Source organism: Ranitomeya variabilis, chromosome 4 (genome assembly GCF_051348905.1).
Source record: "Ranitomeya variabilis isolate aRanVar5 chromosome 4, aRanVar5.hap1, whole genome shotgun sequence".
Lineage (NCBI taxonomy): Eukaryota > Metazoa > Chordata > Amphibia > Anura > Dendrobatidae > Ranitomeya > Ranitomeya variabilis.
Genome location: NC_135235.1, coordinates 759,158,656 through 759,447,013, shown reverse-complemented (window position 1 = coordinate 759,447,013; position 288,358 = coordinate 759,158,656). Strand labels below are relative to the sequence as shown.

Here is a 288,358-nt window from a genome sequence, read left to right as displayed (position 1 = left end):
AGCTAAGTCGGACTTTTGTCCTTGTTTGTTTTTTGCATTTTGTTCCAGTTCACAGCTGCAGTTTCGTTTCTGTGTCTGGAAAGCTCTTGTGATCTGAAATTGCCACTCTGATGTTATGAGTTAATACTAGAGTCTTAAAGTAATTTCAGGATGGTGTATTGATAGGGTTTTCAGCTGACCATGAAAGTACCCTTTCTGTCTTCCTGCTATCTAGTAAGCGGACCTCGATTTTGCTAAACCTATTTTCATACTACGTTTGTCATTTTTCATCTTAAATCACCGCCAATATATGTGGGGGCCTCTGTCTGCCTTTCGGGGAAATTTCTCTAGAGGTGAGCCAGGACTATATTTTCCTCTGCCAGGATTAGTTAGTCCTCCGGCCGGCGCTGGGCGTCTAGGGATAAAACGCAGGTTACGCTACCCGGCTACTGTTAGTTGTGCGGCAGGTTTAGTTCATGGTCAGTTTAAGTTTCCATCCTTCCAAGAGCTAGTTCCTATGTATGCTGGGCTATGTTCTCTTGCCATTGAGAACCATAACAGACGTCATCGTAAGAAGATGGGAGGCCCGGGATCGGACCACGACACCCATCGGACCGGACCGCGCACCCATCGGACTGGACCGCCCCCCAGGTGAGCATAATCTAACCTCTTTTTCTTATCTTTCAGGATACATCGTAGGCTTATCTACAGCATTACAGAATGCTGTAGATAAGCCCCTGATGTCGGTGGGCTTAGCTCATCTTCCATTTTGGGGGTGACAGGTTCCCTTTAATCCTGGGTTAAAGATTCCAATTAGTAACAAACCCTTTTCCTTTTTCCCTATTAATATTTAGGTGTATGCATCAATATAATCACATACCGATAGGCACTTGAATTATTTTAGCACCTAGCACTTTACTGCACTCATAGCACTTTTTCTTACATTTAGAGCCATTAGGGAAATCCCTTCTTGATATCCCCCCTCATTTCAATATAGTGTTATGGTCCCAATGGCAGGGGACCTCAGAGATTACCGCAAAGTCTGCAAAACATAAATACTCGCTCATAGGGAAGTGGTAACTAGGCTGACCATATACCTGATCCTAGCGCAAACACTAACAGCAGCCGGGGAACGTGCCTACGTTGATCCTAGACGACTCGCGCCAGCCGGAGAACTAACTAACCCTATCAGGGAAAATAAGACCTCTCTTGCCTCCAGAGAAAAGACCCCAAAGTAATACAAGCCCCCAACAAATAATAACGGTGAGGTAAGAAGAAGAGACAAACGTAAGAATGAACTAGATTTAGCAAAGAGAGGCCCACTGACTAATAGCAGAATATAGTAAGAAGACTTATATGGTCAGCAAAAAACCCTGCAAAATATCCACGCTGAATATCCAAGAACCCCCAAACCGACTGACGGTGTGGGGGGAGAATATCAGCCCCCTAGAGCTTCCAGCGATATCAGGAATCACATTTTGTACAAGCTGGACAAAAAATAAGAACAATGCAAATGATCAAAAGTACGAAAGCAGGACTTAGCTTATCTTGCAAAGAACCAGGACCTGAAGACAGGAGCAAACAGAAGTGAACTGATTACAACGATGCCAGGCACTGGACTGAGAATCCAGGAAGTTTAAATAGCAACACCCATGGTATAACGAAGCAGGTGAGTACCAACCTGGTAAAAGACAATCCAAGTGCCAAATCACTAGTGACCACAAGAGGGAGCCAAAAGGTATAGTTCACAACAGTAACCCCCCTTTAAGGAGGGGTCACCGAACCCTCACCAAGACCACCAGGGCGACCAGGATGAGCAGCGTGGAAGGCACGAACCAAATCGGCCGCATGAACATCAGAGGCGGCCACCCAGGAATTATCCTCCTGACCATAGCCCTTCCATTTGACCAAATACTGAAGCCTCCGTCTAGAGAGACGAGAATCCAAGATCTTCTCCACCACATACTCCAACTCGCCCTCAACCAACACCGGAGCAGGAGGCTCAACAGCAGGAACCACAGGCACAACGTACCGCCGCAACAAAGACCTATGGAACACGTTGTGAATGGCAAATGACACGGGAAGATCCAAACGAAAAGAAACCGGGTTAAGAACTTCCAAAATTTTATAAGGACCAATAAAGCGAGGCTTAAACTTAGGAGAGGAAACCTTCAGAGGGACATACCAAGAAGACAACCAAACCAAATCCCCAACACGAAGTCGGGGCCCCACACCGCGGCGGCGGTTGGCAAAACGCTGAGCCTTCTCCTGTGACAACTTCAAGTTGTCCACCACATGATTCCAAATCCGCTGCAACCTATCCACCACGGAATCCACCCCAGGACAGTCAGAAGACTCAACATGACCCGAGGAGAAACGAGGATGAAAACCAGAGTTGCAGAAGAATGGCGAAACCAAAGTAGCGGAACTAGCCCGATTATTAAGGGCAAACTCCGCCAATGGCAAGAAGGTCACCCAATCATCCTGGTCCGCAGAAACAAAACATCTCAAATAAGCCTCCAGTGTCTGATTAGTTCGCTCCATTTGACCATTAGTCTGAGGATGGAAGGCAGATGAAAACGACAAATCAATGCCCATTTTAGCACAAAAAGATCGCCAGAATCTGGACACAAACTGGGATCCTCTGTCGGACACGATATTCTCCGGAATGCCGTGTAACCGAACCACATTCTGAAAAAACAAAGGAACCAGATCGGAAGAGGAAGGCAACTTAGGCAAGGGTACTAAATGTATCTATCTGCGCTGTAGATCACAAGGTAAAATAATTGATAAAATTATCTGCATGCGTTGTCCACCATAAAGTATATCCACAACTGCCTAGTCCAAAATAAATGAATTAATACGTTTTCGATACTTAATATATAATATATGAAAGATTTTACTATTTACCGGATGTTTCACGCTGAAGTTCTCCTGGATCTACCCCCAGCTTTCGGGTGTATTGCCGTAGGAGTCTTCTGGATGAGTGCAGGCGATGATATAAAAACTGATTCCTTTTCAAAATGTATATGAGAAAAAGGTGGAGAACTGTCCCGGCCGGTGACAGTCCCCCCTTAACTCACCGATAATGTTGCTAGGTTTACAGCGTGAGCCTGTGCTTCCACACGCTAGTTGCCGACGAGGTGCAGCAGAGCCGCTGCTGCTATCTATGGATAGATTCGTTTAGGTACTGAGTGCAATTCGTTGGCCGTTCACGTGTCACATCACGTGTAAGTGACGTCACACGAGGTCCTGCGGCTCTGCTGCACCTCGTCGGCAACTAGCGTGTGGAAGCACAGGCTCACGCTGTAAACCTAGCAACATTATCGGTGAGTTAAGGGGGGACTGTCACCGGCCGGGACAGTTCTCCACCTTTTTCTCATATACATTTTGAAAAGGAATCAGTTTTTATATCATCGCCTGCACTCATCCAGAAGACTCCTACGGCAATACACCCGAAAGCTGGGGGTAGATCCAGGAGAACTTCAGCGTGAAACATCCGGTAAATAGTAAAATCTTTCATATATTATATATTAAGTATCGAAAACGTATTAATTCATTTATTTTGGACTAGGCAGTTGTGGATATACTTTATGGTGGACAACGCATGCAGATAATTTTATCAATTATTTTACCTTGTGATCTACAGCGCAGATAGATATATTTATATACTTTACGGCTGGAATCTTCCATCCTATATCGGGCATTTTTGGTAGTTAGGTCCGTTTATCTGCAGCAGTAGAACCACTAATGCAAACATATTGTGTGCAGCGCCTATAGTTGTTTTTAGATTAAGGGTACTAAATGGACCATCTTGGAAAAACGATCACACACCACCCAAATGACAGACATTCCTTGAGACACCGGAAGATCAGAAATGAAATCCATGGAAATGTGTGTCCAAGGCCTCTTCGGGACGGGCAAGGGCAGAAGCAACCCGCTAGCACGAGAACAACAAGGCTTAGCCCGAGCACAAGTCCCACAGGACTGCACAAATGACCGCACATCCCGTGACAAGGAAGGCCACCAAAAGGACCTAGCCACCAAATCTCGGGTACCAAAAATTCCCGGATGCCCTGCCAACACCGAGGAATGAACCTCGGAAATGACTTTGCTGGTCCATTTATCAGGAACAAACAGTCTGTCGGGTGGACAAGAGTCAGGTCTACCAGCCTGAAATCTCTGCAACACACTTCGCAAATCAGGAGATATGGCCGACACGATTACTCCCTCTTTAAGAATACCAGCCGGCTCCGAGACTCCAGGAGAGTCAGGCACAAAGCTCCTAGAAAGAGCATTAGCCTTAACATTCTTCGAACCAGGCAGGTACGAGACCACAAAGTCAAAACGAGAGAAAAACAATGACCAACGAGCCTGTCTAGGATTCAGGCGCTTAGCAGACTCGAGATACATCAGATTTTTGTGATCAGTCAAGACCACCACACGATGCTTAGCACCCTCGAGCCAATGACGCCACTCCTCAAATGCCCACTTCATGGCCAACAACTCCCGATTACCAACATCATAGTTCCGCTCAGGGCCGGACTGGCCATAGGGCACTTCTGGCAAATGCCAGAAGGGCCGGTGCCAGTGGTGGGCCGCTCAATCCGCCGCCCCCGCCGTCGCATTCAACTATACCGGCGTATAGACGCCGGTACAGTTGAATGCAATGATGGAGGAGAGAGCGTCTACAGACGCTCCTCTCCCATCATTCCCCGCTCTGCCTCTGACACTGCCGGTGCGCGATGATGTCATATCATCGCGCACCTGCTGTGTCCCGGGCAGACTGCAGCTGCTGAGACAGGAGCAGGAACCAGGAAGCAACGCTGGGCACGAGGAGAGGTGAGGAGAGTTTTTTTTTTTTCTGGACTGTGGGGCCATTCTCGGAGGAGGTGAGGGGAGGAAGAGAAGAGATGTGGGCTGTATATAGTCCTCTGTGGGCTGTGCTCTGTGCTGTATACTGCTGTGGGCTGTATATAGTTCTCTGTGGGCTGTGCTCTGTGCTGTATACTGCTGTGGGCTGTATATAGTTCTCTGTGGGCTGTGCTCTGTGCTGTATACTGCTGTGGGCTGTATATAGTTCTCTGTGGGCTGTGCTCTGTGCTGTATACTGCTGTGGGCTGTATATAGTTCTCTGTGGGCTGTGCTCTGTGCTGTATACTACTGTGGGCTGTATATAGTTCTCTGTGGGCTGTGCTCTGTGCTGTATACTACTGTGGGCTGTATATAGTTCTCTGTGGGCTGTGCTCTGTGCTGTATACTGCTGTGGGCTGTATATAGTTCTCTGTGGGCTGTGCTCTGTGCTGTATACTGCTGTGGGCTGTATATAGTTCTCTGTGGGCTGTGCTCTGTGCTGTATACTGCTGTGGGCTGTATATAGCTCTCTGTGGGCTGTGCTCTGTGCTGTATACTACTGTGTGCTCTGTGCTATATATAGTTCTCTGTGGGCTGTGCTCTGTGCTGTATACTGCTGTGGGCTGTATATAGTTCTCTGTGGGCTGTGCTCTGTGCTGTATACTGCTGTGGGCTGTATATAGTTCTCTGTGGGCTGTGCTCTGTGCTGTATACTACTGTGGGCTGTATATAGCTCTCTGTGGGCTGTGCTCTGTGCTGTATACTACTGTGGGCTGTATATAGTTCTCTGTGGGCTGTGCTCTGTGCTGTATACTGCTGTGGGCTGTATATAGCTCTCTGTGGGCTGTGCTCTGTGCTGTATACTACTGTGTGCTCTGTGCTATATATAGTTCTCTGTGGGCTGTGCTCTGTGCTGTATACTGCTGTGGGCTGTATATAGTTCTCTGTGGGCTGTGCTCTGTGCTGTATACTGCTGTGGGCTGTATATAGCTCTCTGTGGGCTGTGCTCTGTGCTGTATACTACTGTGTGCTCTGTGCTATATATAGTTCTCTGTGGGCTGTGCTCTGTGCTGTATACTGCTGTGGGCTGTATATAGTTCTCTGTGGGCTGTGCTCTGTGCTGTATACTGCTGTGGGCTGTATATAGTTCTCTGTGGGCTGTGCTCTGTGCTGTATACTGCTGTGGGCTGTATATAGTTCTCTGTGGGCTGTGCTCTGTGCTGTATACTGCTGTGGGCTGTATATAGTTCTCTGTGGGCTGTGCTCTGTGCTGTATACTACTGTGGGCTGTATATAGCTCTCTGTGGGCTGTGCTCTGTGCTGTATACTACTGTGGGCTGTATATAGTTCTCTGTGGGCTGTGCTCTGTGCTGTATACTGCTGTGGGCTGTATATAGCTCTCTGTGGGCTGTGCTCTGTGCTGTATACTACTGTGTGCTCTGTGCTATATATAGTTCTCTGTGGGCTGTGCTCTGTGCTGTATACTGCTGTGGGCTGTATATAGTTCTCTGTGGGCTGTGCTCTGTGCTGTATACTGCTGTGGGCTGTATATAGCTCTCTGTGGGCTGTGCTCTGTGCTGTATACTACTGTGTGCTCTGTGCTATATATAGTTCTCTGTGGGCTGTGCTCTGTGCTGTATACTGCTGTGGGCTGTATATAGTTCTCTGTGGGCTGTGCTCTGTGCTGTATACTGCTGTGGGCTGTATATAGTTCTCTGTGGGCTGTGCTCTGTGCTGTATACTACTGTGGGCTGTATATAGCTCTCTGTGGGCTGTGCTCTGTGCTGTATACTACTGTGGGCTGTATATAGTTATCTGTGGGCTGTGCTCTGCTGTATGCTACTGTGGGCTGTATATAGTTCTCTGGGCTGTGCTCTGTGCTGTATATAGTTCTCTGTGGGCTGTGCTCTGTGCTGTATACTACTGTGGGCTGTATATAGTTATCTGTGGGCTGTGCTCTGTGCTGTATGCTACTGTGGGCTGTATATAGTTCTCTGTGGGCTGTGCTCTGTGCTGTATATAGTTCTCAGTGGGCTGTGCTCTGTGCTGTATACTACTGTGGGCTGTATATAGTTATCTGTGGGCTGTGCTCTGTGCTGTATGCTACTGTGGGCTGTATATAGTTCTCTGTGGGCTGTGCTCTGTGCTGTATATAGTTCTCTGTGGGCTGTGCTCTGTGCTGTATACTACTGTGGGCTGTATATAGTTCTCTGTGGGCTGTGCTCTGTGCTGTATACTACTGTGTGCTGTATATAGTTCTCTGGGCTGTGCTGTATATAGTACTCTGTGGGCTGTGCTCTGTGCTGTATACTACTGTGTGCTGTATATAGTTCTCTGTGGGCTGTGCTCTGTGCTGTATACTACTGTGTGCTGTATATAGTTCTCTGTGGGCTGTGCTGTATATAGTACTCTGTGGGCTGTGCTGTATATAGTACTCTGTGGGCTGTGCTGTATATAGTACTCTGTGGGCTGTGCTGTATATAGTACTCTGTGGGCTGTGCTGTATATAGTACTCTGTGGGCTGTGCTGTATATAGTACTCTGTGGGCTGTGCTGTATATAGTACTCTCTGTGCTGTGCTTTATATAGTACTCTGGGCTGTGCTGTATATAGTACTCTGGGCTGTGCTTTATATAGTTCTCTGTGGGCTGTGCTTTATATAGTTCTCTGTGGGCTGTGCTGTATATAGTTCTCTGTGGGCTGTGCTGTATATAGTTCTCTGTGGGCTGTGCTGTATATAGTACTCTGTGGGCTGTGCTGTATATAGTACTCTCTGGGCTGTGCTGTATATAGTACTCTCTGGGCTGTGCTGTGTATAGTACTCTGTGGGCTGTGCTGTATATAGTACTCTGTGGGCTGTGCTGTATATAGTACTCTCTGGGCTGTGCTGTATATAGTACTCTCTGGGCTGTGCTTTATATAGTACTCTGGGCTGTGCTGTATATAGTACTCTGGGCTGTGCTTTATATAGTTCTCTGTGGGCTGTGCTGTATATAGTTCTCTGTGGGCTGTGCTGTATATAGTTCTCTGTGGGCTGTGCTGTATATATTACTTTGTGGGCTGTGCTGTATATATTACTTTGTGGGCTGTGCTGTATATATTACTCTGTGGGCTGTGCTGTATACTACTGTGTGGACTGTGCTGTATACTTCTACGTGGGCTGTGCTGTATACTACTGTGTGGTCTGTGCTGTATACTACTGTGTGGTCTGTGCTGAATACTGCTGTGTGGGCTGTGTTATCTACTACGCGAGCTGTGCTATAGTATGCAGGCTGTGCTGTATACTATGCGGTTTGTGCTATATAATATGCGGGCTTTGCTATATACTATGGGGAGTATATTATATTCTATGGGGGAGGCCATGTTATGTACTATGTGGCTGTGTTATATACTATTGTGGGGGTATATTATATTCTATGGGGGAGGCTGCGTTATATACTATGGGGGGCTGCATTATATTCTATGGGGGGCTACATTATATATTATGGGGAGGTGGGCTGTATTATATTCTATGGGGGTTACATACTCTGGGGTGGCTGCATTATACTCTGGGGTGGCTGCATTATACTCTGGGGTGGCTGCATTATACTCTGGGGTGGCTGCATTATACTATATGTGGGCTGCATTATACTGTATCGAGGACTATGGGGAATACGTTATACTATATGAAGAACTATGGGGTGCATTATACTATGGGAAGTGAATTGTACTACATGGATGACTGTGGCGGTGCATTATACTATATGGAGCACTATGAGGATTGTATTATGCTATATGGAGGACTATGAGGAGTGTATTATACTATGTGGAGGACTGAGCAGTGTATTTTAATATATGGAGGACTATAGGGAGTGTATTATACTATATGGAGGACTATGGAGCACATTATAATATATGGAGGACTATGGGGTGTATTTTACTAAACAAGTAAAATGCTGCATATTCGGATTGTTTTTGCTGGAACAAAAAGCCTTGTTGTCAGCAGCACATTGCCAGTGTAAACTGTAGATGTGCTGCTGAAAACATGATACTGTATGGTGATCTATTAGTGATTGTTCTGTCTCATCATTATTCCTCAGCTGGTGGAAAGAGGCCGGGAAACAAGCGTTGAACAACTTCAGTATTGTCGATCAAACTCGTTTAGCGGCCTGAACTCAGCGCACGTAAATACAACAGAAAGGCTTCTGTGTGATGTGCAATATGTTAGCATTTGGGGACCCATTTTAAACTTTACCTAGGGCCCCACTTTGCCTAAAACCGGCCCTGCCTACAAGTGTACAAAGATATTATACAGTCACCATGTGACAAGTGGGCCTGTGTAACTTCAAATGCCAGGGCTGAATTTTAGTCCCAGTCCGGCCCTGGTTCCGCTCAGCAGGCGAAAACTTCCTAGAGAAAAAAGCACATGGTCTCATCACAGAGCAACCAGAGCCTCTCTGCGACAAAACAGCCCCAGCACCAATCTCAGAAGCATCCACTTCAACCTGAAAGGGAAGTGAGACATCAGGCTGGCACAAAACAGGTGCCGAAGTAAACCGGCGCTTCAGCTCCTGGAAGGCCTCCGCGGCTGCAGGAGCCCAATTAGCCACATCAGAACCTTTCTTGGTCATATCCGTCAAAGGTTTAACAACGCTAGAAAAATTAGCCATAAAGCGACGGTAGAAATTAGCAAACCCCAAGAACTTCTGAAGACTCTTAACAGAAGTGGGCTGAGTCCAATCATGAATAGCTCGGACCTTGACTGGGTCCACCTCCACAGCAGAAGGGGAGAAAATAAAACCCAAAAAGGAAACCTTCTGCACTCCAAAGAGACACTTTGAGCCCTTCACAAACAAAGCATTATCTTATCACGCAAAACCTGAAACACCATCCTGACCTGCTTTACATGAGAATCCCAATCATCCGAGAAAACTAGAATATCATCCAGATACACAATCAAAAATTTATCCAGATACTTCCAGAAGATATCATGCATAAAGGACTGAAACACTGAAGGGGCATTAGAGAGCCCAAAGGGCATCACCAAGTATTCAAAATGACCTTCGGGCGTATTGAATGCAGTTTTCCATTCATCTCCCTGCCTAATGCGCACAAGGTTGTATGCCCCACGAAGATCTATCTTGGTGAACCACTTGGCACCCTTAATCCGAGCAAACAAGTCTGACAATAGTGGCAAAGGATACTGAAACTTAACAGTGATTTTATTCAGAAGCCGATAGTCTATACAAGGTCTCAAAGACCCGTCTTTCTTGGCCACAAAAAAGAATCCCGCACCGAGAGGGGAAGAGGATGGACGAATATGCCCCTTCTCCAAAGATTCCTTGACATAAGAACGCATCGCGGCATGCTCGGGTACAGACAAATTAAATAATTATCCCTTAGGAAATTTACTGCCAGGAATCAAATCTATAGCGCAGTCACAGTCCCTATGAGGAGGAAGAGCACTGGACCTGGACTCACTGAATACATCCTGATAGTCACACAAATACTCAGGAACTTCTGAAGGAATAGAAGTAGCAATAGACACCGGCGGAGAATCGCAATGAATTCCCTGACAACCCCAACTTGACACAGACATAGCCTTCCAATCCAAAACAGGATTATGGGTCTGTAACCATGGCAGACCTAAAACGACCAAATCATTCATTTTATGCAGAACAAGAAAACGAATCACCTCCCGATGTTCAGGAGTCATGCACATGGTCACTTGTGTCCAATACTGCGGTTTATTTTCCGCCAGTGGCGTAGCATCAATTCCTCTGAGAGGAATCGGAACTTTTAAAGGCTCCAGGACAAAACCGCAGCGTTTGGCAAACGACAAGTCCATAAGACTCAGGGCAGCACCTGAATCCACAAATGCCATAACAGGGTAGGAAGACAATGAACAAATTAAAGTCACAGACAAAATAAATTTAGGCTGCAAATTACCAATGGTGACAGGACTGACAACCTTGGTTAGGCGTTTAGAGCATGCTGATATAACATGTGTAGAATCACCACAGTAAAAACACAGCCCATTCTGACGTCTGTGATTTTGTCGTTCGGTTCTAGTCAGGATTCTATCACATTGCATTGAGACAGGTGTCTGTTCAGACAACCCCGCCAGAGGTTTAGCGGATTTACGCTCCCGCAAACGCCGATCAATCTGAATAGCCAGCGCCATAGAATCATTCAGACTTGTAGGAATTGTAAAACCCACCATCACATTCTTAATGGCTTCAGAAAGGCCATTTCTGAAATTTGCGGCCAGAGCACATTCATTCCATCGAGTAAGCACGGACCACTTCCGAAATTTTTGGCAGTACACCTCAGCTTCATCCTGGCCCTGAGAGATGGCCAGTAGAGCTTTTTCTGCCTGAATTTCAAGATTAGGCTCCTCATAAAGCAATCCGAGCGCCAGAAAAAATGCATCAACATCCGCCAATGCCGGATCTCCTGGCGCTAACGAGAAAGCCCAATCCTGAGGGTCGCCACGCAAGAAGGAGATAACAATTTTTACTTGCTGAGCTGAATCTCCAGACGAACGAGGTTTCAAAGATAGAAACAATTTACAATTATTCCTAAAATTCCTAAATTTAAATCGATCTCCAGAGAACAGCTCAGGAATAGGTATCTTAGGCTCTGACATAGGACTGCTAACAACAAAATCCTGAATGCCCTGCACACGTGCAGCAAGCTGATCCACACTAGTAATCAAGGTCTGAACATTCATGTCTGCAGCAAAGTTTCAAGCCACTCAGAGATAAAGGGGAGGAAGAAAAAAAAAAAAAAAAAAAAAAAACCTCAGAACTTCTATTCTTTTAATCCCACTTCAGCAATGCATTAACTATTTATAGGCCTGGCATACTGTTATGGTCCCAATGGCAGGGGACCTCAGAGATTACCGCAAAGTCTGCAAAACATAAATACTCGCTCATAGGGAAGTGGTAACTAGGCTGACCATATACCTGATCCTAGCGCAAACACTATCAGCAGCCGGGGAACGTGCCTACGTTGATCCTAGACGTCTCGCGCCAGCCAGAGAACTAACTAACCCTATCAGGGAAAATAAGACCTCTCTTGCCTCCAGAGAAAAGACCCCAAAGTAATACAAGCCCCCAACAAATAATAACGGTGAGGTAAGAAGAAGAGACAAACGTAAGAATGAACTAGATTTAGCAAAGAGAGGCCCACTGACTAATAGCAGAATATAGTAAGAAGACTTATATGGTCAGCAAAAAACCCTGCAAAATATCCACGCTAAATATCCAAGAACCCCCAAACCGACTGACGGTGTGGGGGGAGAATATCAGCCCCCTAGATCTTCCAGCGATATCAGGAATCACATTTTGTACAAGCTGGACAAAAAATAAGAACAATGCAAATGATCAAAAGTACGAAAGCAGGACTTAGCTTATCTTGCAAAGAACCAGGACCTGAAGACAGGAGCAAACAGAAGTGAACTGATTACAACGATGCCAGGCACTGGACTGAGAATCCAGGAAGTTTAAATAGCAACACCCATGGTCTAACGAAGCAGGTGAGTACCAACCTGGTAAAAGACAATCCAAGTGCCAAATCACTAGTGACCACAAGAGGGAGCCAAAAGGTATAGTTCACAACATATAGAGAGTTATGCGCATGCGCGGGTCACGGACTCAAGGGGTTGACAGCTAGTGCTTTTAACGTGATACGGGGTGTTCACTGTTGTGAATTCTGCTCTTGGGCTCCCTCCGGTGGTTATAAGTGGTAGCGCTGCTGTCTTTGGATCATCAGGTGTGTCCACTTATTGCAATCCTGACTGGGCTTTTTAGTCTTGCTGGACCCTTTAGTCAGTGCCAGTTGTCCATTGTTCCTGGAGGATTCACATCCCTGCTTTGTCTCTCCTGCTTTGCTGTTCATTTCAACAAAGATAAGTTCTGGCTTTGTTTTTTGCAGTCCACATGCTGTGGGCCTATAGTTCAGTACATTTCCATGTTTTGTCTTGTCCAGCTTGGTCTGTATAAGGATTTGTTCAGCCAAGCTGGTATCTCTGGAGATGCAGATATACCCTCCATATCTTTAGTTAGATGTGGAGATTATGTATTTTCTGTGGTGGATATTTTCTAGTGTTTTAATACTGACCGCATAGTACTCTGTCCTATACTTTCTATTTAGCTAGACCGGCCTCCTTTGCTAAATCCTGATTTCAGTCTGCGTATGTTATTTCCCTCTCCTCTCACAGTCAATATTTGTGGGGGGCTGTCTATCCTTTGGGGATTTTCTCTGAGGCAAGAGTTTTCCGTTTCTATCTCTAGGGGTATTTAGTCCTCCGGCTGTGATGAGGTGTCTAGGGAGTGTCAGGAACATCCCATGGTTACTTCTAGTTGCGGTGTTAAGTTCAGGGTCTGTGGTCAGTACAGGTACCACCTTCTCCAGAGTACATCTCATGCTGCTCCTAGGCCACCAGATCATAACAGTTCACGTCATCTCATTGATGACCTGACATGCCCGCCACATGACCGCAAAGTGCCCAGTCCCCGTATATTGAGCCCGTAGTATCTGCGCATGTGCTAATATACTACGGATTTTAAATATACCTTGCTACATAAAGCATCTAAAAATATAAAGTGAGCGCCTCTAATCAGTTCACCTCTACTCATAAGACGGGCCATGCAAATATACACAAATGCGAAGTCCTCGTAGCGGCACCGTGAATTTATATTCACGTGACATTGGCACGGGTTGCGGGCTTTTTCTATTGGCCACAATACCCGTGGTCTAATCACTACGTCATGGGGTTCCCATAACAACATAGTTTACAATAGAACAGCGCAAGCGCGGGTCCAAGTTTTATATTGGTCACTCTATTTACTTACAGTCCAATCATCAAGCTAGGTTCTGCTATTTAAACCAACATAACCCCTGTCCTGACGCCTCCTGAAGAAGCACAGGGAAGCACAGGGAAACGTGCGTCGGGGCGAGGGATGCCAGGAGATCAACACGCTGCCATATAGGTAATATTCCTTATTGCGCTATTTAAGTGATATTTAGTCATAGGTATGGATAGCATTTACTAGCATAGGCAGGCAATCGTTCATTTAGTATTGTGCACATTATTATTCCAGGACAAATATCTTACTCTTATCATATACGTGACTATACAATATTTTTTTGTGAAATGGTCATTCTCATTATGGGCAGACATTTTTGTGAAGCCTTCATATAGATTGAATTTCATTAATTTATATATAATGCATCACCTTATATTTTAAAATTACTCATGAAACGTTTTGGCCGCTGTTTAGTGTTCATTCCATGGCAAAAAGGTCCCTATTATTGAACTCAGCACCTTTTCTATTATTTTTCATTGTAATGTTTTAAATAGTTTTTTAAATTACTATATTATTAAAATTATCTATTTTAGTACCAAAGAATGTTTGGGATCATTACTGAATTATGGCTGCAGTGACTTATTGTTTATCCACTGGCACACGCATCCCATAACACTCATGGGTTCAGTATATAGGGCACTCCTATTGTTACTAACAACCAAATACCTCATGTTCCTGACACCTGGTTACTGGTATAGTCCTCCGAGTCTCTTGAAAACTTCTTCTTTTTGATGTCCATAATATTTTTCTCCAGCTTGACAAGATTATTCATTAGTCCTTCTTTCAGACATTTGAATTCCTTCACATGTGCATATGATTCCAACGATTTCTGAAGATCTACAATTTCATCCTTTATTCGGCTCCATTTTTTCATGTTTTACAATGAACCGTATCAACTTGAGAGAACATTGGCTCAATATAGGATTCCATTCAATGTGAAATTCATCATTATAAATTGTCGTGGCAATCTTTATAATACGCAATCCTCTAAGTATCATCTCCTTTTCCAGGTAAGTTTTCAGCGTTTTATGATCCCACCAGATATTTACCGTATATACTCGAGTATAAGCCGAGATTTTCAGCCCACTTTTTGGGGCTGAAATTGCCCCTCGGCTTATACTCGAGTCATACCCGGGGGTCGGCAGGGGAGGGGGAGCGGGGGCTGTCTAATTATACTCACCTAGTCCAGGCGCGGTCCCTGCACGTCCCTGGCTTCCCCGGCGCCAGCAGCAGCAGCTTCAGCTTCTTCCTGTACTGAGCGGTCACATGGTCCCGCTCATTACAGTAAATGAATATTCGGCTCCACCTCCCATAGGGGTGGAGCCGCATATTCATTACTGTAATCAGCGGTACCATGTGACCACTGAGTACAGGATGAAGCGCTGCTGCTCTCAGGGAAGCAGGGACTACACAGCGCCAGGACCAGGTGAGTATACGGGGAGGGGAGCGCAGCGTTGCGTGATAGTCACCTGCTCCTCGTTCCGGGCGCCGATCTGTCTCCAGCACTGATGCTGAGGTCAGAGGGCGCGGTGACGTGGTCAGTGCGCGCCCTCTGCTGAACGTCAGTGCTGGAGACAGATCGGCGCCCGGAATGAGGAGCAGGTGTCAGGTGACTATTGAAAGTGCCGAGGACCTGAGCGACGGAGAGGTGAGTATGTGATTTATTTATTTTTTATTTATCGCAGCAAATGGGGCAAGTGTCTGTATGGAGCATCTATGGGGCCATAACGTTTCTGCAGCACTATATGGGGCCATAACATTTGTGCAGCACTATATGGGGGCCATAACATTTGTGCAGCACTATATGGGGGCCTTAATGTTTCTGCAGCACTATATGGGGGCCATAACATTTGTGCAGCATTATATGGGGCCATAATGTTTCTGCAGCACTATATGGGGCCATGACGTTTGTGCAGAACTATATGGGGCCATAACCTTTGTGCAGCACTATATGGCGGCCATAATGTTTCTGCAGCACTATATGGGGCCATAACCTTTGTGCAGCACTATATGGGGCCATAATGTTTCTGCAGCACTATATGGGGGCCATAATGTTTCTGCAGCACTATATGGGGCCATAACCTTTGTGCAGCACTATATGGGGGCCATAATGTTTCTGCAGCACTATATGGGGCCATAACATTTGTGCAGCACTATATGGGGCCATAATGTTTCTGCAGCACTATATGGGGCCATAACCTTTGTGCAGCACTATATAGGGCCATAATGTTTGTGCAGCACTATAAGGGGCCATAATGTTTCTGCAGCATTATATGGGGCCATAACTCTTGTGCAGCACTATATGGGGCCATAATGTTTCTGCAGCACTATATGGGGCCATAATATTTGTGCAGCACTATATGGGGTCATGTTTCTGCAGCACTATATGGGGGCCATAATGTTTGTGCAGCACTATATGGGGCCATAACGTTTCTGCAGCACTATATGGGCCAAGTGTCTGTATGGGGCCATAATTAACATTTGTAGGGCACTACGGTATATGGGGCAAGTGTGTGTATGGAGCATCTATGGGGCCATAACGTTTCTGCAGCACTATATGGGGCCATAACATTTGTGCAGCACTATATGGGGGCCATAACATTTGTGCAGCACTATATGGGGCCATAACATTCCTGCGGCACTATATGGGGCCATAAAATTTGTGCAGCACTATATGGGGGCCATAATGTTTCTGCAGCACTATATGGGGGCCATAACATTTGTGCAGCATTATATGGGGCCATAATGTTTCTGCAGCACTATATGGGGCCATGACGTTTGTGCAGAACTATATGGGGCCATAACCTTTGTGCAGCACTATATGGGGGCCATAATGTTTCTGCAGCACTATATGGGGGCCATAACATTTGTGCAGCATTATATGGGGCCATAATGTTTCTGCAGCACTATATGGGGCCATAATGTTTCTGCAGCACTATATGGGGCCATAACATTTGTGCAGCACTATATGGGGGCCATAATGTTTCTGCAGCACTATATGGGGCCATAACATTTGTGCAGCACTATATGGGGCCATGTTTCTGCAGCACTATATGGGGGCCATAATGTTTGTGCAGCACTATATGGGGCCATAACATTTCTGCAGCACTATATGGGGCAAGTGTCTGTATGGGGCCATAATTAACGTTTGTAGGGCACTACGGTATATGGGGCAAGTGTGTGTATGGAGCATCTTATAGGGCCATAACTTTTGTGCAGCACTATATGGGGCAAATATCTTTATAGAGCATCTTATAGGGCCATAATCAGCATTTGTGCAGCATTATATTGGTCAAGTGTGTCTATGGAACATCTTATGGGGCCCTTATTAACCTTTATGCAGGATTATATGGGGCATATTTTAATATGGAGCATCTTATGGGGCCATCATAAACTGCATGGAGCATTATATGGGGCTCCAAATTCAATATGGATATTCAAAAACATTTAACCTACTGATGTCTCAATTAATTTTACTTTTATTGGTATCTATTTTTACTTTTGACATTTACCAGTAGCTGCTGCATTTTCCACCCTAGGCTTATACTCGAGTCAATAAGTTTTCCCAGTTTTTTGTGGCAAAATTAGGGGGGTCGGCTTATACTCGGGTCGGCTTATACTCGAGTATATACGGTATTTCTTTAAACATTTTCTTTTCCAGTGCTAGCATAACTTTCCAATTCATCAGATTTATTCATATCTGGATGTGGATGATGGCCAAATACTGCCGCCAATTTGTTCAATCTATCAGTACAGTCAATAATATCATAAAAATTGGTACATGAAGGATTCAATGTTTATTGTATATTTATTACAAGCTGTGTGCTATTGTAATAGTAACCAATCCAATAGAGATGGGCTAAACGCTATTCTAGGTGCATGATGCTGGAAAGTGCTGTAATGGTTTACATTATCCTTCTTTTATATTTTTGGATAAACATGTGAAACTTTATTGAAGATAATAATTTCCCGCTGGATCACTCGCTTTTTTCTTCTTGAACTGGTTGCTCTGCCCTTTCCTTGCGGGACTAGATGTGGAGGAGTCTAGATGCAGGTGAGCGGACTTTTCTATTTGCTTTAAATCCAGTATCACCACATCCAGGTTGTATAGATGGAGGCTAAATGAATCCTTACTGACAGATCCAATTGTTAATACCCTAATTATAGAGGATATGAGTAGATTTTTTGAGGACAATACTACGGGAGAATCCTCCCCAGGAACAGTTTGGCTAGCACACAAGAAATATATGACTGGTTCCCTAATCAAGCTAGCGGCTAACAAGAAAAGGAAGAGAACAGACTTGAAAACAAATTTGGAAAACAAATTTCTAAAACTCAAACTAGCCAACCAACTTTCCACATCTTTGTACCTAACTAAACAAATACAGGACACTAAGCTACAATTAGAAGCCACTCTCACCACTAGGCCAGAGAGAGCCCTGACTTGGACCAAAGCTACATTTTATAGACAGGCCAACAAATCCAATAGAATATTAGCACGTAAACGTAGAATGAGAGAATCGCTTAACACCATAACCTCCGTAAAAGACACTACAGGACAGATATCAGCACACCCGGATACTATCTACAACACAATTCATGCCTATTATCGGAAACTATACTCCACTCCGCAGCCACCCCCACCACAACTCCTACAATCCTTACAAGACATGCATCGCCCCAAAATTACAGAACCCACAGTCCAACAACTTCATCTTGATATCTCTGAAGAAATAATCTCAGCAATTAAAAACATAAAAAAAGGAAAGGAACCTGGACCCGATGGCCTTACGGCAATCTACTATAAAAAAAATTCAAGGAGTCACTTACGCCCTACATTAAGTGTTTTTGTAACTCACTCTTAAATGGATCCCACATGCCCCCTGAAACCTAAAAGAGACCATCTACTAACAAAAAATTACAGACGTATTTCACTATTAAACATAGACCTAAAAATGTTCACATCAATCATTACTGATAGTCTTAATAAATTACTACCCTCTCTAATCCACCATGATCAGGTTGGTGTCATACCCTTGAGATAAGTGCCAGATAATATCATACCTCTTTATGGTCCTGTCTAAATTCGGCATCTCTCCCAAACTCATCTCTTGTCTTCAGCTATTATATGACAGTCCTGCATCTTATCTAAAGCTTCTGTCGACACATCTCCAATCCCCATAAATATACGAGGCACTAGACAAGGATGTCCTTTATCACCAGCCCTTTTTGCCCTAGCCATAGAACCCCTGGCTGAGGCCATAAGGAGAAATCCCAACATAACAAGCCCTGACAACTTAGGAGATCATTACAAAGTCTGGGGGTCTAAGGGGTGTCGTTTCTCCTTATGGAGAGTGAAATACCATCTCTGGCTTGTCAAGGTAAGGAGGCTTATTTGCCGTACAATGCTCCTCTGGGAATTTAAATATGCAAATTGCCTCTTCTGAGAAAAAGAGGACTTAGAGTTAAGTCCTCTTTTTCTCAGAAGAGGCAATTTGCATATTACAAAGTCTGTCTCTTTGCGGATGACCTCCTCTTGACCTTAACTAATCCTCATACCACCCTTCCCAATCTGTTCTCCCTCCTTCATGATTTTGATTTGATCTCGGGCCTTAAGATAAATATAGAAAAATCTGAAGCATTATTCGAAAACACTCCAAAAGATGTGCAAACCAATACAATCTCCCAATTGCTTTTTTTTGGAAGTGCATCTGAACAGCAAGGTGGATTGCTGTTGAGGGGAGATAGAGAGAAAAAAAAAATCCTATAAATCTTCAGCACAGCGTGAACGAGCTGAGTGTGACCTGAGCGTAAGTGCGAACGGCGGTAAGTGTGTGACTTGTGATTCAGTGACTTTGGAATCAGGGAGTTTCCAAGGGAGGACTTGCTTCTGTTTTTTTTTTAATTAATACTTTGTATTTATTTTTAATTAACGTTTCTGTGTGCTGCAATCCCCATTAGGAAATGTGCTCCACAATTGTTAATGCCATCCAGTGCACATCTTGCCACATGTATGCAGTCCTTGATCAGCCGGTCGAGGGTGCATACTGCTGTGCGAGATGTGAGCACATTGTGCATTTGGAAACCCAGATACTGGATCTAAATGTGCAGCTGGCAACACTGAGATCCATAGACAATATGGAGAGGAGTCTTCTGCTCACAGAGCAGACGCTCAATGGGATAGATGAGGAGGGGGATGGCAGGATGGAGCTGCAGGACAGTGTGGCAGTTAGCTGGGTGACAGATAGAAGGCGGGGTAGAGGGAAGAGTGCCAGTGAGGCTAGTCCTGATCTGGCACACCCCAATAAGTTAGCTAAGTTGGCAGATGAGGGGGTGCCAGTACTGGGGTAGCACTGCTGCAGCCAGTCATGTCTTCTGAAAGCCGGAGGAGTGACTGCTACAGTAAGGAGGGAAATAGGAGATCAAGGCAGGCCAGACAGGTGCTGGTAGTGGGGGACTCAATTATTAGGGGAACAGATAGGGCAATCTGTCCCAAAGACTGATCGTCGAACGGTGTGCTGCCTACCTGGCGCTTGAGTCCGACACATCGCTGATCGGGTGGACAGATTACTGGGAGGGGCTGGTGAGGACCCAGCGGTCATGGTGCACATTGGCACAAATGACAAAGTTAGAGGTAGGTGGAAGGTCCTTAAAGATGATTTCAGGGAATTAGGCTGCAAGCTGAAAGCAAGGACCTCCAACGTGGTATTTTCCGAAATACTGCCTGTACCACGTGCCACGCCAGAGAGGCAACGCGAGATTAGGGAGGTTAATAAGTGGCTCAAGAATTGGTGTAGGAAGGAGGGGTTTGGGTTCCTGCAGAACTGGGCCGACTTCTCAGTTGGCTACAGGCTCTACGCTAGGGACGGGCTGTACCTCAATGGGGAAGGTGCAGCTGTGCTGGGGGAGAAAATGGTTAGAAGGTTGGAGGAGTGTTTAAACTAGGGATTGGGGGGGAGGGTATTCATTTTATAGGAGGGGAAGATAGTGCAGATAGAGACCTGGGCACAAATAAGGAAGTTGGGGGTGGCGGTGGCATGGGGGGTGGGGTTAGAACAGTTAGTAATTTAAGAAAGAAGAGAGGTACAGAGATGAACATAAAGTGCATGTATACTAATGCCAGAAGCCTCGCCAACAAAATGGACGAATTAGAACTAATATTGTTGGAGCATAATTATGACATGGTGGGGATATCTGAGACGTGGCTGGATGAGAGCCATGACTGGGCTGTTAACTTGCAGGGCTATAGCCTGTTCAGAAATGACCGTACAGATAAGCGAGGGGGAGGGGTGTGTCTATATGTAAAATCTTCCTTAAAACCCATCCTGCGTGATAATATAGGTGAATTTAATGAAAATGTAGAGTCCCTGTGGGTGGAGATAAGGGGAGGGGGAAAAAATAATAAATTACTGATAGGGGTTTGTTATAAATCTCCAAAACTAATGGAAGCAATGGAGAATATCCTCGTAAAGCAAATAGATGAAGCTGCGACTGAAGGAGAAGTCATTATTATGGGGGACTTCATCTACCCTGAAATAGATTGGGGAACAGAAACCTGCAGTTCCAGTAAAGGTAATCGGTTTTTGACAACTATGAGAGACAATTACCTTTCACAACTGGTTCAGGACCCAACAAGGAGGGGGGCACTGCTAGACCTAATATTAACCAACAGGCCAGACCGCATATCAAATATAAGGGTTGGGGGTCACTTGGGGAATAGTGATCACAAAATAATAAGTTTTCATGTAACCTTTAATAAGACGTGTAGTAGGGGGGTGACAAGGACACTAAGCTTCAGGAGGGCAAATTTCCAACGGATGAGAGGATCTTGGTGCAATTAACTGGGACGATATCCTGAGACACAAAAATACACAAAGAAAATGGGAGACGTTTATTAGCATCCTGGATAGGACCTGTGCACAGTATATACCGTGTGGGAATAAACATACTAGAAATAGGAGGAAACCAATATGGCTAAATAGAGCTGTAAGGGGCGCAATAAGGGACAAAAAGAAAGCATTTAGAGAATTAAAGGAAGTAGGTAGTGAGGAGGCATTAAATAAATACAGAAAATTAAATAAATTCTGTAAAAAGCAAATCAAGGCAGCAAAGATTGAGACAGAGAGACTCATTGCCAGAGAGAGTAAAAATAATCCCAAAATATTCTTTAACTATATAAATAGTAAGAAACTAAAAAATGACAGTGTTGGCCCCCTTAAAAATAGTCTGGGTGAAATGGTGGATGAGGATGGGGAAAAAGCCAATCTGCTAAATGACTTTTTTTCATCAGTATTTACAAAAGAAAATCCCATGGCAGCCAATATGACTAGTGATAAAAATTCCCCATTAAATGTCACCTGCTTAACCCAGCAGGAAGTACAGCGGCGTCTAAAAATAACTAAAATTGACAAATCTCCGGGCCCGGATGGGATACACCCCCGAGTACTGCAGGAACTAAGTACAGTCATTGATAGACCATTATTTTTAATCTTTAAAGACTCCATAATAACAGGATCTGTACCACAGGACTGGCGTATAGCAAATGTGGTGCCAATATTCAAAAAAGGGGCAAAAACTGAACTCGGTAATTATAGGCCAGTAAGCTTAACCTCTACTGTGGGTAAAATCCCGGAGGGCATTCTAAGGGATGCTATGCTGGAGTATCTGAAGAGGAATAACCTCATGACCCAGTATCAGCACGGGTTTACTAGGGACCGTTCATGTCAGACTAATTTGATCAGCTTCTATGAAGAGGTAAGTTCCGGACTGGACCAAGGGAACCCAGTGGACGTAGTGTATATGGACTTTTCCAAAGCTTTTGATACGGTGCCACACAAAAGGTTGTTACATAAAATGAGAGTAATGGGGATAGGGGAAAATATGTGTAAGTGGGTTGAGAGCTGGCTCAGGGATAGGAAACAAAGGGTGGTTATTAATGGAGCACACTCGGACTGGGTCGCGGTTAGCAGTGGGGTACCACAGGGGTCAGTATTGGGCCCTCTTCTTTTTAACATATTTATTAATGACCTTGTAGGGGGCATTCAGAGTAGAATTTCAATATTTGCAGATGACACTAAACTCTGCAGGGTAATCAATACAGGGGAGGACAATTTTATATTACAGGATGATTTATGTAAACTAGAAGCTTGGGCTGATAAATGGCAAATGAGCTTTAATGGGGATAAATGTAAGGTCATGCACTTGGGTAGAAGTAATAAGATGTATAACTATGTGCTTAATTCTAAAACACTGGGCAAAACCGTCAATGAAAAAGACCTGGGTGTATGGGTGGATGACAAACTTATATTCAGTGGCCAGTGTCAGGCAGCTGCTACAAAGGCAAATAAAATAATGGGATGTATTAAAAGAGGCATAGATGCTCATGAGGAGAACATAATTTTACCTCTATACAAGTCACTAGTTCGACCACACTTAGAATACTGTGCACAGTTCTGGTCTCCGGTGTATAAGAAAGACATAGCTGAACTGGAGCGGGTGCAGAGAAGAGCGACCAAGGTTATTAGGACTGGGGGGTCTGCAATACCAAGATAGGTTATTACACTTGGGGCTATTTACTTTGGAAAAACGAAGGCTGAGGGGTGATCTTATGTTAATGTATAAATATATGAGGGGACAGTACAAAGACCTTTCTGATGATCTTTTTAATCATAGACCTGAGACAGGGACAAGGGGGCATCCTCTACGTCTGGAGGAAAGAAGGTTTAAGCATAATAACAGACGTGGATTCTTTACTGTAAGAGCAGTGAGACTATGGAACTCTCTGCTGTATGATGTTGTAATGAGTGATTCATTAATTAAATTTAAGAGGGGACTGGATACCTTTCTGGAAAAGTATAATGTTACAGGGTATATATACTAGATTCCTTGATAGTGCGTTGATCCAGGGAACTAGTCTGATTGCCGTATGTGGAGTCAGGAAGGAATTTTTTTTCCCCATGGTGGAGTTACTCTTTGCCACATGGGTTTTTTTTGCCTTCCTCTGGATCAACATGTTAGGGCATGTTAGGTTAGGCTATGGGTTGAACTAGATGGACTTACAGTCTTCCTTCAACCTTAATAACTATGTAACTATGTAATTTAAGTTCACAAGAAAGGAGCATTACCTGACCTACCTTGGAATTAACCTTACAATCAATAAGTCGACACTGTTCACATGAAACTACACCCCACTAAAGGTACCGTCACATTAAGCGACGCTGCAGCGATAGCGACAACGATGTCGATCGCTGCAGCGTCGCTGTTTGATCGCTGGAGAGCTGTCACACAGACCGCTCTCCAGCGACCAACGATGCCGAGGTCCCGGGTAACCAGGGTAAACATCGGGTTGCTAAGCGCAGGGCCGCGCTTAGTAACCCGATGTTTACCCTGGTTACCAGCTTAAAAGTAAAAAAAACAAACAGTACATGCTCACCTGCGCGTCTCCCAGCGTCTGCTTCCTGACACTGACTGAGCTCCGGCCCTAACAGCACAGCGGTGACGTCACCGCTGTGCTTTCACTTTCTCTTTAGGGCCGGATCTCAGTCAGAGCAGGAAGCAGACGCTGGGAGACGCGCAGGTGAGCATGTACTGTTTGTTTTTTTTACTTTTACGCTGGTAACCAGGGTAAACATCGGGTTACTAAGCGCGGCCCTGCGCTTAGTAACCCGATGTTTACCCTGGTTACCAGTGTAAAACATCGCTGGTATCGTTGCTTTTGGTGTCAAACACAACGATACACGGCGATCGGACGACCAAATAAAGTTCTGGACTTTATTCAGCGACCAGCGACATCACAGCAGGATCCTGATCGCTGCTGCGTGTCAAACTAAACGATATCGCTAGCGAGGACGCTGCAACGTCACGGATCGCTAGCGATATCGTTTAGTGTGAAGGTACCTTTAGGCTAGTTTCACATTTGCGTTAGAATCCGCAGCGTTTAAATTGCATCCGCAAGTGCAGGAAAAAATGCATATAAACACGGCGTTTTTTAGATGCATGCGGGAACGCATGCAGTTAAAAAAAAATGCCGCGTTTGCACGCTTTTCCATGCGTTTTTTCCTGCGTTTGCGTTTTTGGTGCACATGGTGACAAGTTTTACAGGAGAAAAGTCTAGATAACCAGACACCGCCAATGTGACTACAGAGGGCGTGTATTATGGGATCTCTATATATAGACCATAGGACTGCTGAAATCTTAACAGTGTGCTACTGTATCCTGTGTCATGATGGATCTTCGCATGGAGAGCTTTTATTTCAACCTGGATTTAGGCATCAAGCTGTTTCTTGCCTGTGCGTTTGCTTGGGAGCAAGACAGAAATCGCGAAAGATGGGAGGAGACGGCATAGGCGTTTTTGGAGACACCCCATTATTGAACTACGTGAGAGTCATGGAGCCTATGACACGCTGTATGGTGAGCTTAATGCCAACCTGGACAAATTCCCAGAATATACAAGGATGTCGCAAGACTCGCTCCGGGATTTGCTTGCTCGTGTCCAAGGAGCCATACGGAGACAGGACACCCAGCTCCACCAGGGATTCCACCAGAGGAACATATGCTGGTTACATTAAGGTAAGTAACAAATCTAAACAAATGCCAGTGCTAATTTTGGGTGTTCTGACATGTATTTTTTTGGTATTTTCCTATATGTCTTTAGCATAACAACAACATAAATAGAATTGATTGTGATTTTTTTTTTTCTTTCAGATTTCTGGCAACCGGAGAGAGTTTATCAATTATCATCCCTCCACTTCCAATACCGGCTTGAAATTTCCACCCTGTCTGGAATAGTTGCGGACACCTGCCGGGCTTTGTGGAATGTTCTCCAGGATGAGTTTATACCCCTACCCACCGCGGACATGTGGATTGAAATTGCGGAAAAATTCTGGAGTGTGTGTGATTTCCCCAACTGTTTGGGAACGGTGGATGGAAAGCACATCCGCATTATCAAACCAGCCAGAACAGGATCAGAGTACTTCAATTATAAAAAATATTTTTGTGTTGTGCTCATGGCAATAGCCGATGCGGACTGTCGCTTCATCGCCGTGAACATTGGAGGTTTTGGCTGTGGCAACAATTCCCGGACTTTTAAGAACTCGGATATGGGCCTCTGTGTGTATGGCAAAATTTTAATTTTCCACGGCCACGACCTCTCCCCAACACTCAAGGGTCCACCAATGCCATTTGTTATGGTTGGGGATGAGGCCTTCAGATGTGTGAAAACCTACTGAAGCCATATTCCAGTCGGGACTTGAACCACACTAAAAGGATCTTTAACTACAGACTGACCAGGGCCCGAAGAACAGTAGAGTGTACCTTTGTCATTCTAGTCTCAAAATGGCGCATTCTTGCAACAGCCATTAATCTAAAACTGGAGACAGTCGACAAGGTGGTCAAAGCCTGTGTGGTTTTCCACAATTACATAATGGCTAAGGAGCGACCCAACATTGAACTGGATGAACCAGTTGGAAACCCATTGCCAGATTACCAGCATCACCCGCTGCAGTCAACTGCTGAAGTTGGCCACATGCGGGACCAATTTGCTGCCTTTTTTGAATCAGATATTGGACGTGTGTCATGGCAGGACAATGTTGTGTAAATGTCCTGTTGGCATTGGGTCTGTACGTTATTTTCTTAAATGTTACTAATATTTGTTGTTAATAAACTTTATTTTTTGGTATGTTGACCGTGTCTCCTATGTATTTCCTCTACAAACCAAGGCTGCCATCACACTACCACTATTTGGTCAGTATTTTACATCAGTATTTGTGCTATGATGTGGCCAAAAAATAAAGTGTGCGGCGCACGATGTGTGTTGCCAGCGGCAAAGTACACAATGAAACCACACATAATTGGGGGCAAAAAACAATATTATTTATTTTCTTATAAACCAAATTTTTATTTAACTGCGCCTGCTTGGGGTAGAGTGATGGAAATGGGAGGGGGGGGTGAAGCTGTGAGGCCTGGCTAAGTGTGGACAACGCAGGGGTGGCAGGAGAAGGGGTGTGATGGGGTGTGCGACAGAGCAAGCAGGGACAGCAGACCGATGAATAATCCAAGAAACCTTTATTGCAACTGAGAGAATATTTCAGCAAACAGTGGCCGCAACAAAATAACAAATCCAGGGCAACACCCGATAATCCGACTCCAGGGAAAACAAAACACTAGTTCATAGACAGGCACCAGGATCTGGCCGCAGCAGCAGATCCTAGCTCCTCACACCACACAGGTCCCAGAAGAATGATAGTATATCCATGGGCTTATTGTTCCACCCTCTAGGGATCAGCCCCTTGGGAGGGGCTCACACCCACCCTCAAACATTTGTTACCTGGAGCTGAAAGTACAAAAGAGGCTCCAGATGTCCAGTCCCACTGTCCCAGCCAGTCTGAGAAGCCCCCTGCAGAGAGCAACAAATGAACACAATGCCCCCCACCAGAATCAGGGTACGAAATGTTACTGAAGTATGGTCTATGAAATCAGGGCGGGGGTGGTACTTCGTTACAACCCCTTCCCCTCTCATATTGTGTACAGACTAGTGACCTCAACAGGTCACTTGTCAAGTACACTTAGACATGGCCAACATGACTTATGACTCCTCCTGCCTGGACAATCCATCAGCACTTGTGTCGACTGCCTCATCTTTATTTTATGGTGCAGCTGTTGTTGTGAACTATACCTTTTGGCTCCCTCTTGTGGTCACTAGTGATTTGGCACTTGGATTGTCTTTTACCAGGTTGGTACTCACCTGCTTCGTTAGACCATGGGTGTTGCTATTTAAACTTCCTGGATTCTCAGTCCAGTGCCTGGCATCGTTGTAATCAGTTCACTTCTGTTTGCTCCTGTCTTCAGGTCCTGGTTCTTTGCAAGATAAGCTAAGTCCTGCTTTCGTACTTTTTGATCATTTGCATTGTTCTTATTTTTTGTCCAGCTTGTACAAAATGTGATTCCTGATATCGCTGGAAGCTCTAGGGGGCTGATATTCTCCCCCCACACCGTCAGTCGGTTTGGGGGTTCTTGGATATTCAGCGTGGATATTTTGCAGGGTTTTTTGCTGACCATATAAGTCATCTTACTATTTTCTGCTATTAGTCAGTGGGCCTCTCTTTGCTAAAATCTAGTTCATTCTTACGTTTGTCTTTTCTTCTTACCTCACCGTTATTATTTGTTGGGGGCTTGTATTACTTTGGGGTCTTTTCTCTGGAGGCAAGAGAGGTCTTATTTTTCCTGATAGGGTTAGTTAGTTCTCCGGCTGGCGCGAGACATCTAGGATCAACGTAGGCACGTTCCCCGGCTACTGTTAGTGTTTGTGCTAGGATCAGGTATATGGTCAGCCTAGTTACCACGTCCCTATGAGCTGGTATTTATGTTTGCAGACTTTGCTGTAATCTGTTGAGATCCTTGCCATTGGGATCATAACAGTATGCCAGGCCAATGAATAGTTAATGCATTGCAGAAGTGGGATTAAAAGAAAAGGAGTTCTGAGGTTTTTTTTTTTTTTTTTCTCCTCTTTCTTCCTTCCCCTTTTTCTCAGAGTGGCTGTAAGCTTTGCTGCAGACATGAATGTTCAGACCTTGATTACTAGTGTGGATCAGCTTGCTGCACGAGTGCAGAGCATTCAGGATTTTGTTGTTAGCAGTCCTATGTCTGAGCCTAAGATACCTATTCCTGAGCTGTTCTCTGGAGATCGATTTAAATTTAGGAATTTTAGGAATAATTGTAAATTGTTTCTATCTTTGAAACCTCGTTCGTCTGGAGATTCAGCTCAGCAAGTTAAAATTGTTATCTCCTTTTTGCGTGGCGACCCTCAGGATTGGGCTTTCTCGTTAGCGCCAGGAGATCCGGCATTGGCGGATGTTGATGCGTTTTTTCTGGCGCTCGGATTGCTTTATGAGGAGCCTAATCTTGAAATTCAGGCAGAAAAAGCTCTACTGGCTATCTCTCAGGGCCAGGATGAAGCCGAAGTGTATTACCAAAAATTTCGGAAATGGTCTGTGCTTACTCAATGGAATGAATGTGCTCTGGCCGCAAATTTCAGAAATGGCCTTTCTGAAGCCATTAACCCCTTCCCGACATGTGACGGTATAGTACGTCACATGTCGGGACCCCCGCTTTGATGTGCGCTCCGGCGGTGAGCGCACATCAAAGCCGGGACATGTCAGCTGTTTTGAACAGCTGACATGTGCCCGCAATAGGCGCGAGCAGAATCGCGATCTGCGTGCGCCTATTAACTAGTTAAATGCCGCTGTCAAACGCAGACAGCGGCATTTAACTACCGCATCCGGCCGTGCGGCCGGATATGAGCGCATCGCCGACCTCCGTCACATGATGGGGGGTCGGCGATGCTCCTCCTTTGTAACCATAGAGGTCCTTGAGACCTCTATGGTTACTGATTGCCGGTGGCTGTGAGCGCCCCCCTGTGGTCGGCGCTCACAGCACACCTGCAAATCTGCTGTGTAGCAGCGATCTTATGATCACTGCTGCATAGCAGAGCCGATCGGGCTGTGCCTGCTTCTAGACTCCCATGGAGGCTATAGAAGCATGGCAAAAGTAAAAAAAAAAAGTTTTTAAAAATGTGAAAAAAATAAAAAAAATATAAAAGTTTAAATCACCCCCCTTTCGCCCCAATCAAAATAAATCAATAAAAAAAAAACCCAACCTACACATATTTGGTATCGCCGCGTTCAGAATCGCCCGATCTATCAAAAAAAAAAAGCATTAACCTGATCGCTAAATGGCGTAATGAGAAAAAAATTTGAAACGCCAGATTTACGTTTTTTTGGTCGCCACGACATTGCATTAAAATGCAATAACGGGCGATCAAAAGAATGTATCTGCACCAAAATGCTATCATTAAAAACGCCAGCTCGGCACGCAAAAAATAAGCCCTCACCTGACCCCAGATCACGAAAAATGGAGACGCTACGAGTATCGGAAAATGGCACAATTTTGTTTTGTTTTGTTTTTTGCAAAGTTTGGAATTTTTTTTCACCACTTAGGTGAAAAATAACCTAGTCATGTTAGGTGTCTATGAACTCGTAGTGACCTGGAGAATCATAATGGCAGGTCAGTTTTAGCATTTAGTGAACCTAGCAAAATAGGCAAGCAAAAAACAAGTGTGGGATTGCACTTTTTTTGCAATTTCACTGCACTTGGAATTTTTTCCCCGTTTTCTAGTACACGACATGCTAAAACCAATGATGTCGTTCAAAAATACAACTGGTCCCGCAAAAAATAAGCCCTCACATGGCCAAATTGACGGAAAAATAAAAAAGTTATGGCTCTGGGAAGGAGGGGAGCGAAAAACGAAAACGGAAAAACGGAAAAAGCTCCGGGGGTGAAGGGGTTAAGAATGTGATGGTGGGTTTCACAATTCCTACAAGTCTGAATGATTCTATGGCGCTGGCTATTCAGATTGATCGGCGTTTGCGGGAGCGCAAATCCGCTAATCCTCTGGCGGTGTTGTCTGAACAGACACCTGTTTCAATGCAATGTGATAGAAACCCTGATCCAGCAATGCAATGTGATAGAATCCTGACTAGAACCGAACGACAAAATCATAGACGACAGAATGGGCTGTGTTTTTACTGTGGTGATTCTACACATGTTATATCAGCATGCTCTTAACGCCTAACCAAGGTTGTCAGTCCTGTCTCCATTGGTAATTTGCAGCCTAAATTTATTTTGTCTGTGACTTTAATTTGTTCATTGTCTTCCTACCCTGTTATGGCGTTTGTTGATTCAGGTGCTGCCCTGAGTCTTATGGACTTGTCGTTTGCCAAGCGCTGCGGTTTTGTCCTGGAGCCTTTCAAAATTCCTATTCCTCTCAGAGGAATTGATGCTACGCCACTGGCGGAAAATAAACCGCAGTTTTGGACACAAGTGACCATGTGCATGACTCCTGAACATCGGGAGGTGATTCGTTTTCTTGTTCTGCATAAAATGAATGATTTGGTCATGTTAGGTCTGCCATGGTTATAGACCCATAATCCTGTTTTGGATTGGAAGGCTATGTCTGTGTCGAGTTGGGGTTGTCAGGGAATTCATTGCGATTCTCCGCCGGTGTCTATTGCTACTTCTACTCCTTCAGAGGTTCCTGAGTATTTGTGTGACTATCAGGATGTATTCAGTGAGTCCAGGTCCAGTGATCTTCCTCCTCATAGGGACTGTGACTGCGCTATAGATTTGATTCCTGGCAGTAAAGTTCCTAAGGGACGATTATTTAATTTGTCTGTACCCGAGCATGCCGCAATGCGTTCTTATGTCAAGGAGTCTTTGGAGAAGGGGCATATTCGTCCATCCTCTTCCCCTCTTGGTGCGGGATTCTTTTTTGTGGCCAAGAAGGACGGGTCTTTGAGACCTTGTATAGACTATCGGCTTCTGAATAAAATCACTGTTAAGTTTCAGTATCCTTTGCCACTATTGTCAGACTTGTTTGCTCGGATTAAGGGTGCCAAGTGGTTCACCAAGATAGATCTTCGTGGTGCGTACAACCTTGTGCGTATTAGGCAGGGAGATGAATGGAAAACTGCATTCAATACGCCCGAAGGTCATTTTGAATACTTGGTGATGCCCTTTGGGCTCTCTAATGCTCCTTCAGTGTTTCAGTCCTTTATGCATGATATCTTCCGGAAGTATCTGGATAAATTTATGATTGTTTATCTGGATGATATTCTGGTTTTCTCGGATGATTGGGATTCTCATGTAGAGCAGGTCAGGATGGTGTTTCAGGTTTTGCGTGATAATGCTTTGTTTGTGAAGGGCTCAAAGTGTCTCTTTGGAGTGCAGAAGGTTTCCTTTTTGGGTTTTATTTTCTCCCCTTCTGCTGTGGAGATGGACCCAGTCAAGGTCCGAGCTATTCATGATTGGACTCAGCCCACGTCTGTTAAGAGTCTTCAGAAGTTCTTGGGGTTTGCTAATTTCTACCGTCGCTTTATCGCTAATTTTTCTAGCGTTGTTAAACCTTTGATGGATATGACCAAGAAAGGTTCTGATGTGGCTAATTGGGCCCCTGCAGCCATGGAGGCCTTCCAGGAGCTGAAGCGCCGATTTACTTCGGCGCCTGTTTTGTGCCAGCCTGATGTCTCACTTCCCTTTCAGGTTGAAGTGGATGCTTCTGAGATCGGTGCTGGGGCTGTTTTGTCGCAGAGAGGCTCTGGTTGCTCTGTGATGAGACCATGTGCTTTTTTCTCTAGGAAGTTTTCGCCTGCTGAGCGGAACTATGATGTTGGTAATCGGGAGTTGTTGGCCATGAAGTGGGCATTTGAGGAGTGGCGTCATTGGCTCGAGGGTGCTAAGCATCGTGTGGTGGTCTTGACTGATCACAAAAATCTGATGTATCTCGAGTCTGCTAAGCGCCTGAATCCTAGACAGGCTCGTTGGTCATTGTTTTTCTCTCGTTTTGACTTTGTGGTCTCGTACCTGCCTGGTTCGAAGAATGTTAAGGCTGATGCTCTTTCTAGGAGCTTTGTACCTGACTCTCCTGGAGTCTCGGAGCCAGCTGGTATTCTTAAAGAGGGAGTAATCGTGTCGGCCATATCTCCTGATTTGCGACGTGTGTTGCAGAGATTTCAGGCTGGTAGACCTGACTCTTGTCCACCCGACAGACTGTTTGTTCCTGATAAATGGACCAGCAAAGTCATTTCTGAGGTTCATTCCTCGGTGTTGGCAGGGCTTCCGGGAATTTTTGGTACCCGAGATTTGGTGGCTAGGTCCTTTTGGTGGCCTTCCTTGTCACGGGATGTGCGGTCATTTGTGCAGTCCTGTGGGACTTGTGCTCGGGCTAAGCCTTGTTGTTCTCGTGCTAGCGGGTTGCTTTTGCCCTTGCCCGTCCCGAAGAGGCCTTGGACACACATTTCCATGGATTTCATTTCTGATCTTCCGGTGTCTCAAGGAATGTCTGTCATCTGGGTGGTGTGTGATCGTTTTTCCAAGATGGTCCATTTGGTACCCTTGCCTAAGTTGCCTTCCTCTTCCGATCTGGTTCCTTTGTTTTTTCAGAATGTGGTTCGTTTACACGGCATTCCGGAGAATATCGTGTCCGACAGAGGATCCCAGTTTGTGTCCAGATTCTGGCGATCTTTTTGTGCTAAAATGGGCATTGATTTGTCGTTTTCATCTGCCTTCCATCCTCAGACTAATGGTCAAACGGAGCGAACTAATCAGACACTGGAGGCTTATTTGAGATGGTATGTTTCTGCGGACCAGGATGATTGGGTGACCTTCTTGCCATTGGTGGAGTTTGCCCTTAATAATCGGGCTAGTTCCGCTACTTTGGTTTCGCCATTCTTCTGCAACTCTGGTTTTCATCCTCGTTTCTCCTCGGGTCATGTTGAGTCTTCTGACTCTCCTGGGGTGGATTCCGTGGTGGATAGGTTGCAGCGGATTTGGAATCATGTGGTGGACAACTTGAAGTTGTCACAGGAGAAGGCTCAGCGTTTTGCCAACCGCCGCCGCGGTGTGGGCCCCCGACTTCGTGTTGGAGATTTGGTTTGGTTGTCTTCTCGGTATGTCCCTCTGAAGGTTTCCTCTCCTAAGTTTAAGCCTCACTTTATTGGTCCTTATAAAATTTTGGAAGTTCTTAACCCGGTTTCTTTTCGTTTGGATCTTCCGGTGTCGTTTGCCATTCACAACGTGTTCCATGGGTCTTTGTTACGGCGGTACGTTGTGCCTGTGGTTCCTGCTGTTGAGCCTCCTGCTCCGGTGTTGGTTGAGGGCGAGTTGGAGTACGTGGTAGAGAAGATCTTGGATTCTCGTCTCTCTAGACGGAGGCTTCAGTATTTGGTCAAATGGAAGGGCTATGGTCAGGAGGATAATTCCTGGGTGGCCGCCTCTGATGTTCATGCGGCCGATTTGGTTCGTGCCTTCCACGCTGCTCATCATGGTCACCCTGGTGGTCTTGGTGAGGGTTTGGTGACCCCTCCTTAAAGGGGGGGTACTGTTGTGAACTATACTTTTTGGCTCCCTCTTGTGGTCACTAGTGATTTGGCACTTGGATTGTCTTTTACCAGGTTGGTACTCACCTGCTTCGTTAGACCTGGGGTGTTGCTATTTAAACTTCCTGGATTCTCAGTCCAGTGCCTGGCATCGTTGTAATCAGTTCATTTCTGTTTGCTCCTGTCTTCAGGTCCTGGTTCTTTGCAAGATAAGCTAAGTCCTGCTTTCTTATTTTTTGTTATTTTGCTTTGTTCATATTTTTGTCCAGCTTGTACAAAATGTGATTCCTGATATTGCTGGAAGCTCTAGGGGGCTGATGTTCTCCCCCCTCACCGTTAGTCGGTTTGGGGGTTCTTGGATATTCAGCGTGGATATTTTGCAGGGTTTTTTGCTGACCATATAAGTCATCTTACTATTTTCTGCTATTAGTCAGTGGGCCTCTCTTTGCTAAAATCTAGTTCATTCTTACGTTTGTCTTTTCTTCTTACCTCACCGTTATTATTTGTTGGGGGCTTGTATTACTTTGGGGTCTTTTCTCTGGAGGCAAGAGAGGTCTTATTTTCCCTGATAGGGTTAGTTAGTTCTCCGGCTGGCGCGAGACGTCTAGGATCAACGTAGGCACGTTCCCCGGCTACTGTTAGTGTTTGTGCTAGGATCAGGTATATGGTCAGCCTAGTTACCACGTCCCTATGAGCTGGTATTTATGTTTGCAGACTTTGCTGTAGTCTCTTGAGATCCTTGCCATTGGGATCATAACAGGGACGTTTGGTAGTTAGTCCAGGCTTGCAAATGCATGGTAGTTAAATGTCTATGCATGCAACTTTTATTTAGACTTTTAAGATTCTGACCTCTGCTTAAGGTAGTTGAACATTTTTGACAGGTGACTTTGCGCTGATCATTTGGATGTTGTTTAAAAAAATGCCAGACTGCACTCTTTCTACTATCGGATACCTTTTCAGGCATTGCAGACTGAGCTTCTGTAACCGGATGGCCACGCTGTCCTCCAACTGGTTTTGGTTTTGCCACGCGCTTTTGGCCAGATACGGGCACGGCATATGGAACCTGTTGCGATGTTGATGCCTGCTGCGGCTCCTCCTCCTCCGCTTCAGAACTACTGCCGCCTGCACCCTGTTCCCCCAGTGGCTGCCAATCGGGGTCAACAACTGGGTCATCTATGACCTCCTCTTCTATCTCATGTGCAACTTCGTCTGTGTCACCGTGTAAGCCGGTGGTATAGCGTTCGTGACGGGGCACCATAGTCTCAGCTGGGTTTAATTCTGGCTCAGTACACTGCGAGGGCAATGTTCTGGTCTGAGTCAAAGGAACAGCATAGTAATCTGGCTGTGGCTGTGCATCTGTGCACTCCATGTCCGATTCAACTTCTAATGGGCATGGCCTGTTAACTGTTTCACTTTCTAACCCAGGAACGGTATGTGTAAAGAGCTCCATGGAGTAACCCGTTGTGTCGCCTGACGCATCCTTCTCTCTTGTTCTGGTTGAAGAAGACAAGGAAGTGACTTGGCCCTGACCGTGAACATCCAGTAACGACGCGCTGCTTTTACATTTAGCAGTTTCAGAAGAGGAGGCAAAAGAGCTAGAGGCTGAGTCAGCAAGGAAAGCCAAAACTTGTTCTTGCTGCTCCGGCTTTAAAAGCGGTTTTCCTAATCCCAGAAAAGGAAGCGTTCGAGGCCTTGTGTAGCCAGACAACGAGCCTGGCTCAACAACTCAAGACTTAGGTGCTATATTGCTTTTCCCACGACCAACTGATGCTGCTCACCACTACCATCATTACCAGCTGACAATGACCGCCCACGGCCACGACCTCTTCCACCAGACTTCGTCATTGTTTGCAAAACGTAACCAAAGTAACGGTATTTGTTACTGTAGAACCAGTTACAAGGTGAACTCAAACTTATGTAGGATTTATATATCCCTTTGTAGGTGGGTGAGACTGCAGGGAAAATCAGGCCCAATGTATAACAGTGCACAGCTTATGTGGCAGACAGATATGCCACTAACAGGACTGACGCTGATGCAGACACTACCAATAAAAATCTCACCCTTTTTAGTTTTTCTGGGAGAATATTTAAGAAATGTGGGCCACTCTTATACAGTATACGTTCTGTGGCATAAAATGAAAGACAGATGCCACACACACGACTTGCACTGAGGCAGAATTGCCAATCTTAATCTTCCCCTTTTTTTTTACTTTATTGTGGGAGAATTGTCAAGAAATCAGGCCCAGTATTACACACTAGGTTTTCTGTGGCACTAAATGAGAGACAGATGCCAAACACAGCACTGGCACAGAGGCAGACTTGCCAATCTTTATCTCCCACTATTTTTTTTTTTCAGGGAGAATGAAAAAAAAAAAAATGACCCAGTATTACACACTAGGTTTTCTGTGGCACACAATGAGAGACAGATGACACACAGCACTGGCACAGAGGCAGAATTGCCAATCTTTATCTCCCACAATTTTTTTTTTTCAGGGAGAATTAAAAAAAAATAAAAATGGCCCAGTATTACACACTAGGTTTTCTGTGGCACACAATGAGAGACAGATGCCACACACAGCAATGGCACAGAGGCAGACTTGCCAATTTTAATCTGCACCCTTTTTTTTTTTTTTCTTCAGGGAGACTAGTGAATAAATCTGGGCCACTGTATTAGAGTATATTTTATGTGGCAGAAAGTGGCTTGAAGAGCTATAATGAGAAAAAAAAACAAGGGACTTTTCTACAATTACTATCTCCCGGCAGTAATCTCAGAAAAGTCCTGCAGTAATCTCAGAAAAGTATGGCAGGCAGCTATAAAAAGGACTGCTGAACACTAAACAAGATAGCTGTGCAGAAAGGAAGGAGCAACAGGATTTGTGCTTTGAAAAAAGCAGTTGGTTTGCACAGCGGTGTACAAAGAGCAATGCAGCTATCAGGGAGCTTTCTAGGGCAGCCCAATGAGCTACAGCGCTGAGGAAAAAAAAAAGTAGCCTCCACTGTCCCTGCAAACAAAAGGTGGTGATGGACAGTGGAAATCACTACAGCACAAGCGGTTTGGGGGTTAAATGTACCCTGCCTAACGCTATCCCTGCTTCTGAAGAAGCGGCAGCAACCTCTCCCTATGCTCAGATCAGCAGCAGTAAGATGGCGGTTGGCGGGAACGCCCCTTTATAGCCCCTGTGACGCCGCAGAAAGCAAGCCAATCACTGCCATGCCCTTCTCTAAGATGGTGGGGACCAGGACCTATGTCATCACGCTGCCCACACTCTGCGTCCACCTTCATTGGCTGAGAAATGGCAGTTTTCGCATCATTGAAACGCGACTTTGGCGCGAAAGTCGCGTACCGCGTGGCCGACCCCACACAGGGATCGGATCGGGTTTCATGAAACCCGACTGTGCCAAAAGTCGGCGACTTATAAAAATGACTGATCCGTTTCGCTCAACCCTATTTCTGACTGATAGCTTGCTAGAGCAGGGGTGTCAAACTGCATTCCTCGAGGGCCTCAAACCATGCGTGTTTTCAAGATTTCCTTCTCATTGCACAAGGTGCTGGAATCATTCTGTGCAGGTGATTAAATGATCACCTGTGCAATACAAGGAAATCCTGAAAACATGACCTGTTTGCAGCCCTTGAGGAATGCAGTTTGACACCCTTGTGCTAGAGCATATTGTCCTACAAACAAATTCATATATAGTTACATAGTTACATAGTTACATAGTTATTAAGGTTGAAGGAAGACTTTAAGTCCATCGAGTTCAACCCATAGCCTAACCTAACATGCCCTAACATGTTGATCCAGAGGAAGGCAAAAAACCCCATGTGGCAAAGAGTAAGCTCCACATTGGGGAAAAAAATTCCTTCCCGACTCCACATACGGCAATCAGACTAGTTCCCTGGATCAACGCCCTATCAAGGAATCTACTGTATATACCCTGTAACATTATACTTTTCAAGAAAGGCATCCAGTCCTCTCTTAAATTTAAGTAATGAATCACTCATTACAACATCATACAGCAGAGTTCCATAGTCTCACTGCTCTTACAGTAAAGAATCCGCGTCTGTTATTATGCTTAAACCTTCTTTCCTCCAGACGTAGAGGATGCCCCCTTGTCCCTGTCTCAGGTCTATGATTAATAAGATCATCAGAAAGGTCTTTGTACTGTCCCCTCATGTATTTATACATTGAAATAAGATCACCCCTTAGTCTTCGTTTTTCCAAACTAAACAGCCCCAAGTGTAATAACCTATCTTGGTATTGCAGACCTCCCAGTCCTCTAATAACCTTGGTCGCTCTTCTCTGCACCCGCTCCAGTTCAGCTATGTCTTTCTTATACACCGGAGACCAGAACTGTGCACAGTATTCTAAGTGTGGTCAAACTAGTGACTTGTATAGAGGTAAAATTATGTTCTCCTCATGAGCATCTATGCCTCTTTTAATGCATCCCATTATTTTATTTGCCTTTGTAGCAGCTGCCTGACACTGGCCACTGAATATGAGTTTGTCATCCACCCATACACCCAGGTCTTTTTCATTGACTGTTTTGCCCAGAGTTTTAGAATTAAGCACATAGTTATACATCTTATTACTTCTACCCATGACCTTACATTTATCCCCATTAAAGCTCATTTGCCATTTATCAGCCCAAGCTTCTAGTTTACATAAATCATCCTGTAATATAAAATTGTCCTCCCCTGTATTGATTACCCTGCAGAGTTTAGTGTCATCTGTGTTGTGAACTCTGTTTTTGGACTCCCTCCTGTGGTCGTGAGTGGTACTGTGTGAGTTCTATCTTTGGGCTCCCTCTGGTGACTCTTTTGTTATTCTGCAGGTCTGTGGCTGGGACCACCTGTCTCGTTACCTGCTATTCAGGTTTCCTATTTATTTCACCTGGACCTTCACTTTTTGCCTGCTGTCGTTGTATTCAGTACTGGTTTGGATTTCTCCTGACTTCATTCGTTACCTGTCTCTTCTGAGAAGCTAAGTTTTGCTAGTTCATTTTTGCTCATCTTGTATAATATGTTTTTCAGTATATGATGAGTTCAGTCCAGCTTGCTAATATGTGATATTCTCGCTTGCTGATAGCTCTGGGGTGCAGAGTTTCTCCCCTCACATCGTTAGTTGGTGTGGGGGTTCTTGCATTCTCTGCGTGGATATTTTTGATAGGGTTATTTACTGACCGCACAGATTCTTTGCTATCCTCTTTCTATTTAGCGATTAGCGGGCCTCATTTGCTGAACCTGTTTTCATTTCTATGTTTGTGCTTTCTCCTTAACTCACCGTTATTATTTGTGGGGGGCTGTTCTAAACTTTGGGGTTATTTCTCTGAGGCAAGTAGGCTTTTATTTCTCTCTAGGGGTAGCCAGTTTCTCAGGCTGTGAAGAGACGTCTAGGAATTTTAGGTACGTTCCACGGCTGCCTATAGTGTGTGCGGTTAGGATCAGGTTTGCGGTCAGTCCAGTTCCCACATCCCCAGAGCTCGTCCTATGTTCTCCTACTTAGCTGGTCAGATTTGTGATCCTAAGCCACTAAGGATCATAACAGTACAGCAGGCCTTAAAGTGTTAATGCATCGCAGAAGCGGGATAAGAGAAGTCCTGAGTGCATTTTTTTTTCTTTGCTGCAGTTTCTCTAGCTTCTCTCCTCCCCTTAGTCTCTGGGTGGCTCTGAGTTCAGCTGCAGACATGGATATTCAGAGTTTGACTTCTAGTATGGATCATCTTACTACAAGGGTACAAAGCATTCAGGATTATGTCATTCACAGTCCTATGTCAGAGCCTAAAATACCTATTCCTGAGTTGTTTTCTGGAGATAGATCAAGGTTTTTGAATTTTAAGAATAATTGCATGTTATTTCTTTCTTTGAGACCTCGTTCCTCTGGTAACTCTGCTCAGCAAGTTAAAATTATTATTTCCTTGTTACGTGGTGACCCTCAAGATTGGGCATTCTCCCTGGCGCCAGGATCTCCTGCATTGCTTAATGTGGGTGCGTTTTTCTGGCGCTTGGATTGCTGTATGAGGAACCTAATCTTGTTGACCAGGCAGAAAAAGCTTTGCTGGCCCTCTCTCAGGGTCAGGATGAAGCAGAGGTTTATTGTCAGAAATTTAGAAAGTGGTCGGTGCTTACTCAATGGAATGAGTGTGCCCTGGCAGCAATTTTTAGAAAAGGTCTTTCTGAAGCCCTTAAGAATGTTATGGTGGGGTTCCCCACGCCTGCGAGTCTGAATGAGTCAATGGCTTTGGCCATTCAGATTGATCGGCGTTTGCGGGAGCGCAAACCTGTGCACGATCTGGCGGTGTTTTCTGAACAGAAACCTGAGTCTATGCAATGTGACAGGATTCTGACCAGAATTGAACGGCAAAATCATAGACGTCGGAATGGGTTGTGCTTCTACTGTGGTGATTCTGCTCATGTCATCTCAGATTGTTCTAAGCGTACAAAAAAGTTCGCTAAATCTGTCACCATTGATACTGTACAGCCTAAATTCATTTTGTCTGTTACGTTGATTTGCTCTCTGTCTTCCTACTCGGTTATGGCTTTTGTAGATTCAGGTGCTGCCCTGAATCTTATGGATTTGTCATTCGCCAAGCGCTGTGGTTTTGTCTTGGAGCCTTTGCAGTTCCCTATTCCATTGAAGGGAATTGATGCTACACCATTGGCCAAGAATAAACCTCAGTACTGGACTCAAGTGACCATGTGTATGACTCCTGCACATCAAGAGTTGATTCGCTTCCTTGTGCTATATAATCTGCATGACGTTGTCGTGTTGGGTCTGCCATGGCTGCAGGCTCATAATCCAGTCTTGGATTGGAAAGCAATGTCTTTGTTAAGTTGGGGTTGCCAGGGAATTCATGGCGATGCTCCTTTGGTATCAATTGCTTCCTCTACTCCTTCTGAAGTCCCAGAATTTTTGTCAGACTACCAGGATGTATTTGATGAGCCCAAATCCAGTGCCCTACCTCCTCATAGGGATTGTGATTGTGCTATAAATTTGATTCCTGGTAGTAAGTTCCCTAAGGGATGACTGTTTAATTTGTCTGTACCAGAACATGCCGCTATGCGAAGTTATATAAAGGAGTCTTTGGAGAAGGGACATATTCGCCATCCTCGTCCACTCTTGGTGCAGGATTCTTTTTTGTGGCCAAGAAGGATGGTTCTCTGAGACCCTGTATAGATTATCGCCTTCTAAATAAAATCACGGTCAAATTTCAGTATCCTTTGCCATTGTTGTCTGATCTGTTTGCTCGGATTAGGGGGTCTAGTTGGTTCACCAAGATAGATCTTCGTGGTGCGTATAATCTGGTGTGTATAAAGCAGGGTGACGAATGGAAAACAGCATTTAATACGCCCAAAGGCCATTTTGAATACTTGGTGATGCCTTTTGGACTTTCTAATGCCCCTTCTGTGTTTCAGTCCTTCATACACGACATTTTCCGAGAATATCTGGATAAATTTATGATTGTGTATTTAGATGATATTTTGGTCTTTTCTGATGATTGGGAGTCCCATGTGAAGCAGGTCAGGATGGTATTTCAGGTCCTGCGTGCCAATGCCTTATTTGTGAAGGGCTCAAAATGTCTCTTTGGAGTCCAGAAGGTTTCCTTTTTGGGCTTTATTTTTTCTCCTTCTACTATTGAGATGGACCCAGTCAAGGTCCAGGCTATTCATGACTGGACTCAACCTACATCGGTTAAGAGTATTCAGAAGTTCTTGGGTTTTGCTAATTTTTACCGTCGCTTCATCGCTAATTTTTCTGGTGTGGTTAAGCCTTTGACGGATTTGACCAAGAAGGGTTCTGATGTAACTAATTGGTCTCCGGCGGCCGTGGAGGCCTTTCGGGAGCTGAAGCGCCGGTTTTCTTCAGCTCCGGTCTTATGTCAACCAGATGTCTCTCTTCCCTTCCAGGTCGAAGTTGATGCTTCTGAGATTGGAGCAGGGGCTGTTTTGTCGCAGAGAAGCTCTGATGGCTCTGTGATGAAGCCATGTGCTTTATTTTCAAGAAAATTTTCGCCTGCCGAGCGGAATTATGATGTTGGTAATCGAGAGTTGTTGGCAATGAAGTGGGCATTTGAGGAGTGGTGACATTGGCTTGAGGGAGCTAAACATCGTGTGGTGGTCTTGACTGATCACAAAAATTTGATTTATCTCGAGTCTGCCAAGCGGTTGAATCCTAGACAGGCTCGCTGGTCGTTGTTTTTCTCCCGTTTCGATTTCGTGGTCTCGTACCTTCCTGGTTCAAAGAACGTGAAGGCTGATGCTCTTTCTAGGAGTTTTGTGCCTGATTCTCCTGAAGTTTCAGAGCCGGCTGGTGACCTCAGAGAGGGGGTGATTTTGTCTGCCATTTCCCCAGATTTGCGACGGGTGTTACAGGAATTTCAAGCGAATAGACCTGACCGTTGTCCACCTGAGAGACTGTTTGTCCCAGATAGATGGACCAGCAGAGTTATTTCCGAGGTTCATTCTTCGGTGTTGGCAGGTCATCCTGGGATTTTTGGTACCAGAGATTTGGTGACTAGGTCCTTCTGGTGGCCTTCCTTGTCGCGGGATGTGCGTTCCTTTGTGCAGTCCTGTGGGATTTGTGCTCGGGCTAAGCCTTGCTGTTCTCGTACCAGTGGATTGCTTTTGCCTTTGCCTGTTCCTAAGAGGCCTTGGACGCATATTTCCATGGATTTCATTTCGGATCTTCCAGTCTCTCAGAGAATGTCTGTCATCTGGGTGGTTTGTGATCGTTTTTCTAAAATGGTCCATTTGGTGCCCTTGCCTAACTTGCCTTCCTCCTCCGATTTGGTTCCGCTGTTTTTTCAGAATGTGGTTCGTTTGCATGGCATCCCTGAAAACATTGTGTCTGACAGAGGATCCCAGTTTGTGTCCAGATTTTGGCGGTCCTTTTGTGCTAAGATGGGCATTGATTTGTCTTTTTCGTCGGCCTTCCATCCTCAGACGAATGGCCAAACCGAGCGAACTAATCAGACCTTGGAAACTTATTTAAGATGTTTTGTTTCTGCTGACCAGGATGATTGGGTGACTTTTTTGCCATTGGCCGAGTTTGCCCTTAATAATCGGGCTAGTTCTGCTACTTTGGTTTCGCCTTTTTTTTGTAATTCTGGTTTTCATCCTCATTTTTCCTCGGGTCAGGTTGAGCCTTCTGACTGTCCTGGGGTGGATTCTGTGGTGGATAGGTTGCAGCAGATTTGGAACCATGTAGTGGACAATTTGACGTTGTCACAAGAGAAGGCTCAGCGCTTTGCTAACCGCCGTCGCTGTGTGGGTCCCCGACTTCGCGTGGGGGATTTGGTGTGGTTGTCTTCTCGTTATGTGCCTATGAAGGTTTCTTCTCCCAAGTTTAAACCTCGTTTCATTGGTCCTTATAAAATTTTGGAAATCCTCAACCCTGTGTCATTTCGTTTGGACCTCCCAGCATCGTTTTCCATTCATAATGTGTTCCATAGGTCTTTGTTGTGGAGGTATGTGGTGCCTGTGGTTCCTTCTGTTGAGCCTCCTGCTCCGGTGCTAGTTGAGGGAGAATTGGAATATGTGGTGGAGAAGATCTTGGATTCTTGTATTTCAAGACGGAGGCTTCAGTATTTGGTTAAGTGGAAGGGCTATGGTCAGGAGGATAATTCCTGTCGCCTCTGATGTTCATGCGGCCGATTTGGTTCGTGCCTTCCATGTGGCTCATCCTGATCGCCCTGGGGGTTCTGATGAGGGTTCGGTGACCCCTCCTCAAGGGGGGGTACTGTTGTGAACTCTGTTTTTGGACTCCCTCCTGTGGTCGTGAGTGGTACTGTGTGAGTTCTATCTTTGGGCTCCCTCTGGTGACTCTTTTGTTATTCTGCAGGTCTGTGGCTGGGACCACCTGTCTCGTTACCTGCTATTCAGGTTTCCTATTTAACTCACCTGGACCTTCACTTTTTGCCTGCTGTCGTTGTATTCAGTACTGGTTTGGATTTCTCCTGACTTCATTCGTTACCTGTCTCTTCTGAGAAGCTAAGTTTTGCTAGTTCATTTTTGCTCATCTTGTATAATATGTTTTTCAGTATATGATGAGTTCAGTCCAGCTTGCTAATATGTGATATTCTCGCTTGCTGGTAGCTCTGGGGTGCAGAGTTTCTCCCCTCACATCGTTAGTTGGTGTGGGGGTTCTTGCATTCTCTGCGTGGATATTTTTGATAGGGTTTTTTACTGACCGCACAGATTCTTTGCTATCCTCTTTCTATTTAGCGATTAGCGGGCCTCATTTGCTGAACCTGTTTTCATTTCTATGTTTGTGCTTTCTCCTTAACTCACCGTTATTATTTGTGGGGGGCTGTTCTAAACTTTGGGGTTATTTCTCTGAGGCAAGTGAGGCTTTTATTTCTCTCTAGGGGTAGCCAGTTTCTCAGGCTGTGAAGAGACGTCTAGGAATTTTAGGTACGTTCCCCGGCTGCCTATAGTGTGAGCGGTTAGGATCAGGTTTGCGGTCAGTCCAGTTCCCACATCCCCAGAGCTCGTCCTATGTTCTCCTACTTAGCTGGTCAGATTTGTGATCCTAAGCCACTAAGGATCATAACACATCTGCAAATATTGAAATTCTACTCTGAATGCCCCCTACAAGGTCATTAATAAATATGTTAAAAAGAAGAGGGCCCAATACTGACCCCTGTGGTACCCCACTGCTAACCGCGACCCAGTCCGAGTGTGCTCCATTAACCCCTTCATGACCCAGCCTATTTTGGCCTTAATGAACTTGCCGTTTTTTGCAATTCTGACCAGTGTCCCTTTATGAGGTAATAACTCAGGAACGCTTCAACGGATCCTAGCGATTCTGAGACTGTTTTTTTGTGACATATTGGGCTTCATGTTAGTGGTAAATTTAGGTCAATAATTTCTGAGTTTATTTGTGAAAAAAATGGAAATTTGGCAAAAATTTTGAAAATTTTGCAATTTTCACATTTTGAATTTTTATTCTGTAAAACCAGAGAGTTGTGACACAAAATAGTTAATAAATAACATTTCCCTCATGTCTACTTTACATCAGCACAATTTTGGAAACAATTTTTTTTTTTGCTAGGAAGTTATAAGGGTTAAAATTTGACCAGTGATTTCTCATTTTTACAACAAAATGTACAAAACCATTTTTTTCAGGGACCACCTCACATTTGAAGTCAGTTTGAGGGTTCTATATGGCTGAAAATACCCAAAAGTGACACCATTCTAAAAACTGCACCCCTCAAGGTGCTCAAAACCACGTTCAAGAAGTTTATTAACCCTTCAGGTGTTTCACAGCAGCAGAAGCAACATGGAAGGAAAAAATTACCATTTAACTTTTTAGTCACAAAAATGATCTTTTCGCAACAATTTTTTTATTTTCATAAGGGTAAAAGGAGAAACTGGACCACGAACCTTGTTGTCCAATTTGTCCTGAGTACTCTGATACCTCATATGTGGGGGTAAACCACTGTTTGGGCGCACGGCAGGGCTCGGAAGGGAAGGAGCGCCATTTGACTTTTTGAATGAAAAATTGGCTCCAATCTTTAGCGGACACCATGTCGCGTTTGGAGAGCCCCCGTGTGCCTAAAAATTTGGAGCTCCCCCACAAGTGACCCCATTTTGGAAACTAGACCCCCCAAGGAGCTTATCTAGATGCATAGTGAGCACTTAAAACCCCCAGGTGCTTCACAGAAGTTTATAACGCAGAGCCATGAAAATAAAAAATAATTTTTCTTTTCTCAAAAATGATTTTTTAGCCCACAATTTTTTATTTTCCCAAGGGTAACAGGAGAAATTGGACCCCAAAAGTTGTTGTCCAGTTTCTCCTGAGTACGCTGATATCCCATATGTGGGGGTAAACCACTGTTTGGGCGCACGTTGGGGCTTGGAAGGGAGGGAGCACCATTTGACTTTTTGAAAGCAAGATTGGCTGGAATCAATGGTGGTGCCATGTTGCGTTTGGAGACCCCTGATGTGCCCAAACAGTGGAAACCCCTCAATTCTAACTTCAACACTAACCCCATCACACCCCTAACCCTAATCCCAACTGTAGCCCTAACCCTAATCACAACCCTATCCCCAACACACCCGTAACCCTAATCCCAACCCTAACCCTAATCCCAACCCTAACCCTAATCCCAACCCTAACCGTAATCCCAACCCTAACCACAACTGTAACCCCAACACACTCCTAACCCTATCCGTAACCCTAACCACAAGCCTAATCTTAACCCTATTTCCAACCCTAGCCCTAATTCCAACCCTAACTCTAATTCCAACCCTAACCCTAAGGCTATGTGCCCACGTTGCGGATTCGTGTGAGATTTTTCCGCACGATTTTTGAAAAATCTGCAGGTAAAAGGCACTGCATTTTACCTGCAGATTTACAGCAGATTTCCAGTGTTTTTTTCTGCGAATTTCACCTGCAGATTCCTATTGAGGAACCGGTGTAAAACGCTGCGGAAACCGCACAAAGAATTGACATGCTGCGGAAAATACAATGCAGCGTTTCCTCACGGAATTTTCCGCACCATGGGCACAGAGGATTTGGTTTTCCATAGGTGTACATGGTACTGTAAACCTGATGGAAAACTGCTACAAATCCGCACTGTGTGCACATGCCCTAACCCTACCCCTAACCCTACCCCTACCTCTAACCCTAACCCTAGTTCTAACCCTAGTTCTAACCCTAACCCTAGTGGAAAAAGAAAAAAAAAATATTTTATTTTTTTATTATTGTCTCTACTTATGGGGGTGATAAAGGGGGGGGGGTCATTTACTATTTTTTTTATTTTGATCACTGTGAGGTTTTATCACAGTGATCAAAATGTACATGGAACGAATCTGCCGGCTGGCAGATTCGGCGGGTGCACTGGGCATGCGCCCGCCATTTTGGAAGATGGCGGCGCCCAGCGAGGAGACGTACGGACACCGGGAGGATTGGTAAGTATGAAGGGGTGGTGGGGGGGTGGATCGGAGCACAGGGGGGGTGATCGGAGCACAGGGGGGGTGGATCCGAGCAAGGAGAGAGCGGACAGGAGGACGGGGGAGCGGGCAGGCGGACGGAGGGGACCGGACCACATAACGGAGGACAGGGGAGGAGATCGGTGGGTGTGGGTGTGGGGGCAGATCAGGTTTTCCAGCCATGGCTGATGATATTGCAGCATCGGCCATGGCTGGATTGTAATATTTCACCACTTTTCATAGTGAAATATTACAAATCGCTCTGATTGGCTGTTGCACTTTCAACAGCCAATCAGAGTGATCGTAGCCACGGAGGGGGTTAAGCCACCCCCCCTGGGCTAAAGTACCACTCCCCCTGTCCCTGCAGATCGGGTGAAATGGGAGTTAACCCTTTCACCCGATCTGCAGGAACGCGATCATTCTGTGACACAGCATATGCGTCACAGGTCAGATTGGCACCGACTTTCATGACGCATACGCTGTGTCACAGGTCGGGAAGGGGTTAATAACCACCCTTTGTTTCCTATCCCTGAGCCAGCTCTCAACCCACTTACACATATTTTCCCCTATCCCCATTATTCTCATTTTATGTAACAACCTTTTGTGTGGCACCTTATCAAAACCTTTTGAAAAGTCCATATCCACTACGTCCACTGGGTTCCCTTGGTCCAGTCCGGAACTTACCTCTTCATAGAAGCTGATCAGATTAGTCTGACATGAACAGTCCCTAGTAAACCCGTGCTGATACTGGGTCATGAGGTTATTCCTCTTCAGATACCCCAGTATAGCATCCCTTAGAATGCCCTCCAGGATTTTACCCACAGTAGAGGTTAAACTTACTGGCCTATAATTACCGAGTTCAGTTTTTGACCCCTTTTTGAATATTGGCACCACATTTGCTACACGCCAGTCCTGTGGTACAGACCCTGTTGTAATGGACTCTTTAAAGATTAAAAATAATGGTCTATCAATGACTGTACTTAATTCCTGCAGTACTCGGGGGTGGATCCCATCCGGGCCCGGAGATTTGTCAATTTTAGTGATTTTTAGATGCCGCCGTACTTCCTGCTGGGTTAAGCAGGTGACACTTAATGGGGAATTTTTTTTATCACTGATCATATTGTCGGTCATGGGATTTTCTTGTGTAAATAATGATGAAAAAAAGTAATTTAGCATATTGGCTTTTTCCTCATCCTCATCCACCATTTCACCCAGACTATTTTTAAGGGGGCCAACACTTTCATTTTTTAGTTTCTTACTATTTATGTAGTTAAAGAATATTTTGGGATTATTTTTACTCTCTCTGGCAATGAGTCTCTCTGTCTCAATCATTGCTGCCTTGATTTGCATTTTACAGAATTTATGTAATTTTTTGTATTTATGTAATGCCTCATCACTACCTACTTCCTTTAATTCTCTAAATGCTTTCTTTTTGTCCCTTATTGCGCCCCTTACAGCTCTATTTAGCCATATTGGTTTCCTCCTATTTCTAGTATGTTTATTCCCATACGGTATATACTGTGCACAGGTCCTATCCAGGATGCTAATAAACGTCTCCCATTTTCCTTGTGTATTTTTGTGTCTCAGGATATCGTCCCAGTTAATTGCACCAAGATCCTCTCTCATCCATTGGAAATTTGCCCTCCTGAAGTTTAGTGTCCTTGTCACCCCTCTACTACACATCTTATTAAAGGATACATGAAAACTTATTATTTTGTGATCACTATTCCCCCAGTGACCCCCAACCCTTATATTTGCTATGCGGTCTGGCCTGTTGGTTAATATTAGGTCTAGCAGTGCCCCCCTTCTTGTTGGGTCCTGAACCAGTTGTGAAAGGTAATTGTCTCTCATAGTTGTCAAAAACCGATTACCTTTGCTGGAACTGCAGGTTTCTGTTCCCCAATCTATTTCAGGGTAGTTGAAGTCCCCCATAATAATGACTTCTCTTTGAGCCGCAGCTTCATCTATTTTCTTTACGAGGATATTCTCCATTGCTTCCATTATTTTTGGAGATTTATAACAAACCCCTATCAGGAGAACTCAGCTAGTCAGATGCATGGTATAGTAAAACAAAAGAAAAAGAGGCTAAGCCTCTGCCTGCTCACCGATACCACAGGTGCGCGGAACTCATCCTGACCCGACGTGCGGTGGATACAATATATGGAATGAAGTGGTAGTTCCAGCTCCTTAAAATTCAAAGTCTTTATTTTCCAAGTTAAAACTTCATAGTCATCAAAGAATCCTTGTACATCATGGATGCATAGGCAGCGAAAAAGAAAGGTATAAGCAACGCGTTTCGATCAACTAAGATCTTTATCACAGCTTAATCCTACATCTACCTTCTAGTTCTTATAAGGTGTGCCATATACTCTTACACAGCTGATTTGATCACCTGGTATTAACTGCAGAGTCTGCACCTATCAATCTAGAAACAAGATGTCCAAATGGCCTGAATAGGAGAAATGAATTAATGTACCATTATTTGTAAATAGTTGTTGTATTATGTCATTTGTATGTATTATGACGTTTTAAAGATTTGTAATTTTTCTGTGACATTTTGATAGGCGCAGACTCTGCAGTTAATACCAGGTGATCAAATCAGCTGTGTAAGAGTATATGGCACACCTTATAAGAACTAGAAGGTAGATGTAGGATTAAGCTGTGATAAAGATCTTAGTTGATCGAAACGCTTGGCTTATACCTTTCTTTTTCGCTGCCTATGCATCCATGATGTACAAGGATTCTTTGATGACTATGATGTTTTAACTTGGAAAATAAAGACTTTTTTAAGGAGCTGGAACTACCACTTCATTCCATATATTGTATCCACCGCACATCGGGTCAGGACGAGTTCCGCGCACCTGTGGTATCGGTGAGCAGGCAGAGGCTTAGCCTCTTTTTCTTTTGTTTTACTATACCATGCATCTGACTAGCCGAGTTCTTCCGATTATTATCCTGTCTATAATAGAGATGTGGATGTAAGCAGCGAATTTTGTCCTTTTTTTTTTTTTTCTATGATGGCCACTATGTTCACCAAAAACAGATCAGAAAAGGTCGCACATGTGTTTGGAGGTATCCCAGGGAATATAACTGACCCCATAGAGTTTACTAATAACATGATGGAGCTGGAAAAACTCTCTAAACAAGAAACCAGAATTTGGTGGAATTATACCACATTAAAAAACTATGTAGCGAAGGGCATGATACCAAGGCGCTTGAGGATAAAAAAGTACCGACAATCGTATATACAGGAGAGTTTATAAAAGAGTGGAACCAAATACTGACAAACTGCTCTACAAATTTAATGCAACTCTTAATAAAACATGATGAAGCAAAACTTTCAGAAATTCAAAAAAGTATTGAAGAAACTAACGGTTTGATAAATGAAGATAAGAGTTTGCCACAATTTGAATCCTCTCTTTCCAAAAGGAAAGAGAATGTAACTACATTAGAGGAGGATATAATGAGCAGGAAAAAACGCAAGTTTGGAAGAGACTTAAAGGATTACTCCACAAATAAAGTCTATGATTGGGGTCAGTGGGAAAATATATACAAAACCCCTAGATCTATGCTAAACACAGCCAGTCTCACAAAAAAATCTACTCAAAGACCACAGGTGGGGTTCACATTGTCTGACCCTGACTCTTCAGACGCAAACTTCAGTGCATCAGATTTATCCCTGAACAACACAACAATGGATAATAAAAAGAAAAGCCATAAGCGGTCAAAAAACGCCAAAGGCGAGGAGGGAGGAAACATAAGAAATCCATCGGGAGTAACAACCCACTACAAAAAGAAACTGAAGTATTGAATCAGACTAGTTCCCTGGATCAACGCCCTATCAAGGAATCTAGTGTATATACCCTGTAACATTATACTTTTCCAGAAAGGCATCCAGTCCCCTCTTAAATTTAATTAATGAATCACTCATTACAACATCATACGGCAGAGAGTTTCATAGTCTCACTGCTCTTACAGTAAAGAATCCGCGTCTGTTATTATGCTTAAACCTTTTTTCCTCCAGACGTAGAGGATGCCCCCTTGTCCCTGTCTCAGGTCTATGATTAAAAAGATCATCAGAAAGGTCTTTGTACTGTCCCCTCATATATTTATACATTAACATAAGATCACCCCTTAGCCTCCGTTTTTCCAAACTAAATAGCCCCAAGTGTAATAACCTATCTTGGTATTGCAGACCCCCCAGTCCTCTAATAACCTTGGTCGCTCTTCTCTGCACCCGCTCTAGTTCAGCTATGTCTTTCTTATACACCGGAGACCAGAACTGTGCACAGTATTCTAAGTGTGGTCGAACTAGTGACTTGTATAGAGGTAAAATTATGTTCTCCTCATGAGCATCTAAGCCTCTTTTAATGCATCCCATAATTTTATTTGCCTTTGTAGCAGCTGCCTGACACTGGCCACTGAATATGAGTTTGTCATCCACCCATACACCCAGGTCTTTTTCATTGACGGTTTTGCCCAGAGTTTTAGAATTAAGCACATAGTTATACATCTTATTACTTCTACCCAAGTGCATGACCTTACATTTATCCCCATTAAAGCTCATTTGCCATTTATCAGCCCAAGCTTCTAGTTTACATAAATTAAATCATCCTGTAATATAAAACAAATAGAACAAATAAAAAAATCACCGCGCGGTGGAGATATAAAAAGACGCCTCTTAACCAGAGAGGCATTTTGAATTTATAATCTAGAAACAAGATGTCCAAATGGCCTGAATAGGAGAAATGAACTAATGTACCATTATTTGTAAATAGTTGTTGTATGTATTATGTCATTTGTATGTATTATGACGTTTTAAAGATTTGTAATTTTTCTGTGACATTTTGATAGGCGCAGACTCTGCAATTAATACAAGGTGATCAAATCAGCTGTGTAAGAGTATATGGCACACCTTATAAGAACTAGAAGGTAGATGTAGGATTAAGCTGTGATAATGATCTTAGTTGATCGAAACGCGTTGCTTATACCTTTCTTTTTCGCTGCCTATGCATCCATGATGTACAAGGATTATTTCATGACTATGAAGTTTTAACTTGGAAAATAAAGACTTTGAATTTTAAGGAGCTGGAACTACCACTTCATTCCATATAATGAAGATACAAGGTTAGTGAAATAGGTCTGTTTAGCAGAGGTGAGGGCTGATTTGAAGGCAAGTGTAGCTTGTTTGAAAGCAGTGAAGTCGTCTGGCAGACATATTTTCTTCCAACGCCGCTCCGCAACCCTGGATGCTTGTCAAAGGTTTTTGGTTAGATTGTTATGCCAGGGTTGCCTATCGATTTGTCGCACTTTGCCATGCATGAGAGGGGCGACTGAGTCTATGGCTGATGTGAGGGTTGAGTTATAGAAAACGTTGGGGCTGTCTGTGTCATGGAGTGAAGATATGGAGGACAGGGGTAGAAGAGAGTCTGAATGTCTAGGTGTGCAAGGTTTCTGTGAGGATGTGGTAGTGGCTGGACATAGAGGGTGGGTGAGGTGGACAAGGATGAGAAGGTGAGTAGATGGTGGTCAGATAGGGGGGAGGGAGAGGTTGTGGGATTAGATAATGAACAGAGGCGGGTTTAGATGAGGTCTACTGTATGTTCGTCTGTGTGGGTGGCTGTGGAGGACAACTGAGTAAGTCCAAAGGATGAATTAAGGGCCATGAGCGTGGAGACTGCTGGCTGGTGGGTGTCAGTAGGGATATTAAAGTCACTCATTATGATGGTGGGGATGTCAGTAGAGTGAAAGTGAAGAAGCCAGGTGGAGAATTGGTCAATGAAGGCAGTGGCTGAGCCCTGTGGTCGGTATATGACAGCTATTTGGAGAGTAGATACGGACAGAATGAACCTCGAAAGAAGGGAGGATAAGGGAGGGTGGGGGTTAGATAGGGGTGAAAAAGCAGTTTTTAGAAAGAAGGAAACCCACTCCTCCACCATGTTTGTTGCCAGAGCGAGGAGTGTGGGTAAACTGGAGGCCACCATAACTCAGTGCAGCAGGGGAAGCCGTGTCATCAGGCATCAGCCAGGTCTCAGTGAGGGCCTGGAAGGAGAGGTTGCGGGAAGTAAAGAGATCATGGATCATGTGGAGCTTGCTGCAGATGGAGTGGGTGTAAGAATGTCCTTACTGAGAGCTGGAAGAGCCGGGAAAAATATGTAGACAATCCTCTTTTCAAGCAGAGACTGTGGTTTATTCAGAGATTCGCAGCAGAACAGTTCATAGAAGTTAGAAAGATGAAGCATGCAGGCACGAACAGAAGTCTAGACAGACAAAGTAACGCTGGGATGTCTGGCGATGGTCTGGCCCTAGCCTAGCCAGGGTGTGGCACAGCGGCAGAATGGCGATGGAATGGCCATGTTGTGGCACGGCAGCAGGTTGGCGATGTAATGGCCCCGACCAACAGTAACAAGGGCTTTTTATACATTGTTGAGACAAAGCTGCACCTTGCAGCAAAGGGCGTATACATGATAACCTCATATTGCAGAGAGAAACATGTGTTTTAGAACAAAGAATACAATGACACAATATGACAACATTAATTAACGCTTCCCCAAACAACATTACAAAATCATAAATCTCCATGTCCCTCTTAGCTAACCTTATTATTCCCATCATGCTTTTAGCATGCTGCTATAGCTCTTCATACACTGACAGCTCTTGATTCTGGTTTCTATCTGAACTCAATATATATACTATTCACTACCATATAATATCACTTACAGTGGGGCAAAAAAGTATTTAGTCAGTCAGCAATAGTGCAAGTTCCACCACTTAAAAAGATGAGAGGCGTCTGTAATTTACATCATAGGTAGACCTCAACTATGGGAGACAAACTGAGAAAATAAAATCCAGAAAATCACATTGTCTGTTTTTTTATCATTTTGTTTGTGGAGCGCCCCCACACCGCCGCAGGGCCGAGGGGTACCCGGAGCCGGGCCTCTAGGTCTCAGTCCTGGGGTTGTCACGGTGGCTAGACCCGGTCCGTGGCCCTGTCTGTCAGTGGGGGACGTCCGGTGCAATAAGTGATGTTGTAGCGGTGCAGTTGTGGGGTGCAGGTCGCGGTAAATAACGAGGACACCAGGTTGCAGTCTCTTTACCTCTTTACTGAAGCTCTCTGGGTCCTCAGTCCGGAATACGGCTCACCAGGCTGCGCAAGTCCGGCCGGTCCAATGGCACTTCCAGAGCTCTCCTTGCAGGTGGAAATCGGTGCCTTCCTTCTAGCGCTATGTGTTGCAGTCCTTCCCTGCTGTGCTTACGGAAAGTACCCCACAACTGTTGTGTCTGTTTCTCGTGTTCCCTCACAACAACTTAATTCGCAATGATCTTCCTCGTCCCTCCAGATACTATGGTAGGAACGCACCCGTATGACGGGGAGGCTCGGAGATCTTCCGGGACTCTATCTGCGCCCCTCTCCTGTTGGTACCCCCCTTTGCCTTCCTGGGTGATGCGTGAGACAGTCCGCCTCAAGCTAACTGCCCTGCCGTAGGTCTGAGGTATGGCTTGAAACTCTTTACCTCCTCGGCGTTCCGGCCACCGGTAGTGCGCCTCAGTAAGGTGCTGCCTCTTTCAGCACAACCCTCACTGGTATCTCCTTTCGCTTGATTTCGTTTCTCACTCAGCACAATCTATCTCGCTTCTTAGTCCTTCCTTGGGCACCGCCGCTATGCTGAGCAGGCACGGTCCCTTTACGTTCTTTCCATGCCAAGCCTCTGCCAGGATCCCACCCCTGGCAGAGACCCTACAGTCTCTCCCTTCACAACACCCTCTGCCACCAGGTGTTGCTCCGTTCAATCCCGTCAGCGTTCTCTCTAACTTTCTGCCTGACCCCCAGTTTACCCACTATGGTGGGGAGTGGCCTAATGAATAGCACCCTTAGCTCCCCCCGGAGGCCCAGCTGTGAAATGTCTTGGTGACTGTGATACCTGCTCAGAGAACTCCTTCCGTGCCATCGAACGCAGCATGGCCCCCCTTAGTGGCTGAACCATGCTACTGCAACGACCAGGACTCTGGGGCGCTGCACTCCCCCCTGGTTAAACACAGTACTCCGGGACTGGGAAGAAAAACAACAATACAGGTTAGCAAAAAGACATACAATTTTGTTGAGTGCAAATAACAATAAGTATACTTAAGTAGGCTTCCCTTTATGGGAGGTGAGGACACTTGTAACGTTACAAACATAATTAACCTTATAATTTACAGAGTATAAATAACTTCTGTTACCCAACCGGGTATTCTATTTAGTGCAATTTTTGAAATAATAACTTAACATTGCCTTTAAGAAACTCACACTCTTAGTTTATCAAAGGCCTTCCTATAATCACATTATAAGGCATTTCAACTTTACATTCTCCTTCTTGTGAACCTGCAGGACCGCCTGTCCCTACGGCACCAGACCTACTGCCTCTCCTTTCTTCTACAGGACCGCCCTGTTCAGCCAGGGCCTACTGCCTTTCGCCACTATACACAGTATAGACATAACATTCCTTTCGGTTGAAGAACTCTGAGCCAGCTCTACTCGGCCCCTTTAAGGACTCACTCTCTAACCCCTACGGGTTCACTCTCTGTCCTTAGTAACAAAGTAACTTTTCAATGGGGACGCAGGGTTTACCTTCTATCCTCACCCTCATTATTACTTCTCTTACTTTCAACTATGCAGACCTCCACTTCTACCCCTACGGGCTCTCTGCATCCTTCCTGTCTTCAAAACATTATTCAAATTTCACATTTTAACAAATTCAACACATATAACTCGGCATGTAAAACAGTTACATTTTCTTTTCAAGGCATCATTACCACATTACTGTTCTGTAACAGTATCGCTTTCAAGTACAATTCTTCACATCCCCTTTAAGAGGGGACCAGGTCTCTCTGAGGTAGCTCGTCTTCTCAGCCTACCAGTCTCATGCAAAGTTCCGGTCCGGTATCTTCACAAAGTGTCTTTAACTAGGACCAGTAGGAACGGTTTCTTCGCAAAGTGTCTTTTGACTAAAACCAGTAGGGAGCACCTTTAAGAAAGTGCAAACTATTTACAAGGGAAAGTTTGAATCATGCGCAGTTCATGATTTCTGCAGTTCTCTTTTTTTTTTTTAAACTGTATAAACTTCAGGAAAACAACAGTGACCCCGGGTCAACAAAGGGGTCACCTTTAACCCTAGACGGGTTTAGCAGCAAACAGGAACAGTTAAAGGAATGAACAGTTAACTATTTACATTTTCATGGTATCGAGGTTTATTCTCCTTCCGGTGGCTGGGGCTCCGCGCCCCCGGCCACTACAGCGCCAGTGTCCTCGGTTCGAACATGCAGATGGACTCGACTGGCCAACTCCGGGGCTGCCACTAGGCGTACCGTCGCGATAGTGACAAGTTCAGGCGCTCCCGGGACCAGATCTGGGGCTGCAGGTGCCGCAGGCCCAGACATACACCGCCGAACATTTCGTGCATACCACCCGAGTGGGTTCAAGTGGCGGCTGTAGGTCACTGGATCCCCCTTTTGTAACGGTTCTCCGCTTCGGCCACAACAGGGAGCCCTCACGTTACAGTGCGCAACGAAAACATCAGTATCCAGTCCCGGCTCGTGTATGAGGCCCCACCCCCTTTTTACATGGTAGGCCAACACAGTGCCCCGCCTTACCGCGTCTCTGTCATCCCATGCCGGGGGGGGTTGTTGTACTTTCGTTGGGCCCATCGACTCAGCTCCTTTCCGTCCTTTCCACTGCAGAATCAAGCACTGTCTATATTGTTCCCACGTAAGCACCGCAAGAGTGGACCCGTTCTCCCGGGATCCATCTGCTCTAAACCAGGGGGTGTCCCACCGAAGAACTACTCCATCTAAGCTCACATCCACAGGCTCCCCCACTCCAGTCGACAGCGGTGGCACCATCCTCCCCAGGTCATCGGGGGATAGCACCATTAGCCCTGCCGAGATAAGTCGCTCCCTACTGCGATAGAGGTGGGTCATGGAAGTGGGCTCGCGGAGGGGAGCAGGGACGTCGGCCATACCTGCGCCTAATATGGTTCCATCGGTGTCGCTCCGGTCCGTTAACAAGGACGCTGGAATCTGCTGCAGCCCGGACCGGGGCTCCTCCAATGGGATGCTCGGATTCGGCCCCGCTAGCCGTGGTTCCCCCTCCTCTAACTCCGAGGTCGGGATTGGTGGACGTAGCTCTGCTGTCGGGTCCGCGGCCTTCCGGTCCATCTCCGGTGAAGAAAGGCAGGCCTGAACCGCTTCTTCCTCGCTCAGGCACTCGCCGTTCATCATCGCCGCCTGATAGTCGCTGGCAGTGCATGCACCTAACTCCGCCATTTCTCCGAGGTCGGGCTTCTCCGTCGCCAGCTTCCCGCCGTTGCATCTCAGGGGGTTGTCTTCTGTTTTGGGGCAGGTCATCTCTTTGCAGCCAGAAGTGCAGGGGGCGGTAGCCATTTCTCGCGCCACACTGGGAGTCTCCGCCCATAACACACCCTCCTTCTCCTGGGGTGTAGCAATGGCGGCGCCTTTTGGCGGGAACTTCTGGCGGCCAATGGCGCAGCACAATCTTGCAATAAAGTACAGTAAATCACAGTCTCTAGGCACACATGACCTGATTCTTCAGGCTTAAGTAGATCCTGTTCGTGACGCCAAATTGGAGCGCCCCCACACCGCCGCAGGGCCGAGGGGTACCCGGAGCCGGGCCTCTAGGTCTCAGTCCTGGGGTTGTCACGGTGGCTAGACCCGGTCCGTGGCCCTGTCTGTCAGTGGGGGACGTCCGGTGCAATAAGTGATGTTGTAGCGGTGCAGTTGTGGGGTGCAGGTCGCGGTAAATAACGAGGACACCAGGTTGCAGTCTCTTTACCTCTTTACTGAAGCTCTCTGGGTCCTCAGTCCGGAATACGGCTCACCAGGCTGCGCAAGTCCGGCCGGTCCAATGGCACTTCCAGAGCTCTCCTTGCAGGTGGAAATCGGTGCCTTCCTTCTAGCGCTATGTGTTGCAGTCCTTCCCTGCTGTGCTTACGGAAAGTACCCCACAACTGTTGTGTCTGTTTCTCGTGTTCCCTCACAACAACTTAATTCGCAATGATCTTCCTCGTCCCTCCAGATACTATGGTAGGAACGCACCCGTATGACGGGGAGGCTCGGAGAGCTTCCGGGACTCTATCTGCGCCTCTCTCCTGTTGGTACCCCCCTTTGCCTTCCTGGGTGATGCGTGAGACAGTCCGCCTCAAGCTAACTGCCCTGCCGTAGGTCTGAGGTATGGCTTGAAACTCTTTACCTCCTCGGCGTTCCGGCCACCGGTAGTGCGCCTCAGTAAGGTGCTGCCTCTTTCAGCACAACCCTCACTGGTATCTCCTTTCGCTTGATTTCGTTTCTCACTCAGCACAATCTATCTCGCTTCTTAGTCCTTCCTTGGGCACCGCCGCTATGCTGAGCAGGCACGGTCCCTTTACGTTCTTTCCATGCCAAGCCTCTGCCAGGATCCCACCCCTGGCAGAGACCCTACAGTCTCTCCCTTCACAACACCCTCTGCCACCAGGTGTTGCTCCGTTCAATCCCGTCAGCGTTCTCTCTAACTTTCTGCCTGACCCCCAGTTTACCCACTATGGTGGGGAGTGGCCTAATGAATAGCACCCTTAGCTCCCCCCGGAGGCCCAGCTGTGAAATGTCTTGGTGACTGTGATACCTGCTCAGAGAACTCCTTCCGTGCCATCGAACGCAGCATGGCCCCCCTTAGTGGCTGAACCATGCTACTGCAACGACCAGGACTCTGGGGCGCTGCACTTGCATATTATGGTGGAAAATAAGTATTTGGTCAGAAACAAACAATCAAGATTTCTGGCTCACACAGACCTGTAACTTCTTCTTTAAGAGTCTCCTCTTTCCTCCCCTCATTACTTGTAGTAATGGCACCTGTTTACACTTGTTATCAGTATAAAAAGACACCTGTGCACACCCTCAAACAGTCTGACTCCAAACTCCACTATGGTGAAGACCAAAGAGCTGTCAAAGGACACCAGAAACAAAATTGTAGCCCTGCACCAGGCTGGGAAGACTGAATCTGTAATAGCCAACCAGCTTGGAGTGAAGAAATCAACAGTGGGAGCAAGAATTAGAAAATGGAAGACATACAAGACCACTGATAATCTCCCTCGATCTGGAGCTCCACGCAAAATCCCACCCCGTGGGGTCAGAATGATCACAAGAACGGTGAGCAAAAATCCCAGAACCACGCGGGGGGACCTAGTGAATGAACTGCAGAGAGCTGGGACCAATGTAACAAGGCCTACCATAAGTAACACACTACGCCACCATGGACTTAGATCCTGCAGTGCCAGACGTGTCCCACTGCTTAAGCCAGTACATGTCCGGGCCCATCTGAAGTTTGCTAGAGAGCATTTGGATGATCCAGAGGAGTTTTGGGAGAATGTCCTATGGTCTGATGAAACCAAACTGGAACTGTTTGGTAGAAACACAACTTGTCGTGTTTGGAGGAAAAATAATACTGAGTTGCATCCATCAAACACCATACCTACTGTAAAGCATGGTGGTGGAAACATCATGCTTTGGGGCTGTTTCTCTGCAAAGGGGCCAGGACGACTGATCCGGGTACATGAAAGAATGAATGGGGCCATGTATCGTGAGATTTTGAGGGCAAACCTCCTTCCATCAGCAAGGGCATTGAAGATGAAACGTGGCTGGGTCTTTCATCATGACAATGATCCAAAGCACACCGCCAGGGCAACGAAGGAGTGGCTTCGTAAGAAGCATTTCAAGGTCCTGGAGTGGCCTAGCCAGTCTCCAGATCTCAACCCTATAGAAAACCTTTGGAGGGAGTTGAAAGTCCGTGTTGCCAAGTGAAAAGCCAAAAACATCACTGCTCTAGAGGAGATCTGCCTGGAGGAATGGGCCAAAATACCAACAACAGTGTGTGGCAACCTTGTGAAGACTTACAGAAAACGTTTGACCTCTGTCATTGCCAACAAAGGATATATTACAAAGTATTGAGATGAAATTTTGTTTCTGACCAAATACTTATTTTCCACCATAATATGCAAATTAAATGTTAAAAAAACAGACAATGTGATTTTCTGGATTTTTTTTCTCAGTTTGTCTCCCATAGTTGAGGTCTACCTATGATGTAAATTACAGACGCCTCTCATCTTTTTAAGTGGTGGAACTTGCACTATTGCTGAATGACTAAATACTTTTTTGCCCCACTGTATTTCTATCACAGTGCCCTGCAGCTGTTCCAATAGTCTCCCTGGACTCCATCCATTCTTACTAATGGCACTGAGGTCATTTTATACCTTTATTCTGGGGAGAGCCTCAGTTATTTTAGCAAAGTTAGTTGACTACAGTTTGTCCAAGATGGCTGCTAGAGCCAACATGGATTCTCGGTATATTATGGCTGACCATTCTCTTACAAGTCCCCCTCTTGTACTCTATCCAGAGTACAACATACAGTGCTGTAATATTCATGGCTGAATTATTGAAAATAAGATTATTGAGGTAATTCATCACTTTATGCACTTTTGTGTGTGCGTAAGGGCAAAAACTCCTAAAAAAGTAAAAAAACACAATAAAAGTCATTAAATATTAGCCCCCCAAAAATAAGTTGCATATTAGTTAAGTCCGTGTTTTGTCTTTTTCTTTTCATTCTTTGGTTTCCAGATTTTCCTGATCTTCTCCCCTCTCACACTATCATAGTCCCACTGTATAGTGTGATACACCTTCTCCCAATCATCCAGTAGGTTCATGGTCCCAGGAGTCGAATATGAAAAACTTTGGCTGACCTGGGGAGAAGAAAAAAGTGGAGTATCAGTCCTTACCAGAAATCTCAGTAAGCTAATTAAGAAGTGTCCACTGATCAATATGAAGAATTTTAACACCTTTGTAGCTTGATTTGTTAACACTGCACACTCCTAAAGCTGTGGGACTTTCAGTGGGTTCTGTAAAATGATGGCAGCAAATTCCACTATGTTTTACTTGATTCAGTCTAGTGTTTGCTCAGTAGGTGCTTCATGCACAAAGTAAATCCTTTCTCCATGGGAGTGAGCAACCTAGAGTAGTAGCCTAGGGCATACAGCTGACTGGACACTTGGGGCTATCTTTGGGCCATTGTTGTAAAAGCACTGAGGAAATGGATATATCACTGGTGTGAACTTGGATGTAAAAGGGTTGGGAAGGATCAGGGTTAACCAATGCAGTGGCCACCATAAGGGCGCGCTTCAAACCTTCAAAAGCCTGCAAAACTTCTCCCTCAACAATGACAGGAGCGAAATCATTATCAACATCTTTTAGTAAATCACACAGTGGTTCAGCCAGAAGAGCAAAATCTTCAATAAATTCTCTGGAAAAATTAATAAGATCCAAAAATGTTCTAAGCTCCGTAATATTAGTTGGTATGGGGACAGCTTGAATAGCTTTAACCCTATCATACATGGGCTTCTTTCCTTCTGCAGAGACAGACACACCCAGAAATTTAACCGCTATCTTCATCTATTGTACTTTAGATTCATTTCACCGGAATGTGAGTATGTGTTTTTTTTTTTTTACATTTACAATGGTAACCAGGGTAAACATCGGGTTACTAAGCGCGGCCCTGCGCTTAGTAACCCGATGTTTACCCTGGTTACCAGTGAAGAAATCGCTGGATCGGTGTCACACACACCGATCCAGCGATGTCTGCGGGAGAGCCAGCGACGAAATAAAGTTCTGGACTTTCAGCAACGACCAGCGATATCACAGCAGGATCCTGATCGCTGCTGCCTGTCAAACACAACGATATCGCTATCCGGGAAGCTGCAACGTCACGGATCGCTATCGTTATTGCTGCAAAGTCGTTTAGTGTGAAGGTACCTTAAGACTTTGTCTCCATAGCCAAGGGGTTCTAACACTTGAGCCAATGCCTGATGGAATACACAGGAGAACTGTGAAATCCCATGGGCAACCATGTGAACAAGTATTGCACATTCTCAAAGGTGAATGCAAAGCGGAGGCAGATTCAGGTGTTAGGGGTACTGAGAAAAAGCCATTTGCAATGTCCAAACAAGAAAACACTTTACAATCACTCCTCAGTTGTGACATAACTTCAGGGACAGATGCAACAAGGTGAGCTGCCGAGGGAATGTACTTATTTACGAGTCTCAAGTCTACAACCATACGAAAGCTGCCCTCTTCCTTTTTTACAGGTAAAATGGGACTGTTAGGCCGGCGTCACACTCAGCGTAAGACAATACGGTCCGTATTTTACGGCCGTAATACGGAGAAATGTTCCCAAAATATTGATCCGTAGTCAGGGTGTGTCAGCGTATTTTGCGCATGGCATCCTCCGTATGTAATCCGTATGGCATCCGTACTGCGAGATTTTCGCGCAGGCTTGCAAAACCGACATCTAATGGATTTATGTGCTCAAATGTTCGGTAAAACATATATACAGTATATATATATGTCATTGAGACACATATATATATATTCTGTATTTATATTTAATTCAGCGCGATATATGTGAAAAGCCGGTAATTCAATTGCCGGCTTTTCATTTCTCCTGCCTAAACCCGACAGGATATGAGACATGATTACATACAGTAAACCATCTCATATCCCCTTTTTTTTTGCATATTCCACACTACTAATGTTAGTGGTGTGTATGTGCAAAATTTGGGCGCTGTAGCTGCTAAAATAAAGGGTTAAATGGCGGAAAAAAATTGGCGTGGGCTCCCGCGCAATTTTCTCCGCCAGAATGGTAAAGCCAGTGACTGAGGGCAGATATTAATAGCCAGGAGAGGGTCCATGGTTATTGGCCCCCCCGTGGCTACAAACATCTGCCCCCAGCCACCCCAGAAAAGGCACATCTGGAAGATGCGCCTATTCTGGCACTTGGCCACTCTCTTCCCACTCCCGTGTAGCGGTGGGATATGGGGTAATGAAGGATTAATGCCACCTTGCTATTGTAAGGAGACATTAAGCCAGATTAATAATGGAGAGGCGTCAATTATGACACCTATCCATTATTAATCCAATAGTATGAAATGGTTAATAAAACACACACACATGATTACAAAGTATTTTAATGAAATAAACACACAGGTTGTTTTAATATTTTATTGCTCTCGATCCATTTGAAAACCCTCGCTTGGCAAAATAATAAACGCACAAGATACATACCCTCAGATGAACCGTCACGTCCCACGAGGTAATCCATCTGAAGGGGTTAACTCAATTTACAGGCAGGAGCTGCGCTAAAGCACTGCTCGTGTCTGTAATCCCCCGGGTAATGAAAGGAAATCTGAGTGATCTGTACTTACATTGAGTTGCGGTGAGGCGCCCTCTGGTGGATAGAAACCGTATAATACTGAACCGTAATATATGGCTGATAGGAGCAGCCCCATTGAGAATAATTGTGCCGTTTGTTTGGCGAGTTTTACGGACGTATTTTCTGCGCTCTTACGTCCGTAAAACTCGCTAGTGTGACGCCGGCCTTACATGGAGAGTTACCTTTTACAACACCCTGTTTTTTCAGTTCGCTGACCGCAACCCTTATGTAAGGGATTGCGTCCTCAGGAATACGATACTGGCGCTGGAAAGGTGGCAGATTTTCACCTTGAATTTTAACGAGTTTGCATTAACCCATAATTAGTTTTCTTTGAGATCCACAAATCAGGGAACCTTTGCATCAATTCATTTTTTAAAACATCATTGTCAACATTTTCATTAGTACATGGTCCTAAACTGGCAATGGGTAATTTGTGCCTCTCCTCTTCCTCCTCCATAGGTACAATTACAGAATAGTCACTTCTGGGTTCCACCACAAAACTTTGTTACACAAATCAACAACAATTCCCATTGCTCCCAAAACATCAGTACTAGTGTTGAGCGATACCGTCCGATACTTGAAAGTATCGGTATCGGAAAGTATCGGCCGATACCGGCAAAGTATCGGATCTAATCCGATACCGATACCCGATACCAATACAAGTCAATGGGACTCAAGTATCGGACGGTATCCCTGATGGTTCCCAGGGTCTGAAGGAGAGGAAACTCTCCTTCAGGCCCTGGGATCCATATAAATGTGTAAAAGAAAGAATTAAAATAAAAAATAGGGATATACTCACCTGTCCGGAGGCCCCTGGACTTTACCGCCGTAACCGGGAGCCTTCTTTGCTTAAAATGCGCGCGTTTAATGGCTTCCGTGATGTCACGGCTTCTGATTGGTCGCGTGCCGCCCATGTGACCGCGACGCGACCAATCACAGCAAGCCGTGACGTAATTTTCAGGTCCTGAATGCCTTATTCTAGGCATTCAGGATTTGAAAATTACGTCACGGCTTGTGATTGGTCGCGTCGCGGTCACATGGGCGACGCGACCAATCACAAGCCGTGACGTCACGGGAGGCAGTAAACGCGCGCATTTTAAAATTACGTCCCGGCTTGTGATTGGTTGCGTGCCGCCCATGTGACCGCGACGCTACCAATCACAGCAAGCCGTGATGTAATTTCAGGTCCTGAATGCCTGCTGGTGACTCTACGGTACATAATGTAGTTGTATTTGAACGACTGATCTGTTCTTGCATTTTTTTTTTTTTAAATGTTTGGGTGGTTATGGCTTTTATTTTTATTCTTTTTATCACAATGTACTTGACTAAAAAAATTTTATTTATCTTCTTGGCAGTTTCCTGGCTACCGGAGAGACCTTGAGATCCCTGCATTTCCAATTCCGGATTGGAGTTTCAACACTGTCTGGAATTATTGCGGACACATGCCGCGCTTTGTGGGACAATCTGCGTGAAGAATTTTTACCCCTCCCTATAAGTGAAATCTGGGAGGCCAACGCCAAAAAATTTGAGCAAGTTTGTTCTTTCTGCAGCGCCCCAGAGTCCTGGTCGTTGCAGTACTGTGGCTCCGCCACTAAGGGGAGCCATGGTACGTTCGATGGCACCGAAGGAGTTCCTCCAATCAGGTATCACAGACACCAATATGTATCACAGCAGGGCCTCCGGGGGGAGCTAAGGGTGCTATTCATTAGGCCACTCCCCACCATAGTGGGTAAACTGGGGGTCAGGCAGGAAGTTAGAGAGAGAACGCTGACGGGATTGAACGGAGCAACACCCTGTGGCAGGGGGTGTTGTGAAGGGAGAGACTGTAGGGTCTCTGCCAGGGGTGGGATCCTGGCAGAGGCTTGGCATTGAAAGAACGTAACGGGACCGTGCCTGCTCAGCATAGCGGCGGTGCCCAAGAAAGGACTAGAAGCGAGACAGATTGTGCTGAGTGAGAAACGAGATCAAGCAGAAGGAGAATACCAGCAGGGGTTTTGTTGAAAGAGGCAGCACCTTGCTGAGGCGCAATACCGGTGGCCGGAACGCCGAGGGAGTGGATTAGAATACAGCTTCAAGCCATACTCCAAACAGCGGCAGGACAGTCGGTCTCAGGCGGGCTGTCTACCACTTATCACCTATGAAGTCTTGGGGGGCAATTGCGGGAGAGGGGCGACTCTAGGGTCCCGGAAGAACTCCAGGCCTACCTGACAAACGGGTGCCATTCCAACCTGAATACAGGGAGGGGTGGATTACAGAGGAACATCAAATCGAGTTGTGAGGGAACTTAAGAAACAGACACAACCGTTGTGGGGTTACTTTCCGTGAGCACAGCAGGGAAGGACTACAACACATAGCGCTAGAAGGAAGGCACAGATTTCCACCTGAGAGGAGAACTCTGGAGGTGCCATTGGACCGGCCGGACTTGCGCAGCCTGGTGAACCGTATTCTGGACTGAGGACTCAGAGATCTCCAGTAAAGAGGTAAAGAGACTGCAACCTGGTGTCCTCGTTATTTACCGCGACTTACACCCCACAACTGCACCGCTACATCGCTACCATTACTACCACCTATTACACCGGACGTCCCCCACTGACGGACAGGGCCACGGACCGGGTCTAGCCACCGTGACAACCCCGAGACTGAGAACTAGAGGCCCGGCTCCGGGTACCCCTCGGCCCTGCGGTGGTGTGGGGGCGCTCCGCATTTCCCTAACTGTATTGGAGCAGTGGATGGGAAGCACATTCGGATTACAAAGCCTGCAAGAAGTGGATCTCTCTTTTTTAATTATAAAAAATATTTTTCTACCGTGCTTATGGCAATTGCAGGTGCGGACTGCAGGTTTCTAGCCGTGGACATTGGAGCTTTTGGCCGGACAAATGACTCGCGGACATTTAAAGAGTCTGATATGGGCCAAAGGTTATATGGTAACAATTTTAATTTCCCCCAGCCACGACCTCTTCCCAACACCGAAGGCCCGGCGATGCCATTTGTTGTGGTTGGGGATGAGGCATTCCAAATGTGTGCCAACCTAGTGAAACCCTACTCCAGTCGGGGCTTGGACCACACCAAAAGTGTTTTTAATTACAGACTGTCCAGGGCCAGAAGAACAGTGGAGTGCGCCTTTGGGATCCTGGTGTCCAAATGGCGTATTTTAGCATCCGCCATCAATTTGAAAATTGAGACAGTGGATGAGGTGGTGAAGGCTTGTGTGGTTCTACACAATTATGTTATTGCTAAAGAGAGAGTCAACGTGGAAATAGATGAACCCATACCCAACCCTTTGCCCGACTACCATGATCATCCTCTGAGGACAAGTGTTGAAATTGGGCAGATGAGGGACCGATTTGCTTCCTATTTTGTTTCTGATGTTGGCCGTGTGTCATGGCAAGATCAATTGTTGTAGTGTTTATGTTTCAGTTCAACTTTATCTGTCTATTTTACCATACATTTATTGTGATTAAATTCAAATAAAACTGTCATTTTATCTACTTTAACACAATTGTGTCTATACAATTTAACCAGTTGGGTTCCTAATGTCCTGTTCTTCTACTTTTGTATGGTACCTGGAATATCTACTGTGTGTTGTTTTTTACCAAAAAATTATTGTATTTCCTTTATAAAAACGGTTCCACTTTTTGTACCACAAAATTTTGTAAATAAAATTTTTTGTAAAATATTACAATGTCCATTTTTATACCAAATGTGTTAACACTAAAAAAAGGTACTCCGGTGATCACCGTATCCCAAACACACTGCCTAACCACCCCTTATGTTCACATCGGTGTGTTGCATAGTTGAGCAAACATGATCGCCTCCATCCTTGGCAAGCTCTAAAGCTTGCATACTATTTGCATATTGAATGCGGCTTATGAAGCGCGCTGGTTGTAGCATTTTTCCACCCCCGCAACTGCTTGTGACGCTGCTATGTGACAGGCACTACACATGCATGGGAAGGCCAACAAAAATGCTTTGGTTGTGCATGTGTTCTTGCTGTCACACAGCCTCGGAACATGCGGCTGCGGAGAGTGAAACAAATCCACACTGTAGGAAGCTGGCTTCCATATTCTACTAGTCTGCAAGTGTTTTTTTTGGCAAGGAGGGAGCCGATCATGTTTGCTCAACTTTAGTTAACACTCTTGGACTATGGATGCTGGAAAACATCCTGAGTCAAATAGTGGCGACACTTGGCCACGTGGCAATTGCTAAAACACCTCACCTGACCCATTACCTTCAAGTATGTTTAGGCTGCCGTCACACTTGCAGTATTTTTACAGTAATTAACATCTGTAATTGTAGCCAAAACAGGGAGTGGATGATAAATACATAAGTGTTGCATATGTTTCTATTATACTTTTCCTCTATTTTTTCAAAATCTGGTTTTAGTTAAAAAATACAGAAGTAAAATACTAACCAAATACTGTGAGTGTGACGGCAGCCTACAAATTGTAATATTTTCTATGTTTGTGTTTCACACCTCCTAGTACAATGATAGACACCCAAAAAGGCAAAAAATGACAACAATTTATAAAATAGTGTCTGACATTGCAATTATCAGGTGTGAGAAACCTTACATATATGTGTACACGGCGCACGGTGTGATTTGCCGGCAATAAAATTAAAAATAAATTTTGTTTGAAACATAAAATTTTTTATTGCGGGAACAAAAGAAAAAAGGGGGAAAGATTAAGGGGTATCAACTTCCACAACTAGGGGAGATTCGTATCCACCGGTTTGTGAGTATGTAGGGGAGGGGGTGAAGTAGGAGGAGGTAGGAGCATAGTCAAGTATACTTGATGGTATCTCCGACCACCCTGTGGCCGTCGGTGGTGTTGCCATCGGTGGTGTGGCCCTGGCCGGTGTGGCCGTCGGTGGTGTGGCCCTGTCTGGTGTGGCCCTCGGTGGTGACATTCCGAACTCATGAAGGGGGGGAGGAGGCACAACCAGTGTCCTATTTCCGGTGGACAGGCTATGGCTACTCAAGGTCCGGCTGGAACCCAGACGAGAGCTCGGTGTGGTAGTAGGAGCTGCCATAGCCGCCGTAGCTGCACGTGTCCTCCTTTTTCTCCTTGGTCCCTCTTGTTCTTCCTCCACAGGCCGTCTTCTGTGTGAACTTGAGGGCCTGGCAGGAGCAGGCCTCGGCAGCTCGGTTCTCTGGTGTCGGTGGCGGCGGCGGTGGCCCTCAGCACGCGGAGCTCTGTGTGGCTGCTCTGCAACAGGAGTCGGAGTCAGGCTAGCCAGCGATGGTACTACGGGCATTGTAGTCGCTGACTGCATGACCCGAGCCTGCTGCAGAACAGTCACGTAGGCATTGTTGCAGGCCTGCATCACCGAAATCTGGAGTTCCAGCGTAAGATGTTCCACCATGCCCTTCGCAATGGCACTAAAAAAATGTTTTGCCGGCTCGGATTCCATATTGTCAAGGCGCCGGTCGATATTGGACAGAGTTGTGTCCATTCTATCGCCCAGCGCCTTGAAGCAATTCTGGAAGACCGTGCTCAAATGCAAAAATGCGGGCATTAGCGGCCTGTCCGAGGCCCGCTGACGCTGTCGGGAATACCCGAAGGAAGGAGCGCCAGTGGCCTCGGCCAGGGGAACACCTGATGGACCGGCTGCCGGTTCTCCAGAAAGTGGTGCAAGCCTGCTCTCGCTGTGGGATGGCTGTGACGGGTCAGATGGCGATTCATGAAGGACCGCTCCAGATGAGGCAACAGGCTCGAGGGTGCTGCTGTGTGTACTGTGGAAACATAAGCAAAACATTAGTATACAAAATCAAAAATTTTTCATTCACCACCTCCTGTGTAATAAAAAGTTAACATTGCATCACACAACACTATTGTTAAGGGTCAGGTCTGTCTGTCAGTCTGTCTGTCCTTCAGTAACCGTTATTCGCAGATTGTTCGGTCCAGCTGGCTGTCATGGGAGACCAGACCAATCAGCAATGGGCACAGTCCTGATCGGCCGCTCCTTACTCCACGCAGTGAATGCCTGTCACCCGCATACTCACTTCGCCGTGGGTGACATCCGTTGCCGGCATTAAACCTAGATGTCACCAACGTTTTAATATTGACGCTGCCTAAACAGCCTCACTATTAAAAAATGGTAAAATTTGGATTTTAAAAATAAAGGGTACACTCACCCTCCGTAGACGTTTGTGACGGGCGTCATGGTTTACGCTTATCGTCGGATGTGCCATGACGTCACGGTCAATAGACTACGCCACTGTGAAATATTGTACGTGGCTGGGCAATATACTATGTGTCTCTGTGATATAGACTACGTCACGGGGCAATATACTACGTGGCTGGGCAATATACTACATGGCTGGACAATATACTACGTGAACATGTGTTGTACAATACCCGATGTGTTTGAATAGGTAAAATACTTACTGTCGGCGGCCAAGGATCGGTCTCATGAACTGTAATAGTCGTGCGAACTTGTATGTTGACGGTGCCACCGCACCAGCACCACTTCGAGCCTGTTCCTCCTCCTTCCGCAGGAATTTATTGAAACGGTCCTTCATGGAACAACATCTTGTCTTCAATTTTTTGACTGTGAAAAAGGCAACATAAAATTTAGAGATTGTACCTTTTCAAAGGATAAAAAAAAACATGTGTGATGCAACAAACTTGCATGAGTTGATCACATCGCACACGGTTGTGTATCCTGGCCTGTAGGGTCATAGCGGCGTTTCAGCAATACTTACCAAAGTTTCCTTTGTCCGTGGCCGAAGCGCTGTCAAAGCCATGCCACAGCGATTTTGCCACCTGATTCCACAGGTGCCTCAAAACAACCTGGTCCCCGTGCCGAGGGTCACGGCTGTCCCACAACGGGCCTCGCTCCTGGATACAGGCGACCATCATATCGATGTCTATTGACTCCTGTGGGTCCTGTCGTGGAACCTACATTAATTGTAAAACATTAATGTTTGCAAGCTAAATACAAATATTCCCCCACCTCCCCACACCACCCAAAAAGAAAAAAAAAAAAAAAAAAAAAAAGTTTAACCATTGAAAACATTCCTATGTTGTTTTGAAAAATACTTACTCGCCGGCTTGCCACCACAGCTTGGCCCCGAGGTCGCTGCTCCTGCTGGTTCTCTTCCTCCTCATTTGAAGAAGCCTGTAAAATAGTTTACAAAAAATGTACTGAGACGTGTACAAATACAACGAATAGTTAAACTTGAACAACAGTAGATCATGTACTCACCGAACTCCCCTGCGGTGTTGGTGTTGTGTGGTTTGAATCACTGGCCATGGTCAAGATAAATTCTGCAAGGAAAAATTCAAAATTTTTACATTTACAGAATGCACAATAAGCCACATAGCAGAAAATCTTTGGAAAACCATACATAAATATTACGACCACAATGAACAGTGCACTCATAGTACAATGCCAACTGAACACGCGCTGAGCAAACAACACCGCCATACACTGAAAAAAAAACAATGGCAGAGACGACACAATGGCAGACTATAGCAAAAACAGAACACAACAGTCCCAGATGAGACAAAAAAAACATACAGCCCCTATGTACAAATCATTTAAAAAATATATATATATTTTAAACCAAAAAAGGCACAAGGCAAGGCAATACATTATAAAACACCATATTTTACAATTGTCTTTAAAAAAATAGAAAACCAAGATAACGTAAACAAAGAACCCCAGAAATACATCAGAACCTGATAAGAAAAAATACATTTCTATTAAACACAAAAAAAAAAAGTGGAACAACCGCATGCAAAACATAGCAACTCCAAAAAAATATTAAGCACCATAAAATCATTGACAAATCCAAAATAAAACACCCAACAAAAAAAAGGAAAAGAAAAGTAAATCCTGGATAGACCACCATACTTTACAATAAAACCAACAAGGCCGGAGACAATGAAACGCCATCATATAACGGCAGAAATACATCACAGCTAGAATAAAAAAACACCAATTTGCATTACACACAAAACAGTATAGCCGGAATAAAGTACAGTACAAGATCCACAACTTGCAATAAAAATTTTCATAGAATAAAACACAAATAAAATGCACAGAATCCATTCTATACATCTCTTGAAAATATTAAGCACAACTCATAGAAAAAACCCAAAATAAAACACACAAACTAAAAAGGGAAAAGAAAAGTCAATCCTGGATAGACCACCATACTTTACAATAAAACCAACAAGGCCGGAGACAATGAAACGCCATCATATAACGGCAGAAATACATCACAACCAGAATAAAAAAACACCAATTTCCATTAACACACAAAACAGTATAGCCGGAATAAACTACAGTACAAGATCCACCAATTGCAATGAACATTTTTTGAAAATAACACAAAGAAAATGCGCAGATTCCATGCTATATACTTACATCTCTTGAAGAGAGCTTGTCTGGTCTGTCTTCAATGCTGGAGGCAAACTGGCAAACAATGCATCAACCTTTATTTATTATCTCTGTTGTTTGTCACTGTCTAGACACCGTTTAGACACTTTATTTGGTTATTTTATTGAAAGACGCATGCGTCGTTTGCGTCGTCAATTGATTTCAATGGGGAAAAAACGCATTCACGACGCAAAACCGACGCATGCGTTTTTTTAATAATTTTCGCCGCTACAAAAATGCAACATGTAGCGTCGGCCGCGCCCCGGCAGGTGCGGCAAAACGACGCATGCGGCGGACAACGCATGACAACGCATACAAACGCATGCCCTTGCGTCCCCAATGTTAAAGATAGGGGTGCACGACGCATGCGTTGATATGCGTCGACGACACTGCGGCGAAAGACGCAAATGTGAACGTAGCCTAACACAGCTGTTACAATACCAAACTAGAGCAGTCCCTATAGGAGAAAAAAACACAAGAATTATACTGTATTGTCACATATTATCTATTCCTGACACTGGAGTGGCGTATAAACTTACGAAGTATATAGTTTGAGGTCTGGGATCTGCCAATATGTGGCTGGTTTTCTGACTGTTTCGGATAACATGATACATGATTTTAGTTTTTTTTGTCTAGTCTCGCTTGAATATAGTTCAATATTAAATAGTCTCCTGATGAGTCGCCTTTGGTGAGGACGATGAAACCCGTAGAAATGAGAGGCTTGGAGAGTGAGTGTGTATACGTCACCTCACCCTATATACTGAACTGTGGGGTACATGTTTTTTCTATTAGTCACCAACTGACTAACCTTCAGGGGGTAAATTATGGGTATAGTTTTACATTTGGAGTTAATAAAGTTTAGTTTTATCCTTTTGTCAGCAAACATGAATGACAAGAGACAACAAATGTAAGTAGATTTAATTTTGGTTAAAACTATTCCAACATTATGAACATAAAAAAGGCTTCTCCCCTATGTGACGTCTCTGATGTTTATTAACAGTTAATTTCTAAGTAAAATATTTCCGACATTAAGAAAATGAAAAAGGTTCTCCTCTGTGTGACTGCTCTGATGTCTAACAAGAAGCACTTTCCATTTAAAAGATTTCCCACATTCTGAACAGGAAAAAGGCTTCTCCCCTGTGTGGGTTCTCTGATGACTAACCAAAAGTGATTTCTGGATAAAACATTTCCCACATTCTGAACATGAAAAAGGCTTCTCCCCTGTGTGAGTTATTTGGTGTCTAACAAGATTCACACACTACCACGTGCTTGAACACATATATCATCCTCATCACACATTTCACCACACATACACCAACCTCACCACATAAAAGTCGAAACACAAGTCGCCGCTCAAAACTCGCCACACGCAAAACTCGCCACATGCAAAACTCGCCACACGTGCAAAACTCACCTCATGGAAAACTCACCACACGCAAAACTTGCACACGCGGAAAAATTGCCACATGCACAAAAGTTGCAACACATGCAAAAGTTGTCTCACACAAAACTTGCACATACTCAAAACGCACCACACATAAAACTCGCCACGCGCAAAACTCGCCATGCGCAAAACTTGCTGCACACAACTTGCTACACTAACCTGTAACAAGCAACTCGACACACAAAAAGTTGCTACACACGTCACCATACAAAACTCATCTCACAAAAGTCATGCATGTCGCCACACGCAACTCAACACATACAACTTGACACATGAAACTCGCCCTAAAACACACACAAGTCTGGTATTATCGTTGAAAAATAAAAATCTGATTAATAAGCAGACAAACTACAAGAGCAACAAATGTACCATTTAGGAAATATGTCAGCTGTCAGTCACATGACCTGTCTAATATGTGTATGTGTGAGCTAATATATACTGCCAGGGGGGAGGGCTTCCTGTTGGCTGGGGATTTATCAGGCTGCCAATTTAGCTTACAAATACTGAGGTAAAAATACTGAGCAAATAACGTGTGAACGAGGTCTAATACAGGAGGAGATGACACACAGATATATACTATATACAGGGGAGATGACACACAGGTATATTCTATATACAGGAGGAGATGACATACAGGTATATACTATATACAGGGGAGATGACACACACATATATACTATACACAGGGGGGATGACACACAGGTATATACTATATACAGGAGGAGATGACATACAGGTATATACTATATACAGGATGAGATGACATACAGGTATATACTATATAAAAGAGGAGATGACACAGGTATATAGAGGAGGAGATGACATACAGCAGGTATATACTATATACAGGGGAGATGACATACAGGTATATACTATATACAGGAGATGACATACAGGTATGTACTATATATAGGAGGAGATGACATACAGGTATATAGTGTATTCAGAAGAGATGACATACAGGTGAATACTATATACAGTAGGAGATGACACATAGGTATATCCAATATACAGGAGGAGATGACATACAGCAGGTATATACTATTTACAGGGAAGATGACATACAGGTATATACTATATACAGGAGATGACATACAGGTATGTACTATATATAGGAGGAGATGACATACAGGTATATAGTGTATACAGAAGAGATGACATACAGGTGAATACTATATACAGGAGGAGATGACATACAGCAGGTATATACTATTTACAGGGAAGATGACATACAGGTATATACTATATACAGGAGATGACATACAGGTGTATACTATATATAAGGGAGATGACAAACATGTATATACTGAGGGGAAAATGAGAGGTGTGAGGTGAAAATGAGGGGTGTGAGGTGAAAATGAAAAGGTGTGAGTGCAAAGTGAGAGGAGTGAGGGAAAATAGTGGAGTGATTGGAAAATGACAGATGTGAGGTCGAAATGACAAGTGTTAGGGGGGAATGAGAGGAGTGAGAGGGAAAATAAGAGGAGTGAGGGGGAAAATGAGAGGTGTGATGGGAAAATAAGAGAAGTGAGGTGCTATAACTAACCACAAATATTTACTATGCCCAGGCAACGCCGGGCTCTTCAGCTAGTATTGAATAAAAAGAAACCAATCAATGTTATGTAGGCGAAAATAATACCAATTCTTATCTCTCAAAAACAAGTCCCCACTCAGGTCCATCATCTGCCAATGGAAAAAAACAGAGGTTCCCACACTATTAGTGGCTCAAAGACGTTTGAAAAGCAACAGCGTTTCCATAAGCCAATCCAGCAAAATCCGCTCTCACTTCTGAGTCTTGCAGTGTGCTCAAACAACATTTAGGATCCCTGTATTTAGCAATATTATAGTGAGAAGAATCCACTTAATTTGCAGTGTGTGTCTCCTGGAGCACAATTTGGGCATTATGTGCTGGGTAATAAAATTACAAATGTATACTTTTCACTCTCCAACATCCACTGCGTGTTAATTTCAGGAAAGTTGCTGTGGAGTCATAATATTAATTCCTCTTACACACGTGGCCTAAATTGTTTTTTTTTTTTTAATCAGATTTTTTTATTGTGCATAGGAAAAACAATAATATCCACTTAAATAACACTGTACATTTGTGTTTTTGATTTAACAAGAAACAACCCCTCCCCCCCCCCCCCCTCTGAAGACCAACTCCAACCATGCAATACTCTTGGAAAGAAGAGAATAAACATTACATACATGTTGTACTATTAGCATCATTGTTCCACAATCCCTCAATTATTCCCGTCCAGCCATGGCTGCCACAGCTTATGAAAAAAACCCATCCTATTCCTTTTATTATATATACTTTTTTCGAGCTGGACAATGTAATTCGCTTGCGCAATAAACTCTCGTCTAGTAGGAGGTTCCTCCCTAATCCAATACCTTGCAATCACCTTTCTTGCAATGAATAATAATCTAGCAATTGCCATTTTAGCAGTTTCATCGGTCAGGATTTCCTCCACATACCCAAGTACACAGACCACTGGATCCCTGGGAATCGAGCACCCATAAATCACCCCAATCTGGTTCAGTACGCAAATAATCTGGGACAAAGCCATAGCATGTGCAATATTCCCGCCTGAGACTGGGAACATCTAGGGCACCCAGAATCTGCTCTCAGCTCAGCTTTAAATAACATGTCAGGTGTCCTATAGGCTCTATTTATCACATACAGTTGTGACAATCTCCCAGGTTCACTCATCGATAACTTGGGTACGTATTCTAAGATAGACTCCCACCTATCATCGTCTATTTCTCCCAACTCAGCCTCCCACTTCCCTCTGGCCTTAATAGGGTAATCTAGTAGAAAGGTGTGTAGCAAATCATCATATACTTCGGATATTGCCCCCTTTGTTCCATTGTTATTTAGTATAAAGTCCAACATTAGATCCGTCTGAATCATTATAGGCCCTCTCCTTTTTTGTGCATGAAATGCGTGCTGAACCCGTCTATATTGATACAACTTTAACCCTGGGAACTGAAATTCCTGCTGCAGCCAATGCCTTTTTCCCTCCACTCTCCCATTCCTTCCATATGATTAAATTCTTCAAAAGAGGGGTTATCCCAAATGGGTGAAAATTCTGTGAACCCTATGAATTAAATTTATGGTGTGAAAACAAGTTCCCAATTTCTTAAATAGTCCTGTTTCTAGAACCCAGCATAGGGGCCATAAGCCAATAATATATACCAGACTACTATGACCCTGACCTTTCTCGAGTCCTTCCCCCCATCCCCTAAGATGCTGGCTCTGCGCAGACAAAAAATATAACCAGAGCAAGTCCCCCTGCATCTTTAGGTCTCTGCAGTATCTCCTGCCTAATTCTAGGACTCTTCCCACCCCACACCAATTCTCCAAATAATGATCTTAGTCTACGGAATCTGGTCAGTGGGATCCATACCGGGGAATTATGTAAAATATACAAAACCTGTGGCATCACAACCATCTTGAGGAGATTTACTCTACCCACCACCGACAGATGCAACTTATTCCAAGCTGAGATTTTGGCGCGTAACTTGGTTATTAGTGGCTCAAGATTAAGCTCCTCAAATCTTGTTAAGGGGAGAGACACCTGGATCCCTAGATATTTAAATTGTGAAACCACCCTTAATTTTGTACTTTCTTCCACCTCTCTCGTACGATCCACTTCTTTATCTACCTGGAAAACACTTGATTTATCCCAGTTGATGATCAACCCTGAAATTTGCCCGAATCCTTCAATCAATGATATTACATTTCTTAAAGGTTCCCCAGGACTCTCAAGAAAAAGCAAGATGCCGTCGGCATACAGAGCAACTTTTTCTTCCATTTCCCCATACACAAACCCCTTTACTTTCTGTGACCCTCTAATAGCCGCTGCCAGAGGCTTCACCGCTAGGGCAAACAGCAACGGAGACAACGGGCACCCCTGCCGCGTACCCCGAAACAGTTGAAAACCATCCGACAGTGCATTATTCACCCTGATTTTAGCCACTGGAGAGGAGTATAGTAGTCTCACCCACGATATAAAAACTGGTCCAAACCCACAGCGAATCAGCACCAACCACAGGTATTGCCATTCTATACTATCGAAGGCCTTATGTGCATCGAGGGAAACCACCACCCTCCTACCAGCATTCTCCGCCGGTATCTGCATATTGAGAAATAGCCTTCTCAAGTTGATGGCAGTGGATTTATTAGGCATAAAGCCCGATTGGTCCGAATGAACCACTTTTCCCATCACCCGAGTCAGTCTGTTCGCCAAGGCCTTAGCCAAAATCTTAACGTCTGTTGTTAGGAGTGATACTGGTCTATATGACTCCGGCAACCGTGGATTTTTATCGGGTTTAGGAATGACCACAATAATGGCCTCCCTCATGGAAGCAGGTAATATTCCCCTCTCCAGTGACTCTTCAAATACCCCCAACAATCTGGTCAGCAACTGCTCAGTAAGGACACCATAGATCTCAACAGGGATGCCGTCAGCCCCCGGAGCCTTCCCCCCCGCCATGGACCCCAAGGCACCCTCTAACTCTTCCACCGTAAGCGGCCTATCTAACCAATCTCTATCTTCAACTTCTAGTCTAGGTACATTTGCCTCTTCTAGAAATCTGTCAATTTCACCTTCTCTCTGCCCTATGTGTGATGAATATAATTTACTATAAAATCCCTTAAATCCTTCCAGGATTTGGGCCCCCTGTGTTGCAATACTACCATTCTCTAATTCTAGGGCATGTACATGTGTCGAATCCCTCTGTGCAGACACCACCACTGAGAGCAGGTGACCCACCTTCTCTCCTTCCGCGTAAAAGGCTTCTCTTTGGAAAGCTCTCGCCCTCTCTGCTTTGCGCAAATGTAATTTGTTTACCTCTTCCTGAGCCATCTTCATGTGATTCATGGTGTCCTGTGAGCGCAAATTACTCAGTGCAGCCTCCGCTACCCTCAATTCCTCCAATATCACTTTGTCAGATTCCCTTGTGTGTGTTTTATGTCTAGATATCTCCTTAGATAATATCCCCCTCAAATAGGCCTTCATGGTATCCCAAACTACTTGTTTCACTGCACTATGATCATTGAATTTAAAGAATTCCTTTATCTCCTCCCCGATCTTTCCCATGTCAAGAATTTGTAACCAGAAGGGGTTAATCTTCCAACCCAATTTAGCCAGCTCCCCAAGGCCTTCAATTTGCAGTGTTAGTACCAATGGACTGTGATCTGACACTACTCTAGGCATATAATCCACCTCCTGTACCAACCTATCCATTCCTTCGTTACCTAGGGCCATGTCAATACGAGTTAGAGAGCCATATGTTGCTGAGTAACAGGAGAAACAGTATGTATCAGTATTACGAACTCTCCATAAGTCCTTCCATGCCACTTCTTTCAGATAACTACCGAACGCTGTCACATTCCCCTCCTTCCTCAACATAGCATGCTGCCCCTTATCCCAGTGGTCATTAACAATATTGTTAACATCTCCTATTATGAGCAATGGAACTCCTCCCCACCTACCAGATAAATTTAGGATTTCCTGTAGTTTTTTCCCCGAGTATGGTGGAGGAATATACACCGACACAACACACATCAGTTTAGAGAATATTTTACACACCAGGAATACATACTATCCATCACTATCTATTACCACCTCTACCTCTTTAAACGGTACGCTTGTATGCACAAGGATTGACACTCCTCTAGCATAGGCTGAAAATGTCGCATGATAAGCCTTCCTCACCCATCTTTTGTGCAATATACCCGTTTTTTCTTTAACTAAATGAGTTTCTTGAAGGCATACCATCGAGGGTCTCTGTTTCAAAATATACTGTAAAATAGCCTTACGTTTTGTATCATTCGATAGACCCCTAATGTTCCAGCTCAAAATTTTTACACTACCTCCCATCATTTTGCATAATAGTGAAACTTCTCTTCTTCCTTCCATTGGTCTCCCTTACCCCCCTAACCTGGACGCACCTACCCCAAACTCCCCCCCCAAACCCTCATTATTACAAAATAAACCCTAACCTTACCTTTCCTCAATAACTCCCTCCCCCAAAACGTTATAACAATCAACGTATAATCTCCTACTCCCTCTCTGTATGAGAAAGGGGAATGCGCTGTCGCAATCCCAGCAGTGGCTCAAAAGCCGACACCAACCACTAATAGGTTTACCACTCTCCTTCAGTCGTTCCTCCCCCCGCCCTTTAGAAACAGAATATAGAAACAGTTGCGCCGCCGAACACAACCTTAGCGCACAGGAACCACATATCAGATTCCACTAGTAATATATCAGAATTAACCAACAACTCAATTTTCCCCCCCAAACTAGCACAACAGCCAGAAGTCCACGTCTGATCCTCCTCAGCGGGTCTTTTCTGCTTCAATACGTTTTGCATTCAAATCCAGCCAATGTGACACTTCCTCAGGATTTTGAAAAAAGTGGACCCTTTCCATGGCCACCACACGTAATTTAGCCGGATACAGCATAGAATAAGCTAGTCCCAGTTCACGTAGGCGTCTTTTAGCCTCTCCGAACTTCATCCTGAGCTTCTGTACAATTGTAGAATAATCAGGGTATATAGATATTCGGTTGCCATCAATAGTTAATTCCTCCATATTCCTGGCCCTCCTTAGCAGAATATCCCGGTCTCTGTAATTTAGGATTTTGGCTAGAAAGGTCCGTGGGGCGGAGCCAGGAGGCAGAGGTCTGGTCGGCACCCGGTGAGCTCTTTCGACCGCAAATAGTTTAGTGAGACTGTCCCCTCCAACCTTAGTTTTCAGCCATGTCTCTATAAACTCAGTGGGGTTATTTCCTTCTGCCTTTTCAGGCACACCAATAGTTCTCAAGTTGTTCCTGCGCGAACGATTCTCCAAATCATCAGTTTTAAGCTCCAACTCCGCAATGCGCTGGACATATTTTTTCTCTCTTTTTGCCAGTTCAGCAATCTGATCTTCCGCACCTCCCACACGTTCCTCCAACAGTTCAACTCTCCCCTCCATCTTATGCATAGCTGAGCGAAAAGAGGCAACTTCCCCCTTCAGGTCGTCTACCTGACCAGTTAGGGTTGTCAAAGCAGTCTTGCAGAACAGTACTGCAGAAAATATATCCTTCAGGGTTGGCTCCCCAGCCCCATCAGCACACACATTCCCCATTTGTGCAGCATATTCCGGGGTCAGCTCAGCTATCTCAGTCAGTGGGGCATTTCTCATAACTGGTACAGTGATGGGTGTTATGGGGGATCCGCTCATCCTCCCCTCTGCCTGTGCCCCAGCCTGCTCACACACCTGTTCCCCTGAGTCCGCCGCTCCTCCTGTCACCGGTTCCCTGCATCAGCCGTCCTGCACCCTCTGTCCTGGCAAACTGCTCCAGCCTGGCGATCACCTCCAGCCGCATCTGATAGGCAGCGCTTGCCTTTGCCGCCTCTTCCACAGCGCTGTCGGCGCCATCTTGGGAGCGCGTACTGCCCGCCATCCTGACTTCTTTCTGCCTCCTGCGCGTTATTCTGTGGCTTCCGCGCTGTGCGGCTGGTGCTCACCGCTCCCCCGGATACTCAGGAGCTCCTCCACCGGTAATTGGCGTTCGGCGGCGCCTCTAATATGTCCGGATCACCGTTCGGGCAGCGGGAGAGGTCCGGCACACGTCCTCTTACATCTCCTGCTAGGCCACGCCCCTTGGCCTAAATTGTTGGTCCCCCTCGTTTAATGACAAAAAAACCCACAATGGTCACAGAAATAACTTGAATCTGACAAAAGTAATAATAGATCAAAAATCTATGAAAATGAACAAATGAAATTCACACATTGCTTTTCAACCATGCTTCCACAAAATGTAAAAAAAATAAAGCTCAGGAAATAGGCCTGGACAGAAATTATGATACCCTTAATTAACCGCTTCGTGACCGCCAATGGTAGATAAATGTCAGCGCTAGCAGGGTTTTGTACACCACCGACGTTTGTCTATGGTTTTGTGCTCATCGGGACCCCCACGATTCCGGCGCACAGCACTTCCTGTGACCCCTGCCCTCATCGAGCCCTGATTGGTTTAGCTCCTGATGACGTCAGCATCACAACAGCCAATTAGACAAATCACTAGGAAAGGTTGTTGTAGGTTGTTGTAGCAACAAACTTTCCCGGGCGATCTGCCTCATAAAAACGCTGTTTCTCCTCAGATCTCCTGTCAGTGAGAGATTAGAGGAGAAACAGTGTTACAAGTGCTGCTGGCAACAGCTGTGTCAGTCAGCCATCTTTTTATAAGGTAAAAAAAAAAACATATAAGGCAGGTTAGGGTTAGTGCTATAGTTAGGGTTAGTGTTGGCGCTAAAGTTAGGGTTGCTGTTAGGCTGAAAGTTAGGGTTAATGTTAGGCTAAAGTTAGTTACTGTTAGGCTAAAGTTAGAGTTTATTCTAAAGTTAGGGTTAGGCTTAGAATAAGGCTTTTCTCAATTGTGTCCCCAATATTTTGGTCACCTCAGTCATGTCACGTCAGAGTTTTCTATTTAAAAAAAGAAAAAAGAAAAAAGAGTAAAAATGGCCCATCAGTGTTATAGTGCAGAGGAGGCTTATGCACTTTTATGTTCCGACAGTGAAGAAAGTGCAGTGCCAGGAGGTGATGTGGATTTCATGGGCTTTAGCAGCAGTGACAGTGATAGCTCAGAAATGAGCAGTGATTCTGGTCCATCCTCACACACAAGGACCAATACAACAAGAAGGACAAATAGCGCTTCTGGAGAAATGTCTCCAACTCAGATGTGCAGTGGACTATGTATAGATGTATTGTGTCACTGGCAATAATGTTATAGAAAATGTTCAGCACAGCCTAAAAGAGGGGGTGCATAGATATAGGTTGCCAAACCTTAATACGTGGAATAGTTACAACTAGCACACTCCAATGTGAAGCAAAAAGGGGGGTGTTTAATATATATACAGTAGTCACAAACGTTTTGGTCTGCACTGGACCTTCATCAGTGTGCTAAATATAGCGTGAATGGTATATATAGTAGAACCCCAGTAGGAATTAACTGATTCGCATCAAAATGTAAGTTTAACTGGAAAAATTGCACTGAAAACAGTCCGGCTAGCGGTAGAGGAAGAGGCACGAGAGCCACGCGGGCTCTTTTGAGGGTGAAAAGTTCATTTGTTGTGGAAAAAATATGATTTTTTTTTTATTTTCATGGCTCTACCTAATTAACTTCTATGAAGCACTTGGGGGTTCAAAGTGCCCACCACACATCTAGATAAGTTCCGTGGGGGGTCTAGTTGGAAAATGGGGTCACTTGTGGGGGGTTTCCACTGTTTAGGCACATCAGGGGCTCTGCAAACGCGACATGGCAACCGCTAATTATTCCAGCATATTTTACATTCAAAAAGTCAAATGGCGCGCCTTCCTTTCCGAGCTCTGGCGTGCACCCAAACAGTAGATTTCCCTACATATGGGGTATCGGCATGCTCAGGAGAAATTGCAAAACAAAATGTATAGTCCATTTTCTCCTGTTACTCTTGCATAAGTAAAAAAAATAGGTCTAAAGGAACATTTTTGTGAAAGAAAAGTAAATGTTTATTTTTTCCTTCCACCTTCCATTCATTGCTGTGAAGCACCTGAAGGGTTAATAAACTTCTTGAATGTGGTTTTGAGCACCTTGAGGGGTGCAGTTTTTAGAATGGTGTCACTTTTGGGTATTTTCTGTCATATTGACCCCCCAAACTCACTTCAAATGTGATGTGGTCCCTAAAAAAATGGTTTTGTAAATTTTGTTGCAAAAATGAAAAATTGCTGGTTAACATTTAACCTTTATATTTTCCTAACTGAAAAAAAATTTGTTTTTTTTTGGGCTGATGTAAAGTAGACATGTGGGAAATGTTATTTATTAGCTATTTTGTGTGATATGATTCTCTGATTTAAGAGGATAAAAATAAAAATTTTAAAAACTGCTACATTTTTGCCAAATTTCCATTTTCATAACAAACAAATGCAAGTTATATCAAAGACATTTTTATAACAATCTTAAAGTACAATATGTCACAAGAAAACAGTCTCCGAATCACCAGGATTTGTTGAAGCTTTTTAGAGTTATGACCTCATAAATTGACACTGGTCAGAATTGAAAAAATTGGCCCGGTCACGAAGGCAAAAACAGGCTCTGGCGCGAAAGGGTTAATATTTTCCAGCACAACCTTTGGAATCACTACAATCGAACGATTCCTGTAACTGTCAATGAGACTTCTGCACCTCTCGACAGGTATTTTGGAACACTCCACAAGAGCAAACTGCTCCAGTTGTCTCGTGTTTGAAGGTTGCCTTTTCCAGACGGCATGTTTCAGTTCTTTCCAAAGATGCTCAATAGGATTTATGTCAGGGCTCATAGATGGCCACTTCAGAATAGTCCAATGTTTCCCTCTTAGCCGTTCTTGGGTGTTTTTAGCTGTGTGCTTTGGGTCATTATCCTGTTGCAAGACCCATGACCTGCGACTGAGACCAAGCTTTCTGACACTGGGCAGCACATTTCTCTCTAGAATCCCTTGATAGTCTTGAGATTTCATTGTACCCTGCACAGATTCTAGACACCCTGTGCCAGATGCAGCAAAGTGGCCCCAGAATATAACAGAGCCTCCCTGTCCTGATGGCGGTTGGATCCCCTCTCTCATTGGGAGCTGTTGTGGCGATAGGAAAAAGTTCAATTTTTTCTCATCTGTCCATAGAACATTCTCCCAGAAGCTTTGGGGCTTGTCAACATGTAGTTTGGCAAATTCCAGTCTGGCTTTTTTATGATTTTTTTTCAACAATGGTGTCCTCCTTGGTTGTCACCCATGAAGTCCACTTTGACTCATACATCGAAGGATGGTGCGATCTGACACTGATGTTCCTTGAGCTTGAAGTTCACGTTTAATTTTTTTAGAAGTTTTTCTGGGCTCTTTTGTTACCATTCGTATTATCCGTCTCTTTGATTTGTCATCAATTTTCCTCCTGCGGCCACGTCCAGTGAGGTTGTCTACAGTCCAATGGATCTTACATTTCTGAATAATATGTGCAGATGTAGTCACAGGAACATGAAGCTGCTTGGAGATGTCTTATAACATTTACCTTTAACATGTTTGTCTATAATTTTCTTTCTAATCTTCTGAGACAACTCTTTCCTTCGTTTCCTCTGGTCCATGCTGAGTGTGATACACACCATGTCACCAAACAGCACAGTGAGTATCTGTAGCCCTATATACAGGCCACTCACTGATTCCAAGATTGTAGACACCTGTGATGCTAGTTAGTGGACACACCGCGATTCAACATGTCCCTTTGTCACAATTTTTTCAGGGGTACCATCATTTCTGTCCAGGCCTATTTCCTGAGTTTTATTTATTTTAAATTCTGTGGAAGCATGGCTGAAAAGGAATGTCTGATATTCATTTGTTCATTTTCATAGATTTTTTTATTTCTTATTACTGTATATACTCGAGTATAAGCCGACCCGAGTATAAGGCGACCCCCCTAATTTTGCCACAAAAAACTGGGAAAACTTAATGACTCGAGTATAAGCCTAGGGTGGGAAATGCAGCAGCTACCAGAAAATGTCAAAAATAAAAATAGATACCAATAAAAGTAAAATAAATTGACACATCAGTAGGTTAAGTGTTTTTGAATATCCATATTGAATCAGGAGCCCCATATAATGCTCCATACAGTTCATGATGGGCCCCATTAGATGCTACATAGAGATATTTGCCCCCTATAATGCTGCACAAATGCGGATTATGGCCCCATAAGATGTTCCATATTAAAATATCCCCCATGTAATGCTGCACAAAGGTTAATAATGGCCCCATAAGATGCTCTATAGAGATATTTGCCCCATATAATGCTGCACAAATGTTGATTATGGCCCCATTAGATGCTACATAGAGATATTTGCCCCATATAATGCTGCACAAATGCTGATTATGGCCCCATTAGATGCTCCATAGAAACATTTGCCCCATATGCTGTTGCTGCGATTAAAAAAAAAAAAAAAAATTACATACTCACTTCTCGTCGCTCAGCCCCCCGGCACCTCTCCCCTTTCCACCGCCGTGCGCCGCTCTGTCTTCCGCGTCCTCTGCACTGACGTTCAGGCACAGGGCGTGTACTAACCACGTCATCGCGCCCTCTGACCTGAGCATCACAGCCAGAGGACGCGGAAGACGGAGCAGCACCCGGCAGTGGAACGGGGACATGTGAATATTGTGCAGTGCTGCTCCCCCTCTCCATTATACTCACCTGCTCCCGATGCGGTCCCTGAATCTCCAGTCTCCAGGCACTGACAGCTTCTTCCAGCGTTGAGCAGTCATCGGTACCGCTCATTACAGTAATGAATATGAGGCTCCACCCCTATGGGAATGGAGTCACGTCCAGATTAATTACTGACTACTCTTGTGTCTTCTGATTCTGTATTCTGTCCTTTTGGTTCTGACCCAGCTACCTGACTATTCTTCTTGCCATCTAATACCACAGAATAGCAGGTAACACCATGGTCCAAGCCTAGGGGTCCCAGTGTAAGTCCAGATCCATGTAATGGTGTTAAAGGGCGATGAGCAAGGCAATCCTTGGGATATGGAAAGCAGAGAAGATAGTGCCAAGCATGTTCATGGTGGAGATCTTTTGAGCTGCCAGTTGACCACGAACAATGATCCCAATACATTGTGTCTACAAACTATTCCAGCTAGATCTGCATTCAAACAGCTAAATGGCGCTCCTTCCCTTCTGAACACTGCCATGTGTCCAGAGAGTAGTGTACAATCGTATGTAGGGTATTGTGAGAAGCTGGAAAATAATTTGTAAGATCCATTTGTTTTCTATTATCCTTTGTGAATAATTCCCAAATTCTCACCACATAAAGTGACACACGTCAGATTGTAAAAATGGGGCCTGATTAAGAACAGAAAACTGGCTGCGGGAAGAGGATAAATCAGAGTATTGTGGACACTACTGTAATCAAAAACTGACTATAGACAATAACATCTACTGAAATGCTCAAACTGAACAGTCTCCATCAGTAATAAATGAGGAGCTAGTGGTGAAACCTCTCTGGGTAATTAGAGCACGGGGCTCGGTGACTTCACAATCTAAACTATCAGAAGCTCCAATATTTTCTGTCAGATGAGTTTCAAGAAGAAATATTACACATTTAAAGAGAACTGTGTATAATAGTGCAGAGCGGAGATGTCTTAAAGGGAACCTGTCAGCAGGATTGTGCTCAGTGACTACAGACACTGTCAGGTCGGTGCCGTTATACTGATTACACTGATACCTGGTGATTAAATCCGTCTTGTGGTTGTTGTTTAATCTGTATTTGTAGCTTTCTGTTAATGAGATTCTCGTGCTCTGGGGCGGGGCTGTGGGCGGGGTTGTGGGCTGGGCTTTATGTGGTGCTCTGGGGCGGGGATGTGGGTGGGGCTTTATGTGGTGCTCTGGGGCGGGGCTTTATGTTGTGCTCTGGGGCGGGGCTGTAGGTGGGGCTTTATGTGGTGCTCTGGGGCGGGGCTGTGGGCGGGGCCTTATGTGGTGCTTTGATTACATATTCATCTATATTGGCTTATGACAGGTCGCTGATCCCTCACTGACCTGCCCCATTTTTACATAATACATATAATAGTGTTGATATTATTGTTGATAATACCTATAATATTGTGGCTATTGAGGCTTAGAAAAAAAATTACATCCAGCAAAATGTCATCAGCGACGCCTGCGCAGTAGAATCTATAAGTAAGAGATAGATGCTACTGGACAGGCGCCGCTGGTGACATTTTGCTGGATGTAATTTTTTTTCTATGCCTCAATAGCCACAATATTATAGGCATTATGAACAATAATATCAACACTATTATATGTATTATGTAAAAATGGGGGGCAGGTCAGTGAGCGACCGGATCAGGATCAGCGACCGGTCATAAGCCAATACAGATGAATATGTAATCAGAGCACCACATAAAGCCCTGCCCACAGCCCTGCCCTCAGAGCACCAATAAAGCCCCGCCCAGTGCACCACATAAAGCCCCGCCCCAGAGCACGAGAATCTCATTAACTGAAAACTACAAATACAGATTAACCCCTTAGTGACAGAGCCAATATGGTACTTAAAGGGAACTTGTCACCCCAAAAATCGAAGATGAGCTAAACCCACCGGCCTCAGGGGCTTAACTACACCATTCAGTAATGCTGTAGATAAACCCCCGATGTATCCTGAAAGATGAGAAAAAGAGGTTAGATTACGCTCACCTGGGCGGGCGGTCCGGTCCGATGGGCGTCGTGATCCGGTCCTGGGCCTCCAATCTTTTTACGATCATGTCCTCTTCTTCTCTTCTTACTGTGGCTCCGGCACAGGCGTACTGATCTGTCCTGTTGAGGGCAGAGCAAAGTACTGCAGTGCGCAGGCGCTGGGCCTCTCTGACCTTTCCTGACACACTGCAGTACTTTGCTCTGCTCTCAACAGAACAGATCAGTACGCCTGCGCCGGAGCCTCAGAAGAAGCCAAGAAGAGGACGTCATCGTAACAAGATGGAAGGCCCCGGACCTGAGACGCCCATCGGACCGCCCGCCCAGGTGAGTATAATATAACCAGTTTTTCAGGATACATCGGGGGCTTATCTACACCATTACAGAATGCATTACAGAATGCTGGAGATAAGCCCCTGATGCCGGTGGGCTTAGCTCATCTTCAATTTTTGGGGGGTGACAGGTTCCCTTTAATGACCCAGTCAATTTATACAATTCTGACCACTGTCACTTTATGAGGTAATAACTCTGGAACGCTTTAACGGATCCCGCTGATTCTGAGACTGTTTTTTCATGATATATTGTACTTCATGTTATTGGTAACATTTCTTCGATATCACTTGCGATTATTTATGGAAAAAATGGAAATATGGCGAAAATGTTTAAAATTTTGCAATTTTCAAACTTTGTATTTTTCCCCTAAATCAGAGAGATACAGTACAGACCAAAAGTTTGGACACCTTCTCATTTAAAGATTTTTCTGTATTTTCATGACTATGAAAATTGTACATTCACACTGAAGGCATCAAAACTATGAATTAACACATGTGGAATTATATACTTAACAAAAAAGTGTGAAACAAGAGAAATTATGTCTTATATTCTAGGTTCTTCACAATAGCCACCTTTTGCTTTGATGACTGCTTTGCACACTCTTGGCATTCTCTTGATGTGCGATCACATCAGAGGACAGAGAATGACAGACATCACATTTTTTTTCTTTGCGGTTGCAGGTAAACGGTTAATTACCGGCGATCGCAACCCGGAGATCGGTAAAAACCAACCCGAGTCATGTTCTCTGGGGTCTCAGCTACCCTCGGGTCCTGAAGTGAGGTGGTTAGAGCAGACGCTGGAAAGCTTCCTGCACTGCCTGTCAGACCGCTGATCTGACACAGCTCTATGCACAGTGTCAGATCGGTGATCTGATCTAATATAGTGATGCCCCACCCTGGAACAATGTTAGAAAGTAAAAAAAAAAAAGAAAGTAGAATGTACAAAAATAAATAAATCCCCAAATAAAGAAAAAAAAAAATCCCAATAAATCCATTTATTTATGTAAATAAATGAAAAAACAATAAAAGTACACATATTTGGTATCGCCGCGTCCGTAATGACCCGACCTATAAAACTGTCCCACTAGTTAACCCCTTCAGTGAACACCGCAAAAAAAAAAAAAAAAAAAACGAGGCAAAAAACAACGCTTTATTATCATACCGGCGAACAAAAAGTGGAATAACACGCGATTAAAAAGACGGATATAAATAACCATGGTACCGCTGAAAACTTCATCTTGTCCCGCAAAAAAAAAGCCGCCATATAGCATCATCAGCAGAAAAATAAAAAAGTTTTAGCTCTCAGGATAAAGCAATATATAAAATAGTTTTTATTGTGTAAAAGCACCAAAACATACAAAAAATGATATAAATGAGATATCGCTGTAATCGTACTGACCTGAATAAAACTGCTTTATCCATTTTAGCACACGTGGAATGGTATAAACGCCTCCCCCAAAAGAGATTCATGAATAGCTGGTTTTTGGTCATTCTGCCTCACAAAAATCGGAATAAAAAGCGATCAGAAAATGTCACGTGCCCGAAAATGGTACCAATAAAAACGTCAACTCGTCCCACAAAAATCAAGACCTCACATGACTCTGTGGACCAAAATATGGAAAAATTATAGCTCTCAAAATGTGGAGACGCAAAAACTATTTTTTGCCAATCTTAAAAATCCGCCAAAAAAAGCTATAAAAGTAAATCAAACCCCCCTTCATCACCCCCTTAGTTAGGGAAAAAATAATAAAATTTTAAAAAATGTATTTATTTCCATTTTCTTATTAGGGTTAGGGCTAGGGTTAGGGTTGGGGTTGGGGCTAAAGTTAGGGTTTGGATTACATTTACGGTTGGGATTAGGGTTAGGGGTGTGTTTGGGTTAGGGTTTCAGTTAAAATTGGGGGGTTTCCACTGTTTAGGCACATCAGGGGGCACATCCAATCTCAATTCCAGCCAATTCTGCATTGAAAAACTAAAGCAGTGCTCCTTCCCTTCTGAGCTCTCCCGTGCGCCCAAACAGGGGTTTACCCCCACATAAGGGGTATCAACGTACTTAGGACAAATTGGACAACAAATTTTGGTGTCCAATTTCTCCTGTTACCCTTGGGAAAATACAAACCGGGGGCTAAAAATAATTTTTGTGGAAAAAAAAGTTTTTTTATTTTCACGGCTCTTCGTTATAAACTGTAGTAAAACACTTGGGGGTTTAAAGTTCTCACAACGCATCTAGATAAGTTCCTTGAGGGGTCTAGTTTACAATATGGGATCACTTGTGGGGGGTTTCTACTGTTTAGGTACATCAGGAGCTCTGCAAATGCAACGTGACACCTGCAGACCAATCTATCTAAGTCTGCATTCCAAACGGCTGTTGTGAACTCTGTGCTTGGGCTCCCTCTTGTGGTCACAACTGGTACTGTGTGAGTGTTGTCTTTGGGCTCCCTCTGGTGGCTTTGTTTATCTTCCTGCGGGTTTGTGGCTGGGATCAGCTGTCTCGTTATCCACCAGTGAGGTTTCCTATTTAGCTCAGTTGCAACTTCACTTGTTGCCTGCTGTCAATGTGTTCAGACCTACTCTGATTTCATCTGACTACGTTCGGTCTCAGTCTCTCCAAGACAAGCTAAGTTTCTGTTGTTCAGTTTTTACTCATCAGTTATCAATATGTGCTCTGTGTATGATGAGTTTAATCCAGCTTGCTAACATGTGATTTCCTGCTTGCTGGTAGCTCTGGGGTTCAGAGTTGCTCCCCTCACACCGTTAGTTGGTGTGAGGGGCTCGCGCATTCTCTGAGTGGATTTTACAGAGGGTTTTTTACTGACCGCATAGATCCCTTTCTATTTTCTGCTATCTAGTATTAGCGGGCCTCCTTTGCTAAATCTGATTCATCTCTGTGTTTGTACCTTCCCCTTAACTCACCGTTATTATCTGTGGGGGGCTTTTCTATATCTTTGGGGTCATTTCTCTGAGGCAAGGGAGGTCTTGCTTTCTCTCTAGGAGTAGTCAGTTTCTCAGGCCGTGAAGAGACGTCTAGGATGTTAGGTACGTTCCACGGCTACCTATAGTTGTGTGCGGTTAGGATCAGGTATGCGGTCAGTCCAGTTACCACTTCCCCAGAGCTGGTCTTTTGTTTAGTTACTTAGCAGGTCAGATTTCGATCCTCAGCCACTAGGATCATAACACAGCTGTACCCGCACACAGTGGCCGGGCACGGTTTCCATCCTGTCCACTGATGCCGCTGGTTACACTACTACAGCGCGGTGAGCGGCTTCAGAGGAGAGAGAGTTTTGTCACTACCCTTCCCTAAGGCTACTTTCACGCATGCATTACTTAGGCCACAAATCCATTTTGGACATTAATTTCTTTTATCTGGTCCAGAAAAGGTAATAGATAACCAGAATGTCAGAACACAAATGTGCATGTCGCCTTATTTTACGACGTCTGCCTTACAGGGAACCTGTTGTTAAGTCCTTCTCAGTCCCTGGCTTACTAGAGGTAGGGATCCGAGTAAAATGACATGCAGCACAAAAGGTTGTGTGATTATATACAGGGGAAGCCCAGGAGCACGTCTGACTCACTGGGCTCTACCCCTCCTTTATATAGAAAAGAGTTATACATTTACAGACATGCGCACAAGCGCTCATATTTCACATCCTTTTACAAAAACAGTCTATACTAGAGATAAGGTACAGCTTCTGGTATGTAGGTAAAAGGTTACAATATCAAGAAGGAATGCGTCCATAAAAGGAAATGTCAACTTTGCTTAAGTTTCCTGATATAAGCCAGATGTCTCAGGAGAAAGACACAATGGATTCTTTCAGTCTGATCTCCACAATTCCCCCCTTTGACATATTCTTTTTTTATTACCACAGGGCCAAAGACAAAGCCTTTATTTTTGGTATTACACATGCACACACTTATATTATTAATAAGAGAATCAAATCTAGTATTAATTCTTCTATCGCAAATTATTTTCTTCTTTAGCAGTATACTAAAATATAAAAACAAAAATTAGTACGGTAATATTAATTAGAATCACTAGAGGATAACATAAGAATAAAGAAAAAAAATTTATACTCTTGCATCTATTACACAAAGTTTATCTGTGCATACTGAGATACCCTTGAGCACAATCTGGAATAGTACGTATATGACTACAATAATCATAACTATATGTATTATGCTCTGCATAATCCCAGCAACCCACCCACCGATTCCTCTGAACCAGTTGGCTGGGTTAAGAAAAGAAAAGGTATCTGACCACCAGCTATCCTTATTCTGGTCATTATCTTTGTCATACTGATCTCTGAGTCGTTGTACGTCCTTTAATTTAAATGTCATACTCATAGTACTATTCGGGTCTATATAATGACAGCAGGTGGGTCCGATGATTTGACACATACCCCCTTGTGAGGCAGTTAGGTAATCCAATACCAGGGTATGTTGGTTGATGACTATTATAAGCTGATTCTGTACAGCTATACTAGTGTTTAGTATATCCAATATATCCCAGATCTGATCATCTAAATAATCCGTGGCTCTAACTAATTTATCCCACATTTGTGTTAACATAGGATAAATAAAAATGGTACTAGCAATTTTGTTAGGAATTCCCATTTGTACTATATGTGGCCTCCCCGAGGGACGTGGTGAGTTATCTGCAGCTCTTTTATATAGTGTGTGCTTGGGCACGGCTTGCATATTCACTTGTTTATTTGAAATTATGAATGTAGCTGGGGTTAGGCGTCCTAATGTACAAGTACCCTTTATACCTACGGGAAGCCATTTATATGCTCCTTCTCCGCATATCCAAAATGTACCTTCAGGCAGATCCCATAGAGCTGAGTGCTGCAATACCAATCTGTGAGCCAAATCCACAAATCTAGATACATCCTGAAGCATACACCAAGAGGGTTTTTGTCCCAAGGGGCTACAGTACCCGGCTGCGGGATTTCCACATACAGGCATTCCATTGACATACTCATCAGATTCATTACAAACCAGGTTCCCCGGTTTGCTTGTACAATCGCTTGCATTACCTTGAGGGAACAACTCAGAATGTTCCCAATTTCTATTGTGTATGTATCTTTCCAATACTACAGGTTTGAAAGCATCAGAGGAAGGGGTGGTTGTACTGAAACTGAGCTGTAGATTTTCAGTGGGGACCTGTCCTAGATCAGTTAATCCAGTCTTATTCCTAGGTACCCATTTTCCTCCCTTAAATGCTAAATATTGTAGACGTGTACTAGTCCCTGAAAGATTACCCTGCCACCAAGGAAATTCTACCCATCCCACAATTGGTATGGCGATTGTAGTATTCCACAGCCTAGCATTACCAGTTTGGTTGTTGGCCAGGTTGTCTGAACAATTAGGCCAAGCGAATATTTCTTCTGCTGATACGGGAACTGCTAGAAAAGGTATACTTGTGGCTGATACCGGTGAATGGGTACAGATCCAACAATCTGTCAGGGTTTGTGTATTGTTTAACAAGTCATGCACTAATTTTCTATGATGTTGTACGAATCTATTGTTCAAAGGGGCTAGAGAATTCAATCTTTCCCATGCCTCCGTTGAGGTTATCATTATTAACATCAATATCATGAGTTTATACTGTTTTTTTTGCAATGGCTTGCATGTATCCATGATGCCTTTCCTTCAAGCTTGACTGATGTAGGTGTTGTCAACAGGACTTGGAAGGGTCCGTCAAACCTTGGTTCTAGAGCCTTTCTGGTGTGTCTTTTTAAATAGACTTGATCACCTGGTTCCAACTTGTGACTTCCTTCTGTGTTGTCAGGATCTGGAAGGGAAGCAAAAACTTGTGCATGCACCTTAGTTAATTGTTTCTGAAGATTTTGCACATAAGAAGTCAATGACTCAATATTTAACACAAGTTGCTGTGGAAAATAACATCCTAAATTGGCAGTCCTGCCAAACAAAATTTCATATGGAGACAGTTTAGTCTTACCCCTTGGGGTATTGCATATTGAGTAAAGGGCCAGTGGAAGGCATTCTGTCCAAGGCTTTCCTGTTTCAGCCATGGCTTTCTGTATTTTTAATTTTAAAGTTCCATTCATGCGTTCCACCTTACCAGAACTTTGAGGATGGTACGGAGTGTGTAACTGACTTTCAACACCCAACATTTTCAGTACATTTTGAAATATTTCTCCAGTGAAATGAGTACCCCTATCTGACTCGATCACTTCAGGGAGACCGTAACGGGGTATCAGTTCGGCAACTAGCTTTACAGCAGTGTTTTTAGCTGAAGCCTTCCGAACTGGATAGGCCTCTGGCCACCCTGAGAACATGTCCACACACACCAACACATACTCATACCCATTACTTTTTGGCAGCTGGATAAAGTCTATTTGTAATCGCTGAAACGGATAGAGAGGTCGGACGTGGTGCTTCATAGGGGTCTTTGTTGTCTGTCCGGGATTATGTGCCAGGCATATAACGCATGCAGCACAATAGTCTCTTGCGTAGTTGCCAAAACCTGGAGCCAACCAGACTTGCTTTGCCAGTAGTGTCATTGCATTTGCAGACACATGAGTAGGGTGGTGTAGTCCACCAACTACAATCGGGTACCAGGCTCTAGGTAGACATATTAGTCCATCTTTCTTCCAAATTCCCGCTTGTTCTTCTGCCCCTTCCTTTTTCCACCTGTCCCTCTCCTCTTCTCCTGCATCTTCCTGTGCTTGTCTCAGTCTATCTTCAGTATTTTCTGTGAGGTTTACAGTATGAACCTGTTGTAAGGGTTTGACTGCTGCTGCTTTGGCTGCTTTATCAGCCCTATCATTTCCCCTAGATTCCCTAGTGTCGAGTCTCACATGTGCAGCTACCTTAATTACTGCTACTTCTTTTGTTTCTTGTGCAGCCTCTAAGATCTGTTTGATCAAAGAAGCATGTTTTACAGGTTGTCCTGACGCTGTCATGTAACCTCTAGCTCTCCAGATTACTCCAAAGTCAAACACAATACCATGTGCATACCTAGAATCAGTGTATATATTAGCTGTCTGATTCTCAGCTATTTTTAGCGCTTCGATCAATGCTGTTAGTTCTGCTTCTTGTGCAGACTGTTTTGGTGGAAGTGGTTCTGCTTTGAGAGTTTCAGATTCTGACACAACTGCATACCCTGTATGGAAGTTACCTGTGTCATCTGCAAACCTACTACCGTCTATAAACAGCTCTAAATCTGGATTTTGAAGTGGTGTTTCGGATACATTGGGTAAGCCTGCCGTTTCTTGTAAAATGAGCTCTGTACAATCATGTGTGTCTGTAGGGAAAAAATTTGCGTGTGGATCAGTGTCCTTATTCCCCCCTTCAGACTCGAGAGGTAGCAGTGTTGCTAAATTAAGAGTCTGAAGCCTTGCAAATGTGATAGTAGAGGGGAGCAGCAAAGAACACTGTAGCCGCAAATGTCTGGCCATGGAAATGTGTTTTGGTTGGACCTGGTTTAATATCCCATAAACATCATGCGTAGTTTGAACTGTGAGTGGATACTCTAGGACAATTTCTGATGCTTTGTCCAACAATAGTGAGACAGCAACAACTACACGTACACAGGTTGGCGCTGCTCTAGCTACGGGATCTAACCTTGCTGAAAGATATGCAATTGGTCTTTGTTTCCCTGCATGCTTCTGGGTAAGAACTCCTGTAGCATGAGAATCAACTTCTGCAGCCATAAGCTGAAATGGTTTGGTGTAGTCTGGTAGCCCTAACGCTGGAGCTGAAACAAGGGCATCTTTTAATTGTTGGAACGAAATCTGACCTTCTTTTGTCAACAAATAAGGTTCACTTTTTACACAGTCATACAGTGGTTGCATTAGTTGACTGGCATGTATAATCCATTGTCTACAATGAGACACTATTCCTAAAAATGCTCGTAGCTGTTTATGATTTCTAGGCTCATTCATCTGTCTTATTGCTTCAGTTCTTTGAGGTGTAAGATGCTTTTTACCTTGAGAAATGCAATGACCTAGAAAGACCACTTTGGTCTGACAAACTTGTAGCTTTTGTCTATTCACTTTACACCCTTCTTTTTCTAGAAAACATAGTAAACTTACAGTGGACCTTTCTGCGGTTTCTAGATCTGGGCAGCAAAGTAGTATGTCATCCACATACTGTAAAATTACTACCTGTGGTTCAGGTTCAAACCTTTGAAGAACTGTTTGTAGGGCATTTGAATAAAGAGTAGGGGAGTGTATCATTCCCTGTGGAAGGCGTGTCCACGCCAACTGTTTGCCCTTAAATGTAAATGGAAACAAATGCCAACTATCTTGGTGTAAAGGAACCGAGAAAAATGCATTTGAAAGATCTATTACAGTAAATACTTGAGAACTGGCTGGTATCTGTGATAGTAACGTATGAGGATTGGGTACAACTGGGGTGATTGGATCTAGAACTTTGTTTATTTCTCTTAGATCATGTACCATACGATATTTGGGCATAGAACCCTTATCAAGAGTTCTCTTCTTGACTGGATACAGAGGAGTGTTAGCAGGTGATTGTATCTCTACCAAAACTCCTTTCTCTCTATATCCCTCTATCTGTTTTGTAATCGCTAATTCCTGCTGGGCACTCACAGGGTATTGTCTGAGCTGTGGGAGAACAGTTCCTGGTTGCACAGATAATTTTACAGGGGAGATATGTAATAATCCCACATCAGTGTCACCCTGTGCCCACAGTGTTTCTGGGATCATTGAGAGGTCTAGATCTGTGGTGTACTCTTTTTCTTCAGTATAATCCTCAAAAGCCTGAATTCTGACATATTGTTCTAATGATTCTGCATCATCAGGGATAGTCAGCATAACTGTGCCATCTTCCCTAAAATTGATGTTAGCTTCTAATTTCTTTAGTACATCAGTTCCTAACAGACATGTTGGGGCACCTCTGGCATACAAAAATCTGGATGCAAAACATTTAGGTCCTAATGAGACCTCTAGGGGCACAGTATATGGCAGTGTTCGAATTACCCCATCATAACCCTCAGCAAAAGTTGTTTGTTCTGAAATATCTTCCGGATTCGGAAGAAAATCTTGATTCAAAATTGAGGAAGTTGCACCTGTATCTATCAAAAATGGAATCTCTCTCCCCCCCACATTCACCTGTATCATAGGTCTTCTAGCTGGTAGGGAAGTTTGTAACACATCGAGTCAATCTGAATCTGGTATGGGACCATCTATGATGGTAGATTTCTGCTGGTTGTCCGTTTGGGGAGGGTTATTTCTGGGAACAAATTTGCCTGACTTTATATCTGCCAACTTCTTCCTGCACTCTCTTTGAAAATGACCTGGCTTTTTACAGTAGTGGCAAGGAAAATTGTGTCTCACTCTTCCTCCTGTATTAGCTTGTGCTATTCTAACAGGCTTACGATTCTCTCTCATATCCATGGCTATTTCTAAACATCGTTGTTTCACAATATTTGGTTGTTCAATTGCTCTCCAATCTGGAGTAGAGGATTTAAATTTTTCTCTGATTTTCGGATCTAGCCCCTCTATTAATTGTTTTGTAAAAAGTCTCCTTACTGAAGCATCAGTCAAATCCAATCCTTCATCCCTAAAGCTATTTTCTAGTTCTTGACTATATTCTTCAATACTTTGCCCAAATTTCTGCATAATCACACCTGTAGACCCCCTTTCCCTCTGTTTTCCTCTCATGAAAATTATTAATGCCTCTGTGAACTGGGTACCTGATGCTTCTGTCTGTAAGGCACCCCCTTCTGCCACTGGTCTATTGGGCTGTAGGTGTGTCAATAATTCCTGAAAAAGTCCGGGGGACATTTTCATTCTACATAATTCTTCCCCGTCCGCCCAGACCCCAGCATGAGTCTGCATGATTTGTTGTATGTATTGTGCAAATCGGATAGGATATTGAGTGGGATCAGGCGCATTATGCAGGAGGGACATACCCTCGGCTGGAGACCATGGAAAATACTGTCGGGTCTGATGATATCTAGTTCCCATTACCCCGTCAGCACCAGGTTCCCTAAAGGGTCTTGGTACTACCCTAACAGGGGCAAGTACAGCGCCATATCTAGGTGTACCACAGGCTAGGCAATCATTTCTCCAATCTGGATTTTGTTGTCCACAGTGTGAACATTCCCATCCTCCTACCCCACCAAGATTGGGATACAAGGCTGGAAATTGTTTTCCTCTTTAGCTGTTTTTGAGACCTCTATCATACAATGTATGATTTCTTCCCACCCATTGTCTTTGATAATTCCACCTCGTTCTTTACTCAGTTTTTCCCATTCTGTACTGAACATAAGTGCTTCTGAAATTCCCAATTTTTCTCTTACCCTTCTAATCTGACTTCTGACTGTCTTTCCACATCTTTCCTGTATGATATCTGCTGCTTCCACTTGTCCTAAGACGGTTTTTGTCTGTTTATTTCCCATTTTTCTTTTTCAATATTAGCTATTTCTACCCCAGGTGACGTTTGGACAATCACTTACTCTATGGTGATGTCTCGTTGCCTTCTCTCCTAGGGAGCTAAAATATTGAAAGGCTTGTCTGCTCCGTTCTTCCTAACGTGCAGAACGTACTTAAGTGCTATTATACACGCAAACAGACCCAGCAACACCATACAGATCACGAAACTTTCTGTGTCAGTTAGCATACTTGTCCCAGGCTCATGAAACCGCGTCCTGGGCTCATTCTATCAAACCTTATCCAGAAATGAAGGAGGTTAAGCACTTAATGAGAGTCAAGCATGGGCGGAGGTCTCCCAGAAGGACGCAACCACATGACCCAGTTAGGCTGACTTCCGTGTATAAGGCTTATACCCCAACTATTTCGGCTTATTTTTCTACGCACTTTTGCTCTTCTTTCACAACATACCACAACCTTCACACTGTTCACACACTGCCAGGGACAGGACTCATAAATCTATACAATATGGTAACCCGAGTTTTATAGGTATCTACTCACTACTAGACTAACCCAGCGTGACACGGCTCATAGAGATCTTTCGGATAATACAGGGCAGATAAAAGAGAACTAATAATGTCTCTTACCTGGCCAGGTTTTTCAGTTCATTTGCCGTCCATTATCCCAGATCTCCGTTGTCCGTATCCGCAGGTAAATCTCGAGCAAATACTCTCACCTCGGGTCCCTGTTCGGTGCGCCAAAGAAATGTTAAGTCCTTCTCAGTCCCTGGCTTACTAGAGGTAGGGATCCGAGTAAAATGACACGCAGCACAAAAGGTTGTGTGATCATATACAGGGGAAGCCCAGGAGCACGTCTGACTCACTGGGCTCTACCCCTCCTTTATATAGAAAAGAGTTATACATTTACAGACATGCGCACAAGCGCTCATATTTCACATCCTTTTACAAAAACAGTCTATACTAGAGATAAGGTACAGCTTCTGGTATGTAGGTAAAAGGTTACAATATCAAGAAGGAATGCGTCCATAAAAGGAAATGTCAACTTTGCTTAAGTTTCCTGATATAAGCCAGATGTCTCAGGAGAAAGACACAATGGATTCTTTCAGTCTGATCTCCACACTGTCATCTGATTCATGCTGAGCAAATTGTGGGCAACATGAATCAGAGTCAGGAATAGATTGCTCTGAAATACGCCATTATTTCAGAGAAAAGATACTTGAAAGATCCTGCCGGTGATCATAGCCGGAGACCAAACTAGTCCAGCGGTGATTGACAGGTCTCCCCCATATACACACGAGGTTTCCTGACAGATTGGTAAAGCTTATTTCTCTTTGAAACGCTCAATCGTGCAGCCAGGCTCTGATTCCTGCTGCCCACAATTTCCCATTTATACACTATGCAGCAGTGCAGTGTCAACGCACAGTTTGGGCTCCTTTAGAAGCACCTTTTAAATGCTGCTCGGCTAGATCGGTACACTGTAACCAATCAGTATACATTGCTTTCCATGCATGCTCTCTACTCTTGTACTCAGACAAGGAAATTCTCATATATAAACTATTGGAGTATAGTGTACCAATCTCTTCTAAAGTAGCATGTCTGGAGGCGAATTCCATAACAAATAGTTTAGTTACTCTTTAAGCTTTACTTAGAGGATTATTCCGTAAAATGTGTGCAGTCTGTAGGGAGCCAGAATAATGTAACCCTGGGAGAGAAAGGGACAATGAGCCGCATAATGGCCTTTTGTGCAATAAGTCGGTTTTGTATCAAATTACTCTGTAAGACAGGGGTGGGCAATTAATTTTGCCATGGGGCCGCATGAGTAATTGGGATGGTTTTAGAGGGCGGGACTAATACAATTAACTCATTTTTACCCAATACTGTAGTATACATATGCTATCTTTTCATAAACAGTATGTTAAACAATGCAAAGAGAATATGGAAGACATACTTACATCATTATTTAATGATGAGATGATGAACTGCAACGAGCTTGTTTACTGTAGAAAACTTGCTGTTGTAGATCAAGATATGTTAGTTTTTTTAAAGACCGGCATCCCTTTATCTTGGTAAATAACAGTAAATGAAACCTTTCAGTAACATGGGAATCTTCCATGAGAGTAATCTAGCCTGTTTTGGGCCCGAACAAGTTCAGTGAAGTTAAGTCCAATATCTGAGGTGGACATGCGAAGAACAGCACACAAGTGACCATCACAGAGAGAGGATCTGTGTCTGGATTTGTGGAACTTCATCAGTGAGAATGTTTGTTCACATACGTAGGTAGATCCAAAGAGAACAAACATCTTCGGAGCATGCCTCCTTATGTGTGGAAAGTTTCCTCTTTGAGAGAAGAATAAAACTCCAGCAGTGATACTGATGTAAAAATCTCGGCCAGTAGAGTAGAGTTCTAACTGGATATCACTGGGGGCAGCAAGTAACAGGAGAAGAAATCATCGGCATTTCACTCTCAACTGCTTTGAAGTCTTCAAATCTTCTGGAAAATTCATCATGTGAAGCCGCAAACATGGATGAATACTTGTCGAGGTGATCAGCTGATGATGTGACTTCTTTCAGTGTTGGCATGTGAGTGAGAAGATTGATCTTCAATTGGCTCGAAAGAAATTTCAATTTTCTCATGAAAGCTGTCACCAAGGAGAACATTTCATGGGCAGAGAGGCCTTTGCCTTGCCGCTTGGTATTCAGCTCATTCATTAGTGTAGTCACATCAATGGCAGAGGCCAGATCTGCTATCCAGTGCTTATCTGAGAACTCTGGGATGTCTTTGCCTTTCATTTGACAAAATGTCTGAATCTCAGCTCTCAGGTCCCACACTCTGCACCTTCCCAAGGCTGAGCCATCTCACAGCTGTGTGGTAGCCTCTGTCACCATGGTCACTTTCTCACTCCTCCAACAGTGAAACAAATTGTCTGTGATTCAGTGCTCTTGCCCTGATGAAATTAACTATCTTGGTTACAACATCAACAACATGGCTGATTTGTAGCACTGACTTGCACAGCACTTCTTGATGAATAATGCAATGCAAAAATATCAATTTCTGTTCTGGGTTTATTTTATTCACTTTATCTTGCATCCGCTTCAAAAGTCCAACATTTTTCCCTGTCATATTTGGACATCCATCGGTTATAACACTAAGGCTGGGTTCACATTGTGTTAATGGTGTCCGTTAGACGGACTACATTACACAGCGGCATAACGCGGTGTAACGTAGTCTGTTTAACGCCGCCATTAACTGCAATGTCGGACGCATCGCTAGCGCATGTCCACAATGGGCGTACGCTAGGGATATGCCGTCATTGAGTGATGGATCCCGAGACACGGGCTGCAGCGCTTCCAGGTCCGTCACTGCTAGCGCAGAAAGAGCTACCAGAGCTCTGCGCTAGCGGGATTTATAACGTCGGCACTTGCGTTACAGCAGCCCGTTAGCGTATGTGCTGAACGGGCTGCTGCTAACGCAGTGTGAACCTAGCCTTACTAATTTGTTCCATTTTAGGCGCAGTTTGTCCACGGATGCTTTTACTTCGGTGAACAAATCACTCCCTATCGTGGTACCTTTCAATGATTGCAAAGCTACCAGCACTTCAGTCATCTCAAAGTTATTTGTTATTCCGCGTACAAAGATAAGTAACTGGGCGGTATCACGGACATCACAGCTCTCGTCCAGAGCCAGGGCAAAAAAAAGAAAATGGTCAACTTTGTTTTTAAGCTGAAACTCCAAATTCCCCGCAATGTCTTCTACCCGCCTTGTTACGGTTCGCCTGGAGAGGGGCACATTTGAAAACGCTTCTTTTTTTTCAGGACAAATTATTGCTACAGAGTCCACCAAACATTCTTTCCCAAACTCCCCATCAGAGAACGGCTTACTGTTTCTCGCTATTTTGTGGGATATTCCAAAGCTTGTCCTGATGGCTGCATCCCTGGATGCGTGGAGCTTTGTAAATAATCCTTTCTGCCTTTGCAGTTTTGATAGCAGATCTTCAGATGCCCACGCCCGCTCGGCCTCTGCCAAGTTCTTGTATTTCTGTGCATGTTTTGTTTCGTAATGGCGATTTACATTATAATCTTTACACACCGCTATTTGCTCTCCACAAACTAAGCGCACAGCTTCGCCTTTGGTTTCAGTAAAGATTTAGAAGTCCATTCCTTGTTAACAACTCTGCATTCTCCATCAATCTTCCTTTTTTAGCAGACATATTTAAGGGCTACCGTATATACTCGAGTATAAGCCGAGATTTTCAGCCCAAATTTTTGGGCTGAAAGTGCCCCTCTCGGCTTATACTCGAGTCATGATCGGTGGTGGGGTCGGCGGGTGAGCACTGTCATATACTCACCTAGTCCCGGCGCTCCCCCTGCCTGTCACACTGTCTTCAGTGCCGCAGCCTCTTCCCCTGAGCGGTCACGTGGGACCGCTCATTAGAGAAATGAATAGGCTGCTCCACCCCCCATAGGGGCGGAGCCGCCTATTCATTTCTCTAATCAGCGGTGCCGGTGATCGCTGACAGAGGAAGAGGCTGCGGCACCGAAGACCAGCTGTCCGGGGGAAGGAGCGGGACGCCGGGAGCAGGTAAGTATCGCATATTCACCTGTCCGCGTTCCACACGCCGGACGTCGCGCCATCTTCCCGGCGTCTCTCCGCTCTGACTGTTCAGGCAGAGGGCGCGATGACGCATATAGTGTGCGCGCTGCCCTCTGCCTGATCAGTCAGAGCGGAGAGACGCCGGGAAGATGGCGCCGAGGAGCTGCAAGCAAGACAGGTGAGTATGTGTTTTATTTTTTTTTATTGCAGCAGCAGCTATGGGGCAATAATGGACGGTGCAGAGCACTATATGGCACAGCTATGGGACAATGGTGCAGAGCACTATATGGCACAGCTATGGAGCAATAATGGTGCAGAGCACTATATGGCACAGCTATGGGGCAATGGGGCAGAGCACTATATGGCACAGCTATGGGGCAACGGTGCAGAGCACTATATGGCACAGCTATGGGACAATAATGGTGCAGAGCACTATATGGCACAGCTATGGGGCAATGGGGCAGAGCACTATATGGCACAGCTATGGGACAATAATGGTGCAGAGCACTATATGGCACAGCTATGGGGCAATGGGGCAGAGCACTATATGGCACAGCTATGGGGCAACGGTGCAGAGCACTATATGGCACAGCTATGGGGCAATAATGGTGCAGAGCACTATATGGCACAGCTATGGGGCAATGGGGCAGAGCACTATATGGCACAGCTATGAGGCAACGGTGCAGAGCACTATATGGCACAGCTATGGGGCAATGGTGCAGAGCACTATATGGCACAGCTATGGGGCAATGGTGCAGAGCACTATATGGCACAGCTATGGGGCAACGGTGCAGAGCACTATATGGCACAGCTATGGGGCAGAGCACTATATGGCACAGCTATGGGGCAATGGTGCAGAGCACTGTATGGCACAGCTATGGGGCAACGGTGCAGAGCACTATATGGCACAGCTATGGGGCAATGGTGCAGAGCACTATATGGCACAGCTATGGGGCAATGGTGCAGAGCACTGTATGGCACAGCTATGGGGCAATGGGGCAGAGCACTATATGGCACAGCTATGGGGCAACGGTGCAGAGCACTGTATGGCACAGCTATGGGGCAACGGTGCAGAGCACTATATGGCACAGCTATGGGGCAATGGTGTAGAGCACTATATAGCACAGCTATGGGGCAATGGTGCAGAGCACTATATGGCACAGCTATGGGGCAATGGTGCAGCGCACTATATGGCACAGCTATGGGGCAACGGTGCAGAGCACTATATGGCACAGCTATGGGGCAACGGTGCAGAGCACTATATGGCACAGCTATGGGGCACCGGTGCAGAGCACTATATGGCACAGCTATGGGGCAATGGTGCAGAGCATTATATATATGGCACAGCTATGGGGCAACGGTGCAGAGCACTATATGGCACAGCTATGGGGCAATGGTACAGAGCATTATATATATATGGCACAGCTATGGGGCAACGGTGCAGAGCATTGTATATATAGCACAGCTTTATGTGGAGCATCTATGGGGCCATAATGAACGGTATGGAGCATCTATTTTTAATTTTGAAATTCACCGGTACCTGCTGCATTTTCTACCCTAGGCTTATACTCGAGTCAATAAGTTTTCCCAGTTTTTTGTGGCAAAATTAGGGGGGTCGGCTTATACTCGAGTATATACGGTAATTCTTCTGATGGGAGTCACGATTCTCTGCCCCAGTGTCAGAAGAACAGAGCACTAGTAGCTGATGATACACTTTTTAACACTTTCTTTTCCACTCCTGGCTGGATGCTCTCTGCTGAGACACGTTAATCAGAGTCTAATTCAGGAATAATACCTAGAGGTGTAGAAAACACATTATCAGCCACAAATATAACAAAATGTAGCAAAGGTGTGCTTTTATGCATAGGGTTTGATATTTACGCAATGATTAGAGATGAGTGAACTTACAGAAAGTACGGGTTCTTGCAAATGCAAATTTTCCACTGGATTCCACTGCCTGGAGAAAATGGATGCAGCCCTAGAGCCAGGAAAACAAGGATACAGCCATGTATAGCTATGGAAATAAATAAACTATGGGCCAGGTGGGGGTGTGGATGCAGGAAAAAATAGTATTTAGGACCCCTCTATCACATAGTAAAAGTGCCCCATCTGTGCCCTCATACCCCACTGTGCCTCTATATAGAAAATAGAACCCCTATGTCCCTGCATATAGGGATCAGACCCCTCTGTGCCTCTAGCAATCCCCCCCGTCCCCCTCCCCAGTATGTGATATCACCATTTTAGGTAGTATTCTCCATGTAGCACCCAATATGCAGTATCCCTTAATGTAGCCATCCCTTGTAAGTAACCCCCATTGGTAGCAATCCCCCATCCCCCTCCCCAGTATGTGATATCCCCCACTTTAGGTAGTATTCTCCATGTAGCCCCCAATATGTAATATCCCTTAATGTAGCCATCCCTTGTAGGTAATCCCCATTGGTAGCAATCCCCCCATCCCCCTCCCCAGTATGTGATATCCCCCATTTTAGGTAGTATTCCCCATGTAGCCCCCAATATGCAGTATCCCTTAATGTAGCCATCCCTTGTAGGTGATCCCTATTGGTAGCAATCCCTCCTGCCCCCCCTCCCCAGTATATGATATCACCATTTTAGGTAGTATTCCCCATGTAGCCCCCAATATGCAGTATCCCTTAATGTAGCCAGCCCTTGTAAGTAATCCATATTGGTAGCAATCCCCCCTGCCCCCCCTCCCCAGTATGTGATATCCCCCACTTTAGGTAGTATTCCCCATGTAGCCCCCAATATGTAATATCCCTTAATGTAGCCATCCCTTGTAAGTAACCCCCATTGGTAGCAATCCCCCCGGCCCCCCCCCTCCCCAGTATGTGATATCCCCCACTTTAGGTAGTATTCTCCATGTAGCCCCCAATATGTAATATCCCTTAATGTAGCCATCCCTTGTAGGTGATCCCCACTGATAGCAATCCCCCCGGCCCCCCCCTCCCCAGTATGTGATATCACCATTTTAGGTAGTATTCCCCATGTAGCCCCCAATATGTAATATCCCTTAATGTAGCCATCCCTTGTAAGTAATCCCCATTGGTAGCAATCCCCCCTGCCCCCCCTCCCCTCCCCTCCCCTCCCCAGTATGTGATATCCCCCCATCTGTGCCCTCATACCCCACTGTGCCTCCATATAGAAAATAGAACCCCTATGTCCCTGCATATAGGGATCAGACCCCTCTGTGCCTCTAGCAATCCCCCATCCCCCCATCCAGTATGTGATATCACCATTTTAGGTAGTATTCCCCATGTAGCCCCCAATATGTAATATCCCTTAATGTAGCCATCCCTTGTAGGTGATCCCCACTGATATCAATCCCCCCTGCCCCCCCTCCCCAGTATGTGATATCCCCCCACTTTAGGTAGTATTCCCCATGTAGCCCCCCAATATGCAGTATCCCTTAATGTAGCCATCCCTTGTAGGTGATCCCTATTGGTAGCAATCCCCCCTGCCCCCCCTCCCCAGTATGTGATATCCCCCACTTTAGGTAGTATTCCCCATGTAGCCCCCAATATGCAGTATCCCTTAGTGTAGCCATCCCTTGTAAGTAACCCCCATTGGTAGCAGTCCCCCCGTCCCCCTCCCCAGTATGTGATATCCTCCTATTTTAGGTATTCCCCATGTAGCCCCCAATATGCAGTATCCCTTAATGTAGCCATCCCTTGTAAGTAATCCCTATTGGTAGCAATCCCCCCCGTCCCCCTCCCCAGTATGTGATATCACCACTTTAGGTAATATTCCCCATGTAGCCCCCAATATGCAGTATCCCTTAGTGTAGCCATCCCTTGTAAGTAATCCCTATTGGTAGCAATCCCCCTGCCCCCCCTCCCCAGTATGTGATATCACCATTTTAGGTAGTATTCCCCATGTAGCCCCCAATATGCAGTATCCCTTAGTGTAGCCATCCCTTGTAAGTAATCCCTATTGGTAGCAATCCCCCCGTCCCCCTCCCCAGTATATGATATCCCCCCATTTTAGGTAGTATTCCCCATATAGCCCCCAATATGTAATATCCCTTAGTGTAGCCATCCCTTGTAAGTAATCCCTATTGGTAGCAATCCCCCCATCCCCCTCCCCAGTATGTGATATCACCATTTTAGGTAGTATTCCCCATGTAGCCCCCAATATGCAGTATCCCTTAATATACCATCCCCTGTAAGTAATCCCCATTGGTAGCAATCCCCCCTGCCCCCCCTCCCCAGTATGTGATATCACCATTTTAGGTAGTATTCCCCATGTAGCCCCCAATATGCAGTATCCCTTAATGTAGCCATCCCTTGTAAGTAATCCCTATTGGTATCAATCCCCCCCGTCCCCCTCCCCAGTATATGATATCCCCCCATTTCAGGTAGTATTCTCCATGTAGCCCCCAATATGTAGTATCCCTTAATGTAGCCATCCCTTGTAGGTGATCCCCACTGATAGCAATCCCCCCTACCCTGCCCCCCAGTATGTGATAGCCACGGCAGCCCCATGTAGTAGCCCCCCTCCCTCACACTCCCCAGCAACACAGGGACCCCCTCTCCTCCCGACCGCGTGGATACTCACCCGAAGGAGACCGCCAGCCAGCAACTTGCTTCACTGCAGCACATCCCGCGCGGCGCTGGAGTGACGTACACAGGTGACGTACAGGGCCGATGCGGAGCTCAGTCTCTTGTGACCGGTGGCATAATGCTGCCTCCGGTCACAAGAATGATTGACACAGCCGGGAGCCAATGGCTCCTGATGCTGTGTCAGTCACATCCTGACCCTGGAGGAACTGTATGCGCTGCAAGCATGGATGAGCTCGGGGCCTTCACTCCAGCCACCAGTGGTCCTCCTCAGAAGTGTCTGGCGGCTGGCCGAGCGGTGCCGGGGGCGGCTGTCAGAAGTGACAGTTTAAAATCATCAGGTGGGCCGCATCTTGCCCAGGTCTGCTGTAAGAGGTCACTGAAAAATGAAAACACTGCAAAAAAGTGCAGCAAGATGTCAGCTGTCAATCAAACACAAAAAACTAAACACTATTTCTGTAACACTTTATGTTCCCTAAATTATTTAAAAATACCAGAAAACCTCATTAATATTAACACAGAGGCTCATATTTATTGCCCTAGATTCTTACAATAATAATAATAATCTTTATTTATATAGCGCTGACATATTCCGCAGCGCTTTACATTATAGAGGGGACTTGTACAGACAATAGACATTACAGCATAACAGAAATATAATAATTAGAGCACAATAAGCCGCCCCTGCTCGTGAGAGCTTACACTCTACAATGAGGTGGGGAGATACAAAGTACAGGTGTGTATCTACAATGATGTATTTACAATGATGGTCCAGCCATCTTCAGGGGGTGGGGGGTAGATGGAGATAGTGAATGGGCTACACACACACACATAAAATGACTGATTAGTGAACATGATAGGCCGCTCTGAACAAACGAGTGCCTAAAACTTTGCAAATTGTGGCTGGTCCTAATACCCTGGGGTAGAGCATTCCAGAGGATTGGCGCAGCATGGGAGAAGTCTTGGAGTCGGGAGTGGGAGGTACGGATTAGTGCAGAGGTTAGTCAAAAGTCATTTGTAGAGCGCAGCAGTCGGCTAGGCCAATAGACAGAAATGAGGGAGGAGATGTAAGGGGGTGCCGCACTGTGGAGAGCTTTGTGGGTGAGAACAAGTACTTTCAATTATATCCTGTAATGAATGGGCAGCCAGTGTAACGACTGGCGAAGAGCGGACGCGTCCGAGTAATGATTAGCTAGATGGACAACCCTGGCTGCTGCATTAAGGATGGACTGGAGAGGGGAGAGTCGAATAAGGGGGAGGCCAATTAATAGAGCATTGCAGTAGTCCAGGCGGGAGTAGATCAGGGCGACAGTGAGGGTTTTTGTTGTTACCATGGTGAGAAAAGGGCGGTTTCTAGAGATGTTCTTTAGGTGTAAGTAGCACGAGCGGGTAAGAGATTGTACATGAGATGTGAAAGAGAGATCGGAGCCAAACATAACACCCAGACAGCGCGCCTGCTGCCGGGTTGTTATTATGGTGCCACCCACGGAGAGGGAAACATCAGATTTAGAGAGGTTAGTAGAAGGCGGGATCAGAAGAAGTTCGGTTTTGGAGAGGTTGAGTTTCAGATAGAGTGGACATGATGTTGGAGACTGCAGATAGTCACTGGCATTCTGTAGTACAGCGGAGGTAAGGTCAGGCATGTCATGTACAACCCCTGGCAAAAATTATGGAATCACTGGCCTTGGAGGTTCAATCAGTTGTTTAATTTTGTAGAAAAAAAGCAGATCACAGAAATGGCACAAAACTAAAGTCATTTCAAACGGCAACTTTCTGGCTTTAAGAAACACTAAAAGCAATCAAGAACAAAAAATGAGGTAGTCAGTAATGGTTACTTTTTTTTAACCAAGCGTAGACGGAAAATTATGGAATCACTCAATTCTGAGGAACATCCTTCAAGGCCGGTGATTCCATAATTTTTGCCAGAGGTTGTATAGTTGTGAGTCATCAGCATAAAGATGGTACTGAAAGCCAAATCTGCTGATGGTCTGTCCCATTGGGGCAGTGTAGAGGGAGAAGAAAAGGGAGCCAAGGACTGAGCTTTGAGGTACCCCAACAGTGAGAGGAAGAGGAGATGAAGTGGAGCCAGCGAACAGAACTGTTATGATCCTTAGTGGCTTAGGATCACAAAACTGACCAGCTAAGTAAAACAAAGTCGGACGAGCTCTGGGGATGTGGGAACTAGACGGACCGCAAACCTGATCCTAACCGCACACACTATAGGCAGCCATGGAACGTACCTAAAAATCCTAGACGTCTCTTCACAGCCTGAGAAACTGGCTACCCCTAGAGAGAAAGCAAAGCCTCACTTGCCTCAGAGAAATAACCCCAAAGTTTTAGACAGCCCCCCACAAATAATAACGGTGAGTTAAGGAGAAGGCACAAACGTAGAAATGAAAACAGATTTAGCAAAGGAGGCCCGCTAATCACTAAATAGACAGAGGATAGCAAAGAGTCTGTGCAGTCAGTATAAAACCCTATCCAAAAATATCCACGCAGAGAAAGCAAGAACCCCCACACCAACTAACGATGTGAGGGGAGAAACTCTGCACCCCAGAGCTTCCAGCAAGCGAGAAAATCACATATTAGCAAGCTGGACTGAACTCATCATATACTGAGAAACATTTTGTACACAGATGAGCAAAAGTGAACTAGCAAAAAACTTAGCTTCTCTAGAAGAGACAGGACACGAATGAAGTCAGGAGAGATCAGAACCAATACTGAATACAACGACAGCAGGCAACAAGTAAAGGTCCAGGTGAGTTAAATAGGAAACCTGAATAGCAGGTGACGAGGCAGCTGATCCCAGCCACAGACTCGCAGAATAACAAAAGAGCCACCAGAGGGAACCCAAAGACAGAACTCACACAGTACCACTAATGACCACAGGAGGGAGCCCGAGAACAGAGTTCACAACACAGAACACTGAAGGAGCGGTCAGAAAGATAGGAGAACCAGGAGAGAGCAGTGTCCTTAGTGCCTAGTGACTGGAGCCTAGAGAGTAGGAGAGGGTGGTCAATAGTGTCGAAAGCTGCAGAGATGTCGAGAAGAATGAGCAGAGAGTGGTCACTGTTAGATTTCACTGTCAGAAGGTCATTGGTCACTTTGATGAGTGCAGTTTCTACATTACAGACAAGAGACAAATGGCAAGCTAGTAAGCCCAATATGGAACCTGGAAACACTCAGTCTAAAAGGAACAAGTGGCCTCTAGGATTGGTAACCAAACACTTCCCAAGTCAAGATGGACAGGTCCGGAAGGTGGAGATCAAGATCCCCAAGCAAAACGGAAAACTGTTTCCACTGGACACCAGACGGGGAGTGTCAAGCCTTTATACAAATGCATATAATCAGTTTACAATGCTTTGTATTATTGAAGTGTGGTGTATTGTGATAACTTATCCAACAATGTTCTCCTTGTAGTTTACTTTCTGTTTCATTGCTTACTGTGCAATTCAATCTTTACGGCTCATCAAGGCCTCCGTAGTTTCCCATCAGCCTGCAATAGTCTTGCCCCCTTCTTCTCCAGCAGCCATTTTGGCCTCATGGATGCTGACATGCTGATTATCTCTCCCTGATTTTCAGCCCATCTGGTTGTTACCTCCACATAGCACAGTCGGTGAGTTATTGTTTTCCCCTTGTTAGAGCTCACCATGTTGTATTATATAGCTACTCTGTTCTATATATGTTTTATACCGAAGTAGCCTTTTGATATTACAGATGTTTATTCTACCGCCATGTTGTGCACTTACACTGTGAATGTCTTGTACCATACATAATGCTGTGTATGTAGATATGTTGTATGCCTTGTACTGAGTACTTTCATCTTTTCTTATAGTTTTACACTGATCCTATCAATAAAAGTTGTAACGGACCCCCTGCGTCTACCTCAATGCATAGACAGGAGTTTAGCTGTCTGTCAAGTCGCTTTTCTTACGCACAAAGTTGAGGATGCCAAAACAACTGGTGGGATAGTTTTATAGGTCGGGGCGTTACCAAATATGTGTATTTTTATTGTTTAGATTTTTATCATTCAAATATTTATTTAGAGATAGAATATATATTGATTTTGAATTATTATTTTAGAATAAAAAAAAAATTCTAACTTTATACTTTGTCCCACTATGGGACAATCATTTTTGCAGGCTGATCACTCCTATAGCATGCAGATGAAGCAGCATCACCAGCCATAGAAGCTGTCAGCGCTGCTGCACTTACACAGGGAGACTTCCTGACATGCACTGCGCATGATCACCAAGTTTCCTAGCTGTGGTGACCCGGATGTCGTCATGATGATATTGAGTCACCATGGTAACGATCTGGAGCCGCGTTACGCCGCAGGGCCTCCGACCCAAAGGCAGAGGGGCTGTCAGCTTCCGGAATGCTGCGCTCGTGCTCGATTGCAGTATTTCAGGGGTTAAAGTGCCGGGAGCGTCTCTGACTGCTTCTGCCACCTAGCGCCGGGTGTCAGCTGTCAGAATCAGCTGACACCTGTGGTGATCGCACGCACGCACCCAGTGTGCATGGCCAATTGTGATGACGTAATATTACGTACCAGGTCAGATAAGCCCAGGTCACATGGACGGAATATTACGTCAGATGCCAGAAAGGGGTTAAAAAGTATTTTGGGTTAAAAAAATGGCTGAAGATATCCTGATTGTGTAGCACTATACTGTAAATTGTGCTGTGGCTTGCCACATCATGGGCCTAAGAGAAAAAGTCTATGTTGCCCATAGCAACCAATCACAGCACCGCTTTAATTGTTGTAACCCGCTGTAGTAAGATGAAAGCTGCGCTGTGACGAGTCTCTACCTGCTGGATCGGGGTCACTTAGTAATTTGCGCAGTGATGTAGATGTAACGGACATGATGTCAGTTTTCTAGTACAAGTTAGAAATCATCTGATAGAGATTCAGCAGCGGTAAGTTGCCGATAGGCTGTAATTCCAGCCATGGACAATAACGGGCCCAGGCCAGCCTCCCCCTGGACAGGATGGGAAAGGTTGGAGGAGCTGGTATTAATCATTCTGATGGTAAACGATCTTTATACAGATTTCTGAGCTATAGATATACACTCACCGGCCACTTTATTAGGTACACCATGCTAGTAACGGGTTGGACCCCCTTTTGCCTTCAGAACTGCCTCAATTCTTCGTGGCATAGATTCAACAAGGTGCTGGAAGCATTCCTCAGAGATTTTGGTCCATATTGACATGATGGCATCACACAGTTGCTGCAGATTTGTCGGCTGCACATCCCAAAGATGCTCCATACAAGGCAGGATGGATCCATGCTTTCATGTTGTTTACGCCAAATTCTGACCCTACCATCCGAATGTCGCAGCAGAAATCGAGACTCATCAGACCAAGCAACGTTTTTCCAATCTTCTACTGTCCAATTTCGATGAGCTTGTACAAATTGTAGCCTCAGTTTCCTGTTCTTAGCTGAAAGGAGTGGTACCCGGTGTGGTCTTCTGCTGCTGTAGCCCATCTGCCTCAAAGTTCGACGCACTGTGCGTTCAGAGATGCTCTTAGGCCTACCTTGGTTGTAACGGGTGGCGATTTGAGTCACTGTTGCCTTTCTATCAGCTCGAACCAGTCTGCCCATTCTCCTCTGACCTCTGGCATCAACAAGGCATTTCCGCCCACAGAACTGCCGCTCACTGGATTTTTTTTCTTTTTCGGACCATTCTCTGTAAACCCTAGAGATGGTTGTGCGTGAAAATCCCAGTAGATCAGCAGTTTCTGAAATACTCAGACCAGCCCTTCTGGCACCAACAACCATGCCACGTTCAAAGGCACTCAAATCACCTTTCTTCCCCATACTGATGCTCGGTTTGAACTGCAGGAGATTGTCTTGACCATGTCTACATGCCTAAATGCACTGAGTTGCCGCCATGTGATTGGCTGATTAGAAATTAAGTGTTAACAAGAAGTTGGACAGGTGTACCTAATAAAGTGGCCAGTGAGTGTATATTATGATGGAAAAGCCAGGAGTAGTTACCAAGAGGGCTCATAATAAACATCCTTTATTTTCTACAAGTGTAAAGATCGATGTTCACAATATATTCCTATGTAACAGTGTATGTATTTTACATGTGCGTCAGGATAGGCTGGTAAATAGTAAGCCAGATTTATTGGTACTGATTTTACTACGGGGGGCGCAGTTCATCTCAGGCAGCAGAGGCTAGGTTCACCCCTGTATGTATTTATCTTATACGGTGCACTTAATCTCATTTCAACCTTGATAGTGACGCTCTCTTAGGATACATTTTACTCTATGATGGCATTTTTGCACATAGCCATTAGATGGAGCTATAACATTTGACATTTGCCTGAATTTGTATTGCTACACATGGTTTATACAAATTAAATTTTCTTGTCTTAACTATACCTCCAGCAGACCTCTATGGTGGTCACTGCCAGATTGCTAGGAGCACTGCCTGCTAGCCGAAACAGCATGGACAAGGGATCGTCCCGCCGAACTCCCGCTCTCCTTTTAACATGGGCAAAACGCTACTAAGACAACACAGGATGAGGGTAAAGCAGTGTGGCAAAGCTTTATTGTACCACTAAACAGGCAGATAACACATAGAACAGTCCCAGCAAACATTCCAAGATGGGGCACATTACAGAGTCTCGCTCTTCCGGGATAATAGTAGCCGTGACTTCAGATCTTCCACGGTCGCCAACCCACCTGTGGCACACACACAGAGAGGATAGCTAGCATAGGAAGATGACAGTCCATTCAGTCCATACAAGGCCAGTTGATCTGAGGATCATAAACTGGCTTCATCTTCCAGGGTCGGTTACTCTACCAGTGGCACGCGCACAGAGAGAAGGTAACGAGTGTAGGAAGATGACAGTCTATTGAGTCCATACAAGGTACAAGGCCATTTGATCTGAGGATCACAACCTGGCTTCTCCAAATGGATCCATGGTTCAGAGATGGTCAATGGAGCAGATCTGTATTCTTCCAACCGAGGCTGAAAACCCCTAGGTTGTTTCCTATAGAATGCTAGATCTGTGTCCCTCGTAATGGAGCCATGGTGTAAAATGGCTGCTGTCCTGTCTCTGGTCCTTTTGAGATGTATGGATGTCTTGGCAGAATCTTTCTGGCTGTTTCTCTCTCAGTCTCTTTATACAGAGGCATGTAACTTATTTTTAGACTTAACAAGTGTCCCTCATTCATTATTTACATAAAAGGTAAGAATGAAGATGAGATCAAGTAGCATTACTTGATTATTTAAACTATTTGCATAGTTTTATCCTCTCTGCTTTAGAAGTCAACAAACTGGATCCATAATACAATGCATAATTAGCATATCAGCAAACATCAGTAGTGATTAAGGATAAGCGCACAATAAAAGTCAATATTACCGTCCTACACAAACAAAAGTCTGTTTTCTTGACCAACCAGAAATCAACACTTACATTTGAAAGCCAACATACAGATAACATTCTATTATTCTTCGCTTGCTAAAAATAGTTGTCTGGTTAATTAAGATACAATGCTGTATGTCTTCACAATGCCAAAAGTGAAAAAAAAAAATTAAAAAAATATAAAAAAAATAAAAATATATAAAAGTTCACATCACCCCCTTTCGCCCCATTCAAAATAAAACAATTAAAAAAAATCAAACATATACATAATTTGCATCGCCGCGTTCAGAATTGCCCGATCTATCAATGCAAAAAAAATTACCCCAAGAATGGTATCATTAAAAAAATCAGCTCAGCACGCAAAAAATGAGCCTTCACCCAACCCGAGATCATGAAAAGTGGAGACGCGACGGGTATCAGAAAATGGCGCAATTCTTTTATACTTAATAAAGATGAGTTATTTTTACTGATAAATGTTTGTTTTGGGTCATTTGTTTTCTGTTGGTATTTTGTTTATTCTATAAAACTCCCATATACGGTAATATTCGATTCTTGAATGCACGCATCATGTTTTTGTACAATTTGTCAATAACATATATCGTTTCTCGCAGTCTGGGGAAAATACAATTTTCCTGTAATTCATTTCTCACCCTCTAGGTATAATAATGGCTTTTCCCTGTGTGGGATTTTTGCTGTTTATAAAGGTTGACAACTAGTTGGACAAGCCCTTCTCATTTCTTATGTTTGGTCCTGTTAAACTAAAAACACTTATACAAACCTCACATGGTGGCGCCGTTTCACTGGTGTTGGCGCTTGTGTTCTTGGGGCTCTTTTGAGGATTTTACGTCATGTGAGCCCTGTGCCCAATCAGCACTGACGTCACTGTCCCCACCTTCGGACAAATCAAGCATCATGAGGCAGAGAGCAGCCGCGGCCCTGGCTTCCTGTTCATGTTCAATACGTCCGAAGGAAGGAACAGTGAAGCTGCCGCTGATCGGGTGCAGGGCTCGTGTGATGTAACAACCTCACATAAGCCCTGGGACAGTGAGCCTCAACACCGCTGAAGTGGAGCCGGCCGCCAGCGGAGTATGAGTGGTTTTATTTTAATGAGGCCAAACATGAGGATTGAGTTCACTGAGAAAAAAAATTCTAAGATATAATTATATATAAAATGATCCCTTGATTAGAAGATTCACTGACAAAAGGATAAAACTAAACTTTATTAATTCCAAATGTACAAATACCCATAATTCACCCCCTGAAGGTTATTCAGTAGGTGACTAATAGAAAAAACATGTACCCCACAGTTCAGTATATAGGGTGAGGTGACGTATACATACTCGCTCTTCAAGCCTCTCATTTCTATGGGTTTCATCGTCCTCACCAAAGGTGACTCATCAGGAGACTATTTAATATTGACCTATATTCAAGCGAGACTAGACAAAAAAAACAACTAAAATCATGTTATCGGAAACAGTGAGAAAACCAGCCACATATTGGCAGACCCCAGACCTCAAACTATATACTTCATAAGTTTATACGCCACTCTAGTGTCAAAAATAGATAGTATGTGACAATACAGTATATACCGCTCAGGGAACACTGAACTTTCAGAGATAATTTTCATATTCATACTAAATAATGGCACAGATCTTCCAGACATTATGGTTGCACACATCCCTAGTCTTTATAACGATACTGCACTCATTCCTTGACAGACCGCAGCATGGCCATTAGTTAGAAGCTGCTATTGATCTTTGGAGCAGGTAAGTTCTCCCTGAGTGGTACATATTGGGCCGTCTGAAAACCGGAGTTTAGTCCCGGACAATTTGTCTGCACTACTAATTAACAGCTGTTACAATACCAAACTAGGGCAGTCCCTATAGGAGAAAAACGCAAGAATTATACTGTTATATGAATAGGAGGACACAGAGTTAAACTGAACATACACTTTATTTAAATTTTAAGATAAATACAAGAAACATAACCAATATTGCATGATAAAAATGGATAATACATATCAAGATGTAAATAGTGAACTACCCAGGTGAGTATATATGACCTATGGGCCACACAAAAAGCCGAGGAAAAGTCTGCTAATACTCATTGGTGAATTATAATTAGCAAGATTAAACCTTACACCTATACTTAGGCATTCAATTGGCAGGCTGCTAATCACCACATCAATATCCTATCAACTTCCTAGGCAAAAATATCCACTTGCACAGTGCATTTGTCTCAATATTTACCCATGTGGTGATTCTCAGCTTCCTGTGTGGGCCTCAGTCACCCCAACGCGCGTTTCGAGTGCTTATAGATAGCCTCGCTTCCTCAGGGGGCGTGGCTTAATTCCCATCCTAGTCCTGTTTAAATATAGCGCCGTTCCGGTCACCTGACCGTACGGCCGCCTATTAGTGTAAACTTCAAGTGCGCTTGCGTATGTATGGTGTACAATTTCCATGGTAACCCATGGTCTAGTACGCTGCCCCCATATTGATATACATCTATTGCCAATAAATCATCAACATGAGTGCGGTAGAATGCGGTAATGTGAATGCGGTACAATACCGCTCTAGGCATCATCACACTTTTCTAACCGCTAAGAACACAACCTACCATGGAGCACTAATCAGGCGTGTCCACGCGTCATCCCCCCACACACACGTCGCAACCCCGCCCACCTAGGTCACGTGAGCGAGCCGGCGCCAGGCTCGCACCACGCCCCCAGAGGGACCGAGGCTCACAGCGTGCGAAGGGAACTGCAGCGGCCAAGTCTGATAAACCATACTACAAGACATGTGAGCAATAAAGTGATATAGTGCCAATATATGCCATTATGATACACGTGCGATATACTTAAAATATAAATAATAAGATACAATATGTGCCATTTCAATATAACAGTTACAAAGAAAAAACAACAAATTCATATAATGTATGGGTAATAAAGTGCAATTAGTGCCATTACATAAATAGTGACATTACAAATTTACCATTGATACCATTATCCATACAACAATGAAAAATGACATACAAATGATGGAATACATTCAGATGTAATTGCGGAGAAGATCACTTTTATGGATTCCCTCAATTTCGTCAGTACAAAGAATTATTCACCAACAGTTGTGGCCATAATATCCAGTGATGTGACTTTAGTGTCCAAAATGTCCCTTTCTGACCACCTCCTTATTTATGACACGAAAATTTACTGCATCTTCCTTGTTACAATGGAGCGTCTTCCGATTACATCCACCAACATTCATGGTGTATCCATCCTTTCTAAGTAAACTAAAAAAAAATGAACTAAAGAAAAGCAAAAACACTATTAAAATCACTTTAAAACACTTAAAAACTAGGACAAACAGTAAACTCTGAGTGGAGTATATTCTAGTGGACTGGGCTATTTAAAAGAGAGAGAGAGAGTTATCTAAACCATTATAGGTAGGAAGAGAAGCCATACGCCTCATTCAATTGCTCACATGTCTTGTAGTATGGTTTATCAGACTTGGCCGCTGCAGTTCCCTTCGCACGCTGTGAGCCTCGGTCCCTCTGGGGGCGTGGTGCGAGCCTGGCGCCGGCTCGCTCACGTGACGTAGGTGGGCGGGGTTGCGACGTGTGTGTGGGGGGATGACGCGTGGACACGCCTGATTAGCGCTCCATGGTAGGTTGTGTTCTTAGCGGTTAGAAAAGTGTGATGATGCCTAGAGCGGTATTGTACCGCATTCACATTACCGCATTCTACCGCACTCATGTTGATGATTTATTGGCAATAGATGTATATCAATATGGGGGCAGCGTACTAGACCATGGGTTACCATGGAAATTGTACACCATACATACGCAAGCGCACTTGAAGTTTACACTAATAGGTGGCCGTACGGTCAGGTGACCGGAACGGCGCTATATTTAAACAGGACTAGGATGGGAATTAAGCCACGCCCCCTGAGGAAGCGAGGCTATCTATAAGCACGCGAAACGCGCGTTGGGGTGACTGAGGCCCACACAGGAAGCTGAGAATCACCACATGGGTAAATATTGAGACAAATGCACTGTGCAAGTGGATATTTTTGCCTAGGAAGTTGATAGGATATTGATGTGGTGATTAGCAGCCTGCCAATTGAATGCCTAAGTATAGGTGTAAGGTTTAATCTTGCTAATTATAATTCACCAATGAGTATTAGCAGACTTTTCCTCGGCTTTTTGTGTGGCCCATAGGTCATATATACTCACCTGGGTAGTTCACTATTTACATCTTGATATGTATTATCCATTTTTATCATGCAATATTGGTTATGTTTCTTGTATTTATCTTAAAATTTAAATAAAGTGTATGTTCAGTTTAACTCTGTGTCCTCCTATTCATATAATTTATGTATGAGTTGTTTGAACAAACTGGATGGCAATATATAGCTGGTATTCTGTTTAAAGAATTATACTGTATTGTCACATACTATCTATTCCTGACACTGGAGTGTCTCATAAACTTATGAAGTATATAGTTTGAGGTCTGGGGTCTGCCAATATGTGGCTGGTTTTCTGACTGTTTCGGATAACATGATACCTGATTTTGTTTTGTTTTTTTGTCTAGTCTCGCTTCAATATAGGTCAATATTAAATAGTCTCCTGATGAGTCGCCTTTGGTGAGGACGATGAAACCCATAGAAATGAGAGGCTTGGAGAGTGAGTGTGTATATGTCACCTCACCCTATATACTGAACTGTGGGGTACATGTTTTTTCTATTAGTCACCTATTGACTAACCTTCAGGGGGTGAATTATGGGTATAGTTTTACATTTAGAATTAATAAAGTTTAATTTTATCCTTTTGTCAGCAAACATGTGGAATGACAAGAGACAACCCCTTTAAGAAGATTAAGTTTTGGTTAAAATTATTCCAACATTATGAACATAAAAAAGGCTTCTCCCCTATGTGACGTCTCTGATGTTTATTAACAGTTGATTTCCAAGTAAAATATTTCCCACATTAAGAAAACGAAAAAGGCTTCTCCTCTGTGTGACTGCACTGATGTCCAACAAGAAGCACTTTCCATTTAAAACATTTCCCACATTCTGAACAGGAAAAAGGCTTCTCCCCTGTGTGAGTTCTCTTGTGACTAACTAGACTCCCTTTCTGGTTAAAACATTTCCCACATTCTGAACAGGAAAAAGGCTTCTCCCCTGTGTGAGTTCTCTGGTGACTAACTAGACTCCCTTTCCGGTTAAAACATTTCCCACATTCTGAACAGGAAAAAGGCTTCTGTCCTGTGTGATTTCTCTGGTGGCTAACTAGATTCCCTTTCTGGCTAAAACATTTCCCACATTCTGAACAGGAAAAAGGCTTCTCCCCTGTGTGAATTCTACGGTGATTAACCAAATCTGATTTCTGGTTAAAACATTTCCCACATTCTGAACAGGAAAAAGACATCTCCCCTGTATGAGATCTCTGGTGACTAACTAGACTCCCTTTATGGTTAAAACATTTCCCACAATCTGAACAGGAAAAAGACATCTCCCCTGTATGAGTTCTCTGGTGACTAACTAGACTCCCTTTCTGGTTAAAACATTTCCCACATTCTGAACAGGAAAAAGGCTTCTCCCCTGTATGAGTTCTCTGGTGGCTAACTAGATTCCTTTTCTGGCTAAAACATTTCCCACATTCTGAACAGGAAAAAGACATCTCCCCTGTATGAGTTCTCTGGTGACTAACTAGACTCCCTTTATGGTTAAAACATTTCCCACAATCTGAACAGGAAAAAGACATCTCCCCTGTATGAGTTCTCTGGTGACTAACTAGATTCCCTTTCAAGTTAAAACATTTCCCACATTCTGAACAGGAAAAAGGCATCTCCCCTGTATGAGTTCTCTGGTGACTAACTAGATGCCCTTTCTGGTTAAAACATTTCCCACATTCTGAACAGGAAAATGGCTTCTCCCCTGTATGAGTTCTCTGGTGACTAGCTAGATTTCCTTTATGGCTAAAACATTTCCCACATTCTGAACAGGAAAAAGGCATCTCCCCTGTGTGAGTTCTCTGGTGTCTAACTAGACTCCCTTTCCTGTTAAAACATTTCCCACATTCTGAACAGGAAAAAGGCTTCTGTCCTGTGTGATTTCTCTGGTGGCTAACTAGATTCCCTTTCAGGCTAAAACATTTCCCACATTCTGAACAGGAAAAAGGCTTCTCCCCTGTGTGAATTATACGGTGATTAACCAAATCTGATTTCTTGTTAAAACATTTCCCGCATTCTGAACATGAAAATGACTTCTTTGCTTTAGGAGCAGTTTGTTTTTTAATGCCTCTTTTGTGACTTTGATTTTCCTTAGTAGACAGTAATGAATCAGAAGATGGGACCTGTTTCATAGGATCGGATGACAGATCTTTGCTGTGAATGGATGTGGATGTCGATATATCTGGAGTAACAGCAATCACTTTAGTTGTATCTTGTAGGATCTCAAGATTATCAGATTTAAAAATTGATGATGTCAGCTGTCCCTCTGATCTCCTGGTACAGTCATCTGCCAAGACAAAAAACATTTTTTTTTTTTTTTTTATAAAATATCCTTGAGTTTTATATTTTTGAACATTTCTACTTAAACTGTCCATAAAAATGGCAAGCTATGTAAAAAACTTTAAAGGGAACCTGTCACCCCCAAAATGGAAGGTGAGCCAAGCCCAGTCATCAGTGGCTTATCTATAGCATTCTGTAATGCTGTAGATAAGCTCCCAATGTTACCTGAAAGATGATAAAAAGAGGTTAGATTATACTCACCTAGGGGAGGTCCCGCTGCGGTCCGGTCTGAAGGGCGTCGCTGTTCCGGTCCAGCGCCTCCTATCTTCATTCCATGATGTCCTCTCCTGGTCTTCACGGCGTGGCTCCGGTGCAGGAGTACTTTGTCTGCCCTGTTTAGGGCAGAGCAAAGTACTGCAGTGCGCAGGCGCTGGGCCTCTCTGACCTTTCCCGGCGCCTGCACACTGCAGTACTTTGCTCTGCCCTTAACAGGGCAGAGAAAGTATGCTTGTGCCAGAGCCGCGGTGTGAAGACCAGAAGAGGATGTTATGGAATGAAGATAGGAGGCGCCGGACTGGACCAGTGAAGCCCACCGCAGCGGGACCGCCACTGGGTGAGTATAATCTAACCCCTTTTTATTATCTTTCAGGTAACATCGGGGGCTTATCTACAGCATTACAGAATGCTGTAGATAAGCTCCTGATGACAGTGGACTTAGCTCACCTTCCATTTTGGGGGTGACAGGTTCCCTTTAATTATTCATCAAGACAATGACAGTCCACCTTGTTGGATGAGCCAGTAGTGCGTGATGTTCAACTGTTTGTTCATTCTGCCTCCCAACTATCAAATAAAAAGAAACCAATCAATGTTATGTAGGCGAAAATAATACCTATTCTCATCTCACAAAAAGCCAAGTCCCCACTCAGGTCCATCATCTGTCAATGTAGAAACAGAGGTTCCCACACTACTAGTGGCTCAAAGGCTGTTGAAAAGTAACAGAGTTTCTATAAACCAATCCATCAAAATCCGCTCTCACTTCTGAGTCTTGCATTGTGCTCAAACAACATTTAGGATCTCTGTATTTAGTAATATTATATAGTGAGATGAATCCACTTAATTTGCAGTGTGTGCCTCCTGGAGCACAATCTGGGCACTATGTGCTGGGTAATAAAATGGCAAATTGTAATTTTCACTCTCCAACATCCACTTCGTGCTGATTTCCAGAAAGTGGCTGTGGAGTCAAAATATTCATTCCTCCTACACACGTGGTCAAAATTGTTGGTATCCCTGGTTTAATGACAGAAAAACCTACAATGGTCACAGAAATAACTTGAATCTGACAAAAATAATAACAAATCAAAAATCTATGAGAATGAACAAATGAAAGTCAGACATTGCTTTTTAACCTTGCTTCCACAGAATTTAAAAACAAAAAAAAAAATCATGAAATAGGCCTGCACAGAAATGATGGTACCCTTATCTTAACTGCTTCGTGACCGCCAACGATAGATAAACATGAGCGCTAGCTATAACGATGGGATTTCGGCGCACAACCCTTACTGTGACCCCCGACCTTATCGAGACCCGATTGGTTCAGGTCCTGATGACATCAGCATCACACCAGCCAATGAGACAAATCACTATGAAAGTGTGTTGTAGCAATGAACTTTCCCGGGCAATCTGCCTCATAAAAACGCTGTTTCTCCTCAGATGTCAGTGAGAGATTAGAGGAGAAATAGTGTTACAAGTGCTGCTGGCAACAGCTGTGCCAGTCAGCGATCTTGTTAAAAAGTAAAAAAAACAGATAAGGCAGGTTAGGGTTAGTGCTATAGTTACGGTTAGTGTTGGGGCTGAAGTTAGGCCTCTTTCACACTTTCGTCGGTACAGGGCCGTCGCTAAGCGTCGGCCCGACGTACCGACGACATGCAAATTCGCCACAACGTGGGCAGCGGACACAGTGTTTCAACGCGTCCGCTGCCCACTGTAAAGTCCCGGGGAGGAGGGGGCGGAGTTCCGGCCGCACATGCGCGGTCGGAAATCCAGGACCCGACGTGCGAAAAAACATTCCCTTGAACTTTTTTTGCAATGACGGTCCGCCATATACCGACGCATCCAGTGCACGACGTATGGAACGTGTGTCCATAGGTCGTGGTGCGTCAGTAATACAAGTCTATGTGCAAAAACACATCCTGCGGGCAACTTTGCAAGATGTGTTTTTTGCACAGAACGACGCATAGCAACGTTCACATTCTGACGGAAATGTGAAAGAGGCCTTAGGGTTACTGTCAGGCTAAAGTTAGGGTTACCGTTAGGGTATGTGCACACGTTGCAGATTTGCCTGCAGATTTTTCTGCACTGAATCTGCATCTCTTGGCAGAAAACGCAGGTGCGTTTTTGATGCGTTTTTGCACGTTTTTAAGTCGTTTTTGAAAGCTAAATAAAGATGTATTATTGAACAAAAAAAAAAGATTTGTTATGTAATTTCTTGTCCAACCTCCTCTTTTACATTTGTCCAACCCACACTCCATTATACACACAGATAGATAGGTAGATAGATGATAGATAATAGACATAAATATAGATAGATAATAGATAGAAGGAATGAGATGGATAGATAGATCTATACATAGATAACAAGCATGTATTCTTCCTACAGTTATGTTGATCCACCCAGCTCTCCTGCTCCGTCTGTCTATGAAGTGCATATACTACATCACCCAGCTTTGCACACAGACTCGCCCCTGCACCTAGCAGTCACATATGTTGATCCACCCAGCTCTCCTGCTGTCTGTCTATGAAGTGCATGTAGTGTCATCCATCTTTCCACACAGACTTGCCTCTACTCCTATCTTCCACTTGGTATGTCTCTCAACCAACCCCAGCTTCACCCAAACACCCCCTCCACCCGTGCTATTTATGACATGGTTTACTTTGGCTTGATTATATGCATCTGGTCCACTCTTAATTCTCTGACCAAGATGAACAGAGACCACTCCTCTCTGGTTCACACCTGAATGCACTTTGTGGCAGATATATTGCATAGCTCAAGTCTGCAAAGACTTTAGTCTGCAGTGTGATTCCTATAAGTGTGTCCTAGAAGTGTGAAGATTACAGTAGAATTAAAACCAGAATTGAACCTGAAGGGAACTGAAGATAACTGCCCAGTCACTGTAAACAATGTTTCTGTTTGTTTTCACTCTCACCCCTATAATCCTTCACTTTCTGCTAACTCCCCTAATCCCTACACCAAGTAAGGAACTGTTCATCTCTTCCTCAATCCTCCCCCATCCATCTCACCTCCTCCTCAGAACTATTCCTCAACATACAATCCTCTGTCTCCAAACACAGACAGCCACCTCATGCCCTCTCCTGCTCCCACCTGCTAACACTTTCTCTGCTCCTTCTCACTGCTGGTGATATCTCTCCAAATACTGGCCCTCCTCACCACATCCGCACAGTCATTTCTACCTCCTATCCACGCTCTATTACAAACTTCCGTAACCTCTCTAACCTTATACCCATTCACACAGCCCCTGCTTCCCCAGTCCCACTAACAGGAGCTCTGTGGAACACTTGCTGTCTGCAACAAGCTTTCCTACATCCATGATCTTTTGTTGCTACCAAACTTTCCTTCCTCGACATCACCGAAACCTGGCTCACCCCTTCTGACACAGCCTCCCCTGCTGCACTTTCACATGGTGGCTTCCACCTTTCTCAAACACCCTGCCCTAGCAGCAAACATGGACGAGGAGTTGGTTTTCTCCTGTCAGATAACTGCTCCTTCACCCCAATGCCACTGCCACCCTCTGTTACCCTCCCTTCCTTTGAGGTGCACTCTGTGCGCATCTACTCCCCCTCCAACCTCCAACTGGCTGTCATTTACCACCCCCAGGGCCAGCCACCATCTTCTTTGACCACTTAACCACCTGGCTACTTCATTTCCTTTCCGGGGACATCCCCACTATCATCATTTGTGACTTCAACATCCCCATTGACACTTCCCTCTCAGCTGCCACTAAACTTCTATCTCTCACTTCCTCCTTCGGCCTCACTCAATGGTCTTCTGCAGCCACCCACAAAGGCGGTCACACACTGGACCTCATCTTCCCCCGCCTCTACTCCATATCTAACCTCTCTAACTCACCTCTTCCTCTTTCTGACCACAACCTTCTCAAATTCTCTTACCTCTCCACTCCATGTCTACAATCCCCACCCCACAAACTTCCATACCCTCGCAGAAATCTTAAACTCCTTGACCTACACTCATTCTCCGAATCCCTCCTCCCTCTCACAGACATAAGTTCCCTACACAATGCGGATGATGCTGCCGCTCTATATAACACCACAATAGCTGTACCTTTGGAATCTGCTGCCCCATTTACACATACCAAAGCTCGCAATATCAACAGACAGCCCTGGCACACCAGCCTGACCAAAGAACTGAGGCAAGCTTCCAGGGCTGCTGAGCGGAGATGGAAAAGATCCCACTCCAACGAGTACTTCATCGCATTCACACAGTCCCTCACTGCTTTCAAGACCACACTCGCCACAGCTAAACAAACCTACTTCTCATCTCTCATATCCTCCCTGTCTCACAACCCTAAACAGTTCTTCAACACCTTCAATTCTCTCTTCAGTCCCCTGTTATGACCTGGTGGTTAAGGAGCAACACTGATATGACCTGGTGGTTAAAATGAAACACGGACAAGCTCTGAGGAGGTGGCAACTTTACTGACCGCAATCCCTAATCCTAACACCAACACTAGAAATAGCCGTGGGACGTTCCTGTCGCTCCCTAGACGCCTCATCACGGCCTAAGAAATAACTACCCCTAAAGATGGAAACAGAAAACTATCTCGCCTCAGAGAAACTCCCAAAAGGAAAGATAGCCCCCCACAAATATTGACTGTGAGTTAAGAGGAAAATGACAAACACAGAAATGAAAACAGATTTTAGCAAAGGAGGCCAATTCTAAACTAGATAGACAGAAATAGGAAAGGATCACTGTGCGGTCAGTATTAAAAACTAAAAATCCACGCAGAGTTTACAAAAATGGTCTCCACACCGACTCACGGTGTGGAGGGGCAAATCTGCTTCCCCAGAGCTTCCAGCTAGCCTGAATATATCATAATGACAAGCTGGACAAAAAGAAACATAACATGAGCTGAGCAATAAAGTCCAAAGCAAATGGACAACAAGAACCAGCAAGAACTTATCTTTTGCTGAAATGGGCAGGCCACCAGAGAAATCCAAGTAGAGATCTGAATCCAACCCAGAAAACATTGACAGCTGGCATGAACTGAAGACCAGAGCCAAGTTAAATAGCAAGGCCAGGAGAGACGATAAGTGAACGCAGCTGCTACAGCAGAACTTCAAGGAGCAGCAGATCCACTCAAACCCACCAGAGGGAGCCCAAGAGCAGAACTCCCAAAAGTACCATTCACAACCACAGGAGGGAGCCCAAGAATGGAATTCACAACAGTACCCCCCCCTTGAGGAGGGGTCACCGAACCCTCACCAGAGCCCCCAGGCCGATCAGGCCGAGCCAAGTGAAAAGCACGAACCAAATCGGCAGCATGGACATCGGAGGCAACAACCCAAGAATTATCCTCCTGGCCATAACCCTTCCACTTAACCAGATACTGAAGCTTCCGCCTCGAAAAACGAGAATCCAAAATCTTCTCCACCACATACTCCAACTCCCCCTCAACCAACACTGGAGCAGGAGGATCAACGGAGGGAACCATAGGCTCCACATATCTCCGCAACGAAGATCTATGGAACACATTATGAATGGAAAAAGAAGCTGGAAGGGCCAAACGAAAAGACACCGGATTGATAATTTCAGAAATCTTATAAGGACCAATAAAGCGAGGCTTGAACTTAGGGGAAGAAACCTTCATAGGCACATGACGAGAAGACAACCAGACCAAATCCCCAACACGAAGCCGGGGACCAACACACTGACGACGGTTAGCAAAATGTTGAGCCTTTTCCTGAGACAATGTTAAATTGTCCAACACATGAGTCCAAATCTGCTGTAACCTGTCCACCACAGAATCCACACCAGGACAGTCAGAAGGCTCAACCTGCCCTGAAGAAAAACGAGGATGAAAACCAAAGTTACAAAAGAACGGCGAAACCAAGGTAGCCGAACTAGCCCGATTATTAACCCCTTCCTGACATCTGACGTACTATCCCGTCGAGGTGGGGTGGGCCCGTATGACCGCCGACGGGATAGTACGTCATACGCGATCAGCGGCGCTCACGGGGGGAGCGCCGCCGATCGCGGCCGGGTGTCAGCTGATTATCACAGCTGACATCCGGCACTATGTGCCAGGAGCGGTCACGGACCGCCCCCGGCACATTAACCCCCGGCACACCGCGATCAAACATGATCGCGATGTGCCGGCGGTGCAGGGAAGCATCGCGCAGGGAGGGGGCTCCCTGCGGGCTTCCCTGAGCCCCCCGCAGCAACGCGATGTGATCGCGTTGCTGCGAGGGTCTTACCTCCCTCCCTGCAGCTCCCAGACCCGGATCCAAGATGGCCGCGGATCCGGGTCCTGCAGGGAGGGAGGTGGCTTCACAGACGCCTGCTCAGAGCAGGCACTGTGAAGCAGCCTGCACTTTCCTCAGATCGGTGATCTGTCAGAGTGCTATGCAAACTGACAGATCACCGATCTGTATTGTCCCCCCCTGGGGCAAAGTAAAAAAGTTAAAAAAAAAATTTTCCAAATGTGTAAAAAAAAAAAAAAAAAATATTCCAAAATAATGAAAAAAAAAATAAAATATTATTCCCATAAATACATTTCTTTATCTAAATAAAATAAAAAAAACAATAAACGTACACATATTTAGTATCGCCGCGTCCGTAACGACCCAACCTATAAAACTGCCCCACTAGTTAACCCCTTCAGTAAACACCGTAAGAAAAAAAAAAAAAAAACGAGGCAAAAAACAACGCTTTATTACCATACCGCCGAACAAAAAGTGGAATAACACGCGATCAAAAAGACTGATATAAATAACCATGGTACCGCTGAAAACGTCATCTTGTCCCGCAAAAAACGAGCCGCCATACAGCATCATCAGCAAAAAAATAAAAAAGTTATAGTCCTGAGAATAAAGCGATACCAAAATAATTATTTTTTCTATAAAATAGTTTTTATCGTATAAAAGCGCCAAAACATAAAAAAATTATATAAATGAGATATCGCTGTAATCGTACTGACCCGACGAATAAAACTGCTTTATCAATTTTACCAAACGCGGAACGGTATAAACGCCTCTCCCAAAAGAAATTCATGAATAGCTGGTTTTTGGTCCTTCTGCCTCACAAAAATCGGAATAAAAAGTGATCAAAAATGGTCACGTGTCCGAAAATGTTACCAATAAAAACGTCAACTCGTCCCACAAAAAACAAGACCTCACATGACTCTGTGGACCAAAATGTGGAAAAATTATAGGTCTCAAAATGTGGAGACGCAAAAACTTTTTTGCTATAAAAAGCGTCTTTTAGGCTGGTTTCACACTTGCGTTTTTATCTGCATGCGTTTTTTAAAAAAACGCATGTGTGAAAAAACACATGTAAACGTGGTAAAACGCATGCGTTTTTAGACGCATGCGTTTTTATAGAAAAACACAAGAAAACAAACAAAACAAAAAAAACCCTACCCCTAACCCTACCCCTAACCTGAAATACGTGGCACTAAAATATACGTTTATATACGTATATAAGTGCCACGATATTTCAGTGGCCACGTATATAAGTGCCACGTATATAAGTGCCACGTATATAAGTGCCACGTACTTAAGTGCCACGTACTTAAGTGCCACGTACTTAAGTGCCACGTACTTAAGTGCCACGTACTTAAGTGCCACGTATTTACGTGCCACGTATTTACGTGCCACGTATTTACGTGCCACGTATTTAAGTGCCACGTACTTAAGTGCCACGTACTTAAGTGCCACGTATTTACGTGCCACGATATTTCAGTGCCACGTATAACCACATAGTTATAGTATTTATAGTACGTGGCACTGAAATACGTGGCACTGAAATATCGTGGCACTGAAACACGTGGCACTGAAACACGTGGCACTGAAACACGTGGCACTTAAATATGTGGCACTTAAATATGTGGCACTTAAATACGTGGCACTTAAATACGTGGCACTTATGACTGTCAGAAAATGTTCATTAAACGGTTAGAGGTGAGGTTAGGGGTAGGGTTAGGGTTACCGTTGGGATTAGGGTTAGGGGTGTGTTTGGGTTAGGGTTTCAGGTAGAATTGGGGAGTTTCCACTGTTCAGGCACATCAGGGGCTCTCCAAACGCGACATGGCGTCCGATCTCAATTCCAGCCAATTCTGCGTTGAAAAAGTAAAACAGTGCTCCTTCCCTTCCGAGCTCTCCCGTGCGTCCAAAAAGGGGTTTATCCCAACATATGGGTTATCAGCGTACTCGGGACAAATTGAACAACAACTTCTGGGGTCCAAGTTCTCTTGTTATCCTTGGGAAAATAAAAATTTGGGGGGCTAAAAATCATTTTTGTGGGAAAAAAATATGTTTTATTTTCACGGCTCTGCGTTGTAAACTGTAGTGAAACACTTGGGGGTTCAAAGTTCTCACAACACATCTAGATAAGTTCCTTGGGAGGTCTAGTTTCCAATATGGGGTCACTTGTGGGGGGTTTGTACTGTTTGGGTACATCAGGGGCTCTGCAAATGCAACGTGACGCCTGCAGACCAATCCATTTAAGTCTGCATTCCAAATGGCGCTCCTTCCCTTCCGAGCTCTGTCATGTGCCCAAACAGTGGTTACCCCCCACATAGGGGGTATCAGCGTACTCAGGACAAATTGGAAAACAACTTTTAGGGTCCAATTTATTCTGTTACCCTTGTAAAAATACAAAGCTGGGGGCTAAAAAATCATTTTTGTGAAAAAAAAAAAGAATTTTTATTTTCACGGCTTTGCGTTACAAACTGTAGTGAAACACTTGGGGGTTCAAAGTTCTCACAACACATCTAGATAAGTTCCTTGGGAGGTCTAGTTTCCAATATGGGGTCACTTGTGGGGGGTTTGTACTGTTTGGGTACATCAGGGGCTCTGCAAATGCAACGTGACGCCTGCAGACCAATCCATTTAAGTCTGCATTCCAAATGGCGCTCCTTCCCTTCCGAGCTCTGTCATGTGCCCAAACAGTGGTTACCCCCCACATAGGGGGTATCAGCGTACTCAGGACAAATTGGACAACAACTTGTAGGGTCCAATTTATTCTGTTACCCTTGTAAAAATACAAAGCTGGGGGCTAAAAAATCATTTTTGTGAAAAAAAAAAAGAATTTTTATTTTCACGGCTTTGCGTTACAAACTGTAGTGAAACACTTGGGGGTTCAAAGTTCTCACAACACATCTAGATAAGTTCCTTGGGAGGTCTAGTTTCCAATATGGGGTCACTTGTGGGGGGTTTGTACTGTTTGGGTACATCAGGGGCTCTGCAAATGCAACGTGACGCCTGCAGACCAATCCATTTAAGTCTGCATTCCAAATGGCGCTCCTTCCCTTCCGAGCTCTGTCATGTGCCCAAACAGTGGTTACCCCCCACATAGGGGGTATCAGCGTACTCAGGACAAATTGGACAACAACTTGTAGGGTCCAATTTATTCTGTTACCCTTGTAAAAATACAAAGCTGGGGGCTAAAAAATCATTTTTGTGAAAAAAAAAAAGAATTTTTATTTTCACGGCTTTGCGTTACAAACTGTAGTGAAACACTTGGGGGTTCAAAGTTCTCACAACACATCTAGATAAGTTCCTTGGGAGGTCTAGTTTCCAATATGGGGTCACTTGTGGGGGGTTTGTACTGTTTGGGTACATCAGGGGCTCTGCAAATGCAACGTGACGCCTGCAGACCAATCCATTTAAGTCTGCATTCCAAATGGCGCTCCTTCCCTTCCGAGCTCTGTCATGCGCCCAAACAGTGGTTACCCCCCACATAGGGGGTATCAGCGTACTCAGGACAAATTGGAAAACAACTTTTAGGGTCCAATTTATTCTGTTACCCTTGTAAAAATACAAAGCTGGGGGCTAAAAAATCATTTTTGTGAAAAAAAAAAGAATTTTTATTTTCACGGCTTTGCGTTACAAACTGTAGTGAAACACTTGGGGGTTCAAAGTTCTCACAACACATCTAGATAAGTTCCTTGGGAGGTCTAGTTTCCAATATGGGGTCACTTGTGGGGGGTTTGTACTGTTTGGGTACATCAGGGGCTCTGCAAATGCAACGTGACGCCTGCAGACCAATCCATTTAAGTCTGCATTCCAAATGGCGCTCCTTCCCTTCCGAGCTCTGTCATGCGCCCAAACAGTGGTTACCCTCCATATATGGGGTATCAGCGTACTCAGGACAAATTGGACAACAACTTTTGGGGTCCAGTTTATTCTGTTACTCTTGTAAAAATACAAAAGCTGGGGGCTAAAAAATCATTTTTGTGAAAAAAAAAAAATAATTTTTATTTTCACGGCTCTGCGTTATAATCTGTAGTGAAACACTTGGGGGTGCAAAGCTCTCAAAACACATCTAGATAAGTTCCTTAGGGGGTCTAATTTCCAAAATGGTGTCATTTGTGGGGGGTTTCAATGTTTAGGCACATCAGGGGCTCTCCAAACGCAACATGGCGTCCCATCTCAATTCCAGTCAATTTTGCATTGAAAAGTCAAATGGCGCTCCTTCCCTTCCAAGCTCTGCCATGCGCCCAAACAGTGGTTTACCCCAACATATGGGGTATCTGCGTACTCAGGACAAATTGCACAACGTTTTTTGGGGACCAATTTCTTCTCTTACCCTTGGGAAAATAAAAAATTGGGGGCGAAAAGATCATTTTTGTGAAAAAATATGATTTTTTATTTTTACGGCTCTGCATTATAAACTTCTGTGAAGCACTTGGTGGGTCAAAGTGCTCACCACACATCTAGATAAGTTCCTTAGGGGGTCTACTTTCCAAAATGGTGTCACTTGTAGGAGGTTTCAATGTTTAGGCACATCAGGGGCTCTCCAAACGCAACATGGCGTCCCATCTCAATTCCAGTCAATTTTGCATTGAAAAGTCAAATGGCGCTCCTTCACTTCCGAGCTCTGCCATGCGCCCAAACAGTGGTTTACCCCAACATATGGGGTATCTGCGTACTCAGGACAAATTGCACAACATTTTTTGGGGACCAATTTCTTCTCTTACCCTTGGGAAAATAAAAAATTGGGGGCGAAAAGATCATTTTTGTGAAAAAATATGATTTTTTATTTTTACGGCTCTGCATTATAAACTTCTGTGAAGCACTTGGTGGGTCAAAGTGCTCACCACACATCTAGATAAGTTCCTTAGGGGGTCTACTTTCCAAAATGGTGTCACTTGTAGGGGGTTTCAATGTTTAGGCACATCAGGGGCTCTCCAAACGCAACATGGCGTCCCATCTCAATTCCAGTCAATTTTGCATTGAAAAGTCAAATGGCGCTCCTTCCCTTCCAAGCTCTGCCATGCGCCCAAACAGTGGTTTACCCCAACATATGGGGTATCTGCGTACTCAGGACAAATTGCACAACATTTTTTGGGGACCAATTTCTTCTCTTACCATTGGGAAAATAAAAAATTGGGGGCGAAAAGATCATTTTTGTGAAAAAATATGATTTTTTATTTTTACGGCTCTGCATTATAAACTTCTGTGAAGCACTTGGTGGGTCAAAGTGCTCACCACACATCTAGATAAGTTCCTTAGGGGGTCTACTTTCCAAAATGGTGTCACTTGTAGGGGGTTTCAATGTTTAGGCACATCAGGGGCTCTCCAAACGCAACATGGCGTCCCATCTCAATTCCAGTCAATTTTGCATTGAAAAGTCAAATGGCGCTCCTTCCCTTCCAAGCTCTGCCATGCGCCCAAACAATGGTTTACACCCACATATGGGGTATCAGCGTACTCAGGACAAATTGTACAACAACTTTTGCAGTCTATTTTCTCCTGTTACCCTTGGTAAAATAAAACAAATTGGAGCTGAAATAAATTTTGTGTGAAAAAAAATTAAATGTTCATTTTTATTTAAACATTCCAAAAATTCCTGTGAAACACCTGAAGGGTTAATAAACTTCTTGAGTGTGGTTTTGAGCACCTTGAGGGGTGCAGTTTTTAGAATGGTGTCACACTTGGGTATTTTCTATCATACAGACCCCTCAAAATGACTTCAAATGAGATGTGGTCCCTAAAAAAAAATGGTGTTGTAAAAATGAGAAATTTCTGGTCAACTTTTAACCCTTATAACTCCCTAACAAAAAAAAATTTTGGTTCCAAAATTGTGCTGATGTAAAGTAGACATGTGGGAAATGTTACTTATTAAGTATTTTGCGTGACATATGTCTGTGATTTAAGGGCATAAAAATTCAAAGTTGGAAAATTGCAAAATTTTCAAAATTTTCGCCAAATTTCCGTTTTTTTCACAAATAAACGCAAGTTATATCGAAGAAATTTTACCACTATCATGAAGTACAATATGTCACAAGAAAACAATGTCAGAATCGCCAAGATCCGTTGAAGCGTTCCAGAGTTATAACCTCCTAAAGGGACAGTGGTCAGAATTGTAAAAATTGGCCCGGTCATTAACGTGCAAACCACCCTTGGGGGTGAAGGGGTTAAGGGCAAACTCGGCCAACGGCAAGAAGGTCACCCAATCATCCTGATCAGCAGACACAAAGCATCTCAAATAGGTTTCCAAGGTCTGATTGGTTCGCTCCGTTTGGCCATTTGTCTGAGGATGAAATGCTGAAGAAAAAGACAAATCAATGCCCATTCTAGCACAAAAGGACCGCCAAAACCTAGAAACAAACTGGGAACCTGTCAGACACAATATTCTCTGGAATGCCATGCAAACGAACCACATGCTGAAAAAACAATGGAACCAAATCAGAGGAAGAAGGCAACTTAGGCAAAGGTACCAAATGGACCATCTTAGAAAACCGATCACAAACCACCCAGATGACAGACATCTTCTGAGAAACAGGAAGATCAGAAATAAAATCCATGGAAATATGCGCCCAGGGCCTCTCAGGGATAGGCAAAGGCAAAAGCAACCCACTGGCACGAGAACAGCAAGGCTTGGCCCGGGCACAAGTCCCACAAGACTGCACAAAAGAACGCACATCCCGCGACAAGGAAGGCCACCAAAAGGACCTAGCAACCAAATCTCTGGTACCAAAAATCCCAGGATGACCAACCAATACTGAACAATGAACCTCAGAAATTACCTTGCTAGTCCATCTATCAGGAACAAACAGTTTCCCCACTGGACAGCGGTCAGGTTTATCAGCCTGAAACTCCTGAAGCACCTGCCGCAAATCAGGGGAGATGGCAGAAAGAATCACCCCCTCCTTGAGAATACCAGCCGGCTCAAGGACTCATGGAGAATCAGGCAAAAAACTCCTAGAAAGGGCTTCAGCCTTCACATTCTTAGATCCTGGAAGGTACGAGACCACAAAATCAAAACGGGAGAAAAACAAAGACCATCGAGATTGTCTAGGATTCAACCGCTTGGCAGACTCGAGGTAAATCAGATTCTTATGATCGGTCAAGACCATCACGCGATGCTTGGCTCCCTCAAGCCAATGTCGCCACTCCTCAAATGCCCACTTCATAGCCAACAACTCCCGACTGCCGACATCATAATTACGCTCAGCAGGTGAAAACTTTCTGGAGAAGAAAGCACAGGGTTTCATCGAAGAGCCATCAGAACTTCTCTGAGACAAAATGGCCCCTGCCCCAATCTCAGAAGCGTCAACCTTAACCTGAAAAGGGAGAGAAACATCTGGCTGACGCAACACAGGGGCAGAAGTAAAACGACGTTTAAGCTCCTGAAAGGCCTCAACAGCCGCAGAGGACCAATTCATCATATCAGCGCCTTTCTTTGTCAAATCGGTCAGAGGTGTAACCACACTGGAAAAATTAGCAATGAAGCGGGGATAAAAATTAGCAAAGCCCAAAAATTTCTGAAGGCTCTTCACAGATGTGGGTTGAGTCCAATCATGAATGGCCTGGACTTTAACAGGGTCCATTTCAATAGCCGAGGGAGAAAAATTGAAGCCCAAAAAAGAAACCTTCTGAACTCCAAAGAGGCACTTAGACCCCTTCACAAACAATGCATTAGCACGAAGGACCTGAAATACCATCCTGACCTGCTTCACATGAGACTCCCAATCATTGGAAAAAAACAAAATATCATCCAAATAAACAATCATGAATTTATCCAGATAACTCCGGAAGATATCATGCATAAAGGACTGAAACACAGATGGAGCATTAGAGAGCCCGAACGGCATCACAAGATATTCAAAATCTCCTTCGGGCGTATTAAATGCTGTTTTCCATTCATCACCCTGTTTAATACGAACAAGATTATACGTCCCTCGAAGGTCAATCTTGGTAAACCAACTAGCCCCCTTAATCCGAGCAAACAAATCAGAAAGCAAAGGCAAAGGGTACTGGAATTTGACCGTGATCTTATTGAGAAGGCGATAATCTATACAGGGCCTCAAGGAGCCAACCTTCTTGGCAACAAAAAAGAACCCCGCTCCCAACGGTGACGAAGACGGGCGAATATGCCCCTTCTCCAAAGACTCCTTTATATAACTCCGCATAGCGGCATGCTCTGGTACAGGCAGATTGAAAAGTCGGCCCTTAGGGAACTTACAGCCAGGAATCAAGTTAATAGCACAATCGCAGTCCCTATGAGGAGGTAGGAAACTGGACTTGGGCTCATCAAATACATCCTGGAAATCTGACAAAAACTCAGGAACTTCAGAAGAAGGGGAGGAGGAAATTGACATCAAAGGAATATTACTATGTATCCCCTGACAACCCCAACTAGTCACAGACATAGATTTCCAATCCAGCACCGGATTATGTACCTGTAACCATGGAAAACCCAGCACAACAACATCATGCAAATTATGCAACACCAGAAAGCGAATATTTTCCTGATGTGCTGGAGCCATGTACATGGTCAACTGTGTCCAGTACTGAGGTTTATTCTTGGCCAATGGCGTAGCATCAATTCCCCTTAAGGGAATAGGGCTCTGCAAAGGCTCCAAGGAAAAACCACAGCGTTTGGCAAATTCTAAGTCCATTAAGTTCAAGGCAGCGCCAGAATCCACAAATGCTATAACAGAAAAGGACGACAATGATCAAATCAGGGTAACAGACAAGAGAAATTTGGGCTGTACAGTACTAATGGTAACAGACCTAGTGACTCTCTTAGTACGCTTCGAACAATCAGAAATAGCATGAGTAGAGTCACCACAGTAAAAACACAGCCCCTTCTGACGTCTGAATTCCTGCCGTTCTGCTCTAGTCAAAATCCTATCACATTGCATAGGCGCAGGACTCAGCCCAGAAGACACCGCCATATGGTGCACCACCTTGCGCTCGCGCAGGCGCCGATCAATCTGAATGGCCAAAGACATAGATTCGTTCAAACCAGCAGGCGTGGGGAACCCCACCATAACATCTTTAAGGGTTTCAGAAAGACCCTTTCTGAAAATCGCTGCCAGGGCATACTCATTCCATCTTGTGAGCACAGACCACTTTCTAAATTTCTGGCAGTATATTTCTGCTGCTTCCTGACCCTGACACAGAGCCAGCAAAGTTTTTTCTGCCTGATCCACAGAATCAGGTTCGTCATACAGCAATCCGAGCGCTTGAAAAAATGCGTCTACATTGAGTAATACAGGATTTCCTGGCTCAAGGGAGAATGCCCAGTCCTGCGGGTCGCCACGCAGCAGAGAAATGACAATCTTCACCTGCTAAATGGGGTCACCAGAGGAACGGGGTCTCAGAGCAAAAAACAATCTGCAGTTATTTTCAAAATTCAAAAATTTAGATCTATCCCCAGAAAACAAATCAGGAATAGGAATTCTAGGCTCTAAAACCGGAGTCTGGACAACATAATCTTGGATACTCTGTACCCTTGCAGCGAGTTGATCCACACGTGAGGACAGACCCTGAACCTCCATGTCAGCACCAGAATCCTGAACCACCCAGAGATTAAGGGGAAAAAAAGACAAATCAGGCTGCAAAGAAAAAAAAAATGGCTCAGAACTTTCTTTTCCCGCTTTTGAGATGCATTTAACACATTGTGGGCCAGCTGTACTGTTATGACCTGGTGGTTAAGGAGCAACACTGATATGACCTGGTGGTTAAAATGAAACATGGACAAGCTCTGAGGAGGTGGCAACTTTACTGACCGCAATCCCTAATCCTAACACCAACACTAGAAATAGCCGTGGGACGTTCCTGTCGCTCCCTAGTCGCCTCGTCACGGCCTAAGAAATAACTACCCCTAAAGATGGAAACAGAAAACTATCTCGCCTCAGAGAAACTCCCAAAAGGAAAGATAGCCCCCCACAAATATTGACTGTGAGTTAAGAGGAAAATGACAAACACAGAAATGAAAACAGATTTTAGCAAAGGAGGCCAATTCTAAACTAGATAGACAGAAATAGGACAGGATCACTGTGCGGTCAGTATTAAAAACTAAAAATCCACGCAGAGTTTACAAAAATGATCTCCACACCGACTCACGGTGTGGAGGGGCAAATCTGCTTCCCCAGAGCTTCCAGCTAGCCTGAATATATCATAATGACAAGCTGGACAAAAAGAAACATAACATGAGCTGAGCAATAAAGTCCAAAGCAAATGGACAACAAGAACCAGCAAGAACTTATCTTTTGCTGAAATGGGCAGGCCACCAGAGAAATCCAAGTAGAGATCTGAATCCAACCCAGAAAACATTGATAGCTCGCATGAACTGAAGACCAGAGCCAAGTTAAATAGCAAGGCCAGGAGAGACGATAAGTGAACGCAGCTGCTACAGCAGAACTTCAAGGAGCAGCAGATCCACTCAAACCCACCAGAGGGAGCCCAAGAGCAGAACTCCCAAAAGTACCATTCACAACCACAGGAGGGAGCCCAAGAACGGAATTCACAACAGTCCCCCAACACATCCTCCCTCCCCACTCATCTCAGCTGAAGACTTTGCCTCATTTTTCAAGCAGAAGATTGATAACATCAGAGACAGTTTTGGCCAACAACAACCAGAGCCCTTCCTCCCGACTTCCCAGCCCTCCACCTCCAAAACCAACTTCTCCACCATTACAGAAGATCGACTCTCCACTCTACTCTCAAGATTGCATCTCACCACCTGTGCACTTGACCCCATCCCATCCCACTTCATCCCAAACCTCGCCACAGTCTTCATCCCAACCCTAACCCATCTCTTCAACTTATCACTAACAACTGGTGTTTTCCCCTCAAGTTTTAAATATGCCTCAATCACACCTATCCTCAAAAAGCCCTCTCTTGACCCATCCTCTGTATCTAGCTATCGCCCTATATCACTTCTCCCCTATGCCTCAAAACTACTGGAACAACACGTCTACCTTGAACTGTCCTCCCATCTCTCTTCTTGCTCCCTCTTCGATCGCTTACAATCTGGCTTCCGGTCACACCATTCCACTGAAACTGCCCTAACTAAGGTCACCAATGACCTCTTAACCGCCAAGAGCAAGCGACACTACTCTGTCCTCCTCCTCCTCCTGGACCTGTCCGCTGCCTTTGACACAGTGGACCATTCCCTATTATTACAGACCCTCTCATCTCTTGGCATCACAGACTTGGTCCTATCCTGGATCTCGTCATACGTAACAGACCGGACATTCAGCGTCTCCCACTCACACACCACATCCTCACCTCACCCTCAGTCCGCAAGCCCCTGCTCTTCTCCATTTACACATTTGGCCTGGGACAGCTCATAGAATCTCACAGTTTTTAGTTTCACCTCTATGCTGATGACACACAGATCTACATCTCTGGACCTGATATCACCTCCCTACTAACCAGAATCCCTCAATGTCTGTCCACTATTTTATCCTTCTTCTCCGCTAGATTTCTGAAACTTGACATGGACAAAACAGAATTCATCATCTTTCCCCATCTCACGCGACCCCCCCCCCCCCCAACGAACCTATCCATTACAGTAAACGGCTGCCCACTGTCCCCAGTCCCACAAGCTCGCTGCCTCGGGGTAATCCTTGATGCTGATCTCACCTTCAAACCACATATCCAAGCCCTTTCCACTTCCTGCCGACTTGAACTCAAAAATGTTTCACGGATCCGTACATTCCTCAACCAAGAATCTGCAAAAACCCTAGTCCATGCCCTCATTATCTCTCGCCTTGACTACTGCAACCTCCTGCTCTGTGGCCTCCCCTCGAACACTCTCGCACCCCTCCAATCTATTCTAAACTCCGCTGCCCGACTAATCCACCTGTCCCCCCGCTATTCCCCGGCATCTCCCCTCTGTCAATCCCTTCACTGGCTCCCCATTGCCCAGAGACTCCAGTACAAAACCCTAACCATGACATACAAAGCCATCCACAACCTGTCGCCTCCATACATCTGTGACCTCGTCTCCCGGTACTTACCTACACGCAACCTCCGATCCTCACAAGATCTCCTTCTCTACTCCCCTCTTATCTCCTCTTCCCACAATCGTATACAAGAATTCTCTCGCGTATCACCCCTACTCTGGAACCCTCTACCACAACATATCAGACTCTCGCCTACCATCGAAACCTTCAAAAAGAGCCTGAAGACCCACCTCTTCCGACAAGCCTACAACCTGCAGTAACCACCGATCGACCAAACCGCTGCATGACCAGCTCTACCCTCGCCTACTGTATTCTCACCCATCCCTTGTAGATTGTGAGCCTTCACGGGCAGGGTCTTTTCTCCTCCTGTACCAGTTATGACTTGTATTGTTTAACATTATTGTACTTGTTTTTATTATACCAAGCAAAAAAAGCGGTCACACCTTAAAGGTAGCCACAATGAAGAGATCCAGATTAAGGGGAATTTAAGGCTTTTATTGGAAAAAATTATAAGAAATGCATAAATGCTCTAGCACCATAACATAAGGTGGAAAGCTGGATATTGTACACCATAAAATAATGATAAATGCAAAGTAGTTGTAACAACTCTGCTGGCATCACGGCATGGCCTCGTATTTCTCACACTATCTTACCCACTGCTCCAGGTCATGATGTGGTTTCTGTTTCTTGCCAGCTCCATGTTCTGTGTCTCTGCTCTCTGCATGCTTCATAGTTCTGTGTATAGAGGGGCGGCGCCTGAACTCTCTGGTTCTTATAGGAATCAGGTGCATCTGTCCAATCTGTTCCTGACCAATTGCCAGGAGACCTCCAGTATTTAGTTCAGCTCCAACCAGTGGTCTGCGCCTGTGCAATGTGTTAGCTCAGTTAGTGTCTTGCTTCTGAGTTTGCCTGGCCTTTCTCTGAGTTACTCCCTCTCTGGAGGATTTTCTGTGTTATTTCCTTGGTCTTGTTGTCCGCCCACCAGGAGGCAGAATATCCTGGTCCCAGTGTCTTTGTCCTTGTGTCTTGTTCCATTGCCTTGTCTGCACTTAGTCTTACCTCGGTCTCCTAGTCTTTGGCTTCCTTCCCTGTTGTCTTTCCTTGTATTCTCAGTCTGCTTACACTCCGCACTCTTCCAGCTCTGTCTGCTCTGAACCTTTGTGACTTTACCTCTGCTCCTCCCTTCTGCGTTTCTGCTCCTTTCTACTCTGCTTATCTTCTGCTGTTGCAGTTATCCCTTGCTGCAGCTTCTCTCCACATTCCTTGTGGCTCTGCTCAGCTTTGCTGCAGAGACCTCTCCCGCAGCTCCTCTCCGCTCCTTGCGGTTCTACCTGGCTCCGCTCCTTGCGGTTCTACCTGGCTCCGCTCCTTGCAGTTCTACCTGGCTCCGCTCCTTGCGGTTCTACCTGACTCCGCTCCTTGCGGTTCTACCTGGCTCCGCTCCTTGCGGTTCTACCTGGCTCCGCTCCTTGCGGTTCTACCTCCCCTGCACTTGGCTCCGCCGCCAGCCCTTGGCTCCGCCTCCTGCCTGTCTGCACTTGGCTCCGCCTCCAGCTCTTGGCTCCGCCTCCTGCCTGTCTGCACTTGGCTCCGCCTCCAGCTCTTGGCTCCGCCTCCTGCGGTTTTGCACTTGGCTCCGCCTCCTGCTCTGGGCTCTGCCTCCTGCATTTCTGTTCTTGGCTCTAGCTCCTGTGCTTTCGCTCTGCATCCGCTCTTGCGGTCTTTATCTACTTATTCCTAGGTCCTCGTGTCTGAACAGGTTCTTACCTGTTCTACATGCCTGCAGACCGGTCCCTACCGGTTCTTCCAGTGTACCAGTCTTTCCCACCAGTCCTGCCAGAGAGCCAGCCATGCCCGCCTACCTTGCCAGAGAGCCAGCCGTGCCCGCCTGCCTACCAGAGAGCCAGCCGTGCCCACCTGCCTGACAGTGTTCCTGTTGTACCCGTCTGCCTGCCCATGTGCCAGCCGTGCCCGCTTGCTTGTCTATGTTCCGTTCCCCGGTGGGATCAGCAGCCACAACCAGACTCCACCCTGGAGTGGTACCTGGTAGCTTCCTATTGCACAAGTCTGACCTCACCATCAGAGGCTCCAGCGAACACCTAGGAAGCTACTTAGTTACGCCCCTTCCAGGGAGGTTTGGTCTGTGGCACAGTGGGGCCACACACCTCCGCACGCCCGCGCCAACCAGTCTGGGCGCGAGCATGACAGTAGTAACTATATAACTCCCTACTGCCCGATGTACCTCTAGCTGCCTAAGCATGCTCATAATACAGAAAAAATCCTAGTGCATATACATCCAGACATTGTAATGATATCTACCTGCAGTCAGCACAGCGTTCCACCTCACCCCAACGCGCGTTTCGCAATAAGCTTCTTCCGGAGTTGTTTTTATTATGTATACCCCTCCTTACATGTAAAGCGCCATGGAATAAATGGCGCTATAATAATAAATAATAATAATAATAGATCAATAGATATTATCTATCTATAAATCTATCATCTATCTATCTCATTCCATCTATCTATTCTATCCATCATATATATATATCTATCTCATTCCTTCTATCTATAGATAGATAGAACGAATGGGATAGATATGGGATAGATAGAAGGAATGAGATAGATCTATAGATAGATATATGAATAGATATATCTATCTATCTATGGATAGATGTAGATAGATATATGAATAGATATATCTATGTATCTATCCATATATCTATCTACATCTATCCATAGATAGATCTATAGATAGATATATGAATGGATATATCTATCTCATTCCTTCTATCTATCTATCCCATATCTATCTATACATAGAAGGAATGAGATAGATATATAGATAGATCTACATATAGATAGATCTATAGATACATAGATCTATCTATTCATATATCTATCTATCTATAGATATCTCTATGGATAGATATATATGTATAGATAGATATATCTATGGATAGATGTAGATAGATAAATGGATAGATATATCTACAGTATAGACCAAAAGTTTTGACACACCTTCTCATTTAAAGATTTTTCTGTATTTTCATGACTATGAAAATTGGAAATTCACACTGAAGGCATCAAAACTATGAATTAACACATGTGGAATTATATACTTAACAATACACTATGTTCCAAATTATTATGCAAATTAAATTTTTAAGAAAGAAGGAGTACCAGCGGAGCAAAAATATGGTGCAAAAGTTCAAAAGTTTATTAATAATTCATTATAAAGTGCATGAGTACAAGACATATACTTAGAAAAGGGATGGTTAAAACATGGATCACTACCAGTTCCCCCACCGTGATCTCCCACAGCTAAGTGCAAGTAAGGAAGCAGCCGAATGTATTAATTAAATGGGAACCGTGGGAGACAATGCAAACACCACAGTACAGGTAAAGTGCTTGAACGATGCTTACCACTGGAGAGGAGCAAGGTGGGGTGTACTGGGTAGGGACCGATCCGTACGAGACCCCCGACGCGCGTTTCGCCACGCAAATGTTCTGGCTTTCTCAAGGGGAGGTGCCCCAAGGCAGATCAGGACGGTTTAAATAGTGCGGTAACCAGTCCATGTGATCATATCACACGGGGAACGCGGACCAATGATCGCCGTGAATTCGGCGCATGCGCACCCGCGGCACCCCGTCCCACGTCAGAGCCGGCGTCAGGCGTTGCTGCGGGCGTCGCTGGGAGTAAGGCCCAGCGGCGCCTGCGCAAGACCAAGGTGACACCGCCCTGACTGGGAGCAGATGGAGCCGCGAGCAGCGCATGCGCACTGTGGCAGTCCTGGGCCGCGGTAAATAGAAAAGATTGTTTTGCCTAAATATATCTACATGCCAATAAGCCCATATATACAGATAGAGACCGCAGGAAGTGATAGCTGTATCAGAGAGACATATTATATAAAGTACATATACAAGATGTATAAACTGCAGTGCCAAGATACAAAAATATTCCTTCTTCATATAATACATGTATGTCCTTATCATGTCTGTATAGATCATGCTTGGGCTGGATGTAACGGCATGTTGATGTCATAATCTTCAAACGAAGTCCACATAAGCGAAGTGTCCTGAGAGCCGGGGCAGAACGCAGGTAAGAAATAACTACAAGATAACACAAAAAAATAATAAAATTATTTTTTTGTGTTATCTTGTAGTTATTTCTTACCTGCGTTCTGCCCCGGCTCTCAGGACACTTCGCTTATGTGGACTTCGTTTGAAGATTATGACATCAACATGCCGTTACATCCAGCCCAAGCATGATCTATACAGACATGATAAGGACATACATGTATTATATGAAGAAGGAATATTTTTGTATCTTGGCACTGCAGTTTATACATCTTGTATATGTACTTTATATAATATGTCTCTCTGATACAGCTATCACTTCCTGCGGTCTCTATCTGTATATATGGGCTTATTGGCATGTAGATATATTTAGGCAAAACAATCTTTTCTATTTACCGCGGCCCAGGACTGCCACAGTGCGCATGCGCTGCTCGCGGCTCCATCTGCTCCCAGTCAGGGCGGTGTCACCTTGGTCTTGCGCAGGCGCCGCTGGGCCTTACTCCCAGCGACGCCCGCAGCAACGCCTGACGCCGGCTCTGACGTGGGACGGGGTGCCGCGGGTGCGCATGCGCCGAATTCACGGCGATCATTGGTCCGCGTTCCCCGTGTGATATGATCACATGGACTGGTTACCGCACTATTTAAACCGTCCTGATCTGCCTTGGGGCACCTCCCCTTGAGAAAGCCAGAACATTTGCGTGGCGAAACGCGCGTCGGGGGTCTCGTACGGATCGGTCCCTACCCAGTACACCCCACCTTGCTCCTCTCCAGTGGTAAGCATCGTTCAAGCACTTTACCTGTACTGTGGTGTTTGCATTGTCTCCCACGGTTCCCATTTAATTAATACATTCGGCTGCTTCCTTACTTGCACTTAGCTGTGGGAGATCACGGTGGGGGAACTGGTAGTGATCCATGTTTTAACCATCCCTTTTCTAAGTATATGTCTTGTACTCATGCACTTTATAATGAATTATTAATAAACTTTTGAACTTTTGCACCATATTTTTGCTCCGCTGGTACTCCTTCTTTCTTAAGTGATTTATATGGAGCTGGTTTGCTTTCTTGGTAGTGGGTCTTTTGAGCACGATTGAGTGTCTTGACTGCCCCATTGTCTGATTATGCCTTGTTTTGTTCTAAATTAAATTTTTATCAGATTTTCCTAAATGGTCAGTGCAAATGACAGTCAGTCTAATAAAAGTCATCACCCGTTAGATTATACATCGAATTTTATTGAAGAAACCTCCCATTTATAACAGTTTAATCTCCAAAATGAATAAAAACTCAAAATGCACTGTTCCAAATTATTATGCACAGTAGAATTTCTAAACATTTGATATATTTTAAAGAACTGAAAATGCTCATTTGTGGAATTTGCAGCATTAGGAGGTCACATTCACTGAACAAAAAAGCTATTTAACGCCAAAACATCCCAACAGGCCAAGTTACATGTTAACATAGGACCCCTTCTCTGATATCACCTTCACAATTCTTGCATCCGTTGAACTTGTGAGTTTTTGGAGAGTTTCCACTTGTATTTCTTTGCATGAAGTCAGAATAGCCTCCCAGAGCTGCTGTTTGGATGTGAACTGCCTCCCACACTCATAGATCTTTTGCTTGATGATCCTCTAAAGGTTCTCTATAGGGTTGAGGTCAGGGGAAGATGGTGGCCACGCCATGAGTTTATCTCCTTTTATGCCCATAGCAGCCAATGACTCAGAGGTATTCTTTGCAGCATGAGATGGTGCATTGTCATGCATGAAGATGGTTTTGCTCCTGAAGGCACGTTTCTGCTTTTTAGACCATAGAAGAAAGTGGTCAGTCAGAAACTCTATATACTTTGCAGAGGTCATTTTCACACCTTCAGGAACCTTAAAGGGCCTTACCAGCTGTTTCCCATGATTCTGGCCTAAAACATGACTCCTCCACCTCCTCGCTGACGTTGCAGCCTTGTTGGGACATGGTGGCCATCCACTACTCCATCCATCTGGACCATCCAGGGTTGCTCAACACTTATCAGTAAACAAGACTGTTTGGAAATTAGTCTTCATGTATGTGTGGGCCCAATACAACCATTTCTGCTTGTGAACACTGTTTAAGGGTGGCTGAATAGTAGGTTTATGCACCACAGCAAGCCTTTGAAGGAGCCTACACCTTGAGGTTCGAGGGACTCCAGAGGCACCAGCAGCTTCAAATATCTGTTTGCTGCTTTGTAATGGCTTTTTAGCAGCTGCTCTCTTAATCCGATGAACTTGCCTGGCAGAAATCTTCATCATTATGCCTTTATCAGCCAAACACATTTGTGCTCAGATACAGTCACAAATCTCTTAACAGTACGATGATCACGCTTATGTTTTTGGAAAATTTCTAATGTTTTCATCCCTTCACCAAGGCATTGCACTATTTGATGCTTTTCATCAGCAGAGAGATCCTTTTTCTTTCCCATGTTACTTGAAAACTGTGACCTGCTTAATAATGTGGAACATCATTTTTAAGTAGTTTTCCTTTAATTAGAATCACCTGGAAAACCAATTATCACATGTGTTTAAGATTGATTTCAGAGATCCATTGAGCCCTGAGACACAATACCATCCACGAGTTTATTTGAAAAACAAAACAATTAAATCTTTATGACACTTAAATCCAATTTGCATAATAATTTGGAACACAGTGTAAAGTGTGAAACAACTGAAATTATGCCTTATATTCTAGGTTCTTCAAAGCAGCCACCTTTTGCTTTGATGGCTGCTTTGCACACTGTTGGCATTCTCTTGATGAGCTTCAAGAGGTAGTCACCGGAAATGGTCTTCCAACAATCTTGAAGGAGTTCCCAGAGATGCTTAGCACTTGTTGGCCCTTTTGTCTTCACTCTGCGGTCCAGCTCACCCCAAACATCTCGATTGAGTTCAGGTCTGGTGACTGTGGAGGTCAGGTCATCTGGCGTAGCACCCCATCACTCTCCTTCTTGGTCAAATAGCCCTTACACAGCCTGGAGGTATGTTTGGGGTCATTGTCCTGTTGAAAAATAAATGATGGTCCAACTAAACGCAAACCGGATGAAATAGCATGCTGCTGCAAGATGCTGTGGTAGCCATGCTGGTTCAGTATGCCTTCAATTTTGAATAAATCCCCAACAGTGTCACCAGCAAAGCACTTCCACATCATTACACCTACTCCTCCATGCTTCACGGTGGGAACCATACATGTAGAGTCCATCCGTTCACCTTTTCTGCGTCACACAAAGACAGGGTGTTTGGAACCAAAGATCTCAAATTTGGACTCATCAGACCAAAGCACAGATTTCCACTGGTCTAATTTCCATTCCTTGTGTTCTTTAGCCCAAACAAGTCTTTTCTGCTTGTTGCCTGTCCTTAGCAGTGGTTTCCTAGCAGCTATTTTACTATGAAGGCCTGCTGTACAAAGTCTCCTCTTAACAGTTGTTGTAGAGATGTGTCTGCTGCTAGAACTCTGTGTGGCATTGACATGGTCTCTAATCTGAGCTGCTGTTAACCTGCGATTTTGGAGGCTGTTGACTTGGATAAACTTATCCTCAGAAGCAGAGGAGACTCTTGGTCTTCCTTTCATGGGGCCGTCCTCATGTGAGCCCGTTTCTTTGTAGCGCTTGATGGTTTTTGCAACTGAACTTGGGGACACTTTCAGAGTTTTCCCAATTTTTCGGTGTGACTGACCTTCATTTCGTAAAGTAATGATGGCCACTCGTTTTTCTTTACTTAGCTGCTTTTTTCTTGCCATAATACAAATTCTAACAGTCTATTCAGTAGGACTATCAGCTGAGTATCCACCAGACTTCTGCACAACACAACTGATGGTCCCAACCCCATTTATAAGGCAAGAAATCCCACTTATTAAACCTGACAGGGCACACCTGTGAAGTGAAAACCATTTCCGGTGACTACCTCTTGAAGCTCATCAAGACAATGCCAAGAGTGTGCAAAGCAGTCATCAAAGCAAAAGGTGGCTACTTTGAATAACCTAGAATATAAGACATATTTTCAGTTGTTTCACACTTTTTTGTGAAGTACATATAATTCCACATGTGTTAATTCATAGTTTTGATGCCTTCAGTGTGAATGTACAATTTTCATAGTCATGAAAATACAGAAAAATCTTAAAATGAGAAGGTGTGTCCAAACTTTTGGTCTGTACTGTATGTATCTATAGATATATCTATCTAGAAATATATCTATACATATATCCATAGTTATATCTATAGATATATCTATAGATATCCATCTATAGATATATAGATATATAATAGCAAGGCCGATGTTTATCAATCAACATGTTTAATTGAAAAAAAAAAAAATTAAAACGGGAAAAAAATGGCAGGGGCCAATATTCGTAGGCTGGGAAGGGGGCAATATCCATGGCCCCTTCACAGACTATGAATATCCGCCCGCAGCTGTCTGCGTAGCCTTTACTGGCTATTAAAATAGGGGGACCCCATGTCATTGTTTTTGGAGGGGGTCCCCCTATTTTAATAGCCAGTAAAGGCTACACAGGCAGCTGTGGGCTGATATTCATAGCCTGGGAAGGGGCCATTGATATTTACCCCCCCCCCCCGGCTACAAATACCAGCCCCAGCCGCCCCAGTAATGGCACATTGTAAGATGTGCCAATTCCGGCACTTAGCCCCTCTCTTCCCACTCCCGTGTAGCTGTTAGGTATGGGGTAATAAGGGGTTAATGTCACCTTTGTATTGTAAGGTGACATTAAGCCCGATTAGTAATGGAGAGGCGTCAATAAGACGCCTATCCAGTACTAATCCTATAGTACTGAAATAGTTGAAAAAAAAAAAAAGACAGCCACAAAAACATATTTTAATATTCTTAATTTCACCATACTTACAAATACGCCTAATTCCTGTGACGCCCTCGATCGCCTGCAAAAAATTTAAAATAATAAACCAATCGTATACTCTCTTTCTGCTGTAGTCCAATTAATAACGAGTGTCCCACGACGATCTCCCCTATAGAACAGTGATATCGGGTGATGTCACGGCTCTATATGGCCTCCAGTGACACACTGACAGGAGACAATGGCTCCTGTAGTGCATCACTGAAGAGGTTACCTTAGTTCAGGATCTCACTTTATGGCAAAGCTGCGTGGGACTTTTCCCACACAGCAGTGCCACAAGTGAGAGTAGGAACTATTTCTCACAGCAGCGGAGGGATACCTTCTGCCATTGTATAGCCGGAGCCCCTGGAAAGCGGTCGCATCAGCTGATGTGGCAGCTCTCCACCGGAGATCGTCGTGGGACACTATTAATTGGATATCTGCGGATCAGGGAGTATATTGTAGGTTTATTATTTTAATATTTTTTTTATTGGTGAGCAAGGGCTTTGGGATCAAGGTGATTGGCGAGTATGTACTCTATGTTGCATGTACTGCATGTTGCATGTACTGCTTGTTGTATGTTATATGTTGCATGTACTGCATGTTCTGTATGTTATATGTACTGTATGTTGTATGTACTGTATGTTATATGTTTTATGTACTGTATGTTCTGTATGTTATATGTACTGTTGTATGTTATATGTTGTATGTACTGTTGTATGTTGTATGTTATATGTTATATGTACTGTATGTTGTATGTTATAAGTTATATGTACTGTATGTTGTATGTACTGTATGTTGTATGTTATATGTTTTATGTACTGTATGTTGTATGTACTGTATGTTGTATGTTACAGGGGTTGGACAAAATAAAGGAAACACCTAACGTTTTGGCATCATAATCTTTGAACATGTTATAAACATGCAAACCGTTACATATGGTAATGTTTTGTAGTTGAATATTTGTGTTATGTGATATGTGTATGTAAATTAACTGTTTGTTTTGCAGAATTGTAAGAACATTGATGAGAACCTGATACCAATGACAGACCTCTCAGATATTCAAAGAGGCCAAATTGTTGGTGCTCGTATGGCAGGCGCTAGTGTAACAGAAAGTGCCCAAATGCTTGGCGTGTCAAGAGGTACTGTCTCCAAAGTAATGACTGCATTTGAAAGAGAAGGAAAAATGTCCGCAGCAAAACACAGGTCCGGCCGAAAGTCAAAGTTGACTGAGAGAGACCGTTGGACTCTAAAGCGAATTGTGAGAGAGGATCGCAAGACCACGGCCCTGAAAATCACTGCTGAGCTCAATGAACACCTACAGAACCCAGTAGCCACCAAAACTGTTCGTCGGGAGCTGCACAAATCTGTATTCCACGGAAGAGCTGCAATTAGAAAACCGCTGCTCTCAGTGACAAATGTTTCCAAGTGTTTAGAGTGGTGTAGAAACCTCCAGAATTGGTCCCTTGAGCAGTGGAAACATGTGATATTCTCAGACGAATCATCATTTACCCTATTTCCGACCTCCGGCCGAGTGTACGCTTGGAGACAGTTGAAAGAAGCATTCCATCCAGACTGCCTTCTCCCAACCGTAAAACATGGCAGAGGTTCTGTGGTGATCTTGGGTGCTATTTCGTGGAGATCTGCCAGGCCAATGATATCCCTTCATGGAAGAATTAACAGCCGAGATTATTTAGGCATTTTGGGCGACCAAGTGCATCCAATGGTTCAAGCACTGTTCCAGGAGGGGAACGCCATCTTTCAGGATGATAATGCACCAATTCATACAGCTAGAATCGTTAAAGCATGGCACGAGGAACATTCTAATGAAGTTGAGCATCTCATCTGGGCCCCACAAACCCCAGACCTCAACATTATTGAGCATTTATGGTCGATTTTAGAGATTCAAGTTAGACGTCGATTTCCGCCGCCATCGTCGCTCAAAGAACTGGAGGGCGTTTTAACTGCAGAATGGGCTAAAATTCCTTTGGAAACAATTCACATCTTGTATGAATCCATATCTCGGAGAATTGAGGCTGTAATCCCGCAAAAGGTGGACCTACACCAGATTAAACTAACTTTTGTTGATGTTTCCAGGTGTTTCCATTATTTGGTCCAACCCCTGTATATGTTGTATGTACTGTATGTCTATGTATGTGTTTTGTTTTTTTACATTCAACACATTAGCCGGATGATGGGACTACTACTGTCCCATCATTGGCTAATGTGTCAATAACTGTCACTGTAGCAGGCAAAGCTCGATGGGACTTGTAGTCCCATCGGACGATGCCTGCACATACACACGCACAACCCCCTAAAGACCCACCCCCAAAGACCCCTGGACAGCGCCGCACAAAACCGGACAGCCCCGCAAAACCCCGGACAGCTCGCAGACGCATTGGCAGACCCATGGACAGTCCGCAGACCCCGCCCGCACACACATACACGCACACAGTCATCGCCCATACATGTCACGTGGTCTCCGGCGCCGACAGCTTCTTCCCCTGTTCAGCGGTCACGTGGTACCGCTCATTAAAGTAATAAATATGGACTTCACTCTCATAGGGGTGGAGCCGCATATTCATTACTGTAATGAGCGGTACCAGTGACCGCTGAACAGGGGAAGAAGCTGCCGGCGCTGGACACCATCTGTCTGGGAGAAGCTGCCAGGGACCGAGCAGAGAGCAGGTGAGTATTTCACATATAATGCTCCATACAGATCATTATGAACCCATAGATGCTCCATATAACAATGTGCCCCATATAATGCTCCATACAGTTCTTTATGGCCCCATAGATGCTCCATATAACAATGTGCCCCATATAATGCTCCATACAGTTCATTATGGCCCCATAGATGCTCCATATAACAATGTGCCCCATATAATGCTCCATACAGTTCATTATGGCCCCATAGATGCTCCATATAACAATGTGCCCCATATAATGCTCCATACAGATCATAGTTTGTAAGCTTGCGAGCAGGGCCCTCATTCCTCCTGTTATCTGTTTTGAACTGTGATTTCTGTTATGCTGTAATGTCTATTGTCTGTACAAGTCCCCTCTATAAGTTGCACATTGTTATATGGAGCATCTATGGGGCCCATAATGAACTGTATGGAGCATTATATGGGGCACATTGTTATATGGAGCATCTATGGGGCCATAATGAACTGCATGGAGCATTATGTGGGGCATATTGTTATATGGAGCATCTATGGGGCCATAATGAACTGCATGGAGCATTATATGTGGCATATTGTTATATGGAGCATCTATGGGGCCATAATGAACTGTATGGAGCATTATATGGGGCACATTGTTATATGGAGCATCTATGGGGCCATAATGAACTGCATGGAGCATTATGTGGGGCATATTGTTATATGGAGCATCTATGGGGCCATAATGAACTGCATGGAGCATTATATGTGGCACATTGTTATATGGAGCATCTATGGGGCCATAATGAACTGCATGGAGCATTATATGGGGCACATTGTTATATGGAGCATCTATGGGGCCATAACGAACTGTATGGAGCATTATATGGGGCACATTGTTATATGGAGCATCTATGGGGCCATAATGAACTGCATGGAGCATTATGTGGGGCATATTGTTATATGGAGCATCTATGGGGCCATAATGAACTGCATGGAGCATTATATGTGGCATATTGTTATATGGAGCATCTATGGGGCCATAATGAACTGTATGGAGCATTATATGGGGCACATTGTTATATGGAGCATCTATGGGGCCATAATGAACTGCATGGAGCATTATGTGGGGCATATTGTTATATGGAGCATCTATGGGGCCATAATGAACTGTATGGAGCATTATATGTGGCACATTGTTATATGGAGCATCTATGGGGCCATAATGAACTGCATGGAGCATTATATGGGGCACATTGTTATATGGAGCATCTATGGGGCCATAATGAACTGTATGGAGCATTAAATGTGGCACATTATTATATGGAGCATCTATGGGGCCTGTTGTGAATTCTGTTCTTGGGCTCCCTCCGGTGGTCATAAGTGGTACTGCTGTCTTTGGATGGCAGCCTTCTTCAGCTGAATTTAGTTAGTGCAATTCTCTGGCTATTTAGTCTTGCTGGAATCTTTGATTAGTGCCAGTTGTCCATTGTTTTCCTGGAGGATTCACATCTCTGCCTCTTTGCTCCTGCTATGCAGTTCAAATCAGCAAGGATAAGTTCTGGCTTTGATTTTGGGGCCCACATGTTGTGGGCTTATTAGTTCAGTATTTTTCTATGTTTTTTCTTTTCCAGCTCTGTCTGTTTAAGGATTTATTCAGCCAAGCTGGTATCTCTGGAGATACAGATTTTGCCCTCTCCATATCTGTAGTCAGATGTGGAGAGTTTTTGTATTTTCTGTGCTGGATGTTTTCTAGTATTTTAATACTGACCGCACAGTACTCTGTCCTGTCTTTTCTATTCAGTTAGAAAGGCCTCCTTTGCTAAATCCTGTTTTCAGTCTGCGTTTGTTGTTTCCCTCTCCTCTCACAGTCAATATTTGTGGGGGGCTGTCTATCCTTTTGGGATTTTCTCTGAGGCAAGATAGGTTTCCTATTTCTATCTTTAGGGGTAGTTAGTTCTTAGGCCGTGTCGAGGTGTCTAGGTCATGATAGGAACATCCCACGGCTGCTACTAGTTGTGTGCTAAGTTCAGGGTATTGCGGTCAGTACAGTTACCACCATCTCCAGAGTACGTCTCATGCGGTTCCTAAGCCACCATTTCATTACAGTACAACTAGGCCACAATGAGTTAAATGCATCTCAGAAGAAGGAAAGAAAGAGTCTTTTTTTTTCTTTGCTGCTTGTTTTGCATTTTTTTTTCTTTCCTCTTTTTCCTCTGGGTGGCTCAAGAGTTAGGCGTCGGCATGGATGTTCAGGCATTAGTTTCTCGTGTGGATCAACTTGCTGCTAGAGTACAGGGTATTCAAGATTATATTGTGCAAACTCCGGTTTCAGAGCCTAAAATTCCTACTCCTGATTTGTTTTTTGGAGATAGGTCTAAGTTTTTGAGCTTTAAAAATAATTGTAGGGGCCTAGCAGGAGATATGAGAGGACGTGTGTCGGACCTCTCCCTGCTGCCCGAACGGTGATCCGGACATATCAGAGGCGCCGCCGAACGCCAATTACCGGAGAAGGAGCTCCTGAGCATCCGAGGAGCGGTGAGCACCGGCCGCACTGTGCAGAAGTCACAGAATGACTCGTAGGAGGCAGAAAGAAGTGGGGATGGCGGGCAGCACGCGCTCCCAAGATGGCGCAGACAGCGCCGTGGAAGAGGCGGCAAAGGCAGATGCTGCAAATCGGAGGAGGCTTGAAGTGATCGCCAAGCTGGAGCAGTTTGCAAGAACAGAGGACTCAGGATGGCTGATGCAGGGAGCCGGTGGAGAGGTAACAGGAGAAACGGCAGACTCAGGGGAGCAGGTGGATGTGAGGTCTGGGGCACAGGCAGAGGAGATGGTGAGTGGAGCCCCCATGACACCTACTACAGTTCCAGCTATGAGGACTGCTCCACTGAATGTGGTTACTGAACTGACCCAGGAATATACTGCAAAAATGAGGTCTGTGAGCAATGATGGGGCTGGGGAGCCAACCCTGAAAGATATATTTTCTGCAGTACTATTCTGTAAGACTACATTGACAACCCTAACTGTCCAGGTGGATGACCTGAAGGGGGAGGTTGCCTCTTTTCGCTCGGCTATGCACAAGATGGAGGGGAGAGTTGAAATGCTGGAGGAACGTGTGGGAGGTTCAGAAGATCAGATTGCTGAACTGACAAAAAGAGAGAAAAAATATGTCCAGCGCATTGCGGAGTTAGAACTTAAAACTGATGATTTGGAGAATCGTTCACGCAGGAACAATTTAAGAATTGTTGGTGTGCCCGAAAAGGCAGAAGGAAACAACCCCACTGACTTTATCGAGACATGGCTGAAAACTAAGGTTGGAGGGGACAGTCTCACTAAATTATTTGCAGTAGAGAGAGCTCACCGGGTGCCGACCAGACCTCTACCCCCTGGCTCCGCCCCACGGACCTTTCTAGCCAAAATCCTAAATTACAGAGATCGGGATATTTTGCTAAGAAGAGCCAGGAATATGGAGGAATTGACTATTGATGGCAACCGAATATCTATATACCCTGACTACTCCACAGTTGTACAGAAGCTCAGGATGAAGTTCGGAGAGGCTAAAAGACGCTTACGTGAACTGGGTCTGGCTTATTCTATGCTGTATCCGGCTAAACTACGTGTGGTGGCCATGGAAAAGGTCCACTTTTTTCAAAATCCTGAGGAAGTGTCACATTGGCTGGATTTAAATGCAAAACGTATTGGAGCAGAAAAGACCCGCTGAGGAGGATCAGACGTGAACTTCAGGCTATTGTGATAGTTGTGGGAGGGGAAGAAAATTGAGTTGTTGGTTAATTTTGATATATTACTAGAGAAATCTGATGTGTGGTTCCTGTGTGTTAAAGTTGTGTTCGGCGGCGCAACTGTTTCTATATTCTGTTTCTAAAGGGTGGAGGGAGGAATGACCGAAGGAGAGTGTTAAACCTATTGGGAGTTGGTGTCGGCTTTTGAGCCACTGCTGGGATTGTGACAGCGCGTTCCCCTTTCTCATAAAGAGAGGGAGTAGGAGACTTTATCTTGATTGGTATAAAGTTCTGGGGGAGGAAGTTTATTGAAAGAAGGGAAGGGTAGAGGGAAGGGAAGGGTAAGGGAAAGGTTTTGTTTGTAATAATGAGGGCTTGGGGGGGGAGTTTTGGGTAGGTGGGCTCAGGTTAGGGGGGTAAGGGAGACCAACGGAAGGAAGTTGAGCAGTTTCACCATTATGCAAAATGATGGGAGATAAAGTTAAAATTTTGAGCTGGAACATTAGGGGTCTATCAAACGATACAAAACGTAAAGCTATCCTGCAATATATTTTGAAGCAGAGACCCTCGCTGATATGCCTTCAAGAGACTCATTTAGTTAAAGAAAAAACGGGTTTATTGCAGAAAAGATGGGTGAGAAAGGCATATCATGCGACATTCTCGGCCTATGCGAGAGGAGTGTCAATACTTGTGCATACAAGTGTACCGTTCGAGGAGGTAGAGGTGGTAATAGACAGTGATGGATAATATGTATTCCTTGTGTGTAAAATATATGCTAGGCTGTTATGTGTCGTGTCGGTGTATATTCCTCCACCGTACTCAGGGAAAAAACTACAGGAAATCCTAAATATATCTGGCAGATGGGGAGGAGTTCCATTGCTCATAATTGGGGATGTGAACAATATTATTGATGACCACTGGGATAGGGGGGCAGCATGCTATGTTGAGGAAGGAGGGGAATTTAACAGCGTTTGGTAGATATTTGACAGAGGTGGCGTGGAGGGACTTATGGAGAGTTCGTAATAATGATACATACTGTTTCTCATGTTATTCAGCGACATATGGCTCTCTATCCCGTATTGACATGGCTCTGGGTAATGAAGGAATGGATAGGTTGATAAAGGAGGTAGACTATATGCCTAGAGTAGTGTCGGATCATAGTCCATTGGTAGTAACACTGCAAATTGAAGGCCCTGGGGAGATGACTAAATTGGGTTGGAAGATTAACCCCTTCTGGTTACAAATTCTTGACAGGGGAAAGATCGGGGAAGAGATAGGGGAATTCTTTAAATTTAATGATGGTAGTGCAGCGAAACATGTGGTTTGGGATACCATGAAAGCTTTTTTGAGGGGAATATTATCTAAAGGGATATCTAGGCATAAAACACAAACAAGGGAGTCTGACAAAGTCATATTGGAGGAATTGAAGGCAGCGGAGGCTGCATTGAGTAATTTACGTTCTCTGGACACCGTGAATCGTATGAAGATGGCTCAGGAGGAGGTTAACAAATTACACTTACGCAAAGCAGAGAGGGCGAGAGCTTTCCAAAGAGAGGCCTTTTATGCGGAAGGGGAAAAGGTGGGTCACCTTCTCTCAGTGGTGACGTCTGCCCAGAGGGACTCGACTCACGTACACGCTCTGGAACTAGAAAATGGTAGCATTGTAACACAGGGGGCCCAAATCCTGGAAGGTTTTAAGGGATTTTATAGTAAATTGTATGCATCACACACGGGGCAGAGAGAAGGTGAAATTGACAGATTTCTAGAGGAGGCAAATTTACCTAGGCTGGGAGCTGAGGATAGAGATTCGTTAGATAGGCCGCTTACGGTGGAAGAGTTGGAAGGTGCCTTGAGATCAATGGCGGGGGGGAAGGCTCCGGGGACTGACGGCGTCCCTGTTGAGATTTATGATGTCCTTTCTGAAGAGTTGTTGACCAGATTGTTGGGGGTATTTGAGGAGTCACGGGAGAGGGGAATATTGCCTGCTTCCATGAGGGAGGCCACTATTGTGGTCATTCCTAAACCCGATAAAAACCCACGGTTGCCGGAGTCATACAGACCGATATCACTCCTGACAACGGATGTTAAGATTTTGGCTAAAGCCTTGGCGAACAGACTGACTCAGGTGATAGAAAAGGTGGTTCATTCGGACCAATCCGGCTTTATGCCTAATAAATCCACTGCCATCAACTTGAGAAGGTTATTCCTCAATATGCAGATACCGGCGGAAAATGCTGGTAGGAGGGTGGTAGTTTCCCTCGATGCACATAAGGCCTTCGATAGTATAGAATGGCAATACCTGTGGTCAGTTCTGGGTCGCTTTGGGTTTGGGCCAGTTTTTGTGTCATAAGTGAGACTCCTATACTCCTCTCCAGTGGCCAAACTTAGGGTGAACAACGCACTGTCGGAAAGCTTTCAGCTATTTCGAGGTACGCGGCAGGGGTGCCCGCTGTCTCCATTGCTGTTTGCTCTAGCGGTGGAGCCTCTGGCAGCGGCTATCAGAAGGTCTCAGTTAGTAAAGGGGTTTGTGTACGGGAAAATGGAGGAGAAAATTGCTCTGTATGCCGATGATATTTTGCTTTTTCTTAAGGGTCCTGGAGAGCCTTTAAGAAATGTGATTTCATTAATTGAAAGATTTGGGCAAATTTCTGGATTGACTATCAACTGGGATAAATCAAGTGTTATGCAGGTGGATAGGGAAGTGGATTGTACGGGGGAGGTGGAGCAGAATACGAAATTAAGGGTGGTGTCGCAATTTAAATATCTAGGGATCCAGGTTTCTCTTCCCTTAACTAGATTTGAGGAGCTTAATTTTGAACCATTAATAAACAAATTACGTGCCAAAATCTCAGCTTGGAATAAGTTGCATTTGTCGGTGGTGGGTAGAGTAAATCTCCTTAAAATGGTTGTGATGCCACAGGTTTTGTATATTTTGCATAACTCTCCGGTATGGATCCCTATGACCAGATTTCGTAAACTAAGATCATTATTTGGGGAATTGGTGTGGGGTGGGAAGAGTCCTAGAATTAGGCAAGAGATACTGCAGAGACCTAAAGATGAAGGGGGACTTGCCCTGCCTAATCCCTGGTTATACTTTTTATCTGCGCAGAGCCAGCACCTTAGGGGATGGGGAGAAGGAATTGAGAAAGGTCAGGGACATGGTAGCCTGGTACATATTATTGGCATGTGGCCCTTGGGTCAGGGTCTAGAGGCAGGATTATTTAAGAAATTGGGAACTTGTTTTCACACCATAAATTTAATTCATAAGGTATGGCAGACGATTAAACGTATAAGGGGGGTTGTGAAATTCACAGAGTTTTCACCTATTTGGGATAACCCCTCTTTTCAAGAATTTAATCATATGGAAGGAATGGGAGAGTGGAAGGAAAAAGGCATTGGGTTGATAGGTCAGTTGAATCACAATGGGAATATTAAATCTTTTGATATGCTGCAACAGGAATTTCAGTTCCCGGAGTTAAAGTTGTATCAATATAGACGGGTTCAGCACGCATTTCAGGCACAAAAAAAGAGAGGGCCTATAGTGATTCAGAAGGATCTAATGTTGGACTTTATACTAAATAACAACGGAACAAAAGGGGTGATATCCGAAGTATATGGCGATTTACTACATACCTTTCTAATGGATTACCCTATTAAGGCCAGAGGGAAGTGGGAGGATGAACTGGGACAAATAGACGACGATAGGTGGGAGTCTATATTAGAATACATACCCAGGCTGTCGATGAGTGAACCTGGGAGACTGTCGCAACTAAATGTGATAAATAGGGCCTACAGGACACCTGACATGTTGTTTAAAGCCAGGCTGAGAGACGACTCTGGGTGCCCTAGGTGCTCCCAATCTCAGGTGGGTATACTGCACATGTAGTGGCTGTGTCCCAGATTATTTGCATACTGGGTTGTTGGGTTGAACCAGATAGGGGTGATTTATGGGTGTTCGATTCCCAGGGACCCGGTGGTGTGTGTACTTGGGTATGTGGAGGAAATCCTCACCGACGGCACTGCCAAAATGGCAATTGCTAGATTATTGTTCATTGCGAGGAAGGTGATTGCAAGGTATTGGATCAGGGAGGAACCTCCTACTAGACGAGAGATTATTGCACAAGTGAATCATATTGTCCAGCTCGAAAAAAGCATATATAATAAGAGGAACAGGATGGGTTTTTTTCAAAAACTGTGGCAGCCATGGCTGGATGGGAACAACTGAGGAGTGGTGGTAAAATGATGTTAATTGTACATATGTATGTAATGTGTATTCTCTTTCTTCTAAGAGTATTGTATGGTTGGAGTTGGTCTTTAAGGGGGGAGGGGGGTGGGTGCTTCTGTACTTTAAAATCAAAAACATTAATGTACCTTGTTATTTAAATGGATTTTATTGTATCTCTTTTCTTTTGCACAATAAAAATATTTGGTTAAAAAAAAAATAATTGTAAATTGTTTTTTGCTCTGAAACCCCATTCCTCTGGTGATCCCATTCAGCAGGTTAAAATTGTCATCTCTCTGCTGCGTGGTGATCCCCAGGAATGGGCATTCTCCCTGGAATCAGGAAATCCTGATTTGCTTAATGTTGATGTTTTCTTTCAGGCGCTAGGTTTATTGTATGATGAACCTAATTCAGTGGATCATGCAGAGAAGACCTTGTTGGCTCTGTGTCAGGGTCAAGAGGCAGCGGAATTGTATTGCCAAAAATATAGAAAATGGTCTGTGCTTACTAAATGGAATGAGAATGCTTTAGCAGCAATTTTCAGAACGGGTCTTTCTGAGGCCGTTAAGGATGTTATGGTGGGGTTCCCCACGCCTGCTGGTCTGAGTGATTCTATGTCTCTGGCCATTCAGATTGATCGGCGCTTGCGTGAGCGCAGACTTGTGCACACTATGGCGTTGTCCTCCGAGCGGAGTCCTGAGCCTATGCAGTGTGATAGGATTGTGTCTAGAGCTAAACTTTTTGTCAGATTTCCAGGATGTATTTGAGGAGCCCAAGTCCAGTTCCCTTCCACCACATAGGGACTGTGATTGTGCTATTAACTTGATTCCAGGCTGTAAGTTCCCTAAGGGCCGACTTTTCAACCTGTCGGTTCCAGAACATGCAGCCATGCGGAGTTATGTTAAGGAATCTTTGGAGAAAGGACATATTCGGCCGTCCTCTTTACCGTTGGGAGCGGGTTTTTCTTTTGTTGCCAAGAAGGATGGTTCCTTGAGACCCTGTATTGATTATCGCCTCTTGAATAAGATCACTGTCAAATTACAATATCCTTTGCCTTTACTTTCTGATTTGTTTGCGAAGATTAAGGGGGCTAGTTGGTTTACTAAGATTGACCTCTGTGGGGCGTATAATCTTGTTCGTATTAAGCAGGGTGACGAATGGAAAACTGCGTTTAATACGCCCGAAGGTCATTTTGAATACCTTGTGATGCCATTCGGGCTCTCTAACACTCCATCCGTGTTCCAGTCTTTCATGCATGATATTTTCCGGAATTATCTTGATAAATTCATGGTTGTATATTTGGATGACACTTTGATTTTTTCTGATGATTGGAAGTCTCATGTGAAACAGGTCAGGATGGTGTTTCAGATCCTTCGAGATAATGCTTTGTTTGTAAAAGGGTCTAAGTGCCTCTTTGGAGTACAGAAGGTTTCTTTTTTGGGCTTCATTTTTTCTCCTTCATCTATAGAAATGGATCCGGTCAAGGTTCAAGCTATTCATGATTGGATTCAGCCCACATCCGTGAAAAGCCTTCAGAAATTTTTGGGCTTTGCTAATTTTTATCGCCGTGTCATTGCTAACTTCTCTAGTGTGGTTAAACCCCTGACCGATTTGACCAAGAAGGGCGCAGATGTGACAAATTGGTCTTCTGCGGCGGTTTCTGCCTTTTGGGAACTCAAACGCCGATTTGCTTCTGCCCCGGTCTTGCGTCAGCCGGATGTTTCTCTTCCGTTTCAGGTTGAGGTTGACGCTTCAGAGATTGGGGCAGGGGCCGTTTTGTCTCAGAGGAACTCTGAGGGCTCCTTGATGAAACCATATGCCTTCTTTTCCTGAAAGTTTTTGCCTGCTGAGCGTAATTATGATATCGGCAATCGGGAATTGTTGGCGATGAAGTGGGCATTTGAGGAGTGGCGACATTGGCTGGAGGGAGCTAAGCATCGTATTGTGGTCTTGACTGACCATAAAAATTTGATTTACCTCGATTCGGCCAAGCGGCTGAATCCTAGACAGGCTCGATGGTCCTTGTTTTTCTCCCGTTTTAATTTTGTGGTCTCTTATCTCCCGGGTTCTAAGAATGTTAAGGCCGATGCCCTCTCTAGGAGTTTTTTGCCTGATTCTCCTGGGATTCTTGAACCGGTCGGCGTTCTGAAGGAAGGGGTGATTCTTTCTGCCATCTCCCCTGATTTGTGACTGGTTCTTCAGGAATTTCAGGCTGATAAGCCCGATCGCTGTCCGGTGGGGAGACTGTTTGTTCCTGATAGATGGACTAGTAAGGTTATCTCGGAGGTTCATTGTTCTGTTTTGGCTGGCCATCCTGGGATGTTTGGTACCAGAGAATTGGTTGCTAGGTCCTTTTGGTGGCCTTCTTTGTCGCGGGATGTGCGTTCTTTCGTGCAGTCCTGTGGGACTTGTGCGCGGGCTAAGCCTTGTTGTTCCCATGCTAGTGGGTTGCTTTTGCCCTTGCCTGTTCCTGAGAGACCTTGGATGCATATTTCTATGGATTCTATTTCAGATCTTCCGGTTTTCCAGAAGATGTCAGTTATCTGGGTGATTTGTGATCGGTTCTCTAAGATGGTTCATCTGGTACCCTTGCCTAAGTTGCCTGGTTCCGTTGTTTTTTCAGCATGTGGTTCGTTTGCATGGCATTCCGGAGAATATTGTTTTTGACAGAGGTTCCCAGTTTGTTTCTAGGTTTTGGCGGGCCTTTTGTGCTAGGCTGGGCATTGATTTGTCTTTTTCTTCCGCATTTCACCCTCAGACTAATGGCCAAACCGAGCGAACTAATCAGATGCTGGAAACTTATTTGAGATGCTTTGTGTCTGCTGATCAGGATGATTGGGTATCTTTTTTGCCATTGGCTGAGTTTGCCCTTAATAATCGGGCTAGTTCTGCTACCTTAGTTTCGCCCTTCTTTTGTAATTTTGGTTTTCATCCTCGTTTTTCTTCAGGGCAGGTTGAGCCTTCTGATTGTCCTGGTGTGGACTCTGTGGTTGACAGGTTGCAGCAGATTTGGGCTCGTGTGGTGGACAATTTGGTGTTGTCTCAGGAGGAGGCTCAGCGTTGAGAAGATTTTGGATTCTCGTTTTTCGAGGCGAAAGCTTCAGTATCTTGTCAAATGGAAGGTTTATGGCCAGGAGGATAATTCTTGGGTTTTTGCCTCTGATGTTCACGCTGATGACTTGGTTCGTGCTTTTCATTTGGCTCGTCCGGATCGGCCTGGGGGACCTGGTGAGGGTTCGGTGACCCCTCCTCAAGGGAAGGGGGGTACTGTTGTGAATTCTGTTCTTGGGCTCCCTCCGGTGGTCATAAGTGGTACTGCTGTCTTTGGATGGCAGCCTTCTTCAGCTGAATTTAGTTAGTGCAATTCTCTGGCTATTTAGTCTTGCTGGAATCTTTGATTAGTGCCAGTTGTCCATTGTTTTCCTGGAGGATTCACATCTCTGCCTCTTTGCTCCTGCTATGCAGTTCAAATCAGCAAAGATAAGTTCTGGCTTTGATTTTGTGGCCCACATGTTGTGGGCTTATTAGTTCAGTATTTTTCTATGTTTTTTCTTGTCCAGCTCTGTCTGTTTAAGGATTTATTCAGCCAAGCTGGTATCTCTGGAGACACAGATTTTGCCCTCTCCATATCTGTAGTCAGATGTGGAGAGTTTTTGTATTTTCTGTGGTGGATATTTTCTAGTATTTTAATACTGACCGCACAGTACTCTGTCCTGTCTTTTCTATTCAGTTAGAAAGGCCTCCTTTGCTAAATCCTGTTTTCAGTCTGCGTATGTTGTTTCCCTCTCCTCTCACAGTCAATATTTGTGGGGGGCTGTCTATCCTTTGGGGATTTTCTCTGAGGCAAGATAGGTTTCCTATTTCTATCTTTAGGGGTAGTTAGTTCTTAGGCCGTGTCGAGGTGTCTAGGTCATGATAGGAACATCCCACGGCTGCTACTAGTTGTGTGCTAAGTTCAGGGTATTGCGGTCAGTACCGTTACCACCATCTCCAGAGTACGTCTCATGCGGCTCCTAAGCCACCGTTTCATAACAGGGGCCATAACGATCTGTATGGAGCATTATATGGGGCACATTGTTATATGCAGCATCTATGGGGCCATAATGAACTGTATGGAGCATTATATGAGGCACATTATTATTTGGAGCATCTATGGGGCCATAATGATCTGTATGGAGCATTATATGGGGCTCCTGATTCAATATGGATATTCAAAAGCACTTAACCTACTGATGTCTCAATTAATTTTACTTTTATTGGTATCTATTTTTACTTTTGACATTTACCGGTAGCTGCTGCATTTCCCACCCTAGGTTTATACTCGAGTCATTACCTTTTCCCAGTTTTTTGTGGCAAAATTAGGGGTCTCCGCTTATACTCGAGTATATACGGTATATATTAGTTCCAATAAATACATTTATTTATGTAAATAAAAAAAAGTACACATTAGTATCGCCACATCCCTATCCACCCAACCTATAAATGTGTCCCACTAGTTAACCCCTTCAGTGAACACCGTAAAAAAAAAAAAGAGGCAAAAACAATGCTTTATCATCATACAGCCGAACAAAAAGTGGAATAACATGCGATCAAAAAGACATAAATAACCATGGTACCCCTGAAAACATCATCTTGTCCCGCAGAAAACGAGCCACCACTGTTATGATCCTTAGTGGCTTAGGATCACAAAACTGACCAGCTAAGTAAAAGAAAGTCGGACGAGCTCTGGGGATGTGGGAACTAGACTGACCGCAAACATGATCCTAACCGCACACACTATAGGCAGCCGTGGAACGTACCTAAAAATCCTAGACGTCTCTTCACAGCCTGAGAAACTGGCTACCCCTAGAGAGAAAGCAAAGCCTCACTTGCCTCAGAGAAATAACCCCAAAGTTTTAGACAGCCCCCCACAAATAATAACGGTGAGTTAAGGAGAAGGCACAAACGTAGAAATGAAAACAGATTTAGCAAAGGAGGCCCGCTAATCACTAAATAGAAAGAGGATAGCAAAGAATCTGTGCGGTCAGTATAAAACCCTATCCAAAAATATCCACGCAGAGAAAGCAAGAACCCCCACACCAACTAACGATGTGAGGGGAGAAACTCTGCACCCCAGAGCTTCCAGCAAGCGAGAAAATCACATATTAGCAAGCTGGACTGAACTCATCATATACTGAGAAACATTTTGTACACAGATGAGCAAAAGTGAACTAGCAAAAAACTTAGCTTCTCTAGAAGAGACAGGTCATGAATGAAGTCAGGAGAGATCAGAACCAGTACTGAATACAACGACAGCAGGCAACAAGTAAAGGTCCAGGTGAGTTAAATAGGAAACCTGAATAGCAGGTGACGAGGCAGCTGATCCCAGCCACAGACTCGCAGAATAACAAAAGAGCCACCAGAGCGAGCCCAAAGAGAGAACTCACACAGTACCACTAATGACCACAGGAGGGAGCCCGAGAACAGAGTTCACAACACACCATACAGCATCATCAGCAAAAAAAATAAAAAAGTTATAGTCCTCAGAATAAAGCGATGCAAAAATAATTATTTTTTCTGTAAAATAGTTTTTATTGTATAAAAGCGCCAAAACATAAAAAAATGATATAAATGAGGTATCGCTGTAATCGTACTGACCCGAAGAATAAAACTGCTTTATCAATTTTACCAAACGCGGAACGGTATAAACACCCCCCCAAAAGAAATTCATGAATAGCTGGTTTTTGGTCATTCTGCCTCACAAAAATCGGAATAAAAAGCGATCAAAAAATGTCACGTACCCGAAAATGTTACCAATAAAAACGTCAACACGTCCCACAAAAAAAAAGACCTCACATGACTCTGTGGGCCAAAATATGGAAAAATTATAGCTCTCAAAATGTGGTAAAGCAAAAAATATTTTTAGAAATAAAAAGCGTCTTTTAGTGTGTGACGGCTGCCAATCATAAAAATCCGCTAAAAAACCCTCTATAAAAGTAAATCAATCCCCCTTCATCACCCTCTTAGTAAGGGAAAAATAATAAAATTAAAAAAAATGTATTTATTTCCATTTTCCCATTAGGGATAGGGTTGGGGCTAAAGTTAGGGTTAGGGTTACATTTACGGTAGGGTTATGGTTGGGATTAGGGGTGTGGTTAGAGGTCTGTTGGGGTTAGGTTTGTGGTTATTGTTGGGATTAGGGTTAGAGGTGTGTTGGGGTTAGGGTTGGAGTTAGAATTGGGAGGTTTCCACTGTTTAGGCACACCAGGGTGTTATGATCCTCGTGGCAGAGGATAGCAAAAAGACAAGCAAAAATAGAAAAAATAGGACAAGCTCTAGTGCGATGGTAACTGGACTGACCGCAGACCTAAACCTATCCAACACAACTAGAGGTAGCCGGGGAACGTGCCTACGATGGTTCTAGACGTCTCGTGCCAGCCTGAGAAACTGTCTACCCCTAAAGAGAAAACAAAGACCTCTCTTGCCTCCAGAGAAATAATTCCCAAAGAAATAGAAGCCCCCAACAAATATTAACGGTGAGGTAAGAGGAAAACACATACACAGGAATGAAATAAGATTCAGCAAAAGAGGCCCGCTAAAACTAGAAAGAAGAAAATAGAACAGGGATCTAAACGGTCAGCAAAAAACCCTTACACAAAATCCATCCTGAGATTGCAAGAACCCATGCACCATCTAATGATGCATGGGGAGAAACTCAGTCCACTAGAGCGACCAGCAAAACATGAGTCACATTTTAGTAAGCTGGACAAGAAAACATGAAGAACCAAATATACAAAAACTAAGGAAAACAAACTTAGCTTGTCTGAAGTAACTGGGAGCATGGTAGTCAGAAGGAATCTGAGTAGAACTGATTACATTGACAGCCGGCAACAAGAGGAAGTGAAACAGAGCTATATAGGAAACTCCCAGAGGATAATTAAACAGCTGGTAACCAGAGACCAGCAGGATAACACACAAAGCCACCAGGGGGAGCCCAAAGCAAAAGTCACACCGTACCATCTGTGGCCACAAGAGGGAGCCCGAAAACAGAGTTCACAACAGTACACCCCCCTTGAGGAGGGGTCACCGAACCCTCACGAGAACCCGCAGGACGATCGGGATGAGCCATATGAAAGGCACGAACCAAATCGGCCGCATGAACGTCAGAGGCGACAACCCAGGAATTATCCTCCTGACCATAGCCCTTCCACTTAACCAAATATTGGAGCCTCCGTCTAGAAATACGAGAATCCAAGATCTTCTCCACCACGTATTCCAACTCTCCCTCAACCAGCACCGGAGCAGGAGGCTCAACCGGAGGGACCATAGGTACCACATACCTCCGCAACAACGACCGATGGAACACATTATGAATAGCAAACGATGCCGGGAGGTCCAAACGAAATGACACAGGGTTGAGAACTTCCAAAATCTTATAAGGACCGATAAACTGAGGCTTGAACTTAGGAGAAGAAACCTTCATAGGAACAAAGCGAGAAGACAACCACACCAAGTCCCCAACGCGAAGTCGGGGACCAACGCAGCGACGGCGGTTGGCAAACAGCTGAGCCTTCTCTTGTGACAGCTTCAAATTGTCCACCACATGATTCCAAATCTGATGCAACCTGTCCACCACCACATCGACACCAGGACAGTCAGAAGGCTCCACCTGACCTGAAGAAAAATGAGGATGAAACCCCGAATTACAAAAAAAAGGAGAAACCAAAGTAGCAGAACTAGCCCGATTATTAAGATCAAACTCGGCCAACGGCAAAAAAGCAACCCAGTCATCCTGATCCGCAGAAACAAAACATCTTAAAATAAGTCTCCAAGGTCTGATTAGTTCGCTCGGTTTGGCCATTCGTCTGAGGATGGAAGGCCGACGAAAAAGACAAATCAATGCCCATCTTAGCACAAAAAGTCCGCCAAAATCTAGACACAAATTGGGATCCTCTGTCAGAGACAATGTTCTCAGGAATCCCATGCAAACGAACCACATTTTGAAGAAAAAGTGGAACCAACTCGGAGGAGGAAGGCAACTTAGGCAAGGGCACCAAATGGACCATCTTAGAAAAACGATCACACACAACCCAGATGACAGACATTCTCTGAGAGACAGGGAGATCTGAAATAAAATCCATGGAAATGTGCGTCCAAGGCCTCTTCGGAACGGGCAAAGGCAACAACAAACCACTGGCACGAGAACAGGAAGGCTTAGCCCGAGCACAAATTCCACAAGAATGCACAAAGGAACGCACATCCCGCGACAAGGAAGGCCACCAAAAAGACCTGGCCACTAAGTCTCTGGTACCAAATATTCCAGGATGACCCGCCAATACCGAAGAATGAACCTCAGAGATGACTCTACTGGTCCATCTATCCGGGACAAACAATCTCTCCGATGGACAACGGTCAGGTCTATCCGCCTGAAACTCCTGCAGCACACGTCGCAAATCTGGGGAGATGGCAGACAAAATCACCCCTTCCTTAAGGACACCAGTAGGCTCAGAATCTCCAGGAGAGTCAGGCACAAAACTCCTGGAGAGAGCATCAGCCTTCACATTCTTCGAACCAGGCAGGTATGAGACCACAAAATCAAAACGAGAGAAAAACAATGACCAACGAGCCTGTCTGGGATTCAGCCGCTTGGCCGACTCGAGATAAATCAAATTCTTGTGATCAGTCAAGACCACCACACGATGCTTAGCTCCCTCGAGCCAATGCCGCCACTCCTCAAATGCCCACTTCATAGCCAACAGCTCCTGATTACCAACATCATAATTCCGCTCGGCAGGCGAGAACTTTCTTGAAAAAAAAGCACATGGCTTCATCACCGAGGAATCGGAGCTTCTCTGTGACAAAACCGCCCCCGCTCCAATCTCGGAAGCATCAACCTCAACCTGGAAGGGAAGTGAGACATCTGGCTGACATAAAACCGGAGCCGAAGAAAACCGACGCTTCAGCTCCTGAAAGGCCTCCACAGCCGCAAAAGACCAATTAGTAACATCAGAACCCTTCTTGGTCAAATCCGTCAAAGGCTTAACAACACTAGAAAAATTAGCTATGAAGCGACGGTAGAAATTAGCAAAACCCAAGAACTTCTGAAGACTCTTAACCGATGTAGGCTGCGTCCAGTCATGAATAGCCTGAACCTTGACAGGGTCCATCTCAATAGTAGAAGGAGAAAAAATGAAACCCAAAAAAGAAATCTTCTGGACTCCAAAAAGACATTTTGAGCCTTTTACAAATAAAGCATTGGCCCGCAGAACCTGAAACACCATCCTGACCTGCTGCAAATGAGACTCCCAGTCATCAGAAAAAAACAGAATATCATCCAGATACACAATCATAAATTTATCCAGATATTCACGGAAGATGTCATGCATGAAAGACTGAAAGACTGAAGGAGCATTAGAAAGTCCAAAAGGTATCACCAAGTACTCAAAATGGCCTTCAGGCGTATTAAATGCAGTTTTCCATTCATCATCCTGCTTTATCCGCACAAGGTTATACGCGCCACGAAGATCTATCTTGGTGAACCAACTAGACCCCTTAATGCGAGCAAACAAATCAGTTAACAATGGCAAAGGATACTGAAATTTGACCGTGATTTTATTCAGAAGGCGATAATCAATACAAGGTCTCAGGGAGCCATCTTTTTTAGCACAAAAAAGAAACCTGCACCCAGAGGGGACAAGGATGGTCGAATATGTCCCTTTTCCAAAGATTCCTTTATATAACTCCGCATGGCAGCATGCTCTGGTACTGACAAATTGAAAAGTCGTCCCTTAGGAAACTTACTACCAAGAATCAAATTTATAGCGCAATCACAATCTCTATGAGGAGGTAGAGAATTGAGCTTGGGCTCCTCAAATACATCCTGGTAGTCTGACAAAAACACAGGGATTTCAGAAAGAGTGGATGCAGCAATTGACACCACAGGAGTGTCATCATGAACTCCCTGACAACCCCAACTTGATACAGACATTGTTTTCCAATCCAGGACTGGATTATGAGTCTGCAGCCATGGCAGACCCAACACGACAGTATCATGTAAATTATGCAGTACAAGAAAGCGAATCACCTCCTGATGAACAGGAGTCATGCACATGGTCACCCGGGTCCAGTACTGAGTTTTATTTGTAGCCAATGGTGTAAAATCAATTCCCCTCAGAGGAATAGGGGATTTTAAAGGCTCCAAATCAAAACCACAGCGCCTGGCAAATGACCAATCCATGAGACTCAGGGCAGCACCTGAATCCACAAAAGCATTAACTGAATAAGATGACAGGGAACAAATCAGGGTAACAGACAAAATGAACTTAGGCTGTAAAGTACCAATGGTGACAGATTTATCAACCTTTTTTTTGCGCTTAGAGCATGCTGATATAACATGAGCTGAGTCACCACAGTAAAAGCACAACCCATTTTGCCGTCTATAATTTTGCCGTTCACTTCTGGTCAGAATTCTATCACATTGCATAGTCTCAAGTGTCTGTTCAGAAGACACCGCCAAATGGTGCACAGGTTTGCGCTCCCGCAAACACCGATCAATCTGAATGGCCAGAGTCAGTGACTCATTCAGACCTGCAGGCGTAGGGAACCCCACCATAACATTCTTGATGACCTCAGAAAGACCTTCCCTGAAATTTGCAGCCAGGGCACACTCATTCCACTGAGTAAGCACAGACCACTTGCGAAATTTCTGGCAGTACACCTCAGCTTCATCTTGCCCTTGGGAGAGGGCCAATAACGCTTTTTCGGCCTGGATCTCAAGGTTAGGTTCCTCATAGAGCAATCCAAGAGCCAGAAAAAATGCATCCACACTGAGCAATGCAGGATCCCCTGGAGCCAATGCAAATGCCCAATCTTGAGGGTCACCACGCAAAAAAGAAATTACAATCTTAACTTGCTGAATGGAATCACCAGAGGAACGAGATTTCAAGGAAAGAAACATCTTACAATTGTTCTTAAAATTCAGGAACCTAGATCTATCTCCAGAAAAAAACTCCGGAACAGGTATTCTAGGTTCAGACATAGGACTGCGAACAACAAAATCCTGAATACTTTGAACCCTAGCAGTAAGGTGTTCCAGACTGGAAGCCAAACTCTGGACTTCCATGTCTACAGCTGAACTCAGAGCCACACCAAGATTAAGAGGAGGAGAGAAGCAGCCACACTGCAGCTAGAGACACAGCAACACAAAAAAAAAAAAAAAATTCTCAAGGCTTCTTTTCTCCTGCTTCTGCCATGCAATTAACACTTTGCTGGCCGGCTGTACTGTTATGATCCTCGTGGCAGAGGATAGCAAAAAGACAAGCAAAAATAGCAAAAATAGGACAAGCTCTAGTGCGATGGTAACTGGACTGACCACAGACCTAAACCTATCCAACACAACTAGAGGTAGCCGGGGAAAGTGCCTACGATGGTTCTAGATGTCTCGCGCCAGCATGAGAAACTGTCTACCCCTAAAGAGAAAACAAAGACCTCTCTTGCCTCCAGAGAAATAATTCCCAAAGAAATAGAAGCCCCCAACAAATATTAACGGTGAGGTAAGAGGAAAACACATACACAGGAATGAAATAAGATTCAGCAAAAGAGGCCCGCTAAAACTAGAAAGAAGAAAATAGAACAGGTATCTAAACGGTCAGCAAAAAACCCTTACACAAAATCCATCCTGAGATTGCAAGAACCCATGCACCATCTAATGATGCATGGGGAGAAACTCAGTCCACTAGAGCGACCAGCAAAACATGAGTCACATTTTAGTAAGCTGGACAAGAAAACATGAAGAACCAAATATACAAAAACTAAGGAAAACAAACTTAGCTTGTCTGAAGTAACTGGGAGCACGGTAGTCAGAAGGAATCTGAGTAGAACTGATTACATTGACAGCCGGCAACAAGAGGAAGTGAAACAGAGCTATATAGGAAACTCCCAGAGGATAATGAAACAGCTGGTAACCAGAGACCAGCAGGATAACACACAAAGCCACCAGGAGGAGCCCAAAGCAAAAGTCACACCGTACCATCTGTGGCCACAAGAGGGAGCCCGAAAACAGAGTTCACAACACCAGGGGCTCTGCAATGCAACATGACGTCCGATCTCAATCCATACAATTCTGCGTTGAAAAAGTGAAACGGAGCTTCTTACCTTCCGAGCTCTGCCGTGTGCCCAAACAGTGGTTTACCCCCACATATGGGGTACAAGCGTACTCAGGACAAATTGGACAAGTTTTGGGGTCCAATTTCTCCTGTTACCCTTGGGAAAATACCAAACTGGGGGCTAAAAAATTATTTTTGTGGAAAAAATATTTTTTTATTTTCACGGCTCTGTTATAAACTGTAGTGAAACACTTGGGGGTTCAAAGTTCTCACAACACATCTAGATAAGTTACTTAGGTGTCATGATTCCCCAATGGCATGGGAACATCAGAAACACAAAATAACAGACTAGCCCTCGGGTGATGGAAACTCAAGCTGACCGTGACCTAAATCTACCACACAACTAACAGTAGCCAGGAAGCATTCCTACGGCTGCCTAGATGCCATGCGCCAGCCGGAGAACTAACTACGCCTGGAAGAGGAAGGAACAGACCTGGCTTACCTCTAGTGAAATTCCCCAAAGATGATAGTAGCCCCCACATATATTAACGGTGAGTTCAGAGGAAAAGACATACACAGTATGAAGGTAGATATAGCAAAGCGAGGTCCACTTACTAGATAGAGGAAGGATACAAAAGAGGACTTCACGGTCAGCTGAAAAACCCTTTCAAAAACCCATCCTGAAATTACTTTAAGACTCCTGTGTCAACTCATGACACAGGAGTGGCAATTTCAGTCCACAAGAGCTTCCAGTAACAGGAAATGACAAACTGTAAACTGGACAAAAAATACAAAACAAAAAGGACAAGAGTCCACTTAGCTGATCAGCAGACTGGTAGCAGGAACATGCAACTGAAAGACTCAGGTTACAATGATGACCGGCAAGGAAGTGACTGGAGAGCAAGGCTAAATAGGGAACTCCCAAAACTGATGGAAGCAGGTGAGCTGAGGCAGAAAAGAACACACAAGTCTCCAGTACCACCAGCCACCACTAGGGGAGCCCAAAAAGCGGATCACAACAGTACCCCCCCCTTAAGGAGGGGGCACCGAACCCTCACAAGAACCGCCAGGGCGACCTGGATGAGCCCTATGAAAGGCACGAACCAAATCCGACGCATGAACATCAGAGGCAGTTACCCAAGAATTATCTTCCTGACCATAGCCCTTCCATTTAACCAGATACTGGAGTCTCCGCCTGGAAATACGGGAGTCCAAGATCTTCTCTATAACGTACTCCAATTCACCCTCAACCAGCACAGGAGCAGGAGGCTCAGCAGAAGGAACCACCGGCACCTCGTATCTCCGCAACAACGACCGATGGAACACATTATGGATAGCGAAAGATGCCCGGAGGTCCAAACGAAAGGAAACAGGGTTAATAATCTCCAAAATCCTATAGGGACCGATGAACCGAGGCTTAAATTTAGGAGAAGAAACCCTCATTGGGACAAAACGGGAAGACAACCACACCAAGTCCCCAACACGAAGGCGAGGACCAACCCGACGCTGGCGGTTAGCAAACCGCTGAGTCCTCTCCTGGGACAAATTCAAATTGTCCACCACTTGTTCCCAAATCCGATACAACCGATCCACCACAGCATCTACTCCAGGACAATCCGAAGACTCCGCCTGACCAGAAGAAAAACGGGGATGAAACCCCGAATTGCAAAAGAAAGGGGAAACAAAAGTGGCCGAACTAGCCTGATTATTAAGAGCAAACTCCGCCAACGGCAAAAAGGCAACCCAATCATCCTGATCCGCAGACACAAAACACCTCAAATACGTCTCCAAAGTCTGATTAGTTCGCTCCGTCTGGCCATTAGTCTGAGGATGGAAGGCAGACGAAAAAGACAAATCAATGCCCAACCTGGCACAGAATGCCCGCCAAAATCTAGAAACGAACCGGTACCCCTATCAGAAACGATATTTTCAGGAATACCATGCAAGCGAACCACATTTTGAAAAAACAAAGGAACCAACTCAGACGAGGAAGGCAACTTCGGCAATGGCACCAAATGAACCATCTTAGAAAAACGGTCACACACCACCCAGATAACAGACATCCTCTGAGAGACAGGAAGATCAGAAATAAAGTCCATCGAGATGTGCGTCCAAGGCCTCTTCGGAATAGGCAAGGGCAACAACAACCCGCTAGCCCTAGAACAACAAGGCTTGGCCCGAGCACATACATCACAAGACTGCACAAAAACACGCACATCTCGAGACAGAGATGGCCACCAGAAGGATCTAGCCACCAAATCCCTGGTACCAAAAATTCCAGGATGACCCGCCAGCGTAGAAGAATGAACCTCCGAGATGACTCTACTGGTCCAATCATCAGGAACAAACAGTCTACCAGGTGGACAGCGATCAGGTCTATCCCCCTGAAACTCTTGCAAAGCACGTCGCAGATCTGGGGAAATAGCGGATAATATCACCCCATCCTTAAGGATACCTGTAGGTTCCGAATCACCAGGGGAATCAGGCTCAAAACTCCTAGAAAGGGCATCTGCCTTCACATTCTTAGAACCTGGTAGATATGAGACCACAAAATTAAACCGAGAGAAAAACAACGACCAGCGCGCCTGTCTAGGATTCAGGCACCTGGCAGACTCAAGATAAATCAGATTCTTGTGATCAGTCAAAACCACCACCTGATGTCTAGCACCCTCAAGCCAATGACGCCACTCCTCAAATGCCCACTTCATGGCCAAAAGCTCCCGATTACCGACATCATAATTTCTTTCGGCGGCAGAAAATTTTCGAGAAAAGAACGCACAAGGTCTCATCACTGAGCAATCGGAACTTTTCTGCGACAAAACCGCCCCCGCTCCGATCTCGGAAGCATCGACCTCAACCTGAAAGGGGAGAGAGACATCAGGCTGGCGCAACACAGGGGCAGACGAAAAGCGGCGCTTAAGTTCCCGAAAGGCCTCCACAGCGGCAGAGGACCAATTGGCAACATCAGCACCCTTCTTAGTCAAATCCGTAAGAGGCTTAGCAACACCAGAAAAACCAGTTATAAATCGACGATAAAAATTAGCAAAGCCCAAGAACTTCTGAAGACCCTTTAGAGAAGTAGGCTGCGTCCAGTCACAAATAGCCCGAACCTTGACAGGGTCCATCTCAACAGAAGAAGGGGAAAAAATGTACCCCAAAAAGGAAATCTTTTGAACCCCAAAAACACACTTAGAACCCTTTACACACAGAGAATTCTCCCGCAAGACCTGAAAAACCCTCCTGACCTGCTGAACATGAGACTCCCAGTCCTCAGAAAAAATCAAAATATCGTCCAAATACACAATCATAAATTTATCCAGATATTCACGGAAAATATCATGCATAAAGGACTGAAAAACTGAAGGTGCATTAGAAAGGCCGAAAGGCATTACCAAATACTCAAAGTGGCCCTCAGGCGTATTAAATGCGGTTTTCCACTCATCCCCTTGCTTAATTCGCACCAAATTATACGCCCCACGGAGATCAATCTTGGAGAACCACTTAGCCCCCCTTATGCGAGCAAACAAATCAGTAAGCAGCGGCAACGGATACTGATATTTGACAGTAATTTTATTCAGGAGTCGATAATCAATACAAGGCCTCAGCGAGCCATCCTTTTTAGAGACAAAGAAAAACCCAGCTCCTAAAGGTGATGAAGAAGGACGAATATGTCCCTTTTCCAGGGACTCCTTAACATACTCTCGCATGGCAGCATGCTCAGGTACAGATAGGTTAAACAAACGACCCTTTGGAAATTTACTGCCTGGAATCAGATCTATGGCGCAATCACACTCTCTGTGGGGAGGGAGAGAACCAATTTTAGGCTCTTCAAAAATATCCCCAAAATCCGACAAAAATGCCGGAACCTCAGAGGGAATGGATGACGAGATAGAAACCAAAGGTATGTCCCCATGAGCCCCCCGACATCCCCAGCTTAACACAGACATAGTTTTCCAGTCCAGTACTGGGTTATGAGATTGCAACCATGGTAATCCAAGCACTAACACATCATGTAAATTATGCAACACGAGGAAGCGAATCATCTCCTGATGGTCTGGAGTCATACGCATAGTCACTTGCGTCCAGAACTGTGGTCTATTACAAGCCAGAGGTGTAGAATCAATACCCTTCAGAGGTATAGGAACTTCCAGAGGCTCCAAATCAAACCCACAGCGCCTGGCGAAGGACCAATCCATGAGACTCAGAGCGGCGCCAGAGTCCACATAGGCATCCACGGTAATAACTGATAATGAACAAATCAGAGTTACAGACAGAAGAAATTTAGACTGTAAAGTGCCAATAGAAACAGACTTGTCAACCTTCCTAGTACGTTTAGAGCATGCTGATATAACATGCGCGGAATCACCACAGTAGAAGCACAAGCCATTTTTGCACCTATAATTCTGCCGCTCGCTTCTTGACAGAATTCTGTCACATTGCATTTTCTCTGGCGTCCCTTCAGAAGATACCGCCAAATGGTGCACGGGTTTGCGCTCCCGCAAACGCCGATCAATCTGAATCGCCATTGTGATGGACTCATTCAGACCTGTGGGCGTAGGAAACCCCACCATGACATCCTTAACGGCATCAGAAAGGCCTTCTCTGAAAATTGCCGCTAGGGCACACTCATTCCACTGAGTAAGCACAGACCATTTACGAAATTTTTGGCAGTATATCTCAGCTTCATCTTGCCCTTGAGACAGGGCTATTAAAGCTTTTTCAGCTTGAATCTCCAAATTAGGTTCCTCATACAGCAACCCTAAAGCCAGAAAAAACGCATCCACATTGAGCAACGCAGGATCCCCTGGTGTCAATGAAAATGCCCAATTTTGAGGGTCACCTCGCAGCAAAGAAATCACAATCTTAACCTGCTGAACAGGATCTCCAGAGGAGTGAGGTCTGAGAGAAAGGAATAATTTACAATTACATTTGAAATTCTGAAACCGAGATCTATCTCCGGAAAATACCTCTGGTGTAGGAATCTTAGGTTCAGAAATAGGAGTACGTATAACATAATCTTGTAAATTCTGAACCTTCGTAGCAAGATTATTTAAACCTGCAGCCAAACTCTGAGAGTCCATCCTTAAACCGGAGAGATCAGAGCCATTCAAGGATTAGACGGAGAGAAAGGCAAGGCTGTAAATAGAGCAGAAATACAACTGAGCCAACTAAGTAGCAAACATGTGAGGAAAAAAAAAAAAATCTACAGACTTCTTTTACTCTCCTTTCTTCTGCCAATTACTTTAACAGTGGCCGGTCATACTGTCATGATTCCCCAATGGCATGGGAACATCAGAAACACAAAATAACAGACTAGCCCTCGGGTGATGGAAACTCAAGCTGACCGTGACCTAAATCTACCACACAACTAACAGTAGCCAGGAAGCATTCCTACGGCTGCCTAGATGCCATGCGCCAGCCGGAGAACTAACTATGCCTGGAAGAGGAAGGAACAGACCTGGCTTACCTCTAGTGAAATTCCCCAAAGATGATAGTAGCCCCCACATATATTAACGGTGAGTTCAGAGGAAAAGACATACACAGTATGAAGGTAGATATAGCAAAGCGAGGTCCACTTACTAGATAGAGGAAGGATACAAAAGAGGACTTCACGGTCAGCTGAAAAACCCTTTCAAAAACCCATCCTGAAATTACTTTAAGACTCCTGTGTCAACTCATGACACAGGAGTGGCAATTTCAGTCCACAAGAGCTTCCAGTAACAGGAAATAACAAACTGTAAACTGGACAAAAAATACAAAACAAAAAGGACAAGAGTCCACTTAGCTGATCAGCAGACTGGTAGCAGGAACATGCAACTGAAAGACTCAGGTTACAATGATGACCGGCAAGGAAGTGACTGGAGAGCAAGGCTAAATAGGGAACTCCCAAAACTGATGGAAGCAGGTGAGCTGAGGCAGAAAAGAACACACAAGTCTCCAGTACCACCAGCCACCACTAGGGGAGCCCAAAAAGCGGATCACAACACTTAGGGGGTCTAGTTTTCAAAATGGTGTCACTTGTGGGGGGTTTCAATGTTTAGGCACATCAGGGGCTCTGCAAACGCGACATGGCGTCCCATCTCAATTCCAGTCAATTTTGCATTGAAAAGTCAAACAGCGCTCCTTCCCTTCCGAGCTCTGCCATGCGCCCAAACAGTAGTTCTCTCCCACATATGGGGTACCAGCGTACCCAGGACAAATTGCACAACAACCTTTGCGGTCCAATTTCTCCTGTTACCCTTGGGAAAATACAAAACTGGGGGCTAAAAAATAATTTTTGTGGAAAAAAAAGGATTTTTTATTTTCACGGCTCTGCGTTATAAACTGTAGTGAAAATTATTTGGGGGTTCAAATTTCTCACAACACATCTAGATAAGTTACTTAGGGGGTCTAATTTTCAAAATGGTGTCACTTGTGGAGGGTTTCAATGTTTAGGCACATCAGGGGCTCTCCAAACGCAACATGGCGTCCCATCTCAATTCCAGTCAATTTTGCATTGAAAAGTCAAACAGCGCTCCTTCCCTTCCGAGCTCTGCCATGCGCCCAAACAGTAGTTCTCTCCCACATATGGGGTACCAGCGTACCCAGGACAAATTGCACAACAACCTTTGCGGTCCAATTTCTCCTGTTACCCTTGGGAAAATACAAAACTGGGGGCTAAAAAATAATTTTTGTGGAAAAAAAAGGATTTTTTATTTTCACGGCTCTGCGTTATAAACTGTAGTGAAAAACATTTGGGGGTTCAAATTTCTCACAACACATCTAGATAAGTTACTTAGGGGGTCTAATTTTCAAAATGGTGTCACTTGTGGAGGGTTTCAATGTTTAGGCACATCAGGGGCTCTCCAAACGCAACATGGCGTCCCATCTCAATTCCAGTCAATTTTGCATTGAAAAGTCAAACAGCGCTCCTTCCCTTCCGAGCTCTGCCATGCGCCCAAACAGTAGTTCTCTCCCACATATGGGGTACCAGCGTACCCAGGACAAATTGCACAACAACCTTTGCTGTCCAATTTCTCCTGTTACCCTTGGGAAAATACAAAACTGGGGGCTAAAAAATAATTTTTGTGGAAAAAAAAAGATTTTTTATTTTCACGGCTCTGCGTTATAAACTGTAGTGAAAAACATTTGGGGGTTCAAATTTCTCACAACACATCTAGATAAGTTACTTAGGGGGTCTAATTTTCAAAATGGTGTCACTTGTGGAGGGTTTCAATGTTTAGGCACATCAGGGGCTCTCCAAACGCAACATGGCGTCCCATCTCAATTCCAGTCAATTTTGCATTGAAAAGTCAAACGGCGCTCCTTCCCTTCCGAGCTCTGCCATGCACCCAAACAGTGGTTTACCCCCACATATGGGGTATCGGCGTACTCAGGACAAATTGTACAACAACGTTTGTGGTCCAATTTCTCCTGTTACCATTGGTAAAATAAAACAAATTGGATCTGAAGTAAATTTTATGTGAAAAAGTTAAATGTTCATTTTTTTTTTAAACATTCCAAAAATTCCTGTGAAACACCTGAAGGGTTAATCAACTTCTTGAATGTGGTTTTGAGCACCTTGAGGGGTGCCGGTTTTAGAATGGTGTCACACTTGGTTATTTTCTATCCTATAGACCCCTCAAAGTGACTTCAAATGTGATGTGGTCCCTAAAAAAAATGGTGTTGTAAAAATGAGAAATAGGTGGTCAATTTTTAACCCTTATAATTCCCTAACAAAAAAGTTTTGGTTCCAAAATTGTGCTGATGTAAAGTAGACATGTGGGAAATGTTATTTATTAAGTATTTTGTGTGACATATCTCTGTGATTTAAGGGCATAAAAATTCAAAGTTGAAAAATTGCGAAATTTTTAAAATTTTTGCCAAATTTCCGTTTTTATTCACAAATAAACACAGGTAATATCAAAATTTTTTTACCACTATCATGAAGTACAATATGTCACGAGAAAACAATGTCAGAATCTCCGGGATCCGTTGAAGCGTTCTAGAGTTATAACCTCATAAAGGGACAGTGGTCAGAATTGTAAAAATTGTCCCGGTCATTAGCGTGCAAACCACCCTTGGGGGTAAAGGGGTTAAAAGTCTGGTTGAACATAACATGGGGGCTTGTGGGACCACTCACAAAAACCGTCAGGGGTTTCCACAATCATTGGTCAATGAAAAGTCCTGAAAGGGGCAGTCAGGGGCTTTACACAATGAAGAGCTGCTTGCCCTTAAGTATAAGGATAACAAAGATATTTTTATCCTGAGCTCGATCTACACAGATTCCACAAGGGCCACTGCAGACCAACAGGGATCCACTACTCCAAAACCTGTGTCTGTCACTGACTACAACAAATACATGGGGGGTGTGGACCTTGCAGACCAGCTTCTACAGCTGTAAGGAGTTAAAAACACAAGAAGAGTCTGGGGGCGGTTACCTTCTCGGCTCTGTGCCCGGAACCATTGAGCTGTGCCGCAGGTTCCCTAGGGGACAGACTTGTAGACTGGGACAGGAGGGAAGCAGCCAGAGAGCGGGAAAGGGACGCATGCAGGAGACAGAGCAGCTTGCAGAGCAGCGTGCAGAGCCGGGTGCAGCTGCGCTCCAGAAGAGAGAGAGAAAGAGACTGCCCAGAAAGACTGCATCTTGTAGAGACTGCCCAGAAAGACTGCATCTTGTAGAGACTGCCCAGAAAGACTGCATCTTGCAGAGACTGCCCAGAAAGACTGCATCTAGTGAGTACATAAAGCGGACTCTGCTGTGACCTTAGGGGGGCGCTTTGAGACCCGTTGAGAGACTACTACACCCTGGCCCCTGACTCCTGGTACAGAGACTTAACAGTGCAGAGCCCCTGTTTTCCTGGTAAAGAGACTTAACAGTGCGGAGCCCCTGTTTTCCTGGTACAGAGACAACAGATTTTCTGGCTGTGCTATAAAAGTTAAAGACTCAGAGCCTGTGCATACCACATTAACTCCCGAAACCCCAGGCAGCAGGCTCTTAGAGACTACTCTGCTCACGGACAACAGAGGGACGACAAGTGCCGCTGATTCTCGGCACCTACGTTGGAGAAGACGACCCTCCAAGCAAGTCCTCATGAGACTGATAAGTGTTCTTTTCTCAAGAAATCCTGCTTAATTCTGTTATATTGTTTAACTCCCGTATTTTTGCATTGTTTTATTGCTAGTTATTTTCCATTGCTTCCTCCCTGCGAGGAGAACCTAATTCCTGTTATTAAACCCCTCAACTGTTGGTCTGTCTGTTCCGTGGTGACATACTCAGTACCTGCACGCTATTACATTTGGCGTAGTCGGCAGGATGTCACACGGTAGTGCGGATAGGGCAGACCAAGCAGCGGGGGAAGTTCCCAGGTCTAGCATTTCCCTGGGAGCCATGTTGAATAATTTGCCAAGGTTCACTGGGAACAATGTAATGTTGTGGAGTTGGACAGAGCGTATCCGGGGAATGATGTGGATGCACCCCATGACACCAGCCCTGGAGGCAGAAATTGCATTGATGGCTCTGGAGGGGGAGGCACGGGATTCTGTCATGCATAGGTCCCCCCGGGAGAGAGATACCCTGGACAAAGTGCTGCGCATACTTGAGGAAATGCATGGGGACCCCACTGACGTAGGGGAACTTCGCATGCGACTGTTTCACCGGGTACAACGGGAGGGGGAGACTGTGACCCAATTCATTGACGCAATGATGAAACAGGCACTGCGAGAGCGCATGCGAGTAAAGCCAGACATGACTTTCTCTGAGATTGGCAGTGAGGCGCGTGTGCGAGAACAAGAACAGGGAGTGATGGGGCTGGTAGGAAGGGTGCAGAGCGGGGAGGTAACCACCACCGCAGGCAATATTCCCCAGTGGGTGGAGGACCTGAGAATGGAGATTAGACAGGTCCGTGAAGAAATGGCGGCCTCCAGAAGAACTCTGGCAGAGGGGCCCGGCCCTCTGGTGCGAGACAGAGAAGCTGCCCCCCGAAGGGAGGATGAAACTACCAGGAGGAGAAGCCCTCTTACATGCTACACTTGTGGAGAGTCCGGCCACATTGCTCGATGGTGTCCCCGGCGGAGCCGACCATCCCCGCATCCTCCTTTAAACTAGGTGGCTCTGGGCTTGAGGGGCGCTGCTCAGAGCGTGAAGAACAGAGGAGGAGGAGTAAAATTCCCCACAGTCTTGTTTCCACGTGCCCTCTGGTCTGGGCAGAAATCAATGGAAGAGCAGTGCGATGCTTGATAGACACCGGCTCACAAGTGACCACCATGCCTGAGAGATATTTCCGCCATCACTTCACAGAGGCGCTACGGCCCGAATGGGGCCCTGTGATCAAACTTATGGGGGCCAATCACTTGCCCATCCCAGTCGCAGGGGTGGTATGGATGAACATAGAGGTCTGCGGAAAAGACCTCGGGAGGAGAGGAGTGGTATTGGTGGATGGAGAGGTAGCTAAAGACCATACCGTGACCCTGGGCATGAATGTGTTAAAAGACCTCGGAAGCCTCGTTTTCAACGAGTCCCCGGAACAGTTCCTACAACAATGGAGCGACCAAACCCCCCAGAGAAGGGTCTTCCAACAACTGATACGGACCGCCCAGGTCCGGGAAGCATACAGCGACGGAAAGGAACTCGGCAAAGTCGTCGTCCCCGCCTCAGTCAATCGAGTGTTGCCCCCTGGGCAGACAGTGCTTCCCCTGCCTGTACGAGCTGGCATCCCGCTGGAGGGAGTCGAAGTCCAAATTGAGCCCAGCAGAGCCGACCAGCTGCCGTCAGGAATATTGGTCGCACGGTCCCTGGCTACCGTGCGGGATGGAACTGTCCTTGTGCGCTGCATCAATTTGGGGGAGACAGATATAACTTTGCCCCCTAGAAGCAAAGTCGCTCAAGTCCTGGGCCTTCCAGACGAGTTGGTCCCCACTGAGGCGGTACAGCTGACAGCAAGGCCAGAAGATCCGTGGCTGGTGACCGTCAAGGCGGAGGCAACTCCGGACCACAGGTTAATGCAAGAAGGGCGCCAGATACTGGAACGCATGAGGGCGGAGCTCTCGGAACTTACTCCACAGCAGGTACCTCAGGTAGAAGCTGTATTGGGGAAATTTCAGGTTGCGTTCGCCAAAGATGAAGATGACTTTGGATGTACCACGGCCATTACCCACGAGATACCCACCGGGGATGCGGCGCCAATCCGGGAACGGTACCGCCAAATACCTCCACAGATGTACCAGGAGGTGAAGGGAATGCTGTCACACATGCTGAAGAAGGGAGTTATACGTGAGAGTCAGAGCCCGTGGGCTGCCCCTATCGTCTTGGTGAGAAACAAAGACGGGTCCCTGCGGTTCTGTGTGGACTATCGGCGGCTCAATGCTTGCACAGTGCGGGACTCGTACCCACTGCCCAGGATAGAGGAGTCCCTGATGGCACTAGGGAATGCCAGATATTTCTCCACGTTAGACTTGGCCAGCGGCTACTGGCAGGTGCCCATGTCTGAGCAAGACCGAGCCAAGACGGCTTTCATCCTTCCGATGGGACTGTATGAGTTTGACCGGATGCCCTTCGGCCTAGCAAATGCCCCAGGAACATTTCAGCGACTCATGGAGAGATGTCTGGGAAACCTGAACTTTGAAGCCACTTTGATCTACTTGGATGATATCATCGTCTTTGCCCCCACCTTTGAGGAGCATCTGCAGAGATTAGAGCAAGTTCTGAGTCGGCTACAGAAGTATGGCTTGAAAGTGAAACCCCAGAAATGTCACCTCTTCCGTACCGAGATTGAATACTTGGGACATGTTGTCTCTGCTGAAGGGGTGAGGCCTTCCCAGGAGAAGATCGCTGGGGTACAAGAGTGGCCAACTCCAAAAACGGTGAAAGATGTGCGTGCATTCCTGGGACTCACGGGATACTTCAGACGCTTTGTAAAAGACTTTACCCGCCTTGCTAATCCACTCCAGGAGTTGTTGAGGGGAGTGCCCTCTTGCGCCAAAAACAGGAACATACAGTGGGGGAAGCATCAGGAGGAGGCATTCTTGGCTTTGAAGAAGGCTTTGACGGAGGCCCCTGTGCTGGCCTACGCTGACTTCACACAACCGTTCATCTTGCACACTGACGGGAGCCTGCAGGGCCTCAGGGCTGTACTGTCGCAGATGCAGGACGGGAAAGAGCGCGTCATCGCATACGCCAGTTGGTCTCTGCATGACTCAGAAAGGAATCCAGAAAATTACAGTTCATTCAAGCTGGAGTTGTTGGCACTGGTGTGGGCAATGACTGAGAAGTTCGCGGAATATCTGGCTGGCTCAGAAGTTCATGTACGCACCGATAACAATCCGTTGGCCCATCTCGAGAATGCCAAGTTAGGCGCCCTAGAACAACGTTGGGTAGCCCGAATGGCCAAGTTCCGATACAGAATTTCGTATAAAAGAGGAGCTGAGAATGTACATGCGGATGCCCTCTCCCGAGTAAACTTTAGCAAACCAGCACCCAGCCAGGATGAAGAACTGGAAGATGTAGAGGTTCCAGGTTTTGGAAAGACTGCCAGGACGGTGGCAGCGGCGTGGGAAATTGAACAGGAAGAGGCCTGTGTGAATTTGCTGGAGCAGCCCCGCGATGAGTGGGTCCGAGTACAACAGGAGGATCCGGAGCTAGCTCAATTGAGAAGGTGGGTCGTGTCTGAACAAATGCCCAATCGACGTGAGAGGAGGTCCATGTCACCTGAAGTACTGAAGATGCTACGCCAGTGGGAGAGGCTCGAGTTGCGGGATGGTATCCTGTACCGGAAGGTATTCCTGCAAACAGAACTCAGTCTTGTATGGCAGACAGTGATTCCCTCGTCCATGATAGACCAGGTGGCTAAGGAAGCACATGAGAAAGGAGCACACTTTGGGCCAGAAAAGACTTTCCAGTGGTTACAGTGTCTATTTTATCACCCCCACTTAAGGAACACTGTGGATAAAGTATGTCGGCAATGCAGAAGTTGTGAGCTGGTCAAACCACCAGAACAAAGAGCTCCCACAGAGATGGTGAGGTCTTCTGGCCCCATGGACCTACTGGCAATAGATTACTTGACAATTGGACCAGCACATCAAGGTTATGAGCATTGTTTAGTGATGATAGACCACTTTACTAAATTTGCCGTAGTGACGCCCACGTGGGACCAAACTGCCGAGTCTGCGGCTCACGCAATCTGCAAACACTTAATTCAGGTGTACGGGTGTCCCAAGCGCATCCATTCTGATCAAGGGGCCTGCTTCCTCGGAAGAGTGATGGAGGAGCTGCACCAGCTGTACAAAATAGATAAGTCCCGGACCACCCCTTATCATCCACAGGGGAATGGGGCTTGTGAAAGATTTAACCGCACTCTGATTCAAATGCTGAGGACTCTGGAGGAGGACCAGAAGGCGAAGTGGACTGAGTCCGTCCCTGAATTGGTGTGGGCGTATAACAATCGTAAACACAGCACCACCGGATTCACCCCCTACTCTCTGTTCTTTGGCCGACCCGGGAAGGGACTGGCAGAGCTGGCGCTGGAACCCGAGGAGGACTACCCACGGACGGGGGTGTACTCCTGGGTTCAAGAACATCGTCGTCGGCTGCGGACAATTCAACGTCTAGTGCAGGACCGGCTGCAAGAATTGGAGCATCCCCAGGTAGCTCCTCAAAAGGGGACAGCCCTGTGGCCTGTAGACTGAGTCTTAGTGAGGGAAAAGCGCCCACACAACAAACTGGAGTACCGATGGGAGAAAAGGCCGTACCGAGTGAAGCGGCGGCTCGGCAACGGGGGTCCCGTTTATGAGGTCCAGCCCGAAACGGAAGAAGGGACTCCCACCCGCACGCTGCACAGGAATATGTTGCGTCCATGTTTGTCTCGAGATCCTGAATCAGTCCAATTGGCTCCAGCACCCCCACCGGCTGCGCCAGTGATCAATGTAGATGTGGAAGATGAGGAAGACTTCAAATCTCTTCCAGTGAACCCAGGAACAGGGCTTGTGCCAGATTCTACCAACGTATCGGAGGAAGCCTCGACTCCTCCCACAGCAGCTGACACCACCGCCCCTGCTGGTTTTAGATGCTTTGAACGTTCAACGGCTGGTGTACCCCCTGTTCGCTACAATCAGGATGAGTTCATCTGGCAGCAGATCGTGCAAGGACTAGAAGATTGCCAACAGGAGCTCCTGAAGATCTCGCCCGTGGAATGGCGAGCAGAAAGGGGGGGGAATGTAAGGAGTTAAAAACACAAGAAGAGTCTGGAGGCGGTTACCTTCTCGGCTCTGTGCCCGGAACCATTGAGCTGTGTCGCAGGTTCCCTATGGGACAGACTTGTAGACTGGGACAGGAGGGAAGCAGCCAGAGAGCGCGGGAAAGGGACGCATGCAGGAGACAGAGCAGCTTGCAGAGCAGCGTGCAGAGCCGGGTGCAGCTGCGCTCCAGAAGAGAGAGAGAAAGAGACTGCCCAGAAAGACTGCATCTTGTAGAGACTGCCCAGAAAGACTGCATCTAGTGAGTACATAAAGCGGACTCTGCTGTGACCTTAGGGGGGCGCTTTGAGACCCGTTGAGAGACTACTGCACCCTGGCCCCTGACTCCTGGTACAGAGACTTAACAATGCAGAGCCCCTGTTTTCCTGGTACAGAGACAACAGTGCGGAGCCCTGATTTTCTGGCTGTGCTATAAAAGTTAAAGACTCAGAGCCTGTGCATACCACAATAACTCCCGAAACCCCAGGCAGCAGGCTCTTAGAGACTACTCTGCTCACGGACAACAGAGGGACGACAAGTGCCGCTGATTCTCGGCGCCTACGTTGGAGAAGACTACCCTCCAAGCAAGTCCTCATGAGACTGATAAGTGTTCTTTTCTCAAGAAATCCTGCTTAATTCTGTTATATTGTTTAACTCCCGTATTTTTGCATTGTTTTATTGCTAGTTATTTTCCATTGCTTCCTCCCTGCGAGGAGAACCTAATTCCTGTTATTAAACCCCTCAACTGTTGGTCTGTCTGTTCCGTGGTGACATACTCAGTACCTGCACACTATTACACAGCCATACCAGGTATCAAGAAAATCATACACCTGGTATAAGAAGTTAGTCATTTATTTGTTTCAGGTGGCCACATATAATTCTTTTATGTTATACAAAAAAGCTGGAAATGCAGATACTTTCCTTGATTATCAGGAAAAGGTCATTGAAATTCTTAAGTAAATAAAAAAGTCCTTTACAGCTCACCTGTCCCCTCTGTGCATGGCCGCCATCCCAGGAAAATCCAACAGGTAGTAAAAAATCCAGCACCAAGAGGTTGCAGTCCAATAAGCTTTACTGCAAAATCTTCATTAAAAGCATGGACAACCGACAGTAGAAAAATGGCATAAATAGCAGGGGTCCCAGACACCGGGTTACACGTTTCAGGGCCATATATGCCCCTTAGTCATAACCTAGTGTTATACCAGTGAGTCAGGGTTTATATAAAATGCCCATCACATGGTTCAGTTATTTCACACCCACAACATTAAATATCTTTTACCAGTACAAAAATACAAACTTAAACCCAACAATCTGCTGCTCTCATTATACACAGTCAAGAGGTCGGTGAACAATATTAATAACACAATATTCTATCTACGCTTATTTACACCGGTGGGATGGGCGGTCTCCATCGTCAGGATCCAATGGGTTTCTTGGCTAAGGAGTTTGTCGCCAAGCTCCGCCCCTTCTGGGCTTACTGACCCTTTCCATTCCGAAAAACTGGAAATCACCGCCGTGCACCTGATAAAATGTCTGGATACATTGGAGGGATTAGGTCTCTGGTCACCGAGTCTCTGAGGGGCTCACTGAGGCTGCCGGAGGTCTCATGCCCCCGATATAGATGAGATCACAGATACTGCAGGTAACCATGTATAATACTGGAAAGTATTCTTCAGGAGGGGGTTTATTCTCCACAAGGAGCGCTCCCACCTTCCTAATCTGGTGATGGATGGTCCTGGTAGAACGTCCTGGTTGTCTACTAAAGGTTTCTTCAGCTGTGGGGGCAAATGTGGAGCATGTAAATATGCAGGAAATACCAAGCAATTTATTAAGTGAGGCCTGAGACAATGGTTATTGGTGACTTTATGACTTGCAGCAGTACATGTGTCACATACATGGTTACCTGCAGTATCTGAATTCCTGCAGTATTCCTGTTTTTTGAAAATGTTGTCCCCGCCAATCCTTTATGATCTGTAGATGTCAGAAGACTCACTGAGCGACATTTTATTGCACTCATTCCAGCAACTGAAACAAGAAAGATCCCCAGAGAGGATGTCGTGTATGTTCCAAGAGAGGAATGAGGCATGATACCCGCTATTATTGCCCACAATGCCCATCATTGCCAGCCTTATGCCTCCATGACTGATTTACAATCTTCCACACAGAACCACGTTTTTAAACGGTTTTGACATTCAAGCATTTGGTTTATTTAGTGACAGACACATCTCAGTAGAGCTGACTTAACAATTTCCGGGGGTAGGTGGGGGGATGTCTCCAGAGACACAAGCTGGGCACAATATATTGGGCACTACAATGACATGTTTGCAATTTTTGCTCTAAAACTTCCACTACATGTTCCTGGAAGTCATCTGTGTAGTGAAAATGGTCACTATATCCATAGATGAATAACCAGAGGGGTCTCATTTCCAAAATGGGGTAACTTCAGGGGGATTCTGTTGTTCTTGCACTTAGCGGCTCTCCAAAGTGCCATCACAGCAGAATCCCCCTTGAAAAGACCTCATTTTGGAAATGACCCCTCTCTGGGAATTGGAAATGACACCCCTCAGCGAATTCATCTATGGGTGTAGTGACCATTTACCTATCTTCCAATGTAAAATCTGGGGTTAAAACAACATTTTAGTGGTAAAAATGTAATTATTTTTTCTTCACTGCCCAATGGTATAATTATCTATGGAACAGCTGTAGTGTCAGTATGCTCACTGCACCACTAGAAGAATTCATTCAGGGAAGTGTTGTGTAAAATGCAGTCACTTTTGGGGGCTTATGCTGTTCTGGCACCTCTGGGGCTCTGACAATGTGACATGTCACCCACAAACAATTCCAGCAAAATCTGCTCTCCCATATGGCGCTCCTTCCCTCCTGAGCTCTCCCATGCGCCCACACAGTGGTTTACCCCCTGTGATATATGTGATGCAGTAACCCCTGTAACAGGTAGGGGGCGCTGCATGGTCTCCCCGGGATGTGCACGGAGTTGTATTGAAGCCGTGAGAATTGACCTGCAGTGATGTCAGGATCACGTGACCAGTCCATGTGATCCATTACTGTGGGTGTGGTTACAGGTACATAACGTGACCAGAGTGTGGGTCACATGGTCCTGTGTGGTTCCAGTGTTTGGACCTGAAGGGTCCAAGTGCAAAATCCCTGAGGGAGTTCCTGAGGGCTCGGTGTGTTCCTGTGTTGGAAGCCTGGGAGGAGGCTTCCTGGAAAGCACCTGCTGGCCTGGGATCGTCCTAGGAATGACTAGGATCCCGGAGCAGTGCACAGTGGAACTGGGGAAGCTACAGTCCTTCAGTGGCTCTGGACTGACTAGTGTGTGCCGGCCAGGCAAGTTGGTGATCCCTGTAAGGCAGCTTACCCGGAGGTGCGGACTGGCAAGGAGTCAGCAGGTGGAGCCGGAGCTCCCGTCAGGTATCGTACAGGCCGGTAGTGCTTGTGAAGTTCTATGAACTGTGTGGTCTCCCTTGGGAGCTGGTTAAGGGAGGACCAGCGTGTTTAGAGACGACAACCCGGAGTCACATGTGCTGTCTGTGACTTGGGACGTTGGTGAAGTGTACGGCGTACGGACACCCTGGTAACTGGGCGAAGTGAGAGGCCCAGCACGTTAGTGTCCGTGAGGCAAAGCCGTACACTGAAGTGTTTGAAGATGCAAGTTAATATCACCAGTTGGTGCCTGTTGTGTTTCATGTTATGAACTGTGCGTAACCCGGTTTATGAGGCTTAATAAACCGCATGGACTGCTTTGTTTTATAAACCCGTGCCCGTGTGCTTAAATATCGCGGTCAAGTGAGTGTCCCCCAACACTCTCAGTAAGAGAAACCTTACAATTGGTGGAGAATTTTGGCAACAATCCTGCTAGCACACGTGGAGTTAATTGCTGTGGCAGAGCCACGAAGGTGACAAGCGTCCAGCGGTATCTCGGCGGGGTTACGAAAGTGACAAGCGTCTGCTGTGACTCGGCGGGGTCACGAAGGTGACAAGCGGCGGCGGTGGACCCGTGCAGAGCCGTGTGGAGAGTAGCCGTGGTTGCAGCGAGAGGTTCCACAGCAGGCGGAGCTGTAGTGGCTTGTGGTTGGCAGCACCTGGAGGTGCCGGTTGTGTGTGACTGCAGCGGGAGCTGTGGCGGTACCAGCAGGAGCTGGTGAAAGTGACATAGAAAAAAAAAAAAAAAAAAATTTTTTTTTCTTTTTGTGCAGACTCTTAAAGGGCCTGTACAAGCCCAGAGACATTGGGGTGTACTGTGTGAACTGGGGCCTGAGTACCGTGGGGGAGTCCACGGGGTGTATCCCAGGGAGGGGATTATCCCTAATAGTGAGCGGTGGCCCAAACGGGGATGGTTGCCTAAAAGGGGGCGGAGACCCAAAAAGGGGCGGTAACCCGAATAGGGGTAATGGCCCAAAAAGGGGTGGAATCCCGAAGGGGGGCTGAATCTCGAACCGGGGTGGTATCAAAAAGCGGAGCACTTGCCCAGAAAGGGGGCGGAGCCAAAAAAGGGGCGGCAATCAGTGAGGTGTCACGACTGTGTCCTTTCTGGCTGGATGGAAAGTGTGTGCAAGGGTTGATAGACCCGGGGAGAGAAGCGTCTGTGCTGAGAACCCGTCCAGGAGATTCTGTGTCACCTGGCGACACTGAATATCTCCAGGTAGCCACTATCTACATTGTCGCAGCGGAGGTTTCCACATACCATGAGGTGGTTGTAGACCCGATCTTGCCATATCCTATGGTAATAGGACAAGATTTGGTAGCACTGTGGGAAAAGGCTGAAGTGTTTGTGGATATAATGTGGATGTCAGTTAGTAAGGTTGAGAAGGCAGGCCTGACCAGAGGGAAAGGTTCGACTGCCCAACTAACTGACCTGACGTCACTTGAAGTGTGCCACAATACGACTGGTAGTGGTCTGCTGGATAAAACATGTGGAGCTGACACCCAGACAGAGAGTGACTTGCAGGGTCATCAGACTGTGGGGTGTGACACAGATTCTGGGGGTGACTGTGACAAGTCATGGCCAGTAACAAACGCGTATGCCCTGGTGACAGGTGGAGGACGGGGTCCAGGACCTGTGGTAACGGGTGGAGGACGGGGTCCAGGACCTATGGTGATAGGTGGAGGACGGGGTCCAGGACCTGTGGTGACGGGTGGAGGACGGGGTCCAGGACCTGTGGTGACGGGTGGAGGACGGGGTCCAGGACCTATGGTGATAGGTAGAGGACGGGGTCCAGGACCTGTGCTGACGGGTGGAGGACGGGGTCCAGGACCTATGGTGACGGGTGGAGGACGGGGTCCAGGACCTGTGCTGACGGGTGGAGGACGGGGTCCAGGACCTGTGGTGACGATTGGTGGCGACTCCCATTCAGACGGTGACGCCAGTGGAAAAGAGTGTAATAAGGTTGACTCAGGCAATTCTTCCTCCCGTCGACGGAGACGTAAAAGAGCCAAAGGGGCTGAACCCGTTGCTCCGTGTGGGGAATTGACGGAAGATGCTGAGGACCTGGGGTGTATGAAGTACTCTGTAGTCCCAGGGAAAAGGGACGAACCTAATGACGTCACCGCTGAGACCCAAGAGAGGGCCGACCCTGACAGTGCAGAGTCGGAGGGTGCGGAAGTGGAGGAGGCCACCAAGGAGATGGTGCCGGAAGTGAATACCTCCTCAAGTGATGGATGTTTCACCAATCCGGAGGATGGGAGAAGCGAGATGGAATTGGTTATAGAGACGGTGAACGACCATGTCGAACAAGAAAGGGTCCTGAAACAAGCGGCTGAGCGCAGAGTGGATGAGCTGGAGAAGGAAGTCTCGGAGCTCAGAGGCCACCTGTTCAGGTGGCAAAGTGTGTATCAGACCCTAAAGGAAGACATTGTAGTGCTTAGAGAAGCACTGAAAGGCCCTCTACAAGGAAAAGAGGTGGTGGTCGCAGACTTCTCGTGCCAGTACCAGAGTGGTAATGAGAGTAAAGCTGAAGAGGAGTTGGCGCTAAAAGCAGAACAAGATGGTCACCCGGTTGTGACAGGTGTCTTGATGGAAAGGTCCATGGCAAGGCAGGAGCCATCTGTTCTTGAAGGAAGTGAGACTCCGCTCTTCAAGTGTGTGATAGATGTACCCGTAGAGGCGCAAGATGCATGTACCCGCGAGGGTGTGCATGAGGCCTTTAAAAAGGCAGTGGAAGCGTCTAGTGTGCACTGGGCACTGGAGACGAAACAGTTGGTGGTACTGTCTACTAAGGAAGTCACAGTGAAGAGGGTGGCTGTCCTGAGGGACATGCACCTACGGTGCCTCCGCACGAAGCAGAGGGTCCTGTGGGAGAATGGTGAGGCCACTCGTTGTTTGGAGCAAGCCAGGAAAGCTCAAAGTCGTCTGGGCTTGGTAGAGGACACAGTCCAAGTGCCCAGAGCTCTGGTAGCGAAGCTCATTGGCCGATTTGGAAAAGCGATGCAGGAGATGGTGGATGTGTCAGGTGTGAAGAGACTGAGGATTCCGGCTGAAGACAAGGCCCAGGTGGGTGAAGATGGAATGGTGTCATTCCTGGTTGTCGGGTCCAAGGAGAGTCTAGCGAATATCCGGATGCTCCTGAAGTATCGCGTGGCCTACCTGAGAGAAATAGAGCAGCTGAGACTGTACAGACGGCAGGTCAATAAACAGCTGCAGAACACAAGGTGGCAGCCGCCTTCTTCCCAACGAAAAGGAAACAAAAAGGACATGTACAGTAGTAGACGTAGTGATGGAGGGTCAGACTCTGATCAGTTGCTAGTCTCGACTGTAAGTGGGACTAATGTCCGTACCAACCGTGGGTGGCGACCCTGGAGAGAAAGGTCGAGTAAAGAGACAAACTTGACTAAAGGTTTGGTGTCACGGACAGACTGTAACTTAAAGGCCAAAGCTCAAGGCCTACATGTTGACCGCTGGGGGCGGGGTAAACTCAACAACTGGATGGGTCTGTGTGATGCTCAAAACCGACTGAGACGGTTCTCTCGACAGGTAGGGCAAGGCAACGTGCATGACATATCCCGTGATCCCACGTGTATGACAGGTGTTCAACCCTACAGGTGTGAACAGAGGGGGGGGATATGTGATATATGTGATGCAGTAACCCCTGTAACAGGTAGGGGGCGCTGCATGGTCTCCCCGGGATGTGCACGGAGTTGTATTGAAGCCGTGAGAATTGACCTGCAGTGATGTCAGGATCACGTGACCAGTCCATGTGATCCATTACTGTGGGTGTGGTTACAGGTACATAACGTGACCAGAGTGTGGGTCACATGGTCCTGTGTGGTTCCAGTGTTTGGACCTGAAGGGTCCAAGTGCAAAATCCCTGAGGGAGTTCCTGAGGGCTCGGTGTGTTCCTGTGTTGGAAGCCTGGGAGGAGGCTTCCTGGAAAGCACCTGCTGGCCTGGGATCGTCCTAGGAATGACTAGGATCCCGGAGCAGTGCACAGTGGAACTGGGGAAGCTACAGTCCTTCAGTGGCTCTGGACTGACTAGTGTGTGCCGGCCAGGCAAGTTGTTGATCCCTGTAAGGCAGCTTACCCGGAGGTGCGGACTGGCAAGGAGTCAGCAGGTGGAGCCGGAGCTCCCGTCAGGTATCGTACAGGCCGGTAGTGCTTGTGAAGTTCTATGAACTGTGTGGTCTCCCTTGGGAGCTGGTTAAGGGAGTACCAGCGTGTTTAGAGACGACAACCCGGAGTCACATGTGCTGTCTGTGACTTGGGACGTTGGTGAAGTGTACGGCGTACGGACACCCTGGTAACTGGGCGAAGTGAGAGGCCCAGCACGTTAGTGTCCGTGAGGCAAAGCCGTACACTGAAGTGTTTGAAGATGCAAGTTAATATCACCAGTTGGTGCCTGTTGTGTTTCATGTTATGAACTGTGCGTAACCCGGTTTATGAGGCTTAATAAACCGCATGGACTGCTTTGTTTTATAAACCCGTGCCCGTGTGCTTAAATATCGCGGTCAAGTGAGTGTCCCCCAACACTCTCAGTAAGAGAAACCTTACACCCCACATATGGTGTATCGGCATGCTCAAGAGAAATTTTACAATAACTTTTGGCGTCCAGTTTCTCCGGTTACCCTTTGGAAAAGAATTGAGGGCAAAAAGATCATTTTTTGTAGAAAAAAATATGATTTTTTTATTTTCACGGCTCTACATAATTAACTTCTGTGAAGCACTTGGGCATTCAAAGTGCCCACCGCACATCTAGATAAGTTTCTTGGGGGTCTAGTTTCCAAAATCGGGTCACTTGTTGGGGTGTTTCCACTGTTTAGACATGTCAGGTGCTCTAAAAATGTGACATGTCACCCACAAACAATTCAAGCAAAATCTGCTCTCCAATATGGCGCGCCTTCCCTTCCAAGCTCTGCCGTGCGCCCAAACAGTAGTATTCCCCCACATATGGGATATCGGCATGCTCAGGAGAAACTGCACAACAAATTGCATGGAGCAATTTCTCCTATTACCCTTACGATAATGAAAAATATGGAGCTAAAAAGATTTATTGGTGAAAAATGTATTTTTTATTTTATTTCCATGGCTCTACATTATAAACTTCTGTGGAGCATCTGTGGGTTCAAGGTGCTCAATACACATCTAAATAAGTTCCCTAAGGGGTCAAGGGGTCTAGTTTCCAAAATGGGGTCACTTGTGGGGTGTTTCAATGTTTAGGCACATCAGGGGCTCTCCAAACGCGACATGCCAACCACTAATTATTCCAACATATTTTACATTCAAACAGCTAAATGGCGCTCCTTCCCTTCCGAGCCCTGCAGTGTGCCCAGAGAGTAGTGTACAATCGTAGGTAGGGTATTGTGAGAAGTTGGCAAATAATTAGTAAGATCTATTTGTTTTCTATTATCCTTTGTGAATAGTTCCAAAGTTATCACCACATAAAGTGACCACGTCAGATTGTAAAAATGGGGCCTGATTAAGAACACAAAACTGGCTGCGGGAAAAGGATAAATCAGAGTATTGTGGACACTACTGTAATCAAAAACTGTGACTATAGACAATAACATCTACTGAAATGCTCAAACTGAACAGTCTCCATCAGTAATAAATGAGGAGCTAGTGGTGAAACCTCTCTGGGGTAATTAGAGCACGGGGCTCGGTGACTTCACAATCTAAACTATCGGAAGCTCCAATATTTTCTGTCACATGAGTTTCAAGAAGAAATATTACACATTTAACCCCTTAATGACCACCGATACGCCTTTTAACGGCGGCAGTTTAGGGTACTTAAACCACAGCGCCGTTAACGGCGCTGTGGAAAAAGTGAATAGCGCCCCCAGAGTCGGATTTTCTCTGGGGTCTCGGTTGCCGAGGGTAGCTGAGACCCCAGAGAACATGATTCGGGGGGGTTTATCGACCCCCGAGTTGCGATCGCTGGTAATTAACGTTTACCGGCGGTCGCAACAAAGCCAAAAAAACGCGATTTGCCATTTAATTTCTCTGTCCTCCGATGTGATCTAACATCAGAGGACAGAGAAATGGGGTCCCCGATCGCCCCCCCCCCCCCCCGATACTCACCTGTCTCTACCGGTGCTCCTCATGGCTCCCGATGGGGGCCACCATGTTGTTCCGGGAAAAACATGGCGGGCACATGAGGTGGCAGAGACCCCAAAGAACATGATCGGGGTAGGTTTTTACCGACCCCTGTTTTGCGATCGCCGGTAATTAACCGTTTACCGGCGGCCGCAAAAAAAAAAGCGATCTGTCATTCTCTGTCCTCTGATGTGATCGCACACAATAGGGGGATCGGGGACCCTGTTATACTTACAGGTGTCCCTGGGTCCTCCTGCTTCCTCTCCTAACCGTCGGCTTTGTGCTCTGGTAAGAAAATGGCAGGCGCATAAGCAGTGCGTCTGCCGTGATCTGCCGGCCAGCAGAGGAAGATTCTTCCTCTTGTTTTATTTTGGTCACTGTGAGATCCTATCACAGTGATCAAAATAAAAAAAAATAGTAAACAACCCCCCACTTTATCACCCCCTTAGTTAGGAAAAAATAATAAAATAAAAAAAAGTATGTATTTCTATTTTCCAATTAGGGTTAGGGCTAGGGTTAGGGTTGCGGTTAGGGTTGGGGCTAAAGTTAGGGTTAGGGTTGGGGCTAAAGTTAGGGTTAGGGCTAAAGTTAGGGTTAGAGTTGGGATTAGGGTTTGGATTAGGGTTACGTTTGGGATTAGGGTTAAGGTTAGGGTTGGGATTAGGGTTAGGGGTGTATTGGGATTAGGGTTAGGTTTTGAGATTAGGGTTGAGATTAGGATTAGGGTTGTGTTGGGTTTAGGGTTTTGATTAGGGTTATGGTTAGGGTTGGGATTAGGGTTAGGGGTGTTTTGGGGGTTAGGGTTGTGATTAGGATTATGGATCGGGTTGGGATTAGGGGTGTGTTGGGGTTAGGGTTGGAGTTAGAATTGAGGGGTTTCAACTGTTTAGGTACATCAGGGGGTCTCCAAACGAGACAGCCAATTTTGCGCTCAAAAAGTCAAATTATGCTCCCTCCCTTCTGAGCTCTGCCGTGCGCCCAAACAGTGGTTTACCCCCACATATGGAGCATCAGCATATTAAGTACTAGTTGGACAACAACTTTTGGGGTCCAGTTTCTCCTGTTATCCTTGCGAAAATAAAAAAAATTGGGGGCTAAAAAATCATTTTTGTGGAAAAAAATGATTTTTTATTTTCACGGCTCTGCGTTATAAACTGTAGTGAAACATTTGGGGGTTCAAAGTTCTCACAACACATCTAGATAAGTTCCTTTGGCCTTTGGAGGGACTAGTTTCCAATATGGGGTCACTTGTGGGGGGTTTCTACTGTTTGGGTACATCAGGGGCTTTGCAAATGCAACGTGACGCCTGCAGACCAATCAATATAAGTCTGCATTCCAAACGGCGCTCCTTCCCTTCCAAGCCCCGATGTGTGCCCAAACAGTGGTTCCTCCCCACACATGGGGTATCAGCGTACTCAGGACAAATTGTACAACAACTTTTGGGATCAAATTTTTCCTGTTACCCTTGGGAAAATAAAAAAATTGGGGGCTAAAAAAATCATTTTTGTGGAAAAAAAATATTTTTTATTTTCATGACTCTGCATTATAAAACTTCTGTGAAGCACTTGGGGGTTCAAAGTTCTCACCACACATCTAGATAAGTTCCTTGGGGGGGTCTAGTTTCCAAAATGGGGTCATTTGTGGGGGGGTTTCTACTGTTTAGGTACATCAGTGGCTCTGCAAACGCAACATAACGCCCGCAGACCTTTCTATCAAAGTCTGCATTCCAAAACGGCGCTCCTTCCCTTCCGAGCTCTGCCATGCGCCCAAATGGTGGTCCTTCCCAAATATGGGGTATCAGCGTACTCAGTATAAATTGCACAATAAAGTTTGGGGTCCAATTTCTCCTGTTACCCTTGTGAAAGTTAAAATTTTGGGGTAAAAAGATCATTTTTGTGGAAAAAATATGATTTTTTATTTTCATGGCTCTACATTATAAACTTCTGTGAAGCAGTTGGGGTTCATAGTGCTCACCACACATCTAAATAAGCTCTTTGGGGGGTCTAGTTTCCAAAATCGGGTCACTTGTGGGGGGGTGTCTACTGTTTAGGTACATGAGGAGCTCTGCAAATGCAACATGATGCCCGCAGACCATTCCATCAGTCTGCATTTTAAAACATCACTACTTCCCTTCCGAGCCCCGATGTGTGCCCAAACAGTGGACCCCCCACATATGGCATATCAGCGTACTCAGGACAAACCGGACAACAAATTTTGGGGTCCAATTTCTCATGTTACCCTTGAGAAAATAAAAAATTGCGAGCTAAAAAATCCTTTTTGAGGAAAAAAAAAGGATTTTTTATTTTCACGGCTCTACGTTAAAAATTTCTGCGAAGCACTTGGGGGTTCAAAGTGCTCACCAAACATCTAGTTAAGTTCCTTAATGGGTCTAGTTTCCAAAGTGGGGTCACTTGTGTTTTTTTTTCACTGTTTAGGGACATCAGGGGCTCTCCAAACGCGACATGGCGTCCGATCTCAATTCCAGCCAATTCTGCATTGAAAAAGTGAAACGGCGCTCCTTCTCTTCCAAGCTCTGCCGTGCGCCTAAACTGTGGTTTACCCCCACATATGGGGTATCGACGTACTCAGGACAAATTGCACAACAACTTTCGTGGTCTAATTTCTCCTGTTACCCTTGTGAAAATAAAAATTTGGGGGCGAAAAGATCATTTTTGTAGAAAAAAAAATGTGATTTTTTATTTTCACAGCTCTACGTTATAAACTTCTGTGAAGCACCTGGGGGTTCAAAGTGCTCACCACACATCTAGATAAGTTCTTTAAGGCGTCTAAATTCCAAAATGGTGTCACTTGTGGGGGGTTTCCACTATTTAGGCACATCAGGGGCTCTCCAAACGCGAAACATGGCGTCCGATCTCAAGTCCAGCCAATTCTGCATTGTCAAGTCAAACGGCACTCCTCTTCTAAGCTCGGCCGTGCGCCCAAACAGTGGTTTACCCCCACATATGGGGTATCGGCGTATTCAGGAGAAATTGCACAACAAATTTTGTGGTTCATTTTCTCTTTTTACACTTGCGAAAATAAAAAAAATTGGTTCTGAAGTAAAATGTTTGCAAAAAAAAAGTTAAATGTTAATTTTTTCCTTCAAATTGTTTCAGTTCCTGTGAAGCACGTAAAGGGTTAATAAACTTCTTGAATGTGGTTTTGAACACCTTGAGGGGTGCAGTTTTTAGAATGGTGTCAAATTTAGGTATTTTCTGTCATGTATACCCCTCAAAATGACTTTAAATGTGATGTGGTCCCTAAAAAAAAATGGTTTTGTAAATTTTGTTTTAAAAATGAGAAATCGCTGGTCAATTTTTAACCCTTTATAACTTCCTAACTAAAAAAAAAAAATTGTTTCCAAAATTGTGCTGATGTAAAGTAGACATGTGGGAAATGTTATTTATTAACTATTTTGTGTGACATATCTCTCTGATTTAAAGGCATAAAAATTCAAGTTTTGAAAATTGCAAAATTTTTAATTTTTTGCCATATTTCCGTTTTTTTCATAAATAATCGCAAGTAATATCGAAGAAATGTTACCACTAACATGAAGTACAATATGTCACGAAAAACAATCTCAGAATCAGCAGGATCCGTTAAAGGATTCCAGAGTTATCACCTCATAAAGGGACAGTGGTCAGAATTGTAAAAATTGTCTCGGTCATTAAGTACCAAATTGGCTCTGTCACTAAGGGGTTAAAGAGAACTGTGTATAATAGTGCAGAGCAGAGATGTCTTAAAGGGAACCTGTCAGCAGGATTGTGCTCAGTGACTACAGACACTGTCAGGTTGGTGTCGTTATACTGATTACACTGATACCTGGTGATGAAATCAGTCTTGTGGTTGTTGTTTAATCTGTATTTCTAGTTTTCAGCTAATGAGATTCTCGTGCTTTGGGGCGGGGATGTGGGCGGGGCTTTATGTGGTGCTCTCATTACATATTTATCTGTATTGGCTTATGACAGGTCACTGATCCCTCACTACATGGGCCAACATCCCCTCTGACTTTGGATCCTAGACCCCGTGGCATGACGCATGGTTCCGATCGCTGCCATGGAGACCCAAAGTCAGGGGCTCCAGACCTGAGAGGCTTCCTGTCATGCGCAGTGATGATCAGGAAGTCTCTCAGGTCAGTGTATAGAAGGAGAATGTTGTGGTCTAGAGGCAAAATGGTGATCATGGTAATATAGCCGGACTACACCACCGATAAAGCAGCCACAGCCGGTGACTGAGAAGAATCTGTGACTTCTCTGCATTTAGTGGTCACTACTCACCTGGGTAGTCATATGTGGGAATCTCCTCTTTACACCACTCATCCCCCCTCACATATGTCTCTGTAGTATTAATATGGGTCAGATCTTCACCCTGAAACAAATATTATAAAAGTCACCGACAGATGGAGAAGTCACATCTATGATCATCTCTAATCCTGGTTAATTGCAGATTGTGGCCATTTGGTGCCTGATGCTAGCAGACATTTCATTTCATATATATTTAGATCTGGCTGGGATAGCACGCGCGTGCAACAGATATTAAGTGCAACAGTATAAAGTGCTTGGCAGTTAGACAATGGCAGTTGGACAGGGCAGGAGACAGGTAAAGTGCATAAGTTTTTCAAACAATCATGATTCTTGGTCAGTCATACTACATTATGCATTGACCATGTCAATCTGCTTCTTATTTGGTTTTACTTCTGCTCTCTCACAACTCGCCCACCCTTTAACACATTCTGTGCACTCTCTCTATATCCACCCCTCCCTTCTCCCCTCTCCCATGTATAACTCTGAGGCTTTACTGACATTTCTTACCCACTCCAAACCATCCAATACCTCCATGCAGCACTCAAAACGTTCATGCAAATCATCACACCACCTGCTCTTTCTGTTTTTTCTCCTTTTACTAGTTATAGGTGGCATCTCCCCCAACCCTGGGCCTCCCTCCACCAGCATACATTACTCTCCTGCAGCTACATATAGAAACCCTGCTAATCTTATTAACATTCAGTGCATGCCTTCTCCTACCGCTTTCCACTGTGCTCTCTGGAATTAACGGTCTGTGTGTAACAAACTAACTTACATTCACAATTTTTTCCTCTCTAACTCCCTTAACATTCTGGCTATTACAGAAACCTAGATCCAGCATTCAGACACCACCGCCGCTGCAGCTCTATTGTTTGGTGGGCTGAAATTTTCACATACCACCAGACCTGAGGACAGGGTGGAGGTGTTGGCTTGCTCCTTTCATCACAATGTGCTTTCCAGGTCATCCCCCCGGTTCCCTCACTTACATTTCCTTCCTTTGAAGTCCACGCCATCAGACTCTTTAAGCTCTTCTTGCGAGTGGCGGTTGCTTATCGCCCTTCAGGCTTCCCCTGCCAGTTTCTAGACCACTTTGCCACCTGGCTTACTCACTTTCTATGCTGTGACATCCCTACCCTCATCATGGGAGACTTTAACATCCCCATCAATGATCCCCTCTCCTAATCTGCCTCTCATCTTCTTTCTCAAACTTCTTCATTCAGCCTCTCACAGTTTACTAATTCTCCTACGCATGAGGACGGGAATACTCTGGACCTGGTTTTCTCCCGTCCCGGATCGTTGCACGACTTTACTAACTCCTCTCTCCCACTCTCAAGCCACAACCTTCTTTCCTTCTCTGTCAAGAATTGTCTCCTCACCCAGGACACCCCCACTTACCACACTTATCGGAATACACGTTCCATTAATACCTAGCAGCTTATGGACAATCTCCACACATCTTTAGCCCCCATCTCCTCTCTCTCCTGTCCAGACTTAGCATTGTCACACTTCAATAATACACTGAAGAATGCCCTAAATGAAGCGGCAACTTCTACACGCAGAAAGGCCTGACACAGACAGTGGCAGCCCTGGCCCACTATGCAAACACGCTTTCTTCTGCATTGCTCAAGGTGTGCAGAGCGGCAGAGGAGAAAATCTCTCTTAGCAGAAGACTTCATCAACTATAAGTTCATGCTCAAAACCTATAACTCTGCCCTTCATCTGGCCAAACAATCCTACTTTACCACCGTCATCACCTCACTATCCAACAACCCAAAACGACTTTTTGAAACCTTAAACTCCCTCCTGAAACCTAAAGTACAGGCCCCCATCACCAACCTCAGTGGTGAGGATCTGGCCACTTATTTCTTAGAAAAAATCAACCACATCCATCAGGATATCTCAGCGCAATCTCCTCCGTGCCTGGATCCCCTTCCCTGCCGCACCTCAAGCTCACTAGATATCTTTGAGCCTGTTTCAGAAGAAAAAGTTTCCAAGCTCCTCGCTTCTGCTCAGCCTATAACCTGCAACAGTGACCCCATTCCTTCACATCTCCTGCAGTCTCTCTCATCAGTGGTCACCACTCACCTGACTAAAATATTTAACCTCTCTCTTTCTTCTGGTATCTTTCCCTCCTCATTTAAACATGCCATCATAACCCCTTTACTTAAAAAGCCATCCCAGGACCAGAACTGCACTGCTAACTACAGACCTGTCTCTAACCTTTCCTTCATCTCTAAACTCCTAGAACGCTTGGTCCACTCCCATCTAATCCGCTATCTCTCGGATAATTCTCTTCTTGACCCCTTACAATCTGGTTTCCGCTCTTTACACTCCACTGAAACTGCCCTCACTAAAGTCTCTAATGATCTAATAACAGCTAAATCCAAAGGTCATTGCTCTCTGCTGATTCTCATGGATCTCTCTGCCGCATTTGACACTGTGGATCACCAGGTCCTTCCCACTATGCTCCGCTCCATAGGCCTCGAGGACACAGCCCTCTCCTGGTTCTCCTCCTACTTCTCTGACCGCTCCTTCACCGTTTCTTTTGCCGGCCCCTCTTCCTCTCCTCGTCCCCTTACTATCGGGGTTCTCCAGGGTTCAGTCCTAGGCCCCTTCCTCTTCTCTCTATACACTGATTGGACAACCAATCAGCAGATTTGGGTTCCAGTATCATCTCTATGCTGATGACACCCAATTATACACTTATTCCCCTGACATCACCCCTACCTTAATTCAAAATACCAAGGATTGTCTGTCTGCTGTCTCTAACATCATGTCCTCCCTCTACCTGAAACTAAATCTCTCCAAAACGGAACTTCTTGTGTTTCTCCCTTCTACTAACCTCACTCTTACCAACATCGAAATTACCCTGGAGGGTTCAACCATAACTCCCATGCAGCATGCCCGCTGTCTTGGGGTCATATTCGACACCGAACTTTCCTTTACTCCCTATATCCGATCACTCACTCGCTCTTGTCACCTGCATCTTAATAACATCTCCAAAATCCGACCTTTTCTCACCTTTGAAACTGCTACGACTCTTACTGTCGCTCTTATTCATTCCCGTCTGGACTACTGCAACTCCCTTCTAATCGGTCTCCCTCTTACCAAACTTTCTCCTCTACAATCCATCTTGAATGCGGCAGCCAGGGTCATATTTCTGTCCAGCTGATGCCTCCATCTTGTGCCAGTCATTACATTGGCTACCAATTCGCTACAGGGTCCAGTATAAACTCATCTCTCTCACCCACAAAGCCCTCCACAGTTCTGCACCACCTTGTATCTCCTCTCTCATCTCTATCGCCCTACACGTGCCCTCCGTTCTACAAATGACCTAAGACTAACATCCCCTGTAATCCGAACCTCACACCTCCGTCTACAAGACTTCTCTCATGCTGCGCCAGCTCTCTGGAATGCACTTCCCCAGACGATCAGGCTGATACCTAGCCCCGACCTATTCAAGCGCGCTCTAAAAACCCATCTCTTCAAACAAGCCTACCACATCAACTACTCAGTAAACTAACTTTGCCCTGTTCCCTCCTTCCAAATATTACTTTGAATCTGCACCCTACTATTCATCTGTCTCCACACCCTCCATGCACATGATAACTGCAATTGATACTTGACTATTGCACTTAAACACACGGGCTGATGACCGGATCATGCAGCTTTGTATGAAAATCCCTATTTATTATAATTGCCAGACCTGAAATAACAAGCACTTTTCACCTATTGTGTCCCCCCATTTCCTTGTAGATTGTAAGCTTGCGAGCAGGGACCTCACTCCTAATGTCACTGTTTAAATTGTCTTAACTTGTACTGAATTTATTGTTTGTACATGTCCTCGCTTAATTGTAAAGTGCTGCGGAATATGGTGGTGCTATATAAATAACAATTATTATTATTATTATTATTATTGTCCTGCCATCTCCACCATTCTCATTATACAAGTATCTCTTGACACCTTCTCTCCATCTACCTGATGATCCTGAGGAACATTGGGATCTTCTTGGTTACAGTCCTGTGGAAGAAGAGGACGAGGACATCTCTCTGGTGTTGTCTTCTTACTGGATAGATCTGGAGGAAACACATACAGGGAGTGAATTCATTCTTTACATACAGATAATTATAGGCCGTGTGTATTTAGTCCTGTCTATTACCTGGAGATGTAAGAGGCTGGGGAACCTCCATTATGACGTTCTTGTACAGATCTCTGTGTCCTTCTAAATACTCCCACTCCTCCATGGAGAAATAGACAGCGACATCCTGACACCTTATAGGAACCTGACACATACAATGATACCGTCATCCCACCGATCCCTTCATAGTGTTACTGTATAATGTCCCAGCATTCCCAGCTGTGTCACCTCTCCAGTCAGCAGCTCAATCATCTTGTAGGCGAGTTCTAGGATCTTCTGGTCATTGATGTCCTCATGGATCAGGGGGTGAGGTGGAGGCCCCGTGATTGGGCTCAGGAGTCTTCTCCATCCCTCAGACACAGGGTCCTGACAGCGATCACTAGAGGTCTTCTTCACCACTGTGAAATCCTGGTAATAGAGAGACACATTAATAAATCTCATACAGACATTTCCAGAGTCCTCACCTCTCCAGCTCTGTCCATCTGTTATTCCCATAGATAAGAATGATGTAATGTGACGTCATCAGAATCTCTCACCTCTCCAGTAAGCCGGAAGAGGATCTCTAGGGTGAGGTGTAATATCCTCTCCGCCATCTTGTCTCTGCCCATATCCATCTTTGATGGGTAAATCAGGACAATTCTCTTTTGTAGAAAAACTTCACTGAGAGGATCCGATATTGTAGAGACCTGAATGAGAAGATGAGCCGCTGTAACATCATAAGAATCCTGTGTAATAATACAATTACTGGAGATAATAAGGGAAACATATGCGGAGATTTATTATTTTACACTCTTTAGTTTCCTTCTTTACATCTACTAATAAAACCTATATATTTAGGCCACAGACAACAAGCAGTTTCTTCATCGGAGTCGGCAGCGGAATATGTTTCTCATAGACTCATCTTCCATAACGCTAATTCTCGTCTCATTTACCGACCCTGGAATTGGCATTAGGAATACTGCAGGAGATATTCATTACACGCGACATGAGAAATAACTACTTCATGATGAGGACGACATCTTCATCTTCTACTATGGCTCTAGAAACATATTTGGCCAGAGTCGGTCACTGACTCCATCACCACTGGCCGTCTATATGAAGGTTTCCCGTCTTCCCCGCACTGTAATCTTCTATCACGTTAGATCTCAGCTCTGATTCACACACAGAAGTTTGCTTATAGCCTAGGAAAGGGAGTAATACCCATGGAGCTTCCCTGGCTAGTAATATCAGCTCACAACTGTATACTTAGCCTTTAGTGGCTATTAAAATCGGGGACTCCTCTAAAAAAGTGACGTAGGGTGCACCTATATTTATTAACCAGCAAAGGCTATGCAGACAGTTGCGGGTTGATATTAATAGCCTAGCAAGAGGTCATGGATACTGCACCACCAGGCTAAAAATATCAGCTCTCAGCCGCCCGGAAAAGGCACATCTCTAAGATGCACCAATTCTGACACTTAGCCTCTTTTGGATATCGGCCGATCCAATCCGATACCGATACTTTCAAATATCGGAAGGTATCGCTCAACACTATCTATGACTCTATGTACCACCATCATGGGAATGTGGATATTGCTGAAATTATTATGATGCGAAGGAGAGGGTGACCAATACCACACCCCACTGAGCCCTGTCAATTCATAGGCATCTGTTGTGAATTCCGTTTTTGGGCTCCCTCCTGTGGTCAGGAATGGTACTTTTGGGAGTTCTGCTCTTGGGCTCCCTCTGGTGGTTTCGAGTGGAACTTAGCAGCTGCTTTCACTAATCGGTTCCCTGGCCTTGCTATTTAACTGTGCTCCGGTCTTTAGTCCTTGCCTGCTGTCAATGTTTTCTGGTTGGATTCAGTCCTCTCTCTAGAATTCTCTGTTGACCAGTCCATTTCAGCTCAAGATAAGTTCTTGCTAGTTCTTGGGATGTTCCTTGCTTTTGACCTTTTGTTAAGGTTTAAGTTATGTCTCTTTTTGTCCAGCTTGTCATTATGAAATATTCAGGCTAGCTGGAAGCTCTGGGGTAGCAGATTTACCCCTCCACACCGTGAGTCGGTGTGGAGACTATTTTTGTAATCTCTGCGTGGATTTTGAGTTTTTAATACTGACAGCACAGTATCCTTTTCTATTTCTGTCTATTTAGATAGTTGTGGCCTCCTTTGCTAAAATCTATTTTCATTTCTGTGTTTGTCATTTCCCTCTCCACTCACATTCAATATTTGTGGGGGGCTATCTTTCCTTTTGGGAGTTTCAAAAAGTTTCCAAGCTCCTCGCTTCTGCTCAGCCTATAACCTGCAACAGTGACCCCATTCCTTCACATCTCCTGCAGTCTCTCTCATCAGTGGTCACCACTCACCTGACTAAAATATTTAACCTCTCTCTTTCTTCTGGTATCTTTCCCTCCTCATTTAAACATGCCATCATAACCCCTTTACTTAAAAAGCCATCCCAGGACCAGAACTGCACTGCTAACTACAGACCTGTCTCTAACCTTTCCTTCATCTCTAAACTCCTAGAACGCTTGGTCCACTCCCATCTAATCCGCTATCTCTCGGATAATTCTCTTCTTGACCCCTTACAATCTGGTTTCCGCTCTTTACACTCCACTGAAACTGCCCTCACTAAAGTCTCTAATGATCTAATAACAGCTAAATCCAAAGGTCATTGCTCTCTGCTGATTCTCATGGATCTCTCTGCCGCATTTGACACTGTGGATCACCAGGTCCTTCCCACTATGCTCCGCTCCATAGGCCTCGAGGACACAGCCCTCTCCTGGTTCTCCTCCTACTTCTCTGACCGCTCCTTCACCGTTTCTTTTGCCGGCCCCTCTTCCTCTCCTCGTCCCCTTACTATCGGGGTTCTCCAGGGTTCAGTCCTAGGCCCCTTCCTCTTCTCTCTATACACTGATTGGACAACCAATCAGCAGATTTGGGTTCCAGTATCATCTCTATGCTGATGACACCCAATTATACACTTATTCCCCTGACATCACCCCTACCTTAATTCAAAATACCAAGGATTGTCTGTCTGCTGTCTCTAACATCATGTCCTCCCTCTACCTGAAACTAAATCTCTCCAAAACGGAACTTCTTGTGTTTCTCCCTTCTACTAACCTCACTCTTACCAACATCGAAATTACCCTGGAGGGTTCAACCATAACTCCCATGCAGCATGCCCGCTGTCTTGGGGTCATATTCGACACCGAACTTTCCTTTACTCCCTATATCCGATCACTCACTCGCTCTTGTCACCTGCATCTTTCTCCTCTACAATCCATCTTGAATGCGGCAGCCAGGGTCATATTTCTGTCCAGCTGATGCCTCCATCTTGTGCCAGTCATTACATTGGCTACCAATTCGCTACAGGGTCCAGTATAAACTCATCTCTCTCACCCACAAAGCCCTCCACAGTTCTGCACCACCTTGTATCTCCTCTCTCATCTCTATCGCCCTACACGTGCCCTCCGTTCTACAAATGACCTAAGACTAACATCCCCTGTAATCCGAACCTCACACCTCCGTCTACAAGACTTCTCTCATGCTGCGCCAGCTCTCTGGAATGCACTTCCCCAGACGATCAGGCTGATACCTAGCCCCGACCTATTCAAGCGCGCTCTAAAAACCCATCTCTTCAAACAAGCCTACCACATCAACTACTCAGTAAACTAACTTTGCCCTGTTCCCTCCTTCCAAATATTACTTTGAATCTGCACCCTACTATTCATCTGTCTCCACACCCTCCATGCACATGATAACTGCAATTGATACTTGACTATTGCACTTAAACACACGGGCTGATGACCGGATCATGCAGCTTTGTATGAAAATCCCTATTTATTATAATTGCCAGACCTGAAATAACAAGCACTTTTCACCTATTGTGTCCCCCCATTTCCTTGTAGATTGTAAGCTTGCGAGCAGGGACCTCACTCCTAATGTCACTGTTTAAATTGTCTTAACTTGTACTGAATTTATTGTTTGTACATGTCCTCGCTTAATTGTAAAGTGCTGCGGAATATGGTGGTGCTATATAAATAACAATTATTATTATTATTATTATTATTGTCCTGCCATCTCCACCATTCTCATTATACAAGTATCTCTTGACACCTTCTCTCCATCTACCTGATGATCCTGAGGAACATTGGGATCTTCTTGGTTACAGTCCTGTGGAAGAAGAGGACGAGGACATCTCTCTGGTGTTGTCTTCTTACTGGATAGATCTGGAGGAAACACATACAGGGAGTGAATTCATTCTTTACATACAGATAATTATAGGCCGTGTGTATTTAGTCCTGTCTATTACCTGGAGATGTAAGAGGCTGGGGAACCTCCATTATGACGTTCTTGTACAGATCTCTGTGTCCTTCTAAATACTCCCACTCCTCCATGGAGAAATAGACAGCGACATCCTGACACCTTATAGGAACCTGACACACACAATGATACCGTCATCCCACCGATCCCTTCATAGTGTTACTGTATAATGTCCCAGCATTCCCAGCTGTGTCACCTCTCCAGTCAGCAGCTCAATCATCTTGTAGGCGAGTTCTAGGATCTTCTGGTCATTGATGTCCTCATGGATCAGGGGGTGAGGTGGAGGCCCCGTGATTGGGCTCAGGAGTCTTCTCCATCCCTCAGACACAGGGTCCTGACAGCGATCACTAGAGGTCTTCTTCACCACTGTGAAATCCTGGTAATAGAGAGACACATTAATAAATCTCATACAGACATTTCCAGAGTCCTCACCTCTCCAGCTCTGTCCATCTGTTATTCCCATAGATAAGAATGATGTAATGTGACGTCATCAGAATCTCTCACCTCTCCAGTAAGCCGGAAGAGGATCTCTAGGGTGAGGTGTAATATCCTCTCCGCCATCTTGTCTCTGCCCATATCCATCTTTGATGGGTAAATCAGGACAATTCTCTTTTGTAGAAAAACTTCACTGAGAGGATCCGATATTGTAGAGACCTGAATGAGAAGATGAGCCGCTGTAACATCATAAGAATCCTGTGTAATAATACAATTACTGGAGATAATAAGGGAAACATATGCGGAGATTTATTATTTTACACTCTTTAGTTTCCTTCTTTACATCTACTAATAAAACCTATATATTTAGGCCACAGACAACAAGCAGTTTCTTCATCGGAGTCGGCAGCGGAATATGTTTCTCATAGACTCATCTTCCATAACGCTAATTCTCGTCTCATTTACCGACCCTGGAATTGGCATTAGGAATACTGCAGGAGATATTCATTACACGCGACATGAGAAATAACTACTTCATGATGAGGACGACATCTTCATCTTCTACTATGGCTCTAGAAACATATTTGGCCAGAGTCGGTCACTGACTCCATCACCACTGGCCGTCTATATGAAGGTTTCCCGTCTTCCCCGCACTGTAATCTTCTATCACGTTAGATCTCAGCTCTGATTCACACACAGAAGTTTGCTTATAGCCTAGGAAAGGGAGTAATACCCATGGAGCTTCCCTGGCTAGTAATATCAGCTCACAACTGTATACTTAGCCTTTAGTGGCTATTAAAATCGGGGACTCCTCTAAAAAAGTGACGTAGGGTGCACCTATATTTATTAACCAGCAAAGGCTATGCAGACAGTTGCGGGTTGATATTAATAGCCTAGCAAGAGGTCATGGATACTGCACCACCAGGCTAAAAATATCAGCTCTCAGCCGCCCGGAAAAGGCACATCTCTAAGATGCACCAATTCTGACACTTAGCCTCTTTTGGATATCGGCCGATCCAATCCGATACCGATACTTTCAAATATCGGAAGGTATCGCTCAACACTATCTATGACTCTATGTACCACCATCATGGGAATGTGGATATTGCTGAAATTATTATGATGCGAAGGAGAGGGTGACCAATACCACACCCCACTGAGCCCTGTCAATTCATAGGCATCTGTTGTGAATTCCGTTTTTGGGCTCCCTCCTGTGGTCAGGAATGGTACTTTTGGGAGTTCTGCTCTTGGGCTCCCTCTGGTGGTTTCGAGTGGAACTTAGCAGCTGCTTTCACTAATCGGTTCCCTGGCCTTGCTATTTAACTGTGCTCCGGTCTTTAGTCCTTGCCTGCTGTCAATGTTTTCTGGTTGGATTCAGTCCTCTCTCTAGAATTCTCTGTTGACCAGTCCATTTCAGCTCAAGATAAGTTCTTGCTAGTTCTTGGGATGTTCCTTGCTTTTGACCTTTTGTTAAGGTTTAAGTTATGTCTCTTTTTGTCCAGCTTGTCATTATGAAATATTCAGGCTAGCTGGAAGCTCTGGGGTAGCAGATTTACCCCTCCACACCGTGAGTCGGTGTGGAGACTATTTTTGTAATCTCTGCGTGGATTTTGAGTTTTTAATACTGACAGCACAGTATCCTTTTCTATTTCTGTCTATTTAGATAGTTGTGGCCTCCTTTGCTAAAATCTATTTTCATTTCTGTGTTTGTCATTTCCCTCTCCACTCACATTCAATATTTGTGGGGGGCTATCTTTCCTTTTGGGAGTTTCTCTGAGGCGAGATAGTTTTCCGTTTCCATCTTCAGGGGTAGTTAGTTCTTAGGCCGTGACGAGGTGTCTAGGGAGAGTCAGGAACAGTCCACGGCTATTTCTAGTGTTGGTGTTAGGAGTAGGGACTGCGGTCAGTAAAGCTACCACCTCCCCAGAGCTTGTCCATGATTAAGTTTACCCACCAGGTCACATCAGTGCTGCTCCGTAACCACTAGGTCATATCAGTGATTGCTGTCAGTAAAGCTGCCACCTTCTCAGAGCTTGTCCATGATTAAGTTTACTCACCAGGTCATATCAGTGCTGCTCCATATCCACCAGATCATAACAGGCATCATAGCAACCAAGTGGGCTATCGTTTTGGATGATACACTCCTGCCTATCCAACTATCGTATGGTAAATATCTTATAGATCCTGGGTTCATTAGTAGGGTTGAGCGAAACGGATCGGTCATTTTCAAAAGTCGCCGACTTTTGGCAAAGTCGGGTTTCATGAAACCCGATCCGATCCCAGCGTGGGATCGGCCATGCGGTACGCGATCTTCGCGCCAAAGTCGCGTTTCATATGACGCTTAAAGCGCCATTTCTCAGCCAATGAAGGTGCACGCAGAGTGTGGGCAGCGTGATGACATAGGTCTCTGTCCCCACCATCTTAGAGAAGGGCATGGCAGTGATTGGCTTGCTTTCTGCGGCGTCACAGGGGCTATAAAGGGGCATTCCCGCCGACCGCCATCTTACTGCTGCTGATCTGAGCGTAGGGAGAGGATGCTGCCGCTTCGTCAGAAGCAGGGATAGCGTTAGGCAGGGTAAATTAACCCCAAAACCGCTTGTACTGTAGCGATTTCCACTGTCCAACACCACCTTTTCTTTGCAGGGACAGTGGAGGCTAGATTTCTGTGCAACAGCTCTGTAGGTTATAAGGCTCCCTGATAGCTGCGTTGCTGTGTGTACGCCGCTGTGCAAACCAACTGCTTTTTTCAAAGCACAAATCCAGTTGCTCCTTCCTTTCTGCACAGCTATCATGTTTGTTTGTCCACACTTTTGACTCTTGTGTGCAGCACTCCTTTTTATTGCTGCCTGCCACACTTTTCTGAGATAACTGTAGGAAGATAGTAATTGTAGTACAGTCCCTTTTTTTTTTTTTTTTTTTTGTTATATTTTTTCAAGCCACTTTCTGCCACAGAAAACCTACTGTATAACAGTGGGCCTGATTTCTTCCTAATTCTCCCATAAAAAAAAAAAAAAAGTGGGAGATTAAGATTGGCAAATCTGCATTAGTGCCAGTCCTGTGTGTGGCATCTTTTTTTTTTCTGCCACAGAAAACCTACTGTATAACTGTGGGCCTGATTAAATCACTTGTCTCCCATATCCCCCCAAAAAAATAAAATAAAGGGAGAATAATCTTGCCAACTCTGTGCATCTGTGCAAGTGCTGTCTGTGGTATCTGTCAGTCATTTTGTGCCACAGGAACTATACTGTGATATAGTGGGCCTGATTAAATCCCTTGTCTCCCATATAAAAAAAGAGGGACATTTCTATTGCCAGTGTGTGCATCTGCGTCAGTCCTGTTAGTGTCATATCTGCCAGCCTCTGTCTGCCAATCAGTGTAGTGTAATACAGTGGGCCTGATTTTTTCCTGCATTCTCCCACACATAAAAAAGGGAGATTTAAATTCACAACAAGTTCACGTACACCTTCTAACTGGTTTTACCGGACCACCTAACGGTTGTTAGTTAGGTTACATTTTTCCAATAATGAGGAAGTCTGGTGGAAGAGGTCGTGGCCGTGGGCGTTCATTGCCAGCTGGTAATGATGGTAGTGGTGGTGGTCGTGGAGCATCAGGTGGTCGTGGCCGTGGGAAAAGCAATATAGCCCCTAAGTCTCGAGTTGTTGAGCCAGCGCCATCGTCTGGCTACACAAGGCCTCGAAGGCTCCCTTTTCTGGGAGTAGGAAAACCGCTTTTGAAGCCGGAGCAGCAGGAACAAGTATTGGCTTTCCTTGCTGACTCTGCCTCTAGCTCTTTCGCCTCCTCCTCATTGGAAAGTGCCAAATGTCAGAGCAGTGCATCGTCATTGGATGCTCCCGGTCAGGAACAAGTCGCTTCCTTGTGTCCTTCACAAAGAGCAACAGTGAAGGATGCGTCAGGCGACACAACTGGTTACTCCATGGAGCTCTTTACACATACCGTGCCTGGGTTAGAAAGGGAAATTGTTAACCGGCCATGCCCATTACAAGATGAATCGGACATGGAGTGCACAGATGCACAGCCACAGCCAGATTATTATGCTGTTCCTTTGACTCAGATCAGAACATTGCCCTCGCAGTGTACTGATCCAGAATCTGACCCCGATGAGACTATGGATCCCCGTCACGAACGCTATAGCACCGGCTTACACGGTGACCCAGAGGAAGGTGCACAGGACATAGAAGAGGAAGTCATAGATGACCCAGTTGTTGACCCCGATTGGCAGCCATTGGGGGAACAGGGTGCAGGCGGCATTAGCTCTGAAGTGGAGGAGCCGCAGCAGGCATCAACATCGCAACAGGTTCCATCTGGCAGGCCCGTATCTGGCCAAAAACGTGTGGCAAAACCAAAGCCAGTTGTAGGACAGCGTGGCCATCAGGTTAAAGTAGGTCGGTGTTGTGAATTCTGCTCTTGGGCTCCCTCCGGTGGTTATAAGTGGTACTGCTGCTGTCTTTGGATCGCAGTAGTCATCAGGTGTGTCCACTTATTGCAAATCTGACTAGGCTATTTAGCCTTGCTGGATCCTTTGGTTAGTGCCAGTTGTCCATTGTTTTTGGAGGATTCACATCTCTGCCTGGTTTCTCCTGCTATGCTGTCCAAATCAACAAAGATAAGTTCTGGCTTTGTTTTTGCAGTCCACATGCTGTGGGCCTTATTGTTCAGTGCATTTCTATGTTTTTTCTTGTCCAGCTTGGTCTGTGTAAGGATTTATTCAGCCTAACTGGAATCTCTGGAGATGCAGATTTATCCTCCATGTCTTTAGTTTGATGTGGAGATTTTGTATTTTCTGCGGTGGATATTTTCTAGTGTTTTAATACTGACCGCATAGTACTCTGTCCTGTCCTTTCTGTTTTAGCTAGACTGGCCTCCTTTGCTAAATCCTGTTTTCAGTCTGCGTATGTTATTTCCCTCTCCTCTCACAGTCAATATTTGTGGGGGGCTGTCTATCCTTTGGGGATTTTCTCTGAGGCAAGATAGTTTTCCCGTTTCTATCTTTAGGGGTATTTAGTCCTCCGGCTGTGTCGAGGTGTCTAGGCCGTGTTAGGTACATCCCTGTTATGATCCTTAGTGGCTTAGGATCGCAAAACTGACCAGCTAAGTAAAAGAACATAGGACGAGCTCTGGGGATGTGGGAACTAGACTGACCGCAAACCTGATCCTAACCGCACACATTATAGGCAGCCGTGGAACGTACCTAAAAATCCTAGACGTCTCTTCACAGACTGAGAAACTGACTACCCCTAGAGAGAAAGCAAAGCCTCACTTGCCTCAGAGAAACAACCCCACAGTTTAGACAGCCCCCCACAAATAATAACGGTGAGTTAAGGAGAAGGTACAAACGTAGAAATGAAAACAGATTTAGCAAAGGAGGCCCGCTAATCACTAAATAGACAGAGGATAACAAAGAATCTGTGCGGTCAGTATAAAACCCTATACAAAAATATCCACGCAGAGAATGCAAGAACCCCCACACCAACTAACGATGTGAGGGGAGAAACTCTGCACCCCAGAGCTTCCAGCAAGCGAGAAAATCACATATTAGCAAGCTGGACTGAACTCATCATATACTGAGAAACATTTTGTACACAGATGAGCAAAAGTGAACTAGCAAAAAACTTAGCTTCTCTAGAAGAGACAGGACACGAATGAAGTCAGGAGAGATCAGAACCAGTACTGAATACAACGACAGCAGGCAACAAGTAAAGGTCCAGGTGAGTTAAATAGGAAACCTGAATAGCAGGTGACGAAGCAGCTGATCCAGGCCACAGACTCGCAGAATAACAAAAGAGCCACCAGAGGGAGCCCAAAGACAGAACTCACACAGTACCACTAATGACCACAGGAGGGAGCCCAAGAACAGAGTTCACAACACATCCCACGGCTACTGCTAGTTGCGGTGTTAAGTTCAGGGTCTGCGGTCAGTACAGGTACCACCTTCTCCAGAGTACGTTTCATGCTGCTCCTAGGTCACCAGAACATAACAGTGTGCAATGCCTGAAAAGGTATCCGATAGGAAGAGTGCAGTCTGGAATTTTTTTTACACAAGATCCCAATGATCAGCGCAAAGTCATCTGTAAGAAATGCTCAAGGACCTTCAGCAGAGGTCAGAATGTTAAAAACTTAAATACAAGTTGCATGCATAGACATTTAACCACCATGCACTTGCAAGCCTGGACAAACAATCAAACGTCCCTTAACGTTGTAGCACCCTCTCAGAATGAAGCTAGTCAGCAACGCGACATCCCTTCCCTCACTGTAAGCCCAGCGTTTACCACACCACCTGCAGGTAATGTGGCGGTTTCGTCGCAAGGCCAAAGCAGTCAGGGAATCACCAGGTTCGTGGTCGGAAAAACTGTATGTAGGGCACCATCAAGAATACCATCACCAACCCTCTCTCAGTCACCCATGTCCACCGGCACCCCCGCTAGTTCCACCGTATGCAGCTCTCCAGTCCAGCTCCCCCTACATGAGACTCTCGTTTGGAAAAGGAAGTACTCATCCTCGCATCCGCGTACACAGGGTTTGAAAGCCCACATTGCTAGACTAATCTCGTTAGAGATGATGCCCTACCGGTTAGTTGAAACCGAAGCTTTCAAAGCCCTGATGGACTACGCTGTACCACGCTACGAGCTACCCAGTCGACACTTCTTTTCGAGAAAAGCCATCCCAGCCCTCCACCAGCATGTAAAAGACCACATTGTCCATGCGCTCAGGCAATCTGTGAGTAGAAAGGTGCACCTGACAACAGATGCATGGACCAGTAGGTATGGCCAGGGGCGTTACGTCTCCATCACGGCACACTGGGTTAATGTGGTGGATTCAGGGTCCACAGGGGACAGAAATATTGGGACAGTTCTGCCTAGCCCACGGTCTAGGAAACAGTTGGCTGTAGGCGTTCTTTCCCCCTCCTCCTCCTCGTCCTCTAGCAGAAGCGAGAGCTCATCCACAGACCGCAGTCGCACGACCACTCCATCCGCAGCTGCCACTGTTGCACACGAGGTGTCCATTTATGGAACAGCTTGTGGAAAGCGTCAGCAGGCTGTATTGGCAATGAAGTGTTTGGGCGACAACAGACACACCGCGGAAGTTCTGTCCGAGTTCTTGCAGCAAGAAACTCAGTCATGGCTGGGCACTGTACATCTTGAGGCAGGCAAGGTAGTGAGTGACAACGGAAGGAATTTTATGGCTGCCATAGCCCTTTCACAACTGAAACACATTCCTTGCCTGGCTCACACCTTAAACCTGGTGGTGCAGTGTTTCCTGAAAACTTATCCGGGGTTACCCGACCTGCTGCTGAAAGTGCGCAGACTTTGCTCTCACATCCACCGTTCGCCCCGTACACTCCATCCGTATGCAGAACCATCAGCGGTCTTTGAACCTTCCCCAGCATCGCCTAATCATCGATGTAGCAACAAGGTGGAACTCCACACTGCACATGCTTCATAGACTGTGCGAAGAGAGGCGTGCTGTTATGTATTTGTGGGAGGATACACATACACGGGTAGGCAGTTGGATGGCAGACATGGAGTTGTCAGGTGTGCAGTGGTCGAAGCTACAAGACCTGTGTCAAGTCCTTCAGTGTTTTGAGGAATGCACACGGCTGGTTAGTGCAGACAATGCCGTAATAAGCATGAGCATCCCCCTAATGCGTCTGCTGATGCAAAGTTTGACGCACATAAAGGAGCAGGCGTCTGCAGCCGAGAACGAGGGAAGCCTTGATGACAGTCAGCCATTGTCTGCTCAGGGAAGTCTACAGGACGAGGTGGCGGCCGAAGAGGAGGAGGACGAGGAGGATGATGGGGATGAGTATTTTTTGGATGAGGAAGCTTCTCAGGTGGCAATAGAAAGTGCTGGCGTTGCAAGGCCGGGTTCAGGGTTTTTGAGGGAGACAAGTGACGTTGATTTGCCCGAAAGTGCTCCTCAACCCAGCATATGCACTGACTTGACAACTGGAACATTGGCCCACATGGCGAATTATGCCTTGCGTATCCTCAAAAGGGACCCATGCATTATAAAAATTATGACCGATGACGATTACTGGTTGGCCTGCCTCCTTGATCCTCGCTATAAAGGCAAATTGCAAAATATCATGCCACATGAGAACCTCGAACAACTATTAGCAACCAAACAAGCTACTCTGGTAGACCGTTTGATTCAGGCATTCCCAGCACACAGCGCCGGTGATGGTTCTCACACAAGATGCAGGGGGCAACAGGGCAGAGGTGTTAGAAGTGCACAAATCAGAAGTGGCGTTGGACAGAGGGGTTTTCTGACCAGGTTGTGGAGTGATTTCGCAATGACCGCAGACACGACAGGTACAGCAGCATCAATTCAAAGTGACAGGAGACAGCATTTGTCCAGTATGGTTACTAACTATTTTTCCTCCATTACCGATGTTCTCCCTCAACCGTCATTCCCCTTTGATTACTGGGCATCCAAAATAGACACCTGGCCTGAATTGGCCGAATATGCATTGCAGGAGCTTGCTTGCCCTGCAGTTAGTGTGCTATCAGAAAGAGTATTCAGTAGTGTTGAGCATTCCGATACCGCAAGTATCGGGTATCGGCCGATACTTGCGGGTATCGGAATTCCGATACCGAGATCCGATACTTTTGTGGTATCGGGTATTGGTATCGAAACAACATTAATGTAAAAATGTGTAAAAGAGAGAATTAAAATAAAAAATATTGCTATACTCACCTCTCCGACGCAGCCTGGACCTCACCGAGGGAACCGGCAGCGTTGTTTGCTTAAAATTTGCGCGTTTACTTCCTTACGTGAAGTCCCGGCTTGTAAATGGTCGCGTGCCGCCCATGTGGCCGTGACGCGACCAATCACAGCAAGCCGTGACGTAATTTCAGGTCCTTCAGGATTTTAAAATTACGTTCTGGCTTATGATTGGTCGCGACGCGACCAATCACAAGCCGGGACGTCACGGGAGGCAGGACACGCGCGCATTTTAAAATGCGCGCGTGTCCTGCCTCCCGTGACGTCCCGGCTTGTGATTGGTCGCGTCGCCCATGTGGCCACGACGCGACCAATCACAGCAAGCCATGACGTAATTTCAGGTCCTTCAGGATTTTAAAATTACGTTCTGGCTTATGATTGGTCGCGACGTGACCAATCACAAGCCGTGACGTCACGGGAGGCTGGACACGCACGCATTTTAAAATGCGCGCGTGTCCAGCCTCCCGTGACGTCACGGCTTGTGATTGGTCGCGTCGCCCATGTGACCGCGACGCGACCAATCACAAGCCAGAACGTAATTTTAAAATCCTGAAGGACCTGAAATTACGTCACGGCTTGCCGTGATTGGTCGCGTCGCGGCCACATGGGCGGCACGCGACCAATCACAAGCCGGGACTTCACGTAAGGAAGTAAACGCGCGAATTTTAAGCAAACAACGCTGCCGGTTCCCTCGGTGAGGTCCAGGCTGCGTCGGAGAGGTGAGTATAGCAATATTTTTTATTTTCATTCTTTCTTTTACACATTAATATGGATCCCAGGGCCTGAAGGAGAGTTTCCTCTCCTTCAGACCCTGGGAACCATCAGGGATACCGTCCGATACTTGAGTCCCATTGACTTGTATTGGTATCGGGTATCGGTATCGGATTGGATCTGATACTTTGCCGGTATCGGCCGATACTTTCCGATACCGATACTTTCAAGTATCGGACGGTATCGCTCAACACTAGTATTCAGTGCTGCTGGTTCAATACTGACCGAAAAAAGGACTCGTCTGGCTACCCAAAATGTTGATGATCTCACCTTCATTAAAATGAACCATCATGGATTTCAAATTATTTTCCCCACCTTTCCCGGCTGACACCTAGCTTTCCTGTAAAAAGGTCTTGCTTTGGGACTGGTATTACTGACTGTTCCAATCTCTTAATTTGCTGCGGCTGTTTGTCCAGCATACAACATGTTTACACCTCCCTAACTCCCTTCCATGACTTTAGTTAGTTTGTGGAAACTTTTGTATTTTCTGCTGTGGGTATTTTTGAAGTGTTTTAATACTGGCCGCTTAGCATTCTGTTCTATCTTTCCCTGTTTAGTTAGAGTGGCCTCTTTTGCTGAGATCTGTTTTCTGCCTGTGTGTGTCTTTTCTCTCCTATTCACAGTCAATATTTGTGGGGGCTGCCTATCCTTTGGGGGTCTGCTCTGAGGCAAGTTAGTTTTCCCATTTCCATCTATAGGGGTATGTAGTTCTCCGGCTGTGTCGAGGTGTCTAGGTTGGTTAGGTACACTCCACGGCTACTTCTAGTTGCGGTGTTAAGTTCAGGGTTTGCGGTCAGTACAGATTCCACTTCTCCTGAGAAAGTTCCATGCAGCTCCTAGGTCACCGGATCATAACAGTACAACTGGCGAATAATGAGTTAAATGCATCTCAGAAGGGAAGAAAAGTGTTGAGTCATTTTTTTTTCTGTAGTCTGTTTTGCTTGTTCCTCCCTCTTTTCCCCTGGGTGACTGAGGAGTTTTGCATTAGCATGGAGGTTAATGAATTAGCTTCTCGTGTAGACCAGCTTGCTGCTAGGGTGCAGGGAATTTCTGATTATATTGTTCAGACTCCTGTTTTAGAGCCGAAGATTCCTACCCCTGATTTGTTTTTTGGTGACAGGTCTAAATTTTTCAGTTTTAAAAACAACTGTAAACTGTTTTTTGCTTTGAGACCTCGATCCTCTGGAGATTCCATTCAGCAGGTTAAAATCGTTATTTCTCTGCTGCGTGGTGATCCACAGGATTGGGCATTTTCCCTGGAATCTGGGAGTCCTGCTTTGCTTGATATAGATTCCTTTTTTCAGGCTTTAGGACTATTGTATGATAAATCTAATTATGTGGATCAAGCAGAAAAGACCTTGTTGGGCCTGTCTCAGGGTCAAGAGGCAGCAGAATTGTATTGTCAGAAATTTAGAAAATGGTCTGTCTTGACTAAATGGAATGATTATGCTTTGGCGGCAATTTTCAGAAAGGGTCTTTCTGAATCGAAAAAGATGTTATGGTGGGGTTTCCCACACCGGTGGATCTGAGCGATTCTATGTCTCTGGCTATTCAGATTGATCGACGCTTGCGAGAGCGCAGAACTGTGCGCGCTGTGGCGTGGTCCTCTGAGCAGAGTCCTGAGCCAATGCAGTGTGATAGGATTCTGTCTAGAACAGAACAACAGGGATTCAGACTTCAGAATAGGTTGTGTTATTATTGTGGCGATGCTTCTCATGTTATTTCAGTCTGCCCTAAGCGGACAAAGAGGATCGCTAGTTCATTTACCATCAGTACTGTGCAACCTAAATTTCTGTTATCTATGTCCTTGATCTGCTCATTATCGTCATTTTCTGTCATGGCGTTTGTGGATTCAGGAGCCGCTTTGAATTTAATGGACTTTGAGTTTGCCAGGCGTTGTGGTCTTCCCTTGCAGCCTTTGCAGAACCTTATTCCTTTAAGGGGGATTGATGCTACACCTTTGGCTAAAAATAAGCCTCAGTTTTGGACACAGGTGACCATGCGTATGGCGCCAGCCCATCAGGAAGATTGTCGATTTCTGGTGTTGCATAATTTACATGATGCTATCGTACTGGGTTTTCCGTGGTTGCAGGTACACAATCCTGTGTTGGATTGGAAGTCTATGTCTGTGACTAGTTGGGGTTGTCAGGGGGTTCATAATGATGTTCCTTTGATGTCCATCTCTTCTTCTTCCTCTTCCGAAATTCCAGAGTTTTTGTCTGATTTTCAGGATGTATTCGATGAGCCCAAGTCCAGTTCTCTTCCACCGCATAGGGACTGTGATTGTGCTATTGATTTGATTCCAGGCTGTAAGTTTCCTAAGGGCCGACTTTTCAACCTGTCTGTGCCTGAACATACCGCTATGTGGAGTTATGTTAAGGAGTCTTTGGAGAAAGGGCATATTCGGCCATCTTCTTCACCGATGGGAGCGGGATTTTTTTTTGTTGCTAAGAAGGATGGCTTCTTGAGACCCTGTATTGATTATCGCCTCCTGAATAAGATCACTGTCAAGTTTCAATACCCTTTACCCTTGTTTTCCGATTTGTTTGCTAGGATTAAGGGGGCTAGTTGGTTTACAATGATTGACCTTCGGGGGGCATATAATCTTGTTCGTATTAAGCAGGGTGATGAATGGAAAACTGCATTCAATACGCCCGAAAGCCATTTTGAATACCTTGTGATGCTGTTCGGGCTCTCTAATGCTCCATCTGTTTTTCAATCTTTCATGCATGATATCTTCCGGAATTATATTGATAAATTCTTGATTGTATATCTGGACGATATTTTGATTTTTTTCTGATGATTGGGAATCTCATGTGCAGCAGGTCAGGTTGGTGTTCCAGGTCCTTCGTGACAATGCTTTGTTTGTGAAGGGGTCTAAGTGTCTCTTTGGGGTGCAGAAGGTTTCTTTTTTGGGTTTTATTTTTTCTCCTTCATCTATTGAGATGGATCCAGTTAAGGTTCAGGCCATTCATGATTGGATTCAACCTACGTCCGTAAAGAGCCTTAAGAAATTTTTGGGTTTTGCAAATTTTTATCGCCGTTACATTGCTAACTTTTCCAGCGTGGTTAAACCCTTGACCGATTTGATGAAGAAAGGCGCTGATGTGGCAAATTGGTCCTCTGCGGCGGTATCTGCCTTTCAAGAGCTTAAGCGTCGATTTACTTCTGCTCCTGTGTTGCGTCAACCAGATGTATCTCTTCCGTTTCAGGTTGAGGTTGACGCTTCTGAGATTGGCGCAGGGGCCGTTTTGTCTCAGAGGGATCCTAGTGGTTCTCTGATGAAACCATGCGCCTTCTTTTCCCATAAATTTTCGCCTGCTGAACGCAATTATGATGTCGGCAATCGTGAGTTGTTGGCTATGAAGTGGGCGTTTGATGAGTGGCGACATTGGCTTGAGGGAGCTAAGCACCGTTTTGTGGTTCTGACTGTTCATAAGAATCTGATTTACCTCGAGTCTGCCAAGCAGCTGAATCCTAGACAGGCTCGATGGTCTTTGTTTTTTTCCCGTTTTGATTTTGTGGTCTCGTATCTTCCGGGTTCTAAGAATGTTAAGGCTGATGCCCTTTCTAGGAGTTTTTTGCCTGATTCTCCTGAGGTCCTTGAACCGGTTGGCATTCTGAAAGAGGGGGTTGTTCGTTCTGCTATTTCCTCTAATTTACGACGGGTTCTTCAGGAATTTCAGGCTGACAGACCTGATCGCTGTCCAGTGAGGAAATTGTTTGTTCCTGACAGATGGACTAGTAGAGTGATTTCTGAGGTTCATTGTTCTGTGTTGGCTGGTCATCCTGGTATTTTTGGTACCAGAGACTTGGCTGGTAGGTCCTTTTGGTGGCCTTCTTTGTCGCGTGATGTGCGTTCCTTTGTGCAGTCCTGTGGGACTTGTGCTCGGGGCCAAGCCTTGTTGTTCCCGTGCTAATGGGTTGCTTTTGCCTTTGCTGGTCCCTGAGAGGCCTTGGACGCATATTTCTATGGATTTTATTTCTGATCTTCCCGTTTCCCAGAAGATGTCGGTTATCTGGGTTGTTTGTGATTGGTTCTCTAAGATGGTTCATTTGGTGCCTTTGACTAAATTGCCTTCCTCCTCAGATTTGGTTTTGTTGTTTTTTCAGCATGTGGTTCGTTTGCATGGTATTCCGGAGAATATTGTGTCTGACAGGGGTTCCCAGTTTGTTTCTAGGTTTTGGCGGGCCTTTTGTGCTAGGCTGGGCATTGATTTATCTTTTTCCTCTGCATTTCATCCTCAGACCAATGGCCAGACCGAGCGAACTAATCAGACCTTGGAGACTTATTTGAGATGCTTTGTGTCTGCTGATCAGGATGATTGGGTAACATTTTTGCCTTTGGCCGAGTATGCCCTTAATAATCGGGCTAGTTCGGCTACTTTGGTTTCGCCTTTTTTTTGTAATTTTGGTTTTCATCCTCGTTTTTCTTCTGGGCAGGTTGAGCCTTCTGACTGTCCTGGTGTGTATTCTGTGGTTGACAGGTTGCAGCAGATTTGGACTCATGTGGTAGACAATTTGGTGTTGTCTCAGGAGAAGGCTCAACGTTTTGCTAACCGTCGTCGGGGTGTTGGTTCCCGGCTTCGTGTTGGGGATCTGGTCTGGCTGTCTTCCCGTCATGTTCCTATGAAGGTTTCTTCTCCTAAGTATAAACCTCGGTTTATTGGTCCTTATAGGATTTCTGAGATTATTAATCCGGTGTCTTTTCGTTTGGCGCTTCCTGCCTCTTTTTCTATCCACAATGTCTTCCATAGATCTTTATTGCGGAAATATGTGGTACCTGTTGTTCCCTCTGTTGATCCTCCGGCCCCTGTGTTGGTTGATGGGGAGTTGGAGTATGTGGTTGAGAAGATTTTGGATTCTCGTTTTTCGAGGCGGAGGCTTCAGTATCTTGTCAAATGGAAGGGTTATGGCCAGGAGGATAATTCTTGGGTTTTTGCCTCCGATGTCCATGCTGCTGATTTGGTTCATGCTTTTCATCTGGCTCGTCCTGATCGGCCTGGGGGCCCTGGTGAGGGTTCGATGACCCCTCCTCAAGGGGGGGTACTGTTGTGAATTCTGCTTTTTGGCTCCCTCCGGTGGTTGTAGATGGTAATGCAGTGGTTCCTGGTTTGCAGCCTTGGTCAGGTGAATCTACTGATTGCAGTCCTGACTGGAGTATTTAGGTTTGCAGGATTCATTAGTCCATGCCAGTTGTCCATTGTTTTTGGAGGTTTTTCCATGCCTGGTTCTTTCTGCCTTCCTGCTAAATCTGCAAGATAAGTGTTTGGTTTCTTTTCTGCACACATGCTGTGTGCTTAATGATTCTGTGCTATCCAGTGTTTTTTTTGTCCAGCTTTGATTGTGTTAGTGTTTCCACAGTCTTGGTGGATTCTCAGGAGATGCGGATGTACATTCCATGACTTTAGTTAGTTTGTGGAACCTTTTGTATTTTCTGCTGTGGGTATTTTTGAAGTGTTTTAATACTGACCGCTTAGCATTCTGTTCTATCTTTCCCTGTTTAGTTAGAGTGGCCTCTTTTGCTGAGATCTGTTTTCTGCCTGTGTGTCTTTTCTCTCCTATTCACAGTCAATATTTGTGAGGGGCTGCCTATCCTTTGGGGGTCTGCTCTGAGGCAAGTTAGTTTTCCCATTTCCATCTATAGGGGTATGTAGTTCTCCGGCTGTGTCGAGGTGTCTAGGTTGGTTAGGTACACTCCACGGCTACTTCTCGATGCGGTGTTAAGTTCAGGGTTTGCGGTCAGTACAGATTCCACTTCTCCTGAGAAAGTTCCATGCAGCTCCTAGGTCACCGGATCATAACAGCGCACTCAACGTCAGACACACCGTTGTAACATGAGGGGCCCTGGGCTTGTACCGCCGTCAAGCAGAGAGTTTCCCCCACCCAGGTGTCATGGTTCCCAATGGCAGGGACATAAGCAAAAACAGGACTAGCTCTAGGAAGATGGAATCTAAGCTGACCGCGATGCTGAACCTCACACGCAACTACCAATAGCCGGGGAACGTGCCTGCGTTTTATCCCTAGACGTCTCGCACCAGCCGGAGATCTAGCTACCCCTAATAGAGGAAACACAGACCTGGCTTGCCTCCAGAGAAAACCCCAAAGTGATAGTAGCCCCCAACATATAATGACGGTTAGATAAGAAGAAAACACATACGTAGTATGAATACAGGTTCAGCAAAGAGAAGCCCACTAACTAGAAAGCAGAAAATACAAAAGTGGACTTCGCGGTCAACTCAAAACCCTACAAAATACCATCCTGAAATAACTTTAACTCCGGTATCAACTCATGACACCGGAGTGGTCATTTCAGTTCACTAGAGCTTCCAGCAGCAAGATTCAAATAAAAGCATGCTGGACAAAAATTCACAAAAGGTACAGATGATCCAACTTATCTGAATCAGCAGACCTAGGAGCAGGTAGCAAGTAACAGAGGAGCTCTGGTAACATTGATAGCCGGCAAGTAAATGACTGAGAAGCCAGACTATAAAGAAAACTCCCATTTCCTGATGGGAACAGGTGCACTGGAGATAAAAGACAGAAGTCAGCCAGTACCACCAGTAGCCACCAGAGAGAGCCCACAAACAGAATTCACAACAGTACCCCCTCTTGAGGAGGGGGCACCGAACCCTCATGAGAACCACCAGGGCGATCTGGATGAGCCCTATGAAAGGCGCGAACCAAATCAGAGGCATGAACATCAGAGGCAGTCACCCAAGAATTATCTTCCTGACCGTATCCCTTCCATTTAACCAAATATTGAAGTCTCCGTCTGGAAACGCGAGAGTCCAAAATCTTCTCCACAACATACTCCAATTCACCCTGCACCAGCACAGGAGCAGGAGGCTCAGCAGAAGGAACAACCGGCACCTCGTACCTCCGCAACAACGACCGATGGAAGACATTATGAATAGTGAAAGATGCTGGTAGGTCCAAACGAAATGATACAGGATTAAGAATCTCCAAAATCTTATAAGGACCTATGAACCGAGGTTTAAACTTAGGAGAAGAGACCTTCATAGGAACAAAACGAGAAGATAACCACACCAAGTCCCCAACACAAAGACGATGACCAACACGACGATGACGATTAGCAAACTGCTGAGTCTTCTCCTGGGACAACTTCAAGTTGTCCACCACATGACTCCAAATCCGGTGCAGTCTATCCACCATCGTGTCCACTCCAGGGCAATCCGAAGATTCCACCTGGCCAGATGAAAAACGAGGGTGAAACCCCGAATTGCAAAAGAAAGGAGAAACCAGAGTGGCAGAACTAGCCCGATTATTAAGGGCAAACTCTGCCAACGGCAAAAAGGCGACCCAGTCATCCTGATCAGCAGACACAAAACACCTCAAATAAGTCTCCAAGGTCTGATTAGTTCGCTCTGTCTGGCCATTCGTCTGAGGGTGGAATGCAGACGAAAAAGACAAATCAATGCCCATCCTGGCACAGAACGCCCGCCAAAATCTAGACACAAATTGGGATCCCCTGTCAGAAACGATGTTTTCCGGAATACCATGTAACCGAACCACGTTCTGAAAAAATAGAGGGACCAACTCAGATGAAGAAGGCAACTTGGGCAAGGGTACCAAATGAACCATTTTAGAAAAACGGTCACACACCACCCAGATGACGGACATTTTCTGAGAAACCGGGAGATCCGAAATAAAGTCCATAGAGATGTGTGTCCAAGGCCTCTTCGGAATAGGCAAGGGCAACAACAATCCACTAGCCCGAGAACAACAAGGCTTGGCCCGAGCACAAACATCACAAGACTGTACAAAAGTACGCACATCCCGAGACAGGGAAGGCCACCAGAAGGACCTGGCCACCAAATCTCTGGTACCAAAGATTCCAGGGTGGCCTGCCAACGCAGAAGAATGAACTTCCAAGATGACTCTACTGGTCCACTCATCAGGAACAAACAGTCTCCCAGGCGGACAACGATCAGGCCTATCCGCCTGAAACTCCTGCAAAGCACGTCGCAAGTCTGGAGAGACAGCAGACAATATCACCCCATCCTTAAGGATACCCGTAGGCTCCTCAAAAACATCACAGTAGTCAGACAAAAATGCCGGAACCTCAGAGGGAGTAGATGAAGCAATGGAAACCAAAGGTACTTCCCCATGAGCCCCCTGACATCCCCAGCTTAATACGGACATTGTTTTCCAGTCAAGAACTGGGTTATGAGTTTGTAACCATGGCAATCCAAGCACTAAAACATCATGCAAGTTATGCAACACAAGGAATCGAATCACCTCCTGATGGTCTGGAGTCATACACATAGTCACTTGTGTCCAGTATTGAGGTTTATTCCTAGCCAATGGTGTGGAATCAAGACCCTTCAAAGGAATGGGGACTTCCAGAGACTCTAGACTAAACCCACAGCGCCTGGCAAAGGACCAATCCATAAGACTCAGGGCGGCGCCAGAGTCCACATAGGCATTCACGGTAATAGATGATAACGAACAAATCAAAGTCTCAGACAAAATAAACTTAGACTGCAAAGTGCTAACTGCAAAAGACTTATCAACCTTTTTTGTGCATTTAGAGCTTGCTGATATAACATGAGCAGAATCGCCACAATAGAAGCACAACCCATTTCTACGCCTATAATTCTGCCGCTCACTTCTGGACAGAATTCTATCACATTGCATATTCTCCGGTGCCTGCTCAGAAGACACCGCCAAATGGTGCACAGGTTTGCGCTCCCGTAAACGCCGGTCAATCTGAATAGCCATTGTCATGGACTCATTCAGACCTGTGGGCGTAGGAAACCCCACCATGACATCTTTAACGGCGTCAGAGAGGCCCTCTCTGAAATTCGCCGCCAGGGCGCACTCATTCCACTGAGTAAGCACAGACCATTTTCGAAATTTTTGACAATATATTTCAGATTCATCATGCCCTTGAGAGAGGGCTATCAAGGCTTTTTCAGCCTGAATCTCCAAATTAGGTTCCTCATAGAGCAACCCCAGCGCCAGAAAAAACGCATCCACATTGAGCAGCGCAGGATCCCCTGGCGCCAATGTAAATGCCCAATTCTGGGGGTCACCCCGCAGCAAGGAAATAACAATCTTAACCTGCTGAGCGGGGTTTCCAGCGGAGTGAGATCTCAGAGAAAGATACAATTTACAATTGTGCTTAAAATTCGAAAAACGAGATCTATCTCCAGAAAAAAACTCTGGTATAGGAATTTTAGGTTCAGACATAGGAGCATGTATAACAAAATCTTGTATATTTTGAACCTTAGAAGCAAGATTATTCAGATTTGAAGCTAAACTCTGGATATCCATTTCTCAGCAGCTGAGATCTGAACCATTCAGGGATTAAGAGGAGGGAAAAGCAGCAGACTGCAATTATGGCTAGACAGACTTCAGAGTAAAAAAAAAAAAAAAGGTATCAGAAACTTCTTTTCTCTCCTTCTTCAGCCAATACTTTTAACACAGTTAGGCCGGCTATACTGTCATGGTTCCCAATGGCAGGGACATAAGCAAAAACAGGACTAGCTCTAGGAAGATGGAATCTAAGCTGACCGCGATGCTGAACCTCACACGCAACTACCAATACCCGGGGAACGTGCCTGCGTTTTATCCCTAGACGTCTCGCACCAGCCGGAGATCTAGCTACCCCTAATAGAGGAAACACAGACCTGGCTTGCCTCCAGAGAAAACCCCAAAGTGATAGTAGCCCCCAACATATAATGACGGTTAGATAAGAAGAAAACACATACGTAGTATGAATACAGGTTCAGCAAAGAGAAGCCCACTAACTAGAAAGCAGAAAATACAAAAGTGGACTTCGCGGTCAACTCAAAACCCTACAAAATACCATCCTGAAATAACTTTTACTCCGGTATCAACTCATGACACCGGAGTGGTCATTTCAGTTCACTAGAGCTTCCAGCAGCAAGATTCAAATAAAAGCACGCTGGACAAAAATTCACAAAAGGTACAGATGATCCAACTTATCTGAATCAGCAGACCTAGGAGCAGGTAGCAAGTAACAGAGGAGCTCTGGTAACATTGATAGCCGGCAAGTAAATGACTGAGAAGCCAGACTATAAAGAAAACTCCCATTTCCTGATGGGAACAGGTGCACTGGAGATAAAAGACAGAAGTCAGCCAGTACCACCAGTAGCCACCAGAGGGAGCCCACAAACAGAATTCACAACACCCAGGTCAAACTGTGCTCTAGCACTTGCAAAATTATCTCTCGCTGCTCCACCACTGTTAAGTCTATGCGCTGAAATCCTTCAATGGCTGGCACAGACAATAACAATTTGTTGACATGTATGATGCTAGTTTAAATAGTCAGGGGCCCTGTCCTACATTTACAGCAGTAAATACTTTGCGCCAAATTACAATGTCTGAAAGTCAGCATAGGAGCACACCCCTGTACCTAAGTATGCCACCCTTTTTTTTTTTTGGGGGGGGGGGGGTTTGTTTTTTTGGGAAACATTAACATCTATTTTGTTTTTGGGAGTACTTATCTCTTAGCTAGCGATCTCGCTATGTGAGACGGGGCCTTTACTGTGTCAGACGCTCCTTCCAATTGTCCTCCGCTGACCACACCAATGCTGCCTGTGTACCCCTGTTGCCAAATTTATGCTGCATAGAGCCTATTTTATTATTTTAGGCCTAGGATGTCTGTCTGCGGTCCCTCCTTCCAATTGTCCTCCACTGACCACACCAATGCTGCCTGTGTACCCCTGCCACATCATGGAAGCTGCATATAGCCTATTTTATTATTTTAGGCCTAGGAAGTCTGTCTGCGGTCCCTCCTTCCAATTGTCCTCCGCTGACCACACCAATGTTGTCTGTGTACCCCTGTAACCAATTTAAAACTGCATAGAGCCAACTTTTTTAGTTAACACATACTACCTTTGTCTGTCTGCGCCACTAAATCGCGCTGTCCTCCACTGAAAAAGCTGAGCTTCAACCTTCAGGCTCTCATTAAGTATTTTTAAATGTAACACTGCAGTTGCCCTACTACTTGGGTTGGGGCCTAGTAACGGTGTCTGATGCTCCTTGGTGTTCTCCTCCTCCGTGGTGTTCTCCTCCTCCTTGGTGTTCTCCTCCAGGTTTCCTTGTCTGAGCTTCAACCTTCAGGCTCTCATTAAGTATTTTTAAATGTAACACTGCAGTTGCCCTACTACTTGGGTTGAGGCCTAGTAACGGTGTCTGCCGCTCCTTGGTGTTCTCCTCCTCCTTGGTGTTCTCCTCCAGGTTTCCTTGTCTGAGCTTCAACCTTCAGGCTCTCATTAAGTATTTTTAAATGTAACACTGCAGTTGCCCTACTAGTTTGGTTGGGGCCTGGTAACGGTGACTGCCGCTGCTTGGTGTTCTCCTCCACTGAACAAAGCAGTGCCGCCTGTTTCCTACTGTTACCAATTTAGAACTGCATTTAGCCTAGTTACTTATTTGGCCCTACTCACTGTGTCAGCCTCTCATTACAGTTGTCCTCCACTGAACAAAGCAATGCCGTCTGGTTAGTCCTGTTACCAATTTTGAACTGCATTTAGGCCACTTTATTATTTGGGCCTAGATCTGTGTTTCCTCCTCATCCTGCCCATTGCCCAGCCACTGCTAGATGAGCCCGCTGGTACATTGACCCAGACCACTACATTCCCCTTGCACTCTACACAGCCAGAATCTGACCCTGCTGAAAGTCAGGTTCCTCTTCCCGCATACTATACCACCTTACACGAGGACAAAGAGGAAGGTGCAGGTGAAAGTGCAGGTTCCTTCATCAGGGGGGGGGGCCCACTCGTTGGCGACGTCACTGGCACAGGGCCTCTCATAGTACGCAAAAGTGTCACTGCCGGTGGGAGGCGCCCCCGCCGTGCAAACACACCGCCGTACTGTGAGGGGCCCTGTGCCAGTGCCAATGCGAATGAGTGGGACCCCCTGCTTGCTCAGGATCACAGTACTTGCAACGTTGCAATACTTACCTCTAACTGCTCCACCGCCGTGACGTAGTCCACGTTTCCTGGGCCCACTAAAAACTTGAAACCAGCCCTACCCCCCCCAACTTTAGCCAAATGACCCCCAAATTTTCAATGGCTACCTATTATTATAAGGTAAATTAAGATTGACAAGCTTAAGCAACAAGAATTGATGTTTTTGGCTTTAAAATGGGCACTGTAGGTGTTTTCCTGGCCTCCACTCACTGCCGACTATGCTTCCCCATTGACTTGCATTGGGTTTCGTGTTTCGGCCGATCCCCGACCCCGACTTTTCAAGAAGATCGGCCGATTTCACTCGACTCGACTTTTGACAAAGTCGGGTTTCGCAAAACCCGACTCGACCCCAAAAAAGTAAAAGTCGCTCAAGCCTATTCATTAGTATTTGCACCAAGAAGAAGGCTAAGTGAGTATTTATTAATTAACTGGCGCAGTGGTTAGCACAGCAGCCTTGCAGCGCTGGAGTCCTGGGTTCAAACCCCACCAAGGACAACATCTGCAAAGAGTTTGTATGTTCTCTCAGTGTTTGCGTGGGTTTCCTCCGGGTACTCCGGTTTCCTCCCACATTCTAAAGACATACTGATAGGGAATTTAGATTGTTAGCCCCATCGGGGACAGCGACGATAATGTGTGCAACCTGTAAAGCGCTGCGGAATATGTTAGCGCTATATAAAAATAAAGATTATTATTATTAACTGTCGGTGGTCGGAGGTAGTCAGTGAGGTGGCTGGTTCCATATTGTGCATGTAGGGGGCAGTACTGTGGGAACATTAGAAAGTGGGGGGATGGCAGTACTGTGGGGACACACTGTGTGTGAGGGGGATGCCAGTCCTGTGGAAACATAATCCTGTGTCTGTTGGAAGCCACTATTGTGGGAACAAAATACTGTGTGTGGTGGGATGATGGTACTGTGGGAACTTTATACAGTGTGTGGGGGTATAGCGGTACTATGAGAACATTATACTGTGTGTGGGGGTATGGCGGTACTATGAGAACATTATACTGTGTGTGGGGGTATGGCGGTACTATGAGAACATTATACTGTGTGTGGGGGTATGGCGGTACTATGAGAACATTATACTGTGTGGGGGTATGGCGGTACTATGAGAACATTATACTGTGTGCGGGGGTATGGCGGTACTGTGAGAACATTATACTGTGTGTGGGGGTATGGCGGTACTGTGAGAACATTATACTGTGTGCGGGGGTATGGCGGTACTGTGAGAACATTATACTGTGTGCGGGGGTATGGCAGTACTGTGAGAACATTATACTGTGTGTGGGGGTATAGCGGTACTGTGAGAACATTATACTGTGTGGGGGTATGGCGGTACTATGAGATTATACTGTGTGTGGGGGTATAGCAGTACTATGAGAACAGTATACTGTGTGGGGGTATGGCGGTACTATGAGAACATTATACTGTGTGGGGGTATGGCGGTACTATGAGAACATTATACTGTGTGGGGGGTATGGCGGTAACATGAGAACATTATACTGAGTGTGGCGAGATGGAGGTACTGTAGGAACATTATACTGTGGGGGGTATGGCGGTACTATGAGAACATTATACTCTGTGTGGGGGTATGGCGGTACTATGAGAACATTATACTGTGTGGGGGGTATGGCGGTAACATGAGAACATTATACTGAGTGTGGTGGGATGGAGGTACTATGAGAACATTATACTGTGTGTGGGGGTATGGCGGTACTATGAGAACATTATACTGTGTGTGGGGGTATGGCGGTACTATGAGAACATTATACTGTGTGTGGGGGTATGGCGGTACTATGAGAACATTATACTGTGTGTGAGGGTATGGCGGTACTATGAGAACATTATACTGTGTGTGGGGGTATGGCGGTAGTGTGAAAATCCCTTTTTACAAGAGATGCCAGTACTGTAGGAACATTATACTGTGTGTGCGCCATCATATATATTACATAAGGGGTGTAATAAGGAGAGTCATAAAAAAGCCTCCTCAGGGCTGTGCTGCATTTGTACAGACTGCTATCTGCCGCCCAGACGGGACCATGTGACATCAATGGGAAGAGGGAGGGTTTCCGGAGGGAAGAGTCTAGAGGGTGCACCTGGTCAGGAGACACTGATGGCGCAGTTACTGATATTATAAAGGCCGGAGCCCCAAAGGCAGAACAGATTTGGCGCCAACAAAGGAAAGGGGTGCGGGGAAGAATCTGAGGTACCAGCTCCTGGTAAAGTGCCCGAGGCAGCTGGGTGTGGGGCAGAACCTGCTTACAGGGCATAATGAGGGCATTACACTGTGTGGGGCCAAGAAAGGGGCCCTGTACTAGGAGAACACTCCGCTCCCTCACTTCCTGTCCTCCATAGGTGGCTCGTATGTATCTATTACAGGAAACAGAACAACAACGTTATGGTTCTTATAAAGGGGCAACAACAACCCCAAAAGAGTCTCCTCCGTGCAGAAGGGGTTAATGTCCCCGGCTGCGCTCAGTACTGGGGAATCTCCACATACCTCCACCTGCAGAGCCGCACTCCACAGATATGGCTGCTCTGTGCGCACAGGACCTGTGATGAGGTCACAGGGGGAGGAGTCAGGGGTCACGTGATACGCAGTGAAGACGCTACATGGAGACTTCTCCTCAGTCAGTGACATTCCCGCCATTATTCGCCCTCACTACTGGCACAATCACCTCGCGCCGCCTTTTCTACACAATGTTCTGTGTGGAATGTAACATGTGATTTCTCTGGAGACAAATAGACCCCACACATGAGGGGATTATCACCGGTTACCGGACGTCTAGTATATGGCAGCATATGATTGTGCTATCGCCTCCACACCGGGAGCTAAAATGCCGAAATCTCGCTTATTTACCCCCTTCCAGTGTCCGGCTAAGGGTCATATACGGCCATGCACCTCTCCAGTCGCTGTGGGGTTTGGTAATAGGATGGAGGGCGGCGTCCATGCTTGGACCTCAGAGAGAGTAATAAAATCACAGCTCACCTTCCCTGTCCTTTACCCCTTACACCTGACCTGTTTAGCCAGTTACCTGGAGATAAATGGTTTTACAGACTTAACGTGAGAGGGGCATATAACCTTATACGTATCGCCATGGTGACGGATGGAAGACCGCACACAATACACCTGAGGGGCAGATTGAACATTTGATGCTGCCATTCGGGGTAACCAATGCTCCGGCAGTCTGTGAAAATGTCATTAATTATATTTTTCTCCCTGATTGGTAGATTTTTGGTAATTTTCCTGGATGATATATTGAGTTCCTCACGTACTCTGGAGGAGCATGGTGAGCATGTCAGACAGGTTCCCCAGGTTCTACGTGACAACTATTTATTTGCTAACCTGGAGAAATGGCAATTTGTGGTACAGCAGGTCCAGTTCTCAGGACATTTGGCTTCTGCATTGGGCTTTCAGATGGACCCCGTTAAGGTCCAAGCAGTCCTTGATGGCTTCTAACCAAGGAACCTGAAAGCGTTACAGAGATTTCTTGTAGTCGAGATACTGAGGAACAAACAGGCGAAAAATAGGGTCTTATCTGATAACAAGATGTAATGAGAATAGAGGAGTATTACACTCACCTGATAGAGCAGCACCTCAGCAACATGTTCAATGCATAAATCAGCTGCTGCCGGACACGGGGCCAAAGACCGAGCAGAATAGCTGATCCGGGTATAATGTGTCTGTACCTGCACTGCTGATGAAGACTATCAGATATGGAGATTTCCTTAAAAACGTTTATTCACATAGGTTTTCAAACTCAACGCGTTTCAAAGTCACGCAGGACCTCTTCCTCAGGACAAAACCTGGTAGCGAATGAACATGTCAAGCTTGGAACGTTTTATATGCAGTATTTAAAAAAAAAAAAAGCCAAACAAAGCACGATATGTCAAAGTTCATGAGAAAGTCCTATTTTTCGCTTGTTTGTTCCTAAGTATCTCGACTACAAGAAATCTCTGTAACGTTTTTGAGTCACCCCGCCTGGGCCGTGGGGTACTCGGTACCGGGTCCTGAGTTCACAGGGGGATGTCACGGTGGCGACCCGGTCTGTGGCACACGGCGCCCATGTAATTGGGAATGAAGTTTATATTCGTGATGCCACCTGTTGTGAACTACATTTCTGGGCTCCCTCTTGTGGTCACTAGTGGTATGGCATTAGTATTGTTTTTTCCCCAGGTTGGCACTCACCTGGTTCGTTAGGCTATGGGTGTTCCTATTTAGTCTTCCTGGAAACTCAGTCTGGTGCCTGGCATCGTTGTAATCAGTTCAAGTCTGTTTTCTCCTGACTCCTGGCCATCTGATTTTTGCAAGATAAGCTAAGTTCTGCTTTCTTATTTTTGTTTATTCGCATTGTTCTTATTTTTGTCCAGCTTGTTCAAAATGTGATTCCTGATTTTGCTGGAAGCTCTAAGGGGGCTGATATTCTCCCCCCACACCGTTAGTCGGTGCGGGGGTTCTTGGATATTCAGCGTGGATGTTTTTGCAGGGTTTTTGCTGACCGCATAAGTCCACTTTCTATTTTCTGCTATTAATATTAGTGGGCCTCTCTTTGCTGAACCTAGTTCATTTCTATGTTTGTCTTTTCTTCTTACCTCACCGTTATTATTTGTTGGGGGCTTGTATCTACTTTGGGGTATTTTTCTCTTGAGGCAAGTGAGGTCTGATTTTCTCTGAAAGGGTTAGTTAGTTCTCCGGCTGGCGCGAGACGTCTAGAATCAATGTAGGTACATTCCCCGGCTACTTCTAGTTGTGTGTTAGGATCAGGTATGCGGTCAGCCAAGTTACCACCTCCCTATGAGCTGGTTTTTGTGTTTGCAGACTTAGCTGGAACTCCTGAGATCCTCTACCACTAGGATCATAACAGTATGCCAGGCCATAAAGAGAACATTTAATGCATTGCAGAAGCGGGATTAAAAGAAAAGAAGTTCTGAGTTGTTGTTTTTTTTTTTCTTCTTCCCCTTTTTCTCTGAGTGGCTTGTAGCTCTGCTGCAGACATGAATGTTCAGACTCTGATTACTAGTGTGGATCAGCTTGCTGCACGAGTGCAGGGCATTCAGGATTTTGTTACTAGTAGTCCTATGTCAGAGCCTAAGATACCTATCCCTGAACTGTTCTCTGGAGATCGATCTAAATGTTTGAATTTTTGGAATAATTGTAAATTGTTTCTATCTTTGAGACCTCGTTCGTCTGGAGACTCTGCTCAGCAAGTTAAAATTGTTATCTCCTTCTTGCGTGGTGACCCTCAGGATTGGGCTTTGTCATTGGCGCCAGGAGATCCGGCATTGGCAAATATTGATGTGTTTTTTCTGGCACTCGGATTGCTTTATGAGGAGCCCAATCTTGAAATTCAGGCAGAAAAAGCTTTGTTGGCTATCTCTCAGGGCCAGGATTAAGCTGAAGTGTATTGCCAAAAATTTCGGAAATGGTCCGTGCTTACTCAATGGAATGAGTGTGCTCTGGCCGCAAATTTCAGAAATGGCCTTTCTGAAGCCATTAAGAATGTGATGGTGGGTTTCCCTATTCCTACAAGTCTGAATGATTCTATGGCTCTGGCCATTCAGATTGATCGGCGTTTGCGGGAGCGCAAATCTGCTAATCCTCTGGCGGTGTTGTCTGAACGGACACCTGACTCTATGCAATGTGATAGAATTCAGACTAGAGCCAAACGGCAAAATCATAGACGTCAGAATGGGTTGTGTTTTTACTGTGGTGATTCTACACATGTTATCTCAGCATGCTCTAAACGCCTAAATAAGGTCGTTAATCCTGTCGCCATTGGTACTTTACAGCCTAAATTTATTTTGTCTGTGACTTTGATTTGCTCATTGTCTTCCTATCCTGTTATGGCATTTGTGGATTCAGGTGCTGCCCTGAGTCTTATGGACCTGTCGTTTGCCAAGCGCTGTGGTTTTGTTCTGGAGCCTTTAGAAAATCCTATTCCTCTTAGAGGAATTGATGCTACACCATTGGCGGAGAATAAACCACAGTATTGGACGCAAGTGACCATGTGCATGACTCCTGCACATCAGGAGGTGATTCGTTTTCTTGTTCTGCATAAAATGCATGATTTGGTCGTTTTGGGTCTGCCATGGTTACAGACCCATAATCCAGTTTTGGATTGGAAGGCTATGTCTGTGTCAAGTTGGGGTTGTCAGGGAATTCATTGTGATTCCCCGTTGGTGTCTATTGCTTCTTCTACTCCTTCTGAAGTCCCTGAGTTTTTGTCGGACTATCAGGATGTATTCAGTGAGTCCAGGTCCAGTGCCCTTCCTCCTCATAGGGACTGTGATTGTGCTATAGATTTGATTCCTGGTAGTAAATTTCCTAAGGGACGTTTATTTAATTTATCTGTACCTGAGCATGCCGCGATGCGTTCTTATATAAAGGAGTCTTTGGAGAAGGGACATATTCGCCCATCCTCTTCCCCTCTTGGTGCGGGATTCTTTGTTGTGGCCAAGAAAGACGGGTCTTTGAGACCTTGTATAGACTATCGTCTTTTGAATAAAATCACGGTCAAATTTCAGTATCCTTTGCCACTATTGTCTGACTTGTTTGCTCGGATTAAGGGTGCCAGTTGGTTCACCAAGATAGATCTTCGCGGTGCGTACAACCTTGTGCGCATTAAGCAGGGAGATGAATGGAAAACTGCGTTTAATACGCCCGAAGGTCATTTTGAGTACTTGGTGATGCCTTTTGGGCTCTCTAATGCTCCTTCAGTATTTCAGTCCTTTATGCATGACATCTTCCGGAAGTATCTGGATAAATTTATGATTATTTATCTGGATGATATTCTGTTTTTTTCTGATGATTGGGATTCTCATGTAAAGCAGGTTAGGATGGTGTTTCAGGTTTTACGTGATAATGCTTTGTTTGTGAAGGGCTCAAAGTGTCTCTTTGGAGTACAGGAGGTTTCTTTTTTGGGTTTCATTTTTTCCCCTTCTACTGTGGAGATGGACCCAGTCAAGGTCCGAGCTATTCATGATTGGACTCAGCCTACGTCTGTTAAGAGTCTTCAGAAGTTCTTGGGTTTTGCTAATTTTTACCGTCGTTTTATTGCTAATTTTTCTAGCGTTGTTAAACCTTTTACGGATATGACCAAGAAAGGTTCTGATGTTGCTAATTGGTCTCCTGCGGCCGTGGAGGCCTTTCGGGAGTTGAAACGCCGGTTTACTTCGGCGCCAGTTTTGTGCCAGCCTGATGTCTCACTTCCCTTTCAGGTTGAAGTAGATGCTTCTGAGATCGGTGCAGGGGCTGTTTTATCGCAGAAAGGCTCTGGTTGCTCTGTGATGAGACCATGTGCTTTTTTCTCTAGAAAATTTTCGCCTGCTGAGCGGAACTATGATGTTGGTAATCGGGAGTTGTTGGCTATGAAGTGGGCATTTGAGGAGTGGCGTCATTGGCTCGAGGGAGCTAAGCATCATGTGGTGGTCTTGACTGATCACAAGAATCTGATGTATCTCGAGTCTGCTAAGCGCCTGAATCCTAGACAGGCACGTTGGTCGTTGTTTTTCTCCCGTTTTGACTTTGTGGTCTCGTACCTGCCTGGTTCGAAGAACGTTAAGGCTGATGCTCTTTCTAGGAGCTTTGTGCCTGACTCTCCTGGAATCTCAGAGCCAGCTGGTATTCTTAAAGAGGGAGTAATCTTGTCGGCCATTTCTCCAGATTTGCGACGTGTGCTGTAGAAATTTCAGGCTGATAGACCTGACCATTGCCCACCCGATAGACTGTTTGTTCCTGATAAATGGACCAGCAGAGTTATTTCCGAGGTTCATTCATCGGTGTTGGCAGGGAATCCTGGGATTTTTGGTACCAGAGATTTGGTGGCTAGGTCCTTTTGGTGGCCTTCCTTGTTGCGGGATGTGCATTCTTTTGTGCAGTCCTGTGGGATTTGTGCTCGTGCCAGCGGGTTGCTTTTGCCCTTGCCCGTCCCGAAGAGGCCTTGGACACACATTTCCATGGATTTCATTTCAGATCTTCCGGTGTCAAGCAAGGAATGTCTGTCATCTGGGTGGTGTGTGATCGTTTTTCCAAGATGGTCCATTTGGTGCCCTTGCCTAAGTTGCCTTCCTCTTCCGATTTGGTTCCTTTGTTCTTTCAGAATGTGGTTCGTTTTTACGGCATTCCTGAGAATATCGTGTCTGACAGAGGATCCCAGTTTCTGTCCAGATTCTGGCAATCCTTTTGTGCTAAGATGGGCATTGATTTGTCGTTTTCGTCAGCCTTTCATCCTCAGACTAATGGCCAAACGGAGCTAACTAATCAAACGCTGGAGGCTTATTTAAGATGTTTTGTTTCTGCTGATCAGGATGATTGGGTGACCTTCTTGCCATTGGCTGAGTTTGCCCTTAATAATCGGGCTAGTTCTGCTACCTTGGTTTCGCCCTTTTTCTGCAACTCTGGTTTTCATCCTCGTTTTTCCTCGGGTCATGTTGAGCCTTCTGACTGTCCTGGGGTGGATTCCGTGGTGGATAGGTTTCAGCGGATTTGGAACCATGTGGTGGACAACTTTAAGTTGTCACAAGAGAAGGCTCAGCGTTTTGCCAACCGCCGCCGCGGTGTGGGTCCCCGACTTCGTGTTGGGGATTTGGTTTGGTTGTCTTCTCGGTTTGTCCCTCTGAAGGTTTCCTCTCCTAAGTTTAAGCCTCGCTTTATTGGTCCTTATAACATTTTGGAAGTCCTTAACCCGGTGTCTTTTCGTTTGGATCTTCCGGTGTCGTTTGCCATTCATAATGTGTTCCATAGGTCTTTGTTACGGCGGTACGTTGTGCCTGTGGTTCCTGCTGTTGAGCCTCCTGCTCCAGTGTTGGTTGAGGGCGAGTTGGAGTACGTGGTGGAGAAGATCTTGGATTCTCGTCTCTCTAGACGGAGGCTTCAGTATCTGGTCAATTGGAATGGCTATGGTCAGGAGGATAATTCCTGGGTGGTCGCCTCTGATGTTCATGCGGCCGATTTGGTTCGTGCCTTTCACGCTGCTCATCCTGATCGCCCTGGTGGTCTCGGTGAGGGTTCGGTGACCCCTCCTTAAGGGGGGGTACTGTTGTGAACTACATTTCTGGGCTCCCTCTTGTGGTCACTAGTGGTATGGCATTAGTATTGTTTTTTCCCCAGGTTGGCACTCACCTGGTTCCTTAGGCTATGGGTGTTCCTATTTAGTCTTCCTGGAAACTCAGTCTGGTGCCTGGCATCGTTGTAATCAGTTCAAGTCTGTTTTCTCCTGACTCCTGGCCATCTGATTTTTGCAAGATAAGCTAAGTTCTGCTTTCTTATTTTTGTCCAGCTTGTTCAAAATGTGATTCCTGATTTTGCTGGAAGCTCTAAGGGGGCTGATATTCTCCCCCCACACCGTTAGTCGGTGCGGGGGTTCTTGGATATTCAGCGTGGATGTTTTTGCAGGGTTTTTGCTGACCGCATAAGTCCACTTTCTATTTTCTGCTATTAATATTAGTGGGCCTCTCTTTGCTGAACCTAGTTCATTTCTATGTTTGTCTTTTCTTCTTACCTCACCGTTATTATTTGTTGGGGGCTTGTATCTACTTTGGGGTATTTTTCTCTTGAGGCAAGTGAGGTCTGATTTTCTCTGAAAGGGTTAGTTAGTTCTCCGGCTGGCGCGAGACGTCTAAAATCAACGTAGGTACGTTCCCCGGCTACTTCTAGTTGTGTGTTAGGATCAGGTATGCGGTCAGCCAAGTTACCACCTCCCTATGAGCTGGGTTTTGTGTTTGCAGACTTAGCTGGAACTCCTGAGATCCTCTACCACTAGGATCATAACAGCCACCTGTGGTATTCGGTCAGTGGAGATCGACTCTGCGTTAAAGGGTTCCTCTGGGGTGATGTTATGGCAGCTAGATGGTATAACTTCCCACAGGTGAAGTATATCCCCAGGGCTCCCCGTGTGTAGATGGAACATGGTGGAAGGTGCAGTAAAGAATGAGGACACAGGTTTGCAGTCTCTTTACCTTGTTTACTGAAGTCCGTGGCAGCCACAGTCCAGGGCACCAGATCACAGGGCAGGCAGGGTCCGGCTGGTTTGGAAGCGAATCCAGAGTCCCCCTTTTCCAGGTGGAGGTAAAAGCCTTTCTATAACACTGTGGTATTGTAGTTCCTTACTGCCTATGGCTTCACATAAGTTCCTCACAGATATTATCTCTCTCTCTGTCCCCCATATAGGATAGGACATAACCCGTATGACTGGTGACTTGAGCCTGTTTATAGGGACTCTATCACGCCCCGGGCTCTAAGGGTGTCACTGTGCCTCCTGGGTATTAAGTTGGACATGTAACGTACAGTTCAGCTGTACTGCCGGTCTCTGCTGTAAGACGTGGAGATCCTTACAACCTCGGTGTTCCGGCTACTGGATAACTGCGCTTCAGAGGGAGGCAGCCTGCTTTTAGCTGGTCTCCCCTGATATCGCTCTCCTGTGCTTCGCTCTTCTGCACACTCACTGAACAATGTTCGGCTTTCTGTATCTCTCTCCAGGACCTGCGGTACTTCAGACCACATGGCCCCTCCAGACGTTCTGACCCTCTAGGTCCGTCTGCTCTCTTCTGTCTCTCTGACAATCTGACCTCTGTTTCCCTAAAAACCACAATGTATATAGGGGAGTCACCTAGTAAATAGGATCAAAAGCTCCCCCTTGTGGCCTGGAGTGTGAACATGCTGTGTGCATTGTGACTACCTGGTGATGGTTATCTTTCATCACTTCCAAACGTAACATCACTCTCCCCATGAGGAAAGCAATGCTACTGTGACGACCAGGACCCTGGGGCACCACATTTTCAGGTTACTTGGTTAAAAGCAATGAAGGACTGCTTGGACCTTAACAGGGCCCATCTGAAACCCCAATGCAGAAGCCAAATGTCCTGAGAACTGGACCTGCTGTACCACAAATTGACATTTCTCCAGGTTATCAAATAAATAGTTGTCACGTAGAACCTGTCTGACATGCTCACCATGCTCTTCCAGAGTGCTTGAGTAAGTCAAAATATCATTCAGGAAAATTACCACAAAAATACCAGTCAGTGAGAAAAAAATATCGTAAATGACATTTTCACAGACTGCCGGAGCATTGGTTACCCCGAATGGTAGCATCAAATGTTCAATCTGCCCCTCAGGTGTATTGTGTGCGGTCTTCCATCCGTCACCATGGCGATACGTATAAGGTTATATGCCCCTCTCACGTTAAGTCTGTAAAACCATTTATCTCCAGGTAATTGGCTAAACAGGTCAGGTGTAAGGGGTAGAGGACAGGGAAGGTGAGCTGTGATTTTATTAATCCCCTGAGATCTTATCGGATGAATCTCCCTTCTCTCCCTTCTGTGCTGCTGAATGTGATCATATGGTCCCTACAAGACCAGGTCCCGTCTTTCTGGCCAAACTTCACTTTTATGATGGACAACATTAAATGTGCAGTGAGGCCAAGTGTGACTTTCTGGACAATAACAGAGTTTCCCTTTATCCTGACTTTTCAATTATATTAAAACCGACTAACTTCAAGGAGGATTGTAATAATCTACATAAAACCCATCACACCGGTGCCATGATATATCTCTGAGCTGTGCGTGGCTGATGGCTGTAATATACATTTATTCCCGCCTGCAGGAGATGTGTTGGCTCCAGCCCTGGTTTCATGGATTCACTTCTCATCATAAAGTATATTGTTTTTGATCCTAAGAAATTCAGATTACTGCACAATCTCTCCTGAAATGAGGAGCAATATTATTTTCTGTAATCTTCTGGTCAGGATTCATAGTAGCTCCAATGGTCCACCATAAATGAATGCAACTCTGGTTTACTGTTGTTTAATCTACATTTGTAGTTTTCAGTTAATGAGATTCTCGTGATCTGGGGTGGGGCTGTGGGCGGGGCTTTATGTGGTGCTCTGATTACATATTCATCTGTATTGGCTTATGACAGGTTGCTGATCCCTCACTGACCTGCCCCCATTTTTACATAATGCATATAATAGTGTTGATATTATTGTTGATAATGCCTATAATATTGTGGTTACTGGGAGGCTTAGAAAAAAATTTCATCCAGCAAAATGACAACAGCGGCGCCTGTCCAGTAGGATCTATCTCTTATAGATTCTACTGCAGAGGCGCCACCATTGACCTTATGACCTGTCATAAGCCAATACAGATTCATATATAATCAGAGCACCACATAAAGCCTCTCCCACAGCCCCGCCCCAGAGCACCACATAAAGCCCCGCCCACAGCCCCGCCCCAGAGCACGAGAATCTCATTAACTGAAAACTACAAGTACAGATTAAACAACAACCACAAGACGGATTTCATCACCAGGTATCAGTGTAATCAGTATAACGGCACGGACCTGACAGTGTCTGTAGTCACTGAGCACAATCCTGCTGACAGGTTCCCTTTAAGACATCTCCGCTCTGCACTATTATACACAGTTCCCTTGAAATGTGTAATATTTCTTCTTGAAACTCATGTGACAGAAAATATTGGAGCTTCCGATAGTTTAGATTGTGAAGTCACCGAGCCCCGTGCTCTATTTACCCCAGAGAGGTTTCACCACTAGCTCCTCATTTATTACTGATGGAGACTGTTCAGCTTGAGCATTTCAGTAGATGTTATTGTCTATAGTCACAGTTTTTGATTACAGCATACCTCCCAACTTTCAAAGAAGGGAAAGAGGGACAAAGTCAGCCGCGCGCGTATCGCGCCGCGGCAAATTTTAGGCCACACCTCTGACCACACCCATTTCACAACTAGCCACGCCCCAACCACACCCATTTAGCACTTCTGATCACAATGTTTCGTAAACAATAATTATAAACAAAAAAATATGGCCACACATGACACTCCATACTGTATAATGGCCACACATGACGCTCCATACTATACAATGGCCACACACGATGCTCCATAGTGTACAATGGCCACACACGACGCTCCATAGTGTACAATGGCCACACATGACGCTCCATAGTGTACAATGGCCACACACGACGCTCCATACTATACAATGGCCACACACTACGCTCCATAGTGTACAATGGCCACACACGACGCTCCATAGTGTACAATGGCCACACACGACGCTCCATACTGTACAGTGGCCACACACTACGCTCCATAGTGTACAATGGCCACACACAACGCTCCATACTGTACAATGGCCACACACGACGCTCCATACTGTACAATGGCCACACACAACGCTCCATAGTGTACAATGGCCACACACGACGCTCCATACTGTATAATGGCCCCACATGATGCTCCATACTGTACAATGGCCACACACTACGCTCCATAGTGTACAATGGCCACACACGATGCTCCATACTGTATAATGGCCACACACGACGCTCCATACTGTATAATGGCCACACACGACGCTCCATACTGTACAATGGCCACACACACGACGCTCCATACTGTATAATGGCCCCACATGATGCTCCATACTGTACAATGGCCACACACGACGCTCCATAGTGTACAATGGCCACACACGACACTCCATACTGTATAATGGCCACACACGATGCTCCATACTGTACAATGGACACACACGACGCTCCATACTGTACAATGGCCACACACGACGGTCCATACTGTATAATGGCCACACATGACGCTCCATACTGTACAATGGCCATTGGCCACATTATGCTCCATACTGTATAATGGCCCCACATGATGGTCCATACAGTATTATGGCGCCACATGATGCTTTGTACAGTATAATGGCCCCACACAATGCTGGGTGCAGTATAATGGCCACACATGGTTACCCCACCCCCATCATTGCCTTCTCCATCACTACACACAGTCACCTTTCACCGCGCTCCCTCGCAGCAGCCGGCAGCTTCCACTCCCACGGCGCTGAGTGGTGTCATCCAGCTGCGCCGCTGACTGCTCACCTCACTGCAGCTGTGATACGCCACTGACAAAGACCTCTCCGTGTCTCCTGTGCAAGTCAGTGTCAGAGCGAGGAGCAATATCTGCTCCGATCCGACACAGCCAGCGTCCGCTCCGTACACCTCGTACACATGCGACTCCGCTCCATACACACACGACTACGCTCCATACACCTTGCACATGCGGCTCCGCTCCGTACACACACGGCTCCGCTCCTTTACACCTCATACACACACGGCTCCTCTCCATACACCTTGTACACACACGGCTCCACTCCATACACTTCGTACACACACAGCTCCGCTCCATACACCTTATACACACACGGCTCCGCTCCGTACACCTCACACACGGCTCCGCTCCATACATCTCATACACACACGACTGCGCTCCATATACCTTGCACATGCTGCTCCGCTCCGTACACCTCGCACACACACGGCTCCACTCCGTACACCTCGTACACACACGGCTCCGCTCCGTACACATTACACACGCTGCTCCGCTCCGTACACATTGCACACACGGCTCCACTCCGTATGCACACGGCTCCGCTCTGTACACCTCATACACACACGGCTCCGCTCCATACACATTGCACACGCTGCTCCACTCCGTATACCTTGTACACACATGGCTCTGCTCCGCACACCTCATACACACACGGCTCCACTCCGTACACCTCGTGCACACACACGGCTCCACTCCGTACACCTCGTATACACACGGCTCCGCTCCGTACACCTCATACACACACGGCTCCTCTCCATACATCTCGTACACTCACGGCTCCGCTCCATACACCTCGTACACACACGACTTCACTCCATGCACCTCGTACACACACGACTGCGCTCCGTACACCTTGCACATGCTGCTCCGCTCCGTACACCTCGCACACACACGGCTCCACTCCGTACACCTCATACACATATGGCTCCTCTCCATACATCTCGTACACACACGGCTCCACTTCATACACCTCGTACACACACGACTGCACTCCGTACACCTCGTACATGCGGCTCCGCTCCATACACCTCGTACACACACGACTGCGCTCCATACACCTCGCACACACACGGCTCCACTCTGTACACCTCGCACACACACGGCTCCGCTCCATACACATTGCACACGCTGCTCCACTCCGTATACCTTGTACACACATAGCTCCGCTCCATACACCTCGTACACATGCTGCTCCGCTCCGTACACACGGCTCCGTACACGTCTTACACACACGACTCTGCTCCATACACCTTTCATACGCTGCTCCGATCCATACACCTTGTACACACACGGCTCTGCTACATTACAGTGTCAGACTGTCACAGGGGCTTTGGCTTAGCCCTTTTTATGCATGGGGAAATAGCAGCCACAATAGCGTCGTGTCCTCACCCTCTCCCAGGGAGCTGCAGCTGCTCCTCCTCAAATGCACTTACTGGAGACTGACGTGTGTCAGTGAGTCATCGATCTGTGACATCGACTACTCACTCACACTGATCTGCATCTGTCGCTCTGTAATAAGATAACACAGCAGTGAGCATTGAGCAGCCGAGGCAAACAGAGGGAGGCTGTGACAGTGTGTCCGTCCCACCCTGCTCAGCCCCACTCATTCCAAGCACGATTACACTAGCCAGGCATTATAATTAGCAGCTCCAGTCCACTCACACTGGTCTGCTGCTTACATTGCCGCCGGCACCCAGGCTGTGTTCGGCTGTTACGTACCTCAAACTAGAAGTGTCTCCTCTCTCTCCCTCTCTGAACAGTGACACTGGGAGACTCAGGAACATGGAAAAGGGGCGTGGCCTAACAAAAGGGGGTGTGACGGAGTTCTCCTGCTGTCTCCCGGGACGAGAGCGTCCTGCGCTGGACAGCGGGGCAAAGAATCAAATCCGCAACAATCCCGCACAATGAGGGACGGTTGGGAGCTATGATTACAGTAGTGTCCAAAATCCTCTGATTTATCCTCTTCCCGCAGCCAGTTTTGTGTTCTTAATCAGGCCCCATTTTTATAATCTGACGTGTGTCACTTTATGTGGTGATAACTTTGGAATTCTTCACAAAGGAGAATAGAAAACAAATGGATCTTACAAATTATTTTCCATCTTCTCACAATACCCTACATATGATTGTACACTACTCTCTGGGCACACGGCAGTGTTCAGGAGGGAAGGAGCGCCATTTAGCTGTTTGAATACAGATCTAGCTGGAATAGTTTGCAGACACAATGTATTGGGGGCACTGTTCGTGGTCAACTGGCAGCTCAAAAGATCTCCACCATGAACATGCTTGGCACTATCTTCTCTGCTTTCCATATCCCAAGGATTGCCTTGCTCATCGCCCTTTAACACCATTACATGCATCTGGACTTACACTGGGACCCCTAGGCTTGGACCATGCTTGGCTGCACAATGTACTGCCGTGGGCTGTGCTATACACTACGCATACATATTCTAGATACCCGATGCGTTAGAATCGGGCCACCATCTAGTATATATATATATATATATATATATATATATATATATATATATATATATACACACAGCCCTCGCTTAACTCACTACAATTTTTATGCAAATTAATTAATCTCTACTGGGGTTCCGTCATTTATACCATTTTCGCTACTTTTCTAGTACACTGAGGAAGGTGTTATGACCCCAATGGCAGAGGGTCTCAAAAGTACATACCAAGTCTGCAAACATAAAAAACCAGCTCACAGGGCAGTGGTAACTGGGCTAACCGTATATCTAATCCTAGCACCACAAATAGCAGCAGCCGGGGAACGTGCCTACGTTGGTTCTAGACGTCTCGCGCCAGCCGGAGAACTAACTAACCCTAGAAGGGAAAAGATAGACCTTTCTTGCCTCCAGAGAAAAGACCCCAAAAGTTGGATACAAGCCCCCCACAAATAATAACGGTGAGGTAAGGAGAAAAGACAAACGTAAGAATGAACTAGATATTTAGCAAAGAGAGGCCCACTGACTAATAGCAGAATATAGTAAGATGACTTATACGGTCAGCAAAAACCCTATCAAAATTTCCACGCTGGATATTCAAGAACCCCCGAACCGTCTAACGGCCCGGTGGGATAATACCAGCCCCCTAGAGCTTCCAGCAAAATCAGGAATCACATTTAGTACAAGCTGGACAGAAAATAAGAGCCATACAAATAACCAAAAAACAAGGAAGCAGGACTTAGCTTAATTTTGCAAGAACCAGGACCAGCAGACAGGAGCAAACAGAAAGGATCTGATTACAACGATGCCAGGCACTGGACTGAGAATCCAGGAAGCTTATATAGCAACACCCCTGGACTAACGACCCAGGTGGGTGCCAAACTGAGAAAGACAATCCCAGAGTCATATCACCAGTGACCACAAGAGGGAGCCAAAAAAGTCTAATTCACAACAGTACCCCCCCTTAAGGAGGGGTCACCGAACCCTCACCAAGACCACCAGGGCGATCAGGATGAGCAGCGTGAAAGGCACGAACTAAGTCGGCCGCATGCACATCAGAGGCAACCACCCAGGAATTATCCTCCTGACCATAGCCCTTCCACTTGACCAGATACTGAAGCCTCCGCCTGGAGAGACGAGAATCCAAGATCTTCTCCACCACGTACTCCAACTCGCCCTCAACCAACACCGGAGCAGGAGGCTCAACAGAAGGAACCACAGGTACAACGTACCGCCGCAACAAAGACCTATGGAACACGTTGTGAATGGCAAACGACACCGGAAGATCCAAGCAAAAGGACACAGGATTAAGGATTTCCAATATCTTGTAAGGACCGATGAAGCGAGGCTTAAATTTAGGAGAGGAGACCTTCATAGGAACAAATCGAGAAGACAGCCATACCAAATCCCCAACTCGAAGTCGGGGACCCACACCGCGGCGGCGGTTGGCAAAACGCTGAGCCTTCTCCTGTGACAACTTCAAGTTGTCCACCACATGATTCCAGATCTGCTGCAACCTATCCACCACGGAATCTTCCCCAGGACAGTCAGAAGGCTCCACATGTCCCGAGGAAAAACGGGGATGGAAACCAGAGTTGCAAAAAAAAGGCGAAACCAAAGTAGCGGAACTAGCCCGATTATTAAGGGCAAACTCAGCCAACGGCAAGAAGGTCACCCAATCATCCTGATCTGCAGAAACAAAACACCTCAAATAAGCCTCCAGAGTCTGATTAGTTCCGTTAGATCCGTTTGTCCATTAGTCTGAGGATGAAAGGCAGACGAAAACGACAAATCAATGCCCATCTTAGCACAAAAGGATCGCCAGAACCTGGAAACAAACTGGGATCCTCTGTCAGACACAATATTCTCAGGAATGCCGTGTAAACGAACCACATTCTGAAAGAACAAAGGAACCAGATCGGAAGAGGAAGGCAGCTTAGGCAAAGATACCAAATGGACCATCTTGGAAAAGCGATCACATACCACCCAGATGACAGACATGCCCTGAGACACCGGAAGATCTGAAATGAAATCCATGGAAATGTGTGTCCAAGGCCTCTTCGGGACAGGCAAGGGCAAGAGCAACCAGCTGGCACGAGAACAGCAAGGCTTAGCTCGAGCACAAGTCCCACAGGACTGCACAAATGACCGCACATCCCGTGACAAGGAAGGCCACCAAAAGACCTAGCCACCAGATCTCTGGTGCCAAAAATTCCCGGATGCCCTGCCAACACCGAGGAATGAACCTCGGAAATGACTCTGCTGGTCCACTTATCAGGAACAAACAGTCTGTCAGGTGGACAAGAGTCAGGTCTACCAGCCTGAAATCTCTGCAACACACGTCGCAAATCCGGAGAAATGGCTGACAAGATAACTCCCTCTTTAAGAATACCAACTGGTTCTACGACTCCAGGAGAGTCAGGCACAAAGCTCCTTGAAAGAGCATCAGCCTTCACATTCTTTGAACATGGTAAATACGAGACCACAAAGTCAAAACGGGAGAAAAACAATGACCAGCGGGCCTGTCTAGGATTCAGGCGTTTAGCAGACTCGAGATACATCAGATTTTTGTGATCAGTCAAGACCACCACACGATGCTTAGCACCCTCGAGCCAATGACGCCACTCCTCAAATGCCCACTTCATGGCCAACAACTCCCGATTGCCAACATCATAATTCTGCTCAGCAGGCGAAAACTTCCTAGAGAAAAAGGCACATGGTCTCATTACAGAGCAACCAGGGCCTCTCTGCGACAAAACGGCCCCTGCCCCAATCTCAGAAGCATCCACTTCAACCTGAAAGGGCAGTGAGACATCAGGCTGGCACAAAACAGGCGCCGAAGTAAACCGGCGCTTCAACTCTTGGAAAGCTTCCACTGCTGCAGGAGCCCAGTTAGCAACATCAGAACCTTTCTTGGTCATATCCGTCAAAGGTTTAACAACGCTAGAAAAATTAGCGATAAAACGACGGTAGAAGTTAGCAAAACCCAAGAACTTCTGAAGACTTTTAACTGACGTGGGCTGAGTCCAATCATGAATAGCTCAGACCTTGACTGGGTCCATCTCCACCGCAGAAGGGGAAAAAATAAACCCCAAAAAGGGAACCTTCTGTACTCCAAAGAGACACTTTGAGCCCTTAACAAACAAAGCATGCTCACGCAAAACCTGAAATACCATCCTGACCTGCTCTACATGCGAGTCCCAATCATCAGAAAAAAACAGAATATCATCCAGATAAACAATCATAAATTTATCCAGATACTTCCGGAAAATATCATGCATAAAGGACTGAAACACTGAAGGAGCATTAGAGAGCCCAAAAGGCATCACCAAGTACTCAAAATGACCTTCGGGCGTATTAAATGCAGTTTTCCATTCATCTCCCTGCTTAATGCGCACAAGGTTGTACGCACCACGAAGATCTATCTTGGTGAACCACTTGGCACCTTTAATCCGGGCAAACAAGTCCGACAACAGAGGCAAAGGATACTGAAATTTAACAGTGATTTTATTCAGAAGCCGATAGTCAATACAAGGTCTCAAAGATCCGTCCTTCTTGGCCACAAAAAAGAATCCCGCACCAAGAGGGGAAGAGGATGGACGGATATGCCCCTTCTCCAGAGACTCCTTGATATACGAACGCATTGCGGTATGCTCAGGTACAGACAGATTAAATAGTCTTCCCTTAGGAAATTTACTACCTGGAATCAAATCTATGGCGCAGTCACAGTCCCTATGAGGAGGCAGAGCACTGGACCTGGACTCGCTGAATACATCCTGATAATCAGACAAATACTCAGGAACTTCCGAAGGAGTAGAGGAAGCAATAGACACCGGCGGGGAATCACCATGAATTCCCTGACAGCCCCAACTTGACACAGACATAGCCTTCCAATCCAAGACTGGATTATGGGTCTGTAACCATGGCAGACCCAAAACGACCAAATCATGCATTTTATGCAGAACAAGAAAACGAATCACCACCCGATGTTCAGGAGTCATGCACATGGTTACCTGTGTCCAAAACTGCGGTTTATTTTCCGCCAATGGCGTAGCAACAATACCTCTAAGAGGGATAGGATTTACCAATGGCTCAAGAACAAAACCACAGCGCTTGGCAAATGACAGATCCATAAGACTCAGGGCAGCACCTGAATCCACAAACGCCATAACAGGGTAGGAAGACAATGAGCAAATTAAAGTCACAGACAAAATAAATTTAGGTTGCAAATTACCAATGGCGACAGGGCTAACAACCCTTGTTAGGCGTTTAGAGCATGCTGATATAACTAATGTGTAGAATCACCACAGTAAAAATACAACCCATTCTGACGTCTATGATTTTTCCGTTCATTTCTAGTCTGAATTCTATCACATTGCATTAAATCAGGTGTTTGTTCAGACAACACCACCAGAGGATTTGCAGTTTTGCGCTCCCGCAAACGCCGGTCAATTTGAATAGCCAGCGCCATGGAATCATTCAGACTTGTAGGAATGGAGAAACCCACCATCACATTCTTAATGGCTTCAGAAAGGCCATTTCTGAAATTTGCGGCCAGCACACACTCATTCCACTGAGTAAGCACGGACCATTTCCGAAATTTTTGGCAATACACTTCAGCTTCATCCTGGCCCTGAGAAATAGCCAGCAAGGCTTTTTCTGCCTGAATTTCAAGATTGGGTTCCTCGTAAAGCAATCCGAGCGCCAGAAAAAAACGCATCAATATTTGCCAATGCCGGATCTCCTGGCGCTAGCAAGAAGGCCCAATCCTGAGGGTCGCCCCGTAAGAAAGAGATAACAATTTTAACTTGCTGAGCTGAGTCTCCAGATGAACGGGGTCTCAGAGATAGAAACAATTTACAATTATTCCTGAAATTCCTAAACTTGAATCGGTCTCCAGAGAACAGTTCATGAATAGGTATTTTAGGTTCAGACATTGGACTACTGGTAACAAAATCTTGTATGCCCTGCACACAAGCAGCAAGCTGATCCACACTTGTAATCAAGGTCTGGACATTCATGTCTGCAGCAAGCACAAGCCACTCAGAGGTAAAGGGGAGGAACAAAGAGAGGGAAAAAAAAAAAAAACCTCAGAATTTCCTTTCTTATTATCCCACTTCTGCAATGCATTAAACATTCAACTTGGGCCTGGCATACTGTTATGACCCCAATGGCAGAGGGTCTCAAAAGTACATACCAAGTCTGCAAACATAAAAAACCAGCTCATAGGGCAGTGGTAACTGGGCTAACCGTATATCTAATCCTAGCACCACAAATAGCAGCAGCCGGGGAATGTGCCTACGTTGGTTCTAGACGTCTCGCGCCAGCCGGAGAACTAACTAACCCTAGAAGGGAAAAGATAGACCTTTCTTGCCTCCAGAGAAAAGACCCCAAAAGTTGGATACAAGCCCCCCCACAAATAATAACGGTGAGGTAAGGAGAAAAGACAAACGTAAGAATGAACTAGATATTTAGCAAAGAGAGGCCCACTGACTAATAGCAGAATATAGTAAGATGACTTATACGGTCAGCAAAAACCCTATCAAAATTTCCACGCTGGATATTCAAGAACCCCCGAACCGTCTAACGGCCCGGTGGGATAATACCAGCCCCCTAGAGCTTCCAGCAAAATCAGGAATCACATTTAGTACAAGCTGGACAGAAAATAAGAGCCATACAAATAACCAAAAAACAAGGAAGCAGGACTTAGCTTAATTTTGCAAGAACCAGGACCAGCAGACAGGAGCAAACAGAAAGGATCTGATTACAACGATGCCAGGCACTGGACTGAGAATCCAGGAAGCTTATATAGCAACACCCCTGGATTAACGACCCAGGTGGGTGCCAAACTGAGAAAGACAATCCCAGAGTCATATCACCAGTGACCACAAGAGGGAGCCAAAAAAGTCTAATTCACAACAGGAAGGTCCATTGCAGACCGAAACGTTTGTGACTATTGGATGTATATTAAACAAACCTCCCTTTGCATCACAACTATTGGAGTGTGCTAGTTGTTAATATTGCACATGTCTCAAACCCTCTTTCAACAGGTGAGAGAAGCTTAGAAAAATAGCCCAAAATTCTCCACTCTTCTCCTTGCAACTGTAGCAGCACAGCAGACACAGAAGTCTCTGATGTGTGTACTTTTAAAGCAAATGGAGCCGAAAGATCTATTGTGGACAAAGCAGGTGCATTTTGTAAATTCATTTTCAATTGTTCAAATGAGGTTTGTTGTTCATCACCCCAAGGACCAAAGTAATCACTATTTTCACCTTTTAAAAGATCGTACAAAGGCCTGGCCTTGTCTGCAAAATTCTCAATGAAGTCCCTTGAAAAGTTTATAAGACCCAAGAAATGTCGCAATGCCTTGTGTGACGTTGGAATCGGTAGAGAAGCAATTGCTTGTATTCTTTCCTGAAGTGGCTGTCTTTTTCCTGAACTCAACAACACTCTCAAAAACCTGACCTCGGTCTGTATCAATTTGACCTTTTTGTTGTTCAATTTCAACCCTGCATCATGCAGCAGCTCAAACAATTCTGTCAGAAGAGAAACATGTGATTCTTTATCATCAGTAGACAACAGGATATCATATCATCCACATACTGTATTGCAAAATACAATCAGGCCTCGAAATAAAGGATAATACCTTTGTCAACGCCTGATGGAAAACACTAGGTGACAAATGTGCTCCTTGAGGCAATCTGCAAAACAAATATTGCTCATCCAAGAAAGTAAATGCAAACTTGTACTGACAACTAATTTCAAGAGGTATACTGAAAAAACATTACTGATGTCTAGTACAGAAATGTATTGTCACGGAGTTTCTGCGACAGAGCAGTACCAGAAGACCACGGCGTCTGATGGCTTCTGCTTCATCGCTGAGAAGCACTTCTCCTGTGTATTAAAACTGTTTTGTTTTCTTTCAGCAGGACAGTGTCAGGACTCTGAACATTTTTTACCTTTTGTGCATCACTGCCCTTTTCCAACATGGCGTCTTTGGTCTCATGTGCACTTGTCTTCCTGCTATAAAACTCCACCCCAGCCTTCAGTCTGTGCTAGAGTATTCTGCCTTGAATCCAGCTCCTGACCTCTGATTACTCCCTGGCTATACACCTGCTCCTGTGAACCTGTGTGGTGATCCTGCTACTCTGCTCTGAGTTCCTGCTGCATACACAAGTCTCCAGTAATCCTCCTTCATCTGCTGCTCGTGTTTACTTAATCTGCATTTGCTGGACATGTAAGCTGCTGCTGCTGCAATAACCTGAGACTATTAACCAGGCCTCTCTGGTTGAGCTAAGTTATGATTTGAACTGCCTTATAAGCATATCTATCTGTGTCTGGACTAAGTCAAGGATTTCTTCATGTCAAGTATCCTCAAGTATAACTGCACTTCATAGACTTTCTGCTTGATTGCATTTTCCTCTGAAGTTTCCTATAGACGGCTAAGCGGCGTTTATTATTTGCACCAACTGTTGTGGACTTGAGTTTCTCTCTGCACCTGTTTGAATCACCGTGTGACAATATAGACTTACCACTTATAAAACTGTGTCCTGTAGTTGTCTTGTTCCATGCAAAGAGTCTCCTGAGTTATCCCCTATAATTATTACAGACAGGGGTTAATAGGCCATGTGGAAATTCCTGCTTTCAGCTGTGCTCGGTTAGCCACTCCTCTCTCCTATAAAAGCTAGGCCTTCTGGTCAGACCTTTGTCTGAGATAGCACTTGCTAGATAGACCGACCTGGAGTAGTAAGGAGCTGGTGTTTGGAGAGCTGGAGGAATTTATTGTGCGACAGTTGTATGGTTTGTAGGCTTGGAAAATTCCTCATCCTTACCTGCCTTATTTACTTCCCCCGTCCTTCACATCCTGGTGGATACATCTGTTATTTGTGAGAGCATATTTTGTGTGAGTGGAGTTTTCATTTTACCCTTGTCTTTGTCCCGTTTGTCGGGTTGGTGTACTGTTGTACACGGTAGCGCCTCTCTTCCCCAGGTGGGGAGGGGGACAGATGCAGGGCGGCAGTCAGGAGACAGGGCAGGGGCGGAGTGTTATGATCCGTAGTGGCTAGGATCACAAGTCTGACTAGCTAAGAAACTAAACCGAGGACTAGCTCTGGGGATGTGATAACTGGATTGACTGCAACCTGATCCTATCCGCACACAACTATAGGTAGCCGTGGAACGTTACCTGGAAATCCTAGACGTCTCTTCACGGCCTGAGAAACTGACTACCCCTAGAGGGAAAGCAAAGACCTCACTTGCCTCAGGGAAATGACCCCAAAGATATAGAAAAGCCCCCCACAAATATTAACGGTGAGTTAAGGGGAAAACACATACGCAGAGATGAAATAGATTTAGCAAAGGAGGCCCGCTAACACTAGATAGCTGAAAATAGGAAGGGAACTGTGCGGTCAATAGAAAACCCTATACAAAAATCCACGCAGAGATCGCTCGAGCCCCTGCACCAACTAACGGTGCAGGGGAAGCAACTCCATACCCCAGAGCTACCAGCAGCAAGAATTCACATATTAGCAAGCTGGACTAAACTCATCATACACAGGAATCATATAGCAGACTGATGAGCAAAAAAAATAATCAAACAGAAACTTAGCTTCTCATGAAGAGACTGAAAACGAATGTAGTCAGGAGTAATCAGAACAGCACTGAACACATCGACAGCAGGCAACAAGTGAAGGTGTAGCAGAGCTAAATAGGAAACCTCCCTAGTGGATAACGAGACAGCTGATCCCAGCCACAGACCCGCAGGATAACAAACAGAGCCACCAGGGGGAGCCCAAAGACAACACTCACACAGTACCACCTGTGACCACAAGAGGGAGCCCGAAAACAGAGTTCACAACAGCGGAGGCCCCGGCATCCTCGCCATCTGAAGTATCCCGGGGAACAGGGCAAGTTAGGGCGCCCCCTAGAGCTAGGGCCAGGAAAGGTGCCCCTGGTCCCAGTTTACTCGCCAGTCCAATCGTGACAAGTATTTTGCCTTCGCATTCAGCCTTGCCATCATGTCATGAGTATCTGCAACAATGGGTGCTACATTGGGAGTATGTTTGTTAAACATCCGCAAATCCAATATCATTCGATAAGAACCATCAGATTTCAGGACACACCACAAAGGATTGTTACTTACAGAATTAGCCTTTCAGATGACACCTTGATCTAACAATTCCTGTATGATCTTTGACATAGAATCAATTGATTCTGGAGGCAATTTATACTGACGTTGTGGTGGAGGATCTCGTCCCTCCACATTTACAACAACATCCTTCATTGTACCAACCTCATTCCTGAACTGAGCCCAAAGAGAAGGAAAAAGCTGTACAATTTCTGTCAATACCTCGTCACCACCAGTTTCAGGCCACAAATGATCTGTTGACACAACATCATTTAAGCAAATACTTCCAACATGGCTATAATCACTAGGATCAATGACTACAGGTTTACAACCATTAGAATCTTTCCAGATCACTTGATTTTCTAGATCGACTACCCATCCAAATTTCTGCATAAAATCTGTGCCAAGTATATTTTCAGAATCACGACAATACCAAATGTCAATTCCTGTTTTGAAAGGTGTTTCCAACGTCACATTGGTAACTAAAGTAGCTTTAGTTCCACCTTTTCCACTAAACCAACAATTGTACAAACTGGTGAGTCTGGTTGTAGTTTTTAAATCAAGATTTGTAACACTTAATTGAGCTCCTGTGTCAATAAGAAATACAACATTCTGTCCTGCCAGATTTACTTTGATAAATGGTCTTCCACAGTCATCAAATGTAAAGAGTCACAAATTCCAATGGATGGGGTGTAGGAGTAGTCTGTGATTGTCAGAAAGATGGGGAAGATGGGAGAAGACCAATGTCCTTTTTAAAAGCTCTTGGAATACTGTCCGGGATTCAGTCTCCTTCACTGTCATCTCTCTGATCTCTCTGATTAATGGTGCATACGGTGACTGCGTTTGTCTGTTGTCAGTTGTGAGTGGGTGCAGAAGAATGTCATGGAGGTGCGGAAGGTTTGGTGGATGATTTTGGCATGAGTTCCCTTCCAAGCTTACCTGTTCCTTGTGTACCTGTCTCTGATTCTGCTCTCAAGAATTTTCTGCACTGCCATTTTAAGGGTCCAGGTATACCACAAAAATAACAATGGATATTGTTCCTTTGTGTAGTATTTGTACCTCTATGATGAATGTAATCTCTATTCTTGGATGTTACGGTGGGTCTAGGTTTCAGCTGGCTGTCTTCTTTCTCATGAACTACAGCTATTTTAGCCTTGACCTGATTTTGCTTCATGGATCTCCTTACTTTGTCAATCAAAATTGTTGCTTCTGGCAATAATGGCTGAGCACTAGCCAATTGCTCTGAGGCAGGAGCTAAATATTTGAACTTTTTTACAAAAAAATATGATCATGGATGTTGGCTCCGGATGAGGCCTAAGATCCATCAGCATCCTATAGGCCTGCTCAAATTTTACAAAAAATGCAAATGGGTCATCATGAATATTAGTTCATTTTTCTGAATATCAATTGTAGGCGTGGCTTCACCTGCAAAAAACAATATTGTCTAAGTCTGTCTTCTTTTGTACTATGTGTCAATTAATTTTCCTCATTTAATCTGATCTGTATTCTTTTTCCCATATGTGAGGGTAAACATGCTTTGAATTTCTTGTTTTTTTGTTCATCATTAAGATTGAATTTATCTGTGTTTGATTAAAAAATGTCCGCAATATAAAATTATTTAGAATTGAGAGTCCTCAGTGGTTGATACCTTTTAATGGCTGACTGAAAAGATGTAACAAATTGCAATCTTTCGAGACTACACAGGTCTCTTCATCAGGCACAGACTAAAGCAAATTCGAAGAATTACATATTTATACACAACATAGCACAGAACTGTCATTATGGGAGAGTGGTGAGTGATAAACAGTTGTGTCCATAAATATCGGAAAATTCCTAGATTAAGAGTGTGTTTTGTTGTCCTCCGATTGGGGTCTGGTTCTGTTATGATGACCCCACATGGACACAACTGTCTATCACTTATCACTCTCCCCTAGTGGCAGTTCTGTGCTGTGTTGTGTATAAATACGTCATTCTTCAGAATTTGCTTTAGTCTATGCCTGATGAAGAGACCTGTGTAGTCTCGAAAGCTTGAAATTTGTTACCATCTTTTCAGTTAGCCATTAAAACATATCAACCACTGAAGACTCTCAATTCTAAATATTTTTCTATCTACTGGCTAACACGGTACCAAGATATACCGTATTTTCCGGCATATAAGACGACTGTGAGTATAAGACGACCCCCCAACTTTTCCAGTTAAAATATGAAATCTTCTTAAAAGTCGGGGGTCTTCTTATATGCCATATGTCGTCTTATAGGGCTGGTAACTAATGTGCCTTTTGGGGTGGGGAGTGGTCCCGATGACAAAGGGAGGGGGCGTCTCACAGGAAAGTGTGAGTGGAGTAGCCCCCTGTTACCTCATTGCGGCAGCGTGGGGGTCTCTGTGCTGGGGAGCGGCGGCTCCTCATTGCGGCAGCATAGGGTTTCTGTGCTGGGAGCGGCAGCTCCTCTTCGTGCCGTGGGGGCTCTGTGCTGTGGGGCGGTGCATCTTCTTGCAGCATCGGGGCTCCTCCGGCATCTCCTCAAAGCCCGGAGGCACCGGCACCTCCATTGCTGTGATGCAGTGGCCTCCGGTAAAATGGCCGCTGGGGGCGACGCTGCCGCAATGAGGTAATAGGGGGCTGCTACTCCACTCACACTTTCCTGTGAGTCGCCCCCTCCCTTCGTCATCGGGACAGCTCCCCCCCACCCACCATATGCACATACCCGGCGTATAAGACGACCCCCGACTTTTAAGAAGATTTTGAGGGGTTAAAAAGTCGTCTTATATGCCGGAAAATACGGTATATCTTTCCCGCATTATAAAAGGCATCCATCTTGTCATTGTAGTTTGGAATGTCTTTTACAATTTTCATTAACTGATCGTGTATTTTCAATTTGTGCTGCTTTGTCATGTAATTTCTTCCATTGTAGTTCATCTGCCTGTAAATCTTCTACTGAAACATCTGGATTTTGTGTGTTTGGTACAAATGATGTGGCGGCATTGTCCTCATGTTTGTTTGCTCTTGTAAGAACAGAAAACTTTATATCTTGGTGCAATTTGGACAATAATTCTGTTCAAGCATCGATTTGATCTTCCAATTTTTCATTATGTTCTGACAAATACAAAAACAATTTGGACAATCAAAGTAATCCCTATAAGCATCATCACCAACTCCAAGAACCCCACCCCCCGCCACACACGAACAGCCCTGACCACCTCAGGCTTGTGAGTGCCCCACCATCGCCAAAGCTCTTTCTACCCCTTCCTGTAGACCGAGAGCCCATAAATCCATACCTATCTCGTTGAGATGCACTCCATCATCCCTCCAGAAATTCCCGACCCCGGCCTCCAGCTCAAAATGTCTAACGGCAATACCCCCGTTCTGAGACACGAAACTCGCCACCGTCCTATTCAATTTCACCCTGGCCCTGTTAATTCCTTTGTGGTAACGGGCCTCCCGCCACTTCCGGCGTGGCACAATGTCCGACCACACCGTCAGTATACCAGGAAAAGAAACCCACAGCCTCAACAAATCGAAACGGATATCCCGAATCAGTTCTCTCACTGGTTTCGCCCCAAATCATTACCTCCCAGGTGAACCACCAAGATGTACAGGGGGCGATCCAAACGGGCGGCGCGGGAGAATTCCGACAACAAGCTACGCCACAACATACCACGACGACCCATCCAACGAATGACCACTGCCTCCCGACCAAAACCCAGTTGCCTACCATTCAACCTAGCGTCAGCCCGGAGGGCACCCCAGTAAACGAAAGAGTTTCCAACAATCCAAGCCAAGGAGGGGGGCCGACCTGGAAAACATAACCACAATTAACAAACGCCAAAAAACACACACACCCAGCATCGCCGAATCAATGTCGCACATAAGACAGGTAACGATTAGAACTCCATCTGCCTATTTTCTTAATCACATCCGGCCCCAAGCCCAAACCATCGGCCTCGGATGCGGCCCCAATCCGAAAAGAGTGCGAACCGAAATTATCCGGGTTAACACCCAGATATTCCAAGCCCTTCTTCAAAATAGCCACAAACTGGAAACGCGACAGAAAATCCCCCTCTTGGTGTTGTAACAAAGGGCCTGACCTGACCAGGCACAAACTCCAATATGCTTCTAAACAGTGTTGCAGGCACATCCCGCTACCATCCACCCTTCTTAACACTACTTTCTTTCCCCTGCCCAGCTGGTCCGTCTTCGAACACCTTATCCAAAAAGCGATACCACCATCCCAAAAAACCACATCTTCCGCTAAAAGACCACCGGACCTGTCCCTGCTCGGGGAAACCAATTCTCCCAAACGCAAAGCACCAAAAAATGCTAAAGAAAATGCCAACCGAAACAGTACCACCTCATACTGAGAAGAATAAATGAAAACTAAGGCCTCACCTAACCGCTGTAACATCCCAAAAGAAATGGGCCTACGCTTATCAAAAGTTACATTACCTTTGCGAAAACCTTCCAATGCCTGCCGTATTACAAAGTCCTTTGTAACGTCCCATAACCCTTGCAGCTGAAAACCAAAAACCAAACCTGCTATAAACTTGTTCAACCTAGACATAGACCAACCCCATTCCACCACCTTACCTATCAGGGCCAATAACGCCATTATCCTATCACCATCAGACTCAGCCGGGCCACATTGAGCCAACCAACCTTCCCACATAGCCCATGACGCTGTGTAATCTAACCACGTCCTGTTTGACACTGAAGCTTGAATCAGTCGACCTCCCCTTCCGTAACAACCTGCCACAGATGCAAAGGACATGCCGCTCCTGTTGCCTCCGAATCTGGAGCCAATTCCTGGAAACGGTCCCACTGCAAACGAGACAAAGCGTCAGCTATATTGTTTTGAACGCCTGGCACGTGCACCGCCGAAATCCATGCATTCAACTCTAAGCATCTCAACACCAATTCCCTGACCAGCCTGATTACTGGGGGGGAAGAAGAAGATAAGCTGTTAATCACGGACACCACGCTCGAGTTATCGCAATGAAAACGTACACGCCGGTCCCTAAAATTGTCGCCCCAAATAAACACGGACACCACAATTGGGAACAGTTCTAACAACGTCAAATTCTTGATAATTCTTTCGCCAATCTTCAGGCCACACCCCCACACTCCATTTTCCTCTACAATAGGCCCCATAACCAACTCCACCCGCTGCGTCCGTGTAGATCTCGCAGTCAAAGGCATTGAGATCCTCCCACTGAATAAGTGACCTGCCGTTATAGCTTTCCAAAAAACGTTGCCAAACAAGAAGGTCGTCCTTATGCTCTCTACCCAAACGGATAAAATGATGGGCTGACCGGACTCCCGCCGTCGCCTTGGACAATCTGCGGCAAAAAATCCTGCCCATCGGCATAATGCAGCAAGCAAAATTCAGGCGGCCCAGCAACGACTGCAACTCCTTCAGAGTTGCCTTCCGCAATTTTCCGATCCTGCCCACCTCCTGCTTAAGCAACAGCAACTTATCGTCCAGCAACCTACATTCCATTTTTTCGGAATCAATGAGAATCCCTAGAAAACTCAAGACCTTGCAAGGGCCCTCCGTTTTATCCTGCGCCAAAGGAACACCAAAGAGTCTGGCCACCCATTCCATGGTAGCAAGTACATGACCACACACCGCAGAATCCGGTGGACCAACAAACAAAAAGTCATCCAAGTAGTGAATGACCGAAGGAACAGCCGAAACGTCTCTCACTACCCATTCCAAAAAGGTACTGAAAGTCTCAAACAATGCACAAGAAATCGAACATCCCATAGGCAAACACCTATCCAAATAAAAAAAACCCTCCCACCAACAACCTAACAAAGGAATGCTCTGCGGGTGCACCGGCAAAAGCCGAAAAGCCGACTCGATGTCTGTTTTTGCCAACAAGGCCCCAGGCCCGTACCTGCGCACCCACTGGACAGCCGCATCGAAAGAGGTGTAAACAACGGAGCACAACTCTTCCGCAATCCCAATCATTAACCGAAGATCCCTTGGGATAAGACAGGTGCTGAATTAGCCGGAACTTATTTGGCTCCTTCTTGGGCACCACCCCAAGCGGGGAAACAATTACGTCAGCCATAGGCAGCGAACTAAACGGCCCTGCCATTCTTCCCAGTTCGACCTCTTTTGCCAATTTAGCCGAAACAACCTCCGAATGCAAACTAGCTGATCTCAAGTTTTTTGTAGAAAAGGGGACAACATGCGTCGGGTGAGGGATCTTAAACCCCTCAAGAAAACCATCCCTAATAACCTCCGCCTTGTGATAATCCGGGTATCTATTTAGATAGGGGGCCATCTTTTGAAGCCTCACCCTTGACCCCCACCCACGGATGACTTACCTAGCAATTTCTTGAAACACTTAGCAGCCCCATGTGAGGCCCCATTGCAATGGGAGCACACGTGTTTAAACTTACAGGTGGCACCATACTTACGCTGGCCGTCGTTAAACTGCCAGCATGTCCCCGTCCTTTCATTTGTCCCCTTTGACCCCTGTCCTCCGCCACCTTGTCCTGACTGCTGATTGCTACCCCCCCGCCCCCTTGAAAGGACTGCCCGTATCGCACCGGGGCCATCACCTTCAACCACAATCCGATGTCCTTTTGATCCCGTCTTATCTCAGGCCTCACCGCTTTGCGCTGCCTGAACTGTTCATCGTATCGCAGCCAAGCCTGGCCCCCGTAGGTACGATGCGCTTCACCAATAGCGTCCAAATAACAAAGAAGGCCTGAGCAATTCTCAGGGAATTTCTCCCCTATAACACTCGCCAGAATGGCAAATGCCTGCTGACAGTTAACGAACGTCTGAGGAATAAGGCGCCAACGCCTCTTTTCTTCCTCCTCCTTTTTACTATCATCTTTCTTTCCTTTATCCAAATTAAATTTTTCTAAAGGAAGGAGAGAGAAAATCTCTACATATTCGTCTTTCCAAATCCTTTCCTTCACCTCCTTCTTCAAATGGGCCCCCAGCGGGCCCTCAAAACACACGTAGACCACGCCTTTTGCCCTATCATCTAGCTTAACGGTATCACCCTTCCCCGTTTCCGTTTGCACCGACACTGACACCCCAGCCGCTGAAGACGGCGGCCCGCTACCAGAACTCGCAATCTCGCTCGGACCCCCTACTCCACAACCGGCAACCGACACCCAAGCCCCAGCGGGCAACGCTCCCACACTATCCGTAACCCCGCCATCCAATCTCCTCAAAACCTGCGACATACCCGCCAAAATCTCTCTAACACCCGGAACCTCACCACCACCCCCACCCCGCTCAACTAACCCCGAAACCCCCGGCACCGGAAAAAGACTGGACGTATACTCACGGGGCTGCGCAGGTGCTGTGTCCCCACCAACCGTGCTTCCTGAATCCTGCCGGTCCCCGTCAGGCTGATGTTCATTCCCGGAGTCGTCGCTGCCACTGATCTGCACCAGGCCCGCGCCCCTGGCGTCCACGTCACCAGGGGGGACTGAGACTGGCGAAGGCGACCGTCCCCTCGACCTCCTGCTGGATCTGGATCTGGCAGCTTGCATGGGTCCCCTGTGCGCCGCAGCTGGACTGTGTCCCCCCTGGACGCCGCTCCCCGGCGCAATGATGCTGCCGGCCTGGCTGACATCCTGCTGTGCCATCCTGTCCCAGAGCCAGATGCACCGTGCGGCTGAGGTCCCGGTGCACCCGCCGCAGTCCTTCCCAGCTCCTGGCTCCTGTGTGATGCTGCCGCTGCTGGGCACCTCCCTCGCTCCGTCCCTGGTGTCGCCGCCGCTGGAGCAGCTCCCCGGCGGATATGCGCTGCAGATCCTGGCACTGCGGCGTCCCCGTGCCCACTGCTAGGCCGAACCGGAAGTGCAGCCCTGACATCCTGTGCAGCGCCGGCGTCCTGCCGCACCTGCACCGCTCTCGCAGCACCTCGTTGCCTCGCGCCGGCAGGGCCACCGGGTGGATTCCTGCCGGAGGGGGGGCGGGCAAGGTGGCTGCACTGCGTCCCCCAGCCCCGACAGGGTCCCCGGAGGGGCTCCGCGGCCTGCGCCTGCAGCGCGATGTGACATCGGGGGACAACCTCTCAGGCGGCCTCGTCCTCCTGGTACTCCTGCCCTGGCTCCCGGTGTCCTGGCTCCCGCTGCCCCCCAGCAGCCCGGTGAGCTGCTCTTCAAGCCATCCGGCCCTCCTGGATCGTGCCTGCCGGCGAAGCTGAGCGACCAAGCTGTCCACGGTGGCCATGGTGAGTAGCCTGTGGCAGCAGGTCCACTCACTTCGCCTGTCTCTGACCAACTGACTCCCCTTCCCGCATTTTTCAAAGCCCCCCTGTTCCTTTTCCACAAAATCCCCACCCCCATTTCTATTCTACCAATCCCTGGACCCCTTTGTTTAAATTTCAAAAGATACTGCACTGCTCCCCATGGCAACGCAGTCATGTGGGGGCTTCCTTTTAGCTGCGCAAATACAGCCCCCCCTCTGGACAGTCGAGTCCAGGGAGAACGTTTAATTCAAGGAGCCCAGCAGTCTGGGGCCTAAGAGCTGACAGTCACACGGTAGTGGAGGAATATCTGGGCAGCATAAGAATGGTAGCAGCTAACTTCGTGGGAACAACCCTTAACGTCCAAGACCTACGGCCTGGTAAAGAATGGAAGAGCCATTCTTCGACTTTACTTTTGGAGAGGGAAGCGAGCGGGGAACTCCTGAAGCTGGTTAGTCTGACCAGTCAGGAAGCTGCAGGACCGGCGGATCCAGTGGATATTCCAGGAGGAGAAAGAGACAGTACAGGGAACAGATTTTTTATATTCTGCCAAAAATTATCATGCAACAAATACAGATGGGATTAGTTATAATAACGGCTCATATGAAATAAACTAATACCTCTAAAAATATCTTTTATTAATACATTTTTTAAAAAAAGGGGAAAAATACCCCCAAACTCCACAATGTTAAAAAAGCCAAGCGAAAAAATGTACCGTATATACTCGAGTATAAGCCGACCCGAGTATAAGCCGACCCCCCTAATTTTGCCACAAAAAACTGGGAAAACTTATAGACTCGAGTATAAGCCTAGGGTGGAAAATGCAGCAGGTACCGGTAAATGTCAAAAATAAAAATAGATGCTCCATACCGTTCATTATGGCCCCATAGCTGTGCCATATAGTGCTCTACACCGTTCATTATTGCCCCATAGCTGTGCCATATAGTGCTCTGCACCGTTCATAATTGCCCCATAGCTGTGCCATATAGTGCTCTGCACCGTTCATAATTGCCCCATAGCTGTGCCATATAGTGCTCTGCACCATTATTGTCCCATAGCTGTGCCATACAGTGCTCTGCACCATTATTGCCCCATAGCTGTGCCATATAGTGCTCTGCACCATTATTGCCCCATAGCTGTGCCATATAGTGCTCTGTACCATTATTGCCCCATAGCTGTGCCATATAGTGCTCTGCACCATTATTGTCCCATAGCTGTGCCATATAGTGCTCTGCACCATTATTGTCCCATAGCTGTGCCATACAGTGCTCTGCACCATTATTGCCCCATAGCTGTGCCATATAGTGCTCTGCACCATTCATTATTGCCCCATAGCTGTGCCATACAGTGCTCTGCACCATTCATTATTGCCCCATAGCTGTGCCATATAGTGCTCTGCACCATTATTGCCCCATAGCTGTGCCATATAGTGCTCTGCACCATTCATTATTGCCCCATAGCTGTGCCATACAGTGCTCTGCACCATTCATTATTGCCCCATAGCTGTGCCATATAGTGCTCTGCACCATTATTGCCCCATAGCTGTGCCATACAGTGCTCTGCACCATTATTGTCCCATAGCTGTGCCATACAGTGCTCTGCACCATTATTGCCCCATAGCTGTGCCATATAGTGCTCTGCACCATTATTGCCCCATAGCTGTGCCATACAGTGCTCTGCACCATTATTGCCCCATAGCTGTGCCATATAGTGCTCTGCACCGTCCATTATTGCCCCATAGCTGTGCTGCTGCTGCTGCAATAAAAATAATAAAACACATACTCACCTGTCTTGCCTGCAGCTCCTCGGCGCCATCTTCCCGGCGTCTCCCTGCACTGACTGATCAGGCAGAGGGCGCCGCGCACACTATATGCGTCATCGCGCCCTCTGCCTGCAGTCAGTGCGGAGAGACGCCGGGAAGATGGAGACAGCGCCCGGCGTGTGGAACGAGGGAAAGTAAATATGTAATACTTACCTGCTCCCGGCGTCCCGCTCCTTCCCCCGGACAGCTGGTCTTCGGTGCCGCAGCCTCTTCCTCTGTCAGCGGTCACCGGCACCGCTTCATTAGAGAAATGAATAGGCGGCTCCGCCCCTATGGGAGGTGGAGCAGCCTATTCATTTCTCTAATGAGCGGTCCCACGTGACCGCTCAGGGGAAGAGGCTGCGGCACCCGGAGACAGTGCGACAGGCAGGGGGAGCGCCAGGATCGCCGGGACTAGGTAAGTATATGACAGTGCTCACCCACCGACCCCACCACCGATCATGACTCGAGTATAAGCCGAGGGGGCACTTTCAGCCCAAAAATTTGGGCTGAAAATCTCGGCTTATACTCGAGTATATACGGTATATAAAATGTTGCTGCTCTGTTAAAGGTGTACCAGCATAGGTAAAGACTATCCCTGTAGAGCCCTATTTCACCCTATCTGGAGCCTTCCTGACAGCGGAGGTTGCCACCCTCTTGAACGCAAATGGCACCCCCACTCGATGGCGGCTGGCCCTAAAATCCCTGGAAAACCCTAAAATTGTTCACCCACAAACGTTCATACATTCACAGAACAATCCAATGTCTCCAGTTCATTGTGAAATACTGGGGTAGACAAAGCAAACCCTCATATACAGTGGGGCAAAAAAGTATTTAGTCAGTCAGCAATAGTGCAAGTTCCACCACTTAAAAAGATGAGAGGCGTCTGTAATTTACATCATAGGTAGACCTCAACTATGGGAGACAAACTGAGAAAAAAAAATTGCAGAAAATCACATTGTCTGTTTTTTTATCATTTTATTTGCATATTCTGGTGGAAAATAAGTATTTGGTCAGAAACAAACAATCAAGATTTCTGGCTCTCACAGACCTGTAACTTCTTCTTTAAGAGTCTCCTCTTTCCTCCACTCATTACCTGTAGTAATGGCACCTGTTTAAACTTGTTATCAGTATAAAAAGACACCTGTGCACACCCTCAAACAGTCTGACTCCAAACTCCACTATGGTGAAGACCAAAGAGCTGTCAAAGGACACCAGAAACAAAATTGTAGCCCTGCACCAGGCTGGAAAGACTGAATCTGCAATAGCCAACCAGCTTGGAGTGAAGAATCAACAGTGGGAGCAATAATTAGAAAATGGAAGACATTCAAGACCACTGATAATCTCCCTCGATCTGGGGCTCCACGCAAAATCCCACCCCGTGGGGTCAGAATGATCACAAGAACGGTGAGCAAAAATCCCAGAACCATGCGGTGGGACCTAGTGAATGAACTGCAGAGAGCTGGGACCAATGTAACAAGGCCTACCATAAGTAACACACTACACCACCATGGACTCAGATCCTGCAGTGCCAGACGTGTCCCACTGCTTAAGCCAGTACATGTCCGGGCCCGTCTGAAGTTTGCTAGAGAGCAATTGGATGATCCAGAGGAGTTTTGGGAGAATGTCCTATGGTCTGATGAAACCAAACTGGAACTGTTTGGTAGAAACACAACTTGTCATGTTTGGAGGAAAAAGAATACTGAGTTGCATCCATCAAACACCATACCTACTGTAAAGCATGGTGGTGGAAACATCATGCTTTGGGGCTGTTTCTCTGCAAAGGGGCCAGGACGACTGATCCGGGTACATGAAAGAATGAATGGGGCCATGTATCGTGAGATTTTGAGTGCAAACCTCCTTCCATCAGCAAGGGTATTGAAGATGAAATGCGGCTGGGTCTTTCAACATGACAATGATCCAAAGCACACCGCCAGGGCAACGAAGGAGTGGCTTCGTAAGAAGCATTTCAAGGTCCTGGAGTGGCCTAGCCAGTCTCCAGATCTCAACCCTATAGAAAACCTTTGGAGGGAGTTGAAAGTCCGTGTTGCCAAGCGAAAAGCCAAAAACATCACTGCTCTAGAGGAGATCTGCATGGAGGAATGGGCCAACATACCAACAACAGTGTGTGGCAACCTTGTGAAGACTTACAGAAAATGTTTGACCTCTGTCATTGCCAACAAAGGATATATTACAAAGTATTGAGATGAAATTTTGTTTCTGACCAAATACTTATTTTCCACCAGAATATGCAAATAAAATGATAAAAAAACAGACAATGTGATTTTCTGGATTTTTTTCTCTCAGTTTGTCTCCCATAGTTGAGGTCTACCTATGATGTAAATTACAGACGCCTCTCATCTTTTTAAGTGGTGGAACTTGCACTATTGCTGACTGACTAAATACTTTTTTGCCCCACTGTACAATAGCGGGGGGGGGGGGTTTAAAGGAATTACTAACACAATATCACCGTTATACAATAAAGCGAAAATACCAAACCATAGCTTCAAGGAAACTCAATATAAATGGTATAGATTAGTAGCTGATACTTTTTTGGAGAGGGAACAAGGGTAAGCAGGGTCAAAAAATAGCCTCCACAGTCCGTTTACCAAATCCCTTCCTAGCTGCGGAGATTGGCACCCTATCACAATACGCAAATGGCGCCCCCGCTCAACGATGGCTTACTCTCAGTTTCCCTAAAATTCACTCCTACCTTATTATAAGGTTTTTTTTTAGAAGTTACGTTATAATATACTGGGGGTATGGTATGAACATGCCCACCATAGTTAAAAAGAAAGGATAAATGTACCAGAATGAGATTCCATATATGTCTGCAGTGAGGCGCCTGCGCAGTGTGCCCATTATCTGTGTAGGGGCTTTATGACTGTGGTCCCTTATGCGCATGCGCCGTGTCATGACAGAGCGGGCGGAGAGCTGTGAGAGGCAGTGCGGTGACCGCTGTATGGGATGGCGCTCACCTACTTGCCGCTCTGCGGTTGTGGTCCACTGTGCGCATGTCCCACTCGACCTGGCCGTGTCAGGGGCAGAGTGGGTGGAGTGTCATGATTCTCAATGGCGAGAGAACATAGCCCAGCATATATGAGAACTAGCTCTTGGAAGATGGAAACTATACTGACCATGAACTAAACCTGCCGCACAACTAGAAGTGGCCGGGTAGCATGCCTACGTCTTTTTATCCCTAGATGCCCAGCGCCAGCCGGAGAACTACCTAATCCTAGCAGAGGAAAAGACAGTCCTGGCTCACCTCTAGAGAAATTTTCCCAAAAGGCAGACAGAGGCCCCCACATATATTGGCGGTGATTTTAGATGAAAAGACAAACGTAGTATGAAAATAGGTTTAGCAAAATCGAGGTCCGCTTACTAGATAGCAGGAAGACAGAAAGGGCACTTTCATGGTCAGCAGAAAACCCTATCAAAACACCATCCAGAAATTACTTTAAGACTCTAGCATTAACTCATAACACCAGAGTGGCAATTTCCGATCACAAGAGCTTTCCAGACACAGTAACGAAACAGCAGCTGTGAACAGGAACAAAATGCAAAAACACACAAGGACAAAAGTCCAACTTAGCTGGGGGTTGTCTAGTAGCAGGAACAAGCACAGAAGGCTTCTGATTACATTGTTGACCGGCATGAAACTGACAGAGGAGCAAGGTTATATAGCGACTCCCACATCCTGATAGGAGCAGGTGAACAGAGGGGATGATGCACACAAGTTCAATTCCACAAGTGGCCACCGGGGGAGCCCAGAATCCAATTTCACAACAGTACCCCCCCCTCAAGGAGGGGGCACCGAACCCTCACCAGAACCACCAGGGCGATCAGGATGAGCCCTATGAAAGGCACGGACAAGATCGGAGGCATGAACATCAGAGGCAGTGACCCAAGAATTATCCTCCTGACCGTATCCCTTCCATTTGACCAGATACTGGAGTTTCTGTCTGGAAACACGAGAGTCTAAGATCTTTTCCACAACGTACTCCAACTCACCCTCAACCAACACCGGAGCAGGAGGCTCAACGGAAGGCACAGCCGGTACCTCATACCTGCGCAACAATGACCGATGAAAAACATTATGAATCGAAAAGGATGCAGGGAGGTCCAAACGGAAGGACACAGGGTTAAGAATCTCCAATATCTTGTACGGGCCGATGAACCGAGGCTTAAATTTAGGAGAAGAAACCCTCATAGGGACAAAACGAGAAGACAACCACACCAAGTCCCCAACACAAAGCCGAGGACCAACACGACGACGGCGGTTGGCAAAAAGCTGAGTCTTCTCCTGGGACAACTTCAAATTGTCCACCACCTGCCCCCAAATCTGATGCAACCTCTCCACCACAGCATCCACTCCAGGACAATCCGAAGATTCCACTTGACCGGAGGAAAATCGAGGATGAAACCCCGAATTACAGAAAAACAGGGACACCAAGGTGGCAGAGCTGGCCCGATTATTGAGGGCGAACTCCGCCAAAGGCAAAAAAGCAACCCAATCATCCTGATCCGCAGACACAAAACACCTCAAATATGTCTCCAAGGTCTGATTAGTCCGCTCGGTCTGGCCATTAGTCTGAGGATGGAAAGCAGACGAAAAAGACAAATCTATGCCCATCCTAGCACAGAATGCCCGCCAAAATCTAGACACGAATTGGGTCCCTCTGTCAGAAACGATATTCTCCGGAATACCATGCAAACGAACAACATTTTGAAAAAACAGAGGAACCAACTCGGAAGAAGAAGGCAACTTAGGCAAGGGAACCAGATGGACCATCTTAGAGAAACGGTCACACACCACCCAGATGACAGACATCTTCTGAGAAACAGGCAGATCCGAAATAAAATCCATCGAGATGTGCGTCCAAGGCCTCTTCGGGATAGGCAAGGGTAACAACAATCCACTAGCCCGAGAGCAACAAGGCTTGGCCCGAGTACAAACGTCACAAGACTGCACAAAGCCTCGCACATCTCGTGACAGGGAAGGCCACCAGAAGGACCTTGCCACCAAATCCCTGGTACCAAAGATTCCAGGATGACCTGCCAACGCAGAAGAATGAACCTCAGAGATGACTCTACTGGTCCAATCATCAGGAACAAACAGTCTACCAGGTGGGCAACGATCAGGTCTATCCGCCTGAAACTCCTGCAAGGCCCGCCGCAGGTCTGGAGAAACGGCAGACAATATCACTCCATCTTTAAGGATACCTGTGGGCTCAGAATTACCAGGGGAGTCAGGCTCAAAACTCCTAGAAAGGGCATCCGCCTTAACATTCTTAGAACCCGGTAGGTAAGACACCACAAAATTAAACCGAGAGAAAAACAGCGACCAGCGCGCCTGTCTAGGATTCAGGCGCCTGGCAGACTCAAGGTAAATTAAATTTTTGTGGTCAGTCAATACCACCACCTGATGTCTGGCCCCCTCAAGCCAGTGACGCCACTCCTCAAAAGCCCACTTCATGGCCAAAAGCTCCCGATTCCCAATATCATAATTCCGCTCGGCGGGCGAAAATTTACGGGAAAAAAAAGCACAAGGTCTCATCACGGAGCAGTCGGAACTTCTCTGCGACAACACCGCCCCAGCTCCGATTTCAGAAGCGTCGACCTCAACCTGAAAAGGAAGAGCAACATCAGGCTGACGCAACACTGGGGCGGAAGAAAAGCGGCGCTTGAGCTCCCGAAAGGCCTCCACAGCATCAGGGGACCAATCAGCAACATCAGCACCCTTCTTAGTCAAATCAGTCAATGGTTTTACAACATCAGAAAAACCAGCAATAAATCGACGATAAAAGTTAGCAAAGCCCAAAAATTTCTGAAGACTCTTAAGAGAAGAGGGTTGCGTCCAATCACCAATAGCCTGAACCTTGACAGGATCCATCTCGATGGAAGAGGGGGAAAAAATGTATCCCAAGAAGGAAATCTTCTGAACCCCAAAAACACACTTAGAACCCTTCACACACAAGGAATTAGACCGCAAAACCTGAAAAACCCTCCTGACCTGCTGGACATGAGAGTCCCAGTCATCCGAAAAAATCAGAATATCATCCAGATACACAATCATAAATTTATCCAAATAATCGCGGAAAATGTCATGCATAAAGGACTGGAAGACTGAAGGGGCATTTGAAAGACCAAAAGGCATCACCAAATACTCAAAATGGCCCTCGGGCGTATTAAATGCGGTTTTCCACTCATCCCCCTGCTTGATTCGCACCAAATTATACGCCCCACGGAGATCAATCTTAGAGAACCACTTGGCCCCCTTTATACGAGCAAACAAATCAGTAAGCAGTGGTAACGGATATTGATATTTAACCGTGATTTTATTCAAAAGTCGATAATCAATACACGGCCTCAAAGAGCCGTCTTTCTTAGACACAAAGAAAAAACCGGCTCCTAAGGGAGATGACGAAGGACGAATATGTCCCTTTTCCAAGGACTCCTTTATATATTCTCGCATAGCAGCGTGTTCAGGCACAGACAGATTAAATAAACGCCCCTTAGGGTATTTACTACCCGGAATCAAGTCTATGGCACAATCGCACTCCCGGTGCGGAGGTAGTGAACCAACCTTGGGTTCTTCAAAAACGTCACGAAAGTCAGACAAGAATTCAGGAATCTCAGAGGGAATAGATGATGAAATGGAAACCAAAGGTACGTCCCCATGAGTTCCTTTACATCCCCAGCTTAACACAGACATAGCTCTCCAGTCGAGGACTGGGTTATGAGATTGCAGCCATGGCAATCCCAGCACCAAAACATCATGTAGATTATACAGTACCAGAAAGCGAATAACCTCCTGGTGATCCGGATTAACACGCATAGTCACTTGTGTCCAATATTGTGGTTTATTACTAGCCAATGGGGTGGAGTCAATCCCTTTCAGAGGTATCGGAGCCTCCAATGGCTCCAAATCATACCCACAGCGTTTGGCAAAGGACCAATCCATAAGACTCAAAGCAGCGCCAGAGTCGACATAGGCGTCCGCGGTAATAGATGACAAAGAACAAATCAGGGTCACAGATAGAATAAACTTAGACTGTAAAGTGCTAATTGAAACAGACTTGTCAGGCTTCTTAGTACGCTTAAAGCATGCTGATATAACATGAGTTGAATCACCACAATAGAAGCACAACCCATTTTTTCGACTAAAATTCTGCCGCTCGCTTCTGGACAGAATTCTATCACATTGCATATTTTCTGGCGTTTTCTCAGTAGACACCGCCAAATGGTGCACAGGTTTGCGCTCCCGCAGACGCCTATCGATCTGAATAGCCATCGTCATGGACTCATTCAGACTTGCAGGCACAGGGAACCCCACCATAACATCCTTAATGGCATCAGAGAGACCTTCTCTGAAAATCGCCGCCAGGGCGCACTCATTCCACTGAGTAAGCACAGACCATTTGCGGAATTTTTGGCAGTATATTTCAGCTTCATCTTGCCCCTGAGACAAGGACATCAAGGCCTTTTCCGCCTGAAGCTCTAAATGAGGTTCCTCATAAAGCAACCCCAAGGCCAGAAAAAACGCATCCACATTGAGCAACGCAGGATCCCCTGGTGCCAATGCAAAAGCCCAGTCTTGAGGGTCGCCCCGGAGCAAGGAAATTACAATCCTGACCTGCTGTGCAGGGTCTCCGGCAGAGCGAGACTTCAGGGACAAAAACAATTTGCAATTATTTTTAAAATTTTGAAAGTGAGATCTATTCCCCGAGAAGAACTCAGGCAAAGGAATTCTAGGCTCAGACATAGGTGCATGAACAACAAAATCTTGCAAATTTTGTACTTTTGTGGCGAGATTATTCAAACCTGTAGCTACACTCTGAAGATCCATTTGAAACAGGTGAACACAGAGCCATTCAAGGATTAGAAGGAGAGAAAGAGAGGAAGGCTGCAGTATAGGCAGACTAGCAAGTGATTCAATTAAGAGCACACTCAGAACTAGAGGGAAAAAAAAAAAAAAAAAAAAAAAAAAATTGTAGCAGACTTCTTTTTTCTCTCCTTTCTCAGCCAGTAATTTAACCCTTTTTTGGGCCGGTCAAACTGTCATGATTCTCAATGGCGAGAGAACATAGCCCAGCATATATGAGAACTAGCTCTTGGAAGATGGAAACTATACTGACCATGAACTAAACCTGCCGCACAACTAGAAGTGGCCGGGTAGCATGCCTACGTCTTTTTATCCCTAGATGCCCAGCGCCAGCCGGAGAACTACCTAATCCTAGCAGAGGAAAAGACAGTCCTGGCTCACCTCTAGAGAAATTTTCCCAAAAGGCAGACAGAGGCCCCCACATATATTGGCGGTGATTTTAGATGAAAAGACAAACGTAGTATGAAAATAGGTTTAGCAAAATCGAGGTCCGCTTACTAGATAGCAGGAAGACAGAAAGGGCACTTTCATGGTCAGCAGAAAACCCTATCAAAACACCATCCAGAAATTACTTTAAGACTCTAGCATTAACTCATAACACCAGAGTGGCAATTTCCGATCACAAGAGCTTTCCAGACACAGTAACGAAACAGCAGCTGTGAACAGGAACAAAATGCAAAAACACACAAGGACAAAAGTCCAACTTAGCTGGGGGTTGTCTAGTAGCCGGAACAAGCACAGAAGGCTTCTGATTACATTGTTGACCGGCATGAAACTGACAGAGGAGCAAGGTTATATAGCGACTCCCACATCCTGATAGGAGCAGGTGAACAGAGGGGATGATGCACACAAGTTCAATTCCACAAGTGGCCACCGGGGGAGCCCAGAATCCAATTTCACAACAGTGGAGCGCTGTGAAAGTCGGTGCGGCTGCAGCTGAATGAGATGACGCCTACCTACATACTGCTCTGCAATTATGTGGGAGTGGTACAACAGGGGCATGGCAACCCGGAAGTATTAAGATTAGCTTGGGTCAGTACCTTATACTGACTGTGACATGCGCAATACCGCTAATGGGGACAAACAATGGAGAGTCTGGTATGATGGATGTTGCCCTATCTTTCGGTCTAAAAGGCTCTGTCTTGTAAATAAGACCAGACTTACACTGACCTACACATGCAACCAGGCGTCATCTTGCATCTGTGATATTCTGAGTGAGCACTGGAATACCATATGCCTCCTGAAGAACTTACATCATGGGAGGGAAACGCGTTGAGGCAGATGCTGATTGAGCAGAGACCAAGCTGATTAAGCATGCTTGAGCTAAGTTTATTTTGTGGTTATTAGTTTTTTACCCATTGGGATGCAGTATAATGAAGTGGTGATTGTGGGGTATATTACACATTTGTGCAAGGACGGTATTTGAGGTATAGGCTGTAAATGGTATGCTAATATCTCACTATTTGCAGACTGTATGAATGCATTGATTTTTTTTTCATCACTGAATATTGTTATCCTGCTTTATACAAGAAAACAATGCTGCTTCGGCTGAGGCAATGCCAATCTAGCATATTAAGGATAATAGAATTAGACTTACCGGTAATTCATTCTACGAACCTTCCACGACAGTCACCTTGGAGGATGTCTCCCTGCCCTAATGGGGGACAGGACCACAAAGAGGTTAAATAACCCTCCCCTTCCTGCTACCTCCAGTGTTTTTTCTGGCCATAGTAGCGTGAATAGTTACCACTAAAGTGCAGGAATCATCCAGTGAATATCAGATAGGGAGGGAAATTAGTGCTGTCATGGAAGGTCCCTAGAAACTAAATTACAGGTAAGTCTAATTCTATTTTCTCTAGTCACCTTCCATGACAGTCACCTTGGAGATATACGAACAATAATTTATTTACGGAGGGACAACGGCCTGTAGAACATGTCTGCCAAAAGTCAGATCCCTGTCGAAATTTAGCCTGTAGTGTCTGGTGAAAGTATGAACAGAAGACCATGTGGCGGCTTTGCATATCTTCTCTGATGAGGTGTTCCCTCTTGCTGCCCATGACGTGGAAACCGACCGGGTAGAATGGGCCTTCTGAAAAATCTGAAACGACTTTGGGCATAAAGGCGGGGTCTAAACGTAGGACTATGCTAACAGAGATTATGGATAGGAAGGGTTCTTGAACTGACAAGGCTTGCAGTTCTCATACGTGCCTAGCTGTGGTAATTGTGACCAGGAACACCGTTCTAAGTGTTAGGATTTTAAGGAGCAGAGAAGACAAGGGCTCAAAGGGTGGATGAGTTAAATTGTTGAGCACTAAGTTTAGGTCCCAGGGGGGAACCCAACTAGGGAGACTAGGACGTAGTCTACTTGCTGAAGTTATGAATCTTTTGACCCAGCGATGGCCAGCTAGATCCTGGTCAAAAAAGGAACTAAGGGCCGATACCTGAACTTTTAGAGTACTCTGGGAGAGCCCAAGATCTAAACCCTTCTGGAGGAAGTCTAAGACTTGAGAGATGTTGGGGTGGAAGAGATCAGGGACACTGGGAAGACACCAGGAAGAGAACTTCTTCCATACTTTGTTATAGATGGCATTGGTCACCGGTTTCCTACTCTTTTAGAGAGTTTGGGTAACCCTATCCGAGAGACCTCTGGCTTTTAGTATGTTGGTCTCAATAGCCAAGCAGCTAGGTCAACTTTTTGAGATCCGGATAAAGGAGGGGACCTTGAACAAGGAGATCAGATCTTTGAGGAAGAAGAATGGGACCTTCTTCAGCCATTCCCCTCAAGGCACTGTACCAGCTCCGACCCGGCCACATTGGGGCAATCAGGATTGTTGTGACTTTGTCTTGTGATAGAAATATATATATCATGTAGATCTCACTTGCATGTATACTCCTCCATAATCATAAATACTCATATACTCACAGCTAATATATACATTATAATCAATGGTTTAAAATGGCTGACAAACTGATATAAGCCAGACAGATTGTATGGGGTTTTTCCATCTTAAAAACAGGAACTCGGGTCAGATGTCTGAAATAATGCCTAGAATATAGCTGAATCTTGCTGAAACGGCAGACCAACAGTGTCAGATGTCTCAACTCTGTCCTACATACAGAACTCAAGTTTAGTTGCTTAATCCTCTGTCATATGAGCATTAATCACCATATTCCATATATGTTTAGATAACCAATGACAGAGGAGCTAGACAATATGGTAATTAACTAACCACCTCTGACAACCCCTAACCACTCCTTTCTATGTGAAAATATAAAACTATGTATGTACAATAAAGTTTCAGTATTGATGGAATGTTGTTCTGTCACAGTTGTGTACAGTCCATTCTTGATGAGCGCTCAAAATACTCAGTATAATTGGGAGCGGCCGCAGCACACACAGGGATAAGATTTATCCAACCCAAATATTTCCATAACATAATGGCCCCCAACAGCGAGGCATGGATGAAACGCACACGTGGACCCACTACTGACCGGAAAGAAGGAGGTTGTAGCCGTGGTCTTGGCACAGGGGCAGGAGACTGCGCAGCTCCATAAGTAAGGTAAGAAAATGTTATCATCTTACCTGAAAGTCCCCTGTGCCCAGTCCTTGTCTATGCCTCTTGCCGGTCAGGTGTGTGGTCTCCAATTCCCAGGTAGTGCAAAAAATCCGTAGCCACGAATCCAAGCCCTGGGAGGTGTCTGCTGTGTGCTGTGTATATGTTCTATGTTTGTGTAAGATCCGGGAGAAGGAAGGAAAAGTGACTTTTGCTTTTGGTTGCTGGGTAACAGACCGCAGGAGGTCAAATCGCTCGATAAGTTATTGCAGGATTCCCGTGCATAGGAGGAACAGGTAGAGTTCCGGGGCAGGTAGTCCCATGTTCCAGGCACGGGTAGTGATAACTTAGAGGGCTACTGCAGATTCCCATAGTGCCGGCGATCCAGTTAGGACGTCCGGACCGGGGTGGTAGATTTCCCGCTTGTTGTGCTTCTCACTCAGGCACTCAGGCGGCCCGGGCGCAGGTGCGTCCAGTGCGATTGGCAGTAGTCTGTTCCCAGCGCAACCTGCACGTGTCACAGAATTTAAAAGGGAATCTCCCGGATTGTCTATCTGTTTCTGTTTGGTTCTATTCATGTACTATTGCCACTTTAAGGGCATATAACTGTAAAAGAAAGTTTTTTTTCTTTTCTCTTTCTTCTCCGAACTTCCTCTTTCTCCGTGCTGTTTAGCAGAGAGATATGCATTGTAAATCACACTGTCACATCGGGGTTTTTTTTACTGACTGTTTTCAGCTGCAATGCTGGCTATGTGTAGCTTTTTGTGAAGAAGTTAAGTTAAATTGTATCTATCATTTTTGATGTGACATACATGTTTTCAGATATGTGATTTTAGTGACATTTGATATTATTGCAATAGCATATGGAATAAAAAGAGGAAGTGTGTCTCTGACTGCATTTGAGCGCAGAGATTCTAAAAGAAAAAAAAAAAGGAGAAGAGAAAAGCCGTTTTCATTTTTCATTTTTTTTACTCTCTTAAAGGGTCTTTTTCTTTTTGCGGCATTTTAAAATTTTTAATTAAGTTTTCCTCAATCTTCAATCTCTTTACCTTTTTATTTTTTATTTATTTATTTTTGGAAAAAAGTTTTTTTTCTTTCCTTTTGTATCAAAATTTTGAGTTTTTGGTTGTGAGCTAAGTTTTTGACGGTTTTTCTTATCGTTTTGGGTTTTCCTTAGAGTTTTATATACTCATTTTTAGAAGTTTTTTTTATTATTTAGCACTGTTTTTTTTCATTTTTGTGTGTTTCATTTTTTTGCTTTTGCCATGGGGAATAAAGTGGCCGAGCAACAGGAAAGTCTTTTTATTTCCTGATGAGCAAACAGCCCCTAGATAGTGGCAGAACACGAAGGTGTTAAGTATGTGAAGAATTTTGGAAGGTATAAAGTACGTGAAATTCATTAGAATGGCAGACTTCAAGCTGCAGAATGGCATGACGTAGAAAGGAAAATAAGGGAAGTTAGCTGATGTTAGATTGCTGAATACTAATACATGGTATGAAGTGGCAGCAGAGCTTACATCGTTTAGGTGGTACAGAAAGTTATGTGAGCAAACCAGGAAGTGATTTTTGTGGGTATGACACAGGAGAATCTGTGCAGTCTGCTTTTAGCAGAATCCATGGTATAGGTAGTTATTTTTGCACAGTATGTGGCGCGCCCCGTCTCTCCCTACAGGGAGAAGGCATAATTGCTCCTCTCTATTATTCTTGTTGTTCTCATCTATCCTCTTTTTTTCTCTGTCAGTCTTTTCTCTCCGCATTCTCTCTCTCCTTTCCTCTCCTCTTCCTCCACATTTTTTTTCTCTTCTCTCTCTTCCCCTCTCTATCTCTCTCCTCCATACCCCCTCCATTTTCTCCTCCCTTCTTCTCCACTCCCCCACCACACCTTTCTCCTCCTTCTTTTCCTTCTCCACACCCATCTCTCCTCCCTCTTCTCCTCACCCTCTTTCTCCCCTCCTTCTCTCTCCTCTCTTCTCCTCCCTCTCTCTCCACATTCTCTCTCCCCTCCTACTATTCCTTTGTCTCACTCCTCAACCCCTCCTCCTCCTTCTTCCTCTTTTTTTCCTCTTCGTTGCCGGCTGGGCCAACGCCCAATTCAAACAATATGGTGCTTACAGCACAAGGTTTCCCTCTATGCCCCTGGCACAGTCCAGCCATTGCCAGTTGTGATATTTGGGAAAGAAGGTGAAAGCCCCCCCCCTACAGTGGGCAGCCCCAGACACATCAGGTAGCAGACAGCTCAGCCCTGGGTGCAGAGGGGGGAGGACTAATATCACCATGTATTGATAATGTACAGCTTCAGCACCAGTCAGAGCTGCCTACATCCACATTCACACCAACATGAAACTATGATCCTAATCCATCATAGCTTCAGCAAGGGGGGAGACATCCTCACATAAAAAAGCAACTTCTAAGTCCAAAATCAGTCAGTGTACGACCCCAGTACAAGCTATCACAACTATTCCTCTGATGAGGATGGAGAGGGAACATCATACATGCTGTCCAGTACTAGAAAAGAAACCCACAGGCACCAAGAATGCAAGGGCAGATAGAGGCACCACCATTACACTATGTGCACTGCACTTCAAGTCAGGTGACAATTTTCCAGACCCAGGGATGCATCCCATGCCATTTTACCGAAGAAAGTAGCAGAAGCAGCAAACATATGCAGCCAGCTGGAATGATCTCTGGGCCATGAATGAAAATAGAAGCAGGTGATGCACTCTGGCCAATCATGAAGGAACAATTCAAACTTCCAGCAGAATCAGACATACACGCTTGGGAGTCAGGGCCACAGCTAATTGAACAGCTCAGAGAGTGGGCCAAAGGCAGATTGGCAGGACAAGCCATGACATGAGCCAAGATAAGATAGAGTCTGTAAAGAAGTTTCATGGCAGAGTAATGCAAGTATTCCAAGACTTGTGCTTCACCATTCATGACCAGATACACAGGCCTTTGGGCATGAACTGAGTTAGCCAATCAGGAAACCACTGATAGTGGCTAGGCCTGAGAACAGGTCAATAGCAGTGGACTGACCCAGCAAAATGTTTTATGTGCGCCTAGGAGACTGTTTATTGCCGATTGTCACCAAAACTGCCGCTATTATAGCACCACAAAGAGCGCGAAGAAGGAAACGGGTGCCGTGCTGCTGAGAATGCTGGAAGGGGAGCCAGAGGTGAAGACGCTGCAAAGTGCCGACCAACACACAAGAAGAACCGCTGCAGACTCCAGAGAGGAGACACCGACATCAATAAGGTTAGCAAAGGGGAGAAGCTATGTCAGACCAGGGGTAAGAAGTGATGGCAGATGCAGCCGCAGCCCCTGTAATGCCCCAAGACCTTGGGTTGGATGCAGCCGCCGGTCTCATGGCACCCCCGGGCCTCGCCACGAATGCACCTGCAGGCCCCGTCTTACCACCGCAGCTTCAATCAGCAGGCCGGACCCCGCTGCCGCTGCAGTACCCATCATGCCGTTGTCCATAGTAGCCAAAGGGATTGAGTCCCAACCAGGGGTGCAGAAGACAGCCCCTCTCATGGTGACCACTGACCTGAAAGCGCAACCACCCTACAAAGACAGAAAAAGTGTCAAGTGTTACATCTGTGGCAAGTTTGGCCATTACCAGAACCAGTGCAGGGCACCCACGCCCCCGAAGAGACTGGACCCATGCAACCCAAGAGTTGGTCCGGAGAAACAGGTCAAGGAAGAAGTGCAGAAAGAAGTGAAGTACCCCGTCCATAGGACAGAGGCAAGCAAGCCAGGTCCTCAAGACACTATGCTCCTGACATGTAAAACTTCTTCTGCAAGACCAATATCTCAAATTATCCTTAAAGTGGATGGCGTTGTCAGAACTTTTCTTCTGCACACCGGTGCAACTGTGATGAGACGTGTGGAACTCGCTGATCCCACCTGCCTAAAAGAATCCTCTGTCATGATTCCCCAATGGCATGGGAACATCAGAAACACAAAATAACAGACTAGCCCTCGGGTGATGGAAACTCAAGCTGACCGTGACCTAAATCTACCACACAACTAACAGTAGCCAGGAAGCATTCCTACGGCTGCCTAGATGCCATGCGCCAGCCGGAGAACTAACTACGCCTGGAAGAGGAAGGAACAGACCTGGCTTACCTCTAGTGAAATTCCCCAAAGATGATAGTAGCCCCCACATATATTAACGGTGAGTTCAGAGGAAAAGACATACACAGTATGAAGGTAGATTTAGCAAAGCGAGGTCCACTTACTAGATAGAGGAAGGATACAAAAGAGGACTTCACGGTCAGCTGAAAAACCCTTTCAAAAACCCATCCTGAAATTACTTTAAGACTCCTGTGTCAACTCATGACACAGGAGTGGCAATTTCAGTCCACAAGAGCTTCCAGTAACAGGAAATGACAAACTGTAAACTGGACAAAAAATACAAAACAAAAAGGACAAGAGTCCACTTAGCTGATCAGCAGACTGGTAGCAGGAACATGCAACTGAAAGACTCAGGTTACAATGATGACCGGCAAGGAAGTGACTGGAGAGCAAGGCTAAATAGGGAACTCCCAAAACTGATGGAAGCAGGTGAGCTGAGGCAGAAAAGAACACACAAGTCTCCAGTACCACCAGCCACCACTAGGGGAGCCCAAAAAGCGGATCACAACAGTACCCCCCCCTTAAGGAGGGGGCACCGAACCCTCACAAGAACCGCCAGGGCGACCTGGATGAGCCCTATGAAAGGCACGAACCAAATCCGAGGCATGAACATCAGAGGCAGTTACCCAAGAATTATCTTCCTGACCATAGCCCTTCCATTTAACCAGATACTGGAGTCTCCGCCTGGAAATACGGGAGTCCAAGATCTTCTCTATAACATACTCCAATTCACCCTCAACCAGCACAGGAGCAGGAGGCTCAGCAGAAGGAACCACCGGCACCTCGTATCTCCGCAACAACGACCGATGGAACACATTATGGATAGCGAAAGATGCCGGGAGGTCCAAATGAAAGGAAACAGGGTTAACAATCTCCAAAATCCTATAGGGACCGATGAACCGAGGCTTAAATTTAGGAGAAGAAACCCTCATTGGGACAAAACGGGAAGACAACCACACCAAGTCCCCAACACGAAGGCGAGGACCAACCCGACGCTGGCGGTTAGCAAACCGCTGAGTCCTCTCCTGGGACAAATTCAAATTGTCCACCACTTGTTCTCAAATCCGATACAACCGATCCACCACAGCATCTACTCCAGGACAATCCGAAGACTCCGCCTGACCAGAAGAAAAACGGGGATGAAACCCCGAATTGCAAAAGAAAGGGGGAAACCAAAGTGGCCGAACTGGCCCGATTATTAAGAGCAAACTCCGCCAACGGCAAAAAGGCAACCCAATCATCCTGATCCGCAGACACAAAACACCTCAAATACGTCTCCAAAGTCTGATTAGTTCGCTCCGTCTGGCCATTAGTCTGAGGATGAAAGGCAGACGAAAAAGACAAATCAATGCCCAACCTGGCACAGAATGCCCGCCAAAATCTAGAAACGAACTGGGTACCCCTATCAGAAACAATATTTTCAGGAATACCATGCAAGCGAACCACATTTTGAAAAAACAAAGGAACCAACTCAGACGAGGAAGGCAACTTCGGCAATGGCACCAAATGAACCATCTTAGAAAAACGGTCACACACCACCCAGATAACAGACATCCTCTGAGAGACAGGAAGATCAGAAATAAAGTCCATCGAGATGTGCGTCCAAGGCCTCTTCGGAATAGGCAAGGGCAACAACAACCCGCTAGCCCTAGAACAACAAGGCTTGGCCCGAGCACACACATCACAAGACTGCACAAAAACACGCACATCTCGAGACAGAGATGGCCACCAGAAGGATCTAGCCACCAAATCCCTGGTACCAAAAATTCCAGGATGACCCGCCAGCGTAGAAGAATGAACCTCCGAGATGACTCTACTGGTCCAATCATCAGGAACAAACAGTCTACCAGGTGGACAGCGATCAGGTCTATCCGCCTGAAACTCTTGCAAAGCACGTCGCAGATCTGGGGAAATAGCGGATAATATCACCCCATCCTTAAGGATACCTGTAGGTTCCGAATCACCAGGGGAATCAGGCTCAAAACTCCTAGAAAGGGCATCTGCCTTCACATTCTTAGAACCTGGTAGATATGAGACCACAAAATTAAACCGAGAGAAAAACAACGACCAGCGCGCCTGTCTAGGATTCAGGCGCCTGGCAGACTCAAGATAAATCAGATTCTTGTGATCAGTCAAAACCACCACCTGATGTCTAGCACCCTCAAGCCAATGACGCCACTCCTCAAATGCCCACTTCATGGCCAAAAGCTCCCGATTACCGACATCATAATTTCTTTCGGCGGCAGAAAATTTTCGAGAAAAGAACGCACAAGGTCTCATCACTGAGCAATCGGAACTTTTCTGCGACAAAACCGCCCCCTGTCATGAATCCCCAATGGCTAGGGATAGCACAGGACAAGCAAACTATAACAAATATCGGACGAGCTCTAGGGTGATGGAACCTGGGCTGACCGCTGCCCTACGCCTGACAAACGCAACTAGAGATAGCCAGGGAGCGTGCCTACGTTGGTTCTAGATGCCACGCACCAGCCTAAGAGCTAACTAGTACTGCAGAGAAAACAAAGACCTCACTTGCCTCCAGAGGAATTAACCCCAAAAGGTATAGTTGCCCTCCACATGTATTGACGGTGAAATGAGAGGAAGGCACACACAGAGATGATGTATATAGCTTTAGCAAATAGAGGCCCGCTGAAAACTAGAAAGCAGAATGATACAAAAGGGGACTGAGCGGTCAGCAAAAAACCCTAATCAAAAAAACCATCCTGAGATTACAAGAACCCATGTGCCAACTCATGGCACATGGGGAGAACCTCAGTCCACTAGAGCAACCAGCTAGCATAGAGACATTCTAAGCAAGCTGGACCAAAAACCAAACAACTGAAAATCAGCACTTAGCTTATCCTGAAAGATCTGGGAGCAGGTAGGCAGGAACCAAACAGAGCACATCTGAACACATTGATAGCCGGCAAGGGAAATGACAGAAAGGCCAGGTAAAATAGGAAACACCCAGCCTCTGATGGACAGGTGGAAACCAAAGGCCGCAACCCACCAAAGTCACCCAGTACCAGCAGTAACCACCAGAGGGAGCCCACAAACAGAATCCACAACAGCCCCCGCTCCGATCTCGGAAGCATCGACCTCAACCTGAAAGGGGAGAGAGACATCCGGCTGGCGCAACACAGGGGCAGACGAAAAGCGGCGCTTAAGTTCCCGAAAGGCCTCCACAGCGGCAGAGGACCAATTGGCAACATCAGCACCCTTCTTAGTCAAATCCGTAAGAGGCTTAGCAACACCAGAAAAACCAGTTATAAATCGACGATAAAAATTAGCAAAGCCCAAGAACTTCTGAAGACCCTTTAGAGAAGTAGGCTGCGTCCAGTCACAAATAGCCCGAACCTTGACAGGGTCCATCTCAACAGAAGAAGGGGAAAAAATGTACCCCAAAAAGGAAATCTTTTGAACCCCAAAAACACACTTATAACCCTTTACACACAGAGAATTCTCCCGCAAGACCTGAAAAACCCTCCTGACCTGCTGAACATGAGACTCCCAGTCCTCAGAAAAAATCAAAATATCATCCAAATACACAATCATAAATTTATCCAGATATTCACGGAAAATATCATGCATAAAGGACTGAAAAACTGAAGGTGCATTAGAAAGGCCGAAAGGCATTACTAAATACTCAAAGTGGCCCTCAGGCGTATTAAATGCGGTTTTCCACTCATCCCCTTGCTTAATTCGCACCAAATTATACGCCCCACGGAGATCAATCTTGGAGAACCACTTAGCCCCCCTTATGCGAGCAAACAAATCAGTAAGCAGCGGCAACGGATACTGATATTTGACAGTAATTTTATTCAGGAGTCGATAATCAATACAAGGCCTCAGCGAGCCATCCTTTTTAGAGACAAAGAAAAACCCAGCTCCTAAAGGTGATGAAGAAGGACGAATATGTCCCTTTTCCAGGGACTCCTTAACATACTCTCGCATGGCAGCATGCTCAGGTACAGATAGGTTAAACAAACGACCCTTTGGAAATTTACTGCCTGGAATCAGATCTATGGCGCAATCACACTCTCTGTGGGGAGGGAGAGAACCAATTTTAGGCTCTTCAAAAATATCCCCAAAATCCGACAAAAATGCCGGAACCTCAGAGGGAATGGATGACGAGATAGAAACCAAAGGTATGTCCCCATGAGCCCCCCGACATCCCCAGCTTAACACAGACATAGTTTTCCAGTCCAGTACTGGGTTATGAGATTGCAACCATGGTAATCCAAGCACTAACACATCATGTAAATTATGCAACACGAGGAAGCGAATCATCTCCTGATGGTCTGGAGTCATACGCATAGTCACTTGCGTCCAGAACTGTGGTCTATTACAAGCCAGAGGTGTAGAATCAATACCCTTCAGAGGTATAGGAACTTCCAGAGGCTCCAAATCAAACCCACAGCGCCTGGCGAAGGACCAATCCATGAGACTCAGAGCGGCGCCAGAGTCCACATAGGCATCCACGGTAATAACTGATAATGAACAAATCAGAGTTACAGACAGAAGAAATTTAGACTGTAAAGTGCCAATAGAAACAGACTTGTCAACCTTCCTAGTACGTTTAGAGCATGCTGATATAACATGCGCGGAATCACCACAGTAGAAGCACAAGCCATTTTTGCGCCTATAATTCTGCCGCTCGCTTCTTGACAGAATTCTGTCACATTGCATTTTCTCTGGCGTCCCTTCAGAAGATACCGCCAAATGGTGCACGGGTTTGCGCTCCCGCAAACGCCGATCAATCTGAATCGCCATTGTGATGGACTCATTCAGACCTGTGGGCGTAGGAAACCCCACCATGACATCCTTAACGGCATCAGAAAGGCCTTCTCTGAAAATTGCCGCTAGGGCACACTCATTCCACTGAGTAAGCACAGACCATTTACGAAATTTTTGGCAGTATATCTCAGCTTCATCTTGCCCTTGAGACAGGGCTATTAAAGCTTTTTCAGCTTGAATCTCCAAATTAGGTTCCTCATACAGCAACCCTAAAGCCAGAAAAAACGCATCCACATTGAGCAACGCAGGATCCCCTGCTGTCAATGAAAATGCCCAATTTTGAGGGTCACCTCGCAGCAAAGAAATCACAATCTTAACCTGCTGAACAGGATCTCCAGAGGAGTGAGGTCTGAGAGAAAGGAATAATTTACAATTACATTTGAAATTCAGAAACCGAGATCTATCTCCGGAAAATACCTCTGGTGTAGGAATCTTAGGTTCAGAAATAGGAGTACGTATAACATAATCTTGTAAATTCTGAACCTTCGTAGCAAGATTATTTAAACCTGCAGCCAAACTCTGAGAGTCCATCCTTAAACCGGAGAGATCAGAGCCATTCAAGGATTAGAAGGAGAGAAAGGCAAGGCTGTAAATAGAGCAGAAATACAACTGAGCCAACTAAGTAGCAAACATGTGAGGAAAAAAAAAAAAAAAAAATCTACAGACTTCTTTTACTCTCCTTTCTTCTGCCAATTACTTTAACAGTGCCGGTCATACTGTCATGATTCCCCAATGGCATGGGAACATCAGAAACACAAAATAACAGACTAGCCCTCGGGTGATGGAAACTCAAGCTGACCGTGACCTAAATCTACCACACAACTAACAGTAGCCAGGAAGCATTCCTACGGCTGCCTAGATGCCATGCGCCAGCCGGAGAACTAACTACGCCTGGAAGAGGAAGGAACAGACCTGGCTTACCTCTAGTGAAATTCCCCAAAGATGATAGTAGCCCCCACATATATTAACGGTGAGTTCAGAGGAAAAGACATACACAGTATGAAGGTAGATTTAGCAAAGCGAGGTCCACTTACTAGATAGAGGAAGGATACAAAAGAGGACTTCACGGTCAGCTGAAAAACCCTTTCAAAAACCCATCCTGAAATTACTTTAAGACTCCTGTGTCAACTCATGACACAGGAGTGGCAATTTCAGTCCACAAGAGCTTCCAGTAACAGGAAATGACAAACTGTAAACTGGACAAAAAATACAAAACAAAAAGGACAAGAGTCCACTTAGCTGATCAGCAGACTGGTAGCAGGAACATGCAACTGAAAGACTCAGGTTACAATGATTACCGGCAAGGAAGTGACTGGAGAGCAAGGCTAAATAGGGAACTCCCAAAACTGATGGAAGCAGGTGAGCTGAGGCAGAAAAGAACACACAAGTCTCCAGTACCACCAGCCACCACTAGGGGAGCCCAAAAAGCGGATCACAACAATCCTCTGTGCCTCGCATGGGCATTGATGGTCAAGTCAGACATTCAAAGCTTACAAAGCCACTGAGCGTGTGCACTCAGCCAGGACACTCTATCCTGTCCCAGTTTGTGGTGTAAAGGACCTGCCACTCAACCTGCTGGGAGCAAACCTACTGCAGAAGCTGAAGGCAACCACAGTGTTCCAGGAAGATGGGACAGTGACACTTTCTTCATCCCTGACCCGAGAAGAGTCATGCTGGCGGCCCTACAAGAACATTAAACAATCGATGAGGCCTACCCAAGGAGGTACTGGATGTAGTACCAGAAAGTCTATGGTCTAAGGGACCCCAGCACATGAGAAAACCTCAAGTTGCCCCAGTACGGGTGTCACTCAAGCCATGTACCCCGTACCCTCGTAAGGCCCAGGCCAGGCCTAGAGTCAAGCTGCCTCTGACCAACTGAAGATCTACCTGGAAATAGGAATCATTGTTCCTCGCACATCGCCTTGCAATACCCCGCTTTTCCCTGTCAAGAGAAAGACTGTAAAAGGAGAGCCAGCCAAGTTCAGAATGGTATATGACCTGAGAGCTGTGAATGACGCCACGGTGTTTGAAACTGAAATTATGCCGAATCCACACACTCTGCTCTCAAATGTGCCTGCCACAGCAAAAGTGTTCACAGTGAACAACCTGGCTAATGTTTTCTCCAGTGTTCCCCTTCATCCGGAAGACCAGTTCCTGTTTGCCTTAATGCACCAGGGGGGACACCACACATGGACAGTGATGCCACAGTGGGCCCAGAACAGCCCTCCACAGTTCACCAAAGCCATGTCCACAGTCCTCACCAACTGGGTCGCAGAACATGCAGAAGTAACCCTGCTACAATACATGGACGATCTACTCCTTTGTGCAATTGACTTTGACACGTGTAAAGCCCATTCCTTGTATCTCCTACTCTACCTCGCGGAGCAGCACTGCAAGATCTCAAAGAACAAAGTCCAGTGGTGTCTGAAGCAAGTTACGTTCCAGAGACACTGTATTGCTCACCAGGCGAAACGCCTGACAGATGACCGGAAGACCACAGTGGAGAAGATGGTTCTACAGGCCTTCCTCAGCCCCGTTCCTCCTGACTGATGCAGCCTTCAGCTCATTCAAGAAGTTAAAAGGCACAGTAGTCTCAGCGCCAGCACTAGGCCTATCTGACTACAAGAAGCCATTCCGTCTCTACTTGATGAGAAAAGAAGGCCTTGCTACTGGAGTCCTGACGCACCTTCAGGGGGGAAAGCAGAGACTTTTGGACTACTTTTCAGCTCGCCTGGATCCAGTTGCAAGGGGAGCCTCTTCCTCCCGCTTGAGAGCAGCAGTTGCAGCACACGCCCTCCTGGACAGGACTACTGACATCAGTGGAAAAAACCATTGGAAATCCTGGCTCTGCATGACATCTGAGCAATCCTCAACCAAACCCAGCCAAAACATCTCTCCACCGCCAGGCATCTTCGCCTCCAGTGCTCTCTACTCCTGCCCGACAATGTCACCAACTGCAGATGCACAGTCCTCAATCCGCCCACTCTACTCCCACTCCCAAGGGGGGATACAGATACGGATCCTCAAATAAAAAGTCTGATCAAAATCTGCATGATACCTTCTGCAGGGATCTGAATTTGCTCCGGACGGATGACCATGATTACTTCAGCATCATGCAACAGGAAACAGCAGGACTACCCAAGGTGGCAGAAGAGCCACTGACCAACCCAGAGTTGATCCTCTCTGTGGATGGCTCCAGATTTGCAGATGATGAAGGAAGATTCCACACGGGATGTGCAGTGATCAGCAATCAAGAGATCCTGTGGTCCAGAAGTCTGCCGCCCAGTTTGTCAGCCCAGGAAGCAGAACTGATAGTGCTG

At 45.6% G+C, this 288,358-nt stretch overlaps 1 protein-coding gene across 1 annotated transcript; it reads right to left on the bottom strand.

Moving 5' to 3' along the window:
• Positions 1–119,072: 119,072 nt before the first annotated feature.
• LOC143766856 (uncharacterized) lies at positions 119,073–231,686 on the bottom strand. The gene is made up of 11 exons (XM_077254843.1): positions 231,662–231,686; positions 207,754–207,903; positions 207,446–207,625; positions 207,239–207,362; positions 207,058–207,155; positions 203,483–203,632; positions 203,175–203,354; positions 202,968–203,091; positions 202,787–202,884; positions 198,781–198,871; positions 119,073–120,657 (listed from the first exon to the last, which is right to left on the bottom strand). The coding sequence occupies exons 2-11, from the start codon at positions 207,829–207,831 to the stop codon at positions 119,126–119,128; spliced, it is 2,655 nt and encodes an 884-aa protein (XP_077110958.1). The 5' UTR covers positions 207,832–207,903; positions 231,662–231,686; the 3' UTR covers positions 119,073–119,125.
• Between the last annotated feature and the right edge of the window lie 56,672 nt (positions 231,687–288,358).

What these genes read in the sequence shown, in the direction of transcription:
- LOC143766856 (XM_077254843.1), bottom strand. Translation starts at nt 207,831, where the DNA reads ATGGATATGGGCAGAGACAAGATGGCGGAGAGGATATTACACCTCACC. An exon ending in TTGAGCTGCTGACTGGAGAG is followed by an intron (nt 203,092 to 203,174) that starts GTGACACAGCTG and finishes TGTATGTGTCAG; the next exon opens with GTTCCTATAAGGTGTCAGGA. An exon ending in TCCCACATATGACTACCCAG is followed by an intron (nt 120,658 to 198,780) that starts GTGAGTAGTGAC and finishes TTGTCTTGGCAG; the next exon opens with ATGACTGTACCAGGAGATCA.